This window comes from Catharus ustulatus, chromosome 9 (genome assembly GCF_009819885.2).
Source record: "Catharus ustulatus isolate bCatUst1 chromosome 9, bCatUst1.pri.v2, whole genome shotgun sequence".
Classification (NCBI taxonomy): Eukaryota; Metazoa; Chordata; class Aves; order Passeriformes; family Turdidae; genus Catharus; species Catharus ustulatus.
The window spans coordinates 29,222,211-29,431,822 of NC_046229.1; the positions used below are offsets into that span (position 1 = coordinate 29,222,211).

At 49.0% G+C, this 209,612-nt stretch overlaps 5 protein-coding genes across 15 annotated transcripts; 1 reads left to right on the top strand and 4 right to left on the bottom strand.

Annotated features, from left to right (window-relative positions):
- Window positions 1-5,582: 5,582 nt before the first annotated feature.
- On the bottom strand, window positions 5,583-9,263 carry CRIP1 (cysteine rich protein 1). The gene is made up of 5 exons (XM_033067735.2): window positions 9,148-9,263; window positions 6,568-6,662; window positions 6,418-6,475; window positions 6,253-6,300; window positions 5,583-5,927 (listed from the first exon to the last, which is right to left on the bottom strand). The coding sequence occupies exons 1-4, from the start codon at window positions 9,185-9,187 to the stop codon at window positions 6,260-6,262; spliced, it is 234 nt and encodes a 77-aa protein (XP_032923626.1). The 5' UTR covers window positions 9,188-9,263; the 3' UTR covers window positions 5,583-5,927; window positions 6,253-6,259.
- An 8,093-nt stretch (window positions 9,264-17,356) lies between these two features.
- On the bottom strand, window positions 17,357-30,525 carry CRIP2 (cysteine rich protein 2). The gene is made up of 8 exons (XM_033067841.2): window positions 30,378-30,525; window positions 21,788-21,882; window positions 20,135-20,192; window positions 19,697-19,837; window positions 19,459-19,527; window positions 18,839-18,933; window positions 18,486-18,543; window positions 17,357-18,363 (listed from the first exon to the last, which is right to left on the bottom strand). Exons 1-8 carry the CDS (start codon window positions 30,418-30,420, stop codon window positions 18,296-18,298), a joined length of 627 nt encoding a protein of 208 aa, XP_032923732.1. The 5' UTR covers window positions 30,421-30,525; the 3' UTR covers window positions 17,357-18,295.
- A 7,760-nt stretch (window positions 30,526-38,285) lies between these two features.
- MTA1 (metastasis associated 1) lies at window positions 38,286-114,224 on the bottom strand. Of its 2 annotated transcripts, XM_033067296.2 has the most exons (21): window positions 114,144-114,224; window positions 99,860-99,927; window positions 97,507-97,600; window positions 90,911-91,037; window positions 90,678-90,741; window positions 85,412-85,529; window positions 83,730-83,832; window positions 81,658-81,757; window positions 80,036-80,224; window positions 78,870-78,944; window positions 70,884-70,942; window positions 64,531-64,646; window positions 63,581-63,732; window positions 61,779-61,968; window positions 61,170-61,259; window positions 59,133-59,285; window positions 58,266-58,301; window positions 52,588-52,599; window positions 47,787-47,818; window positions 44,878-45,029; window positions 38,286-39,936 (listed from the first exon to the last, which is right to left on the bottom strand). In XM_033067296.2, exons 1-21 carry the CDS (start codon window positions 114,169-114,171, stop codon window positions 39,798-39,800), a joined length of 2,097 nt encoding a protein of 698 aa, XP_032923187.1. In that variant the 5' UTR covers window positions 114,172-114,224; the 3' UTR covers window positions 38,286-39,797. The 2 variants fall into 2 exon arrangements, with proteins under 2 accessions (XP_032923187.1, XP_032923189.1); XM_033067298.2 differs by lacking the exon at window positions 52,588-52,599.
- Window positions 114,225-117,880: 3,656 nt separating this feature from the next.
- PACS2 (phosphofurin acidic cluster sorting protein 2) lies at window positions 117,881-195,773 on the bottom strand. 10 transcript variants are annotated; one of them, XM_033066924.1, is made up of 25 exons: window positions 195,637-195,773; window positions 168,684-168,771; window positions 165,157-165,246; window positions 160,675-160,800; window positions 158,528-158,690; window positions 157,462-157,535; window positions 156,638-156,694; window positions 154,548-154,607; window positions 153,202-153,359; window positions 151,431-151,521; window positions 150,663-150,737; window positions 149,885-150,006; window positions 149,292-149,427; window positions 147,937-148,041; window positions 146,434-146,540; window positions 145,610-145,764; window positions 142,622-142,732; window positions 140,599-140,707; window positions 138,723-138,755; window positions 133,351-133,393; window positions 129,958-130,000; window positions 128,796-128,931; window positions 125,482-125,708; window positions 123,346-123,459; window positions 117,881-122,435 (listed from the first exon to the last, which is right to left on the bottom strand). In XM_033066924.1, exons 1-25 carry the CDS (start codon window positions 195,762-195,764, stop codon window positions 122,317-122,319), a joined length of 2,670 nt encoding a protein of 889 aa, XP_032922815.1. In that variant the 5' UTR covers window positions 195,765-195,773; the 3' UTR covers window positions 117,881-122,316. The 10 variants fall into 10 exon arrangements, with proteins under 10 accessions (XP_032922815.1, XP_032922814.1, XP_032922813.1 ...); XM_033066923.1 differs by having other exon boundaries at window positions 150,663-150,740; XM_033066922.1 differs by having other exon boundaries at window positions 149,292-149,424; window positions 156,614-156,694.
- Window positions 195,774-196,055: 282 nt separating this feature from the next.
- On the top strand, window positions 196,056-203,772 carry SEC22B (SEC22 homolog B, vesicle trafficking protein). The gene is made up of 5 exons (XM_033067946.2): window positions 196,056-196,203; window positions 196,428-196,537; window positions 199,792-199,952; window positions 200,281-200,427; window positions 201,753-203,772. The coding sequence occupies exons 1-5, from the start codon at window positions 196,129-196,131 to the stop codon at window positions 201,905-201,907; spliced, it is 648 nt and encodes a 215-aa protein (XP_032923837.1). The 5' UTR covers window positions 196,056-196,128; the 3' UTR covers window positions 201,908-203,772.
- Window positions 203,773-209,612: the final 5,840 nt, after the last annotated feature.

A 209,612-nucleotide genomic window follows, 5' to 3' on the forward strand; every position in this document is an offset into this window, starting at 1 on the left:
ACATTCCTCTGTCTGGGCCTTTCCTCCCCAGGGCAGCTGCTGAGACAAGGGCTCTCCTGCATGGCCCAGTGCACGCACAGCGAGTGGTTCTGTCCATCCCCCCTCCTCTGGGCTCCTGTCCTGCAGCCAACACCCCCAGGCCAGCAAACAGCACCACTCAGCAGCTGGGACTCACAGCATCCCTGCACACTGAGTGCTACCTCTCCATCCCCTGGTCCAAACCAGCCCCATGGCACCTCAGCACAGGGCTGGCTGCACTGCTGATCAGCATCCCTGGTCCCTTGCCCCATGGGCTCAGCCAACACAGGATGCCTGGCACTGTGCAGGGCTGGCACTTGCCCACAGGCGAGCTGGAGGCCAGGCAGATCATGCCAGGCGCTCTGGCATGGCTCAACACAGCACAGCACAGCACAGCACAGCACAGCACAGCACTCAGTGCCAGCTGCCAGGCCCCACTTATCTGCTCTGCTGGCTGTTCCCAGGCTGGGAGAAGCCCAGGGGAAGGCGATGGTTTCCTGCTGCTGGAGCGTGTGCTCTGCACAGATGGAGGAGGTGACGCTGTGACAGCTCCCAGCGTGCTGTGCCAGCAGGGATAGCCATGGCACCACACTGGCTGCAGAGCCCTGCTGCCTCCAGGCCACCCTCACCTCCCCAGCACAGCCCTGCTGCCTCCAGGCCACCCTCACCTCCCCTAGCACAGCCCTGCTGCCTCCAGGCCACCCTCACCTCCCCTCTCCCAGGCAATAGCATACTGGCAGATGGAAACCAGCCATGGTGGCTGACACCAGCACACAGCCCTGATGTCATCATGGAGATTGGAAGCCTCTCTGTAGAAAGGAAGCAGGACAGAGCTGGTTTATCAGCTGTCCCCTGGCTCCCAGGCACTGAGGCACATTTGGGGCAAGCATGGCAGTGAGGACCACAACGGGAAGGGAAAGTTCTGAGGGGCCAGGGATGCTTTAGCTGGGAGAGGCCGCTGGACTTTGCCCTCTGGGTGTTCCTGGGTCCATGTGGTGCCAATGGCCACACTGACTCTTTTGTGCCAGCTGTGGTAATTTCCATGCTGGGTGACTCAGGGGGGGCTGTTTGCCCCCGTGCCATGGCAGCTGGCCACCCACACCCCTGCTGTGTGCCTGGGATGATGACAGCAGCCCTGTCCCATTGCCTCATGCTGATTGTATGCGATAGCAGCCGCTCCAGCACAGCTCCTGATGTCACCTCTCTGCCAAGGGGAAGGTGTGAGCTCTCCTCCTGCACAAACAGCTCCTTCAGTCTTTTGGGCTTTTTTCCTTGATGCTTTTATCCCCGTGGAGGCGTGGGTGGGAGCCAGCCTGTCTCCTGGCCAGGCCTCCAGGCCAGGCATCAGCGCTTCCCACGCTCCACCACCGCCAGCTGGGGTGGCCAGAGCTCCTCACTTCTCTCCTTGCCCTCTCCTTTCCCCCTCCTTCCCACAGAGCAGAGCACAGCTTCCCTCTCTGCCTGCTCCAGGGAGGCCTGGGGTGGCCCTGAGCAGCTCAGGCAGGCTGCACCATTTTCCAAACATTTCCAGCTCCTTCCCAGCCCTTTCATACTCTCCCCTCACTGGGACATCAAATTAAGCAGAGTGGGAAAAGCAGAGTGGGAAAAGCATCACCTGGCATGGGCGTGATGCTGGCAGAAGGGAGCCAAGCAGCACAGGGCTGTGAGCAGGGATTGCCTGCACACGTGGGCTCCATAAATGCTCTAGTGCAGGTTTCCCTGGACACACACAGTTAGCCAGCAGCAGGTCTGTGTGTGGGCTGCAGCGCCAAAATTCAAGGTCAGCTCCCAGCAGTTGGATGCTAAAGGAAGGTGTTGGTGTTTCAGGCCTCTGCTGCAGGGCTTTCAGTATGATAAGTGAATTGTGAAATTGTGAAATTAGTCTGAAGTCGCAGAAACTCTCTTCTCGGGAGTTTCACCCTTTTTAGTTTAATAGCCAAGTTCCTCTGCACAGAGGGAAACTCCCTCTGACCTCCTCCCCCAGGGCCTTTAACACAAAACTCACCAGAAGAAGACAGAGGCTTCAGTGGGAAGTCCTTGCACCCTTCCCTCTTGGAAACTCTCGCTCTTTCGTTGAAAATAACACAAGAGGTGTGAAAGTAAAATTCAGCTCTGGGTGCCTGATGTCAACTTTTCTGCTTCCTTGCTTGGGCAATCCACCCAGGACCTGGCAAACACCCCCAGGGCTATCTGCTGCTGCTCTCGAGCATTGGGTGAGAGTAGAGCAGCATGTGCCCTGCTCTCCTGGCTCCCTCCTGTTTCCAGTTCATGGTCCCATTCATTTCTCATTGCACCCTGGCTGTCATACCCAGAGTGCCTCTGCCTTCAGTACCTTCAGTGTTTGCTGGGGGTGTTGTTCCCCATCAGGAACAAGGTTTGGCCCCCCCTTTTCACCTCTGCAGAGCTGTTTCCGCTGCTGAGATGGGGGTTCCCCAAACCACAGCTCTGCAGAGCTGCACGGGAAGTCCCATCTCGCCATGCGACCTGGCACAGCGCCTGCTGCCTGACATCAGCTGCACCTCCCTCACCTCCCACCACACTGTCTGCACAAGAAGGCAGATTTCTGAGCAGTTAGGAGATGGGCTGACACTTTTTTGACCTAAAAGATACCAGAGATCTTTGAGCTTAACACAAATCAGCCTTTAAAATCCCCAATACCACCCAGCCTGGCTTCATCCCCATGAGCTCTGCACAGCAAAGAGCAGGAAGCCCCTGCAGCCACAGCCCCTGTGCCAGAGGCTGCACAAATGAGACAGAAAACCACCTCGAGGGAAGTGGTAGAAGTGCCACATCAGTGTCCCCATCAGTGCTGGCAGGAGAGGGTGAGTTGGGACACCACTGAGCCAGCACCCAGCACGTGTTAGTCCAGATGTGACATGAGGGCTGCAGCCACACTGCCAGAGCACAGCCCTGTCCAGGGCTGAGCCTGCTGCCCTCCCTAAGGATGACCCTGAGGAGAGCCCTGCTGGAGGGCTTCCAGCCTGAGCTGTCCCCTCTCCAGCTGCAGGCACAGGGAAACATCTCCCCTGCCTCAGATGAAAGTCTGTCAATGAGTGCTGAGAGGAGGACGTGGGCTCAGATGACCCTCGCTGGCCACTCCTGCCTGCCCTGTGCCCCCACAGCTGAAGGGACCCCCCCCTTCCTGCTCCCCTGTCCTTTTCTGTTCTCTACAGAAAGCCACAAAGCCAGGATGGGGAGCAGCAGCAGTTAAGTTTCTAAACCCATCCTGTTTTCTGTCTTTGCCAAAATCTCTTCTGCTTCCCTACCCAGGGCTCGCCCACACCCAGCTGCCAGAGGAACTATGATGTTGTTTGTTTTTTTGTCACAGTGATGAAGTGTTTATAGCAACTATCACTCCACAACCCACAGACTGATCTCAACCCAAGCTTAGGAAATAATGGTAGAGGAAGCACAGCCCCTTTCTTCAGGGTCACCAACGGTGGAGTTTCAGGTCACCAGAGCAGGGAAGTTTTGTGCTGGGCATCGCCATGCTGTAAATCACCCAACAATTTTGCTGTCCCAGATGGGCAGAAAGCTGGGATTTGCCCTGAGCACCTTGCTGTCCCTGCTGCAGGAGCAGCACAGCCAGGGCATCACCACACTGGGAGGGAAGGCACCATCCTTGCCTGTCCAAAGCTCCCACCAAGGCTCGGAACCAAAAGCACCACAGATGAGAGCACTGCAAACCACACTGCCTGTGCAGTCACACTCCAGGACAGGAGATTTACTGTTCCAATGGAGAAAAGGTTGTGTCTGCTGCCAGCCCACCTCCCTGGCGCTGCCGAGCCTCACAGAGCATCCAGGGGAGGCCTGGCTCGGGCGTGGATTTCCTATCCAAATGAGATACAGCTGTTCCTGCTTCCTCCCCAAAGACCAGAGCAAGTTTTCAAAAAATCAATTTATCCTATATTTTCTTTGACCAAGGCTCCTTGCGGATGTGACCCATGTCTGAACTGCCCAACCTCCCAGCATCAAGGCTGGATCAGGCAGGGAGTGTGGCTTGTACAATCACTGATCTTGGAAAGGAATGGAATATCCCAGCAGAAAGTCCTGGGGCTAAAAGCCATCTCAGTGGGAGCTCTTACTGCAGGGCAAGCAGAAAAACAGGGCTCTAAGAAGGAGATTTTGGCAGTCAGTGCCAAGGGGCTTGTCCCCAGTCCATGCTTGAGGGACCCCTGTGTTTTAACACACACATCTATTCCCCTCTGCAGCACAGAGTGAGGTACCTGCAGGACCAGGCTTAGCTGCAGCTGCTCAGCTCCTAGGCTGCAAACCCATGGCCAGGGACTGAAGCAAACTGAGCAGCACACAGCAGGGCACCGCCTCGTGCCCCAGCTGCAGCCACTGCCACTGAAAAAGGCTGGCACTTGAAGGGCTGGATCACCCCAGCCTCCCCCTCTGCAGCCCCTGCTTTTCCATACCTCTCACTGAGTCCTTCCTCATCCCTGCTAGCTGTACTTGGAATAAGCTGCTTCTGAAATTTTAGTGCAGGGCCCTGCTGGGAGAGACCCTGAGCCCAATCCACAGCTCCTTTTCCCAGCCGGACACGCTTATGCAAATCACAAGGATGACAAGGCTTGTGTTTGCCATTACTTTAAATGCCTGAGGGAGAACACTATCTCAGTGGCAGGCTGCTGAGATTATATCACTAGTTTGCTTTGAAGCTCAGCTGGCAGGGGAAAGCCATGTCCCAGTGCCCCAGAGGCAGGCTGGCAGAGAGGGATGGTGTGGATGGCCAGGAGCCACGGGGCCATGGATGCTGGCACCCCTGGGAGGCTGCTCGCACCCCTGGGAGGCTGCTGGCACAGGCAGCAGTGGGAGAAGGAGGTCCCTACAAGCCCTGGAAGGCTGATGACAGCCCAGCAGCAATAGCCAGGGTTTGCCTTTGACACAGAGTCCTGTGTTTGTTGTGCTATCGGGGTGGGAGGTGAGGCAGCGCCTTGCAGTATCAAGCAAGTTTAATTGGAAGTTTTAAGATGCTTATCAGATCAGGCTGCTTCTGACACCAAGGATTTTGACACTGGACATGTGTCTCTGAGCCCTGAGGGTTTTGGCCAAGTCCCAGGAAGGCTGATGTGACTGCAAAATGCAGAGCAGCCTCTGAGGAAATGCGTGCATAAACTGTAGACAAAAATATCCTAGTGGGTGATGAGATATCTCTGAATATGTAAATGGAGTTGTTCAGGTTAGGGAAAGACATGGTTAAGAAACCATTTTAGAAGCATTCCTCAAGCTGACATCTTTGACATCTATCAGTGCCATTTTTCCAGTAGGGCAAAAAGGTTGAAACAGGAAAAGAGCAAAGCCCTTGTGAGCCAGCTCTGGCTTTCTAACAGCATACCTCTGCTGTCCCCACCCTTGGCCTTTTTCTGGGGCTGCAGACATCAAAAGCAGCAAGCACCAGGTTGTCCCGATGTGACAGTCCATCCCCTCCCAGCAAGGCACCTCCCTGCCCCAGCTGAGGACATGTGGGGCCATCACAGAGTGTGGGGCTCAACCCAAAGGCCACAGGGGCACTTCACAGGTGGGACTCCCATCACAGAGAGCACTGCTGCTACAGGAGGGAAGCATCTTTTCATTTATTAAAGACTGAGAATACAACTGTGGGCCCGGCCACGAGAGCTGGATGCCTGAAGCAGAGCTAGGTTTTGGCTGGAAGGGCGCGGTCTCCTCTCCAGGCAGCCTTCAGCAGCATCAGCCAAATTTCCTACCTGGCAGGGCAACACAACGTCCCCACCCTGGCAGCACTCCATCTGGAGCACAGCCTCTCTCCACACCAGCCCAGCCTTGGTTACTTATTGCTTGGAACGTGCTAGTCTAGTAGAGGGTGAATTAAAAACAAAAATGCATGTCTGTCGCGGTGTGTCTGTGCTGTCTTCAGGCTGTGCTGGGAACCCTGGGCATCAGACCTGGAGAGGGATGGAAGAGAGGAGTGGATGAAGTCAGGGCTGGGAGCAGAGATATCCCACGGACAGCAGTGCTCCAGGACAGATCCTTTCTTTGCCAACGCTGTGCCAGCAACAGCCTTTGGCATCCGCTGCCGGAGCAAAGCTGGGGCTGGTGGAGAGGAGCAGCTGGCACCCAGCTCCTGAGCCCTGGTGTAAGGGCTGGGAGTCCCAGCCAGCCCAGAGAGATGCTGTGGCAGGCCTGCCTTCCTCACTGGCCTGGGGGAGGACAGTCCCAGCCAGCCCATGGAGCTGGAGACAGGAGGGGAGCTCCAAAGGAAGCACCAACCTGAGGTTTATTTGAACGTGTGGCTCTCAGCTCCTCCCCGGCCGAACCCTGGAAGAGATGGAGCAGGGTCAGCACTGCCATGGCATGGTGAGCACACAGAGGGCTGGAGCTTGCCAAGAGAAGGAGCCCCCTCAGCCCCTCCCTGACCCCACCACAGACACCCACCTTTGGGCCCGAACAAGGCAGCGTAGCAGGGGTGGTTGCAGTAGGGTTTGCCATCGTGCTGCAGGGAGAAACAAAGAGCATCAGCCCCACCTCTGCTTGTCCCAGCCCTCAGCTGCAGGCGACAGGCAACCCCTGGGCAGCAAACCTCACCTCTGCATGGCCTCCAGACGTCAGGGTCTTGTTACACTTCTCACATCTCAAGCAGGGCCGGTGCCAGTCCTTCCCCAGAGAAGTCACCTTCTCGGCTGCCAGGGAAAGGAGGTGGGTTAGCTGGGGCACTGAGCGGGCACAAGGTAGTTTTGACAGATTGGTTGCCTTGCCACCAACCCTAGGGAGGACGTTTTTGGGCATTTTCTCAAGTCAGGGCTCTGTGTTCACACCCAAGTGTGCACACACAATGCCACGCACATCCAGGAACACGGATCCACAGCAGCGGCGCCACGCCCAGGGTGAGCATGGCTGCATCCACGAGGATGGACTGACTTCTACCCCATCTTCCAAAGACCTGAGGACCTCCCTCCTCCCAACATCAGCCTGCAAGGGGATTGATTTCTCCCCAGTAAGCTGGAGCCCAACAAATCACTAGAGTTGGCAGGGGTGAAAGGGAATGCTGGCAAGGACTGGGGAGGCAAAGCCATTGCCACACCCTGCCAACACAAACCAGTCCCCTGCAGCCACAGCTTGGATTCTACTGGCACCATAGCAAACCAGAGCAGAGCTGGAGCCAGCTGTGGGAGGGACAGCATCCTGGAGCCAGGACCTGTTTATGGAGAGAGGGGGGAGCACAGGGCCCCTTTTAATTGGAGCACAGCAGGGGAGAAGGGTATTTTCTGTGCGCTCTTCATACTGGCAGCCAAGCTCCTGGGAATTTATTAAGTGATTAAACAGAACTGTCCACAGGAATCGTGTCAAAGCCAGCTCTGAACACTGTCCCCATGCCTACAAATGGGACCAAGCAAGTGTGGGTAGTGCATGCCCTGGGGCTGCCTGAAGCACCTCTTTGCAGTCCAAATATGCCCACAACAGCCTGTGCAAGGAGCGAGCTGCAGAGGTGGGAGCGGGGGCAGTGCCCAAATGTCACAGCCCTGTTGCCATTCCCCAGTGGCACAAAGGGCCTCCTGTGCCCGCAGCCTGGCAGGAGCAGCAGGGTCCTCCCCCTGGGTGCCCCTCGGAGCCTGAGCCTGGCCCGGGGCAGGACCCGTCTCTCACAGGGAGCAGAGCCTCCCCGGGCAGCAGCTCTGCTAAGGCTCGCTACAGCACTGAAGCATGAAGGCAGAATTCCTGCAAACCCCATCCCTAGTCCTCTCAGCATCACCTCCTCCCCACCCCTGCTCTCCACAGACACGATTTAGCCCAGAGCAGCCCGAGGCACGCCCAAGCAGGATCGCCACGCTCCAAAATTCTCAGGGTGCCCCAGAGCCAGGCTTGCTCTGTCCCCTCTGCCAGTGCTCTGGATAATCTGCAGGCACAGAAATCAGGCATCCAGCTTGGTCCTCTGACAGCTTTTGAACCCTTCTCTGCATCAACATTTCGTAATAAGTGCAGGCGTGATAAGTGCAAAGTCAAACCGCTCCTTGGCCAAACTCTGCCAGCCCAGCTCCTCCATGGCCGCACCTGCGGGCACAGCACACCCAGCTCACCCCAACCAGGCTGGCACAGACCCGCAGGGAGAGGCACACGCTGCCACCAGCACCTTGGTGGCTCCTGGTGTCAAGCCACACAGGTGAATGAGCACCCTGAAGTCACAGGAACTGCATTGTGCCAAAACCCCCATCCCAAAGCCTGGCTGCAAGCACTGAGTCCAAGGCAGAGCAACATTGCCCATAGCAGGAACCACAGCTCCAGCAGCCCTCTGGGCAGTGCCCACGCCAGCCCCAGCTCAGCTCCCCGGGTGGGCATCGCTAACAGGCACAGAGAGCAGCTCCTGGGTTTGAGCCTCCAACTCCTTGGCTGGGCACAAGTAGTTGGAGCACAGGCACCAGCAGGGCAGAAATAAAGCAGAGAAAGAAGTCAGTGATGGCACGTGGGTTCCAGACCCCTCATCTAGAGCAAACTAGAAAGCAGGGAGTGTCTCTAAGCTGCTCCCAGCAAACCCCCTCGAGTTCAGCTCTGCCAGGCAGGGGAGAGGTCTGGCAGAGGAACCTGCCCGTTCTGAAAGCTGAGAGCAGAGTGAGAGGCTCAAACCCCACAAACACCCTCAGACAGGACAGCAGGTCCATGGCCCCAGAGGGGCAGGAGTTTGGAGGGAAGACATCTGCAGAAAGCCCAGCAGCAGACAGCAGCAGAGGCTCAGAGCTACCCTGCAACCGCAGCTTAAAAATAACCCCAGAGGTGTCATCCTGCTGTGCTGAAGCACCAGAACAACGCGTGGGCGACCCACTGACCCAGGCACTTGCCCGAGGGCAGGAATTACCATTGGCAAGGTGCTTGTTTCACCTGCCCAGGCTTTCAGAGCAGCCAGCTTTACCAGCTGGGCCTTTGGGCTCCAGACCGGCTCAGGGCTGCGGGCTGTGATGGAAGGAAGTGGGGCTGGGCTCTCATCTGTTCTGCAATCCCCCAGCACAGCCCGCATCTCCTCGGGGTGGATCTATAGGATCACCCACCCGGGGCACCCCGGGGACCCGCAGCGCAGGGCTCAGCAGCTTTGGGACACCGCAGGAATTTGCAGGGATGTGCAGTATAGGAGCCACAGCCCGGCACCGGTGCCGGGGAGGGGCAGGAAGCCCTTACCGAAGTAGACCTCCTTCTGGCAGCGGGGACACTTGGGCATGCTGGCGGCTCGGCTGGGCTCGGGACTCGGCTCGCACCGGCTCTGGGATGCTCCACGCCGGCCCCGCCGAAGTCACTGCTCGCCCGCCCCGCCCCGGCCCGCCCAGCGCCGCCCAGATGTGCCCCCCGCCCCGCCCAGATGTGCGCCCCGTCCCGCCCAGATGTGCGCCCCGCCCGCAGCCGGAGGAGAGCGCTCGGGGCACGGCCCTGCGAGGGTTCCCGAGACGGGGTCCTGCACCCCTTCCTACACCTCCCGGACCCCTTGCCCCTGCACTCCCTCCGCCTTGCAGCTCCAGTGCCCCCACCCCACAGCCCTGTCCCCTCTGCAGGCCGGCCCTGCCCAGGCCGGGGCTGTGGCGGTGGCCCCGAGCCCCGCTCAGAGAGGAGCTGTGATTGGCATCTGGCGATTAATTAGCCACACTCCCTGACAGAGGTTCATGGGGCGCTGCCCGCCCGAGCTCGCCCCTCTGAGCACTGATACGCTTTTCTCCCAAGGCAGTGTAACAGTCGGCGCTCAGGCAGGGTCTCCTGCCCATGGGGAATTTTGGGGTGCGGGGTGAAGCAGGCGGGAGCTTCAGGACTGTAACCCCCCCCACCCTTCTCTCACAACATTGGGAATGGCGTGGGCGCGGCACATGGCTCCGCTGGTTGTGGAGAGCCGGCCCATCTGTGTCACTGACTTTGTCATTTTATTAGGAGGGAGGACTTGTTGTTCCTTTGTGCTTGGCTGTGAAGGAAATGAAAAGCCTATCCAAAGGTCTGTTTTGTATGAAACAATTCTCCCCAGGGCACGTTGCTGTGCTGGAAAGGTCATGAGGGCTTGTGAAAGCCAGGACGCCCTAGCGACTGCCTCCCGAAATGCGAGGCATCCCTCGCCGGCACAAACAGGGCCCTGCTGACATCGGATCCCACCCGTGGGTGCAGGAGGAGAGGCGGCAGGCTGTGCCCAGAGGCGAAGTTCATGTTCAGCTGGGACTGCTTTAGGACCCAGCCCGGCTCCAGCAGCCTCCCCTCCCTGCACAATCTCCCTGCTGCTGCTCCCTGCTGCTGCCAGTGGTGCGGGTCTTTCATCCTTCCATCCCCACTGCAGGCTGGGGAGCTGGGGAGCAGCGCCCTGCTCCGAGGGCAGCGCTGGGCTCAGCACGGCGGGCAGCACCCACTGGCAGGGTGTCACCGGGAGCAGCTCCTGACTGGGGCGTGAGTCATGCTGAGATGCTGAGACAGTGTCTTGCAGAATGGGAGGGGAAGGCAGACGCGTCCTGCAAGAGCCTCCACCCTGCCTCCCTCCCATTCTTGCTGCCCTGAGGCACCCACATTCCACCCATCACATCCCCCTGTACCCAGACACAGCATCCAGCTGGGCACCCAGCTGGGCACCCAGGCCAGGACCCCTTCCCCACACCCCGAGGGGTGCAGCTGGCACCCTGATGAAGCAGAGGGGACAAGGCACGTCCTCTCCCCTCTCTGGTAGCCCTACTTCCCCTCCTACATGGTACCAGGCTGCTTTGGGGCCATGACTGCCTCGGGCAGACGCCTTCAGCTGCACTCCCTTTTAAGGCAGGTTTTGTGGCGGCCAGCAGCTGAAAACTGCCCTCCTGCAAGTCTCCTCCAGCTGGCCAGCCCTGCGGCCAGTCCCCATGGACCACTTGGCCCAGCTCCTTCTGTGGCAGGAATGCTCCCACCCCGGCTGGGGCAGCAGGGGCCTCTGCATGGCCCCGCACACCGAGCTGAAGTGGAGCCTGGCCGTCATCTCCTCTCCGTGTCCCCATGGACTTTCTGGAGATTGTTCTGTTCACTCAAAAGAGCAGGCACAGGACCAGGGCCACTCTCACCACCGAGCAACACGGTGCTGTTTGCCAACCCAGGCTGTGTGCCTGGTTTGCTGGCCCCTCGACTGCTCTGGCTGGCCCTGCTGGGTACCAGGACCCTCAGACCTTGGGCTAAGGCCATCCTGCTTCACAAGGAGTGAGCCAAAGCATGGTGGTGGTGTGCCCTGCAAACCTACATGAATCCCAGCGAGCCAGTCTGAGGGGGAAGGCTGCTGTGGGACACAGCCCTGGATCCTGCACACTGTGGGAACCGTGCTGGTCGTGGTCACCCTGATCAGCAGGCACGCACAGGGCTGGGGCAGTGCAGCAAAGCCATCTGGCAGAGGGCCCCAGCAGGGAGGGAGGAAGGGCTACAGGTTCTCCTAGAGCACAGCAGCATTTCAGGAGCCCATGGGATGCAGCCCCATGCCCATTTTACAAGGAGTGAGTCCATAAACACTTGGAATGCCGGCGTGCGAAACCCATCAGCGCTCTGTGATGGAGCTGTACACTGAGGCCCCACTGTGCTGAAGGGAGCTGGCTGGAAACACTGCAGCAGGCTGACATTTGGGGTCACTGCTCCTTCTGCCATCCAGGGTCCCCTCAGGACACAAAACTAAGCTGCAACAGTGTGGGAGCCTTCTTGGAGTGGCAGTGAGCAGCAGCCAGCTCATCCCTTTTCATTGGGGTGCTGCCCATGGTGCCGTGCCCAAGCATACAGACAAGGTCATCCAGGGGGCAGCTCCAATGCTGGGCACAGACAGCACCAGGGAGCAGCAGGAGATGTCCAGGGGTGGTATTTTTATCAAACCCAGGTCCCACCCAAAGCATCATTTCAAATCAAGGTTCATAGCCTGACAGGAAAACAACCCAGCCAGCACCAAGGGAGAGCAGCCTCTTCAGCAGAGCACAGCTTTATCTTATCTGCAGACCTTGTTCCAGCTAATTTAACCATTAGATTGAGCATGCCTCAGCTGTCCATGCCCTCTGATAGGAATCTGTGGGTGAGGCTCTATCCTGAAGCATCCGGCGCCAGTGCTTCCCCGATGGCATGGCAACAGCCCTGGGAAAACCTGGGCTGTTTCATTTGTTTGTTTGGCTGGCGTTGTTATGGCCAGGGCTATCCCTCCCTTGGCAAGGGCCAGCACCAGCTCCCCAGCTCCATCTGTGGTGTATTTTGTGCAAGGTGCCTCCAGCCCCCAAGAGTTTCTTGGGCTGCTGGGGCAGAGTTGTGAGTCAAGAGCTCCTGGGTGTGCCAGAGCTGCCTGCCCAAGTATTTCCCTCAAGCATCTTGACTCCTGCAGCAACAACTGGAAAAGCCACTGGCATTTTTGCAGGCAGGGCGGTGACATAAGCCAATTTGGGTTTGTTTTGCTAGCACAGCAAGGAAAAAGCAGCTATTTCCATGTAGCAGGCTAGCCCATCTGCCTGGGCAGCAGCTCCAGGCTGCCCCACCTTGCTGGAGTGGGGTAGGGGCTTCCACAGTTCTCACAGCCCCCAGCACCCTCACAAAGAGGGAGAGCATTGTCCCAGCACTGTCACAACTGCAAGATCTCCCTCCCTGGCCACACTTCAGCCCATGCTTGTGCAAGTCAAAGGCCCCCTCAGCCAAGACTCTGCCGTAAAATATGCGCTTCAAAGCCCAGCGTGGAACTCTAATTTGACAAGAAAATTATAGGATGGCTTGGAACAAGGCTGGCAGAAGCTGGGGGAGCTGCCAGGCGTGTGATCCCATCAAAAGGCCCGTGGAGCTGCTCGGTGAGCCCTGCAACAGGGGCTGGAGGGCTCTCCCCCCACTCCCCTCCCATCACCTCCGGATTTGCACGTGGCTAATCCCATTACCAGACAGACAGGAAAACAACGGCACGAAGGCGGCTGTCAGGACAAATTACACCCTGAGGAGAACCTCTGGGATACATCTTCATAAAGCTGACAGGCTGGGAGCAATTGGGAGCAAGACAGCAGCGGGAAAGGCCTTCCAGGAGTGGGGGGCTTGGAAAGGGATGCTGTGGGGTTTGTGGCACACCCACCAGCACGCTGCCACTGCTGCTGTAAAGCCCCAAATGGTCTGAGCCTGTGAGAGACGCTCGCTGCCACACCAAAATCTGTGCTCAGTGCCCTTGGGGACACAGTGCAGAGCTGTCCTGCCGCGGGCACGGGCAATCACATGTCTGCTTCCAGCTGAAACTGTACAAACGCTCCCAGGCCAGCTCAGGCAGCTGGCTGCCCCCACAGCACCTCGTCGGGTCAGCTCTCACCCTCAGAGGCAGGGTGTGAATTATCATGGCTGGGTTAATGGTACACTGCACGAGCAATAGCAAAGGTGGATGGAGAGCGCAGGGCTGCGCACGTGGGGGCACAGCAGGGACACAGCTGCGACTTCCCGAAGTGGGACAGAAGGGTGTGGCAGCCTTTCCAAGCCCGCCAAGATGTGGAAAATCTCCTCCAATTTCACCCAGGCTCCCCCAGTCTCTCTGAGTACAGTCTGGCCAGAGACTCTGCTGCCATCTGCTCTTTCCTGCAAGCTTTCCATTAGTGGCAGCCTGAGGAAACCTCCTGGCTAAATCCTGCTGGGGGAGGATTTGGTACATTTTCCTGGCATGGCCTGGCTGTTTCTATTGTGGCTATCGAATGGAGCCAGGATTCTTAAGGAAGCAGTCTCTGCTGCTTTGGAAAGCTGCCTGGTGTCCAGGAGGCGTTGCCTCTGCCTGCCAGGGAGATGCACATGGGTGCTGGGGGCTGGCAGGGACCCTGGACACTGCCCAGGGGCTACTCCCAGGGATCTGTGCCAGGGATCACCTCCCCAGCCTCCCTGGCAGCACTACGTGCCCTGGGCTGACTCCAGGCTGTTGACGCCACACCTTTAATTCCTGGTTAAAAATTCACTGGAGGTGAGGCAAACGGGTGCAGAAGTGTTTGCTCTCTCTGTGAGCACGCTGCTCGGCGTGGTCATGCCGTGGCAGCAGAGCAGGAAGGTGAAAAGGATGTGACTACGGTGCTCTGACACTCCCAGGCATGAGAGAGGGCCAGGGCAGAGCAGGAGAGGGGAGGGGAGGAGGAGTCCCAGGTTTGCACAGCCATCAGCAGCCTGCACACCTCCATCCCGTGTAGCTGACAGATAAATCTGGCCATTGCATAAATCCAGTTCATCTAGCCTCATTCATTCTAGAAAAGAAATAAGCCAGTGCCTAAGTGAGCAGTGATAAGATAGATTTGAACTCAAACAGGAGACCTCAGCCAACCCTGATCAATCCTAAATGCAAACTTATCACTATCTAGGGAGCTAGGTGGTGCTGGGACCCTGACCAATCAGTTATCCCTGCACAGGAGTTTTGAACCCCCTATAAAAGAGAGTTCAAAACAATAAACCACACTGTTTGTCCCATGATCTCAGTGCCTTGAGTCATGTGTCTGTCTCCAACCCACAACCATGACCGGCAGTCTGCCCCAGGGCACTCCAGGAGCCCCCTGAGCTCCCCGGGATGGTTCCCAGCTGCTCACCCTACCTGAAAAGCTGAAGACTGATCTCTGCCTGCATCCTGGGGTGGCCCCTCCCTCCCCAGTGTCACAGCCAGAGCCTGCACCCACAGCTCTCCCTGCCCCATGCTCCAGGGCACTGCCCTGGCACAAGGATTTACAGCCCAAATCCTTCTCCTGTGCTTGGTTTTGTGCCATTCCTTCTTCATCCCTGCAGGCCCTCCTGCACCCTCTGCAGTATTTACAGCCAGTATTTAACCTGCCCCTGGGACCAAGCCAAAGCTCAGGCAGGCCAGGAAGAGCCCCTCTGCCCACTCCAGGGAGTAGCTGAGCCAGCTCTTGGCCCGTGTGGAAACAAGCTGTGCTTACTGGGTCACTTTTAATATCCCATCTTAAATCACATCTTCCAGCACTTCATCCTGCTGGCTCCTGTTCTTCGACTTCCCAGCAAATGCTTTAAATCTGTCTGGCCTCCCTGCCCAGCTGTGCTGCTCTGGCTCCCAGCATCCCAGAGCCATCCTGTCCTGCCATCTCCCTGCATTCCAGGACCCCTCCACACCGTGATGGTTCCATCTCCCTTCCCTGCATGGACTGGCTCAGATGTACCCAGGGCTGCCCTCATCATTCCTCCCCCTTTTGAGTCCATCCCTGCTGTTTTCCCTGTGTGCTGTGCCTCTCTAGGAGCAGCCTTTGTGCACTCTCCATCCCTTTGGTGGGTCATGAGGGATGGCACAAGCCATGCAGCCCCATTCCCGGTGGCATGGACACCCTCAGCCTTGTGTTGAGAAGCACCACTAGGTGACAATCCTGCTCCTCCTGCGGCCTGGGGACACCCAAGCTGGCACCCATCACCCAGACTGCCCTCAGAACAGTCTGACCAGCTGGTGAGTTCTCTGCTGAGCTCTGCTGGGCTCCCAGGAAACCTGGGAGTCAGCAACTGAAATGACCCAGGACAAATTCATAGGCCTTGGGGGATTTCCAAGCAAAGCTGCATCCACTTTGTTCTCTATTTTCATCTGTACCCTGGAGAGCATGTCTGTAATCACCAGAGCCCTCCGACTTTTTTAGCCCACTGGCAAGTCCAAGTTGAAAAAAAAAATAAAATATTTTACATCCCTGAGGGGAAGGATGTTTTCCAAGCCTCAAGTAAAGGAGCACTTTCAGCTCACATAGGCCTCCCAAAAATAAATACAAAAATGCACCAAGGATTCGAGGCCAGAGCAGCCTCTGAGGTGCTTGAGCAAAGTGCCACTCTGCTGTGTGTGTGCCCCACACTGACCCACCAGCACAGGGACAGCCCTCAGCATCATCCCAACATCCCATACAGCCCTCCCATAGCCTTCAGGTTCCTGTTCTTAATGCCTGCTGTACCTGGGGGACACTTTGTGTCACAAAAGGTGCCCAGTCCCAAGGGTGAGGGGACCCAGAGCCCACCCAGAGCCCAAGCAGCCAGCTTGTGCTCTTTGGTTTAGCAGGATGCTGTGATATTTGCAGGCTTCCCAGCACTCCCTTGGGCAGCAGAGCTGAATTTTGTCTATTTTTAATTTCATTGCATTCCTTCGGCAAAACTCTCATGGGGAAAAAGAAAAATGTAACAAATACAGAAAAAAAAAAAAAAAAAAAAAAAGGAGGAATTGAAGGGAAATCAGCCCATGGTGGGATCCTGTTGGCATTGCTGAGCCTGGCTGGTGCACATTTTGGGGCCAGGGAGGTGCTGGGGAGGAAAATCAGCCTGTGCAGGACATCAGGGAAGCTCCCTGCTGCAGGGGATGGCCACAGGCTAGCACAGGGAGGCTGGCACATGAAGCTCGTTAATTAAAGATGGGAAATGAGAGTTGCAAGGGGACATGGATTTGTGCCAGAGGCGGTGCTGGCAGCTCCAGTGGGATGAGCGATGGGCACCACTGCTGCTGCACGGGGCAAACTTGGCAAATTTTGGCAGTGAGGGCCCAGCTGCGGGTCAGGGGAGGAGCCAGCAGAGTGACACTGCTCTGATTTACACCGCAGCCTTGTCCCTAAAGCATCCCCGGGGTCAGGTCTCTATAGAAACCCCAGCAAAACACCAACACAGTGAGCATGCTGCCAACCCAGAGCTGCGCTGCCGAGCCCTCTGCGCCTGGGAAAGGGCTCCAGGGATCGCTGCCAGCAGGGAAAATCCACTGCTCTGAGCTGGAATGTCACTGCTGTGCCTGTCCTGCAGCTGTGCCCAGGCAGGGAGCAAGGCAGAGGCTGTGGCTGGCAACCAAGCCCTTCTCCTGGGCAGCGGAGCAGTGCTGGGCTGGCTGCATTCAGCACAGTGTCTGTTGTCGCTGTTTGTCCCCGCACACGGGGCCAGGGGGATGCCTGGGTCCCCAGGGGCTCTTGCCAGGACGTGACAGAAGGGACGAGCCCGGGCAGCAGTTCCCAGAAGCTGTGTTTGGTTTGGCAGCCCAAAGCTCCGTGCCTCACTCTCCAGCCGCCCAGCTCCAAGGGGGAAGAGCAAGATGATGGCTGCAGGCAGGCCTGGCAGCAGGGCTGGGATCTGCCTGCACAGGGGCTGGCCAGTGCCCCCACACTGCATTCCTGCCCTGCTGCTGCCAGGCCGAGCTTCCCCCATGCCAGCCCTGCTCAGCAAGCCCAAGGCTGGGGGAACAATGGCTGTTCTTGATCTTCACTCGTTTCCCACTCCCCAAAGCTGGAAGGGCACATCCCACCCCACCCCATCCCATCTGCAGGGCCAGCACAGCTTCCTACAAGCCTGTTGTGCTTGCAGGGCACAAGTGGAGCTGCTCAGCCGGCCCCAGGAGGAGCCAGCCCCAGCAACAGGGTCATGGGAGCCCAGGGATGCTGCGTGGTGTGCACAGGTTCCCTCACCTCCGCCCGGAGCAGCTGAGCTGCACAGCACATCTCTCAAAACCTTTATTGTCAGCGAATAACAAAAGTCAGCCCTGCAGCAGCACAGGGAGCCTGAAGGGAGCGGGGTGCTGGCACCCCCTGCCCCAGCCCCCTCCCCGTTCTCCTGGGCAGCAGCAGGGCTGGGCGTGCACGGGGGGACGGGGGAGGTGGGGGGCACGTGTCATTCTCCAAAGCGAGGAGCACATTTACAACTGCTTATAAATAAACGACAACAAGGAGAAACCTCCGACTCTGGGAAGCAGGGGAGGGTCCTGCTGGCCAGGCCACCAGCCCAATGTGCTCTGTCCTCCAAAGGTGGGAGGGGAGAGGAGGGGAGAGCCCCTTCCACCAGGGCTGCAGCTGCCAGGGGGATCAGGCTGGGGGACACCAACCTAAACCAGCCTGCAGAGCAGGGTGGGACACCTGCCTGGAGGCACCTACAGGGGATGTAGGGAGGTGCCAGACCTAACAGTGGACAGGGACAGCGGTGGGACTCAGGGAGCCTGGGAAGGACCAGCAGAAGGACAGTGCTGCCAGGTGTCCCACATCTCCAGCAGCTGGTGGAGGAAGAGGGCTGGGCACCCTCACCCCAACCCCAAGCACTGAGGGACAGCCTGGAGCACCCTCCCATGCCACTCACCATCCCCTGCACACAGGGACATGTGGGGACCTGCCCTGCTGCCTCCCACCCTCGGGGGGCTGGTGGGAGGGCTGGGGAGGGCAGAGCACATTGGGAACCACCGGAGATCCCTTCTACCTTTGCCTTAAAACACTGAAGCTTATATTAGAGACTATGATAATAATAACCCAGGGGCAGGGCTGTCCTGCCCAGAGGAGTAGAGACAGCAGAGAGGGCACAGCTCCGTGGCCAGCCTGGTGAGGGTCTGCTCAGGTGGGAGCAGGAGGTTAGTACAGGGGGGCACAGAGCGTGTGGCAGCTGGGGACGCTGCTTAGGGCTGGTTCTTCGCCTCAGGGTCTTTGTCGTAGATGTAGCTCCCCACAGCTCCGGTGTTGACACCTGCACGGGGCAAGAAACAGGAGGTGAGGACAGGGTCATGCTCCAGGGAGGTGTCCCCTCTGGGTGGTGGCATGAGCACTGAGAGGGGCTGGGTGCCCACCCCGTGTGCCCGCAGTGCTCACCCTTGGGCCCGAAGAGGATCCCGTAGCAGGGCTTGTGGCAGTACGGCTGTCCATCGTGCTGTGGGGACAGAGAGAGAATCCTGTCACCTGGGCTGGGGCCAGGGCAAATCCTGTGCCCAGGACGTGGCTGGACACCCCTCGTGCTCTTGCCCAGCAGACACCCCAAGAACCCCAGCACTTGGCCAGGCTGAGGGGCTGCTCCTCCCAGCCCTGCCCTCCTGCAAAGGCCCTGGGTGCCATCAAGATGGCCTGGGACATCTCAGCCAGGACCAGGATGGCCAGGGACATCCCAGCCACACCCCCCTGGCATTCCCAGGTGTGCAGCCAGGGTTCTGAGGCTGGCACACCCTTACCTCGGCGTGCCCCCCCGGGGTCAGCGTCTTGCTGCAGCGCTCACAGCGTAGGCAGGGACGGTGCCAGTCCTTCCCCAGCGAGGTCACCTTCTCAGCTGGAGTGGGACAAGGACAAGGAGGGAGGGTCACACCAGCCCCCTGCAACATGCTGAGGGCAACATTCCCCATGGGGATATCACAAAATCCCAGGAAATCCCTCGGGATCTGCAGCCTCCCACACCCCTGTGGTGCCACACAGGTGACACAGGATGGCTGAGGACAGCGATTACCACGTGGGAGGTGACAGCAGGGGACACAATGTGGATAAAGCCCTGCAGCCAGGAGTATATCCAAGAGGACCCATCCCTGAAGGGTCATCCCTCTGTGCCTACAACCCCCTCTCTGATCCAAACCCCACTCCCAGCCTCTCTGCATGCCCAGGGTTCCTACACAGAGCCCAGCTCCATGGGGCCATGTCACCCTGTGTGGCCATGCCACCCTGTGGGGCCATGTCACCCTGTGGGGCCATGTCACCCTGTGTGGCTGTGTCACCCTGTGGGGCTGTGCCACCCTGTGGGGCCGTGTCACCCTGTGGGGCTGTCACTCCCAAGCAAGCACACCTTGCCCACTGGCCACCTTACCAAAGTAGACCCTCTTGCCACAGCGTGGGCACATGTTGGGCTCTCCGGTGAAGGTGGTGACACTGGAGGCTGGAAGAGAAGAGGACACATGCCTGGGAAGTGGGGGGACATCTCAGCCAGGTGGGGAGAACCCCACGCACCACACCCTGCAGCCACAGCATCACCAAACACGGTGGCTGTGCACTGACTGCCCAGCATGGCAAAGGGCCAGTCCTGCTGGTGCTGCCCTGCCCCTCACCTTTGCTGGGTCCCTTGGGAGGTGCAGCATTCACCTTCCTCTCCTCCACCTTCACTGGGTGCTCGATGGGTCCCGGAGCTGTCTGCCCCTCGATCTGCGGCTTGTCGTAGATGTAGGAGCCGGCCCCACCGATGTTCACCCCTGCAGAGGGGCACAGAGGGGCTGCCTGGGAGCCCTGGGGTGTCCATTGTCCCCCCAGCCCCTGTCCCACCTCCCCCAGCCCTGCCCAGCCAGGGGCCACTGCTGCACTTCAGCCCTGGCTTGCTTTCTCCTGACCCAGCCACATCTGGGATGGGAGAGTAACTCCACCTTCTGTCTGAATGGGAATTTGTTTTTTTAAATATTAAAAAAAAAAAAGGGCAGCTGTCAGAATAGATTCCTTCCTTCCCTCCAGAAGTTCTCTCCTCTGCACAAGCAGCCTGGGGCACACAGACGTACCTTTGGGGCCGAAGAGTGTGGCGTAGCAGGGCTTGTGGCAGAAGGGCTTCCCATCGTGCTGGGGAGAGAGGGCACTGTTAGGGTGCTGAGTGGCCACCACGGCTCCCCCAGGGGCACCTGGTGTTTAGAGACCAGCACAGGCACGCCTACACCCTAAAATGCACCCAGCTCTGGGTCTGCAGCACCAGCCTAACCCACCTGAGCACTCCTGCATCAGCCACTCTGGCTGTTGTGCACGGGTCATGCCCTGGGGCTGCTCAGCCATGGGCACCTCCATGGGCACCGGGCATCGCCTCACCCCTCAGCCCCTGTGCACAGCCAGCCCGCTCTGGGAGCTCTGAGCACCGTGGGAGCTCTGAGCCTCGCCCTTCCCTGCCTTGGGCCAGGATCAGAGCCCAGCCCAGCTGCTACGGACCGCTATCGTCTGGGGCCGTTATCACAGGAAGCCATGAGACAGGCGATAAGCCCCGGAACTCCCCACAGCCGCTTCTCATGGGCCAGCTGGAACCCAGTCCAAGAGAAAAGAAAGAGTGTTTGTGGCTGGGGCAGGGGGCCAGCCAGCAGGGCCTGGCTGGAAAACCAGGATCCCACCCCATCTCCTGCTCAGCATCCCAGCCCTGCTCCTGCCCTCCATCCCTCTGCTGCAAGGCAAGGGCTCCTTGCCCACCAAGGGCAGGGTGGCAGCTGAGCAGAGGTGCTGGGACAGCCAGAGGTGAGGCTGGGGGAGCCAGAAGGCTGTGGGCTGGCCAAAGGCAGCTGCAAAATATTGCAAGGCATAAATGTGAGTGTGCTCACAGCGTTACCGTGCCAGAGGGGAGGGTAAACATTTGACTGGTCTCCCCGCGACACCTTTCCAACCTAGCCTCCTCAAAAGGAGGGAGGAAAAGCAGGGAAGGGCCAAATCTGCTCTCGGCACAGTGTGTGGGGCTTGGCTGCCATCCCCTATGGGAACAGAACCCAACCTTATATGGAGAAGCAGCAAATCTGGGATTTTCCTGGCCTGGAGCACAGATCCACCTCGCTGGCAGGGCAGGCCCTGCTTCCCCACGGGCTGGGGGCCACCAGCACGGCTGTCCCTGCCACAGCCAAGCTAAGGAGCTGGTGACACTGTGGAATGACAGGTGCCGTGCAAACCCGGGGCACCGGGTGTCACACGGGGACACCGCTCAGCAAAAACACAGTTGTCCCTAAGCCTGAGCAGCTGCCACCACCAGCGTGGCGCCTTCACACGCCCAGGGGCTGGGGAGTGGCTGTGGCATCACACTCCAGGCACAGAGAGCACCAGCACCGAGCTCTCGCTGTCATGGCAATCCAGGCATTCCCCATTCCTGGTGTTTTTAACCACAGGGCAGTGCAGGCTCTTGGCACACACACCTCTCCAAAGCCTGTGCAATGTCCAAACGAGCCTGCCCAGTGCCTGGAGCTTCCAGAGCTTCCTGGGGCATGCCAAGTCTCACCACAGGGACACACACGTGGTGCCAGCACCACTCTGTGGCTTGCCCAGGGCTGTGCACGCAGCAGCCACAGCGTGTTCTCCTGGGCTTGCATGCCCCACACGGCACCAGATATCTGTTCCTGGATTCCCCAGCCCTGTTCTTGGATTCCCATGCCAGCACAGCGTGCCAGCACAGCTCCCACCCTGGCAGCTCTTACCTCAGCGTGCCCACCCGGCGTCAGGGTCTTGTTGCAGCGCTCGCACTTCAGGCAGAACTTGTGCCAGTCCTTGCCCAGGGAGGACACCTTCTCAGCTGCAGGGGACATGAGAGAGGGGTGAGCCGTGCCCAGCACGCCCTGTGGGACTGAAGGCTGTGGGAACCGTGGGGGGCTGCACTCGCTCACAAAGGTTGCTCACACTGTGCACATCAGGAAACAGGAGCCACTCTGCCGCAGCCCTCTGGGCACAAACTCCCAACCTCCAACCCTCGGAGCACTGCACCAGCTGTTCAGAAGAAGCTGAGCCCCATCCCAGCTGAAAGCAGGACCCCACACAGCTGCCATCCCACAGCCGTGCTTTCCCACGCGCCAGTCCAGCAACGGTAGCGTTTTCTTTCCTGCTCCCCGTGTCTATTTTTACCCGCCACGTTACCCGGAATGACTTCACTCCCATTCAAATATTTGGCGTTTCCATGCCCACCCCGCCCGTGCAGCCACACTCCCCCCACGCACAGCCTGGGGAGCTCAGCTGCAGCTCCAGAGATGCTCCCGGAGGAGGGGAGGACAGCCAGCCTCCACTGTCACCCAGGATGGACATCTGGCACTGGGAAACACTTGTCCCCCTCGCCCCCAGCCTGGGGACAGGCACAACGTGCGGGTGGGCTCACAGCCACCGTCCTTGCATGGCCACAACTCGCTGCCAGCACTGAGAACAGCATCAAGTGGGCAAATTCAGGCCAGGCAAATGCTTTGAGGCTGGCTGTATGAATACAAACACAATCCTTCCGTCTGGCCCGGAGCTGCAGGTCTCCAGGAGCACCCCGGGAGGCAGCACAGGCTGCCAGCACTCCTCTTGCATCCCCAGCCTAGCACCATCCCTTCTCCCTCCCAGCTCCTGGGCTGCCTTGTGTCCCCACAGATTCCTGCTGGTCCTCCCTCTGCCTGGCACATGTGCAGAGACAGCTGGAAAACAGCGTGAGCCCGTTAAAGCCACCGTAAAACTAAATCAGGAGAGCCAAATAAAATATTTAACGAGCGAGTGAAAGCGCAACCGGAGCCGGCCCCGCTCCACGAGAAACCTCCTCCACGATGTGGGGTTTGTCCCCAGGACCTCAGCAAATGTCACCTGTGTGCACCCGGTCGAGATGGGGGTCAAGGGCTCCCCAAAGGGCAGGTCCTGGCTGCCACCCTCCTCCCAAGGCAAACAGCTGCACCCGGGCATGCCACCAGGCCAAGATAAGCCGAAACAATGGCATCACCACCCAAAAATTCCATCCCAGTGCAAGGCAGGATGGTGGGAGGGGCAGCGGGGCAGAGCCAGAGCCATTGCACCAGGGTGCACAGGAGACTCCTGAGAGCATCCCAAGCAAGCACATGGAAGATGGCCTTCGGGGACTCACATCAGTTGGAAAAACTCCAAATCTATCTCCTGCTGATGAGCCAAACCCCGGCAGGAGCAGACAGCAGGGCAAAGGAATGCCCCAGCAGAGCCTGGGGTCTGGCCTGCCTGCCCAAAGTTGCCAGGGCTAATCCCTGCTGGCTCCAAGCCCAGGGGCTCGGGAGGGCCCATGTCTCCCCAGCCCCTCCCAGAAGGCAGCACACGAAGAAGGAACCAGGGCCAGAGCTGTCCTCCTTTTCCTCTGCAGCCTTCATCTGCCTCTGGGAGCAGAGAAGCAGGAGCAGGATGAGCAGCCCCCAGGCTCTCCAGGGATCCCCCAAAGCAAGGTGAATACAGACATTCCAGCACCCCACTGCAGCAGCCCTGCATCCTCCCGGCAGGAACGGGCTCCTCCCCGGGGTGACCAGGGAGGGAAACGGAGCGTGATGGGCTGAAAGCCGAGCCAGGGGCTCGGGGCCAAAGAACCACTCGGCTTTGTCACAGTGGATGCACACACAGCCGGGCCAGGCTGCGCTCACCCCGAGCTCCCCCCCTGCCCCGACCCAGCCGTCACGGCCACGGCTACAAAGCAGGGAGGAAGCTCCCGGCGGATGTTTTCCAGAGGCCATGGCAATTATAGCCGGCCACAGCCCCCACCAGCTCCTTCCTGCTCCCCCCGAGACGTCCCCCCAAATAATATTTCAGCAGATGGAAATCCTTGCTCCTCCCTGCTGGATGCAGGAGGGATGCGTGGCAGCGGATGGGGCAGCAGGGAGGAGGCGGACAGGAGCACCGGGACAGCCCGGGAACCACGGGAGTGCCCCCGCCTCCCGAAGGCTGGTCCGGCATCCTCCGGCTGCAAACAAGGATTCCCGGGGGATGCACCCGGGAGCGGCACAGCCGGGATGCCTTTCCAGAAGGCATTGTTCGCACGGAGCGGAGGAAGCAGCTTGGAGCCACCCCAGCCCATTTCCAGGGCAGCAGCCTGCGGCCACGCCGTGCCATAAATCACAGCGCAGGGAAGGGACCAGCGCCCAGATTTCCTGTCACTCGGCCACAGCTGCTCCGCTATTGCATCAGCTGCAGAGGAAAAGGCTCTGGCCGCATCCTGCTGCTGCTGGGGCAGCCCCCGCTCACCCCGGCACCCCCGGCACTGCAGGAGCACCCCGGGGCTGTGTCAGCTCCGAGCGGGGAGCAGGGGGTGGCACAGGGCAGACGTGGCACTGCCCCAGCCTGTGCCACCAAGGGCCACTCCCTGTGCTCTCAGCATCACGCCGAGCAAACAGAGCAGCGAGCTAATGCTTATATCCAAAATCCGACCTGCTGTTTCTCTTCTCTCATTCTAGTCACAAAGATAACTGGGCAAGTGGAAGGGGCACAATTGCAGCAGACATTTTTTTTCCGCTGTTTTCAGATATTGCACGCACATCCTGCTCTGGCCCCTGAACGCCCCCCTTACAAAGAGCCGGATTTAAACCAGCACCCCCTGGCAGGGCAGGGTGCTTCACTGCAGGAATTTGGCCTCTGCCACGGTGTGTGTGACTCAGGGGTTTGCCAGCCCCGTGTGGGGTGCCCATGGATAATAAATCTGGGGGGAACACCCCCGAGGAGAGGTCTGGCTGGTAGCTGGGGGATGGGGTTGCCCTGTGCGGGGGATGCAGCCCACACTGCCGAGGGGACTGACAAGGCAGACTGATCCCATGGCTCCAGAGCAGCCCCGCCCTAGACACAACGCGGCTCAGCCCTAAATTACCCTCCGTGCCCAGACAAAGCAGCTGGCACGGGCCAGGGGTGGGCGCATCCTCTCAGCATGGGAAGAGAGCGTCCCTCCTCCCAGTTTCTGTGCCGCCGGCCGCACCGAGCCAGCCCCAGGCTCTCGCACAGGTATTTCCACAGCCTGACGTCAGTGCTGCTCCCAGGAGGAGGCTTATTCCGAAAAGGAACCCTAGCTGCAGCTGCGTCTCTGCAAAGGGCTGGGCTGTGCCCCATCCATCCTACCACAGCCCTGGGAGAACACGGGGAAGGGCTGGCAAAGGCAAGTCTGGCAGTGAGGATGCCAAATGCCCACAGGGATCCAGCGACAGGCATCCCTGGCAGAGAGGGATGCTGTCAGGCTGGCTGTAGATGCACTTCAAAGCAGCTGCAGACACAAAGGAATGAAGAAAGAGAAGTGCAAGGAGAGGAGCCTGGTAAATGGCTGGAAACAAAGCCAAGAACCATGAGCCAGCAGCTTCATCCCTTCCCCAGCTCCTCACCAAGTGGCCAGGAGATGGAAAAGGTGGAAGGACAGGCTGAGGGTTTCCTACCCTTGCCATGCCACGCTGTACCCCAGCCACTCTGCCCTGCTCAGCATCTGCAGTGCCTGCCCGAGCCCCTCAGCCCCTGCCCTGCCCTGGGCAGCTCCTCTCCCCCATCCCGCAGCCTGACGCTCACACCGCACCCTGATTTGTGGCCAAGTGTGTATATTTAGCTTCCCTGCAGCAAGGCAAGGCAAGGCAGCCCTCCAGCTCGCTGGGCTCCCTCCAAGTGTGCAACAAAGCCAGCTCAGCACAGCCTTGCCACAGAACACAGCCAGGGGGAGCAGGGAATATTCTGGGGGGGCTCCCACTGCCAGAGACAAGGTCTGCCCTGGGATCTGAGCCACTCGGGTGCAAGAGAAGGGGGTTTGACTTCCAGTCACAGCCCTGATGCACAACAATGCTCCTGTCCACCCTGCTGCTCCCTGCCTCTCCTCTGGCACATCCTGGCACGTCCCTGGCCAGGAGCCTCCAATCTCCCACTCTGGTTTGCAGGGCCAGGGCAGCCTCCAGCAAGTCCCTCACCAAACAGGGATTCACCAAGCAGCATCAGGTTGGGCAGCTGGGCTGTGTCTGTGCTGGGAGAGGATCAGCAGTGCTTCCAGCTGATCCTGAGCACAAGGAATCAGTGCTTTCCACAGCAGCCCTGCATATGAGGCATGACAGGCAGGACCCCAGGGGGTGCTGGGGATGCAGCCCACACTGCTGGGGGACAGCACCAGAAAAACCAGAGGCCCACGTGCAGCCCTCCCTGCTCACAGCCAGGGCAGAATGGCCAGGGAGAGCTGGGCAGGCACACACACACAAACCACTCCCTGGGTAGCTGCTGGTTCAGTGCACACTGTTCCTTCCTTCTGCACACCGAGATGTCATCTCTGGCAGGCAGTGCTGGGAGAATAAGACAGTTCCCTGGCCCTTTTCAGCAAGAGCAGGATTCTGGGATGTGCTGGAGCAGCCAAGCTTGTCAAAGTGCCCCTCCTGTTCCATGGCTCCTCACCTCCCTGTTTGGCCCAGGGCTCAGAGGATGCTCAGAGTCTCCCTCGGGGCCGCAGCACTGGTGCTCCCCACAGCAAGTGCACAGCAGGATGGTGGCACAGCTCTCCCCATCCTCATACCAGGACCTGTCTCCCTCCATCACCTCCCTGGTAGCTTCAGGGCCCTTGGCAGGAGCAAGGGGCACCACCATCCCACCAGCAGCAGAAGTGGCACCATGGCTCATGCTCCAGGCTCTGCGTTGGATTGCAACACTGCAGTGACAGATTTTTCCATTACTTCTTGCTTGGGCGTTCCCGCTCCGCCTTTCCTTCCCCGTCCCATCACCTCACCTCTCCCCATCCCTCTGCTCCTGCCAGGGACCTGGAGGGAGGATGGGAACACGAGGATCTCTGTCTGCCTAGAAGCTGGGACATGGGTGCAGGACTCCCTAATCCAGACACCAAACTGAGTCAGCCAGGAGCAGCCCTGGGTTGGCAGAGCTGCCTGCCAGCTCCAAGCCTCCAGCACCCACAGCTCCGGGAGCAGCCCTGCTCCCACTGCTGGCAGTGCCAGCACCACAGTGCCAGGAGCCCCAGCAAAGCCCAGGACACAAGAGCAGGGGGACCCACGCCTCCCACCACCCTGTTCCACACTCCCACAGACCATTTTCAGCAACCCGTGCTTTTTTTTCCTGAGGGAAAAACTAATGCTAATCAGCCTGTTCTTCAACTTCCCACAGAGGCATCCCTCCCATCAGCAGGGCTCTGGGCAGGGAGCAGGGAAGTGGAGCATCCTTAGTTACTGCTCTGCAAGGTCCTCTCACACTCCCAGCCCTGGCAGGAGGCAGCTCCCGAGGAGCCCAGCCCTGGGCTGTGCCGACACTGCACTTGAGCCGCTTCCTTTGTTAGGGACTGTCATGGAAATCAAGCCCTCCCGCCTCTCCTGCCCCATCATCTCCCCGCCTGGAGCCAACGACAGCAGTTACTTATTAATTGCACAGTGGCTTCTGCAGCTTGAATTTCGCCGGGCTGACCCGGCAGGGATGTGCTCTGCAGGGAGAGCACCCCTCACCTGGCTGTGCCCCATGTCCTGCTGCACCCCACACCTGGGGCAGGTGTCTCCTGCACCCTACACCTGGCTGTGCCCCACACCTGGGGTCAGGTATCTGCTGCAGGCTCCTGACAACGTGCTGGGCTTCTGCCCTCCTCGCTTTCCCAGCCGGATGTCCTCAGTGCCCCTCTGGAATTCCACCGGCAAACCAACGCTGGAGAGCAGCTTTAAGCCAGGAGGGGCTCCTGAGTGACTCCCACCTGCTTTCCTACGCCCCTTCCCAAACAATCAGAGCCTCCCACGGTTCCTCACGCTCCCCAGCACGTGCAGCGAGCTCCCCAAAAACCCTCCGCAGCCGGACCGGACCCCGCCGCACGTGTGCTCGCTGCATCCCTGGGGCTTGTGCCTGCCTCGTGCTCGGGATGGGAAAACAGGAAACCCCCTGCTGCCTCAATCCCCCGCTGTTCTGGGAAGAAAGGACGGCAGGCGGAAAGGCTTGGCCGGGGCTCCCGGTGACCCTGCAAAACTCATTTAAGGCTGAGCAAGGCGAGAGGGAGCTGGGGGAATGTGTGGCTGTTTGGCTGCAGGAGAACTCCGGTCCCTTCCTGCCAGAAGCGATATCCCAAAGGCAGCGCCGAGCCCAGCCCGCTGCCACCTGCCAGCGCGGGGTGGGAGCTGGCCCGGCACCCTCCGGTTAAACATTCACTTCGTCCAAAGTTAGCCCCAACCGTTCCTGGAAACAGTGTCACAGACCTCAGCCTCCTTTAAAAAAAATAGAAAAAAAGCGCCAAAAATCTATTTTTATATTTCCCTGTGCTTTTTAAAGGAAAAAAGCTCATTCTGTAGCTCAGGAAACGCCCACATCCTCCTGACTGCGCAGGGAGGAGCCCGCTGGATTTTTCCAGGGAGCATGAAGCAACAGGCACGCTGGAAATGAGTTTTCCATGGGTACCCAGGAGCGGCGGCGCTGGGCTCTGCATTGGGAGCATTTCTCACCCATGACCCGCTGCAATCCCAGGCATCCGGGCAGCCCGAGCTGCCAGCGCTCATTCAGCACTGCGAGGCTCCCGAACAAGCGGGGCTTTATGAATCAATCACCTCCCCGCTGAGCTCCGGGCCGGCCCAGGAATCCGGGAGCGACACCAAAGCCCGGGCGCGGAGCTCCCATCGCCGGCACACCGGGAGGAAAACCCGGGATCCGCGTCCCGGAAAGACGGCTGGGAATTTGCATGGAGCTTCCATGCACTGAATAAACGGGCTCAGGTTTATTCTTCCAGAGCCTGGGCGGTTCCTCAAGGAAAAGCTCAAGGCATCAACAGGGACATGCTCCAGCCTATCTCAGCTCTAAGCACATAGAAGTTTTTTGGCTCGCTCCTGTTTTAGCTCACCACCATCCCCTCTCCCCGGGTCTCTGTGGGTCCGCACACGGGTCAGGGTGTCCACTGCACCGACAGAAACCCTGCCGAGCAGAGAGCAGCTGGGCAGGGGTTCCCCCTGTTCCCCCCCAGACCACATCCTCAGGAGACCCACAAGTCCTCCAGGACATGGGGAGAGAAAAAGAGCACAGACACTGCTGGGGATTCCTCCTGGCACAGCCTGGCCTCCTCCTCCAAGGCAGGGGCCCCCGAGCCCAGCCCGAACCCCCACGCAGGGCAGGCTCATTCCCGGAGCGAGAGCAGCAACTCTGCCCCCGGGTCAGTGCCCAGCTGGCCGGGCAGGCACTATTTTCTGCTTAAAAAGGAAAAGATTCGCACAAAGAAAGACATCCAAGGGGCCAAACCCGTCCCACCCACACACAAATAGGTTTATTTAAAGGAGGAAGACAGCAAATTCCTATTTCCCTGTGTTTACTTGGAGATGGCCGGAAAAGAATGAAAGCACCAATGCCTCCAGTGCTCAAACATCATCAGGACCCTTTGGTATTTCTCCACCAAACAAACACACCGAGGCAACAGGGGCCGGACCCCGGAGCAGGGGGGGAGATGGGCAGGGAGGGCTGAGGGAGGCAGCGCCAGGCCAGCTGGACCCCGCGGGCAGCAGCTCCAGCTGGAGCTCTGGATCCATCCCCAGGGCCATCCTGAGCTCACGGTGCAGTCCCACGGGTGCTCACCCAGGGGCTCGAGTCCCTGCCGAGGATCAGCCCTGCTCCCACCTCCCTGCGAGCCTCAGCCTGGCAGAGCCACGCCAGCCCCGCTTCCCAGAGAGCCTGACCAGCCAGGACCGCGAGCAGGGCCCTCGGGGACCTGCAGGGACTCCCTGCTGCCCTAACCCGGCCCAGGCGTGCTGGGAGAACCCCGAGCCCAGGAACCGCCTTTCCAAAAGTCCCGTGGAATCCCAAAACCTTAATTAGCTGGGAACAGCCCGCTGGGGGCCGGCTGCGAGGCGAGACAGGGAGGGGTGACCGCACACCTGGGGCCAGGTCTGCAGGGAATCAAAGAAACCGGCTGGGAGAAGGTTTTGTTTGCACCTGCCACTGCCAACTTCCCCGCCCCGAGAGATCCTCCGAATGACGGGAGCCCCATCCCACAGCGGCCGTGCCGGGTGGGCTGGGCTCCCCTGACCAGCAGGTACCTAGGGACAGGAGCCACCCCCTGCCAGCACCCAGCCAGGGCTCCGCAAGCGGGGATCACTCACATCCCCTGCCCAGGGCCAGCAGCCCCCAGCACGGCCCGGGGACGCGGGGCAGAGCAGAGCAGAGCTCCGGGGGTGCCGCGGGGGAGAAGGAGCGGGTGAGCCCCGGGTGAGCCCGGGGGAGCTGCGGGTTCATCCCGCTGGGGGAAAGGGCAGGCGGGCACGCACCGGGGCTCAGGGAAGGGCGAGGCGGGGATGAGCGCCAGCTCCAGGACCGCTCTGGGATGCGGGAAGGGAATGCGGGGCGGGATGCGCTCACCGAAGTACACGGTCTTGTCGCACTTGGGGCACTTGGATGCCATGGCGGGAGAGCCGAGCCGAGCCGTGCCGAGCCGTGCTGTGATGTGCCGCGCCGTGAGCCCCGCTCCGCCCGGCCCCCGCCCACCGCCGCCCGGGGGGAGCCGGGGCGGGGCCGAGCGGGGCCGGGCTCGGCACGGCTCGGTACGGCCCGGTACGGCTCCAGCCCAGCGCAGCAGGTGCCCAGTCCCGACGGCGGAGAGAACACCCCCTGCCCTGTCTCCCATCCCCAAAGACCAAAGTCGGGACGCGAGTGCTCCCGGCTTCCTTTGCCTGGGAAAAATCCTCCATAATAAACAGGTTGTAGTTGAGCGGCGCGGCTTGTGGGGTTTTTACCGGCCCCAAAGGCACCGGCCCGGAGCCTCCCCGGCTGAGCCCGGCCAGCAGCCGCCCCCGGGACACGAGTGGGGTCGGGCATCTCGCATCCCCGCGGGAGCGCGCAGCGCGTCCCCGCCCCGCCCGCTGCCCGGCCCCAGCATCCCCCGGCTCCATTCCGCTCGGTTGCCATGGAAACTCCCATCTCGGAAACCCCTCCGGCTGCTCGGGGATGCTCAGGGAGCCGTGAAGGCACGGCCGGGATACTCGAGGAGCCGTGGCGAGGCGGTGCGGGGTGGTGCGGGGCTGTGCTGGGTGTCCGGGCTGTGCCAGGGCCCGTGGCTGGCGAGCTGCGCCCCTGCCCCGCCGTGTTGGTAAACAGGACATCTGGCGCTCCGCAGGCGCAGCCGTGCATTATTCATCAGCCTGGCTCTGCTCCGCCGCCATTGTCACACAATTCCTTTCCCTGCCGGCAGCTGGGGCAGCTGCCAAGAGCCCGCCCGGCGCACGGGCAGCCTTGGGACGGGAGCCCGGCGCTCCGGGACGGGACAGAGTGACCCTGCCGTGGGGCCGGAGGGGCCGGGGATGCCCTGAGCGGGTTCTGCACGGCCCGGGCTCCCCGCTGGGTCGGGAGGCGCAGGCATCCCTGTCACTCCCCGGCCAGCTGCTGTCACAACAATGTGCGGCTTTGTGGGGTCCCCGCGCGGGGGCAGGTGGCCACACGGCCCCCGGGAGGGGCTCAGTCCCACTGTGGAGCCAGCGTGCCCCAGCCCAGCCCTGCAGCCACCACAGCAGGGCAGGAGCTGAGGATTTATGGAGCTTTTGATTTTGAAGGCAAACTCCCTCCTCCAGCACAGTCCCACAGCACTGTGGGTCCCTCTGCGGTACCCTGTGTGTCTGCAGCCCTAAATCACCCCACAGCACTCCTGTGGGTCCCCCTGTGGCACCCCATGTGTCTGCAGCCCTAAACCACCCCACAGCACTCCTGTGGGTCCCTCTGTGGTACCCGGGGTGTCTGCAGCCCTAAATCACCCCACAGCACTGTGGGTCCCTCTGTGGTACCCCGTGTGTCTGCAGCCCTAAATCACCCCACAGCACTCCTGTGGGTCCCTCTGTGGTACCCCGTGTGTCTGCAGCCCTAAAGCACCACGGCAGCAGGCAGGTGCCATCACATCATCCCGGTGCCTGCAGCAGCTCCCGTCTCATGCACTGAGGGGAGGACATCCTGACAAGCGTCTCCTGTCCAAATCCTCCACATTCCACACTCCGAGGCAGCCTCAGCTGGTGTTCCAGCCTTGGGGCCGAGGGGTGCAAGAGAAGGAGGAGGGAGCTGTCTTCCCACAGGAGAAAGCCTGGGCTCTCTACGCTGCAGGACCAGCACCCGGGAGGTGCCGGCCAAGGGCTTTTCACACTCACAGGCTGGGGGGAATTAAGACAAATCACCTAAAGGTGTGAATCCCTGCCTGCAAATGCGCTAAATCCCAAGCGGATATACTGCTTCAGCAGCAAAGTGGCTTTAGCTGGTCGTGTCTTAATCTTCCCCGATTTAGGCTCGGCTTGCTCCTGCACGGAGGGTGGGGATGTCCTGCTGCCGCGGGGACAGGTGACTCGGGTAGCACAGGCTGAGTTTTTGTGGGGACAGCGCAGCCAGGGCCAGGCAGGGGACAAAGGGTGGGGGCAAGCAAGGGACACCCCTGAGCCTGCTATGCCTCTGGGGAGACATTAATAGTTTTCACCAAAGGATGCATTTTCCATCAGGGAAAAACTCGAGGGCCCCATCCCTGCCCAGGGTCTGATCCAAAGGTGCGAGGCTGGGACCTCTGCCTAGGGCGGGTCAAGCAGAGAGCTCTGCACAGAGATTAAGGGAAAGTGAGGAATGAATAAGGAATAACTCCCTCCAGGCTGCCTCTCCTTTGGCTCACCTCTCTCCCCTCCCCACACCGACTCCCCTCAGCTCTTTTTTCTTCATTCAGATACAAATACCACAAAAACTCATGGACCCAGACAGAGCTGCTCCTAAGGGGAGCTGGGGCTGGAAAGCCTTCCTCTGCTCTCATGTTTTCTGGCACCTAGGATCCCTTGGATTTGTGACAGGGCAAGAAGAGGCTGGGGGTGGGGGAAATAAAAAATGGTTATGGGAAAAACCCTGCTGCTGGTGTGCCCAGAGACCAGTGATCCCTGCGTGGTGCAGACCCTTGGCTGGTGCAGCGTGTGCAGCCACATGCCCAGGGCCCTCTGTCCCTCGTGACAAGGTCACCCCAGGGTGACACACTCCAGCTTTCTCCTTTTTTCAGCCCTGAAACTCCTGTGTCCCAGGCACAGCCAGGGGTTGGTGGTTAAGAATGGCTGCTGCCCATGGCAGGTAACAGCCACTGCCCACAGGCCACCCCAGTTTTGCCTCAGATCCTTGCATTAGGCAGGAGTTTCACGGAAAAAGTGGTTGGGCTTCCCTTCACGGGCTGGGGGCAGCTCCCTGTGATGGGATGCAACAGAAAGAGCCTTTCACAAAACCTGGCAGAAGACTTTATTCCTTATTTCACTTACTCTGCACAGCCCTCCTGGACGTGCAGTGCCTGCCAGCGTGGATCTGGCGAGCAGGGCAGCACCGTGCCTGGACCAGGGGAAATCTGTCCCAAACACGAGGAGCCTGGGGCTGGCTGGGCTGGGGGACAGCCCCACACACAGGGGCAGCCACAGCGCCGGGTCCCAGCCCTGCTGTGCAGGATCAGTGCGCAGCTCGGGGATTAGGAAGGATTAGCAGGAGATGGAAGATGGAGGAGCAGAGGACGGGCTGGCAGGGGCTGGGGCTCGTCAGGCAGCACATGCCAGCGAGCAGCTGCGCGGCCCCGCAGCTCCAGCCAGGCACTTGTCGCTCCTCTCTCTCCTTTAAAAGGCATCCCAGCCCCTGCCGGTATCGGGCAGCGCCGATAGCGCTGTCACGCCGGCGATAAACGGGTTTACAGATATCCCCTTTGTCCTTGCCATCTGGAGTGGATGTCCCCGTTGTCCCCGAGGGGCTGCTGAGGATCCCGGCAGGCTGCAGGCTGATACTGCAGAGCTCGGTGTGAACCCCCGTGGGGCAGGTGTGATGCCTGAAAAGTCATCTTTTGGTGCTCCAACTAAAAAAGGGCAGGAAAGCAGCTGGAGAGACCTGAGCACAGCACTCAAACCCACATCTGGACTGCAGAGTGGCCAGGGGTGGGGGGAGCTGGAACCAGTGGCTCTCCCCCAGGTTTTCCAGGGAAAGAAAGGGTGTCCCAAGGAACAGGCTGTGCTCAGACCCAGGCTTCAGTGGCAAAGTTCAGCTCAGGGCAGTTGGTCATTAAGCCCTCCCAGTCCCATGGCCCCCCCGGACCTGCTGTGGCCAGAGGTCGTGCTGGCCAGGGTGCAATGTGGCTCTGAGGGCTGGCACAGCAGCAGGAAAAGTGTGCACAGTGGCTGCCCAGCTTTCCTGGGGCTGTGCCCCACATGCACAGCACCTCCAGGATACTCTCAGTGAGCCCCTGGGGTAGGGAAGGGACTGGGCACACATAATCCAGCACCTCATCAATGTCCCCACAGCCCCATGCTCTCCTTCAGCATCACCCACCCACCAGGATGCATCTGGCCTTGGTTCCCACCAGGCATTTTGGGCATCTTCCTGGGATGCAGGGAAACCCAGCTTGGCTGCTCATCTACACACTCCCCATGTTCAGTTCACCTCCCTCCTGTCCTGGGGCAGCCAAAGCACAGGCAGGGGGAAAAACCTCGCTCCTGCTCAGATGGAAAATCTCTGAATGAGCACAGCTTGGCTGAAACCCTCGGGCCAGAACCTGTAAATCTGCTCCCCGTGACGCTGCCAGCATCCCACGGAGCACTGGATCCAGGTGGAGAGCCCCCTTGCAGGAGGGAAGGGAGGAAGCTGTCTGCAGAAAGATGCTGAATTTATGTTATTCATTCTCATTCCAGGAATGTGGTGAATGAAGTTGCAAAGCCCAGGGCAGGAATCAAGTGTGCTTCAACCCTGACCTGCCCTGACTTTCTTGCAGGCTGAAGAAGAGGTGGAGACAAGCCTCAGCCCCACATCCCCTCTGAATTTACTGTGTGTCTTTTCTTGAGGCAGCTTTCCTCCTCCTGCACGGCTGAGACGTGACTGTCAGAGTCTGAGTCTTCCAGCAGGTTTTGAAGCTGTTCAGGCAGGGCAAAACCCTCCTGTCAGTCCCCAGGGAGGGAAGTGAGGGCAGGAGGGACAGGGGGATGTGAGCCTCCTCCCTTGGGAAGGGCCATAAACACCACCCACACTTAAGACACCTTCACATTCTGAAGATCCCATCACTGTTGGCTCTTGCAGGCTCATCTTGAAAGGCTCTGACTACATTTACAGGAAAAACCCCAAACAAACCCTCTCTCACCAGCTCCAGGGCTGTCATGCCTCGACTTGCCTTTCTGCAGTGATCTTTTCTTTCTTCCTCTAATGCTGCTGCCAAAGCTTATTTGGGTTAATGGTGTTTTAAAGTCTGTACCCTCTTGGTGGATTAAGAAAAATAGAAAAGATTCAGGGTCCAGTTTCTGCAAATGAGTCAAATTTCTTCCTTTTCCTCACAGTCAAAATCTGCCAGGTTTTATCTGTGCTCCTCCCAGAAATCCCCCAGGCTGGCACACCTGTGCCACTACTCATCCCCTGCCCCCTGTGAGCAGGTGAGTGCCCCCTCCTCCTCCTGGCAGTGGGAAGCAGCTCCACCATGATGCAACCCTGCCATCCCAAAGAGCCTCTCCAGCTTCCCAAGGTCTGGCTTGTGTAACACTTGCACTGAGAGCCAGAGCCCGCAGCAGAGCTGGCACCGGCTCCAAATTTCCATTTCAAAAGAAAATTTCAGCGTGTATTTTGCTTTACAACTCTCCAATAGTGTCCTGGTTACAGCCCTCCTCCCACAGCAGGAATGCCAGGTTGGGAATTGTTAGTTTTGGTCATACTTTGCTTTTTTTCACATTGTTTCATCAGTGCTGTTACAGTCAGGGCACTGCCTTCATGCTCAGCAGCAAACGAAGAGATCGCAGGGAGCTGCTACAGCCAAGGTGGTAAAATACAAAATGCAATGTGGAAAAAAAAGCCCCCAAAATACCAAAGTTAACTTAAAAAAAAAAATCTGCAACAAAAGCATTTTGGCATAAAGTATTGTAGGAGGGTTTGGATTTATGTTTTGTTTTTCAAATACTTTCCTGAGCAACTTCCTGCTTCTTTTTGAGCCTGTAAAATTGCAAGCATGGCAATGAGTGTGGAGGTCAGCCTGCTCCATCCACGTGAGCAGGGAGCACAGCTCTCTCCCAGGGATCACAGCTGAGCCTGGGACACATCTGCTCCCACCTCTGAAGGATTGGGATGCCAGGGACACACAGCTAAGGGAAAATACCCAAATGCACGTGGCAAAACTTATTACATCCCCATGGACCTGGCCTGCTTTGGGTGGGCAAGCACTTCCCAGCTCCAGCCTCTCCTCCCCACTGCAATCTCAGGGGCTCTTCAGGAGGGTCCTGGAAAATGGGACATTGCCCCAGCCCTGTGAGCCTTGTTCTATTTTGACAAGGCTCCAGAGCAGAAGGGTGAATAACCAAAGGTAACTCCTGCAGCAACAGCTCAGGAATGTGAATAGAGAGAGGCTTAGCAAGAGTGACCCTCGGGCTTGGATAGGTCAGAGCCCTGACCTACCCCTCCTGCACTTTCCAGAGCCAGCATTTTCCTTTGCTTGCTGAAGGCATCTTCCAGCCCCTCCTCCCAAGCTGGTACGAACACAGGCCAGTGGAGTCTGCTACTGCACATCAAAACCCAGCATCTCTACTGAAGGACATGCAAGGGTCCTTCAAAGTTAGGGCAGCACAGGACGTGCTCTCTCTGCTCGCCTGGACTCATTCCCAGAGCGATCTCTGGAGCGGCTCCAAGAAAGCTTTTAAGTTGTTGGAAACCGCAGGGCTGGCACCCCCAAGTGGTTCCTGTGCTCCCGGTGCAGCCGGAGCTGCCTCTGCCCGGGCTCACCGAGAGCTCATCCCCATCATCCTCAGCTCATCCTCATCCCCATCGCCCTGGGATCCTTAGCACAGCAGCATCCCCATCCCCTGGGATCCTTAGCACAGCAGCATCCCCAGTCCCAGGATCTTCAGCTCATCCCCATCCCCAGGATTCTCAGCTCATCCCCATCCCCTGGGATCCTCAGCACAGCAGCATCCCCAGTCCCAGGATCCTCAGCTCATCCCCATCCCCAGGATTCCCAGCTCATCCCTGTCCCTGGGATCCCCAGCACAGCAGCAGCTGTGGGGCAGGGTCAGGCTGTGGGCAGCATCCCTAGTTTCTGGGGTAGGTATCAGGGTTGTTATCCAAGGAAATCTCCCCTTATCTCTGAATGCTAAATAGAAGAGGCCTATCAGCAACACCAGTTAATGATATCATTAGCATTTAGAGATTTGAACCCTTCAAAAACTGGTGGGGTAGACCCAAAAATCTGGGTGAAGGGTTGGGAGGAAATTTCCCCTGGTGTAATTCCCTTACAGTAGGTACCATTATTGAAGTAATCCCAAAAACACAGTTAGTGGGTGATAGCCCTGAATCCATGTGCCCACCTTCCAGGGGAAGTTAAAAATCCACGAATTCCTCACCTATTAACCCGCACAATGAAGTGATTAACAGCTATATCAGCATTAGTTGCAGGACCCACGTTTAGATAAGGGGCTGCAAATGAGACAGAGCTGTGAAAATGATATAGCTGTGACCATGTGCCACCCAAACCAGGGTAAGCTGGCCCACATGGTGCCACCCAACGAGGTGAGGGCCACCTAAAGAGATCAGTGCCACCCTGAGCTGCCCCAGCCCCAGGCAGGGCAGGCACCAGCTCACACCTGGAGATTCCCCAAGTGATGTGTCCACATTTCCTTTTGCTACAGGAAGGAATCCACGAGCGCTTGCCCTCACAGTTACAGAACCCTCCTGCAGCTGGTGTTTCTCATGTACACAGGGTTAATCCTGAGGGCTGATGGTGACAAAGTAAAACTGCCAATGGTCACTGGCGCTGCTCACAGCCTGAGGGCTTTTGTGCCCTTCCTGAGCAGCACATCCTTCAGGAACAGCTGTCCTGTCCCACTTCTAAGTGACCCATAGCACAAGTACACTTAGACCTGGCAGGGCACACAGCTCCTCACAGCCAGAGTCAATCTTACCCTTCCTGAGCAGCAAATGAGAGCCAACACGGAGCCCATCTCAGAGAACAGAGCAATGCAGAGCTCGGATTGGGCTGCTGACCTCCAGGGATGTCCCTCTGCCACATGCCAGAGGCAGGACCTGTGGACAAAGGGCTCATTTAGAGCCCAGCCCCACAACTGCTGCTGGTTTGAGGAGGAGGAGGGAGGGAGACGCCTCTGAAGTGCTGGAAATGTTAAAACTGCAGAGGAATCAAACTGTGAGTGACTCAGACTCTTGCACTGTCAGAGGGCACTGCTGGCACAGGGACCCTGGAGAGCAGAGCAAGCCCTGGGATGGGATGGAAGGCGCATGGAACACGGCTGGTTCAGAAGAGACAAAAAGCAGATGTTTCACAAAAGCTCACTTTCCAGGTTTATTAAGTAAAGTTAACTGAATTGTTTTCATTTTGTGGGGATTCCTTTCCGTCTAACCCAGTGGGTTAGCAGAGTTGCACAGAATCACGGTTGGACTGTGATAACCCAAATACAACTTTGGCTCATCTCACTGCTGACACATATGGAATGACTTGGGGGTTATTACATGCTGTGTCTGCTTGAGGCAGGTACATGTACAGATCAGCACAAGTTGCAAGTGATAGTTTACATCCTTTCCAAACCGAGCAGGGCATCCAGCAAATGCACTGCCATGAGAAGACATATGAAAAAGAAATGATACAGACTTGCAAATACGTAAGAAGTTCAAGAGATGCAAGAAAACCTCAAACACAAGAAATATCAAGGGGGGAAAAACCACTTAAATTCAGACACAATGTGTTCAAATGAAAACCCAGCTGTAATTTAAAGTCCCTTCAAAATGGGAAACATACAGTAACGCAATTAAAGAGAAACCAGGTCTCATCCTGGGAAACGTGTCCAAAAGCACTGATGCACAAACAGGTTCAGAGTTCTAAGCAAAATGTCCCTGGGCATTGGTGTACTTGACTCTTGGAGCCAGAGCAAAGCAATTCATTACACTTGCTGGGCCTACTGCTGGCTCTTGCTGGCCTAACAGCACGTAGGATCCCAGATGTCACAGAGAAGGCAGCACGAAAAAACTGCTGGTTACTGGGAGAAACACCACGGGTCACATCTCCCAGGGAGCAACTAGAGTAAGGACACCTAACTCTGGCAGCCTGGCTCCACTGCACACAACGTCAGTGTAATGTTCTGCAAGGTTCTTCAGTTCTTAGCTCACTCCTTTCTCAGCCTGAGTTGGTCTGTCTTGTGCATGAGCACAACTGGCTGTGCAAAATGATCAAAAAACAGAAGGGACAGGACCAAAGAAAACTGGCTGAACCTGGGGCTGGCTTTCAGCTCCTATTTTCAAATATCAGTTAAAGATTGGAAATTCATCTACAAAAGAAATAATATAAATGAAATAAAAAAATGGCACCGTCCACAAAATTAAAAAAAAAAAAAAAAGAGGAAAGAAAAATCTTACAACACAGCCTCATAAAAATGGCTTTGCAACGCGAGCTCAGTCACAAAATGAAGGGTTCTAGCTCTTCGTACATCAGAAGAGGAAACAAAGCTAAAAAGTACTAGTCCACATTCTCTTAATAAGTTAAACTTACTTTCCCTCCCCCTTCTACAAAAGGGGTAGAAGCAAAAGGGAAAAGAGGCTACTAAAAATTAAAAAAAAAAAAAAAAGGAAAGGAAAAAATAAGAAAAAAAGATAGGAGAGAGTGCGAGAGAGAGAGAGAGAGCAGTCTGTGGTCAGAGGCTCAGAGCAGGGCTGAGTTCCTTTTAAGGGTTTAAAAGATGCAAAACAGTTCCTCCAAAGTTCCCTCTCTTCAACAGTTAGCTCAATGCTGTAGCCATGGAAACTCAAGTAGGTACTGGAGGAGAGATTCTCTGGGCGTTAATCCTCGATGATGATGGGCTCATCGTTCATGGGCTGGCGGAGCTGCACTGCCTGCATGGGCCGCAGGATAATCGGCTTGTAAGGGCGTCTGGCGGCTCGCTTGGCTTCTGAGGATGAGAGCAGCTTGCGGATTTTCCTGCAGACAGCAAGGAAGAGAGGCAGGGATTACACAGGCAGCTCACACAGGCACCGTGGGCTTCTCTGAGGGAAACCGCGCAAGCCTGGCGGGGTGGGCTGACAGCGCTTCCTTCTGCCCTGGCAAACGCAGATGTTCTCATTTATAAACCCCCCAATGAAGAGGAAACTGCTCCAGAACCCCTCCCCAGCAGAGCAGAAGGCATTCTGGTCCAGCCTTGTAGGACTCGCTGTGAATGGAACACGTGAAATAGTCAGGACATTTTCCACAGCATTGATTTATTCTTGATTTATTTTCATCAGTTGGGTTTAGTTTACAAAGCCAAGTCAACACTGACAGGGTGTTTGCCCTTCTCCCACACTGCATGTGCTCAACCCAGAGATGGGCAATATTCACATCTTCTATTTGGTTAAAGATTTCCCTGTATGTACAAGTCCTGTCGGATGCAGGAGCTGTTTTCCATATGGAGAGAAAGCAAAAGAGAGAGAACGACACACCAAAGTTTAAAATCACCAAAATAAGTTAGAGACAAATACTGAATGATTGCTTGTTTCTTTTTGTTAAAACCAGGCTCAGAGATAAAGGAAGTATCATAAAAAACCCAAAATGCAGCAACAATGACAAACGTACTGCGTAATTAAAATGAGTTCTTTTACAGAGGATGTTGTGGTGGTCAAAGGCATACAGAGATTAGAAAGGGAAGTAATAAATATTCACAAGAGTACTCCACCAGTACCCACCATGAGTCTCCAGCTCAGGAACTGGGGCAACAAGGCTGTGACAAGGCAGCACTGCCTTCCCTCACAGGCTCCTGACAGGAGGAGGTTTGTTTGGCTGACCATGACAGACAAGAGAGGAAGGGCTCTGCAGCCCACATTTCAGCCACCTATCCCCCAGTTCTGTTTAGGGAACACTGCTGGGGCCAAGCCCCCTTTTGTTGTTCTGCTGGTATTTGGGGGATTTTTGGTTGGTTGGTTTATTTGCCAATGGAAGAGAGACGTTCTCACTGAGCTGATGCCTACCACTGTGCTATGATTTCTGCCTTTAAGATGTGGTGATTGCTGAAGACAGTAGTCAAAATACCTCCCCTCTCCTCAAAAACTTCCCCTTAGCACCATCAGAACTGACAAACCATCAACTTCAGCTGAAGATTTTGAATCACTTCTTGTCAGATTTGCTCTGGTCATCTCTTCACTATTTTTTTTTTTGCCCCCTGAGCAGGACAAGCTGCTGCACTTAGACAGACACTTTTTGTTTGCCTGTGTCCCCGTTTCTCCAGCACTTTCTAAAACTAAAAGGCCACAGGGTGATGAGAGACAAAAACAAGCTGGCAAAGCGGTGGTGGGGGAGAGAAAGAATAAAATCTTGATATAATGACTTTTCCAAGATGTTTGACTGCAGCTGATCCAGTTTCAGGCAGCAGAGCTCCTTGCAGCACCCACGTGTGCTCCATTAGCCACGCTGCCATCAGAAACACGTCCTGCAGCATTCTGGATTCTGATCAGGTCACCCGCTGCCTCCGCTTGCATGAGTTAGAAATGCCAAGTTCCTCACTGGGAGCCTTCAATTCAAAAACTTATTCCTTTCATTCGACCAACTTTTCAAACTGCTCCTTCAGAGCTGTACAGTTTTCCAGCACAGTTCTCAACAGAGCTACACAAAAAGGGGAGAGGGGGAGCGTGTAAAACTTCAGGGAAACCTACTTACTGTGACTGAAAACACAGCCTGACCCTCAGCTGGAGGATGAGATGCAGATATTGCAGCTAGATTGATTGCTACAGAGCCAACACAAAGCTCAAATTGTTTCAGAGCTCACAAACAAGTCTTACATTCCTGACACTGGAATGCAGCAGATGGTTCAGGGAAAAGTTAGAGGTGAAATGCCCGACAGAAAACCCGTGCCGCTGACAATCCTCCACGGCTCAAGCTTCCCTGCTCTTCACAGCCTGCCAAAAATCTCCTTTCACCACTCATCAGTCAGCTAAGCAGCATGGCTGTCAGACAAAGAAGCCTGGGTGGGTTTTTTTTTTTCCTTTTCTTTCTCTCTATTTTTAAATGGAAGTGATAAGATCTCACTGAGCTGATGTCTATCACCGAACCCTGATTTTCATTAGAGCTGTGCTGGCTGCTGTGGGACTGATCCTCCCTGCCTCAGTCAGAGGTTCTGTATGAGCAGAACATTCTGTCTACAGTAAATGGTTGTCACAACCAACACCACACTGGGTGAATATTGGTACAGTTCTGTCCAGGTTAAAAGGCAGGACCTTGTGCTTACACACTGCCACCATGCACTTGCCATATTTCTTGTGCCTTGGATGGTGAAGACGGCAGGAAGAGCTCCCTAAATGCAGGATTATAAAACAAGCCTTCAGCATCTAAGGAGTGCATTAGAGACTGTACACCCTGAGCTCACAATGGCATGGGAATCTGAGAGCTGCAACAGGATCCCAGTACCTCTTCATCAGTGACAGCAGTAATAAAACTGTTTCCCCTGAACATTAAATCCCACCCTCACTTTATTTCCAGTTATATGTGGAATTCTACTGCTTTCTTTCACAGGACCTTGCAGGCACAGAAAGAAGAAGGGAAAGACATAGCAAAGACATGAGCTGGTGTGAAATGCACAGTTGCATTAAAGGTGTCCATAGGAACAAGTCTGGCCAGGAAATTCATTTCATGTTTCTTCCGAGTTCCAACAGGTGTTTCCTGCACTGAAAACTGCTTAGCCAACGGATTAGTAACTTGAATGTTACTAGTATCACCTATTCTACAAAGCCCATCTTTGATACTAGGCACACAGAATAGTTCCTTGACACTTGAAATGCTTTGCAGGTTAAGGAGAAGTTTGGAGATGCCGGGACTCTTGACTATGACCTTTGAGCTGCACAAATGAAGACTCAGAGTAGTGCCAAATTTAGTAGTACCACAAGAGACAAAGCACTAAAACTGTCAACCTCCTCAGTCCCTGGAAGGGTTCAGACATCCAGAATTCCCAGGTCCACCTCTTCAAGTGGAGGGAAAGGTAAGTGCTTCTCTGCTGCTGGGGCACTGATAGTGCAAGTATTGATAACTCAGACCAAGACAGAAGCCAGACAGCAGCTCTGCTGTCACAGAGGGCTGCAAAGCAGGGCTGCAGCTTTGCTCTGACCTTCCTCAAGGTCACTCAGGAGGGAGGCATCAAGTTCTTGGGAGGAAACCACACAAGCCAATTTCTCTGCCTTCTCACCACACCCAGGAGCAGCACTCCCGTCCTAGGAATACCAGTACTGGAACTTTGCCTTAGGGATCAGGTCACAGCTTCTACCACTCTGTCAGCAGTTTGCAAACAGTTTGAAGTGAAACTCCCACAAGGAAAGTTTCTTCTACTGTTTTTATTCTGTGGGCAGACCAACAAGAAGGACTAGGACTAGCAGAAGCAGTACCACCAGAGGAAGAACATGGACACTGTGGGTCTAAATCTCACTGCTGCTGGTAGCAAACAAACCACTGAAAAATGAGTCAACACAGCCCATGGAAACCTGGTGGAACCCTGGTGGAATCCTGGATACTAAAAGTTTTGAGCTTTCTGTGCTGTCAAGTACTGGCCCTCAAAAGAGCATTGCTTTTAACCTGAAAGTCTTAAAAAAGACTTTCAAAATTAAGTAATAAAACTAAAATCACTAGAAATATTTCCCTGAACCAGTAGGGGGAAGAACTGCTTAAATCTGTTTCCTAGAGGGACCCCATTCAGAATTTTTCTCCTACATTTGCCCTAAACCAGAACAGTAATTTAAATAAGGGTGTATAATATCACATAGTGAAAAACTTAACATTTGGAGTTGTAAAATATTGTAATAAGTAAAAAGCAAAATAAAAGTTTTAAAACACAAGTTTTCTTTCTTCTTCACCTTCTTCTTCCTAAGTAGAATCTTGTTTAATTAAATAAAAAATGCCGTACTGCATGTCAAGATATTTAGTTATTAAATCAAAAGTAAAAATAATTTTAGTATTAGTTCTTAATTGGACAGTTTAAGTTTAAAAAACCATGTAACAACAACAAAAAAACACCATTTCACCATTTTGTTAACTAGAAGTGCTGTAGCACTCATTGTAACATAAATAAAAATTAATAAACATCTAAATTCGAACACAAAATACCATCTCTCATGCTTTTAATCCCAACCCTAACAAAAAGAAAAAATTTAAGAATAACACAAACCCTGTCACTCACAGGTTTCAGGAGCCAGACACATGTGGAGATGTCTTCAGGGGTTGTGGTGGTTTGTAAAGATTTCCTGAAATTCTTACCTGTGGAGACCTGGGCAGGTTTTTTTGTATCTGACAAGGACTAATCAACATCTGTGTATTTTCAGTATGAAAGAAAAGTGTGTGGAGGAAGGAAAAGTAATGTAAAGTTTTAATTTAATTTTTTTTTTCTTATACTTTCTAGTAATAAAGTTTCTCTTTGTACCATTTAAAGTTAAACCTGTTTTTACCTTCCTCCTAATCCTATCTCACACCAAGAAAATTTCCAATTAGTGAGCCAAAACCACGACAGGGGTAATGCCAGAGTTCATCATGCAAGAGGATGTGCAGAGCTCTGTGTACAGGAGGCTCTGCTCCTCAGTGTCACCCCTGAGCAAGGAGGGCCCAATCCTGTCCCACTGTGATGGGACCTCCAAGGGCAGGGATGGGTCTGAAGCAGCTGAATTCCCACCTCAGTCTTCCCCCTCTTTGCACCCACCTCCTACAGCAACTGCTCAGGAAGAAGAGCAAGGATCTGCTTTCTCTGGAATCTAAGTGCATGATTATTTCCCACCCTTTACCCACCTCAGCACTGGCTGTGATCCCTGCAGTCAGTCTGTAGCATCAGAGCTGCTGATGAGATCCCTCTCTAACCACAGCTGCAGCCCCCACAAACCAACAGGCAACCCCTTAAATCCTCTGAAAGACGTTTCCTACCTGGTTTCTTCAGTGGCCATGTAAAAAACATCATCTGGTGCATCAATCCAGTTCATCCTCCTCCTTTTCACTGGAGGCATGGATCCACCACGAATTAATCGGACTTTTGTTGGGTATGATTTCCCATTGAGCAGCAAGTTTCGGCTTGGTCCCTAACGTGATACATAAAACAGCACAGTTATGGGCTGCAACAAAATGTGCTAAGCACTCAAAGGAAAAGAGAATTCAAGTTTTGTATGGCTTGCTGAGAGTTTAAGGTAAATACCTCCCCCTCTGGCCCAGGACCGAACACAGAAGTCACACATAAGCAATTGTTCACAAGCAGTACAAGTCAGGTGCCCTCGATATGCAATAGGACAGCAATACTTCAGCGACAGGACAAATAATAAAGGGAAGGCATTACCAATAATTTGTGGCTTGTGTTTGAAAGATGACATCAAGTTCATAAGACTGAGCATTAGACTTAGATTTCAGCTACTACCATTAATCTACAGCAAGTCTATTGATTTCAGGGAAGGAAATCTAGCTACAGAGCAAATCAAACACAAAAATCAGTTATTCTGCAGTACCAAACTTACCCGTATCTTTTTTGTTCTAGGGAGGTTAATATTTAATGAGGATAGTACAGAATTATATATGTTGTTGAAAATCAAATCTAGCACTACAAAGCTTAGCAGCTTTCATGATAGAACCCTTTTAGTATTGAACACCACAGTTTTCCCATAACAACACAGGCATCATCTTCCAGACTCACAGTAACCCCCTTACACTCAGCTGGAAAAACATGAGCTGTTATTAAGAGAGTTGCAGATGAAAGGGAGCAAAGCGTTAAGCTTCTCAAATGTAGCTGTCCTTGATCACTGAAGTCCAGTTCTGCTGCCCCTCTTCCTGCTGATCAGCACATTGAGAAATCCCACTGAAATCAGTAACACTGAACAGCTGGGAAAGAGGCAAAATGAAGGCCCACAAAATTTGATATGCATAAATTAAAGCTGGTCAGAAAACACCCAGGTATAAATTCAATTCTGGTATTTCACAGGCTGTTGTCCAAGGTCAGAGCATCTCCCCAGATGCAGCAAGGTGGTTTCCCCTTCTGCCCAGGGAATGGGAAACTGAGAATGGTGGGGACATGGGGTCTTCAGATCCTTAAGTGTCAGGTCATTGCAATAGCTCAGCTGAATTTTAACACCTGGACTTAGAAAGGGAAGAATTCAGTCTAAAATCCAAGGGGAAAAATCCAACAAAACCCTGCATCTATCTCGTTTTGTATCTGAACAGAAAACAGAAAATGATGACTTATTTTTTGACCAGCCTTAATCAATTGCTCTAGCAAGATCTGCTTCCTGTAGAACATCAGGGCTTTAGAGCTAAACAAACAAATCCCCACCTTTTAAAACCCTAAGCTCTTTAGAACTGTTGCATACAAGTGCAATAACAATTTAATTTCTTAGTTGCCCAGCTCCATGTTGTACAAGACAGCTTCAGTACCACAGCAGACCACTGAAATACTTCAACAATTGCTTTTAGATTTGACATTTGTTAAGCAAAAGGTTTCAAATGGAAGCCTTTCTGATGGCTTTTTTTCTTCACCCCCTCCAGGTTTCTCCAAGAAAATCCTTTCATTAAAGTTACAAAACATATTTTCTCCACATATGCAAGATACACAGGAAAGAACTCCAGAAAAAGTTCTTGGAAATACCTAGAAAGGGCACCCCTGTGCTTCCAGGTTGCCTTTTCTCTACCTACATGGTGAAATCTATTTCAAATGATACATCCTGAAACGAGGACCTTTAATTTTTCATTCACACTTCATCGGGCAACCAGAAATCAAGGCAGTTCTGGGAGTTTGACCCTAAAACACCTAAAAAGTATGAAGTCATCAGAGATCTTCCCCACTGCTCTGAGCTGGTTTATTCAGCAGACACAAACAAGTAGCCAGTCTTTTCAGTGACAAGGAATGAAGCTGAATTTGAGGAGAAATACAATTTCCCACTTTGGACAGAGGAACAAACCAAAGGAAGGCTCTGTTTTTCCAAGCAGCCTGGCACGCCCAAGCTCTGGCATCCTCCAGGCCACTGCACACTTCCCAAACACTGCCAGGCTCCAGAATGCCTGTGATCACTGTGCAGTGACCATCAGCCACACCTGCTGCTGCTCCCTGTGTCACAGGGACCCTGCTGACACTAATGCTCTGTGGTACTTCAGCTAATGATGCAAGCTCCGCTTGAGCAACATCAGAAGATCATTTTTGGGGAGGGGAAAATAACGTATGCTCGAAGTTGTTTCCCATAAACCATGTGCAAGGGGGAAAAGGGATGCACAGCCTTTGTACTGGCACCCTTCACAATTCTCTCTGCCAGAGATACATCAATCAGACTGGCTATTTGCTTCTGTCCTTTGATTAAACTCAGCACAATAGATGAAAGGTTACAAATGATTTCTACTTCAAAAAAAAAAAAAAAGAATGTAAAATACAAACATTCTCAGCAGGTAACTTGCACACCAACTTGCTAAAAAAAAAAAAAAGAAACTGTTTTCCAAACAAATCCTTCCATCATTTAAATCTTTCTCCTTCAGGGAAACACATTCCACCTAGAAACACATCCCAGAACTTTGCTGTAAGCAGCCACTCAGTTTGTGCACGAGCAGAAACAAAATGCTCCGTTCAAAACAGGATCTTATTTATAAATATCAAGATAGGTAGATCTCAGGTTTGAATTGTATTTAACCACTAAGATGATTCAGATGCCCCAAAATAATTTATTTTTCCTTTTCAGTGAATTGGGAAGCATGACCAGCAGCAAACAGCAAAGGTGGAAGTGAAGCACTACGGTTTAATGGGGTGTTCTATCTAGTGTGGGTTAATAATTCTTCTTTTCCCTGTTTTGGTTAAATGAACATTCTCTTACCATTTGTCTGGTTTGTCCGTGGTTAGGCAGACCTAACAAACAGGAAAGAGAATAGAGCTGGTAAGACCATTGCTTTTCCAAGACAGAAAAAAGTACAAAAATCAAAACACACGCAGCTATGATTACAACTGTGTTGTTTTGCTAAGCCTAGAGTTGCCTACTGAGCTGACTTCTGCCCTCCTGGGAAGGTGACTGAGAAAAGCTTCCTTGACAACATGGTTGGAAGAGCAGAGGCCCCAAGTGACAAACATGTTCCATTCACCCAGTCTCCTCTCCATTTACTCAAACCTTGCTTCACACTACCACTATTAGCACACCTCCTCTTTCACATCCCAGGTTTGCCACGCATCTGGAGGCAAATCTGACATTCTTTTAGTCTCAGGAATTTACTGACGTCAAGAAGGAGAAAGTGGAAGGCATTATTCACTGTCAAGACAGCAAACAGAAACTTTCTTATCCTCCTTGGGTCCCCTGGGAGCTCCACAGCTCAGACGTCAGCTACAAGCTGTTAGCAAACAGAGTGTATCTGCTGAGCCTGCCATGAGTAAACACCTCCTCAGGCACAGAGCACAGCCACTGCAGCTACCACAGAGCCCTCTGCCAGCTACACACAGCACCAGGCACCAGGCACTTGGCTGTGCTATCAGGTACCCCCTCACACTGCCCTCAGCTGCACTGTGCACACACAGGAGCCTGCAGGACTCACTGAGCTCCTGGCATTGGAGATAAAGGCATTTTGCTGTAAGGCCTAGGAGACACAATACAGCTGCTTGTTCTGGTTTCCCACAAAACACTTCATTAGCATCCATGCACCAAGCCACCTTCCTGAGCCCCTCCTGGCTGAGAACCAAACTGTCAGTGCATCAAATCCAACAGGTACTACAGGACAGGCATCAGTAAATGCACCTGCTGTCTGTAAAAGGACTCAGTATGAATTCTGCTTTCACATTCATAGGATCTTGGAGCCTTCCCTGGGCTAGTGAGTTAGCTGGGATGAAAGAGAAAAATTCTTTAAAGAATCCAGCTCATGGTCTGTATTCCAGCAGGTTCCTGGAGGTTCTCACTGGTAAAACCAAACACCCTGTTCTTGTATTGAGTGTGACAGGAAACACAGGGCACAGTGAAGTGTCAGGAGTGAGGAAGGCGGAACAGGGGATGTTTTCTGATCACTGAGTATCACAATTTACCACATTAGAATCATCAGTTTGCATCAAGTGCATTTTCCATCCTGTGTAGATGTTATGCTGTTAGCTACTTCAAATGGGAAGACACATGGTTCCAGTTCTTGCTGCATTTTTGGGCCTAAGTATCCACAGAGATGAAGAAACTGAAGCTGCCAAAAAGATTTCCATCAAGTTTGCAGGACAGATGGACCAGGCACTCAGTAAGAAGGCCAGAAACAACCTTTGGATGTTCACAAAGGCAGTGCAGGCGCCAGATATTCATTTGTTTTTACATGGGAGCATCCAAAACACAGCTGTGAGCAGCTGCTTGGGATGGATGGACAAAGGGCTCCACGGGAAACAGCACAGCCAGCAGGATGCAACCAGAAGCTGTCAGCTTCAGAGCTAAGCTCCAGCACTTGTTACTTCCTTCCCCCTTCCATAACTGAAGGATTATGTTTTCTCCATTCACAGAAACTCTGAGATGTAAATCAACTGATGCTAGACCCTGGATTGAAGCCACATATTTTTTTTTAACCACACTCCAGATCAGTTCTTTTCTTGTAGTAAGAACATCCCCTGATGCCAGAAAAGACTGTCCTGATATGTGGCTGCTGCTGCCATGACAATTGCTGGATGTACAACAGACAGTAAACAGTGCTATTTCCAAGCACCAGAATGAAACCAGAATTTTCCATGAAGTTGAGGGATGCAAACTGAGCAAAGGCTGAGCAGAGCTGCTGCTTGCTCTGAGCCCCAAATCTTCAGAGCTCTCAAGCAGCACAGAAGCAGTGCTAACAACAGGGACACACCTCCCTCCCAAACTGCCAATTCTATGTTAAAGCTGCCCATGACAACTTTTTGCTCTGGTAAAATAGGATACAAAACAAAGCTACAGCTTCAATGTGATTTACACCCTTGCTTTCACAGCAATGAAGTATCAATTAGCATATTAATATTGGTGAATTAATCCATGAATTTTCACTTTAGTCACACTTCAAGAACTGGAGTCTGAAAGAATGACAACAGGCACTAAAATGACCTTATTCAGTCTGCAATTGAAAAAAAAAAATCACACCAAGAGCATATGCAGCCACAGCATTGCTATTAAATGAGCAACTTCTATGGACAATTGTCACCAAAGAGAGGCAGAGACAGCACATCTGTAACGCATCATGGAACAGCTGGCAACTCAACAGGATGCATCTGCACTGCAAACAGTGGGTTCTCACCCAAAAGTTTTTGGTGGCTTCTGTGTGAGAGCAAGCCTGTGAGACAGGCACCTCTAAAAACTAAACCAATCCTGTGTCTGGGGTGAGTGGTGGCACAGGCAGGCAGAGAACTCACTGTGCCAGACTCACACCTGCCTCACCTACCTGCCTGCTCCACTCTCACAGATGAAGATTTGAGAGATGCCTCCCCATGCATCCACAAGCAGGTAAAAAAATAAGATAGCATAAGAATTTAAATTAGGAGCAAAATACAACAGTTCTGGCAGCTCCTCTCCAGGAAAAAAAAAAAAGTCTGACTATATTTTATGGAGGAATGTCTAGAGAAGACACGGGGTAGAAAATGTGATTATTCCTTTATTTACACAGCTCCACATCAGCATCAACACTGACCTCCTCCAAATGACACAAAAATACACAAACAACAAAAGGAATTGTTTTCAGGATTGACCAAACCTTTAAGACCACTAAGTGTAAAGATATACAGTGACAAATGTAAGCAGGTCTTCCACTCCTTTGCAGCCAAAGGAATTAAAATATACTCTGAAAACTCCAGATTAAATGTTAAGGGTTTTTTCCATAGCATTGAAAAGAGCCCAAAGCTCTAGAAAATCTCTTGCCATCCAATTCCTCCCACCAGTCTCCTCTATACACTGAAATAAACAGGAAGCCCCAAAGGATAAAATGAAGACGAAATCAATTGAAGGGATAGCTGCAGAGAATCATAAATATCCTTTGCTACAGCTGATTCTACACCTTACTGAAATAGCAATGAAACAGCTGATCACTGCACTGAGATTAACTGGTACCCTCAGGGCATGTCTGCTCCCACAGCTCAGTGCCAAGGACCTCAGAACTGCTCCTCAAGCTAAGCACAGTCAGAGATCTTGGCTGAAAACCAGTCCAAGCAGGTTACTATGCCCCAATGATCCCTTCATTCCTGAAGTACCAAAGCTGCAGGTGAATATGCTTTGTCCCAAAGAAATACAGGTGAGGAAGGACTACCACAAACAGCCACACACATCTGTTACTGCTGTTACTTTGCAGCTTTGTGTTAGCTTTTGAGGACAACAAACAACCTGTTCCTTTTCCAACAATCTTATGCCATTACAATCTCATGCTTTTGGATTTGTTAAAAAAAAATTAAATTGAATGAGAGACTGCCTAAACTTCCAGCAGCAACCACAGCACTGCCCCAAGAGCATGGTGTGGGAGTACCCAGAAACTCAGAGAGAAAGGGAGAATCTAATTTCCCACTGAAAGCAAACCAGCACATCTGGTCCCACTGGGTGTCTGATTCTAGACAAGCTCTTTGCTGCTCCAGTCCCATCCCCTGCAACTCAGCATCTCGATGGCAGAATTCCAAAGCTACTCCCACTGCTCACATTCTGCCTGTTTTGCCAGCACCACACAACACACAACTGCCATGTGGAGCAGCAGGAGAGCCTAAACCCTCAGCATTGAGCCCAGCACAGGCTGGAGCACAGGGATATTCCCATGAAGTTACTACAGAAAGCTTCAGGAAGCTGCTGAAGCATGGAGAACTTTCTGCATGGTCAGAAACCACCCAGTGCTTTTCCACACCTGAACATACACACTGCTGCTGTATTTACAGCCCATTTCACAGCCTGACACAAATCTGTACAGAACTGACCCTTGTACCAAGGAGGAGGAGTAGCCCAGCTTCCAGCCTGGACACAACTCAGAGTGGGAAAATTTGTGTTTACTCAAAGTTACTAACTCCATTCTTCTGCATATCCACCACACACAAAAAAATGGGTGCTTCATCAAGCTGTGAGCCACAGATGGCATTTGGTTTTTACTTTGTTTACCCACAAGAACTATAATGAAGAACATGTAATATGCAATAAAACTCAGTAGTACATCTTCAATCATAATAAATGCTGAGAATTTCATGCACTCTTTCACAACCAGACACTTCACTATTGCTTTCTAAAATCCATATACTCTCTTCATCTGCATTTTCCTGTTCCAAAAGTAATCCTCCTCCTGGGACTGCATCCTTCCCAGCAGTAACAAAAACATCAACAGTACCACCTTTGTGAGAAAGCTAGAAAAAACCATAAAAATTCATGCATGAATGAGGCTTGATGAACAAGGATTTCACTTCCAAGTTACTTCACTCGAGGCAGTCTCAGTGTGTTGACATATACACACAATTTTTGCCAGCTTGCAACAACACTTAACCACCCCTGCCTCTCTTATAACTACCACGAGTGTTTTACCACTGTGAGTGTCCACCTTCTAACAATCAGAGGCTACAAACTTTCAGAAATTTAAGTGAAACAAGCAGAACAGAGCATAAATGGTGCTAGACACCACCTAGACTAACATTTTCTTAAAATTCTGTTGTAGATAAGAACAATGTAAAAATTGCAATTTACTTACCTAAGTAAGTTCCTACCAAGATTGGCAAAGGAAAAGGAAAGAAAAGATTTAAGGTTAAAAAAGGGAAAGGTTCAAGTAGTTCAGAATACAGTAGCTCAGCCCCATGCAACAAATAGAGATACATAGACTGGTTTGGCTGTAATGAAACACAGAAGTGATCACAGTTGTCTGCTGGACAGATAAAACCAAGACAACATTAAACACACAGTAACCCCAAATGAGAGATTTCTGCAAAGAGCAGCTTTAATTTCAGATAAGCAAGTACTGGTCTGTGCCCAGCTCCTTCCACCAAGCCCTGCACATCAACCTCACTGGATTTGGACAACACTTCCTAAAATGCTTGGTCCAGCAGGTCACACTCACTTGCTGTAACCACAGCTCCTCCCTGATGATGTGTCTGCTCATGCAAGGCTGTGCCTCCTGCTACGAGCACTTCAAGAACCCTGCTAATACGTTCTGAGCAGTGACATCCAACTGCAGAGAGCCAGCAGCTCTCCTTGGACAAGCACATTGAGAAGGGAGAGCTGCTTTTTGTCTCAGGGTTAAGTCAATCAATGCTGTCCCCTCATATTCCAAAGACAGCATCATGGTGGATTCTGCCTGGCTGTAAAAGTGGTTTAAAAAGAGGAGATAAAGCTATGCACCTCACTGCTTTAGGATTTGCTGGTCCAAGTTATCTAAAACTAGAAAGCACTGAATTATTCTTAATGATCCTAGCATCAGGAGTATTATACAACATATACACATATATAAATATGTGTATGAATGATATGTGTCACACATTCCATTCAATTACAAATTTAGGCTTTGTACTGTCCAGGGCTCTTGTAATTTTGCCCTTGCTCTGTTATACATTAATTTCCTCTCACATTAATTACACCTGCTCTCTACCATTGCTTTTGGATATGTACTCTCCTCTCAATCAACATTTGCATCTTACTCCATGCCATCACTCCTAAATGAAAGTTTTCACTAGCTGATGCACAGAGCATGATGCCCATCTGCTGATTTTATTTTCAGACCTTTCTTCACAACACCAAAAGCACCTAATCACAGTATCAAGCCTAAACTGGAGACAAATGAAAATTGTTTCACTTTGCATCTGAATACAAAAACCCATGTGAAATTCTCAAAAATTATCAGGCAAATGATCTTAAAGCGAGGAAGTTGCACAGGCACATGGTTCTTGGGGTCTCCAAAAAGCAGTTCAAGCAACTTGACATTCTTCCCAGCTGTGCTGGCAGCTGGCACTCAACATTTGCTTTCTTGTCACTAGTCAGCATTACTGGGGTCTGGATTCCAAAAGCTAAAGCCAGCCTTTTCTCCAGTACCTCACCATTATGAAAGGACCAACACTCCCTGCCCTTCACAGTAATTCCTGGATGGGCAGATTTCCATTGGCTCAGTTTACAAAGACAAGTGGGGTCACTGGTGATAAAGGCAGAATTGCAACGCAACTTCTGCATATACAGCTAAATCCATGTTTTCTGCAAGTCTAAGTCAGTCAGAAAAAAAAAATTATATATGTGTGTGTGTGTGCATGTATATATAAAATACTGAGACAATTTTGGTCCCATTCACAGCTGGCTTTCCACCTTGACAGCTGGCTATGTTCAAGAGCAGTACTTCCATTGCCATGCTCATCTCCTGATAACTGAACTAAGGCCACGCCAGGCTGATGAATGCTTCCACTTCTGCTTCATTCACATTTCCCAAAAAGGATGTGAGAAACAATGAACCAGAACACATTAAATTAGACTGACATTCCATTTGGGTTTAGAAATCCCCAGCAGCAGAGGCAAGGTATTCCAGCAGTTAATTAACCTCGCTCAAAAATCTGCAGCTTGTCTCCAGCCAACGTTCCCTACTGCACCTTCTGGCTACTGCAGCTCGTTATTCCACTCTCAGCTAGACTAAAAGCTCTCTATTATTACACTTCTGCTGTTCCTGTCAGCAGAGACAAACATCTACAACTTCCACTTTGATAAAAGCATTTTCTATTATACAGAGTGTTTTCCAGTCCCTTCACTGTTCTCATGGCTTTTCTATAAACCCTCTCCAATTTTCAGCATTCGGCCCGCTACCATGTTATCAATGCAAGTTGGTTGCTGGGAAAAGCCTTCCCTTTATTGCAGCTACTCATTCATGTTCTCCCTCTTTCTGCCAATTCTAGGAGTGCATGTGATGACCCTGAAAAACAAACTTGATTAGATGAAAAGCCAGCATGGTGTAAAAGAGAGGGGAGAAAAATAAAAATCTAACAATGCTCCCTCCCTTCCCCCAGCAGGAATTTGCACAGCCAAGTATCACACAGATCCCACACTGCATGGCTGTAAGGAAGTAAACAGATTCCTGCACACAAAACATCCTCCCTCTCTTTCTCTCTCTAGAAGTTTCATGGCAAAGACTGTCAGTCGAGCTCCATTAATGAAAAAGCAATAAACTACTAATTTTTTTACATCTCACTCTATTTGACAGCTTATGAGACTCCATGTACTTTTCATGTTCCAAAAATAGGATTCTGCAGCAATTTGTCCACGCTAAGTTAATGCTGAAGGAGAGCTGGGAAGTGTACTGTATGCCTAATGATGCCTCCAACATGACTCAAAGAGAAGGAAAACAAAATAGATAAGAGGACTACAATCTTCTTGTAAAATAAAGTGGAGGCAGAGAGAACATGAGATTAAGACTATTTTCCTTTCTCGGAATTCAGGTACTGGTCAAAATTCAAAATGCCTGGCCAGATAAATCACATTCAGAGCTTGAAAAAGTTCAGTCTCAAGGGTTAAGCAGAGAAGAGTCAGAAAAAGAAAAGCTAAAATTACTTAGCTGGAGCCGCAGTAGCTAGAGAATAAAAAAGAAACAAAGAGAATTCCAAAGGAAAAATGTGAATTACTGCTTGAAATTCAGCAATTGCCCTGTATGAACATGTACCTTAATATTTTACATTATACAAAGACACAAGGCTGCTTCCTGCAAATAAACCTCTTGATTATATTCTGCTTTGCAACCTGGCCTTGAGGAAAACCTTACAAAACCATCCCATGCTACCAGCTCAGCCATAATTTATAATGTTCAGACTTCTCCCCTGTGTTTGGAGGTGATGGCCCAGCACCACAAGGCTTTTATCAAGCAAAGAGAGCTCAGCTAAAGCCCACCATGACAGAGTCCACTGTCCCCTGTCACTGACATGTCACCTGTCCAAACCTGGATGCCACCAAGGCAGCACATCAGCAGGAAGCAGAAAATCTCCTGGTAACAGATACAGTTTTGCACTAGGTTAACATCTCTCTGGAAACTAGTTAAACACAAGTGGACAAAGTGTCTCTTGCACCTACATTTGTGCAGAAAGAATTAACATTTTCAGCCCCTCTGTGCAGACATCTTAACACCATTTTTTTTTTTTGCAGTACACTCCTTACAGTGACCTAAACCAGTCAGTATGCCAAGAGGAGATAAGAAACATGAAAATAACAAAGGATCACCCCCAATTTCCCACAGTATCTATGTAAATGCACAATCTGACCAGTTAGAACAATTCAGGCCTTCTCTCATTAATCTTTTTCTACTATATTAGGTCAGCTATAATCCAAAAATCAGTTATCCTGGATAGATGGATTTATTTCAATCCTTTTATACTCGCTCACTGGCTCCTAAATTCTGGCCACAAGGATTCATCACTCTCACTGCCATTCACCTCCTCTTCACAACAGTTCCAACTTGTGCCCTTCCTGCCAGCAGCCCCCCAGATTACTAAACCTGGATGATTCCATCCAAAACCAAGGAGAAGCCTCAGTGCCAGCATCCCAATCCTTTCACTGCATAGGAAACCAGTTGCACCCATGCCCACAGCCAGCAAGATTTACCAATTCACATGCAAGGCAACTGGGAGCCTGTGCTAAGAGGCACCAACACACAAACTGGCACCAGGACAGAGATCCATCAAACCTCCACCATCTGCTTCCCTGTGCCCAGCAGATCTAGACCCAAGTTCTTTAAATGCTGTTTCCTTGCAGGTGGTTCCTTTCCCTCCCTGTCCTGGCAAAGCTTCCAGCAACCCAGGCTCAGGAAATATTACAGATGCAAAACTGCAGCGTGGCAAACATTTTCCATTCACAAATAAATCTCAACCAACAGGTTTAAGCTGAACTGCTCACAAGAATATTCAGTTAACATTCACTACCCCAGCAGGTAATCAGATTCTGGGAGTGAACAGGACTCTGCTACCCAGCAGTTACAGGAACAGGTACTCCAGCAAGTATTTCAGTGGCTGGCTGAGAACAGACCCAACAGGTAGAGCAGCAGGTGCTTGGGAAGATCTGAACCCTGCACAGCTACACACACCTGCTTCAGACAAACACAAACTCTGAGGAACAGGTACTTCTCCAAAATCATCTTGCAGACAGCTCCAGCAACAACTGTAACTGTATGGAACACTAAAGCAGGGATCCTCCATTTCCAGAAAATCGTGTTGGGTTATCAAGTCCAGTGCTCTACGCAGAGAGAGCCCTCCAGAGGAAAGGATCTGTTCTTCTGCTTTTCCTTGGGGACACAATATCTCTGAGCTTCCCAAGTGTGTCAGGACATTCAGCAGGGAGCAGCAGCTGTGCCCATAAGCAGGTAGTCACCAGGAGCTGTGGAAATCCAGTGAGCTACTCTGCATCTACATCACTCATTACTGGATGAAGCTTGTGAGGAAGCCAAACTGACCTGTGCAGTGGGGTTTCATTATTCTTCCCAGAAGACAAATTACAAAGCACATAAAAACTCAGCAACAGGGAATCAAGGAATAAACTCCCAAAGACAGTAAGACAGTAGAACAGCCACTGTCCTCACTGCTGTATTCTCCACATGCACTCATATTTGCATGCATGTAAATATGGGTAACAGCCATCCACTGCCTCAGCCATGAAACACAGAGATTCATCAGGGCATGCTGTGCTGGCCAGCTCATGGCAACATGTAAGCTTATGTTTTGTGTTTGCCTGTTCACAGTGACATTTTGTGGTTGTCTGTCTCTGAAATATTCAAAACTGGTCTGTTCTACTGAATTTGGTGAAGTGACATTATGTATGTGTTTCCTGCATTATCACAAATGAAAGATTCTGACATCACTTCAGTACTCAGAACAGATTCATTTTTAACCAGTGCAATCTTGAAAATAATTTTCTACTGCCAGCAGAGAATGTGCAGACAGACTGTCACCAGTGAGACTGTCCACTGTCAGTGGAAAATACAGAGGGTTGAACTTAGGACTTGATTGTAAATACTGTCTTCTATTTCTTTTGGTCCAAGTGAATTCAAAGCAGTTCAAGACATGTGAAACTTTGCTTTAGTAAAAATCAAACAGTGAAACAACACCTATTTTCAAACCAACCATCACAGCTTCCTGCAGTTTTAACAGAACTGCTGGAAGACTGTTCTGTCAACTTGAGGAATTAGGAATCAATTCTGAACACGGGACTTCACATCTTCGGTTGTACAACTCGTTGCCTGTTTGTGAAAAGCCTGAAAGGTGAGCAGCAAAACCATGGGTAGAAGTGGTTACCCAAGGAACACTTAAGACATCAACACAGAAGGTGCACACAGACTCATTAGCCACAAAGCACAGACAAGCCAGCAGATGAAACTAAAAATCACTCTCCTAGCATAAGCTGAGCGCAGCTTCAAGGTCTTACCCCTGCTAGGCATCAACAGGCGCTTCTTCATGTTGCCTGATAGAGCACAAGTGAACAGAAAAGAGAAAAACATCACATCAGCAACCTGAACAGCAGCAGTTTTTAAAGTTCTTAATGTTAAAACACAGTCAGATATCAAATGTTTGTAATTATATTTCAGATAAGCTACATATAAAGTTAAAATTAAAGGTAAAAAATGAGAAAGACTGTCTGGATCTCCCTCCCTGCTGGAGTCATCATTACACCAATTGTTCCTTTCCCCTGTTAAGGAGAGCTACCCTCTGCTCTCACTCCTGTTAGGACCATTCCAACAGATCCTTTTCTTCTCATCTGAGATAGAGACTGCACTTTCTCTCCCCTGACACTCTAGAGCAAGAGCAATTCTTCAGAGCAGACACCTGGAGCCCATGCCAGGAACATCCTGCTTCTATCTCCCATTTCAAACACTTTTCCCTTGCCTCTTCTTTTGGGGAGATGGAGCCCAAGCACAGAGGTGGTCAGTAACAGGGCTTACAAGGGAAACATCACTCAAAAAGTTTATTAGGGTATCCTTCACACTACTAATTTAAAAACTGAAGGGAAGTTTCTCCTTTGCTGTCCCATTTGTGAGGTTGGCCAAGCCAGGCAGAGCTCCACCAGCACAGTGACTTTATGTGCATGCACCTCCCAGGCAGTACACATCATGTGCCTCACCCAAAAGGAGAAATGGGACAGGTGGCTTTTACAAAAGTTAAAAACAACCTCCCTCAAGAATAAGAAACTCTGAATTTATATAAAGGACTATGAGTTTACATAACCTCCTTGTATACCGAAAGGACAGAAGAAAAAGCCTACAGACAAACATAAATTTTGTGGGAAAATATTTACCATCCATTCCATTGTGTTGTTCATAACTTCTTTTTCCCAGGATAGTTGGAGACCCATTGTTAATGACAGGTGTGAACTTAGCAGGAGTCAGACTGTTGAGAGAACTGGACAAGCTCTTTGCAGGATCTGGTTTTGGAGGACACGGATGAGACTCTGGTGGAAAACAGCAAAGTAGGTTTTTTTCATTAGCAAAGATATTGGAATTATAAAACTGAAAACAACCTGCCAACTTCCAAGGTGACCAAGAATACCTCCTCTTATATACAAACTATCTCAGTCAATAGTTTTGACTGGAGATTGCTACTGAAATATAAAGCATTTCAATTTGTTTAGGAATTCACCACTACTAAAGATGTTAAAATCATTATTATGGTATTATCCTAAAATAAGATTTGATAGCAAAAGCACTTTGTATCTATTTCTGTAACACTGTTCTCCAATAGTTTGGGGTGATTTTTGGGGTGCTGTATATTTTATATGCATATAAAATAATAAATAACAATTAATAATATCTCTATAATACCCAACTTTGGCCATGTTGGTCACGCAACATCCCTAAACTCTGGGGAAATTACAACTTCACCAGTTTGCCAGAAATGTTTATAAAAAATACAATTTCTCCAACAGCAAAAAAGTGAAGATTCAAAGACCCACAATAAAGAACACAACATCTGAATTCAAGCTCCAGGCCAAGGCAGGGATCAAGCTCACACTCTTCAACTGAAAAGACTTTGAGAAAGTTACTAGAAACAGCAAATGGGAACTTCAACTGAGTTTTTCCTCACAGGCACAACAGCAGAGTAACAAATTCAATCTCACTAACACCACCAAAAAAACCTTCTTGCCAGTCCATCAGCTTCCCCCCATCTCCATCACTCTTCTCTCAGCTCAGTAATCCAGTGGAGAACCCGACACACTGCACAGAAAACTCAAAATCTACTCCTACTTTCTGTACAATTATTAAAATAAGGATTTTATCCAACAGCAAACATCTCCCTTCATTTGCTCTCTTTTGTTGCACTATGTTTCCAAAGGTTTCTCAATCCTATTAGAACACAGCAGAAGTACAACACCCAACAGAGAAGCAGTAAATATTTAATACACCCTCAGCCTTACAATATTTCATCAACAAAAACGTTCAGTGAAACCTAAAATCAACTCCAGTGCTGCTTATCTAAATAAAAAAAGCAATCAACTTCCTTGCTAAGCTGGAAGCCTTCAAAATGCCCCTGTCCAAGACTTCCCTGAGGAGAGCCTCATGTTTGGCTGCCAGAACAACCTGAGGGATGTCTGCAGGGCAACTGGGAGCACTGGGGAAAAGGATTTGGCACTTGTCAGGAGTAAGCACTGGCATCTAACACAGCATCACTCTGGATGCTTCCAGCACCTCAAACTTACACCAAAGTTCTGGATGGAGCTACTCAGTCCTGCCCCACAGATCAGCTCATTTGGGAGAAGTCTTCAAGAAAATTGTAACTTAAAAAAATAATAAAACCACCAAAACCCAAGAGGAAAGTGAAAAATATAAGTATGATCCTCTTGTGTAGATTCAGCACAGAACAGCCATCAACTGATTCACAAGCTGTGGAATACAGTGCTGTCCTAAACCCAAGAGGCTTCTTGGAAGACCCAAGTGTACAAATTACCTCAAGACAGCCCAAAACCAGAAGTGAATAATCAAATATTCCCAAAACATGATGTTAGTCTCCACTAGCAGATGGCCACTTGTACCTATATACATCAGAAGCCACAGCAAACACAGCCCTCCCTTCACCTGAAAAAGTTTCTGATACAGCTTTATGACCCCAGAGTGGATTGCAGAGACACTGGGTCTGTCAATGAAGTAGGAAAAGTAAAAAGGACAAGTTAACAATGTTTTCTTTTGTTTGTGGGGTGGGCGTTTTTGTGCCTTGTTTTTTGCTTGTTTTTATTCCAGAATGAGCATATAAATCTAGAGCCAAATGGTCAGCAGAGTAGCTAGGAGGGTGTCTCCTGTGTTTGGGAGTTTTACATGTGGTGGTTTGGTATGTTTAATACCTAAATACCGGAGTACTGCTTCTAAAGGCTTTCGAACCACTTGCTTTAATAGCAATGGGTTTTCTGATGCCTCAGGTAAACGTGCTGTGCCTGTAAAACACAGAAAAATAATTAGAGGGTGAAGACATTCAGCTATTATAGCAAAACCAAGTGACTAACTCCAGTGTCCTGAAAGAGCTTGGCCATTTAAAAGGAATTTTACAGGTGGCAAGCAGATCCTGGCAACAGGACACACACTCAGAGAATGCTCCGTTTAACAGCAAATGCAAATGTTTTAAAACAAACAACTACCAAAACAAAATACTCTCAAAAAGAAAACAAATAACTTTCACAGTTATTTTGCCCAGCCTACCATAAGTTAGAAGGCTCTGCAAGAACAGCTAGATTTTGTGAATGCACTAGCTATGTGCAAGAGAACATCTCAGCAAGCTGCAACTCCAAACTTTACAGGACAGGAGTCTGAGAGGACTCCTTGGCAAGGAGGTGCAGCTGCAGCGCACTCACATTCTGCTTTGATTGCTGCACTGGTGCAAGCTGCAATTCAAAACTTTACAGGACAGGAGTCTGAGAGGACTCCTTGGCAAGGAGGTGCAGCTGCAGCACACTCACATTCTGCTTTGATTGCTGCACTGTTGATAGGCAGGTAGGGGTGTCTTGCAGCGTGCCAAGGGCGCAGGATATCTCGACACAAACGTCTGGCAATCCTGGTCAGTTTTGTTGTGTGCAGATAGAAAGCTTGTCTTGTCTTCATAGCAAACTTGGGACTCCCACTGTTTCGTACTGGCACACCATGAGGACTCTGAAGGGAAAGGAAAATGAAAATGGTTTCTGAAGATTATTAGAAAGTATGGTTCTAAAGAAGAGAAAGTGTTATGTAAAATCACTTTCAACTACTGATTCTCAGACATAAAAACATAAATGGTATTAGAGATGAAAATATCTTTAGCCCAGCTATTCCCCATTTCCCAAGTCTTACCCCAAGTATCTTAAAGGATAAAATGAAGGTAAACCTTTTCACTTGGCAGGGAAGCATTTATTTCTATGCTGTGACAAGTTTTACGGTAGGGATCCAAAAGCCAGACCTGGTGCTATCACCTGATTTATACAGACTCAACAGAAAGACTCTCCAGTTTAGGGTGCCTAGGGCTGCTCTGGAGGTACAATGCAAACTCCTTATACTAAGGCATTTGTCAAAAGGAGAGGAAAATCAGGAAGTGCTGCATGACAAAAATATGCACCACAAACTCACTTTCCAAAGCAAATGTGTGGCATGCAGGAATGGCTTTGGCTCAAAGCTGCAAGAATTTGTTTTAATTCTTACTCTAACTCAGCAAATGTACTCACAGATGTCAAATACTCATTGCATATCCTAAAGAATACTACTGGAAGATATTTATCAGCTACTGAGAACCAAAGCAGTCATCTTCTTTATGAAAAGCAACTAAGTCAACCAATGGAATAATGCAAGTAGTATCTTGTTACCTCAGACCCACCCACAGCTGGAAAACAGGAAGAAATTTCAGGCTGGGGAGAACAAAGCTTTCCCTTCTCTGACTATGTACTTCTAATTCACACACAAGAGGTATAAGGCAGTTATCTCAGCAATTAGGAGGCTTCAGAGGGCAAAGAGAAGCCTGGAAAGGATAAAGGTTAAACAAAAGAAATGGAAAGGGAATGACAGCAAAGAATAGAAGGGAGGAAAGAAATTACCCTGAGATAAAAGTTCAGTGTGTGCTGTCCTTCTAGCCATGTGATACAGTTACTTTTTCCAGTCAGCTTAATGTCTAATGCTTCCAGATTAAATTTACATCAAATTCAGAAAAAAATCCAAGAATTTTGGTTTTTGAATAAGAGCGCAAAAATGAAACAGAAACTGCTCATACAATGCTTACTCAGACCTATCAAAAAAAAAGGAGGATTATTAAAAAAATAGGATTAAGGTAGAAAAAAAAAAGATAAAGGATCTTCTCTAAAAAGCCACTAGCTATTTGAGGTATATCTAATTCTGAATATGCCTGGGGAGAGTAAATAGGTTTCAGGAAATAATTAATTCTTTTGGAGAGAAAAAAACAGTGCTCTTCCCCCTACAGCAAAAAACATGGAAACCAAATACCAGAAACACTGGCTGGCATTTCAGTTTCTCTCATCTCCACTAAGCCATTTCATGCATTTGAAGGCTGGTTTGCTAAACAAACGATGGGGTTTTTTTTTCTCAGGGCAGTACTTGGCAACAAATTACTTCCAGCCAAAGTTAATGCGCCAACTTCTGCTTGACATGAAATACCAAACCCAAGGACAACAATGAAGGCTGGAGGCATTCTTTTGGTGGTTAAATATTTAAGAACAGTGAGCAGGCAGTTAGGTAGCATGACACTCAGCTTGCCAGGCAGTCTGCCTTGCTGGATACCCACCAAATTATTGCGGTTTGGTCCGGGCCTCTCCCCATCTAACCGTGTTGGCATTTTCAAGCCACCGTATTTCTTCCAGTAGGTCCAACAGGATGCACAGAGGCGACACTGCATGTTAGGGGGACCCCAAGAATACCACTGGTAAGACTGGGTGGCTAGAGATAACAAAGGTGGAAATTATATATATCCTTACACAGGATCACTTTTCAGATCTTATTCTCTTTAGAAGCAGCACAAAAGAAAACACACCCCCCCCACAAACACAGACCTTAACAACTGATGATGGCTTCACTGTCATCACCACTGCTAAACATACTTGTGATTTCAGCAGAACTGATTATATTAATTAATCTACATCCCTTTTAAAATGTGAACAGAAAGAAACAATGATTAGGATGGGAAGATTTTCTGCCAGTGGAACTGAAGGTTCTTTTTTTGCAAGAGAAATTCTGCAGAACATGGCAAACAGCAAAGATTGTCTTCGGGAACTTCCCATATATTAATTTTACAACTGAAAAATGTACAGAGTCTGTGACTTGACTTCTCATACAGTCCTATGTTCCAGCATCTCTAAAGGCTCCCCATTAAGGAGCACAATCATTAGAAGTCAGTATATTAATACCAGGCAGCAGATCAAATACAGTGGTGTCACACATTTTAAAATCTACTAAAAAATGATGAAAAAAATTGTCTAATTCACACGTTGGTGATTTAAATATTCACTCAATAGTTGCCTGCAATTATGTAGAACATTTACTAACTCCCCCGTCAGTACTTCATAATTCTATTCACAAATGCAACACCAGTAGTTCAGAAACAAGACAAAAACACTAAACAAAAACAACCTCAAAAAAAACTTTGCTTGAATGCTGCTATTTCCAGTTCTGCCCCACCCCCAGCACAAGACAGTTTTTATTGAACATTTCCATCTCAGCTGCCCTTCTGGCACTTACTGTAACAGCTCTCACAGGCCCGTCCTGCTCCCGCGTTCTGTGCCTGGACTCCAGTACCATTGACCACTCCTGGTTTGACATTATTTACATTGATCTGGTTGGGGTTTGGCTTGTTACTGAAGACACAAAGCACAAAGAAGGACAAGGGTTAATTGAGGCATGCCATTTTTTATTTGGCTTTTGAAAGTATGGCCCAGAACATTTGAAGACTCAGATTTCATTCAGCATGTGTCTTCCAGAACCAGCAATCTGACTTCTATGAACACACTGTCTCAAATTATACTTTAAAAATATTGATAATGAAAATAACTATAATAATAGTTGGATGCCATTTACCAGGCTTCAAAACCTTTTAAAAAAACACAAATCAAGCCAGGTAGGTATCTTATTCACGATCCCAGGCATGCGAGTCTAAGCAAAAACAGATCTCACAAGTCCTCAGCATGGGAGATATTTTACTTAAATCTCCAAAAAGAAGGCTGGGGGCTGGAGCAAGAGCAGTAGGCAGAGAGAGAGAGAGAGCAACAACTGCTTTATTCAGGGAAATATAACCCTGGACTGCAGTCACAAATATCTCCATGTTGTCTCACTGCAAGGGTTTCCATCAGGTGGCCCCAATTCCCACAAGTACACCCAACATGCAACAAACAGCTGGGTCACCTCAGCTCATCCCTGCATCCTCTTCAAAAAGATGGCTCAGGAAAAGCCAAGAGCTAAAACAAAAGCTGCTGGTGGGAGCTGAGAATGGAAGACCAACAAAACCTTGGCATGGAAAGCAGAATGGAATAGCACAGAATCTCTGCAGAGGAAGAAGTGTCTGAGGGGGAAAATGAGGCCTTCAAAAAGTCTCTGGCATGGGAGGGAAGGAGGAGAGGACAATATTGCTACTGCAGGGCCAGGACTTCTGGGGAATGGAGGGAGGTGGAAGAAGTCACACACCAAGTTTCACACTAGAGCACACAAGGAGTTTATCAAACATGCAAAGACTCTGGGGTTCTGTTAGAAGTTCACATTGTAGAGCCAACAGAGCAGGCAGGCTTTGGAGCCAACTGCTGAACGTAAGCCTGAACTGCAATGCTGGTTACACTCCTTTGTATTCTCTAACCTGAAGACTGAAGGGCATATTCCTTTTAAACTAAACTCAGGATTTGGAAGCAGAAATATCTTAAAATGGCTTCCTGTAACCCCCCTTTCTCACACATCTGTTGGACACTAACACAGGAGTCATAGCTATTTCAGAATACTTGCTGTGTTTCACCCAGGCTAATGCTACAAAAACAGCATTGTGGGAATAGGGCCAAATTAATTTCTTTCTAATGGGGCAACAGCATCAGGTTTCATGTTCTCAGCAATGATCCCTGAAAACAAAGGAGTTCCAAGTGACATAACTCTGAAGACAACTGGAAAGCTGATGCTGCCCTGGAAGCCAGAAAACATCCTTCTTATCTGCAAATGTCCAATCAGATCCTGAGATACAGAGCTCAGTAAAGCTCCATTTTGACAGAAATAAAAGAGGTTCTGCTGTGAATGATCTACAGGAACCACACACAGGTTGCATAAGGAGGCAAGAGTACGTTTGCTCCAGTCCAGGAAAAACTCCTGATAGCATTCTCATTGTAAAATTCAGAGCCTTTCTGCAGCAGAGAAAACTCAGGAGGCCAAGTGGCCCAGGAACACTCTTAAGTAGTTTGTTCTTGTAGTGCACTGAGCATCACATACATGGCTCAAAAGCAGCAGAGGAGATAGGAAAAAAAACCCATTTAGATTAATTCACAAGCCTGAATAAGTTTTCATCTCATTCTGCTTACAAATTTGCCCAGCTCCTACAAAGATTGAAGTGTTTCAGGGTGCTTATCAGAAAGGCACCAAATTCTGACCCCACAGATGGCAGGAGATCCACAGGCCCTCTGACAAAGGGGCAGCTGAAAGAGGGAACATTCACGCTCCTCTGCTCCAGGACATCACTATAGTAACCTGCTGCAAAAGAACTCCTGCCAATGATTCACCAGCAAACTCCAAGTGCAAACATTGCCCCAGTGCTGCAAAACAAACAGCCCTCACAGATGCACACTGCTACAAGCAGCGTTGCTGCACACACAAAGAGACTGAAGCAAAGGAAATTAAGGCTTATGCTTCAACAAGCCTGTTGCTTCCCTTCTTCACCTTAGATTTATGCTCAAAAAATATAGCAAAATAGTCTGAAATCCATCACTAAAGCCCAACAAAGCACATCCAAAGAACTTGGATGAGAAAGGAGGATGATGGCCTGACTCCATTATACACTCTAAAACCCTTATCAAGCTTATATTTAAACACATACTGGTGAAAGCTGATCACCAAACCATGCTGATCAGAAGGACTAACACTGTAGTTGTGCTAAACTCCAGGATTCTGCAGCACTACAATTAATAAAGCTGCAGCAAGCACCAGAGTGTGTCCTGCTCCAAAGCTATGTCAAGTTTCTCAGTAGCAGTAACAATAAAATTCAGGCAGATGATGTTTTCATCATATGTGAAGCAAAAAGCTCTTAATTGTTGATGATATGTTAATTAAACTTGTTTGATATCACCAAAGCCTGCCATAGCTATTAACAAGAGAATTGGATGAGTAACTGGATGAATCATTAAGCAATTAATGAAGCTAAAGCTAAAGATGTAAATAAGGTAGTGGAATACTGATGGTGTGGCAAAGTGTTATTTCCAGTTCTGCTGTCAGGAATAGAAGTCTCTTGAAAGGGTTTCAGTTGTGAAGGAGCAGTCAGCTAAGCCAGAACAGGGCCATGAAGTGCAGATTTCTGGGCTGTATTCTTCAGAAACGTCTCAAGGGAAGAGATGGAGGCAATAAAGCACATGCAAGAGAAGCCTGTCAACATGGACTGAAGCCCCTGCACAAAAAAGCCCAACCTGAAGATAATCCTGACTCCCACAGAAGACTGATATCCCTTCAGCAGATGAGTAGACAGCATTTGACCCACAGCATAGTGATGAAATTTTTGTTGTTAGAAATAATTACAAACTTAATACCACGTGTGTTTTCTGTTATTGAAGAACCCATGTGTGCTGGATGCAACAGAACAATTAAGAAATAAAGCTCAGAAATAAAAACAATTGAAAATCCTTTGTAAGGCACATTGGTGCCATTTACTTCTAGGTATCTAATGGAAGTGTCTGGATCCAGGCAACAGAGGTAAGCTTTCCTCACAGCTCTCCAAGCTCCTGTAAATACCCACTTCTAAGAACAGGCCTAATGACACCATTAAACAATGCTTTCTGAATAGGAGCAGCTTCCTCCAACAAAATGTGGGAGATTGCCATTTTAACTAGCACAGCTATAGAGGGAAAATCAGCATTACACCTTTCAAGTTTTCCATGTTGCCATGGACCTCTGCACAATGAAACAGGGAAGAAAAATGGTTTTTCTTGCTCCTCAAGCAGAGGACAATCAAGAAACAGACAAAGGAATTATCTCCAGCTTGTTAAGCAGCTGCCCCTTGTAGTGATCCAAAGCTTTGACCTATTCCTCCAGTTTCCCTGTTGGATTCACAAAAGGGGCACAGTATTTCCCTGCTTCACAGCCTTTGAGAGGCTGCATTTGCAGCTTTTTGTCAAAGTGCTTTGAGATTCTCAGATAAAATACTGTAAATAGAATGTATTCATTAACACATACAGATGTAGAGTTAAAAGTTACATTTTTAACCAGTACATTTTGAAGACTGGAAACTGTGTGGAGCAGTTCATTCTTCCCTTTCTGTTCTTAGCCCTTCTGGTACCACTTAGATCAAAGTAAATGAGAGAAAAGCCACACAAAACTGGATGTCTCAGCCTTCACAACTGCAGATGTCCTAATCCCAAAAAGCACAAGCTACACAACCAGATCTTCATCAAAAAGAAGATGGTACATATGATGCCTGAAGATCAGAAAAACCAGAGTACAACTTCCACAACAACCTGAAGGGTGTGTTTGGGTACACACTAGAAGGAGAAAGAGTCTGAGACCACACCTGCATTAAGGTTTCCAAGCACTGCACTCACTTTGGAGGATGGCAGGATGAGGAATGTAAGAATGTGGAATCTCTTTGTGCATTCAGACTTCTGCTGCTGCTTCAACACCACTCCCACAGACAGAGAGAGTGCTACAGAAAACAACTGAAACATTTGTTTTTCAGTATTTCCTGAGTTTAACTGATTTTACACTTTTTCCTTTCACCAGGAAAGCACATTAGTGCTTTTTAACCAAAGGCAAAGCCATATTTATAAACATCAGGTTCTGTCAAATCAACTATAAATGTCTGCCCCAAAACCAGGGTTATTCTTGGAAGAGGTACAGAAATGTTCATTCAGTGTGGGTCAGAAGTGGTTTTCTAAGACATTGGTAGGACTTGATAACCTCACATCATTTACCTGTATGATCCCCCATGCTTCAGTTACCTGCACTAATAAATTTGGGGCACAGCCTGAATTTAAAAAATATCAACTCTAAAGCTTTTACACAGAGCTGTTATTTTTCACTGTGTAACATGTATGCAACATTTGAAGACAGCTTCTATTCTTTTTCTTATTATCTTCCTCCTCTCTGCTAGCTTTTCTTATTTACCAGCAGAGAAACAAACAAGAGCCCTATCAATGGAAGACAGCCAGAGTGAAAAAAAGATAAAATTGTTTGAGCCTGGTATCCTCCAGGGTCTCTCACTGCCAACAATTTTACACCAGTTACTGATAAAATGGGTTTCAGTCAATCAGCTGATAGGCTTCTGCATAGGTCTTGTGACAGCCTACATCAAGTAATTTATTTCTGAGGTGACAAGTGGATCATTATGGCTCAAGCCTAGAAACAGGAATGGGCTCAGTAACATGATAAGGACAAATCAATAACATTGATATTTAGATCCCTACACCTAAGCCAAGAATATAATCTTCTAGGTCACAAGATAATGTAGATGCCATACAGTCCCTATATGCCAGGCCTTGTACTCAAGCTTGTGTAGAAGTAATCCAAAAAGCTCAGAAATATTTAATTGCTGCCACCTTTAGAGGTATTAATAGCAAGGAAACAGCAGAAGCATTCATGTGGGATTAAGTAAGTCATGTAATTGCTACTTTTCCTGATACACATGAAAGGATATCGAAGGAGGAGGAAAATGTAGCCCCCATTTTATCAATTAAATAACATGTAAGTTAAGGTACAACACTCATAAAATGAGCCATGACTGGAAATCAAAGCCAGAGACAAGAAGAGCAGGCACGTGGGCAGAGGCAGGTCTTTTCCTGAAGCAGAGAGGGAAGTTGCTGGTTTGATTATGTGTTCTCTAGGCAGGAACAAGAATTACCTTGCTGAGGGATAAGATGCCACTCCAGGCAGCCATTATCAAATGAGCACCACAACCTTCCAAACACAAAACCCTCCCTCCACACATTAGAATCCAAGAGAACAGCAGGACTGCCAGGCTCTCTCATCTGCAATATCCTTTTGCATCTGCAGTCTAAATTATACTGCCTTTTGCTTTATGAGCTTATCACATTGCGAATTCATGTTTAATTTGATGTCCAGTGTCCCCCTGCAGAGTACCAGAGTCCACAAAAAGCAATATTGGTGAAAAATTGCGTGACAAGAAATCCATTTGGCTTCACTCTGAATATTACACCTCATTTTTAGTAAATTCACCTGAGAGGTATTGACATATAATCATGGAACCTCTATTTTCAGAAGAAATGAGGGGCTGTCTTGCAAGCCAAATACATAGAAATTAGTTTTATCTAAAGTAACAGAGCAGATGGTAGAAGTTCATAAATATTTAAAAGGAGACAGCATAAAAGAGCAAAGGAGTTATTGGGGATAATACACAGGGGTACATATCTGGGAGTGAAAGTTGAAAAGTGAAAGTAAAGGGTAGACTAGAAGTTCTGCATCAAAAGAACTATTGACTAGGCTATGCAGAGGAAATGCAACAGAAACCACATTTTACCAATAATTTTGTTTCAAAATATATGTAAGCCTATAAATAATTATACATTATTTTTAATACATAATAATATATAGGATGCAAACATGTATTGGTGATCCACTGCTGAGAAAAATTAGGAAAAACAGAGATTATTGAGCAGTTAGTTAGCTACCCTTTTGTTCACAACCATGCTACCAGTCAGCCAGTCCCCAACTCCCAGCCCATACAAAAATACAAAAAATTAGAAGATAAGTAACAGTCACTTAAGGATGGGAACATTACAGAGGATGCAGGAAATGAGCAACATGACAGCACAACATCCTAACCAGGAAATAATAATATTGTTAGGACATGGAAAAGGCTACACCAGTCCCTCTACAATGAGATAGAAAACAAAACAAGAGGTACTTACTAGTTGGGTATGTACACTTGTTTTAGCTTGCTTTCTGCTTCTGCTGCTTTCAATCGTTTCTTTGAAAAGAAAAAAAAAAAAAAAGATAACAGTTAAAACAAAAAGAAAATAAGAGCTGTCTTACCTGAGTCAAGTAGTAAACCTATAAGGACTCCAGCAGATATTTACTGAGCAGCTACCACTAAATCTTCTTCCAACAAGACAATGTTCACTGAAGAAAACTCTGGGCATCACATGAATAAGTAGCTTTTCAAAAATGTCAGAGATGCCAAGCTACTATAAATGAGGACAAACTTTTCATTCTCATTCACTTCAACTCATATTCCTTTTTTACAAGTTTTTATTTCCCCTGCAGAAGAAAGCCTGACATGTCACTGCCAATTCTCCATGATAACATTCACCAATTGGACAATAAAAGATACAGCAATGCAACCTCCCCATCACAGATCCTCAACAGCTGCACCAATTCCAAGTTTCAAGTAAGACTTTTGTGTTGATAGCCCTAAACCTCTGAAGGCTCAGTGACATGGGATATTTTTCTTTAGACATTAAGGTGGCAAATAACTCCTTTTAGAACTCAAAACCTTCACCACTTAAACAGCAACACTCTGAGATTCAAGTTTTCTCTTTATTACATTTAGGGTGAACCTCTGGAGGTCTCTAGTTCAACCTCTGCTCAAAGCTGCTTCCAGCTGTCTGCATAAAGCTGTGACAATGTTTTCCAGACAAATCAGCAGCATGGGGATACTCCAGACAAACAGGTTAGCTTAACATTTTCTATGCAGTAGCCTCAAGGCACAGTCTAGGAAAATAATTGTAAAGCTGAAGTCAGTATCTTCATAGAAGCAGGAAGCACCAGAAAACATAATAAAATTGAAGAGTGTGTCACTGAGGAGCTGGACAAACATAAAAATTGTTTTTACAGAGACACCATAGACACACACAGAAACAACAAAGAAAACGTTTCCTGTAAGCATAAAGCTTTTATCAGAACAGTTTTAAACAATAATTTTCTACATGACACTGACAGTTCCTCACCAAAGCTCTCTGGACTCCTAAAGAATTCCCCTCTTCCCTTTTCCTGCAAATAACAGTCAACCTATCTTCAGAATCAAAGAATGAAATTGTCAGACAAGAGAGCAAGGAATGAGAAAACAGAACCTCTGAAAGATATCCTGATGGCTACACCTACAGAGAGCTGCACTCCTGGCTGAATGCTTTCTGCTAGCAAGGGTCACTTTGCCAGATTGCTTCTGTTAAACTTCACCTAGGACAAGAACTGCTGCCTGAAAACTGGCCTCAGGAGAACCCAAACCAAAACCTGGTGGAGACAATCCTTGTCAGCCCTACAGATGTGCAGCAATCAATAACACATCTTGCTGCCCATCAGTGATGGAACTGAAGAGGTTCTCCTGAATATGATCTACATGTTCAGACTGGACATTTCCAAACCACCCTAACTGAGCATCTTGATGTAAGAAACAAAAGCACCCAAAGAAGTGCTGTTACAATGGTTGTCCAAACAGCATCTCAAATCCTCTTCCACCTTCCAGAGAGACACTACACAGAAAAATTATCCTTTAACAAAATGCATGCTCAGGTGCCCTTCAGCTCAGAACTGGAGCCTGTTCCACACACAGCCTCAGCTGGAAAAGAGGACTTCATGCTCCAGGCACAGACTGCCACAGGAACTTACATCAGCAGATGAACAGCTCCAGAGCTCACAGTCCCCCAGGAAATACATGGAAATCCAACACTGACAAACAGCTTAAAACATTGCTTGATGACCAGTACCAGAATCCAATTTCCTTGAGACAGGAAATTCAGGCAACTTACACTGGTTGAGAACTATAGTGCTTTTTAAATTTCTAGATTATGAGAGGAAAAAGCTGCAGTTTTCTTGACACCATCTCCCAAGGGGACTATCTGGCATCATTATGTTATGACAGTTTTGGAAATGTATGAATGCAAGAGCTTCATCCAAACACAAAGCATTATCAGCAACTGCAATATTCTCCAGTGCACAACATAAAGCCATTTAGGCTAATTTAGGGCATTAAGCAGTATTTTAGTAAACAGTTGATGAATGTTAACCTCACCCCACAGATTTCCTCTGTGACTGGTGACCATGGAGCATGACCATGTGCTAACAAGTGCCATAAGTCACCTGGACCTCACAACTCCTTCCTCTCCTACAGCTGCCTGGGGAGCAGCACAGCACACACAAAGGGCATATACCCCTAAGTACAAACAGCACACCAGGAAAATCCAGGGTTTCCAGAAGGTACCACAATGTCCTGGGGAAGAAGAGGCTTTGCACTAAGTACCTGTAGGCAATAGATAGACCAGATAATGATGAGTTTCCCATTTCCTGACAGTGACTGATCCCAGAAGGTACCAAAAAAGGTGCCTGAAATGTTGTTGTGCACAATTTCAGAATAATCCCTTCTCTGAGAGAGTGCTTTGCTAGGTCCTTTGCCAGTTATTAATTGATCTGTGCCTGAAGCATATTTATGCTATAAATTCTTAATGCTGTCTGATGTAGTTACGAATGTCCTCACCTCCAAGAAAGACTAAGAACATTTATAACTTTTTCTAGCAGTTTGGCCTAGGAAAAAAAATCTTTTTCTGAGTTATTTATATACACAGATCTTAAGTATATCCTCTTATTTACCTCATCATATTTTCCTCATCTATAAAAGGAAAATATTACCAACTTGTCTATCCCACAAGGGACCAAGGGATTAAAGTACTAAGCACTGTAGATTCAAGTTGGTGCAAACATCTGTCCTTTATATATCCTCTCCCAGATTTGACATCCTATCCACTGAGCCTGAAAGAGTTTTATAATAGGTGACATGTCAGGGCAAATGTTTGTGGTCATTTCCTAAAGAGTGAACATTTATAAAGAAGAAATAACAGAAGTAATCCAGGAACACTGCGGATATTTCAGTATACACAAGAGTTGGGTTGGTGAACAGCAGAGGGATGCCTCAGACATTCTCAAATATTAAGCCTTTATTAGTTTATGATAGGAAAGACAAATTACACCTTCTGGCTTCAGAGGAGAATTTTCATACTGTTTATTTTTTTTTTTCAAACCTCTGAGCCTATGAGTGTTGAACATACAACAGAGGTCAGGGAGGTGGGACAGAAGAGGGAATTAGTCTGTGATGCATTTGGGAGAAATGCTCCCAGCTGCTTGTGCTCCAGCAACACATCTCAGAATGGATGGATTGTACCTATGGCCTCTGGCAGTTTTGGCAAGAAAGTGACTGAGTTCCATATTACCATAGGTTTAACAGGAGGTGTTTGGGGATAAAACATCCCATAAACGTGGAAAAACCTTTCATTGGTGTTATTTCTACACTTCAGCACATAGGACTTTATGAAGGCTGGTACATTAAGACATCACTCACAGCTCTGGGCTAGGTACAAAGCAGGCTTGCACCCCTTCAGAAAGATATTTTCTACGTGCATTCGAGACTGACCCAGAGATCTCAACCTCATGGAGTCAAATCTAAGGGCATTTCCATGTTCTCACCATGCAGACCTCAAAACCAACTTCCTCTGTCTATTCCTCCTATACTTCTCTAATGCCACTTCCACAAAAAAAACAAAACCAGAACAGTAGAAATTTATAGCATTTGATCTTCCCCTTGAAGTTACCTGCTCCTCAGAAACAAATAAAAATTGAAAAAGTAAATTAAAGCCTCTAATTCTCAGAAAGAATGTGACTAGTTCAAACAGTATTCTGCCACTGCCATGTCCCAAGCTTGTCTCAACCTATGGAAAGTTTAATGTTTTGAAGTTTTCAGGACTTCTCCTAATGATAAGTACAACAGTAGAAACATTCAGTCTTAAAAAAAATCACCCTGGAATGCACAACTGTGTAAGAACTCAACCTCTAACCAAATGAAAATGTAGGCACAGCCAAACACCACATCAACCCTCAGAGCTCCCAAATCACTGGGAGAAGCCAACAAACAGCTATCAAAGCCATTTCAAACCTTCCTTAATCAGAAACAGACACTCCTGTGTAGTGACACAGAAAATCTGTCCCAGGAAAAGAACCCGTTCAAAGGAGACCCAGGATACTGATTTGCATCACCCTGACTTTGTTCATGACAGCTCTGAAAGGCTGTCACTGACAGGACAGCTTTTGTGATCACTGTGGACAGCATTCAGGACCTGACTAAACCACAATTCTGTGTTGACACTGTGGTTGAATTAGTCCTTCTAGTAGCTCTGCTCTGGGAGGGTCAGTCCTTCTTGGGATGACTGAACTCCTACTGATGCTGGTCATCTTCAAAAGCATGGTATAGCTAAAGCCAAATAAAAATTATGCAGTAATTGATCCAAGTGCATGCTCCAAGAGAAGCCAATTTGCACCCATCTCCATCTCAGTGTCCTGCTCACAAGACAAGGAAGTGCTGCACGGAGCCTGAGTACAAGTTACTGTTCACCTCTCAGAACTTCTGTCAAAGGCAACTCAAAATGCCCCTTCCTCAATGGTAAGAAACAGAGATTGTGATTCAGTATTAAGGTAGTGTTTTCTCACGCCAAGAAAGCATCAAGGGAAATACAGAAATCCAGAAGGAAGTGAACAGCTCCCAGCTAACTCTTGCTTCTTTATCCAAGTAGGCAACTGGCTGGTGACACAAATCTTCATTCTTGTGTTTTGTAACTCACAGAAACAGACAATTTAAATGCACTTTAGATCTTTATTCAGCCAAAGATTTTACAAGCATAAGCAAGTTATTAATACCTTTATTAAACCCTGTAACATACAGACTTGGAATATAATTTAATCATGTTCTTGGAAAGAGGGAAGTGGAAGTGCAAAAATTTGAGGTACACACTTTGCATATCCTTACTCGGGATACTTATGATATCTTTTACAAAAATGCTGCCAACCTCAGAATCGTTTTGTGGTATTAGACCAAGGGAAGAGTCTGCATAGAACAAACACTATGAAGAAACAGATGGAAAAAATGGCAACAGATGTACTTTGTCAAAGACACTGCACTCATCAAGTAAAATATAAATATAATACACCATTATTTGAACTACAACTTCCTATGCTTTCTCTTTGTGGTTACATACAGATAGCTCTCTCAAGCCTTTTATTAATGTTTCATGGCATTATTTGCTTGTACAAGCTGGGAATTTGAGATGAGGTTTTCAGCTCAGTTCAGACCTAATTGATGTGGCATCTCTGCACTGCAACTTCTACCTGTTCAGCTTCTGTTGTCTCCTAAGTGCAGAGGCTCTCATTGGAAGTTTTGCCAAAATCCCACTGCCTGGAAACTCCTGGGCAGCACATGTAAGGTACAGCATGAGACAAAACCCAGGGCACAGGAACAGAACAAACCAGTATCAGAAACTGTAGATTTGTTGTGGTTTTTAACTGCTGCAAGAACAAACACAGTAATTTCACAACTATAAGGCGCACCGGACTATAAGGCGCACCCCCCCGGATTCGGCAAAATTTGCAACTTTGTAGATCAGATAAGGCGCACCGGTCTATAAGGCGCACTTTTTTTTTTGCAGTGAGGCCCCGCCCCCAGCTCACCCCGTGGGGTTGCTGGCCGAGGCCCCGCCTCCACCCGGCAGCCATTGGCCCCTGGGCCCGCCTCCACCCGGTAGGGGCGGTGCCGCGAGCCACCGAGCCACCCTGGACCCGGCAGCCATGGGCCCCCAGGACTGCTTCCACCTGAGAAGGGGGGTGCCACGGCCCCCCTAGCCCGCATTCACGCGGCAGCCATGGCTCCCCAGGACTGCCTGGACCCAGGAACGGGGCTGCTGCCGGCCCCCTAGCCTGCCTTCATCCGGCAGCCATGGGCTCCCGCGGCTGCCTGGAGCCAGGAGCGGGGTTGCCGTGGCCCTCCTAGCCCACATTCACGCGGCAGCCATGGCTCCCCAGGACTGCCTGGACCCAGGAGCAGGGGTGCCGCAGGGCCCCTAGCCCACCTTCATCTGGCAGCCGTGGGCTCCCGGGACTACTTCCACCTGGGAAGGGGGGTGCCGCGGCCCCCCTTGCCCACATTCACCCGGCAGCCGTGGGCTCCCGGGACTACTTCCACCTGGGAAGGGGGGTGCCGCGGCCCCCCTTGCCCACATTCACCCGGCAGCCATGGGCTCCTGGGACTGCCTGGACCCGGGAAGGCGGGTGCCGCGGCCCCCCTTGCCCACATTCACCTGGCAGCCATGGGCTCCCGGGACTGCCTGGACCCGGGAAGGCGGGTGCTGCGGCCCCCCTTGCCCACATTCACCTGGCAGCCGTGGGCTCCCGGGACTGCCTGGACCCGGGAAGGTGGGTGCCGCGGCCCCCCTTGCCCACATTCACCCGGCAGCCGTGGGCTCCCGGGACTACTTCCACCCGGGAAGGGGGGTGCCGCGGCCCCCCTTGCCCTCATTCACCCGGCAGCCATGGGCTCCTGGGACTGCTTCCACCCGGGAATGGGGTGCCGCGGCCCCCCTTGCCCACATTCACCTGGCAGCCATGGGCTCCCGAGACTGCCTGGACCCGGGAAGGCGGGTGCCGCGGCCCCCCTAGCCCACATTCACCCGGCAGCCATGAGGCCCCAGGACTGCCTGGACCGGAGAGGGGCGGTGCCTCGGGCCCCCTGGCCCGCCTCCACCCGGCAGGGGCAGTGTCGCGGGCCTCCGGGCCCGCCCCCAGCCGGCTGCAGTGGCACTTCCGGCTCCCCCCACGGCTCTCAGCTCACACTTCCGGTTTGGCAAATTTCGCCGCTTTGTACATCAGATAAGGCGCACCGGACTATAAGGCGCACTTCCGGGTTCGAGGGAAAATTTTAGTCAAAAGGGTGCGCCTTATAGTCGTGAAATTACTGTAATTAAAGTCTTCATATAATTATCTCCTCTGCAACTTGGCCTATGTAAAAACAAACTTTAGGAAAGTGGAGAAAGCAGTGAGGAAGGAAAAAGCATGAGCATTATTCTTCCCCACCATGTCAGCTTCCATCACCATCACATGCTCCTACCACCCATTTCCTAACTGGAAGGAGGAGATTCAGTCAGAGAATGAACTTGGGGAAATAGTGGAATGAGGATGCCACTGATATTTTTATTAGAAGTAAAATATAACTGATGCAAAAAAGTTCTCATTTGTCATGAGGGTGCCTCTAATTTCGACCAGAAAGAAAATGGCAAAAATCACATTACAGTTCATGGCAAACATTGGTCAGTGCCTCAGGCATCCAAGGAAACAAGTTCAGGCAAGACTTTGTCACCATTTCACTTTTTCTAATACTTCAAAAGATGCCTCAGCTTAGGACTGATAATTATAACAAAAATCCATTCTAAATTTCTCCCTTCTTTTACTTAGTTTTCCTGTTGAATACTGTAAGTCGTTTTCAGCAACTGATACTCTGCAAGACTGTGCATGCTGCTTGCATTATTTCAGGGACCAGCCAGCCTTTGTATTTAAACAAGCAGAGATAAAAAGGATTGTAAACATTACACAGAGCTGATTCTCAAGTGTAAGGAGTCTGGCACTTTGAGGCAGTGACACTTCCCAGGTAAACACTTCACCCACAGAGCTGACATGGGGCAGTCTCATGCAGCTGCCATCGAGTCACAGGCAGGCAGTGGTGGGGAGTCAGTGTGGGGGTCTCTTGTACAGAAACTGCCCCCCCAAAAAGTCACTGAAGGCAACTCTGACCTCCAACTCCACACTCAGAAAACAACTGCCCTGCCTTCCTTCCTCTGCTGAATTCCAAACCAGACATTAGAAAGCTCTGAGCATACTGGGTAGCAGCAAACACGAAAAGAATGCACTCCTGCCAATGCTCTTTGTATCTACAAAAGGGCTGGTGAGTTTAGGCACAGGAGATTGCTCTGATCAGAACTCACCCATTGGAAAGGCTGAACCCCAAGAGGGAGAACAGAGAAACAAAGTTTGGTTTCACAAACAAGAAAAACAACTTCTGTTAGAATGAAAGAGGTGATTCTGACTCTTACCTGCTGAACATATCTGTCTGTAGTTTTCCACATATAGTAATATTCTATAATGCTTGTTAAGGACTTCCATGGGAGCTGGGGACACAAAGGAAAAGCAGCATTTATTGAAGGGAGCTGACACACAGTCTCACTGAAATTCACAGGATTCTTCTGACTGATGGTTACAGCAGAGCCTTGCAAACTACTAACCCTCCTCAAAAAAAAAGTCTGAATCTACAAAGGGGATTAGATGCACATGGGACCCATATTAAATTAAATGCCCTTTCAAAATACTCTGAGCTTTCAGTGTAAAGTGGAACAGGCTGCAGGTAAATCTTCATGATGCAATGGCTCTCAGCAAACCATTCCAGAGAGGCAAAATGTGGAAGGGAGCCCACAGGCTCAGACTCTGCTTCAGCAGCAGACTGAAGCAAAAGTCACAACTACAGTATCAGAGCTCTGATATGCTTGGTTTCAACGGAGCTGGCCCATTAAAAAAAAAAAAACAACAACAAAAAAACCCCACCCAAAACAAACTACTAAAAGAACTGTGCCCTGCCAGCTCTGTTCTCTGCCTGAGAAGCATGAGCATTTCAGCAGGACCAGAGAGTGTTGCTGTTTCCAAGTCCCTCTAAGAGATTATAGCACAGGACAAACAACAGTGAAACTACTTGCTTTGTTCCAGAGAACTTGAACAATGACACAGTGAAACTTGGCTCCCCTTACCTTGCTCTATTCAATCTGCAGGGTGAGCACCTAGGGTGGTGCTTTGGGCAATCTACAGGACACTTCCCTCAGATGCCCAGGATTCCTTTTGAAAACTTTCAGAAGGCCCTTTCTGCAATTACACTGTAAAGGTGACTACATTTCCATGTTTCAGAAGGCCCAATACTTAATCTCCCTCAAACACAAATTAATCTAGAGCAGCTCAGCTGTCACAACACTTTCCCTCAGCTGCAGTGGAACAGATGATCCTGAATTAACATTTCTAAAGGAAAAGCTATCATCTGTGATTTGAAATTCTGACTGTACACCAGGCTGTCACCAGACTGAGGTCTGCTTTTCCCCACTTTACAGCAAGACACATGCTCCAGTTCAAAGTCCCTTTGCTCAACACAATGAAAAACACAGTTCAGACAAGCTGCAAGCCAGCTCTGTCACCACGGGGCCTCCTTTTATATACTTACAAAATCTTGCTGAATGTCAGTGAAATCTTTTCCATATTTTTCTAGTGCTTCCTCGAAGAGGTTTGCCTCTGAAGCAGACCACTCCTCCATCTCATCTCTGCACAGGACTGGCCCACCTTGTGGCACAAGTGCAGAGATTGCCTTGGAAATGTCATAGACATTTTTGTGCAAAGTGTCCATAGCATGGAACTAAGGGGTTGGAAAGGAGAAAGAAATGTAAGGACAAGTATCAGGGGTGGAAAATGTTCAACAGTGAAACAGCAATGACAAATTCTGCACTGGGATTTGAAGGTGAGATACTCTGTACCCAACAAAAAGTCAGTAAAAGCTGGTTCCAGCCTCACACTGACTGTAGTTGTCACTGCACAAACCTAACACTCACTGAATAGTGAGGTTTGTGGAACACAAGCCCTTGTGTATCAATTATTCCTATCAGTTCCTCACCAGCACCACCACTGCAGCACTGCTGGTAGGAAAAGGGCACAGGATAGATCCACTCCCCCAGGACTGAGCTACCATCCACAGATGGGGCACTGAGATAGAGGCCCAAGGGCGTTTCCTCACAGACACAGCCATGCGCTTTGTCAAATAATCCACAAAAATTTCATCTATGAAAAACAAGAGCAGCAACACATGTATATTATCCCCCCACCCCCAAAGGGCAGAAACCTCAACAAAGATTCAAGTTAAGTCACACATCACAGCTGAGTAGGAAAAAAGAATGACTCTCAGGGGCAATTACTCCTCAGAAAGCCGAGCCACGGCTGTCTGCAACTTGTGATTTACAAGGGCTGAGAACATGCTGCGAGGGAGGAATTGCTATTAGTAAATGAAAGCTTGGCTTTATTTCCCTGTTTCTGCAGTTTTAATCAGGATGTTATTTGCCTTTCATCATACCAGTTTTGTGCACGTGCATAATTAACCTACACTGTTCTAGACTAGAATTTGTTCTACATATAAAGTTTACATTACTCAGTTACGAGGTGAGGCTTTGATAACAGCTCTCTGGAGACTTCATACATTTTATTCAAATTTTCATTAAACTTTCTGTAGCATAGAAGTTCAAGTTTTCTCCCTTTCCTCGATCTACTCAGCACCATTTCTGATAAGGAAACGTTAATATCACTGCTCCTCAGGTACTCCAAACTGGAGCCCATCAAAGAGAACAACATCAACTGACATTTCTTATGTGACCATAAGCTTTTCTCCCAGATATCCTTGGTCAATCTTGCCCAAGGAAGCCAGTGACAGTCTGGTGTATGAAGAATGGCATTCTGGCATTGTAACATTACAGACAGGCAGACATTAATTTGCATTCTTCTCAAGAGAGCTACTGAACCCATGCAAAGGATGAGCTGTCAAGCATGTCATCAGAATATTTTAATAAAACTAAAAAAAAATTGTCTCATAGTACTATCCATGATGGATCATAAGAGGCACAAGGCCAGAAAAAGTTACTTCATCTGTAACTAAAGGAATCCTTTACAAAGGCAGGGTCTGCTTCACAGCAAGCCACAATTACAGTCCATCTGCCCCTCTCTCTTTGCCAACTGTTAATGCTGAGGTGATTATTTTGCATCTCTCACAAACTTAAGGTCCTCACAAAAAAAAAAAAAACTTACCAGTGTGATGTCCCTGGAGGCTGCTGCAGCACTCATGTGCAAACTTGGCTGTCTGACAGAACTACTGCAATCCAGGGCTCGGGCAAAAGTACCAACAGACCTGCAAGAAATTAAACACAGCATTAACTTCGTGTGCAAACCCAGCAGAAATATAAACACCCAGCCAAGGCTTTCTGAGATGAGCAGACTCCATTGCCCAGTTACAAGATTACAGGGCTTGGAGCTCATTCTGAGCCATGGACCATTCTCTCCAAGTGTGGTTTGTTATTGTGAACACTTCATTTGGTCCATATAACTGAAGAGGCTTAGGCAAGAGGAAGGAAACAGAGATTCAAGGGTCACCAACAGGGAGTTCTGAGCTGCTCTCTTATCCCTTATCTCCCAACAGCCTTGAGCTGCAACAGGAACAGAGCACGAGCAAGCTTTATGAATGACAATAGTCTCTTCCACAATGGCAAGAGCTGCACTGTCCAAAGAAACAAAGACAAATGCCAAGATCAGATAAAAAAATGCAGCAATGCAAGTGCTTTTCAAAAAGTTCCAGAAAATTAGAAACAACATGATTTTACAACGTAACATTGTATAATATATATCATAAAGCCTGCATAACACAGCAACTCTCAAATACTTCACAACTCATCATTTCTGCATCTGAAACCACAAGCCCTGTGCTCCTCATCTTATTCCTAAAAAAACTAGCTGGAGAAACCTATAACAAAAACTGGTTTTCTCAAAATTCCTACTCCCTGCCTGCTTGCAACACCACATGGGTGAAACACCTGTGCTCCAGCACACTGAACTGGAGCTGAACTGCTCTGAGCAACTACAGCAACAAAAACAGGCGGCTTGGGCTTTTCCCCCTCCACTCAGGTCACTTCCCCAAACTCACTGAGCACACAGAAACACACTAGTGCCAGGCAGTGCTGGAGTAGAAAAGGTAAATGTTTGAGCACTAGTTGTCATCAAACATCTAATTTTGGCCAAAATCCAAAGCAGCCTCCCCCAGCCAAGTGTCTGAGGCGATTCACACTTCGCCCTCTTCCCAGCCTCCCAGTCACTATCCCCATCCCTGCCTCACAACTCCCCCATGCCCAGCTTTAGCTGAACTGATCCTTTTGTGTGTGTGTGAACTAATTATAAACTGGAAAGCTTTGCTGATTCTGCACAGAAGCCATTCCTGTGCTCATCTTTGCAGTGATTCTCATCACAGCCTGCACCTTGCTGTAAGGGTGAACCTAGTGGGCAGCACTGAAGGAACCACTAAAACCAGCTCTGGCACCAAAAGCCTACACAAGGTGGAAACTCCCATCACAAAGCAGCTCTACAGCCACTACAAACCAACCCACATGAAACCTCAAGAGAGGGAAGGGAAAAAAATGCAGACAGAACAGGGTTCATTTATAAAGATACCACCTAAAACACAGAATTTGGAGAGTGTTACCTGTGTATTTTTTCCCCTAAATTATTCAGTCAAAAATTGCTATGAGAGCCTAAAATTTAATACAGGCTTCTGTATATAGAAATGCATACCAACAAATTAGTCCAAACACCTTTTATAAAGGAAGAGTTATCAAAAAAGATTGTTTTGGGCTTAAATGAGAACATCATTACAGATTTGCAGGGTTTTATTTTATTCTGCCTGGAATCTAGGCATTAGAAAGCATCCTCAGCCCACCATAAACTATTACCAGAATTCTTAGCAAACCATTAACGGATGTTAAAGTGTCACTGGTTTTGAAAAAGGCAGTAAATGGACAGAGCAAAGAACTGCCAAGAATTTAATTCACTAAGTCTTCTGCATGCTGACCAAAGCATTCAAAAAAACCCACCAATTACAGGATCACTTTCACATGCAACTTGCTTTGCTTGCATGAAACCAAGTTGTAAATCTGAGGAGCTGTTGCTAAAGTCTTGCTATTCCCACAAAGGCATGTTAAATATCTTAAAACGGAGCAAGTGAATCAAGAAACCAGAACCAGCACCCATGCTAGTAAAACAAAAAAGAACATGAGAAAGTGCTTGGAAGAGTTCCAAGCATTTACTTCTTCAAAGGAGAGGTGAAATGCTCTTACCGTGCTACCACCAGGAACTGGTCTATCTGCTTGTCTACTAGTGGGTTAAAGGCTTCCCAAACTTTTGTTTCAAGTTTTGACTGATCTCTTCCATCATCCTCACCTGGTTGAAAAACAAATTAGAAGTATTTAGTATGGTTCTTTTAAAATAGAGGTATTTTCTAGATTGTTTTTTAATCTCACAATTATGTCACTGTGAACCCATCTCAGCTTCTCTGCCTGACAGGCCACTATGAAAATTTCACTCACTCATTTGTTTGTGACAATTTTAGCTTGACAGACACAGCAAGACAACTCATCTGAATTGGGCAATCAGATTTTCACAAACTGCTGTCAGAGGATATGTCATGGGAAACAGAGTGCATCTTTCTCCAAACTAGACAGTTTCTTTTCAGTTTCTTTCCCCAGCTCCTGTCTTCCTCCTTTATCTTGCAGCAGTTCCAGGAAAACAGAAACACTCACAGCTACTCTGAGCAGGCAAAGAACAGCTGGTTCAACCCATCTCAGCTGCTTTCTAGAGAGAAACCATGGCACGAGACACTCTTCCTTTTCCTGAGTCTAGACAAACCAGAATACCCTGGTAAAATACAGGAGCTGCTGAGCCTTTCTTCTTTCTGCTTCCTTCAAAACATCTGGCAATTATTCTTCTCTGAAGCCCCATGCTGGCCCACTGAGGGAACAGGATGCCTTTCAGATTAGTTCATCCTCATTTAGGAGACTTGCCCAGCTGTTGAATAAATACCACTTTCATAGACAAATTAAACAAGAGTCCTGACCCATTTTTTTGCCTGTTTTAACATGATTCTAACAGTGTCAGCAGAGCTTCCAAGCAAGACTCAAGCATCTCATTGCTTCCACATCTTGGCCCATCCAGATTGGATGTGGTCTTCCCAACCCTCTCTTTAGCAGAAGCTTAGGGATAGACCTTTCCCTCTGCATTACACAGGGCTCAGGAAAGAACAATCAGATGCCAACACTCCTCATGCCTCTCAGTTTTTCCACCCACTTTTGGACCTGTAGGGTAATCCAAAGACAAATCTAAAGTTAGTTACTATCTGATAAATATTCCTGGCTCCTGCTACTTCTCCCTCATCCTCAGGCCTGTGTCCTCAAGGTCCCACTGCTCCATGACATGGTGGGGGCTGGCTGAAGTCTCAAGCCATGCTCCAGCAGCAAATCCTTCCTCCTGCCTGTTCTGCAGGTGAGAAGTCTAGGCTGGCAGCCAACACTGGGATGGGGAGAAGGCTCCAGGGAAAAGGCACCCAGCAGTAATGGGCAAATTGATGAGGGCAGACAGCATTTAATTGGCAGTAATTTGGGAGGGGGCTCTTATAGGGAAGTGAGGCTTGATTAAAAACACAAAAGGCTTTAGAGATGTGATGGAAATTTGTGTTTCCCATGGAAATTCTGAAATCTCTTAATAAAAAGAGTGCAAGCTCCGAGAGAGCCCATTAATTCAATTTATTTTAACAACTTTTATGATTTGGACAAATGCCCACTTAAAGACCTGTTTGCAAGAGAACTAATTGCCTTCAGTGGGCAACAGCCTCAACAAATCCAACCACTGCTGCACACATGGCCTGGCAGTGGAAACCATCTCCCACACCTAGGCAGGCCTCACACAGAGAAGGGGCCACATTCAATGTGAACTCTTGACAATGTAAATAAAATACAGAAATTACCCTCTTTTAGTAAGTCTGTTATATCTGCCTGGTATCTGTTTCCAACTCGAATCTCTCCTTTATCAGCAAGCAGGGTCTTTTGTTGAGGATCATACACTAGTGAATAAAAGAAGAAATCCTAAAAATAAAACAAGAGCAAAAAGGTAAACAGTGTTATTAGCTTTTACTTTCAGCTTTGCAACCATACTACCAAGTTTTTACAGTTCAAGTGTGGTTTCATTACCTATATATAGATTTTAAAGTTGGGTAAACAAGAAGTGAATGAACCACCAGTTTTAAAACCCCATTTAAGCACTGCCAATTTCTTCTAGATTGCAAGTGTTAGCTCTGAACAACAGACTCTCAAATTGAAGGGAACAAAGCTCCTCTTGCACAGGCAAGGCTCAGAAGGGCCAGGAGACAATTTTTAGTCATGTCAACTGTTTCAGAACACAAAATTGCCACATCCCATGGAATTCCCATATTCCAAAGCAGGAGGATTAGATGCCAGTGACCTATCCACACAGAAATACCAGCACAAATTGAAGCATAACTTCAGAGTGTTACAGTCAGACCAATGCAACCCCATAGAGGTGAAGTCCCAGACAAGCCCTGTGGCCTCTGCTGGGCTTGCTCCAATCTGTCAGTGCCTCTCATGCTGCAAGGCCCAGAGCTGGACAAAAACCTTCTCAAGTGGTCTCACAAGGGATGAAGTGAGGGGATGAAGCCCTTCCCTCCATCTGCTGGCTCGACTCCTGCTAATACAGACAGGATGTGCTCAGCTTTCCTTGGCACATGTGCTGCTGACCAATTTCTTGCCTGTTCCCATCTAAGCTTAAACCACCATGTTCCTTTCTGCCTGTTATTAGGAGAGGGGCAGCAGATTTGGCAGCAGCAGTAATTAGCTGCAGGTGGCAATCCATTAATTTGTTGCTTTTGTTCAAGCAGATGAGGAAAAGGCTAAAATAGCTGCTTGGCTTCCGCTACCTGGGTGTGTAAAATTAAAGCAAGAAGGCATTCCAGAATGAGAATGTTCTGCCAGGGCAGAGAAAGGAAACAGCCAAAATTTTTAACTACTTAAAACTGTACAGTTTAAGTAATTAAACTTTTCTGCATGGATAAGTACTTAGCTATAGCTATTGACTAGGTATGTTCCATCAAAGTATAGTGTGCAGTTCTGGGCAGGATTAAAGCTGTGGTAGGACAAGGAACAACAGACCTTTTGTAACCTCTGTCCCCAGGAAGGAGAATTGTCTGAACAGAAACAGGATGTGCAGTGTGCCATTTTCTACATCTCAGGTTTCTGGCTTATTTTTTTACTCCCCTTATTCCTGTGGCACTAGCAGGCACCCTGTTTAAATACACCTCGTTTCATGCTCACCTCATTTTTCCTTTTCCCTATATTTGTATGTGTCAACAGCATGCAACAAAAATCAGGACAAAATCAGCATGAGTTTCAAGCCCTGCTCAGCTTTATGAAGAGGTGGCAAAGGAAAAGAGTCTCCCAATCTGTCATGCAAAGCCCCAGAAAAAGAAGAATTGCTGTGAGTTTCCACAGTAACATGGCAAAAATTCTGGAAGAGAACTGAACTTCAACTAGAAGGGTTGTCTGTAGTTGGGTTTGGGGTCAGAGGATTTCATTGCATCCTAAGCAAATGATACTTCTGAAAGAACTCTTCTCCCACAGGCATCAGGGTCAAGTTACATCAACCTACGGGCAGAAGGCAGCTTCAGAGCACATGAACACTCATTTATATTACATCTATGTAAAGAAATCTGGGTCTCCTGCTCCCTGACAGCTCCAAGCTCAAGATACTGCAATATCTTGTGAATGTACCACTGTGGAAATAAAACCACAGTGCAGGAAAAGCTTTTGTCTCACAGGCTTCCAGGTTATAAATACAGTGTTAAATTTGTTCCAGCTCCAAATTATGGAGCTGCATATGAAGTATATGCAGTGCAACATTGATGCTTTGCAGGCACCTTGCCCAGCAGACATGCAGCACACTGCACTGTAACAGCACAGTGGGCCCTAAAGAAGACCAACACCATGGGCAATTTCTTTAGTCTTTCTCAGACAAAGTCATACATTGTGGAGGGGTTTCTCCCATAATATCTCTGTTAGATGCCCTATTGCTTTTCTTGTACTGGTTATCACTATGAATTTTCTCTACAATATCTCTGTTAGTCTCGGGTCATCCATTTATGCCTTGTCCTGTTTTGTCTCAAATCAATCAGGTTGAACAAAAGAATGAAAATCCTCTGGTCTCTTCTCCCCATCCAGAGCCTCCTCAACAGAGGAGAGATGGAAGTGTGGGAGCCCAAGTGTGAATCCAACAGAGACTGCAACCCCTAGAGGTAATTCAATGCCACTGCCATCTTCCCTCACAGACATGGGATTCATTCCTGCAACTGAGTGGGACTGCTGAAAACATTAATCCATGGCAGCTCAGTGCCAATGCAAACTAAGAAACAAACCAGATCCTTGTGTACTCTAAAGCATGTGTAAACTCCTGACCACGACGTGATGAGAACAGTTTTTCACAAGGGTTTCACAACAGTGATGTTCACAACAAAACATTGCTCTTCAATATCCTCCACACTCATTTGTGCTGCCAAAACTGTGTATGCTGGGTTTGCAGCAGTCAAGGAAGAGAGGGGTTCTCTCTTTTCATTTCAGATCTCAGAAAACACCTGACACATTCAGAAAAAAAATTAACATGACCTGCCAAGAGTTAAAATTGAAACACAGCTTTCTGCTTCTCTCAACTGTTAGACAGACAAATCTGCTCAGAGCTCCTCTACCCAAAACCCTGAGCTACCCATAGCTGTAGCCAAGAACCAAAATCACCAAGAAAGAAAACAGATTCAGAGTGAAAGTACACCACAGAAGTAATGGTTACTTCATTGCAGCTTGCAAACTTACTTTCATGTATGTGATATATTTTAACTAGAGACCATATTATTTTTAGGGGGCTACCAAAAGGAACAGATATGCCAGACATCTGCTCAGCAGGCAAATTCACACAAGCCTCTGGATATAGCCAGGCAGAGCATGAAATAGATGGTACATTCAAAACAGTTTTCTGCAGAATAGGGAAATCTAGTGCTATTGCCATAATTGGCTATGCCCTTCTCTTGATCTCCATGGGAATTAAGTGTCTATAGAAAATTCAGGTTTTCCAGTTGCTTTTTTTTCCTCTCTTTCCTGCTACAAACTCAATTTTACCAGGCACAGTAAAAGAGTCAGTGCTGGTCCCCTTCAGCCTGCTTTCCAAATGTAACAAGGCAATCTTCCTGAGGAAGATGACAGAGAGAGGGTGGAGGAGGAGAACAGAGATAACAAAAATGTCATTTTGCTATGCTTACTATCTCCCTAAAAATTTCTGTGTGGATGTTTAACCTGCTGCAAGGCAGACAGCCTTGGGCTGAAAGGCTTCTCTTACTGGTCAAAACATTTAAGGAATCAAATACCAGATCCCCTAGAACTGCTTAGACTTTATTGACAGAAGCCATGTTAGAAGAAAAGGAACTACCCTGAAATATTTTGAAAGCTAAGGATGGATTAAGAACAGGAGGCAGAAGGGGAAAGAAGAAACAGTTCAAAACAATGCCATGCAGTGTTAGGAACCCATTGGGCAACAACTATCTCCTCTTCTTCAGCTCTTTACCCTCCACCCAAGCACATTTGTGTTCCTGAACTTATAATTTCTTCACCATCTGTCCAAGTTAGTTTGCACCACAGCAAAATGCCAGGCTAAGTGACAGGACACATTCAGGGAACTCTCTCATTCTGTGAAATCTCTAAGTGCCTGCTCAGTTCTAAAAATAACCCACATCACTCATCTTGCATTTTGGAAGTTCAAAAGGATGAAAAAAAATTCTCTTTCTGTGCCTACATCTGCAACTGAGAACTGCACAATTAGAGGAAAGCATCACCCTTCAGCCTCTGCACACCTACCTGTAACACCAGCGATAATAAAAACATGTTGGGAGCAACTGACAACAAACACTGCTTAAGAGCTGGGTACTAGAAAACCTGAAATAATTTCATTTTTGATTAACTTTTGCTTTCAGACTGGCATATCCTGGGCTGCTAGCTGCTTACAAGCACTGCTGAACACCACATCCCTTGTTTGATGCTTTGCCATTTGGCAGCCTTCAGCAGAGCCGACATTTTTTGGTTTCACATTCCAAAGAGAAACGCAACTATTTAATCCCTGTGCTTTGTTTAAAATTCTCTTAAACTAAAGTATCAGATTAAAACCAATCTTATGCTTAAATAAATACTGAAGAAAGCTACAAAAGCATTTAAAAATAAAGCCCAGAGGGACTGCAGTATGCTCCTTGCAAAAAATGGCCCGTTTTCTCTTTTTTTAAGGGCCAGTAATGGCCATCACCCTACTGTTCTTAATTACAAGATTTCCTCTCTTGTATAACATTTCAGTGTTTTCAAATGCAAATTATTTGCTTGCAGATGTGTTCAAATAATAATATCCTGAACTTCTTTGCTAATCTCCACAGTAAATCCCTCACAGATTGTCAGATTCCAAGACAGTCTATCCCAGCCAGCAGCAAGAGGTCTAGCCACAATTAAAGGTATAGAAATACAACTTTCAAAAAATACAATAGTAATTTTTAAAAAATCACTAAATACCTGAGAAAGTAAAGCCCAATATTTATATTCTGAATGGTATTTAACTGTGCAAGACAACTCAGTTTCAAGTGTTTGGTCTGAGATACTTTTAAATAGACAGTCTGGGTAAATTTGTCAGATGTCACCTGACAAGCAGTTTTTCAAGGATTTACATTTCAGTGGTGGTATATGAAGGACTCCAGATAAGTATTTTGACCAGTGGACTCAAAGAACAGGGAACTAAGCTCCTCAAAAACATGAGGCAAGTTCAAATGGAAAGCATATTACCATAAATCTGTATGATTTCAGGATAAAGCAAATCTAGAGAAGCACAGCTTGCTGGCTTGCTCCCTCCTCTGCAGTTACTGCATTTCCCAGGGCATCAGCCTCCAGGATGGAGCTCTGAGCCCTGCCACAGGGATGAACAAGTTGGGTTCTCTTCACAAATGTCACACAGGGATGTAAACACAAGGTCTGGCCCTCACATCCATAAAGTTTTATGCACAATGAAAATTCGCACAGAACCTAAAGCTTCCCATTGTCAATGCCCAGTACATGCAGAAATGAAAACTCTTTTTAGAAAACTTGCAAACAGGCACCAAACCTGAATTGTGCCAGAATAAACTTTACAATGCACAAAATGGTTCCTACCTCCCGTTCCAGATATGATTTGAGGGATTCTGTCTCATTTAACAGAGTAACGCTGCATTTGCCTCTAAAAAAAAGAGAAAAGCATCTCATGAAAAAAACATCTTAAATGTTCATGTGATTCACAAGATGGTATCAGTGAAGCTGTACACAGAACTTGATCTTACATTGAAGAGTGCTTGAAAAAGAACAATGCTGTAGGATTTTTTAATAAAATGGAAGAAAACAGTCATTACCTAATGTGTGTGGCTGGCAGAGATTCCAGCTGTCGTGAGAGGAACAACTCACGATGTCGTAGCTGATGCTTCTGTTTCTCTGGTAAATCAACCATCTCTGGATTTTCCATCTCTTCTTCCATTTCTCCTAGTCATAAAGAGACAAAATTGATCAAGAACAAAACAAGTATTGACTTAGAGCAAGTCAGAATGACCTGCTCCAAAACCTTTCATAAATAACAAACTAATCAGATTAAATGCAACATTTGGGCCAATTGAACAATTACATAATTGTTCAGATCCTTGAAATTATGCCTGTGAAGAGCTGTATTTATTCACCACTACCATCAAATCACCCCAGGTCACACCAAAATGAAAGTCACACAAATCTGCTACCAACAGAGAAGTTCTGGAGAGAGAGAGCTGCTTTTGGAGACCATCAGTGCATCAGATGCATCAGGTAGAAGCTGACACACAATGAATGAGGCAAAGTGAAATCTTTCCCCTTTGCCAGGCATCAGTTACCCTAAACCCTACTCTTTATTTAATTTATTTAATCAGTGTTATTTTGTACTCCCCTTACCCCAACACAGCCACAAGATTAACTGGAATGTAACCAAGTGCCTGAGGCCACTTCTGCCACCCTCCTTCCCCTACCCCACACCACACACATCCAACTGCAACACCCCTGCGTGGCAGCAGCCAGCATCCACCACCTCTGCCCTGGAGCTAGCCAATCTCCATCCAACCAGCTCTCAAACATACACCAAAGTAAATACATGAAATCACACCCACACTGACAAGCAACGGATCCCAAACATCTTCAAGTATCTTTCTTTCAAGAAAAGCATCCTGCCAGTTTAAGCTGTAAAGGGCAAAATACTCAGAGAAAAAAACTCCAAAGATCCTCAATGAAGAATGGCTGAGAAAGAAGAGATCAGACTTTTCCCTTCTCTATTAATGCAGTTACTTGTATTTTGCAAAACCACAGGCAAAGTTTCCCAGACTGTAGTAGAATGAGCTGTAAAGCCTCATGCATGAATTGTAAAACTCTAATTTTACAGCAGCATTACTCTCAAAGAGCAGACTTATGCCTGCAGCTTAATTCAACAGTTGTTGCCAAAAAACCATTCCTAGTGAGAAACACATACAGGCACAGTTATGATTTATATACTCTTAAGATTAATTAACTAAAATTCCCACAGTTATCTCAAAAAGAAAGCAAACCAAGATCTCCATTTTATAAAACATTAAAATTGCATTTAGCTTCAAACAGGCCATCATTACGCCAAAGGTGGTGACAAAAAATTATGGACCCTTCAGGTTGCCCACAATTTATCACTGTTTTACTGCCCTGAAAAAAAAGACCTGCAGTTTATTTGCCCATCAGGTAGGCTGCTCCAGCAAGGAAGGAAAAAACACCAGCATAATTAAAGCAGACTTGAACATACAATAGCTCCTATACCTCATGAGCTGTTAACCATACAGCAGCATGCACTTAATGTTTTAATATTTTCCTGGGAACTAGAACACCAAATTTACATTTGTTGCACACTTTCATGGGTCTGCAACTTATTTACTGAAGTGGATTCTGTTTTAGTTGAAAATTAATATTGTGACTACTATCCTACACTGTAAATATGCCAACAGCAATCCAAGAACAATCCAGCAAGTTCCAAGCTCGTGTGCCTGAAAACTGAAGGATGCACAAAGGAAAAGGGAATTCACAGCAGCTTTTGGAAATAACAGTGGTGCACTGTAATGCAGGGAAAATACTACAAGGAGCAACCTGAAATACTTAGTGTCTTCAGTATATTTGATAGCCTACAGCTTTTGGAAATTACATCTTTCTAAAAAGTATGTCAACCCCTTTGTGCCAATGGAATCTACAGGCAAAATGAAAGCACCCAGCACAACCAAACTAATCCAAGGGACTGCATCCCTTCAGGTAGGCTCACCTTCCAAGCAGGATTTTATTTATGTGTCTTGTTTTTGTAATAAAATACAGAAGGTGAGAAGCACACGTGTTTTTATGGCAGGTCTGCAATGAAGAGCCTCTCAAAAAGCAAAAAGCACAATATATTTCTTCTTAGAAACAGACAGGTAACAAAAAACTCCCTCACACAGAGCAGTAAAACTGTCATACCACCCTCAGACAGAGGTAGGAACATTCCAAGAAATAACAAACAAACAAATCTATATGAGCATTGCCCCTCCCTTTTCACAGGCATGATTTAGCACTGAAAAAATAGAAAAAATAGAAAAATAGACCTGACCAATGCATTGGGAACTAAGTATGGGGGAGAGAAGGACAGGAACCTCTCCATCAAGAATGGTGGCCTTTAAAAAAAAGGACTCTAGTTTAAAAAAATAGAAATATGTATTTATAGAACATCCAAGAAATCTTTTCAGAAAGACTTGCCTGCATTTTTACAGTACTGTGGAATGAGTGGTATGGGAATACAGGAGGTGCAGACTTCAGTTCTCTCATAAAGCCTTACTTCAAAATTAATCTTTCTGCTCAATAGATGTGCCTGTGCAGATCTGAAACTAAACATTTAATCTTAATACAAACAGTAATACATCAGCTATGCAGCAGTGGCCAGTGGAATGCTGCAAGAAGTGTATTAGATTAAGTATTATTTGATATTTAATGGCAGAATCATTAATAGCACATTAACAAAGCTTGAAGATGACTTATATTGGAGCAAGAGATAGGCAGATTAGGCACAAATAGCAAGACTTGTGTGAAAGCTAACATATATGGGGAAAATAATTAGAAAGAATAAACTTTGAGTTGGCAGGAGAAACCCAAGAGGCAGTAATTGTAATTTAAAATGACTGGGTGTGTGAGATGTGAAATTAAACATCAATATTTGCTAGACACGAGAAAGAATAGCAATTTGCTATAGATCAGATTGGGCTCTCCAGAGCATCAAAAGCAGAAAGCAGCAGTCCTTTCCCTGCATTCTGGGTGTCATACAAGCAGCTACATGACAGAATTCAGAAATTCTGAAGGCACAAAGGTAAACAAGACACAGAAATCAGCTTTAGAGAGCACCCAATGTTTATCAGCTTAGGAAACAATCTGCAGTAACAGAGGAATTAGTTAGCACAGTTCTAACTAAAAAGAATGTAAAGAATAAAGAAAAAGAGTGGGGCCAAATCCTTGGGAAACACAGTAAAACCAGTGCTACTGACCTGCACAACAGCTCCTTCAGCAGCAAAGGAAGCTGCAGCTCTGGCTGCTTTAACAGCTTCACTAAAGATCTTGGAGGAACATTCTAGAAATGTTGCATTTGAATAAATTAAAATACAGCACTAGCTTCCTTCTTCCAGGTTCCGTTTCAAATGGTTTGTATGAAGCTGTAGCCTTATTCCTTTTTTCTCTACCAAAAAACAGATACTGACTGGCAATTGTAGAAAACATGGAGAAAGTTTTACCAGGCAGGAATCCTTATACCTTGACACTTCAGAAGGTATTTGCCACACTATGAATGTGGATCCCCTGCCATGAAGTCCTGGTGGTGATCTCTTGCAGCCACTGCTTCACACAGCAAACAGACACTATCTTGGACACCTGTACCTTCCCTCACTGCACCACTCCCAAAGAGAAAACCACAGTTTTTGCACTCCCAAAGAGAAAAACCACAGCTCCCTCCTCTCAGCAACAACTGAGCCACAGTGTCATTAGTGGATATATCAATGGGATTCCTCTTAAATCTGTGTGTGTGGTGCTGGGGGAAAACAGAGAAGGGAAATAAAATGGAAGAAATAAAAAGAGTTAATTCATGAAGCTATTGTCAAACTTCATTTAGACTGGTGTTACTTAAAATGTAAAAAAAATTCTCAATAAATTCTCTACCTGTTTAGGCACACAGGTATCATGCAACCATTTATTTTCAGAAGCTCTGGCACTTCCATGTGTGCCTGGCACCCAGAGAGCACCTGCTGAAAACCAACCATGAACCTGCCAATGCAGCCAGCACTAAGTCAGTTCTCCAACCGCTACCAACTGGTCAGTCATTGCTGTAAATATTTAAACAATTATTAAAAAACTGTGCAAGACATTTTATAAAGGAAATATATAGTGACAGCATCCAACAGTAGGTTGAGGAGTGAAGCACCTTTCCCATTTCCCTTCCATCAAGTCCCATCTGTAATCTTGTTTTCAAAGTCTCTCAGCAAGAACTTAAAATAGTGTCTTACTGGTGAAGCAAGTTCATTTCAGAAGCAGTTGGAGAAATGCCCCAGAATAATTTGTGAGGTGATTAAAGAGACTTAGGAATAAAAAGCACTAACAATGTATGGAAGACATCATAAGGCTGAAAGATTTATAGGACAGCCCAGACAAGCTTTACATCATATGATAAAAATAGTAAGATGACAGATCAAATCCAAGATTCAGGTTACACACATCAGGTACTAATTTACAGTCACCAACAACAGAATAAGGTGCTTCCAACACATTTCTCTGCATACACACTTATGAGAAAAGACATTTCAGACTTGCCTGTTTCAGATATCTGATGGACCATCCAAGCTAAAGTGGCTTTTTATTTTTTGTTTTCTATAACTTCAAAACATTAATTTCACAATTTTCCTTCCTTTATTGAAAGAGTAAAAAAAAATAAAATATCCAGACAATTTTCCCATTCATGCCCTGGCTGTATCTCCCCATAGCTTAGCTTTCTCACTGCACTGATCTCAACAGTAGGTCTAAAATAAAGGCATCTTAAACAGAAGACTGTGTGAGTCCAGAAATGTCTGCAGTCAGAAAGCTCCATTAATCAGCTGAACAAAGGCAGTTAAAAGATCAGCGATGCAGACACGTACATCTACTGCAAATGCATCAAAATGAGGCAACAGGAGACTTTATGGAAATGAACTCAAAGTCAGTGACAGTGTGGAATAGCCGTACTGGAATCTTAACATCTACAAAATTTAATTTCGTTAGATCATGCAGGATGTTGATTTTTTTTTCAGGCTAAAGAACTAATGGCTGTCCAAAAAGCTTAATTTTGCTCTCTTCTCCCTTCTCATGAAGAACGGAAACCATAGAGCAGCACATCTATCTAAATAAATGGAAGCCATTCAGTAGCAATTTTATTCTGCACCAGCAAGAAAGATACTGGAGAAAATGCTAGTTACTAATGAAATTTACTCTAAGAGGCAGACTCAGTTGTCTCTGGTTGTTCTATTAATAGGATTTTGCTATAAAAGAATTTTCCCATCTTTCAAACAACACATATGAACAATGAATTACTTGTTTGCATTTAAAAAAATCCCAACTTAGATTTTTTTATCACAAAGAGAAATCAGGGTTTGCAGGTTCAAAGGGCATTTATGTGGGTTCAAATATTTTCCATTTTCAGTCTCAGATGTGTTTCTATGAACCCTTCCCACCTGCTTTCCTTTACTGAACCTAGTGAAGTGAGACACACATGAAGGAATCAACAGCCACGTTGTTTATGCTCCTATTGAGCTTCAGGATCCTCAGATGAAATGAATATTTCTGCACTGAAGAGATCTCAAAAAAGCTTTGCCTGCCATCACAATTCTGTGACACAGTAAACACTATGACCTCTTTTCAAGGTATGGCAGCCATGGAGGGATTATTTGGACAGACTACAACAGAAAATACTCAAATTTATCAGTAAGGGACTTTTCCCCAATGGCATTACAGCAGTGAGCACACAGCAAGCCATTATATTCGTGGCTAAAACTGAGTATCTGATTTAATCAATCCCTGGATCACTCTATTGATACACACACCAAGAAGCACATTAAAAGACAGTGATGCTTGCCAGCTAAATCACAGTTCTGACATGCCCATATCTGATTGCTTCTCTCTCGTTTCTAGATGTGCCCTGAATTACAAGGATTCAGGATCCGTGCTTTTTGCTAAATTTTAAGCAATCTAAACAGCTACATCTCACACATTGCATTTACAAGTGAAAAAGTTTAGTTACTCCATTTGCTTCCTAACAAAAGGGCTTTAAGTATTCAAAATAGTGACAGGAGATTCTCAGATTCTGTTTTCAAAGTGTATTTATTGAGCATGTTCAGACAAAAGCTGTGTCACTACAAGAAATATTATTAATATTGAAATTTAAAGAGAAATCCTGCTAGTCAGGTTTCAAGCTGGCCATGTTTCAAGTTGCTTTGCCATAATCAGTCTACTTGATTCACTCAAATAACATTTGAGGGGGTTTTTTAAACATACAAATCAAACCAAATAATTAATGAGAAGTTATACTAACAGGGAGAATACCTTCTCTCACCCCAGAAATTTAAAAATTCATTTCTGTGGAGCAAATAAGATGTCTTTACTCAGCACTAACTGAAAACTTCTGTCTTGTCCCCACCAAAATCAAACCATAAACAAATGAGGTACTAAAAGATTTGAGGAAAGGGGAAAACAAAGCAAACAAAAAATAACTTAGAAAAAAAAAAAGAGGGTCAGATGGAAAGAAAGACAGAAAAGTCAGCCAAACAAGTAATGCAAATTGCTAAAGATGACTACAGAAAAAAACACATTTAAGATACTGACAATTGAAATATTTGTTTGACCATTTTGTGCAGAAGCAATGTCATTTGAACACCAAGCAGCTTACTTGCATGTTTGTCTGCCAGCACAATGAGTGTGCTGGAGATGTCTCTCCTCCTGTAGAAACACACCACCTTTGCCTCCACGTTTCCATTGGCAGTCTGGAACAGGGAACAGAAGAAAAAACTCACCACTAAGCAAGAGCAGAGCAACACACTCTGAACCAGGAACTTCATAAATTACCAGGAATCCAGCTGCACACCTTATCTAACACACATGATCCAGCATGATCCATTCCAGGGTAGGGAAATTCCAGGCAGCTTGGCCCTGCCCTCCTAATGGCTGCTGAGGAATCTCCACTTTTAAACTACAGATGTTTCAAGGGGAGAAAAATACACTTACCTGCCTTTGCAACCTACTGCCAAGCCACCTAGCCACTTTTGAGGCGATGCCTATATTAAATAGCATTCAAATGAATCTTTAAAAACCTAATTAAAAAAAAAAACTGTGAAAAAAAGCAGAATTCAGATCCAGGCTGTTCTCCAAACTCTGCAGGGCAGTAGGAAGGCAAGGAAGAACCCAGCCATTATTACTTTTGCAAAAGAAACAACATGAGATTCTCTGACAGCACTGGTGAGCTAAATATTGATCAACACACAAAAAAAAATCATTACAGATGGAGAACCAAAGAAGTTGCACCAGACAAACTATTCCAGTGACAACATACAGAAAGAGTAAGAATTTGAAAGATTATTTACTTCAAAATCTTAAAATGAGACAGGTGATAAAAGGTAAGATGGCACCTGTCAAACAGTGCAAGTGGCTTTTTACTGATTCTAGGAGGAATAAACCTACCGGTTTGTAACAGCCCCAGACAATTTACTATCTCTAAAATAAATCAAATAATGCAAAAGTAACTCAAGAGTTGTATGCTACTACTGAAGACTCGTTGAAAACCACAATGAAGGCACAGTTCCACAAAGTAGAATATACAAATTCCCTGCTAGGAAGTCTCCAAAAAGGGTAGTGAACTAGCAATGTGTCTACAAGGAAACAAAATAAAAACTGATATACGTGCTCATTTCTAAGATGTGAATGAAGGAAAAGTTTCAACTTTTATAATACCAGTTTTCCTAACACAAATCTGAAAAAAAATTAAATAAATAAACAACAACAGACACCACATACATGCACAAATATTTCCCATACAGACCAAAAGTTTTTGGTGGAGTCTCAGAATTGCTATCCTTTTCTGGTAAAAAATTCAGAACTTTTAAATTTTGAGAAACTAAAATACAAAGGCAGCAAACAGACAATCTCCATGTAAATTGATCTGATTTATTCAATTGCCAAAATTTTAAAATGTAAAAAATAAATTAAAATTGCCTCAGTTAAAAAGGAAATAGAAGAGCTAGGATTAATTTCAACCTGAAAGAGCCATTTTTAAAGTGTAAGTCAGAGAAACACAGCTCAAGCAAGAGTTGCACCAACATGGGGGATCCAGGCTGAAAGTTCTTCTTTTTCTAAAGGTGAGGGGAAGAATGAAAAGGAAGAATAGAAGGGGAAAACAACACTTTGCAGGAAAGTGATCAACAAATCTGCATCCTGGAATGGAATACAGACAGTGATACCTCATGGATAGGGATCCACTGGGAACATTTTAAGTCATGATTCCTTAAGGCAAAAGAGATTTAAAGGTAAAAACTTCCATGAGGTTACCAAGTATGCCCTAGCATTCAGATTCTTTATTGGTCAGCAGATTGATACATTTTCTCTTCCAAGTAACTGTTTGAAAACTACATGCTTCCCCATGACTGGTGGCTGAAGAAAAACACCTGGTATCAGTCAGTTCATGTACAGCCAAATCCAAACCAGTCCTGTTAATTCCTTCCCTATGGGCTGCCATAATGTCAGTATTCAACCTGAACTCGTGGTATGTTTAGGATAAGGTCAGTGGCTTCCCTCCTCAATAACCAGGTCAAATATCAGTGCTGCCTTCCCACACAGAGCCATCATGCTACCCTGTTCCATCCACTGAAAGGGAATTTGGCAGATGAAAGAGTTCACTGGCCCAAAAGGACAACCAGCAAAGAGTTTGAGCAAGCAGATCACAGCTGCAAAGCCTTCTGAGCAAGAGTGTCCCACAAGGAAAAACAAATTAAAGTGAAGAACTTCAGAAACTTCCTGCCCTAAAGGTGGGCATAATCACCTTGAGAATGGCATGCCATTGACACTCGGGTCCTTTCATACCAAAGGACAACAAAAGGTTTCTTAAAGCATTCCAGAAAATTATCAGAGAACAAATGTAATTTTAAGCTTCTAATTACCAGAAAACTGCTAAAGAATTGTTTTGATTTTAATCAAATCAAGCAGATCATAAATTCAATTAACTTCAAAGACTTGATACAAAAAATGTTTACCTTATTGAGCTCTTCTATTCTTCGTATCAAATAGGGGTTACTTGAAGAATTTTCGAAGTAGACATAATCTGACAAAAAGAAAAAAGACTCTTTAAAATATGAACTGCTAAAAATCAAATTAAAACCTTTATCAACCTGGAGAGCAAAGCACGTGATCTTCCTTCTCTCTCTGATCAGATTATTTCCACTTGGAGCACACACTGTTGTCTTTACTTGCTTCCTCTTATCAAAACCCAGCCACTTCTCACCAACAATGTGATCTCTCTTCCCCTCCACTTTACAAGAATGGCTCATTTACTTGGAATACCAATAGTTTCTCATCTTTTTCTCTGCTTCCTGATCTTTTACACTTATGGGAATGCCCTCAACAAAATTCCATATTGTTGTCCAGACTGGTGAGTAGTACTTGTATTTTCAAACGAGATAAACATTTAAAGTTAAAAAATGAGTTCTTTACCAAAGGTAGTACCTTCAAATAAAACATCACAGAAACATGCATGACTGTCACATAAGTTATTTGGTATTAGGGAACTTCAAGCTTCAGCACTCCTTAAGAAAACACATGCTCAGGAGTTCTGAACGGACTGGCCTTTCCTTCCCAGCACTCCAGAAAGCAAACCCTAAGCCTGAACAAGGAAGGAGCTGAATCCACCTCCCCGCTGACAAGGTGCTGACCTTGCACACAGATCTGAGAACAACTCCTTCCAGGACTATCTAAGAGCATTTCCCTGCAGATTTCCCAGCTCATTTGTGTTTGCAGCAGAACACCCGTAGCCCCCGGGCATGCCTCAGGTGATCTCTGGCAGTGTTGCATTAGCATGATGCTCCGGTGTGCAGCAGTGCTTGCCCTCTGCAGACAGGGACAGCTGCTGAGGGCTGCCCTCAATGCCCCTAATCCTTGGTAAAAGGCCTGGGGATGGCACAGATCCTGCTCCAGAGGAAGGAAGACATCCCCCCAAAAGGTCTCTGCTCCTGGAGAGTTAAGGGGACCCTTTTATCTCTGGGCTGACAGTGAGACAGCGGGGCACCTACCCCGCACCTGCCCCTGTAACACCACTCGAGCTGCAGACACTGCTTTTTTCAGACTGCTGCTCACACAGGGTTCCCCTGGATTTACAGACCCACCTCCTTGCTGCGTGGGACACGGGCACAGCACTGACAAATGACCCCAAGGAAGCTGCTCTTGCACTGCCTGCAAATCACCCAAGTGCCTTCTTGCCTCTTCAATGGGGCTGGCTGCCCTAGGAGATACTCACTAACCAGGAATCCCAGGGGTTACACTCCCAACAAATTCCTAACAAACATATTTTCCAAGGTCTTGTCTTGTCAAAAAGTGTTTTGTTGTCAAGACACCCTGATAATGAAGTCCCAGCCTGGTCATGGCTGGAGTGACAAATGAGGAGTTTCAGTGTTTACCCAACCACAGAGTGTAAGCAGGGCTAAGCAGCACTGAAATAGCACACCCAATTTTTGGTATTTTTGTGCATTCCGTGCTCCAGGCCTCTCAGACTGATCATCAGCTAACAAGCATCTGAGTGACTCCAGAACTTTCTTCCCAACTGCAAGCCAGTTCCTCTTAAACATCACATCCCTGCTGGAAGATCTCAAGTGAGGAATAGAGTTTGGACATCTAGTTTGTCGAAAACTTTGTGGGTTGGTACCAGAAATGGTTAAAACACCCAAGTAACTACATCCTAAATTTCCATTCCCAAACACTGGCTCTGTGCAGCACGTCAAACAGGAAACAACAGGCTCAACATTACCAACTCTACCAGAAGTCACAAAACCAAACAGATATTTGGCAGCTTCAGCAATAACAACAGCTGACTGAATTAACAATGGTGGGCATTAAGCAATTTACTAATCAGCAGAGTAAAAGAAATTATTTCTCCCACGGCAGAACCCCCCCATGACCAAGGGCACTGCAGCAGAGGGTGCTGGAGCTTTGAGGTGCCACTGCAAGCACACTGGCCATTCCTCATTGGAAGGCTCCAACAAGTGAAGAAAGGATGAGCTCTTTCCCTCCAACCCTCCAATAATTCCTAAGACAACCAGCTACTCCTCAGGTACCAGCTACTCTGACTGAGGGAGATGCAAAAAATATTATTTTTGTATACACCGTGCCTGAAAATTAGAAATTGAAACCAAAGGAAATGTCAATCTACATCTTGAAAATATGGCCTTGTCTTTAACCCTATGGGTTTCAGGAGGTTGTTACAAATGCTCATAGTTCACATTATTTTTAATCAGCTTGTTGGTGTGCATGTACACGCATATATTCTCAGAGACACATTTTATACCTCGAGTGAACATTAACTCGATTTTTCACGGAACTACACTTTATTGATTGTAAAATCTGGCATGGATTTAAAGAAAGCTTACCACAGATGAATGCTTTAACAAAGAACAGCTCATATTGAATAACAAACCCCCTCCCACATTGTCCAATACTGTCTGGGTCAGCAGCAGGAGCATCCCCAGACCCTCCCTGTGTCACCAACAACTGCAAACCAAGCTCACAGGATGCACCACGTCCTGCAGGCTGCTGGCAGAAAGGGAGAACTAAACCAATTCCTCAGGATGCTCCAAGAGCTGACACATGACAGAGGGGCATTCTTGATGACTTCACCACTTCAAATCCACAGCCCAGTACATCTCACCCAGGTTTTAGACTAATTCCACAACTATGCTAAGGATTTCACCAGCACTTATGCAGCTAATGGAGACCTACTTCCCATTGCTCAAATTACAAGGAAAAGGGCTTCTTCCTCCCTGCAAGTAATGCAGAGCACACTGCAAACCACAAAACACAAAATAACGCATATCAGAGGAAAGTGTCTGCATTTTTCAGAGAGATTTTAAATACTAGAACTACAATGAAAATGCTGTGCTGCAGAGAGAATTGTATGAATTCCTGTTCCACATGTACAACATGGAAATTTTTAAGTTCAACAAACCACTCTCCAAATTGATGTTGGGCTGGTGAGAACACTGCTCTGAAACTCCACAAGCAACCAAGCCCAAGAAGACTGGTTTCCTGCAGAGGAGGTTTAAAGGAGGCACACCACTGGGCCCTACACTCCAAAACACTGCCTTGCTCCTTGAGGGGCTCATCCACCTCACCTCCAGCTTCTTCCCATGCCATGGAAGTGCACCCTGTCTCATAGTAATATCATTCCCAGTTTGCTTACAGGGCAGTGCCTACAACTGCAGGTGCATTTGCACACATGCAAATAAGAGAAACCTTCCACAGATTCCCAACAATCCAGCTGTCAATGGGCAACATCCTGTATGTGCACACCTGAAAGAGGGGATGGGGAAGGAGACAAAATTAGCAAATCTCTAAACAGGGACATACTCATCTCAACTCCTAAAAACAGGAAGAGTTCACTAAAATAAAATAAAAAATTAGGTCTAGGGACCTTAAAGGACCTTACCTAAAGTAGAGCCTGAGAGCAAACAAAACAAGTCAGACCCTTCAAACACAACTATCTATCCTTGCTGATATATTTGCTTTCCTACTTACAAAATTGAAGAAAAGGACTAGTCTAAAACTGCTCTGCATCCCACAAACATTACATACCCCCTAAACACCATAAAAAGCTCAGGAAGGTAATCCCTCACCAGCCAGCTGCCTGAAGAGAGTTTCAACCCCATACCTTCACAACAGCTGTTAGCTTCAGCTCGCCATCCCTGAATTAATCAGCCGTGCATCCGTACCACGATCATAATTAATGGCACCACTCATGCATGTTACAGTTATCTGTGATCAGGCTCCCCAAGTAAGGACCATCACACACATCATCACCTTCTGACAAACTCCAAATGGAGCTCTTCCCCTTGCCTGTGCTGTTGTAGAGAAGTGCCCACATGCATAAATCTAACCCAAAAAAAGCCTTTAAATCCCATAATTCTTTTTCTGAACATGCACAACACAACTTGCCAGAAAGCAATGCTGTATTACACAGGTAATGACTGAACTGCTAGAACACACAGACACAAGTACAGCAGCTAAAACTAGAATGACAGCCTACAGACCACAGAAGATGAAAATTTGCCATAAAGGCAGTAAAATAACAGTTCTCAATTCACAAGTCACAGAATTTCTTTTTGCTCTGGTATGCTTTTAAGACATTCTTGGAAAAGATCTTCCCCCTCTGCCTTCATGTCAGCTGCTGCTTATGTCTACATGAGCCCATGGAAAAGAAAATCAGGAGGGGGTACAGCAAAATAAATAACACACACTGTCTAGAGGTCATATATTTATACGATTAGACATGTCTGAGCTACCTAATAACCTTATGGGCTTTTTGGTGATCAAGTTGCAAAAATGCCCAAAAGTATTTTTATCCTTCCCAAGAACATTTGCCTTTCAAGCTACAAGTGCTTTCTGAGGACTGACCTGGATGAGTATTCCCTACCTTACCCCCCAAAAAGTCTTACTGCACCAGCCTACAGATGTACCCAGGATATGAGGGAGGCTGGAACCTCCCTCTGCCCACACTCACCACCACTGCTGGGTACAACGTGCAATTCCAGACACGAGATAATGAGGTAACTTCACAGTTGTAAATATTTCCCCTCCCCAACACACAAAGCTGTTGCCCTGAATTGAAGATGAGCATCAAGAGAGTGCATAAACTTATGATGACCTGTTTATTTTATGACTTCTTTTACAAGAAATATGTGCCTCCACACACTCTGGGCTCTCCAATTCAACTTGGGGCCAGTTTCCTTCAGTAAGTTCCAGTCTTCAAATTATTCACCAGTTCTGTCCCTAAACTGTCAATCATTTTACATTCTGGAAAATACAATCCCTCTTGGTGGGACAAACCCTACAAGTCCTGCAATCTCACCTGGCAGAGCCCAAGTCCTACTGCCTTCTGGCTCTTCAAAAAGCAGCAACACTCCTAGCAGCACTCACCCCATGGAATGTTTAGCTACAGAGCTGAGTTTCAATAAAGAAAACCTCACCAGCACAGTATTTTCATTACTAGGAAGGCAAAACTGAAACAGTTCTTTCTATTGCTAAAGGAATTATTACAAATTAATGTCTCTCATGGATCAAAGGTATTAAAGATACCCTGTCAGCACAGCTCAATTTGTACTTACAGGACAGCAGGATTTGTGGCTACTGCTTGCACTGGATGCACCAAGCTGAGCATGAGGCAGCACACGCTATGGGAAACACCACCAGCACCACCCAACTCCTTAAAAGAGATGTGGGAATGCCAAGCACACAGGCCTCTGAAATACCTACAGCCTACTAGTGAGGGACATGGCAAAAGCAAACATCTCCTGCAGAAACCTCCACACAGTTAACAGCAAACCATCACTACATTTAGCAGGGGTAAGTTGAAGTACCTCAGTCAAATCAAGCAGCTTTGCTCTGTTTCTTGAGGAAGGATTGTCTACACACTCACATGGCAAACAAAATGTTCACATTGTATTTTCCTCCCAATGTGCAGAAGGAGAAAGGGACAGCCAATGTTACTTGGCTGTTTTGAGGTGTAACCTATGGATCCCTTTTTCTGACAGGCCTCCAAAAATCCAGATTCAGTAATATCCAAACCATAACTCAAAGGAGAAGCAATTCATGGCAAGATCCATGTAACAGGACTACAGATTATGGACATACCTTAAAAAGTTGGTACAGTTGTTTATCCATGACAGTTCTACAGTAAGAGTTATTGCAACAACAACAACAAATCACCCCAAACAACAACAAAAAACACCCCCACCAAAACACCAAACTCTGAAGGAGCTGTAATAGTCATAGACAAAAACTAAAGTTCTTTCCATACAGAAATCTACTCAAGGTAAGACATAATCTATCTTTTTGAAGTAAAAAGAAAAATAAATCAAAGTTAATGACATGCAAGTTGCTTGGACAATCTGTCAATTGCTTGATCCAGTTTAAACTCTGATATTTGATATTTGAATTATTTAATTATGATATGTGGAACTTCCCAGAGATCTTCTGTTCTTCGCTTTCTATCATGCAAGAAAAATTCCTGTCCAGCCATTTAATATCATTTTTTGCCTGATTCTTAGTGAAACAAGGTTTATTCAACTCCATTATCCATGCATTAGTTCTTCCCTATTAACTCCTGAGCCCTTTGTTCAGACATTTCACAGATGGACAGAAATCTCAAAGATAATTAAGTTCTGATCATTGTTCCCTATATAAAAGACATAGACACAAAAACTACAAGAGAAAGTGAGAAAGGTAAGACAGAGATATGAAATGGTTCCTGCTTCAGAAACAATTAACAGATGAAGTTTCAAAGCAAACCACTGGAGATTGCAGTGGTTTGGAGGAATTACCAGAAGTCCCTGCTTTCTGATGCACCTCTCAACTCCCCTACTGTCAGCAGGTCCTGGGCTCAATTACCTTCTAATCTGATTCACAATGGCCAGGTGTGCTTCCAAGTATTTCAGGGAAAGATCTCAGCTCTGCACGAGGCACAAAGCTCATACAGATGGTACCTTTCCCAGGAAAAGTGTAACATTCCAAAGCAGGGGGAACAGAAGAAAAGGAAGAACCACCTAATGGAAGAAAACCCCCAACTCTTAGATTGTCAATATCCTTATTTCTGTTCCTCACAGCACTGCTGGCTGTTTTCACTTGAAGACATATATGGAAAAAAACCAAAGGACAGGAGTGTGCTGGTGCTTTTGACAAAGAGGTTATGGGTGTCAGCTGTACTTCATGGGTCACTCCTAGAGAAGAACTGTGCCATTCTGGAGTAACTGCTACCAGGGATGCCACTCCAAAGCAGACAAAAAAGTCTGTACAAACCAGACTTGAAAAGAAAATGTGCAGGAATCCTGGAAATAAAATTAAGCTTCCAAAGCATTACCCTGAGGACAAAGAAGCAATTTTGCTGTTTGAAATCAATTATATGGCAGTTCAAGAAAACCAATTTCAATTAATCCACTCCCAATATTCCAGCTATAACTAAGGCACATTTGCATGTGGCACTGACACTTCAGGTTCACTGAGTCAGCTCCCTCCAGCTTCCTGCAGGACGAGTGCCTGCCTCTCCTACATTAAATGTTCCTGGAGAACCTCTCTTTTTTTATTCTGTGCTTTACAGGAGATACCTAAGCATGATTTCAAGGCCTCTGGACACAAAGCCTGCTCTGCATTAACTTCTGCCACTTCAGTTCCCAAGAATGTAGCCACACAAACATTTTCTGCAGTAGCAAAGTTGTGAGCCTATGTAATTTCAGCTGCATCCAGTGCCATTCTTTGTGCGTCAATACCATGGAAATAGTTCAGGTTTAAAAAAAGAAAAACCTTTCCCCAAAGGCGTGTTGTAAGGCAAGACCAGGATGGTCTAATTTACAGAAGAGTCACTTGAGCAGACAGAGAGACTAGTGAGAGAGCTCCTCAAATCATGGGGGAGTATTTGGAGGGGGTAGGGGGAATGGAAGAGGAGTATCCTCAAGCTACACCCTAACAACAATCATCGTCTGTAGCAGCCAAGAAAACAGCCTGTTCTCTTGTAACTCTCATTGCTAAGGACAGATAAGAAAAGTATTCTTTTCCAAAAGATATTTAGGCAGCAAAGAAGATGACGAGAAACTAGCCTCATGTTCCCTGCAAGAATCTCAAGAGTTGCAAAACAAGAACCTGTGGAGTACTCGAGACACCAAGCTTGGCATCACCCTCGAGAAACGAACGAAGTGTAAAAAGTTCTGTTTCTTGTTTGGGTTTGCTTGTTTGTTTAAGAGTGAAGTTGAACTTCAGTTTGTCAACGTGAATCAACTGCTTAGGCCATAGCATGATAATATATTAAGTCCAAAGGTAGGGGTTTCAGTGCCAAATCAGAAACATCATGGCTTCACAATGCAAAACACGGACAAAGTGTAAACTCCTGCCAGCGTTTCTGCAGATGTTTCTTCAAACAAGAGTGCCAGTGAAGCTGATTCATCCCCCGCCCTCTCATACCACCTCCTCCATTTGTGACAGCCTCTCCTTAGATGACAGGAGGCCTGCACATGGTAAACCCAGTCAGGCACTCTCAAGGGTCAAGAAACTGTCCCCAACCAAACCAAACCCTGCCCTGCAGCACAGCCAGGCCAAGCTGTGTAAGCCCAGCAGAGGAAGGAGAGGGCAGCTACAATTGCTTCAATGGACACCCTACCAAAAGAAACATCTTAAATCAACACTATCGAAAGAAACATTCACAGAAACTGTCTCACTTGGCTGCTTCAAATTTGCTCAGATGTTGACAACTTAACTGTGTAAGGACAAGCCCTGTGCTAAATCAGGAATCATCTGTTCACGCCACACTAACTTTATGCTTGGTCAAGTGTCATCAGTCCTCCTGTATCTTGCATGAAAGCCTGAAGTCCCCAAATTAACCAGAGCACGTTGTGTGCAATTGAACAGAAACATTACCACAGGCCACATGTGACACGGATCTCGAGCTGGCAATGCACAGAACCAGAGCCACGGAAGCCCAGCACCACGAAGACCCAACAGCTTGCAAGTGACACACGAGTGAAGGACTGGAGAAGCCCAAGTTTTTCCTCCACCTGCAAACCCACTTTAAAGACACCAACTAACTTCTTTGCTTCACTGATCCATCCCAAGTCAAAATTATCTCACAAACACTTTTGCATCCTGAAGGTGCTCCAGCCAAAGAGCTGGAAGAGAAGAACGTGGGCATGGTTTCTTTGGGGCTGGGCTACAGCCCAAAAGTTTGACCAGTACTTTGCAGGTCCTTCCAGACTTGACTTTACAAGTAAAGAGGGGACAAGGAATCATTCCAGACTTTCAAAGACACACTCAAGCAGGGCCTCTTTGTACACTGGATTTACGGTGGTGAGCTCCAAAGACCTAGAATCATAATTATCTTACAAGAGCACCTTTCCCAACAGTTCCAGTTATCCAAAACTCATGGGGAACTGAGGCAAAGTAGCTGCAGGACTTGGATCACTTGGAACTGAGAAAACAATGTGCTTGGAAAGTAACAAGACAGAGTGTAAAAAACACCTTACTTGGTGCAGAAGTAACACTGATTTCACAGGTTACTTTTTGCCAGAAGCCAGCCTCCAACAGTTCATACTCCTGCTTTTAAGCAACCTCAAACTGCTCAGGAGTAGCTTGTAAATCAAAGTAAAAACACTAGCAGCAACCACCTCATTCTCTTCTCATCCTACTGAGGAGAGGCCATGCACTCGATTTTTTAAAGGAGTCAGGATGCTTAAACATCAAAAGTTGCTTGATAAACAACTAGATACAAATGAAAGGAACATTTTTGACATTCACCAAAATCTTACTAGTTAAACAAACCAAGTTTAAGGAGTCTTTTTTCCACAATTTCTTATCATCGAATGTCTTTTATTCACCATCACAGACAGGCAAAACACCAAGGAGCAAAAGGGGCACTGCCAAGGAGCACCTCAGAACAGTGCCCTGGCACAGCCTCCAGAGCAGAAAGGAGTTCAGTCCTTTCACTCCATTGTGCCAGCTTACAAATCCAGAGCTGCCACAGCTCTAGCCCCCCAAACACACCTAAACTGGCTGACAACACTCTCCCCCATGCAGCATTTCCCACTAAAGGGCTAACAAATGCTGAAACAGTCTGATATGGGGGAAAGGGGAAAGGAAGGAAAGGAAGACTGCAGAACATGCGAGATAAACTTGTGTAACTAGAAACAAAGAAAGGAAAAGATGAAGAAACCCACTGCCTAGCTGTTGCTAAAAGGTGATAAGCTAGAAGCTGTCCTAAATTTATTAGGGCCAATGACCACAGAAGCCTATTAGTAAGTTCAGAGAATAAACCCTCATTTTTATCTTTATAGGTCATTTAATACCTCTCTCCACTAAAGCCACTTTCAGCTCAGGTTACCTGCTAAGTCAGAAACCAAAATGCCAGCAAACACAACCAAAACAAGGGATATTGCACAGTAAGCCCTCCTGTCACCCAAAACACAAACACTGACAACAAAGCAAGGGGACAGAAGAAGGTTTACAAGCGATCCTGCAGGTAAATGATCCGAATTTGCTCCAGATTCAGACTCAGCAGCACGTTCTCTGCAAACCTCCTTAACAGCTCATTTCTTTACCAGGAAAGCTCAGACAATTCCTATTGACATTATTGAGATGTCAGGAGGACTGATGCACCATCCCTGTGCTCACAGCTCTCTGGCTGCTCTACAGAAGTCAAGAGCTATAAGCTGCCACAAGAGCCTGGATGCCAGCTGGGAGTATGGAATGGGATGGGGGCAGCTCAAACACAGTCCCCAGCCATGCATTAATAGCACCCTGTGGTGGCAGAGAGACAATGTCACACTGCCACTCCTAAAAACCGTGGGGACTACACTGAAATGAGATGTGACTGCAGCACAGGCAGACAGACACATCACCACCAGCTACAAAGGAATGAACAACACCCAGCAAGTTCTGGAGCTTCACCACACTGGAATAAAGCTGCTGTGAACCTTGGGTGCCCACATCAGGCACTGAGGGTCATCACTTCCCTCACTTTAAAGGTGTTCAATGCAGCAAGCACTTCTGTGCTAAACTGACTTTAAACCTTTTAAGCCCTTTAAACATACCTTAAATGTACCACAGACTCAAAAACAGTGATCATTTTGTGGCTAAGCATGCTCCCAAACAAGGGGGTAACCCATAAAAGTCAAAAACACATCAAAGACTCCACCTGAAAGCATAAACTGATATTTGTCTCAGCTAAACTGTTGTTTTCAGTAGTTTTTCCTCCATCCTTCCTATCCTTTCTTTCCTCATCCCCTTGTTCCCTGCCCTCCCACTGAGCCCATTCAGCTGTTCACACAGTCCCACAGTGAACCAGATTGGGTAGCTGATGCAAGATTAAAAATAATCCAGGAAAAAACAAAAAGTGAGGAGGAGGGAGGTGGAAAAAATTAAGTTCCTCAAATCAGTGCAAGATGAAAATGCAAAAAAAAAAAAAAAAATCATTGTTTCACTGCATCAAGGGAATGCCATAAATGCCATAGGGGCATAAACCTGCAGTGGGGATCACTGAAGGAATACTTGTGGCACCAGAGTGAAGCTCTCCTGCAGAAGGCAGACACACAATACCTGCTGGAAAGTCTCCTGGTACCAAGATGACCTGTTCTCTTCCAGGCAGCTGACACAGCACTCTCCTGAAAGCAGAGCCTGGCACTAGCTAGAACAATGAACATCTCTCTCCCACGTGCATTTTTTCATCAGAGGCCCCAAATTCCAGCTCAGAGGTCCCAAGCTCCTCCGATCTGGTGTTTATCCAACATTCCCATACGGTCTGTGATTGTGCAGGCTGCCAGTCTGCTCCATGAAGAGGCAAACCAGCCCACCATGACTCCTTCCAAATGAAAGCAATCCACTTTCTTCATGCTGCCATTTGCTTCATGGCTGTACAGCAGCTGTTAAGAAAATCTTCACTTCTACACTGGAGGCAGGCGATTCCAGGATTTCCTACTGGCCAACAAGATCCCCCATTTCATTTCGGAATTTGATACCTTGGCATTCTTCCCCACACATTTCCAAAGTTTTACATCCCCCCTGAACCGTGCTAGCTTGTGACAGCCCCATTTGTGTCGGAAACCAACTCCCTTCCCACCAGAAACCTACCAGGAGAAACTTGGCAGGATGCAGCAGAACCAACTGCTCTCTCCAAACCACTGGATGCCACCAGTCAGCTTACCCACAGAGCCTGGCAATTCAAGGGGCAGCTCCTACACCCCCAGCACAGTCACTCTGATTCTCAACACAAAGGGGAAGATTTCAGCCCCCACAGCACAGCCTCCTCAGCTCCTCTACCCAGGAACTCATGAAGAGAACAACATGTTTCACGTCCACTTGTTGTCAATCCAGCCCTGGCTTCTGACAACAAAAACTCATAGTGTTTCGTGCCCAGGCCTAAGGTGGTGACCATCCTTTCTGAGTGAACATGCACTTCCAGGAGCAGTATTGATCTGTAGTGAGCTGGCTGCTTTTTTGGCAGCTGTTGGGTCTGGAGTTCACGCAGCGCATCCGGTAGTCACAAGTGTAATAAGAGATTATCTGCTGAGTGTTTGTCTTCCAGTGGGAAGTGTATGAAATGACTGTGCACAAATCCCAGGCCGGATTTAATCCTGTCCTGGAGTTCACACACAACTCCAGTACACAAAACCATTAGTGGGAGACAGCAGCAGCAGAGGTCAGAAACAATTCGATAACACACACTCCTGGGCTCAGGCTGAACAGAGCTCCCACTCAGAAACAGCTGCACCCATCCATATGTTGATCTTGGTAATACATCAAATCAAGACTTCATCCATATGGACCAGAACAGAGCACTGTAACCTCGGCTAGCAGCCAGCTGCCTTGCCCTCTGCCCAGAAAGGCTGTGGAGCAAATCCTGGGCACCGTTTCCAAGTGCAGAAAGGACAGAAAGGTAACTGAGACCAGCCAGAACAGATATTCCAAAGGCAAATCACACCTGACCAACATGACTCCCCCATCTGGGACCAAGAGACTGGCCCTGTGGCTGAGGGGAGAGCAGGGGGTGTTGGACACCTTGACTTCACGTCAAAGGCTCTGCTAAGCCTCCCACAGCATCCTTCAAACACAAATGTTTGATAAAGGCAGGGAGGAACTGTAACAATCAGCAGTTACAACTGGGCTGCTGGTTCCCAATGGCATCCCTCAAGGATCAGCCAGCCCTGCTTGGAAGCAGGGACAGGATGAGGGATAACAGGAAGGGGAACTCCAGCTGGAACAAGAGCAGATCCATCCAGGCACATGGAAACACGTATTTTCTGGAAGCATGGTCAAAAATGGAGCATCCTCTAACATAGTCAAACACTGGACAGGACCCAAAGTAAGGGTGGCATCACCATTCTCAGAGCCTAGGATGGATCCAAGCCTCAGCACTCGGATCTACCAGGGCATTTTCTAGCAGGAGGTGCATCTAGAGACCTCCAGAGGTGCTTTCCCATCTTCTGCGGGATGCACAGCACAGATTTAGCCATACAAAATGCTAGGAGATGACACTCCCCACAAGACTTGGCCATTCAATGCTGAACAAAAACTCCAGGAAACTACTGCCTCCACAACTCATCTAGTCTATATCCTATTCTCAGCACCTCCAAACCAATGTAATGCTACAGGCACACTATCAGCTTGGGACAACCCAAGCTACACAGCTGGGACAGCCAAGAGTGAGCTCTTATACCTCTGAGAAACCAGGTGCAACCAGAAAAAAGTATGAACGTGACAAAAGAAGCAGCATTTTTCAGGGAAAAAAGTAAGGGTAGGCCAGAAGAGCAGAAAGAACAGAAAGTAGTTGTTGATGGAGAGCAGCCAGACAGGATGGCTTGGCCACCTTTGCTATATTTTTTCTCTTGTTTACTTTACTTCGGTTTTGCAGAATTCCACAAGAAGCAGGGCATTTTAAAAAAGAGGAAACTCCACAAAAACATCTTCCCTTACAGCCCATAGTCCTGGGGAGAAGGAAGCTCCACAGAACAGCTTTTAGGAAGGAAAATGGCCGAGCACAAATTCGTGCCAGACCACCCTCAGTCTATGTTCCATAAAACACAGTCCCAAACCCCGTTGCCTCTCCTTTCTCTTCACGTGAGCCAAAACAAAGGACAATCAGACAGGAGCACAACCCTGAACAGAAGACTAATGGGAAAGCACACAACAAAACAGCAAGAGTGGAAGGGGAGGCCAAGATCTGCAGGACGTGCCTCGCACCGGCCCCCCGCTCTGCCAGCAGCCTCTGCCCATCTTTGTGCTCCTTATCTCAGCAACTCCTCCTGGCTCCCCACCCCGACAACCTCGCATGACCCCCATCGGAGCAGCCCGTGCACGCCGGGCCCCATCCCGGGGCCTGGCCCCGCGGCTCCGCTCCAGCCCCGCTCACCCATCCCACCCTGCCCGAGCGCCGGGCCCGCCCCAGCCGCCGAGCCCCCACCGCCTGGCACCTCGCACGCCTCGTCTCCCCGCACCCTCGTGCTCCGTGCGGCCCCACGCGGCTGCTCCCCCTCACCTCGGCCATCCCGCTGCGCCCACCGCCCCGGCTCGCCCAGCGCCGCGCACAGCGCCCCAGCTCCGGGCCCCGCAGCCCTTCACCCCGTGTAACCCCATGGCAGGCGGGCCGCCCTCCCTCCCCGGGCAGCCCCCGGGCCCGCGGCCCCTCCCGGGCTGCCCCGGCCCCCGCCCGCCCCGCCCCGGGCCTGCCCCGCCGGGCCCCGAGCGAGCGCCGGCCGCACGCGGGAAGCGGCGCGGGGCGGGCGGCGGGGCCGCGGCCGCTCTTACCTCCGACCCGGTACATGTTGGCGGCCATGCCCGCGACCGGGCCGGGTGCGGGGCGCGGGCCGCTCCCGCCGCCGCCGCCGCCTCCAGGTGCCGGATCCGCTGGAAAATGGAGGCTGGAGCGGGCGGCGGGGGAGGGGAGCGGGGGAATTAAAGGGGCCGCGCCGGCGGACGGGGAGGGAGCGAGGCGGAGGGCGGGGCGGCGGCCCGGGCCCGGCGGAGGGGGCCCGGCGGCGGCGGCAGCGGCGGCAGCGGCGGGAGGGAAGGAAGGAGGGGAACGAGGCAGAGCCGCCCGCCCGCCCGCCCGCGGCGTGTGAGGGCGGCGCTCCCGCCTGCGAGGGGAGGGACGGGACGGGAGCGAGCGGGGCTGGGGGCGGCACGGCCTCCTCACACACACCGGGAGAGTGACTGTACGTACACACACAGTGTACACACACACTGTACACAAACACAGAGAGCGCCTCTGCCCTCACAGCCCTCACGGGCTCTGCTCTCCTCAGGCACCGGCCCTGACCTGGCATGGGCAGCCCTGCACACGTACAGACTCACAAACACACAGTCCTCATGGCCTGTATTCACACCCAGCCTCCATCATGTACAGGCACCACCGGTGGTTTCGGCCGGCCCTCACACACAGACACACACAGAGTGTTTCTCGCACACACCCAACGCCACAGGCCATCCACACCCTGGGCAGGAACAGCCGGTCCCTGCACAGACACAGCTCTCCCTGTGCACACCCGCAGCCTGCTCACACCTGCACCTACAGCCGTGCACATCCCTCCACCCTACCTGCACCCCCCATTGCTGCACTGCCTCACTTGGGTCCCCTCTGTGCCTGTGTCCCCCACTTTGGCCTCTCCTCAGGTGTCAGCCTGAGCGGTGAAATGATGGCTTTAGCTTTGCCTTGCCCCCTGACCTGCGGGTGTCACCGGTGCTGGGCACACCAGGGCTGCACCACTCAGGTACATCACATCCCTTCTATGCCCTGCACAGCTCCTGTCCAGGAGTCTTCTCAGCAGCCCTGCAGTGGTTACACAGTTGTTGAACAGCTCCAGATCACCCTGCAAAACTTGCACATTGCCGCTGCCGCTTCCTGTCCTATGCGAACTGGCTGAGGCCAAAAAACGCCCAAAGAAACCACCATTCTGTGGTACATGACACTTTTACAGCAGGTCCCCCAGCACGGGATGACAAAGTGCAGCAGTGAAGGTGGCAGGCCATCCCCCCAAGGATTCTCCATGGATGTGGCCAAGGCTGGATGGTGAAGCTCAGTGAAAAGTGATGGTCAGCAGAAGCAGACCTGGAGCACTGCTGGCCTCTCAGGCAAGGCAGGGTGACTACACCTGGCTCCAGCACTGAGCTGGAGAGTCACCTGCTGTTGCCCAAGCCAGGTGGCACCCCAGGACCTCTCCACACAGTCACACAGGTCAGGATGGCCAAAAAATACCTGTCATGAAACTTTGCTGGGGTAAGTGGTTAACAGTGCAGTCACTGTACCCTTTACTGGGTATGGGCTGGGCAGAGCTGCTGTGTGCACTCTAAACACTGCTGCTCAAAAAGTACTGAGACACCTACATAGGACAGCCCAAAACATCAACATCAGCCAAAATACATCTGTTTTTCAGAAAGAACAGGGCTCTTGTTAAAATTTGCCTTGTATGTTAGGAAAACAGCCCTCTAACACCAAATCTCTGACAGTCCTCAGGTCGCAGGAGGGCACAGGGCTCTGCTTTTATGTTCCCAATGCGCACGAGGAGCACGGCTGAGTGAGGAAAACACTTGTGGGGGTGGAAATCGGTCAGCCAAAAAGGGTCAGTGCGCCGGGCAGCACCGCTGTGATGTTTCCCCCTTCCCGAGCCATGTGGGGAAGTGTGTGCTGGCACACTGCAGGACACGGGCGCTGGCCCTCCCCAGGCTGCTGCTGAAAATAATCCAGTAGGACACAGAAAAATTATCCAGAACAAATATTTACAAACCACATCCCAGCGCACTCGGTAGCTGCGCACAGAGAAGGGGACGGTCACACGGCGTTGGCTGCTTTTTCCAGATGCTGAATCGTGTTTTAAACGATAGCAACAAAAACGTGTCGGATCTTCCCTGCTGTTCCTCTTCCAGGTTAGGCAACAGCTGTGGTCAGGGCCAGGGTGTTGTGCAGTGAGGGGGAGGCTGGAGCTGCCAGACTCAGCTTGGGAAGGAGCGAGCTCTTGCAAGGCCCCATCTCCCACCACCAAACCCAACTCCTATGGGTGCCACCAACTCCCACCGCGCAAACCCAGACCTCCCAGGGGGCTTTTGGTGCATCCTGGCAGGGTGGATAACACCTCTCCAATGGGAGTGAGGGTGCACATGGTCTAAGAAAGGCCCAGACCTGCTTTGAGAGCCCAGTCCTAGGCTGCCTGGCAGAAATTATTCTGTCCTAGTGCCTGTGGATGAGGGAGGCTCTCCAGGCCCATTGCATGCAACTTGGTACATCTCAACCCAAAGTCATTCTTGCTCCACTCAACCCTCATTTCCTTCTCCTCTCTTCCAGGCAACACTTGGCTTGGTCCTCTCCCTGCTGATGTGGGGCTGGTCCTCTGCTTCCCCCAGCAGTACACAAGCCCTCCCACCACCCCAGTCCCCTCCACCCACACCCTCATTCCCATGCTGAGACAAATTCCTCCATGGGCTCTAAAAGTTGCTGCTCAGGACATGCTTTTTTCATACAGCCAGGCCATCAGTGCCAGTTCACAGCTTAACCTGTGCAGAAAATACACAGCCAGAACACAGCCTTCACGTGTTTGTCTCCCTCAGCTCCCCCACCCCATTTCACCAGCAGCCAGCCCCTGTCCATGGCTTTAGGTGCTGTTTCTGCACTCCAGAGTACTGAGCTTGCCCTCTCCTGAGCTACCCCCATCCCTCCTGCCTGGAATCATCCAATGCCTGCACTGTGCCACATGTGTGGGTTTTGTGTCCCCTCTTCCAGCAGAAGGCTTGGGCCATAAATGCATTGGCATGTGGCAGGCCATGCAGAGAATCTGAGATATCCATCGAGCCCTGTGTCCTCTGACACAGCCTGGTGTGCTCTGGAGGCTCCCTTCACCCCAGCTCTTACCCCTCCATCCCTCACCCTTGGGTCAGGACAGCACAAGCATACAGGCTGTTCCAGCACAGCATTCCCATTTCTGCCTCCAACATTCTGGGCCTTATTTCTCAAAATTTCTTCAACTTCCTTCCTCAAAACAAGAGCTTAGGTCTCCTCTTTCCTTCATCTCTCCACTTTCTGACTCCCCAGCACCAAGCCCAGGTGCTTGGAACCCCACACATCCCTGTCCCCAGTCCTCCCAGGAGCACACACAGCTTCAGGCTCCCACAGCCTCAGTCTTCTCCCCGAGATCCCCCCTTGGTACCCCAACACCACAGTGTGTCCACTGCAGCCCCAGACCAGAAACAGGCACCAGCCTGGTCCTTTCCTGCTTTGCAGAGGTGAGGACTGAGTGCTGGACAGGGCTGTCACATCCAGGAGAGCTGCAGGAGATGAGCAGATCCTTCTGGGAAAGGAGACCAGCAGGGCTGCAGGAGGGCTCAGTGCTGGGAAGGATGTGCCAATCCACCAGCTCTGCCCTGGAAGTGGCAGCTGGATAAATGACACAAGAGAACCTCCAGGGCAGAAAGCCATGCTGCTGTTTCCTCCTGCAAACAACTGCCCCAGGCATGCCAGAGCAGCCCCTGCTGAGAGACGACTCAGGGCACGGGTGTGTGCTTTCATGTCCAGTTTTATTAGTGTTGCATTAGTACCATAAAATAGTTGACGAGGTCGAGCACGTTGCGGTTTGTTCCAAAAAAAAGGCTATTTACATTTAATCTGTCTTCATAAAAAACAACCCTAGAACCCAAACAATACAACAATGAAACAGATGGACAGCTCGGGAATCTACAAAGTGGTACCATCCCCTCGCACGCCGCGGCCCGGACAAGCCTGGCGGCACGCAGCCCCACAATTCCAGTGATCCCCACGCCCGGGGCACGTCCACAGCCACTGTCCAGCCAAGGCTCCCAGCAGCAGCTGCCTGCATGTGGCCCCAGAGCAATGCTCTTCCTGAAGGAAACCAGCAACCTGCTGCTTTACAAGTTGGCACGTCCCCTTCTGCCCCAGTCTGTCCCAAAGCACCAGAGTGATCCTTCCTGCAGGAGCCGGCCCTGCCAGGAACATCTCCTGTGAGAACACCATGGAAGAGGCTGCAGGAAACCTCCATGGCATGCTGCTGCTCACTTCTGGCCTTCTCCTGCCAGGTTAAGCCCAGAGGGAGTGTTACACTAAAACACCACTACTCAAATATCTGCTGAGATCAAGACCCCCCCAGATGAAGGGGACAGACACTGCATCCAACCTAACTTCAAGAAAGCTCCACAGCTGCATGGCAGGACTGTCCTAATCCCAGCTTCCCAATCCCTTAGCACACGAAGCAGCAGGAAAAGACCACTGGTTCTGCTGCCTCTTGACATGATTTTCCTCTTAACCTTGGAGACTCCAGGTGCAACATCCTCTGCCCTGGCTCTCCAGTGCTCCACCAACACACGCTGTTGGGGAGAAACATGCCAGGGCCTTTGCTGCAATCACAGGTTAAGCACAGGGCTGTGTGGTTCCTGGCTGAGGGGGGAGATGGAAAGCAAACAGGCACATCTCCTCAGGCCCAGAAACCTCCCAGGCACCTACCCCTGCCCTCTCTGCAGGATAAAGCCACGAGCTTTATCTTGTGTTCCAATTAAAGCAGCAAAAACAGCCAAAGAGACCATGATTCTCCCCCAAACTCATGTGTAATTCAGGAGGATTCTGCAGTGACAATGTGAAGTGACAATTGAACTGGATGGGAACTGCAGCACTGAGCTACAACAGCCACATGAGATGTGCCCGACGTCACCAGCGCCACCAGAGCCAGCCCTGACTGAGCGCTGGCAGGGCTGAAGCCCAGCCTTCGTCTCCAGGAAACTCAAGCCAGAGGGCCAGGAAGCATTCAAGGTGCAACACGATGCCACAAAACCCTTCCATCTCTCATCTGCTCTCTGGAGCTGCAGAAGTAGGTCAGCATGGTGCAGCCAGCATGCTCCCCAGAGCAGCTGGGAAAGAAACCCTGCTCCAAGAAGCCACAGCCAGAGGAGTGGGAGATACTGGCCCTGTGGGGAGCTGGGGTGAGCTATGGGACACAGAGAAAGGGACACAGCAGGGGACACCACCTTCAAAGCACCTCCTTGCCAGAGATCCACTCAGGTGCTGCCCACCCCAGGCCCTGCCTTTGCTGTCAGACCACACAGCTCCAAAGTAAACCCAGCTTGGGAGGCATCCCCCAGAGTTTCTTCATTTGAGATGTGCCTTCCCTGCCCAAACCCTCCAGAGCGGTGCTGTCTCTGCTCTAAGCCATCCTTCTGCACTCACTGACATGACCACCCAACCCCACAGGCTGGCACAGCTGTGCAGGCATGGGCTCTCTGCTGCCCCAGGAACTTTTCCTGGTCCCACAGTGAGGATACCTCAAGTCAGTGGAGCTCACTCCCAGCAAGGTCCCCCCAAAAACTGTTGGGGAAGTTGGGAGACCTGAGGTAAGTCATTCATCCATGGGACCAGGTCAAAAGTTCCATTCCCAAACCAGTCTGAGCCACATGCTTTGACACTCATTTTCCTCAAAAACAGAAAGCTGTTCCTACTTCAGACAGAGAAAGAAACAGCTGCACAAAGTGGCTCCACAAAGTGGGAGAAACAACAGAGGCACAACGACCTGATCAGAGCTGTGCCACCAAATTTGCATGCCAGTCCTTGCCTCCAGGGCCAGGAAATACCAGAGCCACCCCTGGGCACAGGATGGCCCAGCCTGCCACTGTTGGACTCCCTCTGGGATAACAAGGCTGAGAAGTCGGGATGTTTTCTTGCATGGAAGACACATTTCAGAGCAACAACATTTTTCCACAGGGGAGAAATCAAGCCCTCGGGTGTACAGAGTGTCTCCCAATGTATTTGCTTGTATAAAGTTAGAACAAAACACAAACCAACATGAAATGCAACGAGCAGAAGTGTTTCTCTCACACGTACACACACACACACACGCACAGAGTACAGCAGGGCAACACACAGTTGATAGGCAGGACTCTGGAAACCCTGTCCTAGCTACCAGGTTTTTTCTTTACAGTAGGTTGAAATACAAAGAGGAGCACAGTGATGGTTCTCCCCTTGCCCCCAGTAAACAAAGTTATTGCAGCAGCACCACCAGAGCTGCCCAGGCTGCACACAGCTGGAACCCAGCCCCATCACCCTTGTCACACCAGCGTGAGACTCCAGGGAGAAATCACACACTGACTAATCTCCTTTACAAAGCTTTTTTTTTTTTATGCAACAGCATCGATCAAGATGTGATGTGCTTACACACCCTCTCCCACGCTGCTGCTGCTGCTAGGCAACGCTATACAGCCCCAGAGCATCAGCTCAGGTCACCCAAAAACATCAGCTGAGGGACACAACTACATCCCACTACAGCCCAGCTTCTGCCACAGCCAGGAGCCAGCACAGGGCAGGCAGGAAGAACAAAGATTGCAGCCAGACAGTGTGTCCTGCCCAGCAGTGTGCCACCAGGCTGGGACTGTGTCCTGCTGCCCTGCCTGGTTTGAAGGGAACACCCAGGCCCTGGCCACACAGGTTGCCCTTGTGCTGGGAAAGAGTTTCACGACATCAGCTGGTGAAGCAGCCCAAGCTGATGGCACAACAGGCACAAGATCCAGCTCTGACCTCAGAACCTCCCTGCCAGCAGAGCACACCACCAGTACCCGCCCAAGAGAACCCAGGTGGTGCCCACACAAAACAGGTTCCCCAAGCCTTTAAAAACCCAAGGGTAAGGGATCAGGTACCAAAAAAAAAGAAAAAAAAGAAAAGAGAAAAGGTTCAAAAGCATCACTGCCCTCAGAAAGTGCCTCACAGAGCCTGGCCTGCCCACAAGGGGAGGGCCCAAAAGGGCCCATCAGAAATTTCAACCCTGAAATGCCAGAGTTGTCTGTTCTTCCACATGGCAACAAGATCCTGCTCCCCCACAGCCCACCCAGCACCTGGCAGAGCAGCCTGTGCCACCTCAGGTGAGCAGTGTGACACAGGGGCAGCTGGACACACAGAGTGCCTGGCTGGCTCCCAGTCCAGCCCCTGCAGTGATGCATCACTCCACAGAACACTCCATCTTCCTGGGTTTGTGGGGTTTTTTTTGGCAAATTAATATTTTTCCTGTTATTTCTTGTTTTTATTTTATTTTTATTTGTTTTTTTAGAAAGCATTAAAAAAAATCTGCAGCTGTTAAAAAAAATCCTTTCCCTTTGGAGGCTGGACGAGGTTTTATTGACAGGTAAATAATGGGTGTGAGTATGTAAATAGCAGCGACCCCACTGACGTGGTGCCCCTCAGCAGCACAGCCAGCTGGGGACCACAGAGACTGGCTCGGTTTGGTCATTGTCAAAGACCTGGGACATGGGAGTTTCCTTTTTAGCGTTTCCCTAATTCCTGTTCCTGCCCAACCCTCCTCAGGCAGCGCTTCAGCACCAACGCCTGCCTGTCCCCGTGGCAGGCTCCGTGCTCCGAAGGGGAATCTCCTCTCCACACCTCCCTAACTCTGCAAGTGCCTTGTTTTCCACAGCAGAAGCTGAACTCCCTCCAGACTCGCTGATCTCTCATCCTTTGGCAGCAGGAAGAAAGACCGGCCATCCTTTTCTCCTAGAAACACAGAGCGAGGGCCCAGCGCGTGGTAACGCACGAGATCTTCTGCAAAATCTGTTTGAGCTGATCCACGGCTCCCCCAGCCCACTCACACCAATGAGGTCTCAGGTTAATAAGCAGTGCAGTTACTCAGCTATCTGCTCCTAAGTGAGTGGTAGGTGTTCTTGGGCAGGTTGCCTGCTCCTGCCAACTCCCCCACGACTTCACGTTGTCAGCACATCTATATTTAAGACTGGTTTGTTGGTTTTTTGCCTTTGTTTAAAGGGGTTTCCTTCCTTTGTAGTAAACTTAAAGAGTTAATAGAAAAAAGTAATTCAAAAGTAATCCAAGCACATCTGTAATTAATTCTGCAGGAGAGGGCAGAGCGAGGCGAGTCAGAGTTGGCACGCAGTTCCTGGCTCCTGGTGTGCAGTCCTCGGGATGGGCAGAAGGTCCCTGCGCCCAGCACAGCTAGAAGTTAGATTTGGAGTGTCCAAAGATGCAGATGGGAAAGTGCTTGACATGAGAGGACCATTGTGCTGCCAGCTGAAAGAACTTGACGTCGTTCCACTCCACCCCATCGATCAGGACTGCAGGGGAGGGTAAAAAGAGAGGAGAGTTAGAAAATACTGAGGGGAAGTGGCCAGCCTGAGGCAGCTTTGCCAGGAGTCCCCCTGCAGTGGGCAGAGCTTGGCTGCTGTGCCCCACCCAGCTGCACACATGGGGAGGAAGGCTGAGGAGCACACCAGGTGTGGGGAAAACAGCTCAGGTTGTTGTTCCAGCACTGCTCACTGACATCAGGGCTGATTTCAGCATCACCTGATCTGGCTTCTCAGCTTTCCTAAGCACACTGCATTTTCTTTTTTGGGCAAATGCACTCTTACAGAGATGGACATCAGTCTCTCCTGACTGGCACTCTCACCAGGACATCCATGTCCCCCAGAGAGGTGACACATGTCCTGTGAGCACCCCTCATGCCAGCCAGTCTCACAGGGACCAGGCCAGGATTAAGGAGGTGGCCCAGGCAGGTCCCTCTGTTGGATTTGCTGACTGAACAGGCCACAAGGGTATTTTTGTTACTGGATGCCCAGCTCCACTGACAGACACTCCAGGTCTGCCTACAAGATGCATGGTATGGTTCCTGCTGTGGCATGAGCACGTGCCAGTGTCCTGCCCAGAGGAGCAGCCACAATGTCACCAATCAACACTTGCACCAGATGTGCAAGAGAAACAGGGGATGACAGAGAGGGGAATGGAACCCTGTCCAACCCTTGTTCTCATTCAGAGCATTGACTCAGAGCTTGCTGAAGGAGGATTTTCCCACATCCCAGGCCTACTAGAGCATTCCCCCATGCTGGACACACTGAAGCCCACTCCCCAGGAATACCCCCTCCAGGGCACAGGGCAGGACACACCAGCTCAGCCCTTTGCCTGGAGGACAATCACAGCATGTGAGCCTTGCCCCAGCAGCCAAAGGCATGATGCAAGCACTGCACTCACCACGCAGCATGTTCTGCTGATGTTTTGCTGTGCAAATCAACCTGCTGATTCCTTCAATACACTGGCTCTTTGACTCAACTTCCTTGTCCTTTGTTTTCTTGGGCAAAAACATCACTGGAAGAAAAGCAAACAAGCACAAGGTGAATCCATGCCACTCACAGGAGCTGCACTGATTCCTGTTTGAGTTTTTGCATTTAAACATTCATGTCTGAAAATTTTTCCTCCTAAAATAATCCCTTTTTGGCAGGAGTCTGTTGGTGCTGAGCACCATCACTGATGCACATGAGCATCTTATCCCCTTATGTCTCTATGTGAAGCCTTCCCAGCTCATTATCCTGACCACAAAGGGCACCTTCAGGTAACTCCTGCTCTGTTGGGACACCATGCAGGGAAAACATCTGCACTGCCAGGCTGCACTGACTGTGGCCCAACACAGCCTGGGCTGCACAGATACCTGGAGAGCAGGAGGGATTACAAAATAGGGGCAGCTGGTGGGTAGGGAAGGCATAAGGAGAGTTAGAAAAGCATCCAGTTCCCCAAGAACTGCCCAAATGCATGAGCAAAGATGTACAGAGTGGTTTCACAAAAGCTGCACCTCTGCTGCAGGCTGGGCTGTCCCCAGGAAAGAACGTTTGGACTGTCTCAGGATTAACTCTCCCAAGAGCAGGACACTTTCACAGGGTGTCACCAGGGGTGGCAGCTCCACTACCAGCAGGGCCACAGGTGTGCTGGCCTGGCAGTGACCTGGCTGCAGGGTTATGCACCCGTGTCCTGCAGTCCAGGAGGCTCTGGCAGCCTTCCCTCAGAGCCCACCAGGAGTGACTCCCAGGCCCACAGGCAGAGGATGCTGTGAAGGACAACTACTGGCAGCCAAAATGTAAATGCAGAATTGCCTTGCTGCTTCCTTGAAAATAATTTGTTGCAGAGTTGTTCCCAATTTCTAAAACGTTTCACATTACCAAGGCCAGGAGCAAATAGAAAATCACTGACAAGATTCAAAATGCCATTTTGTTAGTTTGCTTTGAGAAAATAAAGTCACGACTTTAAGAGCAGTAGAGTATTTGTCTTCTACTTCCCTTTGATCCACAAAGCATTCTGTACAAAAGCATAAGAATTATAAAATCCTGGAATTGCCCAGGTTGGAAAAGCTCTCCAGGGTCATTGAATTGACCTGTTAATCTAACACTGCCAACTGCAGCACTAAACCATGTCCCCAAGTGCCACACCTATACATCTTCTAAATACCTCCAAGCATGCAGGGATGGTTACTTTGCCACTGCCCTGGGCAGCCCCTTTCTAGGGCTTCACAACCCTTTTGGTGAAGAAATTTTTCCTAATACCTAATCTAAGTCTCCCCTGGCAAACCTTGAGGCTACTTCTCCATGTCCTGTCCCTTATTACCTGGGAGAAGAAACTGACTCCACCTTGCTCCAATCTCCTTTAGGTAGTGGTAGAGAATGATAAGGGCACCCTGAGCCTCCTTTTCTGTGGGCTGAACATCCCCAGCTCCCTCAGCTGCTCCTCCCAGGACTTTGCTCCAGGTTCTGAATCACCCCAGGTGCAGCAGAGTGGGAGGCCCCAGACCCCAGTTCAGGGGTATTCCTGCTTTGTCACCTCACAGGGATCTATCTGTGATGCTTGTTGAGCTTTTGTTGTTCCTTGCATGCCTTTTGTATTCTCTGTGGCTCTTTCCAGCTAAAGGCTCACAGGATGGGGACACCATTCCAGAAAGCAGAGCTATCCCAAGTTTCCAGCACACTGCCAGAAAGGAGGGGCTCATTTACCATCACTGCTGTGTGGGGCACAAGCTGTCTCTTATCTAATCCAATATCCCAAAACAGCACCAGCAGGCTCCCAAGGAACACAGGGACATGTCCAGACATGGCCTTCTGCATGTCCTTGCTGTGTCCCCACCTTTGTTCTTTTGGGTCATACCATCTCAGCTGTTCAGGGTGAACACCTTCCCTTTTCACCTCACACAGAGGATCCACCCTTTCAAACCCCACCTCTTCACAAAGTCACTCCTCATCAACTGCTTAGGATTTGGGGGATAAAAACAGACTGAGGTGCTGTAATCCAGCACTGACAAGTCAGGCAGCTCTGGAGCAGCAGGACAGGGACAGAAGGACACCTCACCTTTTTTGTTCTTTTCTTTTGTCACGACAGTCATGGACATGGTTGGCGTGGTGGCGATCTCGCCGCTGGCCGGTAACCTGCTGACCTGCAGGGACCGGAAAGTGCATTTCAGTGTGTTTTTGGTACTGGAGGGGTCCTTCTTCTCTGGATCTCTCTTCCTGTCCACGGGTGGAGCTGCAATCCAGTAATCCACCTGCAGGCCCATCAACTCAGCACCGAGGCCCTGGCTGGGAAACAAGAGCAGGAGGTCATTTCTGTGCGCCTCTCAGCAGGGTTTGGTCAGAGTGGCTGCCATTCCTGGCCACAGGAGAAACAGCTGGCTCTTTGGGGAATCAGGCAGTGACCCCTCAGCAATTACAGGAGCACAAGAAGTCATCCCTGACGGATGCAGCCTGGGTCCCACTGCACAGAACCTGAGTGAGCTGAGATGAGCTGACCTGCTGCAGCAGTCACGAGGGTGAGCAGCAGGAAAGGGAGCACACAAACACTTGTCTTAGATGATGCTGAGTTCTGTGACACAGCACCAAAGGCAGCTCCTGAGGTGGCCCAGATTAGTTCATCTTTCAGTGGGGAAAAGAGGCTGTAAGCACCTTGCTGCCTCCTGAGCACTGATGAGTGACTCTGTCCAGGCACAGCACTGCCAAAACTCTCAGGGTTGAATAAAGACTGGGTGGGTCCCTGAACATCAGGCACTCAGTTCCCAGCTTCCCTGACTTGCTTTTTGCAATTGTCTAGCCCCAAGCCTTGCCACTTGCTGGGGAATTCCACTGTTGGGGGAAAAAAAAAAGTGAGGTTTGCCAGACAAGAGCAGATTTCAGGATATGCTCTGTTGCTGAGAACTGCTGTGCATCGTGTGGCAGCAGCCGTGCACCACCAAAACATGCTGCCAGCCCTTCCAATGCAAGATGAGCAGCATGGGAAGCTCCAGCCCTTCCCTGCCCCTGCCTCTCACTGCTAACCCTGAGGGGAGCAGGGCTTCATCATTCAGCAGACCTACAAGTGACAGCCTGTACTTCTTCCTACACAGTGACAATCAGTGTTGAATAATACACAACTACTAGACAAAAGCCTAAATTTATCTACCAGTCTGTGTCCCCAGTTTGAGAAATGGCAGTTGCTAAGGAAGATAAATCTGTGATCTTGAATGAAATATGCATCCCTCTGCACCACCTGTCTAATAAGAAACTCAAGGTAAAACAAGGACGTCCCATCATTACAGTCCTCTCAGCAAATCATTTCCTTTTCTTTGCCATTTAGTCAGCTAGAAGTCAGACTGCAAAGCAGAGTTCATCTTTGATGACTACAACCAGGTTTTTGGTTCTAAGGGCAATATTCAGAAGTGAAATTACTTGAGGATGATGCTGCTTTGACTTTTAAGGCTCCTCTGCATCACATTTCTCAACTCAGTCATCAAGACAAAGCATCCTAATATTCACTAGGCCCAGGCAAGATTTTATGTTCCATTCCCAGTTCAACACATGGCTTAATCACTCAGTTTGGGTCACCCTCCAGGCCTGTGCTGTCACTCACAGCTCAGAGGAGATGGAACAATGCTGAACCTACACTTCCTCCTTTCCTGATGATTTTACCCCACAGTATGAAACTAAAAAGTACCAGATTCCCAGAGTTGGGGTGTCAGCTTCAGATTTATCACATCCATGGCTCACAGCTTTCACACCCTGTGCTCTTGGGGGCCAGTTCCCAAACCACTTCCACCTTTGGAAAGCCCACAGACAAAGCTCCAGCTCTGTTCCCTGGAGCCTGCCCAGCCCCCAGTTCTCTGCACTGCCAGCCAGTTGCTGCTGGGGCACAGGGGGCTCTCCTGCCACCAAACCACAGGGACACACCAGGAGGGCCTGGGCAACTGGTCCCTGGCACAGGTGGGTGGGCACTAACACCTCCCAGTGCTGGGCACCTCAGCTGGCACCTCCACATCCCCATTTCCTCCTGGTAAAAGGGAACTCTTTAAGAAGTCAGAGGTGAAAGGCCTGCAGAGCACTCTGGGGTGGGATGAAAGGTCCCCATTCTGTCTCCAGCAGGGACAGCAGGGGATGCTGCTTAGGGAGAGCACGTAAGCCCAGCCTCAGAGCATGCCCTGACACTTCCCTAGCCTGACAATCACAGGATTAGGGAGGCTAGAGGGGACATTCCTGGAACATCCTTTGGTAGCCATTCATGGATCTGCTGTCTGACCCCTCTTCGATTTTCTGCTGCTGCCCCAGAAGCAGCAGAGGCAGACATGGCCCCTTCCTTTCCCCCTTTTATCTGAGCTCTTGCAGTGGCACTGTGTGCCCCCAGCTCTTGTGCCACAGGCTTCAGAGAACCCCAGAACTGCTGGAAGAGACCTCTAGAGGTGACACAGTCCAACCCTCCTGCCAAGGCAGGGTCACCTGGAGCAGGAGATGCAGGGATGTATCCATGTGGGTTTGGGATGTCTCCAGAGAGGGAGACTCCACAACACTGCTGGGCACCTCTCCCAGTGCTCTGCCACTCTCTACAAACCCAAAACTCCCTGACTTTGCACAACTTGAGTGGCTTATCTCTTTCCTCTCCTCACCTACAGAGTCCAAATGCTTCTGGTTTCCCTTCTCACAAGGTTGATGCTGTGTTCCCTTGGAGGTTCAGGGGAGTTAACAGAATCAAGGGGAACTTCACCAAGTGCCTCAGAGTACTAGAAGTGCACACAAAGTGTTACACAGCTGCACCAAGGTCTTGTGCAGCAACAAAATGAGGAGTCCTGGCCAGGGCAAATCTTAATGGCAGCTTTCTAAGGGTTTCCCCCCTTCACCCCTACAAATTTCAGCTAAACCAGGGCTTAGTACTACCTACAGGTGCAGTCCCCTTGCTGTTCAGGTGGTGCTTTGAGGCACACACATGAATGGGAGCTGCAGTTCCACCTTACAGCTGCCAGCATTACCCTCACAGAGAAAGTCATCAGCTCCTTCAAAAGTCACTCTGACCTTGCACTCACTTGGCCATGACAAACATAAGGACCATGAGAGATTAGCCTGGCCCCCACCTGACCTAAGAGCCAGTGATTTTTCTGAATATGTATCCTCCCAAGAGAATCCTGCCCTTGAGATAGCAGCCTTCCTACTAAGTGCAAAATCCTCTCTGCCCTCCCAGCTCCTTGGTAGCCTCAGCAAGCACACAGTCACTCCAGAGGCAAAACAGGTGTAGGGGAAAGGTGACAACCCCAAATGTTTGCTAGAGATGAAGGAAGAACTATGGGTCTTCCTCTGGAGGAGTTCTCTGCCACGTGAGTGCCAGATAAGCCAGCCAGTGGAGCTGTAAGGAGACAAAACATGGTTTACCTTGGGGAGGAGAAGCTGCCTGTAACAGATGGTGAGGAAGGGGGCGTGGGGGAGGCTTCTTTCACAGCAGGAGACACGGAAGGCGGGGTGGAAGAAAGGACAACGGAGCTGGAGGGAGCTGCGTCATCAGAGTCACCTGAAAAAGAGGAAGTGAAACTGTTTGTCTGGGTTTGTCTCACAGCACAGACCACTGGGGTAAAGCTCAGTCTTCTTGTCCACGCTCCTGCTGCACAGGCTTTTGTTCAGACTCAGGCCAGAGCTGGCCCATCAGCTCCACACTTCAGAGGGGTTTTGTATGTCTGGGTACCAGGCAGGCACAGACACTGACACTCCTTGGGGTTCCTCACGTGGCATCTCCTCTCCTAGGCTTGTCCCAGCTGATTCTGAGCCTCCTGCACAGCCACAGCCCACTGATCTCCTACAGGGAATCTCCCTCTGCAAGCACTCTTGGAACCCTCAGGGCTGTCCCCACTCCATCTGCCTCCAGACCAAGGTTTCATCCCCTCCATGCTGGCCTTTCAGGATGCTGGGAGCACTGTGGCAGCACAGAAGGGCTGCCTCCATGCACAAACCTGTGTGTAACCCAGGCCACAAGAATCTGGGTTTGATACTGAAGCAACACAAGAAACAAGCCCAACACAAGAAAACAATATTCCTGTGCATATGGAAGGAGGAAAAGGATAAGTTCACATTTACAAAATAGCACCACCCCGTGCCTGTGTATGTAAGCAGGCAATATCCTCCTATACATCAGCTTTGTACTCCCCCAGTAAAAAATAAATGGGTCTACAATTCTGCCCACCATGAACTTCTGATGAACTGCCTGCTCAGGCTGAAGCAGGAACCTCAAACAACTGTAACTGAATCCACCCCACTGACAACATTAGAAAAATGGTGTTTGCACAAACGTGAGAGCAGAGCTTCCCTGGATGTAGGCGAGGGAATTTCACCTGGCCTGAAGCTCCACGTAAAGTACCACAAAAAAAGGGCCTCTCCCAAGAGAGAGGGTTCTCTTGCTGCAGACAAACCACTGGGAGCCAATAAAATCCAATTCCAGCTGACAGAGCTCCAAGGCCTCAGCAAGGGACAAAGCTGCTCAGCCTGTGCAGTCAGGCTCCCACCTGCTGTAGGACACAGAAAGCACACACAGGATGTTCCTTACCTGATGTTGCAGAAGACTGTTCCACTATTCCAACCTTCACCACCTAAAGGGGACAAAACAGAAGAGCTCTGTCAAACAAGAGCCCCCTGAACTTCAGGAACCCAAACCCCAGCATGAAGCTCATCTCTGCACTCTCCAAGGCACTGGCCCTGCAGTCAGAGTAGTTCATGAGTCCTCCAAGAGTCAGGCAGGTCCTGGCACTGTTCAGCCAAGCAGTGCCAGCTCACAGCCCTCACCTGACCCACACAAGGGACAGCACAGCCCCTGCAGAGCTGTCACAGACCTGCCCAGCCCAGCAGCTCCGAGCTGTGGCAGCTACAGGGAGGAGAAAGGGTCAGAAACATCCCTTCAGCACTGCTCTGATGCACCTGCTATCACAGACACGCTGCTCAGCAGCAGCCACTTCCACGGCACAGCATAGCTGGGGTTTGTTAGGAAACCACACAAGCAACAAGGTACAGTTTCTGCTCAGAGTTATCCATTCTCTAAACAAGGGAAGTGTCCAGCAAAGAAGATAAAGGCCCTACCAAAGTCTCTGGAGGCAGACAGGGACAAACCACCACGTGGACAGGTCAGAATGAAGCAGGTCATGCTGTAATAAGGGCACAAATGTGTGTGGCCAATCAGCAGCTGGCACATTCAGATTAATGATAAATGTCACTGGCAATAACTTGAGGAACAGAACATGCTGCAAACAAACTCCCAAGAACACACTATGCCTAGAAAGATAAACTGGCCCTTGGTGATATGGAAGCAGAGGCCTTCTGCAGTGATAATCTGCTATGGTACACAGGGATCATCACTCTCAACACTGCAGGGAAGAGAGCCTTTTTCAGGCCCTTAAGAAACTTGTATCCAGGGCTAATGCCTACCCTGCACAAATGCTGGGAAATGGGAAAGGGCTGCAAAGGGAGCTCAGGTCAATAAAACCTGCTTTAGAATGAAAAATGATATCACACAGACTGTGTGGGTTGAAAATAGAAGGTCATTAAGCTCAGACACGACCATGTCTGGACCACATCTCTAGGGAGCACATTTCTGTAATGTGGGATTAAAAAAAAAAAAAAAAAAAGTTAATCATTAGAAGCAAAATGCTTTGCAGAGTTTGGAGGGCAGGAAGAGGTATGCTCAACAGTAGATCTTGGAGGGTTGTCAGGCTCTCTGGGGATTCTCATTTAGATCCAGTCTTGAAAAAGCCATCATGAATCCAGCAGTGTCTACACAGGCTCCCTAGGGCTCACTGCCCTGGGAGATGGAGGCTGCAGCTCAGTTTGGCCAGTCTCCACCCAAAGGGCAACAAATCAGGTTCTGCATGTGTTAAATGCCAAGAGGATGTTTCACAGACTGTCACTGGCTGTGAACAAGAGGAGCAGAGTTAGGGGAGGGACAAGCAACACAGAAAGTTGCCTGCAGCCACCTTGATCTGCAAGCCAGGCAGGAAATCTCTTCTGGCCTTTTCCTCCTTGTTGGCTGACTGAAGATGCTCAAGTTCAGACACATGGGAGGAACACAAGGTTAAACACTTTCCCTTCCCTCCACTCAGGGAGGTGCACTGCAGCTCCAACAGGCCTCCATCCAGGGAAGTTGCAGCAGCCAGCCCCCTTTTCCCTCCAGGAAGAGGCACATCCTGTCAACTCTCCTGGCAACTGGCTGTCAGCCCAAGGCAGCCTGAGCCTGGCTTTTGTGCCCATCTGGCCCCTCATAGGGCCCCACTCCCACCACTCTGAGCCCAGCTGAGCAGCACGGCACCACCCTGCCCATTTCTGGGTCAGAGACTGCAGGACCAGGCCAGCTGCAGGACCCCAAAAGGCCAAGAGTGCAGCCAACATCTGGAGTTGCAAAGCCAGAAGTCACTGGCTCCCTCTCTTCCTTGTCCAATAGGTCTGAGCAGGCTGCAGCTGAGGGAAAGAGCCTCAGTGTTCATGTCCAGCCTCAGACTTGTGAGACACCTGCAATTGGCCTTTCAGGCTCTTCATTACTGTGCCAGAAATGCTTCAGAATCAGGAGCCAGCAGCACTGATTTGACCCCCATCACCAGACACACAGGAAGGCAGTCAGTGCTTCCAAGGCAAGTTTTTGGGGGGGTTGGCAATGTTACATACACAACAAAGCAATTCCACCACTTCCAGATGATCAAATCTAGACTGGAAAAGCAGTGCTAATGTCAGGACAACAATCACTTTAGAGCAACTGGATAAACACTCTGACTCCCATTTGCATGCACAAAATGCAGGACTAAATCAGTCCTGAAAAAAGCTTGCAGAGCCCAAAAACAGCCTGGGAAGTTCCAAGTCCTCTAGGCTTTCCATGTTACTGGGAAAGGTGAAAGAGCTGTTTTGTAAGAACAGTCCATCACTAGAAATTGCAGCTCATGGGAGACAGAAGTTCCCAGCAAAGCTCATCAGCAGGGAACAAATTGGGTAGATGTGTCTCTCTGCTTTTGCAGAAGGCAAAATCTCTTCTTCGACAAACAAAAGTAGATTGTGATCTCAGGAATACTGCAGAGAGAGACTCTCACTATGAGGAGACAGCAGAGTGAAAGCAGGGTCAGCCTGAGGGCGAGAGAGACTAAGCTCTTTAAATGCCTTGGGATTTCAGAGAGCTCTGACGCACCGCCGGGACACGGAGGGGACAGGACACCACGGAGGGGACAGGCACGTGTCAGCTCACACAGAGCAGGCACAGAAAGGCCAGCCTGCAGCACAGCAGCAGAGACTGGGAATGGAGGATGGCCAAGGGCTGAAGAGCAGCCAAGGGATTTCTTCTGGCTGCAGGTCAACGACTTTACACCTGAAACTTAATGAGTTGAAGAGCACGATCAAATAAAGGGAGGGAAGCTAGAAAAGACAAAGAGCACAGGGCACAAAACACACTGACAGAAGAACAAGCATGGCCCGGTCCAGACACTCTGCACTTGGCACCTCAGATGGGAACACTTAAGGACAGGAGGAAAAATGAGGGACTATCCCAAATACCAGTGCCAATATCCAGTGGTATAAATCATCTCCCTGCCAGGATGTACTCTCTACTTCCCAGGAACAGATGGGATGCTAAGAGGATGGGAGACCATCAGTGACAAGCATGCAGAGCACTGACACTGGAACAGCAAATTTGGCCAGAACAATCAACCAGGGCAATGCTAGGCACAGTAAACAAACAGGTTTCCAGGGACACATCACATTCCTGTCTGAGAAGCAAAAGACACCCTGCAGTTTGCTGAAGTGTCTTGGAGGTTTGCTTACACACCAGGCAGCTGCACCCAACCATCAGATTGTCGTGCTGGTTATCTGCCTCAGAGCACTTCTGCTCTACTCCAGGAACCTGGCAGGTTTAGGTTAACACTGAGAACACATTCTAGCTTGCTTGAGCCAGCATAACCCCGACAGCACTCACCCCGACAAAGGGAATGAACTTCTGCGAAGATTCTTCGTCAGGGCTAAAGGCAAAGAGAGAGATTTGTTAGCAGTTGCCTCCAGCCCTGGGCACCATACTCACTGCAGAGGTGGCATTCCAGCATGCAGCAGGGACGGACAGGATGCAAGCGCCAGTCCAAGGCTCCTCTGCCAGCACCAGGAGCCTGCACGGGCAGGGATGTCCAGGGGGGAAAGGCTCTTCCTCCCTCCCTCAGGCTCCACAGAGAAACATGCTTGGATGGCATGGCAGTCACCACGACACACGGCTCCTGCTGCCAGGACATGGATCTGTGCCACCACAACACGGAGCTGGCTGTTACTTACTGGAGCCCGGGGCGCTGTGCACGCGCGGCCTCCCGGCGTCCCCCCTCAGCCACTGCCACGGCCTGCACGTCCCCAGAGCAGTGGCCCTGCCCGGGGGACAACCGGGACACGCGGTTACTGCTGGGGCTGCGGCAGGAACGCGCCCTGGCACCGCAGTCACCCACTGACACAGCATCAAACACCGTCACACACAGCATCACACACCATCACACACTAACACAAAATCCAACAGCATCACACACCCAGCATCACACACCCAGCATCACACACCAACACATCAAACACCGTCGTACAGCATCATCACACTGACACACCATCACACACTGACACAGCATTAAACACCATCAAACACTGTCATACACCATCACATATAGCATTACATACCATCACGCACCCACACACACTGACACATCAAACATCATCACACACTGACACATCAAACATCACCAAACACCATCACATACGTCATACACCATCACACGCAGCATCAAACACCATCACACACACCATCAAACATCCCCTCACACCCACAATCACACACTCAAAACAAACACCATCACACAGCATTATACACCATCCCATACCACAACACACTCACACAGCATCAAACACCCCCTCACACCTGCAGTCACACACTCACACAACATCAAACACCATCACACCCACACAGTCACAAAACATCAAACATCCCTCACACCCACAATCACACACTTACAAAACATCAAACACCATCACACAGCATCATACACCATCACATACCATAACACACTCACACAGCATCACACACCCCCTCACATCTGCAGTCACACACTCACACAACATCAAACACCATCACACCCATACTCACAGAGTCACAAAACATCAGACACCCTCACAACATCAAACATCCTCACACCCACAATTACACACTTACAAAACATCAAACACCATCACACACCCCCTCACACACACTCAGACACACCCCAGCACACTCTCACACACTCAGATACACTCACACACACTCTCACACACTCTCCCTTTTCCTGGCAGCCGCCACAGGCACACCCCATGACATCTCAGGCACACACACCTGAACAGGGCTGACAACACTCTGCATCCCAGGAACTGCTGGGGACAGCACCACCCATGTCTGGAAACCCCTCTGCTGTGAGCAAGGGCTGAGAAAGGCCAGCAGCGAGGCCACAGTCACACCCGGCAGGAATTCAGGGGAGACTCGGCAAAGACAGGAGGAAGAGGAGATGAGTGAGGAGGAAGGCAGGCCAGGAGGGCTGCAGAGCCATTGCTCCCTTCAGTGGCCACAGAGAGCAGAGATGGACCCACAGGGCGAGGAGGAGACCACAGGAGCACATCCACATGTCTGGAGGAACTACAGCTCAGCAGAGGGAAGGCAGGACACACATTTCTCAGTGACTGAGCACAGGAAACAGGTAGGAACAGACAAACACGGAGACTTCTCATGTTTCTCTTCCTGTGCATCCCCCAGTGCTCAGAGAAAAAAAACATCCAGCACTGCTTTAATCTAGAATTTAGCTGGGAGCAGCAAAAGCACTGCAGGTATTTCTGTGCTGTTTCCAGCACGGATCAGAAACGCACCAAGTGCACAAAGGCTGTAAACCTGTGTGATGAGCACAGGTTCCTCTGGGCCCCAAGGAAAGAATGACACAAAACTGCAGTGAGCATGACTCAGCCAGAGCTCCCTCGTGGTCCAAAGCAGAACATGATTTTGCAAACAGCCTCTCGCTTTGGTTCAGCTCTGCTTATCCATCCTTAAGGCATCCATTTGCTCCTTTCCTACATCCCACCCTGCTGCACCCTCGTTGTTCTCCTGAAGCACAGGACAAAGTGACCAGTCCCTGATCCCATGCTGGAAGGCAGAAAGGCTCCATCTTTACAAACACATCTCCTACAAACACAACATTTCCAGCCCCAGGTGTGCAAAGGGGAATGAGGAACACACAGAGCTGTTGGGAGAGGCACAGAACAGAGGCTCAGCTCTCTTCTCCTTCCTTCAGCTCCACGGGCTTGGAGGCAAGCAGAAGGTGAGTCCCACTCACAACAGCCACCCAGTCACCTCTCAGCTGCTGGATGGCTTTGCTCTGAGCTCTGAAAAAACAAATCATGCCCAGTTCCAGCAGAAAACTCATTCTCCTTCCCCCTGGGAGCTCTGATTCCCACTGCAGAGAGCTCAGGGGCAATTCTGAAATACACTGTTTGCTTCAGCCACCATTTATCAGGGCTCACAATGATGCACAGGTTGCTCCTGAAGGAATCCAGCTGGATTTCAGCTCAGCTAGCTTAGTCCTTGGGAACTCTGGTCTTGCACAAGTGTCTCTGGAAATGCAGCTTATCAAAACAGCTGCTCTTCATGTGGATGAAAGAAAAGGTGAGATGACCATGCTAGTTCCTCATTTCCTCCTTCATGCTTGTCCCAATTTTTGTCCTTCAGGATCTTGAGGACCCAAAACATTATTTCAGAATCCTTTCACCTTAGTAAGAGCTGCTTTGATCCCTCCTCCTATCACAGCCCTGCAACTCAAGTATCTCCCATCTCTGGAAAGGCAGCTTCCCCTCATTACCTCAGCTGCACAGATTTCCAGCCTGCACAGGGTTAACCCCACATGTCCAAGGCTTTTTTTTTTCTACCCACAGGGCTTCTGAAAGCCCTGCTACCTCAGCTGTAATTTAAAGCCAGACCTGGCCCAAGTTTGTGATTTTTAGCAGTTATTGATGCGCCATCTCTCTAACCAGGAGGGGCTCAGGCATCACCTTTATTCCAGTCCTGAAGGGCAGAAAAGAGAGGACTTTTATCACTGAAGGACTAGCAGGACTCTGGGCCATTTCAGGCCAGGAACCACCACCACCAACTCTTCTCTCATCTGTGATATGAAACCTGCCCTGCCCACTGGGCAGCTCCAGCTGCCTGCTGGCTAACACTGACCTGCTTCCACCAGGGTCAAACCAAACAAGGGCAAAAGCAACACCAGGTCCTCATGATACATCAGATGAGTCTCCTCTCAGCCTTCCCAAACACCTCCTTTCCAGCACTCTTCACTTTCCTGAGGTAGGCTGGACACAGTCAACAGGACATCCATCACTTCTTGAACCTCGATTCTCCTCTGCTGCACTCCTGTTGCTTTTCCAGCAGCTGCCCAAGGGTTTCCTGCAGTGACCAGGCAGATCACACGAGCTCTGCTGAGCCAGAGGAAGGTCCAGATCCCTCTTTGCCAGCTGTATTCATGTCCAGCAGCTGCCCAAGGAGTTTCCTGCAGTGACCAGGCAGATCACACGAGCTCTGCTGAGCCAGAGGAAGGTCCAGATCCCTCTTTGCCAGCTGCATTCATGTCCAGCAGCTGCTGCAGGGTGTGCTTGAGGAGAACTCTGAGCAATGACCTGAACTCTGCTCAGCCACTGCTCTGAGACACACAGAGGCAGGATCCTTGTAATCCGTGTTTCCTGCTGCCCAGGAGCCCTCCAACCCAAGGGAACCAGGAGCAAGAACTGGGAAGTGCTCTCAAAACACATAACCAGGCAGTGATCCAGCCCTTGCCCTGACAAGTGAACAGTGCTCCCATGTCCAACAGCCAGGCTGCTCCCCAGATCCATGCAAGGGCTGTCCAGAAGCCACATGGCATGAGCTGTGCTGGGCACTGAATTACAGTGGGTGACACCAGCCCAGAGCTGAGCAGCAATCCGGCTGCACTGGGAATGAGTGAGTGCTGAATCTCACACCTCCAGCACCACAGGGTTTCTTTCAAGAAAGCAATGCAGAGAGACATCAGTGATATGCCCCTCCTAGAGAGAGAGGCCACCCCTCCCCAGGCTCAGCTGCCCAGGTGTTGCCTGGATTGCACTGTTCCTCCACCAGGACTTCTCCCAGAGCTCACAGAGTCAGTCACCCAGTGTAACTCAGAGGAGCTGCAATGGCACTTCACTTCCCTCGTGAGCCCCTTGCCTCATAGCCAGCCCCCCTGCTCCCAGGTAAGGTCAGCAGATGCTCCAGAAGAGCAGGACAAAGCTTTGGCACCATTGCAGTCCATCACAGGCAGTACATGCGCCGACCTTTGCCATGACAAACAGAACGAGGGCAGGGGGGACAGCGGGGTCAGTCAGAGGAGGGACAGCTGGCAAGAGAGTTATAAAGCAGCTCATCACATACAGCTACATCCTAGAGACTGGCTTGGCTTTCCTTGGACCACTAGGGCTTGTTTAACAGAGCAGATGCCAGGATTCTGGGAGATTTCTCTTGCAATGAATTTGTAGGTAGTGCTGCTTGTTTCTACCTGGACCACTGCCTTGAAAGCTGGCCTTGGAGAAGCCATTTTCACCTCTGGCCTCAAGGGGGAGGGAGCTGCAGTAACTTTCTGTGCTGAGTACAAAATAAAAAATGCCCAATAATCATATGATTGAAAGCAGGGGACCCTGCAGAGCTTGGGGGTTTTGGAGGCAGCTCAGAGAGCACAGCTCTGCTGCCAGTACACATCTGTCTGCTCTTTCTTAAGCTCAGAGAAGCCCCATATGTTTGGGATGCTCTGCCAATGAGAGACTAGTCCTCAAATCTTTGAATACAGGGAGGGGATTTGCTGGTCTGCACTTGGACACTGCACAGCTGATCCCCACCCTGGGCCACTGAGTGCCACCTAGAGCACTCCAGCTCCAACAGATGGGAACTGAAAAGCCTTTTCTCAATCCTGAGCCTTCTGGAACTGCACTCTATCTTCTGATGGCTAAGGCAAGGAAAAACCCCACCTCTCCATGTTGTACTGCTCTAAACTACTCTCTCAACAACTCCTTCATTCCCACTCAATCTGCATCCTGGGAACCCAGAAGTGTGGTCCAAAGGCACAGCAGTCACTTTCAAATATGCATCCTGCCAGCAGATGCCATAGTTTCAAAGCAGTGAGCAGAATTGAACCTAAAGCACAAAGTGTGCATCCCAGACCCGCAGGAGCTGTTAAACAAGGCACAAATCACCAGTTCATCAGGAAAAGAGATGGGAGCTGGGAGAGGGAACCTCAAAGGAACTGATACCTTATGGTAAAATCAAAATGAAAGCTCTTTTTCCTTTTCAGGAAGCAACCAAAGAAAAAGATAAATGTGTTATTATACTTACAACAAAGCCATACATTTGTTCAGATAGTGCTAATGGAGACACAATTTCTGTGCTGTTTTTAACAATACCCTCCCTAAGCTGCTCCCAATGACAGAGACCCCCATTCCTAAAGGAAGGCACCCAGGAGACACCTGCCCATGCTCCATGGAGAGCCTGCTCCTCTGACTCACTCTCCTTTGCTCATGGGGTACTGACCTGAAAGCAGAAGTCAAGGCAGACACACAGAAATACTGAGAGATTGCAGGCTGTGCCAGAGTCTGACCATGAGTTTCAGCAATCTCTCTTCCCAATAACCTCCTAAATTAAAACTATGAACAGCTCCAGGCATGGCACCAGAGTCCAAAGGGTGTCAAACCCACGTGGATCAGACCAGCTTGGTAAAGTGCTCCTGCACACTGCTGGAGGGGTAAGGGCAAGGGTTGCTCAAACACATTTCAGCTGAACTGATCTTCTGAAAGTGCTGAACTGATCTTCTGGACACATGAGAAACCCAAAGCCCTTAAATGTGTGTTAGTGACAAAAATGAAGCTGTACCAGAATGAAGGAGGCAGTGGAAGGCAGTGCAGAAGCCAGCACCTGAAGGGTGCAGAGAAGGAACCAGGCAGCCTCAGAAGGGGCTCACACTGCACCGGGCACTCTGAGCTCCCTGCTGGTAACAAGGTAAAGCCTTCACGCCAAAAACAAAATGCAAAACTGAAGGCAAGAGCTTCAAGTGCTCTGCAGCTCTTTAAATTTCATCCCTATTATGATGTTAACTTTACAGAAGTCCATGAATACATGAAGAGAGTAGACTAGTCTTTTTTACTTGACTAGTCAGTCTGGAAATACAGAAAAAACACATAGAATGGGTGAAATGTCACTGAATCATTTCTGCACAGTAACGTGAGAGCAGACACAGGAATGGAAAAGCAATATACAATGAGAATTTCCAAAAAGAAGGGGAAAAAGTGACGCTACCCACATTTCTAATTTCTTCCAATTCTTAGGCAAAGGAGACACCAATAAAGGATGTTAATAGACCAAAAATAAAAAATCAAATAGAAGTAATTAAAAATTAACAACATCCATGTCTCCTAGGGAGCTGCTAGTCCCTAACTGAGAAAACTCCCATCAGCTGAGCTCAAATCTATTATTCTCCTCTGTCCCTTGATATCAGTGCTTCTCCACCCCTCAGTGACAGTTACTCTTCTTCCTGGACCATGGCCACAGGAGGCCCTACATGTTCCTAAATCTTGTTTTCAGGCCCCAATCCTCCCTCCTACAGCCTGCTTATCCCTTAAGAAAAGTTGAAATGAAATCTGGTGAATGTCAGCCCTCCTCAGCAGGAGTCCTGGTAGCTTGCAACTGCCAATCAACAAGGATTTCGTCTCTTCTGCAAGAAGCTCTGCTATTTACACTCTAAAAAGAAAGGGGTTTAGTTCCATAAATGTAAAAAAGGTCAGGTCTCATGGAAGATGCTTTGTGGGAGGATGCCAAGGTCCAGTCTTACACACCTAAGGTTGCTCTGGCGAGAGCTCTCTGGAACCTAAGCACATAAAATCCATCCATCCCCCACCCTGCTTAGCCTGCACTTCCCCAAACCTCTTATACCTTAAAAAAAAAAGATTCACTGCACTTAGAGCAACCCTGCTGTGTAGATTCACTGAGTGGGACACACTGCTGGGTGCAGGCTAACGTGGGGCTCCCAGGAGCTTCGCCCTTTGGTTTTCAAAACACTACTGGCACGACATTGAGAAAAGCACTTTGCTCTCAAGCAGCTGGTCCTGGGAGGCAGCAGGATGAGGGAGGTCATACCTCTTCTGTTTGTAGGTCAGCATGGCTTCAGCAATGGGCAGCTGGTGAGCACAGTTTGCCCCTGCTATGTACTGAGTTATCCGGGACACGACGTCGGGCGCTTCCGAAACTGCAAGAGAAAAGGGAGAAGCATTCAAGTGACTCCTCACACCACTGCCAGGAGAACAGAGGGAGAAGCATTCAAGTGACTCCTCAGATCACTGCCAGCACTGTCCCCCAGCTGCTGATGGTGCCCAGCCAGCTGCATTTGGGCTGCACCTTGCACAAGGAGCTCTGCCTGCCCCAGAGCACAGTACAGCTAAATCTGCACTCAGCATTTCTGACTGAATCTGGGGTCTTTCAGATTTGTTAAAAGCTTTTCTTTGTACCTGCCCAGAGTCAGTTTTAGCTTTTAGTCAGCTTTTTCACACCTTGGCTGCAGGTATCTGCTGAAGAAAGTGCCTGGCCATCTCTCCCAGGTGAGTTGCTCTGCTCACACCAGCACTGAGTGACCTGAGTTTCCAATGAACTCATGGCCTTGCTGAGTTGACCCAAAAGACTGAGGGACACACAGGGAAGAGCACAAAGACCACGTGTATTTGTGAGACTGTGCTTCATTCAAGTCCACACAAAGGCACTTCCTAAGTGCCTTCCATATTTCCTTGGTTTCAACCAAAGAGCCTCAACTGTGACACCACAGGAACACAAAGTGACTTTCAACAGGCATTTCCATACTTTATAATGGCCATTTCAACCTAGATTCTTTGCATTTGAACAGTGAACTGGTGAGAGTCATGATTCTCTGCCAGATCTTCCTGGGCCATCACGGAGTTTCTGTGCAGTTGCCACCACGCAGACAAAAATGCAGAATGTACCAAGTCTGCACTATACAAAAAATGAGGTGGAATTTTCCTCACAGCATACAGCCAACTAAGGAACAGATATGGCTCTGTATTTCTACAGGTAATGAAGAATTCCTAATTCAGACACAAAAATCAAGTCTGTATTGACATTCTTCTGCATTTTCAAGTGCAGCAGGCAATTAAAGGAAACCAGTTCCATACACCAGTTCTTCCTTGAATTCAGGATTAAGGGAAAGCCTAGGTTGGATAGTACACTAGGACATTTCTAGTCCAGCTTCCTGCTCCAAACAGAGCTGACTTCACCTTCAGAACAGGCCTTGCCCAGCCATGTCCCCACCTGCTGGAAACAGCTCTGAACAATTCCAAGAGGTCTCTCTCCTCCTCTCATGGCTACAGGACTTCCAGGAGCATACTGGGAGTCTCAGGAACTCTGCAATTCCAACAGGGAGAACCACACTGCAACCTCCCCACGCTCATGGTGCTGCACAAACTCCAAAGCCTTTTCCTTCTAATGAAATTTCTGTATGGGCAATGCTGCCTTCACGTGGCCCTGAATGCTGCAAATCCTCCTTTCTCCTTCTTTCCCTTCTTGAAGAAATGGAGGAAGAAACTGTAAGCATCAATGTTTTAAACAAATTAATACTTTAACATGAAGTAAGGCATTAATCTGGCCTAGAACAAAGTCAGATCAGAACAGGAACTTGTTGGTCTGACCTAGGGCAGCTCCCACTTGTTACCACACTGGTGAAGAACAAAATTCTTCTTTAATGAGAACATTTTCAAGTCTGCTGGCAGGATCTTTCTCACACACAGCTAACAGAAGTTAACCTTCCCAGAGCTTCCAGTTTTCAAAACACTTTTAGGCTGCACAGTTCCTGAAGGAAAGCAATGTACTGAACTCAGTAGCAAGACCTCCACATCAAAGAACAAAGCTGAGAGCTAGGTAAGAGCAGCATGACTCAGAGGCAGCTAGTTAGTGCCTCTGGGAGCCAAGAACTGTTTGCAAACCACCATGTGCAAGACTTAGAAAGGTCAGCATCTGAAATGGGAATGTGGTGGAGCGAGGAGAAAAGAGGAACAAAAACACTTGTCTGCTTCCTCTTGTATTTACTTGACCTTTGCTAAAATTACTCATTCAAGCTTTTCATCCCACACAGGCCAGACAGACACAAGAGCCTTACCAGTGGTCTGTGCTTCAAGTTTGTTGAACAGATCTCTCCAGGCTAGATCTTGGAAGAAGTTGTTGTATCTATAATCTACAGAGCCCAGATACTTGGCCACTGGATGAGAGCCTAAGAAAGAAAGGAAAACATGAGAGCTGTGGTCTCCAGTTTGATCTGCAAGGAATTAAACCTCCAAAATCAAAACCACACCAGACACCTCAGAAATAAACTTCTTCAGTTACAACCAAGCCATTAAGTCCAGCTTATCTCTACAAGAGCATGCAAATAGACTTCCCAGCACAGACTGCTTCAACACACTGATATCTTTCACTTGACACTTTCCCCCTAACAAATCAAATTTTAAAAGGCCAAAGAAAACAGGACTGGGAAACTGCTGAGGAAATAAATTATTTGGAAGACACAAGAGCTCTCCAGCATGTCAGTCTCTCAGCTTTGCAAGCAGCTTTCCCAAAGAGCCCTTCCTGCCCACAGGCTCAGCCAAGAGGTGTTCAAGTGACAAACTCTGCCCTGGGAGGTGGCAAGAATTTGCCACCTTCATTTTAGGCCATCTGTGTTCCCAAAACAGACAACACCCCCTAGCAACTACAGTCTTTGAAGACAGCAGAAAAGGTGTGCCAGGATCACCCTTCCCAGTCACCACCTGGCAGTCAGGCTCAGCACCAGTCCTGCATGAAGCAGCCTCAGAGTTCCTCTTAATCACATTATTTTCATCCTTCCTGCACACCAAATTTGCACATCAAGCCACACTTCCAGAGGCTGCAACAGCTGAGACACCAGCTGGTAACTGGAAACCTGACAAATTCCTTCAAGAGGACCCCTAGAGTTGCTTAACTCTACTCACCATGGTCCAAGAAAGCTCTGGTGGGGGAAAAAAAATTCCAACAATAAACCCACTGTCTGAGTCCTCCAAACCTCCAAGCTGATTTCCAGACTTCAAAGAGAGGTGAAGGCAGGAGGTCCCTCAGTGTCATGAGGACTGGGAGCCATCATTTCTCCTGCAGTGCAGTTTGAAGCAGTGCACACACAGCACAGCTCTGCACCATGTACTGGAGAAGCTTTCCCACATGCTGGGAAAACACACTGCACATGGAAGCAAGCAATAAACAGGAAGTCTCCCAAAAAGTTCTGCCCGTGGGACCTATATAAAATGTTAAAATAGCCAAAATAACCCCCAACATTTTATTTTATTTTCCCCTTTTTCAGTTGTTTATGTGGTGTTTTAGACAGCAAAAGTCTCTTACAGCCAGAGAACCAGCAGCATGGAGCAGGACTGAATCTCCCAGGTTGTATGGTTACAGACACTGTAATTTAATTATCATTTCTAATTGCTAATAAACCACTGGAAGTCAACCCTTCTGTCACTAGAGTGTGTGGTTGTGGACACAAAAGGTAAAACCATCCATGGAAAAGTGCACCAAGCCTAGTACAAAGGTGCTGCAAGCAGCAGAGAGGCTTTTCCTTTAAGGCATTTATGGCATGGTCACCCTTCTGTCCTGGGTGCTTTTTCAATTGTCAGGAGTGAGAGGTGGCTCCTCAATCACTTTAATGAACTGCCAGAGAGCTGGCCAGAAATAAGCACTTGATCTGATCAGGAAATGCTGCAGACTTCCATGGAAAAGGTCCTGTTAGAGAAGTTTCTATATTTAAAGTAGAATTTAAAAAGAATTCACAGTTCTAAAGCATTTCATTAACAAAGTGCCTGGTTAATTTTTGCTTTTTTGATTACAAAAGAAAGTTTTAAGGTTAAAAAACCAACCCGAACCCACACAAGCTAAATTTTGTGTTTTACTTTCAAAGAAAGAGTATTTTGAGATCATTAAAAACTGCAGGACAAAAAACTCTTCTTCTGAGGCCAGGAGACAGTCAGCAAGTGAGTAAGCAAAGCCTCAGACACAGATTCTCATTCAAATCACATTTAACCTTGCAGAAATTAATTTTTTGTTGTTGTTTTAACTCCCTAAAGGGCTCTCTCTTCTCTTCCTGCCAACCACTTTGGAAACTAAATGTGCTTTTTGACAGAAGGATCCAGCTCTTTTCCTCTGCCTTTTTAATTTAACTTTTGCAAATGCCACCACTGAATGGACAGCCTAACCCCAGCGTTCATGGTGCTGGGCAGCAGCTCCTGATTCCTACAGGAACTGCCATCAGCTGCTCCCAAAGCCAGAAAACTGGGAAATACTGGCAAAAAGTGCTTTTCAAGTGCTCTGTTGCTTACATCACTCAGGTGCTCTGCCCACACAGGTCAAGCCCTGGACCACAGCAGCACTGCCCAGATGTCCCTGCCCACAGCCACAGTGACTGCCCTGCTTCCCAGCCTGGTCACCACAACATTCCTCGTGTCTCTGACTGCAACCACAACATTCCTCCTGTTTCTGACTTCAACAAGACCCCTGGTGCTGTTATCAGTCCACTCTACTTCCCTCCCCACAAGCAATCCAAGCTGGGGAACTTTCCAGCCAGGCAGGTTTGCTGAGCTGCTGAAGGGGCACAGATAAAGTGTTGGAAAAGTGAGGGAAAAACCTGAGCAGACCAGCACTTAAAATAAGGGTCAAAAGATGCATGTAATTTAAATAATTCAAATTCTCAGCAGTTTCAGAGCCTTTAAAAATTTTTCAACCCCTGCTCTATTAACATTTTCTGAGTCAAGCCCAGGGAGGCCAGAACAGTTATTGCTTTGGGAAGCATGGTGCCCAGTGAATTTAACATTTCAGGCAGAGAAAAGGGCTTCTAAAACAATATTCTGTGCATAAGAGTCTCCTCTGTACGGGGAGGAAGTGCTTAACCCCTTGCTTCAAACCAAAGCAGACTTTGGCATCAGGAACTTACAGACAAAATTCTCCCACACAAGAGCAGCAACACCAGCACTACACAGTCATAGAACAAAGTCATTTAACCTACAGCCAAAACCCAGGAAAGCTTCTCCTGAGGGAACACAGCACATTTCACCATTCCCCTTCCTGTGAAGAAACACCAGTCCTTATTTACCTAGAGGGATGATCAGAAATTTCATGTAGCCGAGCCAGTCGGGGGTTTTGTGAGACAGCTGCTCCACAAAGAGCCTCAACACAGCACTGAGGTAATTCTGGGCTCCTGCCACTGCAATTTTAATTGGGTTTGGAGGCTGTGAATTGCAGTTACAGCTGGACAGAAAAAGAGGAAACATATCTGTAATTGTGCCTTGAACCACGTATTTCAGAACAAGCAGCAAAAAAAAAACCCACAATAAAACAAAAACAACTGGTTAATAACAATTATAGCAGAAGAGAGTTTGTTCATTATACAAGGCAATATTGCAACGATTCTCAGCAGCTTAAAACATTATTAATAAAATACAACATTCTTCAGTGATTTCTTAATTGGTCTCCCTGCTCCTTCTTTTGCACATTTTGATATTCTAAAGGGCTCGACTATCTAGGTTAGGATGTACCTGCTAACTGCTGGGTCAGAGAACACACTCAGGTACCCACAGCCCTCTGCAGGTAAGCAGGGAGTGCCTTCAGGAACTGAGGAATTCATCTGGGAATTGCTTGGAAGGGAGAGCAAGAGCTATTTAGAACCCCCTGATTTGTTTTGCACAAGCCATGAGGCAGCTCCCAAAGCACAATCTCTGATCATCACTGCTGCTGGTGACTCACATGCCCCACATCAGGCAGAACAGTAGCACCCTGCAGGGCTGTGAGAGCTGAAGAGCCACACAATTCTGACTGCAGGAGAGCACACTGGACAGGTTTCATGCAGCAGTCGAGAAATGAACTCCCTGAGTCCTGAGGCACAGGGGCTGACACAACACAAGCAAGGTGAGAACTTACTATCTCTGTATCCTGGAGACAATTGTGCTGAAAGCTGCCTGAATATCAGCAGAGGAACATGTGCAGACCACTGGCAAGGTGTGCTTTTGCAAGACATCTGAAAGGTACTGAGGAGAGAACAAAACATTTTATAGTTTTTTGCCTTTTTTTTGGTACAGTTTGTCACAAGAGGAAAACGTGCCTCTCCCCAATCTCCTGGCTCTTCCCACCCCCACTCCTGGGCACTCTCCCTGTGTCTGATTTGAAGGGGATATGGCTGTTTCACAAATGCCTCCTCCCTGCACAGCAGCCAAAGGAAAGTTCTCCTCCTAGAGAAACGGCAACATCTTCTTGACAGGCACACCACCATATTCCAAACGCGGCAATGACAACCCTAGAGCAGCACTGTTTTTACAGCCACAGAGGGCAGGGCAGCAGCAGCAGACAGCTCTGGCAAAGAGCACACACTGTCTACCTGCCTGCTTCTGGAAGTGCACTAGCATCTCTCTGATTTCCATTTTAAAAAAATTCAGAGCTCTGTCCACCCTTAAACACTGAAGAAAGGGAAGGGTGCTACCACCCAGGTTCCTCATGAGGAACTGCTTCCCTTCTGTGCAGCTGATGGGGACACCACACACCTCATGGACATAATTTGGGCATTCAGTAATTATCTCACATGTCCAATTTCTGCACGACTAATCTATACACCCCAGTCCATATCCTTCATGCCCTCTGCTACTGCAGGCACAAGCTGCCAGAACCCCTGGAAGATGAGCTACAACACCTTCTGTCCATCTCTAGAAAGCATTTCTCTGTCTTGCCAGTATAAATGGTGTTTTTGCTCTCTCACACATTGAGACCCTAGTTCTTCCAGAAGCAGAAAACCAAACCAGACAATGTAACTCCACAAGTCTGGCACAAGTTCCCCAGGCAACAGCCACCCAGCACATGTTCACTGGTCCTCTTCCATACATATTTTATTGCCTTCCCAGAATAAGGTTCCAAAAGGAGCAAAATTTGTTCCAGACCTGTAACAAACTGCTCCATGCTGTCAGCAAAAGAAAGTATTGCTCAGGGTTCTTAAAACAACTATCACTCAGCAAGGATGGGGGATTGCTGCAGCCAGCAATCACAAGCACATGGCTACAGAGCTGACCTGTTCACCAGCCATGCTCAGAAATCTCAGCCTAAACCACCACAAGGTCAGAACTCCCTGCTTATTTTCTCCCAGCCTACCACAGTTCAGGAGGGTTTTGAGTGCCCCAGGGTTTAGCTTTATTGCCAATGTGCTGCTAACCAGAAGGAATGGCATTGCTTGGAAGAGAAAACACCTCTGTGGAAAGGCTCAGGTGGCAAAACTTTGTAAGATCCCAGCATGTCCTGGTCAGTGCCTGTGGGCACTGAACACTCTGCAGGCAGAATGCAGCAGAACCTACTTGGCTATTGCAGAGCTCAAGGTCTGGCCATTCCTGAGGAGGAACAGCACAGAAGAACTGTGCTGCAGGCAATGTCTCCTGCCCTTACCTGGCCTTGCCAGTCAGATGTATTGACAAGAATAATGTTTTCTGGCAGCTGGTCATCAGAAACCAGGATGTGATTTAGCTGATCATACACTGTTTTCCTGGGGATCTGGAAATAAAGACACAGAGGACAGAACAGTAAGAGGTGTCACCTCTAACCATCAAGCTCCAGCTCTTGCAGGTGATGAGGTGGCTGTGCATGCTGGCCAGTCACCCCATCAGCAAAGGCACACCAGGCTGCTGGAGCTGACACTCTGCAGCTTCTTCAATATTAGCCACCATGGATTTGTTGGCCATTGCTCTTTCTGCCACACATTTTTACTTACATCACTTTATACCAACTAACAGCAGCCCAAGAACTTAAGATTCATAAAAGCCAGGAACAATCTCCTTCAAGGAGGGAAATAAGTCAGTCCCAGAGCTAACAAAAGCCTGGCACATATGCTGTGCACAAGACAGTCCCTAGCAATCTGCTTCTTTCACAGGAGTAAATCCTCAATGCATCCCTATTCATTTCTCATTCTAACAATCTGTTCCAGTGTTTTGAGTTCATGGCTGGCTGACAATGCTACAAGCTAGCAAACCCCAGCAGACTGGATGGAAGATACAATTTTAGGAAATACATAAATTCCCTCCTTCCTGAAGCTGCAGGGCCCAGTTCTTTGCCAGCAGGGACAGAGCCTGGACCAGAAGGAAGAGAAGACAGGTGTTGGATCCCAGAAACCTGGGTTTTTTTGAGTTTTCTGTGCTGTCTGGCACTGACCCCCTGGAGAACACTGCTTCTGACCTGAGGCCTTGGAAAAGGCTTCCAAATTTGAGTGATGGAGTTAAAATCACAGGTGTGTAGCTAAACAGAACTGTGTGCTTTCACATGGTGATGGGTTTTGAGGTTTTTATACTATAGTAATAGGTATGGGATAGGATGGAGGATTTTGGGTGGTGTCTTTTTCGGTGTTCATCTTTGTTCTCCTTCCTTCTTCTTCACGAGTTTCAGGTAGTAGTTTCTGGATAGCCAATCAGTGTCACACAGAGTCATGGGAATTTGGTTATTGGGTTAAAAGTATAAATAATACAGGTGTTAACTCTCTGCTGGACTATTTAGCTTTGAGAGACCTTGCAGCAGCTGGATCTTTCTCCATTTTTCCTCACTTCTAGCAAGTAACCAGAAGTGCTGTCAAACTCTCTGTACTTTCTGATAAGATTTAATAAACAACCAAACCCCAACACGAGAAAATTCATTTCCAACATGTATTCGTTAATCCTGCTCTGAGTAAAGGCAGAAGAGGCTGAGCCAAAGCCCTGATGAAGTGGTGCAGAGCTCCCAGCAGGGAGGGCAGGGAGCAGCAGTGCAGTGCACACCTGCAGGTGGTGCCTGGTGTCCGGGGAGCGCTCGTTGTCCAGGCTGTTGGCTCGCTCGTTCTGCGGCCGCACCGCCTGCCGCTCCTTCAGCGATGTGCTTCTCCCCCGGCGCCCCGCCTGCTTCCCTTCAGACCTGCTGGAGACACAGTGCACTCCCAGGGCTGGCACTTTTCCCAGTGAGACACAGCCCCCAAATCCCCATCACCCAGCCTGGCAACCCCAGTAATGTCAGCAGAGTTCTGCACGTAGATCTGAGCTAGCGTGAGACCTGAGGATTCTGCTTCTGACAGTGCACAGCACATTCCCAGGAGTCCTGGGATGACTTCCACAGCCCATGCCAACACCCACACCACCCCTCTGCTACTGCTACACCAGCAGAACAAGATCCAGGCAGGCAAACTGCAGTCCAAATCAGCACAGAATATCTCTGACCATTCACTCATCAAGTACTGCAGACCCATCACTGAAGTGCCCAAACACAAGCAGGGTGTCCTTGCAGTTTAGTGCCTTAAAGCCACCCTGACCAAATCCTAGCAGGTTGGCCATGACTTCCTGAGCAGCCCTGCAGCAAGCACAGCACTGTGCCTCTGTACCTGGTGGATGGGATGATGAGGGACTCTGTCTTCGTGATCTTCCCACTGGGTGGGAGCTTCTCCACAAACACATCTGGAGTGGGGAGTTCAGCCTCCTGGACCTCAGTTTGCTGGTTAGACTCCTGCAAAAACACAGCGAACAGAGTTACCAGGAACAAACTCTCCCCTCTGTCTCACCTTGGGAGCTTAGCTCTGGTTGGGTCACACTGAGCCTGCCTCTTCCAGACATCCTCCTCACTGCCAAAAGGGAGAAACCAGGAGTGGCTCTCTGGGGCTACCCAGCTCTGCCTCACAAGGGAGTTGGAGGTAGGAAAGGTGTTCAGATATGCTGTTTGGAACAGGCACTCTCACAGTTCAAATGCAACGCAGATTAATTCCTCTTACCCAAATGAGCTAGCTAAAGGGAGAGAAATGTTCCACACCCCATGTTCCCAGCAGAGCAACTTGAGCTTTGGGATTTTTACCCCAGGATCAGCTTGATTTTTGCCAATTCAGCTTAAAGTAACGCTTCTGTCTGATAAAATGGAACAGCCTTGAGCATCCTTTATATGCTCAACAGCAAACTTTGGGCCAGCCTTCCTTGGACTGTTTGAACAAAAGATCAAATAGAGCATTTCACCCACAAAAGGCTGAAAGACCCCAAACTAAGGTCAGGAGGAGAACTCAGTGCTATCTTCACTGCAGCTGATGGAAGTTGTGCTGCATGTGCAGCTATATGGACAGACAGATGCACCCCAAACTGACAGCAGGAAGGACAACACGTGAATTTTCAACTTACATAAGGGACAGTGTCAGAAACACTGTCGCCTGCATGTTTGGTTCCAAGACTCTTAGTCTTTTCAGGCACTTCTACCTGCTTGAGAGAAGAAAAATCCTCAGGAGGTGTAGCACCAGCACAGTTTCCAGCCATGCTCTCTGGGTCAGGCTGTTCAGAAGAGATGCTTCCCCATTTAAACATCCCACAGCTCTGCAGCATGGCCAGCAGTGCTCCCTGCTCACACCAGGACTGCACACATCGGTGTGGGATGGGGCAAAGCTGATGCACAACACACAGGAGAGGCAATGAAGTGCCCTGGGATGGCACTGACACTTCATGCCCATCCAGGAGGGAATGGAAAAGCAGCTGAGCTGCCCCTGACCATTCACTGTCAGCCACCAGGAAAAGCACCCCAACAAGAGCAAAGAAAAGGTTCCTCCACAGAGTGCTAGGAAGTCCCTAAAACTCCCAGGCAACATCTCCCATCCTGGCAGTCATTTCAGGCACATGGGAATCTGAAGCTATTCACACCACCAGCAAGTATTCAATACAGAACCCGAAGATGCACCCTTTGAGTTAATACAACATTTGCATTAAAAAAGAAAACAAAACAAAAATCCCACACTGGCCAAAAAAAATCCCCAATCCCCCAAAAATCCAAATGGGTTTTTTGAGCAGAAAATTTGTTATCTCTGCATCCAAATCTTTGGAGGGGGGCAGAGAGGCTGCTTTAATTTACACATGCAATTAGAGACAGTGCAGAGAAGTAACATTTGAAATGTGACTTACAGGACTTGGTGGCTCTCTCTGGCTCCTGATGCTGTGGATGCTCCCAATTTCTGTCTGAGAGCTGGAGTGTGACAGTCCTTCAAAGTAAGGTCTGAATAAGAAAAGAAATACCCATTTCTTATTACCAAAAACATTCAGAGAAAAGCAACATGACAGTTCCCAGAAGATCTTCCTGCTCCCCAATTGTTCCAAGTAAAATAGGCTACTTTTGAAAGGAGAGGAAGGTGTCCAGGACAGTAAGAGAAGCCAGAAAGTCCAGGCATCCCTGAATCCAGGTTTTGACTGACATACAGCAAGTAGAATTTCTGGTTCCCCCCATCTCCCAGCACTCTGCTCCTGGGTAAGTGATTCTTGGGCTAATATGCATTTTCTTTCCAGCTTGCATCTGGATTTGGCTGCCAGCCCTGGGCTCCAATTACACATTTGCTCAGTAAGATAAGGTACCACACACAATCAGATTGTGCTTCCACTCAAAAGGCAGCTCATCACATCAGCCTACAAGACTCAATTACAACGTAAGGAACCGATTTTCTGTTGTCGTGGGAAAAACCTGCCTCAAAGCCATCAACATTTATCAAATCCTCTTCAAGATATGAACACAAGAACTGGACCCAGGGAACTACAGAGTGCCTCCCCAGGACCACACACATGAAGTTCTTATTCCAGCATTACTCCAGCAATCACATATCCCAGAACAGTTTGCTCCTCAGCTCCAGGGAACAGGATATGAACTCTCAGTGTGTAAAGTAAAACATTTTGGCTTGTTTCAAAGCAGCTGCTTACCACAACACAATCTATTCTTAAATCTCTTCAAGGCAGGGCCTACCAACTGCTTGGTACCTTGGGTTAAGCAGTTTTCCATGCTCCCAGTCCCACCATTTCCACTGCTGCCCCAGTCCATCCTTGACATCTTCTGGCTCACTGACAGTTACAGAGACTCAGAATCTGCTCTTAGCCCAGGGAGCTTATTCAACATTAATGAGGCTATAATGACACCTGGTCATTAGCAGATTTAGCAGCTGCTGTGCTGACCAGCTGCATGGTCAGTGCCACAGCTCTTTGTTTCAGAGCCATCACACCCTGAGGGCCTGAGCAGGCAAGCACACACCAGCCAGAAGCACGAGTGCAGCTCAGTCTCACATTTTCAGCCTTCATTGAGCAGAGATGTGCCACAGCTCTGTCAGCTCAGGGCTCTGCATCTGCTGCAGACCCCGAGCCAGAAGCCCCAGCTCAGCTCTGCAGTGCTGGGACTGACCCACACGAGCTCTCTAAGAACAGGCTTGAGCACATCCACATGTGCTGCTCTCAGTGCCTTTGGGCTCTAAGGAATTCATTTGTTTCCTGCAGCTCTGCTTCCTTAATCCCTGCAAAGACTCTCTTTCCACACAGGGTGTTATTACAAGAAAGGTCTTTCCAGAAAGACAGTGTGCCCTGTTCATCCCTGCCTCTATTTCTGCCCTAGTGCACATTTCCTTCCTGTTTCTACTGCCTCTTCAAAACCCTGTGTACAGTTCAATTCTCTGCCTGCCACCAACTCTTCCCTGTGCTCAGGTGGCAGGGCAGCAGAACACTTGCAAAGGGAACAAAGAAGAACTGGGACTGAAGGGAAGTCAGACCCCACACACACTGCCTCTAGATCACAAAGCTGTCATTCCCATTCCAACACCACCACACCAAGAGGGGAAAATGAGCATGGAAGGGCAGAATAAAACCAACATCTGACACTGTGCATGGTCTCTCTCTGGCCCAGCATAAGCTGTCTCACACTTACTTTAACTTTGGCTTTGGAGTGCTCAAGACACTGTCATCATCCTCCATTTCTGGCCCGCTGTCACTGGGATTCTCTATATCCAGCGTGTCATACAGAAGGTCCAAATCCTCCTCCACCTCTGGAACGTGCTCTGCTGGGTCCTGCTCTGAATCCAGAACCTGCACAGGACAAAAACAGCTATCACCAGCACTGCTGGGAGCCAGACTGATCCCACATCACCCGTGCTGCCCCCACCACTGCCTGGGAGGAAGATTCTGTTCCTAGTGCTAGGATATGATAATGATCCAAGGAACATTCAATATTGAGAAATGTTTGTCTTGGATCAAGCTTGCCAATGCCTGGTTAAGCAGGACTTACATACTGGACTAGGCATCTACCATTTAACCACTGGTTATGCCCATTATTCAACCCTATTCTATAAATAGAGAACTTTAAAAGGGTTCCAGAGGAATCTCAGTTTTCCTAGAACCAGTACAAAATTCCACATTCCAAACAGCCTAGCCTGTCTTGGGTTTTACTGAAAAAGCTGCCCTGACACTCCTGATTTGATACCCAAAAACGTCCACAGGAGGCGCCTGAAACCTGGAGGAGGCAAGGAGAACACACAACTCACACTGAACTTGATTTTACATCCACCCCAGAGCAAGCAGGGGCTGTGCCCAGGCCAGAGCTGGCTTTTTGAGTGGCAGCTGCAGAGAAGCAGCAGCTCAGCTGAGCTCTCAGCTGTGGGTGCTGACTCTCCCCAGCTACCTTGGGAAGAGCAGCAGAGCCAGCAGGACTGCTTGGAAAGGTTAAGGAAGCACGAGGAGTTACTCACTCCTTCCCACAAGGCACAGAATCAGCACACAGCCAAAGGAGATGTGAACTGGTTTTGTGGCAGATACTTCATGTCACACAGGTTTCTTGGGGTTTGGATCTGCTTCATCCTTTTCAGCTCCGACCAAGCAGCTGACTCTTGTAGATTGAGCTCCCTATCCAAGTTTTTCATGGCTGTTCTAGTAAGATGATCAAACAGGCTGGGCTTTAACTTCACAAGCAATATACAGCTTGGACTGTCTGCCTATGAACGGGTCAAAGATAATTTCAAAGCAATCTGCAAAACTAATGGGGACACACACGGCTGCCAAAATCTGCTTTTCATAAAACTTCATCCAGAAAATGTTTGCTGACATTTAGGAGTTGGCCCTCAAGCTTTCCCTGTAAGGAAAGGTCACATCCACTGTGGACTTGAAAACAAAAAGAAGGGAACAGGAGGAAACAGGGGAGCGCTCCTGAAAACTAAAGCAAGATGCACCAAGCAGAGGGCAGCACACAAGGCAGGAAGGTTTACAGAAGGAATTACTCACCTCATCAGACACTTTAAACCTCTTCAGCAATGCCACAACCTTCTGTTTGAAGTTTTGTTGCTGCAAGTTAAAGACACTTTCACATAAGTAAAGCATTAAGTGAGCTGTTTTCTCCCAGCCTGCAAGAAGCCAGACATATCTGACACTGGTGCTACACTGCTGTTTAAAACCAAACAACACCTGGCACCACAGAGCACCTCTCTGCTGTTCTTACACTGAAATCAGCTTTTCCATGCCTGTGGCAATTTCATTCCCACCAACTGGAAGGTCCCACTCCAATAAGCACTACAAATGGAAGATGGCACTTCACTTTTGGTTGGACACACAGTGGATAAGAATTTTTATCTGCCAGATCACCTCCCTGCACCTTTTTGATATATTCCTGGAAAACAGTCAGCTTTTGATTCTTACCAAGGGTGAGCCAACATAGACAACTACCCACTGACCCCAAGAACAAATATGATTTTTACACCAAAGCATGGGGGGGGTTTTGCAGGAGCTTGCATGGCAGGTTCATTTCTTTCACTAGCAGCACTGGTGAAAAGCTGTGGCACTTATCCTCAGCACATTTATCCCAGATCCTGGACCCAGCAGGAACCAAGGCCAGAACAACAGAAGGCAAACTGCTGCACCTCCTTGGCGCTTGCTCACCCCCAGGTGCTCCCCCTTTGGCAGGATCAAACAGCTGAGGTTTGCCAGGAGCTGCCCAGCCCTCCTCTGCCTGTCACTGACAAATCTCACGGGCACATTCTCAAGAAGGACCCAGGTCTAAGTGCTGGTACAGAGCATTTGAGGTGGCATCCTTGTGTCAGGAGGAAAGGGAGAAGGAAATCCTGGCACCAGGCCACTCTGAGGTGAAAGAAGTTGCTCATTTGCTGACTCTCCTGAGCTCTTCCAAGTGCAAGTGCCTACTCCCAATCTGGCCTCAGACACTTCACACAGAACTGCACCCTTTGTCTCTGAACTCCTATCCTGCACCTACCTTCAAGACAGCTGAAGCTTAGGTGAAATAAATGCACCCCAAGCTCCATCCCTGAGACTGAAATGCTCTCACAAGAGTGAAAGTTCTCCTCTGGCTCAGGGTGTCAAGCCAAACCATCCATGACAACACCTGGGACCAGCTCAGCATCCCATGGAGCGGGGACACTCAGCATGAAGCAGCTAAGGTGACACAGCAAGAGCTGTTTGCTGGCCTGAATGGTTTCAGAGAGAGGAGATCTGTTTGGAGCTGGGCTGGTGTTGACTGGCATCACCAAGCCCAGTTTTGCACAGCTGGAGATGCATCAGTTCAGAGGCCAGGGCTAGCAAGGCATTGCTATTATGAGTTCCTTGCTCAATAACCAAGCGGTGGATTTTGTCCTGACTGGTCACCGATGCTTCAAAATGATACAGACACTGAGGGTGTGAGCCAGCACACTCCTGGTCTCACAGAAAGGATCTTTATAGTGACAGATTCAGGCCAAAACAGGGTTTATTTAAGACCTCATCAAAACATGGATTTCAGGAACAGCCTTAGACCGTGGTGTGGTGAAGCACAAGTCTCTGCTGCACACAAGTGCAGCTTTGCAGGCACACTCATGCTTGTTTGGGAGGGTGGACAGCCACAAGCATCTTTCTAAACCTATATACATAAAAGCCAGCTACTGCTTTTGCCTCAGCAGCACATCCACCACCTGAAGTTTGCCCATCAAGCTCCAACCACTGACTAAACCCCTTCATTTTGAGAACTTCCCACTGGCCTCTCTTAGCAGAACACAAATAGGAGAACTTTCCTGCACTTAGAGCTACTTTCAGGACTTTGACAAGCATGGATCCTGGCTTCTTCATGGGGGTGGAATTTCATACACTTGCATGATTTTTGGAGCTCCTTAACCTTGCAGTCAAGACATGCACACACCTTGGACGGTCCCACTGCCTGAACTGGATGCTTTTTCTAACTCTTCACATACTGTGACCATGCTCCCCAAGCTCCATGCTGGGCCAGCGTGTCCTGCCTCCCACAAGCCACATGCACTGCCCATCCTGGCCAAACCCCATCAGTGTTAGTAAAACTAATTTCCACCGACCCTGGTTATGGACGTCGTTCTTACTATCGATCTCCGCTGCTTCTTGGGCTTCCCCATCTCGTACTCATCATCATCCAAATCCTGAACAGAAAGAGGATTCCCATGTTACCTTGGTGATCCTGCCACACACGAGCATTTAAGTGCTAAAAATGTTCCTCCTACGGAGATGAACCTGCTGCTCTGTCTTCCAGGCATCCAGCATTTGCCTGAATTCCAGTTAGGATGGTAGAGGGAAAAGGAAGTGAGACAGGTCTGCAGGGACAGGAGTAACAGCTTGGAGAAGCAAAACAGCCCTAGCTCTACATTCAAGGAACACGGACAGTCACAGCCCCACATTTTGGTGGGTCCCTCTCTCAGTGTCACCCTCTGATAGGTGAAAGGCAGGTGATGCCAAAGTGTGAAGGTAAAACCCAAACTCAAAAGCATCTCACATCTAGTCAGGGGATTCTCCATAAGGACCTACTGTGCAAAGCAAAAGGTATTAAAGACTAAAGGCTGCTTCAGACCCCACTGGCCCTTTAATTACAGCTGGGGATCCAGTTGGGCTCTCTGACTCCAATGAGCTCTGCAGAAGCAAAGAAATGACACCCTGACCATTAAGCAGAGAAGCACAAGGATGCCAATGTTTTTTCAGGGAGCTCAAGACCAAGCACGTGAACAGATAAATCACAGCATGGCAGAAGAAATGGGTTACTGTGCAGGCCTTCTCCACTGCAGCTGAACACTTGGGAACAGCCTCACACTGGCATGGTTTAGATATAGAAATAGGCTTTTAGTCTCAAGCAGGAGCTGGGAGTGCACATGCTCCACTGAGCCCTCTCAGGGAGAAGCCATGCCCTGAACAGTACCTGGCCCTGTACGGCATCATCACTGGCCTCCTGCTCAGAAGAGAAGCTCTCGTACTCCTCCTCGGAATAGTTGTCTGAAAGGGAAGGAAAGAGGAGAGAGATCCTGTGAAACTCCTTCAAGGTCTCATCTCAGGAGCAGAAAAGGCCAGCTAAGTCACGAATCAAGAAAGGAGAAGATAACCTGGCAGGCATCTATCCATGCTAGAACCAGTGAGATGGGAATTGTCTGGAGGAAAGGAATGAGGAGAAACACACCCAGCAGGAAGGAAGGACCAGGACACAGATAAGGCTCCTCCTCCTTTTACCCTGGAAACCACCTGGTAGACAGCAGCAAGTAAAGAGGTTTCTCCACAAGGAAAATTACTTTTCCTCCTAACTGTGAGCATAACTGACTTAAAGGGGCGACTAAAACATGACAGAGTCTAAAACCTTTATGGAAATGAGCTCCAGGTCAGCTGCCTGGCCCCAGGCACTGCACTGCCTTCAGCAGGTCACTCCTGCAGCAGTGAGCAGAGGGCTGGTACCACGTTAAAACATCATCACAAAATCTTTCCAGTGACTTCCCCATCCAATGCACAACATCATGGCTTTACACTCCTTAAGCCAGGCCATCATTCCAACAGCAAAACATGCTGCAGGTTTGCAGGTCTCATCTAAAGTTAATGACATTCATTGTAGAATACTCAAAGGAAAAAAAAGATGGAAGAGTAGCTTAAATGTGAATCTCCTGAATACAACACTGATAGCCAGGTGAGGAGCTACAGGCTCTCCAAACATCCACCACTAATGCTGGGAGAGCACTGGGGAGGATACAGCCAACCCTTGCTGGATGGCTCAGGTGTGGTGTGGCATGCAGGAGAAGCTCTGACAATTCAATGCCCCACTCCTGCCACACTCACACAGCAGCACTTTTGCAAAGTGGGTTTTCTTTTCACTGATCACTTATAGACACAGCAACTTGTGCAAACCAGTCCTCACTGGTGCCAGGAAGCATCCAAGCCCAGGTGGGGGTTAACTCCTGGTTCAGGAAGACACTGCTCCTCAGAGAATGTGGTTGGACTCTTACCTGTAGACTTGATTTTCTGGCTGGCCTGCATAGTGCTGTCTTCGTGGTCGATTGGCTGACTTGACAAGGAGAAGATCCAGATTTCTGCCACCTTCACTGGAGCCTCTTTGATGTTACTGAAAAGGCTCAGAACCTGGCCACCTTCTGTGGGGTGCTGCATGACCTGGGACAGAAATTAAGCAGTACAAATCTGCATTTAAATGTACTCAAACTCGCATCATTTGCATACTACAAGAGTTATTTATGTTAATGGAGCTACTCTACATTTCCAGGACCTTGTGTAACCACAGGAGCCACTTGCAGGCAATACACAAGGCTAGCTGAGATTTTATCTGACTACCAATGAAAGTGATGCAAGGAATCAAAAAACATTCTGAGTTTAACAGCTGATTAGCTCATCCTTGAAGCAGAGTACTTGACTACCTCATTACTATGTATTTGCTTCCCCAGCACAGCACTGATTTGAATTATCAAGTTACCCACTTCCTGAACACCTAATTGAGGAACTTCATTTTGTCTTAATATCCAGCAAAAGAGCCAGTAAAAGCAAAAATTCTTGGTGAGATTCAAATGTAAACTGCCTCCTAAAGCAAAATATCCTTGCTCTAGTGAGCTGACACATGAATCTCAGAGGAACTGGCCATGACCCTGGGACAATGAAGCAGCAGGTCATGAAAAACAAGTCAGTGGTAGAGGAATATTTTGGTGCAGGTTTCTCCTTCCTTTGCCACTTACAGCTCAAAGGTTTCTCTCCAGAACCTTGTGTTCTCCTCTTGCTCACCAGAGTGAACAAGCACATCACCTGCACATCAGCTTTCCAGCACACCAGGCTGCTCTGCCAGCTCCTCACAGGGACCCAAACAGACCTGAGCTGATGAGGAACATCTGCCCCCTGCTCTGAAACTGCTCATTCCCAATTCCATTCACTGCTTTGCTTCAACAGCTAAGAGAACTCTTTTTTTTTTTTTTTTTTAAAGAAATGAGTCAGTGGAGTTTAGGGGTCATCATCCTATAAACTCCAAAGGGGAGCGGGGGGCTTGTACAATCTGTTTTTCTGAAGACTTCAATTTCATAAATATTCCAGATGAGCTGGAGAGCAACTATTTCCTAACATGGTGAACCTTTGAACATTTTTGACCTTGCAACCCCAGTCAGCTGACATACAAACAGACATAAGAAAAACCACATGCAGCAGCAGCCAATGCCCAACACTTAGATGACTCTAATTAATGGGTCCACATGTTTTCTGCCTTACAGCACTATTTACTTTCCAGTTGTCCAACAAATCAAACAGCACAGGAAAAATGTTAGCTGCAACACCAAGCATTTGGCCAATTCAAATAAGGAGCTCACCATTCACTGCAAGGCTGAGGGAAGCTGCACTCAAACAAGAGAAGCAGTCTCTAGAGTGAATTATTTTATATAGTAATAGCTCACCACAGCATAACACTAGCTTACTTTGGATAAAAGTCATTTGTTGACAGAATGCAGTCTGAAGAAAAATATTGGTGTTAAACTGAACTTGCTACTGCTAAGCCCATTTCTAAACACTCGGACACTGAAACAGCAGAGATTAAACAGGCCATGAAATAACAAAGCATGGAGCTATGCCATTCAGAAAGCCTTTGTGAATAATTTATCCATATTTGACTCCAGCATTAATTTCATCATTTACTTCTCATGAATAGAGCTCCACCTAAATTACCAAGAGCCACAAAATAACAATGGCCAAGGGTTTTTCAAGCAAAATGAGAGAAATTACTTAATCCTGAACTCTCATACTGTGGCACTGAGAAGCACAGCAAGTCTTGCTTTAACTTTACCACTTCTCAGGGTTGGAAGGCTTGCCCAAGTGACTCTGTCTTGTTCTGCACTTCTGATCTGGACCCTCTAACAAAGCCACGAAACAACAATAAAACCCTCAAAAGGTCACAAGCTATCCTTATGAAAGCTTTAACTATTAAGACAAAAACCATTCAATATTATTACTCACTAATAATATCTGGTTAAAATATTGCCCTGTGAATATTGATTACAGTTCTTTGAAATCCAGCCAGGCACTTCTCAATGAGCAAAGAGACAACAGTGGGTTTGGAGAGAAGGGACAATGTCCACGTGGGTAAAAGACCATGTGAAGAGCAGCTCACCTCAGCCATGTTGATGCATCCCACAGCCAGGGTCTTGTAGCCCAAAATGGTTCGGTTCTTGTACCGCTTGCGCCGCTGCAGCATGATCTGGAGCTTGTTGCCTTCTCTCTTCAAGAAGTGAGGGTACTGAGGTGGGAAACAGTGCAAAAGTTCATTTTGTGTCTTGGCAATATCTCCCAAGCTTCATGGACAAGCTCCATCTCCAAGGAAGAGCCCCAGGGCTTTCCCGAGTGCCTACAGCCCGCTCACACGCAGCGAGCGATTTTCAGCTCTGCCCAAACAGCTCAGACACAATCCAGCCCCAAAAACACAACCCAGGCACACACAGCAGCTGCTCCACGTGGGAAGGACTGGTCCCAGGGGGATGAGCAGCCTCCAGGAGACACTCTCCCCAAGAGCTGAACAGAGGATGCCCAGAACTGGAGCCCATGGGCTGCCCTACACAAACCGTGGGCAGTGGCAGGGACAGCCACAGACCCCCACACTCCGGGCAGGAGCTTTTTCCTTCCCTCCAGCACAAGGACACTTCTCAATTGGTTGTATTTTAAGGAATTAAGTCAAGGAAAAAAACCAAAAAACCTGTCCTACTGCCAGGCTACATTGCAAAGACATAAATCCTCCCAAGACATGCTCCATACAAGAAAATACATTTGTTTATACACCTCCTCCAGAAGTCCCCAGGAAGGGAAAGCTGTGAAGTATTCACTTAGGGAGTGAGTAGGGCTAGCCATAACCAAGAGGGAGAACCTGTGCAAAGGAAGAAAAGCCTTCAAGGAAAGATAGAGCAGCAACCTGACCAGTTCTTATCCCAAGAAAAGAGGAGACTGGGACACCTGCTTCAAATATGCAACATAAATAGTGCTAAATAACCAGCAGACAGGAGAACCTGATTGCTGGGATCTCAAAGAGGACATTCCCAAGTGAAGGATGCTTCTCTTGCAGGGAAGAACTGCTTTCTTTTTTTTTCCTTGAGACATTATGAAAATTACAGCAAACACCACCAGAAACCCCTGAGATATTAATTTGCAGTCCAGAGCAAGCCTGACTGCTCTGCAGGGAGCTGGGAGCAGTGGCCACCCAAACAAGAATACTAATTAGCTGATTGCCCTGCAAGGGCAAGATCTACTGCTCATGGCCTGAGGCAGAGGCATTGCAGAAGAGAGGAACAACAGTCCTAAAAAAGTCCTTTTAGTCCTAACTAATAGACAGCCTCAAAGCACACAGAGCCTGTGACTCTTCAGATGTGCAACATCCCTAAAGAAGGATGGAAGAAAGTTATTGGAGAGAAGGGGCAAGAGGGGCTCAAAAAGCCAGAGGTAGCTTTCACATCCAAATTTACCATTTCTTGCTTCTGGGACCCTTCTGTGTGTTGGAAGGGCAGCAGGGAAAGGGACTCCAAGCATTTGAGCCACACCAAGGTTGCTTAAGTACAAACCTAGAACTGAAATCCCAAGTCACCCTTGGTCCCAGACCAGCTCAGTTTGAGTGTGTCCAGTTTTCTGGGATTAAACTGAACAGCTCAAGTCTACACACGTACAAGTTTCTGTTTTTCTAAGGTGTACTGCATGGCCACCTCTGAAGAGCATTCAGAGTTAAAACAAAGGAACAGAGAGACTCAGGCCACTCAGCTCCTCCATTAAAAGCAAAGCTCCAGAAGAAAAGATGAGCTATTTGTGTAGCACAGTCTAGCTTTTTTAACACCAGCCATGACTTACCAACTCTACAGAACTGCTTCAACACAAACTTTTCAGAGACTGTTAGTCCATGACAGAGATTGGAGAGGAAAACAGTTTGGCTCAAAACAGTTTTTAAAAGCTTTTAGAGGGAGCACCAAACACCTCAAGGCACCTCTGAGGGGTGAGAAAACACCCACACCAGAACAGTGAGAGTCAGGGAAAATCTTTTTCTGAAGCCCCAATGATGTAATCTCTCCCATCTGGAATGGTTTATTAGATTAAGGACAGGAATTAAGTGCAGAGCTCTTAATTAATGCCAGAGAGCTGTGATGTTGTGCTTGGAATAGCTGGGGAATTTCCCTGGGCTCTGTGAACCCCACACAAGCATGGGTCAGGAGAAGCAGACATTCCAGCAGGAAGGGTCATGGCAGCTCACCTGCCACAGAGGCTGCTGCTGGTCCAGCTCTAGCTCTAGTTAGGAGGGGAAGCAGGACTGGGTGAGACTCCAGCCTCACTCAGCTGGGCCACAGAGCAGGAAACTCCTCCCTGCAGTCTGAGCAGAGACCTGCCACACACCAGGGGCTGCTCTCTGTTGTACCAGCCAGCAGGACACCCCCAGCTCAGCTCTGACCAGGGAACACTCCCTGCAAAGGACAAAAATGTCCTCAGGAGGAGGAACTGAGCAGGCAGTGACTGAAGGGACAAGGGGCTGCAGATCCAGGCAGGCAGCACAGTGCTGAGAGCTGACAGTGAAACGTGGAGATACTGACTGCTGCAAGACAACAAAGCCTTGCTCTGTGACACCCACATGCTTCTACTCTGTGGCCCACCACCAGCCTCAAATATATCCCAGGCACTAAATTCAGATTGTGGCTGAATTAAGCTACAGTTGTTAGCTGGAAGTAGCTTTCAGCCATTGTCCAATTAAGCAGCAGTAAAAGTTGCCATAAAAACCCAGCTGTGCCGTTTCAAGCATGCTTCCCAGGCCTTACTGCATCCAAGACCACCAACCCTTCCTGCAGTCAGAGACCAGCAGCACATCTCTGCTTTCAGCTCTGCTGCAGGCTCAGTGTCACAGCCACTCCTCTCCCCTGTCCTAGCTCAACTCCCAGCCCCATCAGGGGAAACTGAGGTAGAGTGCTCTGCATCCTGCTGCAGCATTGCTCTGAGCCCCAGAGAAAAACCCAAACCACCATAATCCAAATTAATTCCAAAAACATCTGCAGACTTGCTCCTTGCTGACACAGGACTGGCAGAGGGAGACCTGGCTTGTCTTACAGCTTTGTTCCCAACCATGGGAAAGCTGCAGCCACAGGATCCAGGTGTAGATATTGCTGGCATGCAGCTTGGTTACTCCTGCTCACAAAAGAGGGGATGCAATGCTGCAGTGAACCCAGCCATCTGCTTGGACAGCTGCAGAGTTATCATCTGTCTGCAATGAAGCCTTACCTGCTTCAGCTCTGCACAGGTCTGAGCAACAACCAGCCCCACATCACCACCTGAGCCTTTCTCCTCACCAGATCCAAGTCCTGAAGTCAAGATCTAACCAACAGTCACAAAACACAGATAATCCAGGTATGAATGCTCCTGTCTTGCTCTGCTCTATGTGTGCAGCATCCTCTCTCTGACTTTCAGCAAGCCAGCCCTTATTTACCTTGTTTTCCTGCTCAGGAGGTAGCTCCAGGGCAGCTCCTCTTTTTTTGAGAAAAAGAAGAACCAAAACATGCACTTGTTCCAATTCCCAGCTATTCCTGTGACTCCAGAGCCTGGAGTAACTATAAGCACACTGCTCCTGCCTCCCCAAATGGTGCCTCCCTCAGCAATTCCAAATCAGAGGCTCACCTGACTCCTTCCTGCTACTGCCTTCTGTCAGCCTGACACTCCACACCACCCCCATGGCTGCCATCCTCCACTGCTGCTCATAAAAAGAAGGCAACAAAAGGCAAAAAAGAGCCAGCTCACTCTGCTCCAGCTCTTGCCACAGCCAGGACTTGAAGAGGACAGACTGCAAAGGATGCACTGTGGAAGGAACACTGTGAACCAGCACCCTGCCCCAGACCCTGAGTGCTGAGAGGCAACTCAAGCTGTGCTGCTGCTCACCAGGATCTCTGTAATGGGTTAGCTGCACCACCTCATTAATGGCTTGTCCTAATTTTCTTCTGTCTTCACTCAGAGTCAGGATTAAAACACGAAGGAGACAAATGTTCTCCTTTGGGCTTGGTTGTTTATTAAATCTTATCTAAAGTGCAGAGAGTTCTGCAACACTTCTAGCTGCCAGCTAAAAGCAAGCTAAATGGAGGCAAATCCAGCTAGCTACAAAGGTATTTTAAAGCTAAACAGTCCAATAAAGTGCTAACACCTGTATTATTTATACTTTTACCCAATAACCAAATCCCCATGACCTGCAGTGCAGCACTAACTGTCCAACCAAAAATTACCACCTGAAACCATGAAGAAGACAGAAAGAGACAACATCTAAGAATGTCCATCTTGTCCCATACCTATTACTGTATTCTAAAAACCTCAAATTCCAAACCCTTCACCATGTGAAATCACACACTTCTATTTAACTACACACCAGTGATTCTAACTCTGTGACTTAAATTTGGAGCCTTCTCCAAGGCCCCAGGTGAAAAGCAGTGTTCTCCTGGGGGTCAGTGCCAGAAAGCACAGAAAGCTCAGAAATCCCAGGCTTCTGGCTTCCAACAGATCTTCACCCCAGAGCCACCACACAAACACCCACGAGGGAGCTGTACAAGGAAGTCCATCCATCCATCCATCCATCCATCCATCCATCCATCCCTACCTGCAGTGAGAAGGTCAGTGCAAGCTCCGTCTCCACATGTCCACTCGGGGGCAACACGATCTCGTGGGAGCGCAGGATGCGCTTGGAGCCCTGCAGGAAACAAAGTCCAGCAGCCGGTGAATTCCCCACCTCTCACATCCCATCCCAGCCAGGCTCACTGCACACCAGGAAACGTTGTCAGGGACTACCAGGGAGAAGTGAACGGATGGCTCTGACCTTGTACTTCTGTGAAATATTAATGAGATGAAAGGGAGATATTTGACTAATAAAGATTTGGGCATATTTACCGTCCCTAACGGCAACAATGCAGCTTTTGTTCTGCCAAACTCCAGTCATGAAAGGCTGTGAGTCAACCCCCAAGTCCTGGAGTTGAAGTCCCCTATTTTCACTTCAGCCAATAGGTACAAGGCTCTTCATCTCCTGGGTCTGGAGGCTGCAGCATCATGTTTAAATCTCCAGCCTTTAGCCATGACAGACTGGGCTTTTCTTTTTGTGCACACACCCCTCCCTGGGGAAAATGAGGACTTTAACCTGTCTAAATAATTGCCAGTAGCTGGGGATATTAAAGAAAAAGCATCTCAGTGGAGTCTGGAGATTTAATGTATCACAGGGCAACTCCAAATCAACCCTGTGTGTGGGCTGCCTTATGCTAACAGAGTTACCAGGCTATTTACTGTGTGAGCATTTCATTCCAGGGAATGTTTGAAGGAAAACGAGCAGGGAAACACGACAGACTGCTGCCTAGCAAACCCTTCTGCGTTGTTCAAACACCGTGGCAAGTTTCAGAGGGCTCTGGCTCCATGTTCTGCTGAGGCTGCAGATCTGGCTTTGTCCAGACGGGCTGATCTCCCAGAAGCACAGAACTGGAGCTCTCAAAAAAGCAGCATCTGGGAAATCAGAGACAGACTGGGGGGGGTGAACACCTCCAAAGGGAAATGCAGTCTGCCCCTATCAGCCTCAAAGAGCATCATCATGAGATGAGAGGCAGCAGAGCCTGGTTTACATCCCCTCCTCCTCAAACACAGCTTCAGCTCCTCTCTGGAAATGCTGAGGGGCCTGAGCTCCAGCAGATCTGACACCAGACAACAGAGCAGAGCCAGGCACCCAAGGGCTGCCCCCAGGACAAGCAGCACACGTGCAAGTGAAGCACAGCCAGCCTGGTCCCTGGCAGCAGCAGCAGCAGCAGCTGCTCCATTTGTGCAAAGCTCCTAATAGCAGCAATCTTGCTTTGCTGGTTACGCAACCAAAACCTAATGAAAGACCAAATATAGTTGCTTTTAAAAGGCCGCAGCAGATAAACAGAGCAACGGCTCGGGAAAATGCAGCTGACAGCTCTTTGAACATCTCTGCTCTGCAGGCTGCAGGGAGATGTGGGAAATGCAGGTAAAGATGCTCTCATTAGGTCTGAATTCAGTCATCCCCTCTGGAAGGGCTCTGGTGTCTGACAGCTCTCGTGCAATTCCCCACACAAAGCAGTCATCTGACAGACATCATGTATTTGATGATCCAGTACCACCAGCCTCCAACAACAGCCACGTCAGAAACCTGACTGCTGGCCAATAAAGCATCCCTGAAAAAGCCTGTCAACATCAGCATCCTAACCTGCAAGCTCTAAAGGGATTTTAATAGTGTGGAGAGGACTGCTCAGGTGCCAGAGTCTGAACACTGCAGCAGTGCACATCTCAACACACACAAAACTGGACATGAAACCCCCATGTGTTAGAATTCCCTGCGGATCTGTGGGCCTGGGGCAAGCTTTCACCTATAGAAAGTTAGCAGCAATAATCTGGACAGGAATAGAAGGTTTTGCCCTAATAAAAGCTTCTGAATACTTCAACCCATGTCTGGCACTCTCTAGGCATAGATCATTTGCTGACAAGCCTCAGGTGCTTACAGTGATGCATTCATCATCCAGGAGGGCAAACATATGGAAAGCTTTCAGCCTTGATAAGCAGTATCTGACAGCCTGGAAACCCACAGCAGTGCTTCTGAGGCTCTCACAAACCCAGGTGTGTGAAGCAGCTCCTTGTCTTTCTGCTCTCTGCTGTGGGTGCATGAACCCCTTCCAACTTAAAGGGATACATTTTCACCCCAGCTGGACTGCTCAGCTATGAGTTCTTTCTTCCTGATTTCACCTTCCAAACTAGACTTGGTGTGCTATGACACAACCAGCTCTCTGCAGGGGTCTGCCTGGCTCTTCATTTGAAAAGCAGAAGCTTTTCAGCACAGTGTCTAGGGTTGCAATGCAAGATCTGCTAAAAACCAGGTGGGGCAGTGCTCTTTATCTTTTCCACAACCATTCCTCCCTCCAGGAGATCTCTCCTGTTAATGGCCATTGAGTCCCACTGCATGACTGATAAAATTCCATCATCCCACTGGGAGATGCTCCACCCAGGGGGAGGAGCCAAGCATTTCCTACCCAGATAAAATCTGAGATTTGGAACATCAGCGCAGCCTTTCCCACTGGGTTCCAGAGGAAAACCAGACCCTTCCACATCATCACTGGACCTTTGGAGGAAAACTGCACCTTGTACAGGAGCACTGCTCCAACTGAACCACATCTGTCACTGCAGGAGGATGCAGCCACCATTTAATGGGACTGCTGCCAACACCCTGACTGACTGATGGGGTGTCAGGCTGGATTCTGACTCTGTCAGTATGTTGGGTTTGTTCTTTGTAATAGTGTATTTCTATTTTAATTTTTCCTAGTAAAGAACTGTTATTCCTATTCCCATATCTTTGCCTGAGAGCTCCTTAATTTCAAAATTATAATAATTTGGAGGGAGGGGGTTTACATTCTCCATTTCAAAGAGAGACTCCTGCCTTTCTTAGCAGACACCAGTCTTTCAAACCAGGACACACAGTTAAATGTTCTGCTTATAGGTCTGCCAGGCTTTTCCTAGTTAAGCACTTCAGTGTTTGCAGTGACAGCAGCACGTGAGCAAGCACGGTGGAACTGAGCCTCCTTCCTTCCCAGCCCTCCTCCAGGCAGAGTGACCTACATGGAGGCACCTCATTAAATGGCACAAACATCTGCTGTGAAGTGGGTTATTTACCTAGGATGACAACTGTATTTTAGGAAAAGCAATTAGTCTGTTCAGGCACCCTACAAATCTTGGCCACAGACTCGATAGCAGAGCTGCCCACCAGCAGAGGAAGGCCCAGATTCTCCAAACCAAGACCCAGTTAGCAAGATGTTCAGCCCCAGACTGTTAAACAGAGAACCAGGCTTGGATTTTGTGCCTGCTCAGGAAGTAAAGGTGACGTGTGATCTGTGAAGAGCATTTTTACAAGCAGAGAGACTCATGCTGAGCCATCAGAGAGCAATATTCTTTGTTTACAACAGTGAAATGAGGTAGGAATGTGGGAGAAGGGTCAGAAAAGAGTCTCCACAGATCCAGAACACTCTGATGGGCTTGAGAAGTCTGTGGATGCAATGGACCCTGATGTGGAGGTAAAGCTCAGTTTGGGCACCTGCCAGTATTTTGAGTCAAACAACACAATTCTTAGAACTGAGCAGCAATTACCTGCATTTTGACAGCAATGACCCCAGAAATAAGCTCCTTATCCAATTCCTTTAAGACTACCAGTTTCTTTAATGTCAAGCTGCACAACCTGCAAACAGGAACAGAAGAGAAACAGTTACAATCATGCCTGGAAAAGGAAAAACCTCTGATCAGCTTTTACACGCAGCAGTATCCCAATTTGAGGGGGAACAGGCTCCAGACACAAGCCACACGCTGACACAGACAAAGACAACAGAAGTATAGGACACTTCCCTGGCTTCTCAAGACTGAATTTCTCAAGAGTGATTTTCTCCAACCTTTTATAAACACAAGGAGGTACATCTGTCTCTGACACACGCCACAGACAGCACTGGCCTCCACTGACCACAGCCTGGGAACCCTTGCTTTGAGTCACACCAAAAGCTGCAGGGTCAGAGGAATTAAATTCCAGCAATATGAAAGCACAGGGTCAATCTAATTTTAAACTTGTCTGCAGGCTTTCCTAGATTGTTGGCTTTTTCAGTCTCAGCCTCCTGCCTCCCAAAGAGCTCGCTCCCACCTTCTCTTGCCAACCCACACATTCTTCTCCTCACCCCCAAACAAAAGTGCTAGCAAGTGGCTCAGGCTCTCTGATGGAAAGGGCTGGTGGGGAACAAAGGGAAAGAGAAAGGAGAGGACTCAAGTGGTGCCCTCTGGCCCTGGCGTTCACATGCCACACATATGCAAGTAAATCACATTCTTCACCCAGGCAATGCTACATTGTTCTGGTTAAAGCTGTTGGGGACGTGAAATTCAGCCTCTGCAGCCGAGTTCAGGCTCTGGGTAAGGGGACCATGGCATTGGCACTGTCACAGTTTCACAGATAACTGGGGGGATTCAGAAGGCATACCCATAAAACAAACTTCAGGCAAAGATAAAGCTGAAACCAAGACAGCTCAGTTTGAGGATAGCAGAGGCCAGAGAAAGCTGCTGGGCGGGCTGTAGTGACTAGACATCATCTGTCACACTGGCCAGGAGCCAGCAGTGCCTTTGTGTCAGGTCCTTACTCCATGGCATGGGCATCTCTGGCCTCTGGCATGGAATGCCAGCAGACACCAGCACTGCTCTTCTCAAACACACTGCCGAGCTCTTTCCACAGATCAAGTGTAACACCAGGGCTGCTCATAGAGGGGTGGACTCCAGCAGGAGGTGGGGATGAAAGAGGAGCTGATGCTGGATTTTGGCACAAGTGCCACGGACTGAAGCCTGCAGTTGAACTACAGCACTTGACACTGGTGCCAGGTGTCTGACAATGCAGCACTGCAAGGGTGACTTGCACCTCCACCACCTTTTCCACTGCTTTGCTGCAGCGCCTGAGGGTACACAGGATCAGCCTGGGTGCAAAACAGCAGGAGAGATGCAGCTCAAGGAATGGGGGGAGATGTTGAAGCAAGTACTGCCGGTCTCATCCTGAAACACCCATGGCTCTGGTTTCTCACCCAGGGAAGAGCCAGTCCTATGCTCTGCTCCCCAAACATGTCCTTGCCAGCCCCTTCCCCACCCCAGCCCATGGCATCTGCTCTCCCTCCTCATTTGCAAGGCTATTGTTCCTGCTAAAACCCCCAAAACAAGAGAAAGAGACAGCCATGAGCTCTCTCCTCTGCATCACGACACAGCACAACCTGAGATGCTGCAGAAATTACAGAGAAGCTGGAACAACCAGGGAACTACCAGGGCTGCCTGGGTCTCTGTCCCCTCCTGTCCCCTGCCAGCAGCTGTGTGCCCTGGCTGTCAGGTGAAGCTGCATCTCTCAGCCTGGAGCACAGGACAGGGTGCTGGCTTTTGCTCTGCACCCCAAATAAAACAGCAGGCACAGACAGACAGACGTGGCTGGGGCTGTGAAGCAGCAGGGCCAGGGGCTGGAGGAAGGAGGCTCTGAAGCCCTTTGCTTTCTTTGTCACGCTGTAGCTGCAGGACCATTGTGCTCAGCCTGCCAAAAGCCACAGAGCCCAGGCCAGTCAGGTGCTGGGAGCAGAGGTAGGACAACACACTGGCATTGTCTCAGCTGGCAGGCAAGGAACAAAGGCCTTTTCTGTCCAGCCCCAAGCTCGAGGATGGAAAAGGTACGGGAAGAAACAATGGTGTTCTCAGCACACAGAGAGGAGCACAAGGAGGGCGTTCTGTTCTCCGCCGGGCATTCCTTCAATTCATCATTTATGAGCTTTGATCAAACCCTGTGGAGCACTTGCTGCTTGGGGGGGAAAAAATAATAAAATTAAAAGCCTCCTTTAGAGTGATCAGAAAAACAAAAGCAGTTTAAAAAGACACGGGACACATCTGCTTTCTTTATCCCCCATTGCTGGGCTGCTGGTACTAAAAGGCACTTCACACAAAAAAACAATGGAATGTTTATCCTCTCCATCGGCGGGGGGCAGGGTGTGTGGGGGATGGATAAAAATCACTTTACATCCCATCAGATCACTCTTACCCTCAACAGCTATCGCAGTCTAAGCTGGCAGCTTACAAATCAAAGCAATCTTCAGAACATGTGGCAGAAAGGGGCCATACCTCACCCAAATCCTGATGAAAAGGCACATCCCAAGTGTGTCCCTGCCACCAGCACGAGGATCCTGAACTACTCAGGCACAGGTACAGCAAGGATTTGCTTCAGGATTGCAAGGATTTTATGGCACAGTGTGCCATAACTGCCTCTGATAACAGTGCACTTATCTTTTGCCAGGGTTTTAATGTACTTCTATCAAGCCTCAGGGGTCAGAACAGGGATCAGGCTCATGAGCCACTTCTATCAACAAACCTGTTAGCTTAAACACTGGTAAATAAAACAGAGTAGACATGAGTGGAGCTGAAAAGACGTGGAAAAAGAACAAGTCTGCATTTGGAAGTGTCTGATACATATAGATACAATCTCTCTGAGCACAGAGAAAATAACCCAGCACACACAAGGGGAACCCAGGAAGCCCCAGGTCTGGAGCTGAAAGAACCTGAAGTATTTTGAAAGCCTGGGACTGCAATTCAGGAGGTGCAGAGAAATCCTGTCTGTGCATGTTTCAGCAGTGACCTACACAAGGGATTCAGTCAGCAAAAGCACTAAGTTAGCTGAAGCTGACTTAAGTAAGGACAGTGGAAATCTGAGAGCCACTATTTCCAGCCTTTATTGAAGGCTCAGAGTTGATGTCCCTGCCAGAAGCTCAGCTGGGTCCCGAACAGGAGCCTCTGTCCCCTCTGGTCACTCTGTCCCCACAGCCAGCAGGTAAAAGGTACTTGCCTGGTTTCAGGTTAACAAATTATGAGACAGCTTAATGCTACAATAAAACTCCATCTTTTTACATCACTGCTGCAAGAACAGAGTTTTAAAGAGAAACCTCAGCCTGACCCAATGGTTCCAACTTGCCTTGCTAATGCAAGTTGTGCTGAGTAGCTTCCCCACAAGCCCTTTGCTTAAGGAGGCAGCTCTCTGCAGAGAACATAACATTTTGGGAACTGAGATGCAGCCAACGTGTCCAGAATGACCAAACGAAGTGTTGCATTCTTCACTCACTGGATGTTTTGCTTTTGCATCCCTCTGAGTAGGAAGATCAGGAAAATAAAGCCCCTCCAAGAAAAAGTCTGCCTTGCTGAATTAAATGTCTGTTTCTCCACAGGGAGCACAGTAATTGCACCGAGACCTCGTTCACGCAGAGACAGCCGAATCAACAGGAAGGAAAAATTAAAAATTAAAGACCTGCATTTTAATTAAACCCCACCGAAGTAGAGAATAATAACAGGATGCATCCACAGCTATAGGAGAATCCAAATACAAGATGGGAGTGGGGCAGGAAGACTGTAGGACACAGATACCCTTTGTCCAGGTTCAGAGCTGTGAAGAGCTGTTCCTAGGGAAAGCATTTCACTTTCCTCTGAGGTCTGAAAACCTCAATCAGCTGATGGCCATAAGGAAGGAATTGGTTTCCATTTGGCCACTGGACGGTTTCACCTCATCCAAGTTATTTCAGCATTTCAGGACAGCAAGCAGCCTCCTGAGCTGACACTTTACACCCACATCAGTCCCAAAATAAACCACGAGCCACTCAAAGGAGACCTGGAGGGAGACGCCCACCTACACACGCCTTGCCCAGACAGAGTCATTCTGCACATGTGTCTGTGCAGGAGGGGCCAGAGCCAGGAGCCTGCACAGCATTTTGGGGAGACAGCTGCTCCAGGAAGGTATGAATGTCTGCAGCACACCAAGCTGGCTGCACCAGGAAGAAAAGAACAGCACATGGACAAACTTGTTGCTGCACTTACATGCCAAAGGCAGGGCTCTGTACTGGCCCAGGAGCTGGCTAGGGGAGAAAGCAGGGCAGAAGTACCATCCTCTGATGTCACTGACACATCAGATTTAGGCTCTGGTTAAGGGTAGCAGTAGCAGGAAGATGCTTCCTCACTTTCCTAAGCTTAATGAGACAACTCCCTAAACGTGATTTAATTTAGGTCACACTATCAGGGAAGTTTCCAGGCAAGGTGAAATCAAAAGAGGAGGCAGAGGTCAGGCACCCCAGTTTCTGCCATGACAGAAACATAACCTGAATAACCTGCAAAGAAACCTAATAGTCCTTCATTCACATTTCCCACTAAGCTGACCTTTAATCAGCTGTTCTGGCTATAAATCCATTTGAGTAAGGTTTAAGCAGCCAGGAAACAATTGCAGAGCCAGTATTTTCATTGTTCTTGTTCTCAAGGATCTTGAAATCCTTTTCCCAGCATTCATACAGAGAATTAAGCTCTTAAGATTCTGGAGACTAAGAGCTATAGAAATACAAAAGAAATGCTGGAGCAAGCAGGTCTTGTTCAGCCAGGTAGGAGGATGGTAGCTTATTTTACACAACAGGTTCTAGCCAGGACCTCACAAGGACACACATGGTCAGACAGACACTATCCTTTTACAGCTGAAATACTGCCCTGCTCATTTCAAATAAATTACAGATATGCCTACTCCAAACTGAGCAGGCAAAAGAGGGTGGGCATGTTAGAATTTTGTAGATCTGCATAATTTTTACAAGACCCTAGAACTCCACATGGGCACATTTGCTACTTGAAGTTAATATGACCAAGCAGTAAAGCACAGCTGAGCTTAAGATACTCTAATCCAACATATCAACTGGAAAATGCTGAGAGATGTCTTCCTTCAGTAGGTCAAGACATTGCTGGCTGGCTCGCCAAGGGCACAAAGGGATCAGGGTCCCTGCAAGCCAAATAACCCACAAAGCAGAGTTTACCTATTCCATTGGCACATCTCATTTCTTAGTGCTTCAGCGTGGGAAATAGAAAAAGGTATAAAACTTGGAAGGAAAGGGCACTGCTGGGACACAGCAATGCTGGTGTTAAAACCAAATCCCCACAGGTGTTAAAGCCAAATCCCCTCAGCTCCACACACTCTTCAGGTAGCCAAGCAGAGTTTCTTGTGGCAGTTGTGTCACACTCTGCTCTACCTGGCCAAGAAGTGACATGTTCCAAGTCACCCCTGCAGGAAATCAGCCTGACACCAACTGCTCACCTCCAGCTACATGCTCTGAACTCTGCTACTGAGAAACAGCAGCTTTCTCTCCCTTCAGGAAATCCTCTCAGCAAGAGCAGGGATAGCTCTTCACACATCTGTTGGCCCCAGTTGGATCTCAATTCCCGCACACATTGTTGCACATTGGTTTCTTACTATTCAATTTGATGATTTCAAATCCCTTTATAGGGTGGCTTAAAGCAGGAAAAAAACCCAACCCTGACAAAGCAGGGATTAAGTCTGTTTCTCAGGCTATGGAGTATAAAGGAGTCAGGCAAACTCTCCTAGGTGTTCACACCATGCTGGCTGCAAAGCCAGGCACGGGCACAAACGCAGTTAAATACATCTCTCCTGGTTTGCTTCTTCCAAACCCAGCATCCTCCAGAACAACAGGACTGCACAGCATCCTGACACCAAACTGAGCACCAGTGAAATTGCCTGGGGTACTGATGAATGAGGTTTGATCAATGTTTTCCAAGTTTTGAGGCAGCAGGAAGATGCTTTATTAGCTTCAAAGAATAAAGTCAGCAAATAACAAAAAGTTGATTCATGGTTAAGGCTGCCATGACAGACACCAGGACTGTATTTCCTACATTACAGATGACACACACACATCTGATACCTGTTGTATTAATTCAGCAGTAGCTGGAGCAGCCAGGAAGGAAGGAGATGGAGGCAGACCAGGCACAGCCTGTGGCAGCTGTGGGTCTCACAAGCTTGCAGGAGATTGCAGCAGAGCCCAGCAATGCCAGTCTCCCATCTGAGCACCTAATGAGCTCAGCCAAAACACCACTGCCAGCATGGGGGAGCCTTTAGGATGTGAGCTGGACAAGCCATTTCTGCAGCTAGGGCTTCATCTCTCAGCTAGTCGGCAACAAAGCAAAGGCACAACCCACAAAGTTTACGTGAGCCAGCCAGGGTGGAGAGCAGCTCACACATTGGCAAAGAAAGATACACAAATGAGCAAACGAATCACACCCTGGACCCAAAGGAGACTCTGGGAGGAAGAATGCAAAACAACAAACCAGGGGGTGGGGGATGAAGAGCAGAGACCTTCACAGCTGGAACAAGCCCAGCAGCCCCTCCAGTCCCTGGCTCACCCCTGAGTGCCTTCCTTATGCAACCCTGCCCCAGCCAGCATTGACCACTGGACTGCTGTTGCAGGCATGCTACATGTTACAAATACACATTATGCTATTAGCTTTTTGCAAATATTAGAGTAAATACCGTATGTGTGGTGGTGAAATGGGTTTTAGGATATCATTTTCTTTAAGAGTAACACAAATTAATAAAGTATCTTTGTAGTAATTGAACTGCTACTTAGTTAAATAACACCCAGTAAAAACACTTACTACTAATATACCAATTACCAACACCAATCGTCTACAAAAATTGAAAACCACAACCCAAATAAAAAAATAATTTAAAAAAATTTAAAACCACAGCCAAAAACCACACATACTCTAAAAAAAAACAAACTCAAAAAGTAAAATTCTTAGAATATAGAAAATAGTTTGTAAAAAAGTTTGAAAATATATGATAAGTCTATAAATATGCAACGGGCTAATAAATTTTATAAATCTACCAAAAAAATAAACCTGATTTTTCACACTACAGATCATTGCCTGCCTGCAGCCCTTCCCATCTGCCCCTGAGCCCTCCAGGACTAGCAGGAGCCACATGAAGTTGCCAGCAGCTCAGAAAGACCATCAGAGTGTGAAAAACAAGGTTTACTTTCTTGGTAGATTTTAAAAAGTTTAATAAAAGACAATAAGAGACAAAAATAAAGCAAAAGGTTATAATGTCAGGGTGCTTGACATTCAGCCAAGAGCACCCTGCTGTTTTGGAGACATCCCTTAAATTCATCAGCTCCCTGCATATTCACAGACCTAGCATACATTTTCAAAATTTTTTATAAACTCTTTTCCATATTCTAGGAACTGTTTTACATGGCCACTCCTTGAGTCCACCTTTTTAGAGCATGCCTGTTTCTTGGCTGGGGTTTTGATTTATTTTTTTAATCAGTCTTAATTTGGGCTGTGGTCTTCAATTTCTCCAGAGGGTCAGTGCTAGTAGCTGGTGTATCAGCAGCAGTATCTTCACTGGGTGTTATCCAACCAAGCAGGCAGCTCACTTATTACAAAGACACTTTATCAGCCTATGGTACTCCTAAAGAAAAACTATACCTTAAAAACCATTTCAGCACCACACATATAGTATCCACTCTAATATTTGCAAAAAGCCAAAACCATAACATGTATTTGTAACACAGAGCTAAAGGCTTCCAGCTATGTGCAATTCACCTCAAGGTGTGGAGCAGCACATCTGTCCCGGTTTGCACAGCACATCTCTCCTGGTTAGCAGCAGCATCCCCTCCCAAGCTGCACCCAGCCTCCTTCCAGCACACACCCAAGGGAATACTCCCTGTGGCAGCCAGCTCTGCTACAGGGAGATGAAAGGGTTAAATAAAGCACCTCAAGGCACAGTTTTTCTCCACAGGTAACCTCATTCTCCTCCCTATGCTCTCCCCCAGCATATCCATGAGCACAGCATCCCCAAACCCAGCAGCAGCGCAGGCTGGGAGCTGTAACATCTGCACAGCAACATGGGCTGTCACAACTGCCCCTCTCCAACCTCTCTGCATCCCTGCTACAGGTGAGACCAGCCCCTCTGACAGCCTGCTGCCAAATCCTCCCTCCCTGCTGTGTCCAGAATGCTGTTTTCCAAACAACCAGTGCCCCAGCAGCTCCCCCTCCCAGCCAGCCAGGGCTGGAGTGCAGGCACATCCAGAGGGAAGCCCACTCTGGTTTAGTGTTTAGGATTTTCCTCTCGAGAGCAGGAAGCACAGGTCTCCAAGTACTCCTGCACTTAACTACTTTCAAGCTGCCTGGTGTCATTCTGCTTTTTGTCTCCACTGCTGAACAGCCCACAGCAGGAGCCCACTGTGCTCTACACACTCCTGCTCCCCACCTGGTGCCCTGGGCAGACAGCACAGTCACAGCACACTGTCCCCAAGGCCTACAAGTCTTTAGAGAAAAGGGACTCTGCATCAAATATTCTGATCTGCCCCTTTGTCTGTACATCAGCCATCCAGAGGAAGAAAGGATGCCAGGAGGAGCCTGGAGTTGAGGCTCATGTCAAAGAAGGCTCAGTTCTGCTCGGGTTATCCGTCACTGTGATCTCTTCAGCAGAAGAAAGTAGGACTAGGAAGCCTCCAGCTAGGAAAGCAGTCAAGGAAAAACAGATGGCTCCTTGGCATGCCCAAAGATGAACTTGCTCCCAGGGCATGAACAGTGTGCCATCCCTCTGCCTGATTTCTCTCCACTTTGAAGAGCTCCCACAACATCACCTGACACAGAGGAGAGCTGAACAGCCTGTCACCCCAGAGACCAGACTGGCTCTCACCACGGGTCACATCAAATTACTTCTCACTCAGCCATCCAAGAACAATTCCTAGTTCACTAGCAAGTCAGGCACACAGCACACCCACTCAAAGCCAAGATCCTCATGCCATGTAATTCTTGGTGCTTCTTTGGAATACAACCACGTTACGCTGTTTCAAATACACAGACTGCCTGAAAACTGTTGTAGGAGTTTTTTTAAATGAATTTTGGGGGTGGGTTTTATGGTTTTGAACTTGCTTTTTGCCTTGCTGGCCCATCTGGGTGAACCATTCCTAACCACTTTCTGCAACCTCAATTTAAACCATCTGTCTCAAGCACCAGTGAAGATACTTTTGTTTGTGGAATTTGCCATGTGGCCCAACATACACAAGCTGGGAGAACCACACAGGCATAATTTAGACCCCAAAAAGCTGTTTGCTTCTTTACTGAGAACTCAGTGTCCTGCAAGAGCAAAGCCAGAGCAGCTAGCAGCAGTGAAAAAACATTGTGAACTTTGATGGTACGTTTGGTATTAGCCAGCACAGCAATCAAATATGCAAAGCATGTTGCTGGAGGGCTTGCTTTCAGGCTAGGAGAACACAGCTCCCAATACCATTCCCATTGCAGCAAGCCTGCCATTCTGGCCTTCTTCCAGACAGGCAAGAGCAGCCAGCCACCCCAACACCTCTCAGAGCCAATGGTCAGCACTATTCCTTCAATTGCTCCATTTTTAGTGCTGGCTCCCTTCTCCACTGGCTCCAGAGATGAGTGGTCTGACATCCAAAGAAGTATCAAAATCAGTTACCCAAGTTTGAAACAGCTGTTGATCACAATTCCCACTGTGTCTAAAACACAGGAGAACTATTTAGCACCCCAAAATATGATTTCTCTCCAGCGTGCAAAAATACAGAACTGACAACTTGAACAGGGAAGGAGAACTGAAACTCTAAACCCCAATGTATTCAACAGCAGGTCAAGAAGGAAGGTTAGGAGAAACACCAGCTCCACAAAGAGCAATTTCCACAGCTGTACCCAAACCCTGTGTGATGCTCAGCTGTGCGCTCTGAGCCCCACAGCTCTCACCTGTGCACAGGTGCTTTCAACCCTGGCACTGCAGCACTGGTAATCCATTTGTTCTCTGGCCACAGCTCAAAGGATGTTCCCAAATCAAACACATTAAAACAGTTATAAAAGAAAGGTGGCTCTTTCCCAGAAGCATTTATTTGAACAGTGCTGGTTTTTACAAGGCAACAACAGCCAGCTGACAAAAGCAGCCTCCATCAGCACTAAATATGATTCACAAAGAACTCTAAATCCTGCCACTAAAGCTGGGGCATTCAGCATTAAACTTGCTGGAAACACTGATGAACAGCCCTCAAACTGGAACAAAACACTGAGGGTACAGCAGCTGAAAGGTACAGTCCCTTGCAGATTTATCTCCCCAGAAAGGAAGGGGCAAACTGAGAGGAGCTTTCCAATATTAACAGTGGTCAAAAAAAAGTCTGAAAACGCCAAAGCATCCAGCACTCCTTGCAAGGAAATGCCTCTGATGGAAGCTACACTGTGCTCCAGCAGATATCCCTTGCATTTTTTCCATCAAATATTCTGGGCAGCACTTGCTCATTTGCACACTGTCTGCTCAGAAGAGCACAGATAAGCCGGGAAGGAAATCACCAGAGAGCAGAAAGAAGGGATCCAGCGAGATTCCAAAAGCCAAACAGCTGAGCACATAACCCCAGCTGATGCAAGAATGAAACGGCTGAAGTGAAAACTCCCAGTGCTGTTGCCAGGGATGGAACTCCAGCAGGAACCAGAAGCAGCATTTTCACTTCCAAAACCAGCTGAAGTGGACTGAAAAGGCTCACAGAGAGTGCAGTGCCCAGCCTGCTGCCAAGCACAACACGAGCTCTCCAACTGCAGCCCTGGAAAGTGCAGAACCCACCAGAAGAGCAGGAATGAACAGAAACTCTTGGGATCTCTTGCAGGCTTTAAAGCTGACCTTACACTGAAGCAGCAGCAGATTTTGGTAAAGACTGGAAGAAAAACCCTTCCCTTGCCATGAAGAGATACCTGAGTGGGGAGGCACCTGCACCCTTCTGGCCTGAGGGACAGCCAGGACATGCACTTCAGCTGGTTTACAAATAACTTGGATTTTCAGACCACTTCTGATACCCTCTTAGAAATAGTGGCTTCATTTAGGGAAAATCCCAGTCTCCAGGTGATCTCAAAATGTCTCTCAACAAAACCTGAAAAGTGCCTCCGCCCACAGCACGATTCCTTACATCTAAATATACCCTGTATGCTCTAGTTTAAAGAACTGCTACTGAAAAATCAAGCACTTGTTTGGAAATAACTCAGCACAAGGTTTTCTGTTTATTCTCTGTAAAACCCCCTCATGATTGAGATTTCTCTGTGTTTCTCATGAAAAAAGGAGAAAGCCTGGCAGCTCAGACTTTGTTTACACTCTTTTCTGAAAGCTAACATCACATTTAAGCTTATCAGGGAAAAAAGCAACCACAATTTTTACTAAAGAAGTACAGAAGAATCCCAGTGCCAAACACTTGCAGTGGTAGGCAGAATACAGAGGCTTGCTCAGAAGAACATTTGCATTTCCTTAATACTCTAAACCTCTTCAGCAGCCATGGGAAGTTGAGCTGGCAAGCAGAGATTCAATATTATTTAGAGATTACAGTTCTTCAGCATCATTGCTGGTGATATTTCATTCCTAAAAGCAATAAGGGAGCAGCAAAGCAAACCAAGTGCCCGAACTTTAGCTCAATTTGCCAAGAATATTTATTGAAACATCAGTGTGACCTGTGTAAGCCAGCAAAACAGTGAGCTTTGCAAGACACAGGGTGCTCCAAGATGCTCAGAACTTGTTCCAGACTCCTGTAGGACTTTTTAAATGTTGAATACAAGCAATAAAACAAAAAGTAATTTATAACCATCATAATCCATTCAGTTCCCCAAACCTTTCATCAGGCCTGTGAGTTCCCACTGAAACTGGATTTATCAAGATAAACTGTAGATGCTCTACAAAATAAGCAGAGCAAGGTAATGAGGCATGGACAAGCTGAGTTTGAATGAGAGGCTGCTCTTCTCCAGCAGGATATTAAGGTTCACTGCAGGGAAGGATTACCAAGAAGCCTGTGCAGGAAAAAGATAGTTACTCCATTTGTGAACAAGATCACACACCATCAGATCATCCATGGAGGCCAAACTCCATGGGCAGACCAGTGTCAGCCCCCTGAAAACATCCTCCTCTAATGCCTCTGCTGATGCAACCAGCTAATGCTAACATGACAGTGATGTTAAGAGCTAGGAATAGCTATCAGCATCATTTTGTGGTCAGTGCTCCTTCTTATGGATGAGGCATGGCACATCTGGAGCTAGGTACGCTTACTCAGGCTGTCACAGAGCATTTCCATCACAGGAACAGCTGAGGAGCACCTGTGGGGATGAGAAAGACCAAGCACCACACATCAGGATGGGATTTTCCCTTGATTTTATGTTGTCTTCACTCAGAGGACCACACTCAACCTCTGATTTTCACCACGTGACTACAGGTAATAGCAAGCACATCAACCTTTGCATCAGGGTCTGTGGCTAATCATACAAACGAGATGTATTTATGCACCTTTTATGTTTCCAGCACAGTCCTGGTGAGCCCAGCCTCTCTAGAGCACCAGTGTAGATCTTCTGCCACTTCCAGGGTGTTTATTTTGAGCCTTCATTTCCATCACTGTGAAGCACCTTGAAAGTGGCTGAAGGGAAACACCGGAACTGAAGCAGTGGCACAACTGTTTCACTAAGACCTTGTGTGTTGTGCAAATCATTCACTAAGTAATCATACACAAATGTTCATCTAATTGCAGATTACCAAGCCACTCTCTGTTTTCCCACCTGAATCTGCATGACTGATCCTCAGTGAGGTCCTCTCTTTGCAGATGTCCCACCTCAAACACAGACCAGCTTCCACTCAGAACAGGTCCTCTTGGAGAGCTGATGGAGGGTGAATTCACTCGCAGCAGAAAAGCCCAAAGTTACTCATGCAATAGCCTGGAAAATGTGGTGATAATTCTGGAACCAAGATAGGCCCAGGAGACTTAGCAGGAGCAGCAGCAGTCTGCTGGCAGAGGACAGAGAACACAGAAACAAAAGCTAGAAGAAGAAGAGCCTTGATTTACTGTTCAAGAGTCAGGAACTGTGGGAGGCAAGATGAAATTTTGAATTTCCAGAGATTAGAGAATTGTTTACATTAAAATACACCAAATTCTGCCACTAAACTGATTCAAACCTTCTGAGCTGTCCTAGATGTTGATGAATCATTTCACCTTGTTGATAAACAGACATTGGATCTTGGTGTGTTTGGGATTCAGGCAGCCCCACATCAAATCCTGGCAGCACTGGGCCATTGTGACTGTAACAGGACACTGCAGCTTCCACTCCCTGGCTTTGTCACACACCAGGAAAAGCAAGGAATGGCAAAAGCATCCCATGGATCCAAAGAGGGAAAGAGAGCTGCAAAAATTCCCCACTCAGCGGCAAGGCATGCAAAACTGGATATGATGCTTCAAATGTGAAGAAAACTTTTTTTCCTAACTTTTGTCCTTTATCACACTCCAGCTGTCATATGATTTCCACCTGAGGAAAACTCAGCTGTGTCCTCTTTTCTCAGGGACACATCTAACAGATTTCCCCAGCACAGATCTCCCCTACTCCAGATACTTCCTATCTGCACTCAAAAGTGACAAGTGGTCAACACATTCTCAGAGCTTGATAAAAATCAAATGTTCTCAACAAAATCCTTTCTGTTACTGCACTCTGATGGCTACTGAGGTTGCCAACCTGTTCAGAGAGATGCTTTAGGGATGAAGCATCATTTTAAAAATGCGTTTGCAGCTGTGCATATTTCACTTCAATCACTCAATTGTGAATTATACCTCAGCAAGCCCATGAAGAAAAGAGGTGGGCTGTCAGGGGGATGTGAAGGGGGAGAGAAAAGAAAGGAATTTCTACCAAACAAAAGAGCTCCAAGAAACTGATACAACTTTGCTGGAAGCTATTTCCAGCCCACTCAACATTTTTTTCTGTATACAGACATACCAGAATCCCAACAAGGGGCATTTTTCCCAGCTGAAATAGGAACCATCAGCAAATCTGACCACCACCAGAGAGAAACACGACAACCTAGTGGATGCAAAGCAAATAACCTTAAACAGTGAAAAAATCTTAGAGCTGTGTAAAGCCAAGAACCACCTTTGAGAGTGGTGGCAGCTTCACACCAGCACCTGCCCAGTGCTGCTTGGCAAAGCAGGTATCCTGTTTGCTCTCCTGACAAGAGCTGTTGATGGAAAATGAAAGCACACAAGACACAAAGCCTTTCCAGGCCTCCCCAGAAGGCTTGTGAAGAGCAGTACAACTCTGCAGATGTCCACCAGGCAGTTTTACTGTCCCTTCTGCTTTGCTTTTGGGACTGCAAGTCACAGCAGGGGCCAGTGGTAATGCTGGGAGAGGCCAGGGCAGAAGGAAATAGCACAGAAAACTGGAGGCAGCCCATGGCTGGGACATTGGTGGGGTCAGGACCAGATTTCTGTACTCCAGCACCCGAGTGCAAACTGTTCTTTTAATCCAGAGATCCCCTGGATCCTGAGTGCTGTGTAAAGGTGCAAACACCAGCAATCAGGCTGCTGGAGCCTGCAGGAGAGCAATGGTGCCAAGCAAACCAAAGCATGCAAACCCAAGCAGCAGAAAGCTGGCCTTGAATGCAGGTGCAGCAGGAACACAAACAGCCACCAGGACACTTAGGTTGTGATCTGGAACAAGGAAACAACTGAACGAACAAGAAAAGCTTATTACAAATGCTTTTATAAAGATGCCCAGCAGGACTTGCCATTTAGGTGACAGAAAAACAAGAGCATGCTGACTGAAGGCTGAACAGAGAAAATCCATCTCTGGATCCCCTTCTCCCTGGAAAAAGCTCTGTGTGTTTGACTGAACTAAGCACTATCCAGGCTTCTGATCCTCAGGCACATCCCCCTGGGCCAAGGGTAAGGAGCCACCAAAGTTTTGTCCCAGTGAGCAGCTTTACACTTGAGCTGCTGAACAGTGCATGTTGGGAAGAAAAAAATCCTCTGATCTGCTTTGGTATCTGCCAGTGGTTGTCTCAGATCCTCACTGGGACTGAACACAAACAGGCAAAGCTTATCCAAGTACCTGGAGACACTCAAAGTCTATTTGTGTAGCAAGGACAAAGCCCCCACTAATGGTCTTCAGCTCTATTAAGCAAAATAAAGCAGAACTGTGGCCAAAAGAAGACACTGATCCCTCCAGCCTGAAGGAAATCGGAGCACCTTAAATTCTGGCATGCTCTCAGGCACAGCATAGGGGAGAAGTAGAAGAGCAAATAAAAGGGAGTTCAGCCCCTAACAAGCCACTAGCAACATGAAATATATATGATCCAGTTCTTGCAGTTCTCAGCTTTCCTTGCAAATCCTTCATTTTGAGGCAGTGGGTGCAACTTGATCGGGAAAGCAGCATATCATCTTTCTACCACCTAGAAAGCAGCAGATATATTTTCATTCAGGGGGTCGTTTTGGAAGGATCCTTTTGATGCTGAAAACTGCCCATCTGAGAAGAAGAGATCACAGAGGAAAGGTTGCAGGACAGCCCCAAGAAAAATTCAGAGCAGACCCTGCAAACTGTAAACCAGCAGGCGGACGGAAATGGGAGGAGGGCAGGATCACAAGTGCTATAGATTTATGATAAGTGATGCTCTAACAATGGCTTTCTTTCAAGAAGGAAGCTCTTCCTGCTGCAGTTAATCTAGTTAGCCTGCCCATACATTTATGCATACATACATATAGGACAGGCAAGTCAAACCACCCACTTTCAAGCTAAAAAAATACCTACCCCGTAACATGGACCATGGCAGAGGGGAAAGAAAGAGTTGCTCCCCTCAGCATCTGTCAGGGGACCTGTTCCAGCCTTTACATGGGCTGCATGCCCCAGGAAGGTCTTTTCCAGCCATGCTTTCCATTTTCATAATTCCTCCCCACCCTGAAAGGTCATGCACATGAAAACATCAATTTAACTAATGCCAGATGGAAGACAAGTTAAGCCATATGAATCTTTGCTGATTATATAATTACCTTCATTTCTTGCAGAAACATGGAAATGCTTACAGTCACTGGCAGATTATTTTGCACATAAACAAACATTTCTAGGGTGTTTGTACTTTAAAGAAATTAAGTCCACATGGTTTTCACCAAGGGCTCGATTACCACGTGGCACATGCATGAAAAAAACAAGCCTGAATTTGAGACGGCATCAGGAGGTTGCAGACACCCATCCTCCCCAAGAGCCCAAAAATAATACTTTTTTAATGGGCTCATCAACTCATGGTTACAAACTTACTGGATAGAAACTTAAGATGATTTGCACTTGGTGTTAAATACAGCGGATTATTTTCTGCAGACCTCAAGGTCATTTAATTTACCTCTAATGAGCCCCAACCCATCAGCGAGGAAAAGAGCACTGAAATGTTCAGGCTCATTGGCTCCTGAGCCAGAGCAGGATGGCAATGGGCAGTGTCAACAACAAACACACCTGAACCTCCACAGGTGACTTAGGCAAAATCTACAGGGAAATCTCATGTACAGGTAAGGACAGCACCGAGGAACCGCTACAGAGGCAGCTCTGGGACTGTAAAGCCACAGGCAATTCCAGATCCAGTGCATGGATGGGATGCCTGAATGGAGCTGGTTGTATTTGTAGATGTCCCATTAGAAGCCGGGAGCACATGTTTAAATTTGCATAAGAATCGGTGTGAAAGCTTCAGTTCCAACCCCAGCAATCTCTAGTAGCTACCATTGGTTACACTGTCAAGTACACGAGTTAGAAAGTGTCTATTTGACAATCTCACTGCAAAGAGCCCAGCTCCCAAAGCCTTCTTCACAAAAAAAAGGGAAAGACCAGCTCCACTCCAGCCATCTCCTCATCCTCACCCTGACCCTCTCTGCAGCTCTGCCAACAGCAGCCCCGAGCTGCAGAACACACACAAGCCTTTGGACCACCCAGGGTTTACAGCACGGAGCTAAAACACCAGCCTCTAAACAAGGGGCTGGACTTCCCCTCCCACAGCCATTCAAAGTCATTTCCTTGGCCCGAAGGGAACACTGAGTTAGAAACGTGGTGCAGTGCTAGGGTGAGTCACCTGCTCCATCCTCACCTGCACAGCCATCGTGCAAAGCACAGCACAGAACTGATCCACCTGAACACAAACCCACCTCCTCACCTCTGCCCCCAATATCCTCCACCCCGATGATCCACCTCACCATCTGAACTCTCACACAAGGTGCTGGCAAGCAGCAACCAAAGTGGGTAGTCTACAAAAAGCCACCAGGCACACCAGCTTCAGAGGAGCAGCTAAAAGCCACCTCTAACCTTTACAGTGTCAGGACAGCACAACAGCTCTGCACACATCTGAGAGAGCTCTCCAAGCTGCTGGAGCCTTGCTGAACCTGGCAGAAGAGGGAAATGCTTGTGTCTGGCACCCCCAGACCGGCACTGCACAGATGGACAGCAGGAAGGCAGCCCTGATGCTGCCCACAGCTGGGAGACAGGCACTGCAAGTGCGGTGCTGAGAACAGCCCTGTCTCTGTCACACACTGCGATCACACGGCTAGGCAGCACTGAAATCAGGACACACGCCACAAGCTGAAGTGAAGACTGCACACATTAGATCTGGAAGTTTGCAGGACTGTACTGAGATTGGACCCCATACTACAGACACCCATTTTCAGCACAGCCCCTCCAGAGCAATCAAACCGAGCTCTGGCACAGCCTCCAGCTGAAGTGTGCAATCCCTGAAGAAACTCAAGACTCAGTGACCTCAAACGATCCTGCTATATTTGTAAAATCCTACATGAGATGTCCTCCAACAACCCTGTGACTTTCATAGAAGTTACACCCAGACCAGCTCCCTAAAAGAGAAAGGAATCAGTGTCTCTAGCACAGAAAATGGGGTTGCTTTCTGAAGACCTTTGGGACCACAGTCCCAAAGCCAAATGCATCCAAAGAGAAAGCCGAGCCTCCAGCTGCTCCAACAGAACCTTGTGAGCTGCTCACTGACGTTTCAAGCTGGTACAAGCTCCCCAGAATCTCACTGCTGCGATTTCAGGACATACTGCAGAACTGCTAAGTGGGCAGCAAACTCTCTGCAGTAGAAAGAAGGCTATGAAATATGGTGGAGCAACAGCTGGGAAAAGTCATGTAGTACATGGAAAGGAAGGCTGTGACATCCTCATGGTGAAAGTGCACCCATACATAAATAGGAGACCACACTGCTGAGTGAAAGGGCACCTTGTCCACCTCACTGTGTGTTCCCACGTCTGATCCAAGACACCTGCTCATGGGTTTGTTTTTTGCAGGTGGGCTGTGCACTGCAAATTGCTTCTCATTCCAAAAGCAGCAGAATGTCCATGCAGATCCATCTGACAGAACACCCTGGCAAGTAGCTGCAAGAAAGGGAACTGCACTGGGATGAAAATCCTTCCATGACAGGTCAGTGCCAAGCCAGGATGTCACGGCTCTAAGGAGAGCACCCAGCAGAGCAGTGCGCTCCAATGGCGCAGGCACGAATGCTGCGCCCCAGCCCTGCAGCTGCTCCCTCTGTCTGACAAGGACAAGCCAGGGGAGCGTGCCACCAGCCTGGTGACCCAGGGGACAGCACAGCTGGGCTCTCAGCAGAGAATTCCCCGGTGCCACCCAGCGTGGAGGGAGCCAGGACACGCACGGCAGCGCTCTGGGATGCGGCAGGCGTGGTACCCGCGTTAACCACGCTCCCAGGGCAGACTGTCCTCTCAGCAGAAAGGGGATACACAGTATATGGACTATATATAGATAAGGCTTCCTAAGAATCTCCCCACGGGGGTTATTCTGTGCTCTATATCCAGATCTGGCCTAGTGCCTGTTGGGAAATGCACCAGACAAGCGCATGGGCGAGCTGCAGCTTGTTTTGGCCATCAGTGAGAGTCTTGGCCTAGAAACCCCTGAAACACAGGCCAGGACCACCTTGTGAGCTCCATGGTTTGCCCAGGTCTCCATTTACAGCCTCCCATGTGTCTCCCTGCAGAGGTAAAGCTTCCTTCAGAAATCTCTCCCCTGCACAGGATATTTACTTACCAGCAGCAAGGAGTACCTCCAAGCCCTTGCACAGCAATGGCTTTGAAGAAAAATAAAAAGAGCAGGAAGAGATTGAACAATTGAGCTCAACAGAGCAAAGGTATCTGATGAAAGCAGACAGTGTCTTTTTCAGAAGATTTTAAACAGCAAAATAAAGTGCTTTGTTGAGCAGGGAGCACGTTTCACTTCACCCTGCACACACAGGCATACCCTTCATGCCCTGCTCTTTCACAGCCTCCCATCTTCAAACCTCCACTTCTCCCCAGAAACACACACTAAAAAATAAAAAAAAAGGTCATTTTGGATCACCAGGTTTGTTCCTTTTTAGAAAAAAATCAACCACCTCCCTGAAGTCCAGAAGGACCTGCAAGCTTTGCACATTTTGGTTAAACACCAACATTTGCCCTTGGCTATTCCTTTTCACTTTCCTCCTACAGGCTCCAGAGCACCTGACTGCCAAAAAAGCCAACAAGCAGGAGAGGGGAGAGGGTTTATCATTAGACCAAACCAGAGCTTGGGGGGAGAGGTCCCACATGTTAGACCACTGGGGGGAAAGTGGCTAAATGGCCATTTCCCAGCAACAGCAAAGTGATGACATTATTTAATTGTTTGGATGAGCCACAGCAAGGAACAGGACAAGTCCATGAAAAGCTTGGAGTGTCCAGGTGCTGCTCCCTGCCCAAATGACACACACACCATCCTTGGGGCATTTCCCAGCCCATTCGAACACTGATGAGACAAACAATGAACTCTCCAAACCAGTACAAAGGCTATGCATGAGGAGCACACTTGACATGACATCAAAGCTGATATTTTATGCTAATCCATCTGCTTGCAGGAGAACAAATGCTATTTTCCTTGACAACTCTTCTGAAATCAGATTTGAGCAACCATGCACATTTCAAACCCTTTTGAAACATCACTAAACCAAACACTGTTACTTTCAGTGCAAGAACTCCCAGAACAGCAGCTCAGGCAGTGACTTCCATAAAGCACACAACCCCCAGGCAATGCACCCAAAAATCAGGTGCTGCCACTCATACCCCGAGCCAGGTGAGCACCTGAACACTGTTTGGCTGCAGACCTCAGCTTTGGTTTATACACACACCAAGCAAACTTCACAGTTTCCAAAAGCTGCTCTCAGTTTCACTTTTGCTGCGTACTTTAAAAATCAGCCTGCTTTCCCACTGGAGCAGGGGAAGCATTTGAGCTCCTGATCAAAAATAGTTATTGCCCTGCAAGCAAGTGTGCTGGAAGGCAGCCTGGCAGCTGCTAGACGAGAAGGAATACCTCAAAAGAAAGGCACAGCTTGTGACAAGTGACACAGGCACAGAAAGCTCTGCAGGAAAGGCTGAAGTGGTTCTAGAGGAGGAAACGCCTTCCAGACTCCAGCACACAACATCTGTCTTCCCAAAGAAAAGGAGCTAGTCTCTCCCTCACCTGGAGACCCTCCACTACAGCTGCACCAACCCCAGGACAGGGTCTACACGTGTGGTTTTTTAGGGATCCCTTCTCCAGGGATACCGGCTGCAGCAAGTAGAGCACGCCCATCCGAGCTCTCCAGGCAATTCATTATTTTAAACAAACGAGTGATTAGCAAGGATCCACTCTCTCCTCGTGAAGCTGGCTGCATGCCCTGCAAGCCCTCCACATCACTGTACAGTATCATAATCCAATTAAACCTCACCATGAGAGAAGCTTCACGCTATCACATTCAATTAGCCAGTTAAGCCTCTTATCATCCGCACGTTGGGATCCATCCGGACTGAAAACTCCCCCAGCACTGACTGGGCATCCTTCAGCCAGGCAAGGACACACAGATGTCACATCTGGAGCAGCAGGAGGACCACACAGCTTAGGAAATCCACACTGCTGGCTTACATGGAGGTAGAAACACAGGAAAAAGAAAGCACAGTGACCAGCTCCTGCCCACTCAGTTATGTGCTGAGGTGGCTTGCTCCCCTTTATTCTCCTGCTCCCCGACTTCCCAAGGAAATGGGACAATTCTGAAGGAGCTAAGGGGCCCAGAGGAATTTCAATGGAAAGGCAAAGGCTAATAGAGGACCTGGCAACACAGAGTCGTCTGGCAGCCAGCCACCAATTCCATAGGAAATACCCTCCCTAGAAGGTCACCATAACGGTGGCAAAATTTGGCCCAAAAGAATTGGAAAAAGCTGCCAAGATGTGACGCAAATGAAGCCAGTGAGCAGGCCAGCTTCCTGCGTGAGGCCAAAACACGGAGCGCTCTTGGAAAAAAGAAAGATTAAGGGTTGCAAGGAACATAATGGCCTCTTGTAACAGCTGAGTTGTTGCTTTTCTTTTCTTGGCAGAAAAGAGGGATGTTTGGTTGCTGGCTGATTAATCTATTATGCAAATCATTTCATAGCTAATTTGATACAGCCACAGAAATTGTCCGCCCGCTCAGAGCTGATGAAAGGTGGAGCATCAACAGCTCCATTTGACAAGAGCTTCTATTTCCTGGACAAGCAGCTGCAGGGTCACCTCCTGCCAAGCAGGGCCAGACCTGCCAGGGGACACAGGGGAAGATCCTTTGGGTACCCTTGCTTGGTGGAAGGCAAGGAAAGAGGACTTTCAAAAGAGCAGCCCACTCCTTCCACTCCCACCATGCTCCATGCACAAAGCATCCAGCTGAAAACCATGTAAAATCCCATCCAGAGACTTGGGCTTTGAGATTTCAAGACCTGTTTAAGAGCTGTTCTTGACATGTACAAGCTTCACCTTGAAAAATGACTCCAAATAGGTCTCACTGGAACTGGACTCCAACAAATCACTCAGCCTCTGGACAGAACACTTCCACTGAATAATACAAGCATCCAAATTACATTCATTCCACAAAGTGGAAGGATTTACATGGGGAACACTTATGGATCACTGGGGTTGGATCTCCTCCCCAAAGACTGAGGAGCAGAAATAAGATGTTCTAGCTCCAAGTGCTGGTTCTGGCACTGCACTTTACTCTAAGCAGTTTATCTCCATTGCTTAGTTGTGGATGTTTTTCCTCATGGATCTCACACATTCAGCATCACCTCAGAGATATTTTTAAAGCCTGTCCTGTGCCCTCATTTGTATTCAATTTCCTTCCGAGGTAAAATGTTAGGCATTTCATGCTATTCAAACAAAGTCAAAACAAAGCCTCCAAATAAGCACTTCTGAAATGTACCTAGTCATCTGAGTAATTAGACATTTTCCAAGTTCCAAGTGTACTGAAAATGTATCCTCAGCTCCCAACGAATGTGCCAGCAGTTATCCTAACCAGGAAGAGTCCCCTCCTAAATGTTAGCATGCCCACAGAACAGAAGGTTAAGATACATTTAAAGTAACATCCCTCCCTACCTGAATTAATCAGTGCTTTTAATTACATAGCATCACCTGATCCTAATTATTACTATAAAAAGCTGCTCACCTCTCTCTGATGATGTGATGCACAGCCACCATTGCTCAAGCAGGGTCAGAACACTGGCCAAGAGAAGTTCCCATTCCCAGTGCAATGCATCCTTCCCAAAGGGCAAAGTGTCCCATTCTGAGTGAATTTGTGGCAAATCCTCGTGGGGCATAGTCAGCTGTGGACTTCACACAGGTCACAACACTCAACACTCTGCTAGCACAGGGAATTACCAGGTAGGGGTGCAAACCTGCAGGTTGCTGGAGTGGCTCCATGCCCAGCAGTCTTCCCTCTGTCCCTCCTGTCACACATCTGTGGTGCTGTCACCTTTGGGTGACACACAGAGCTCTCTGCAACTCATGAGCCCACAGGAAGCAGCCAGCCAGATAGGGCAGTGGAAGAAGATGGGAGCTGGCAGAGAGAGGAGCACACAGCCTGGGGCATGAGCACACACTGTTGGGATTCAGTCAGCTGCCTGAATCCGAAATCTCACCCCCATCAATTTGCACTGCCCCTGGGGATGTCCGTCCCAGGGCTGCTGTGAATGTCTGAGTGCTGTACTACAGCACTGAGAAGTCACAGCCCTGCACCCCCAGCCTCCTGTGAGCCCAGGGGATGTGTGTGGAACCTCTCTGCATTTCCTCACCCAGCAGGAAAGCTGCAGAGGTGAGCCAGCACACGAAATGCTCAGGCAGTGCCCAGTCAACAACCCCAGACCTCCAGCACTGCCTTTCCACTGGTCTGTTCTCAGACTTCTTCCTTCATATCCCCAGTGACAGTGGGTCACACCTGCACCACATCCAGTTTGGTCTCAATCCACTTCACAGTTCAAAGCTTAGCAGCAACTTTTATAAGTTTGTGATAATTAAGGCAGTAATGAAACAAAACCTATCCTGAATGGGAAGAGTGGTATTACTGCCTTCTCTTGCTTCAACAAAACCTTCCCCCCAAGAACCACTCTTCCTCTGGACAACCTCCACCTGGTGCCATCTCCTCATGAGCCTACTCCAACACAAGACAGTACTGCATCCTGACATTCACACCCACAGACTCATCAAAAGACTGGAAAGTTTAGAAAACCAACACCAAAATTCACAGACCAACTCTTACTTCCACTCCAAAGTGTGAAGAAAATGGGAGGAAAAAGGTGTTGCTGCCTCTCCTTGCTTGCCATGCAACAAGGTAACTCTCAGTGTTTACAGGTGGTAGGGAGAACTTGATGTAATGTAGCCTTCCTCAAAGGGAAGTCTTTCAATGTACAGGAGAAAGAAACAGCAGGAGAAGGTAGGCATCTCTTCCTTCTGGATACGCCCAGATAGTGAGACATTTTGAGTCACATTTCTGGGATGACTAAAACAAAGTCATTCTTTTCTCCTGCATTTCAGAAAGCGCTATGGTCAAACCTCCCAGGAGCTACGTGTGCTGAAGAATAAATCATAAAATCACTTCTGCAGATGGCAGAGGAGTAAGAGAAGCCAGAACAAATGCAAAACACCACCTCACCTCGTGTTTCACGCTAAGCACACAACTGCAGAACAACACCACAACTCCTCACTGCTATTCTTCCTTAAGTTTAGACCCAGCCTTTTCACACAAGGAAACTCCATGGATGCACCAAGGCAGCCTTCCAGATTTTGCTGACACCCCACCCAAGCTGAATGGACTTTCTGTAAATCACCCACCAGAGAGTGTTGAAGAGCAGTGCTCTCGAGATCTCCCTCCTACAGCCCAGCTCTCAGGGAAGCACACATGCCCATCCTCCACATCAACACCCACCCTCACAGCTCACAGAGGTGCAGGCACACACCACTCCAGGCACTGCTTCCACCCAGCCCCTCCTGCTCCAGGTCATGGCTGGAGAAACACCTCAGAAACAGGCTGAGATTTATTGGACCAGAAAGAAAAGGGAAGGAAGCAACATTCCCTCCCCAAACGCGCATCTTCTGACTTTGTGCCAAGTTCAAATCTCCTCTCTGCTTGGAAAGACTGTCCTGCCAACAGAAACCCAGAAGGGAATTGGTGAAAATCTCCAAAGAGACCAAGGCAGTCCCACAGTGCCTGACCACACTCCAAGGCCCACTGTGCTCCACATCCGCCTCTCACGTCTCCACAGACATTTGCTGGGACAACAAGCTCGCTTGGGATGTGGTTTCCCACGCAGCAGATTTCATTCTAATGTCTCTTGCTTTAAGATAAAATAATCTTAAGTGTCATTGTGCCATAGTTAAAAACCACTACAGTATGAACTTAAAAGGGAGAGGCAGTGGCAGAACTTAAAGGTTTTCAAACTCCTGCTTTCCCTGACACAAAGCCTGTAATGAAATGCAAAGCATGACGATCAATGCCTAGAAACAGCAGCACTGACTGCTGCAGAACTTGCTGTTTGCCCTGCACACATCTCACCATACCACAGGACCGACATCCCTGCAGAACCTGCAGCCTCAGCTGCTCCTGACCTCACCCTGGGTTAACAAAACCCACCTGGCACCCACAGCTACACCTGCAGCCTGTGCCCAGCCCAAGACAGGCTCACAGGGCTGGCAGCAGCAGATGCAGCAGCTGCATGGCAGCTCATCCCCCTGGCTCCAGGGAAAAAGGGCACCCAGGAAGAGTAAGCAAAGGTAATGGCAACGGCAGGGCTGAGAGCAGAGGGATCTGTCGCTACACCCAAACTCCCTCAACCAAAAGCTTTGTTCCTACGGTCCCAAATGCCCCGGTTCTTCCAACAATGCCTCAGGGCAGGCAATCTGAGCACTTTCATCATCCTCTGCTTCACAGCTTGCTCCAGCAGTTCCAGGCTTTCCCCCTCAAACCCCAGTTCTGCCCCACCTGCCCAGATACCCACACGTGCTCTGCATTCCCCACATTCCTCCAGGCACCTCAACCAGCTGCCCACCACAATTCCAGCACCCAGGACCCACCCTTGTGCTCTCTTGTCACATCAAGGCAGGGTCAGTGTCCTTACACTGCATTTTCTGGTCATCTACAGATTTGCAAACAAGCTGGCTATGTTGTGAGCTCGTTTGCAGATCTGCAAGTATCAGCATAAATGATAATGCAGAACGAAAAGTCCTTGACAGTGTCGGACATTTGGGCTGTTATTTGTTTAACAGCCACTGTTACAAGGTTGGATGGGATGGAAACCCAAGTGCCTTCCTGTAGTAAAGGGTGCAGTGGAGAGGATTGTTTTCAGAGCAGTGCTACGAGATGCCCCCATGTCCTCTGCTCAGCAGGGACAATGCCAGTCACACTGGAACCACAGAGTGCTCCTGGTTGGAAGGGACCTTAAAGATTATTTTCAGTCCAACTCCCTGCCAGGAACAGGGACGCTTTCTCATCTAGAGCAAAAATGAAAAAGCACCAACTGCTCCTCCAGCTATTCCCATCCAGCTTCCACAGCAAAGGGACTCCTTGAGAAGGGGCACATTCCCCCGGGTGCCAGACCTTTACCAAGATCTCCCGTTGCAGAAGAGAACGAGACACAAGCTGGAAAAGTTGCTGCCCGGGGCGCTGCTAGCACAGCTAAGCTGCTGTAAATCACCATTACCTGCAACTGCAGGACTCAGGTTTGCTCCTACCCCTCCATCTCCCTGCCCACGATGCCAGAGCACCATGGGCAGTGTTGATGCCGGGATAGTTACTCGTCCCTGCAATACAGGGGCATGGCCACCACGTCCAACCTGCTATCTGGATGGCGCAGAAGACACAGGGATTTGGGGGGGTTTGTAAAGCTTGCAGAGCTTTACGCTCCTGCCAGGTCAGCCTGATGACTCCGTTCCCTTGCTGTTCCCTCGCTACGTCCTCGTTTAAAACAAAAAAACAAAAAAAGAGAAAGAGAAGCGCTTCAAAGATTTGTCTCCGGCACGTTTAAACCCTCATAGGCGTTCTGTTCTGAGCTAGGCTTGAAGAGCGCAAAATTTATGAAAACTAAGAGGAATGCCTGCCATGCGGGCTGAAAGCAGCGCAGGCAGGAGCACGGCCGCGTGTTTACACACGGGAAATACACGGGAAACACACGAGACGGGCACAGGGCGAGGAAACGCGGCTGGAGAAAGAAAGGGATGCGCACCCGAGCCCATCCCTGCCGGGCATTCCCCGGGGAGAGGCGCCGGGAACACGGCACCCTCGGGGATGGATGGCGGGGCTCGGCGCATTTTGCCAGAGCTTGCCAGCAGCACACAGCCCACGCCGGGGGCTTGGGGGGACGCTCGCTGTGAAGGTGACCCCAGCACAGCTGACACAGACAGCAGCAGCCCCCCACCCTTTGTAGGCTGCACCTCCAGCCACCCCAAAACCCACCGAAGGGACGCACGGGAGGAGCCGTGCCCGCCACTGCGGTAGCGGCGAGGGGTGGGAAGGGGCGCTGCGACGGCGGGGAGGAGCGCAGGTGATGGGGAAGGGGCTCGGGGAAGCAGCGGCGAACCCGGGCAGCAAAGGGGGTGGGGTCCGCGCCCTCGCCCGCGCGGTTACCTGGGGACGCAGCTGGGGCTGGAGCCGTCGATCTCCCAGGTGGCGAAGAGGTTCATAGGCACGGGGCGCCCCAGGGCCCCGGTGCCGCCAGGGAAGCTGAGGCGGCTCCGCTCGGCCGCCGCCGCCATGGCTGTGCCCGCCGCCCTGGCGCGCGCCCACCGCGCCGGGCCGCCACCGCCCCGCCCCGCCCCGCCCGCGGGGGGCGCGTCACGGGGCGGGGCCAATGGGGCGGGGGCGATGGGCGTGGCTTATCATGGGGGCGCGGCTTCCATGTGGGCGGTGTCGCTGAGGGGGCGTGGTCACACCGAGCGTGTGGGCGTGGCCGCGTGGCGGGGGTGCAGCTGCTCTAAGGGGCGTGGTCACTGTGCGGGGGGCGTGGCCTCTCTCTTTCCTGGCCCGGGCGGAAGTGCTGCCGGCGCGGCCGCCGCGTACCGGAAGCGGCGGGGGCAATTTCCGGGCGGCTCCGTGGCAGGCAGGGCGGCGGACGCGACCATGGTGCTACTCACGATGATCGCCCGCGTGGCGGACGGGCTCCTCCTCGCCGCTTCTATGCAAGAGGACGAGCAGGTGGGACAGGCAGGGCGCGGGCGGGAAGGGCCCGGTGTGTCGGTGAGGAGCTGGTGGGGGGCGACCCGCCGGGAGCCGCGCAGTCCCTTCTCACAGCAGCGCGGCTTTGGCACAAGCGTGTGTCTCCCGGTGGTGGCGGTGGGAGGGGGGAGAGCCAGCCGGTGCTGTCGGGCCCCGGTGTGTCTCCGGTACCGCCCCAGCAGCCCGTTCTCCTGCCTCCTCAGTCAGGCCGCGACCTGCAGCAGTACCAGACCCAGGCGAAGCAGCTCTTCCGCAAGCTGAACGAGCAGTCCCCGACGAGATGCACTTTGGAGGCAAAATCCATGGCTTTCCAGTGAGTACCGGGGGGGATGCGGGGCATACCGGCTGATCTGCCGCGGAAATGGGCGAGGGCTCTTCTGAGGCCTCGTTAGAAGCGGGGCTGGCTGGGAAAGGTCCCTGTCAGCCCTGCTGGAAAGGGACAGTGTGTGAGTTGTCACTGCTTGGCACAGGTGTCTGGCACTGTCATCCAGGTTCACAGTTCTGCCTTTGCTGCAGACAGTACAGGTTCTGTTTTCTTTGTTTTTTTTGTTTGTTTGCACTCTCTATTATGCCCTCAGTGCTTCTTCTGGGCCTCCTGTGTCTTGTCTTTAAAGAGATATGTTCTTGTAAAGCCAGTGTGGTGGCAGTGCTACTGTGAGCTCCTCCTGCACAGGATTGTCCTCTCTGTGCCCTGTGAGAGCTCAGCTTTCCATGCATTACAAGCACACTGAGCATCTCTGAATATTTCTATTATTGTTGTCTTAATATTTGACAGACTTCTTTCTCTCATCTAGTTAGTTTATTGTTGCTAAATTTGTTGGGCATGTTTAATTAATTTCTTAAACTATTTGGGGATGCTTTTCTTGTGATTTTCTTATATATGCTACCTGTGACAAGATTTTTTACAAAATCTTTTCTCTGGGCTTCTGGTTGCCTTTGATAGGGAGTTACAGTTGTCAAAGGATGGCCCTGATTGGCGTGGCCATCCTTATCTCCTGTTGGATTTGGATGTTGTTGCCGGAGTTAAGTGCTGAGTGCTGCTCTTCTTGGTTTTCATGCAAGTTAAATCTGCACAGAATTTAAAACCCCCCTCGTTTCTGAGTGTCTCCCTGAAACAGCATGGGTGTAGCTCTGCCTGGCAGTGAAGCCTTAGGAAAGAGCCTGTGTAGATCCCAGTAAATCCCTTCTTGAGTTACTTCCGTGATGCAAGCAGAGTGCTGGGAAGGTGGCAACACTTGCCCAGGAAATCAAAGCCTCTTAGTGGTGGCTGTAATGACACCATGACAAGGAGGGAGGGCTTGGGCAGCCCTGTTTTGCCAGCTGCCTCAAAGGAACAGCCAGGTTACCTGGCTGGCAGACAGGCAGGGACAGGAGTGTTCCTCCTTCTGGCTTCAGTTAGTCCCTGGATAGGTTTTGCTGACCACTGACAGCTGCTGCTGCAGAGCACTTGCTTCTGCCTCCTTTGGGGTGGGACATTACAGCAGGACCTGTGTGAAGAGAACACTTCCAGGTCAGAAACTTTCCTCTGCAGGAAGGGGAGGTGACAAAGGAATTTGAGATTTAGTCTAAAATAACCCTGACCGATGACCACGCTGCTCATTAACGCAGCACACCCACCTTTTCCTGCCAGATCAGAGCTCTGACTGCTGAGGGCAGCACAAAGCAGGACAGAGCATTTTGTGGGGGGAGTTAGCAGCATGGCCAAGGATACTGCTGTACTTGCTGAGGTGGTGGTGAACATCTTCAGCTTCATCAGTTAAAGCAGAGGCGAGCCTAACCGAAACTTGACATTTAAGTTGTGAGCACTCAGGGGATTTCTGTGAAATGCTGTGCCCAGGTTTCAGCTGCAAAAGCTGTGTCACCCTTCCAGCAGCAGCACTGGGGGCTGTGCAAGTGCAGGAACACTGACAGTGCCTGCTGTGCTGTCAGTGAGCAGGTGACCTTTGGCTGATGAATGGCTGAAGTGACTCTTACCTGTCATTTAAAAGCAACCCTTGGCCTTTGCCACTGTTAGCAGGATAAAGCTTTTCTCTCTCAAAATGTCCAACATGATTACAAGGAAGCTGCTGGCTGCACTCTGTGCAGAGTTAGCAGTGGCAAATAGCCAATAGTGTGAGGACATGCAGGCAGGTGCTGTGCTGAAGCTTGGAGGTGCACACAAAACTGAGAGGCCCAGCTGTGCTGGAATTCTGCTATGAGGTTGACAAAACTGTCTGAATGTGGGGCAGAGAGAGGTGAGCTCGCTCTCTGTGGTGCTGACAGACCAACTTTAAATCCGACACACTGAATATCACACCAGGGAAGAGCAAGTGGGACAGGCAGCTGAAGAGCTCCAGGCAGGACCAGCTGGCCCAGGCAGAGATAAACAGATATGTGCTGATGGGACATGTTCCTCACAGTGCTCTCACCTGCAGAGTGCTGCTCCAGCAGTGCTCTCAGAATTCCCTTCTGACACTGGCTTTCCTCATTTCAAAAGATCTACTCAAGTCTTGCTCATCGTGGCAGTGGCTAAATCAAGCTCTGGGTGATGATCTGTAGCAACCCCAATGTGGCAAGCAGGGGTAAGGGAAGAACAGAGGCTTGGTGATGGAGTGTAGGATTAATCTGGGCACTGATGCAGTCCAAGAGGGAGATAAAAAGGAATGGGCACATGGGAGCATGCTGGAATGGGTTATGGCAGCTGGAGTTTCTTGCTTCTGGTTGGGGTGAATCAGTTGTTGATTGAAGCTGCAGGGTTCACAGACAGGCCATATAGAGGCAGGAGAAATGGATGCCCCTGAGCCCAGGAGCAAGGAGAGGATGGCAAATTTAAAGGACATGGCCCTGCTGGGGTATCTGGAAAAACAGTGGGGAGTGGGGGAAGTTGTTTTGTAAGCCTGATGTGTCTGTTAACAAAATTTTAAGCTGCTTAATTTAGTACAGTGCCCTCAGGACTGGATAATTTCTTTAATACACTGCTAATCTTTATGCTAACCAGCCTAATGCTTAATGGCATTATGCAGAAAGTCAAAGAAAGGTAACCTAAAAGTAGCATTCACACTTCACCCTTTAGAATGTAGATAAGCATTCAGAAGTGTTTACAGGGCTGTTTACTGTCTCCATCCCCTTGGTTTTGGTGTAACCTTTATTTTTATATCAGCTAAGCAGGAGGAAACTGCTGCCAGTTAGAGATGTGTTGGCCACCTTCCCCTCTACTCTGCTGGCAAGCTTTCTTGTGCTCCCCTCCTCTTGGCTACAGGGTGTTCTCTCTTTTATACTCCAAAATTACAACTCTTTTGTTGCTGGTATTTTGTTAAGCTAATGTTATTCACAGGCCAGCTTTTGTTAACTGAAGTTAAAGCCTAAGATTGTTGGCATGGGTGTAGAGTCTGAGGCTACAAGAAAATTTATTTTGGCTAAAGAAAGGAAATGCCATTGCTTTGCAGGAAGGTTTACACTCGATCCAGACATAGAAAACCAGAAGTTCTTGTACCCAGTTCTCATTGCCCCATAGGAATAAAGGCATGCAGGGTGGTATTTGACAGGTTCAAAATTGATTGATGTATGCTCTGTCTGCCATTCTTTCAGCTACATCATCGAGAAAGGAGTGTGTTACCTGGTCCTGTGTGAAGCTGGATTCCCCAAGAAACTGGCCTTTGCATACCTGGAAGACTTGTACTCAGAGTTTGATGAGCAGCATGGCAAGAAGGTTCCCACAGTCTCCAGGCCCTATTCCTTCATTGAATTTGGTAAGGTCCCTTTCTCTGTGGCTAGTCAGGAAATTTCTTGCTGGGAAGGGAGCAGCAGCCACAGGTTTCTCTGCAGCTTGTCCTATGGAATTGACAGCTCAGATTCTTCTTGGCACTAGAGTAACAGGTGTTCTGAGCAGGAAAACAGAGGTGGTAGGAAATGGCACATGTCCTTGGATTCAGATTTCCTGCTTTTAGTCTCTTGTCCTCACTCCAGTGAATATTTGCATGTAGTCTTGTGGCTGTCTCAGCAGTGCTCCCACTCCTCCTGCAGCCAGGCAGTTCTGTGCTAGGTGGGACTGCGCCTGACATCCCTGTCTCCTTCCAGACACCTACATCCAGAAAACCAAGAAGCTGTACATCGATAGCCGGGCGAGGAGGAACCTGGGCTCCATCAACACAGAGCTGCAAGATGTGCAGAGGATTATGGTGGCCAACATCGAGGAGGTGTTACAGCGAGGAGAGGCCCTGTCAGGTACTGGGAGTGGCCAGTGTTTGGCACACAGTTCTGTTTCCTCTGGCAGCTGGGTGGGCAGAGTGTCCTGGAGGGAAAGGCTTGACCCTCCTGAGAAAAGCAGTGAACCCTGTTGCTTCTTATCTTCTTTTTGCCAGGGTCGGGATTAATTGCTCGAGGTGGTATTTCTTGTTGGGACTCAGATGTTTATTAGTTCTTATCTATATTACAGTCTCACAAACCGTGAGCTCTATAGCACTTCAAGCTAACAAACTAAAACATCTCTCTCTACAAGGCCTTTTAAAGATTAACTGTCCAATTAAGAAATGTCACCTAAATTATTTTTGCTTTTAACCCAATAACCAACCCATGGCCTGCAATGCAGGCATTTTACCCAATCACACAATATCACCCAAACCCATGAAGAAGGTCAAGAAGGACTAGCCTCTGCCCTAGAACCTCCATCTTGCTTTGTATATATTACTGTATTCTAAAACCTTAAACTCGAAGTTTTCCACTGTGTGATATTACATGTTTCTATTCAAACAACACACCCATAATCCCAGTTCTGTCATTCCATTTTGGAAGCCTTCTTGTTGCCTGGAAAGGCTGATTTGGAACAGAGACTAGACAGAGTAAAAGCAATAAAATAGGTATTTATTGAAAGGATACACTTTGGGCAGTGTAAGAGCCTGGCTGGGGCTTCACTTAAATTAAATCTAAGGTTGATTTTGATCACGAGTTTTTATAGTTTTGTAAGTTTTGGTTTATTTATATTCTGGGGTCAGTTATCCAAGTACAGCCCCAGGCTATGGAGTCTCAGCCCCTGGCTTGCTCCCTTTCCCTCACTGTTGTTTGTCCTTGATTCTCCAGCTAGAAAGGAATTGTTTTGTCTAACCCCTGTGAAAAGAACTTACTAACTACTTAGTACTAATATGAAGTTTCAGAGTTACACACTAAGCAGCAGAGATTCTGAAAAACATAAAAGCTAGAACTCAAGGCATCTTTTCCATGGCCTCAGGTCAAATGTAGTGTTCTCCTGTCAGCACAGAAAGTCTAAAATTCTCAGTGACCAGGGTTCCAACAAACCCAGTGGGTGTTTCAGCTGGATCAGCTGTATTCTGAAACACCTGGCTGGTGTTTCTGTGGGTAGAGGGCAGCACCTCAGCAGCTCTGCTGGCTCTCATCCCAGCAGGACAAGCCCTGGAACACTGCAGGGAGGCATGGGCCGCACCGGCACAGGAAATTGCTGTGCTTCCAGCTGCTCCAGAGAAACTTGTACACTTCATGTAACATTTGGGGAACGTTCAGTGAATCCTAACTCCTCTCCCCTTTGCCTTGAACAGCTCTTGATTCCAAGGCCAACAACTTGTCCAGCTTGTCCAAGAAATACCGCCAGGACGCCAAGTACCTGAACATGCGCTCCACGTACGCCAAGCTGGCGGCCGTGGCTGTGTTCTTCATCATGCTCATTGTCTATGTCAGGTTCTGGTGGCTGTGAGCTGGCCCAGCCCTGGAAGAGGGAAAGCCAGCAGCCTGGCAGGTGGATGTGTGCAGGACACTGCTCATGGGGGATGTGCATTAGAATCCACACAGGACCATCAGCTCCGCAGGAGTGTCCTGGAGTTGTTGGGTGACACCTGGCTGCTGCATCTCTTAGTGGAGCCTAACTGTAGGTGTAAAGGCTTGTTGACTGCAGGCTTTTCCTCTGAGGCAGTTTGCACTGGGATACTGCAGAGTTTGGCCTCTCAAGGTTCTTCCCCCTCCTGGGGCACTCTGGAAACAGTCAATCAGTGCTGTTTATCATAATCATATTGTACATCCTCCTGTTGAGTAGCTCTAGTGGGAACTGGACTCTAATGAACATTCCTTGTGTTGGTAATGTTTGCTTTTTTAGAATCTGGGTCTGCAGTTATTTTTCTCTCTTTCTTTTTCAAGACTCCCCCACTTCAAGGCAGATATTTCACTGTACATAAACCAGCTTTCACCTCTGTCAGAATACCTGTTGAGTGTCCTGTGTCTGACATCCTGGCTTGTTACACTTTCAATTGCTTTAGGAAGAATGGATGTTAAACTATGCCTTAAAATACATTCTAGGACTAGGAGAGGCAGTGGGAAGCTTCTGTGTTAACTGGTTCCTGCAAAATTAAACTCCAGGTTTCTAAGTGTCCACTTTCCCTCTCCTGACAGCTGTGTGTGACAGTATGTTTCCACATGAACAGGGTGTGTAATTCAATGCTGTTGGTGCGGGCACAGTTCCATGCAAAGTATGTCAGCACTCTCTATTTTTCCCTTCTAGCTGCAGGTTTACTACATAATTTCTTTCCTTTTTATGACTGTGCTGTCCTTCCAAAATGTGTCGAAACTGCCAGCATTTCATCTCTGGGATCCTTGTTTTCTTTCTCCCTCTTTTCCCTCATCCAAAACAACCAAAAAACCAAAACTCTGAATGTTGTTGTGAAGAAAAGGCAATGGTTCTTCAAAGAACACTTTAACTTTACATGAAGGATTAGGTTAACTTTAAAACAGTGGAATCCTTTAGAAACACCACCTCTTTTACCCGTGGTCACCTTCTCCCTACCTCACTTGGGAAGTTGAAACTGTAGGTGAAGAAAAATTCATTATGGGGCAATAGTTTAGAGCTTCTTCTTTCTTATGGGCCAATCTCTATATCACCAGTGTAATGTGATTTTTTTACATAATTTTTTTTGGTCCACCTGTGCTAAGAATAATATTTTAGCAGTCAGATTTTGGTTTTATTTAAAAAAAAATAAAGGAGAGAGTGAAAAAAAAAAACCCCACAGCTCAGGCACTCTGCTGCACTCGAGTGTCTGCCACTTGGTAGAGGAAGCAGGTGGTGTCACAGAAGGAAATGTCAGCACTTCCCAGCACCTTTTACAAGCACATAACCTTGTTCTGGATGTATAAACTGTGACCTGGAAGTGTTTCCTGCTGCTGGGTGGGAAGCACAGCTGTTGTCCTGTCTGGGAATGCTCCCCAACTTGGCACCTTGTTGGACTGGCAGAATGCAGTCAGCACTCGTCCACCGATGAGCCCAGCAAATCTGAGCTGCCATATAATCTAAAGTAATACGGTTTCTGCATGATGCCTCTAAGTGTTACTTTGTAGGTTGCTTTATTATAATTATTACTATTATTTGAAGTCATTTTAAGTGGTGTCCCTACCAGGTGAATGTCCCAGTGATGTAGGTGTGTGTAATGTGGGTGCTGGAAGGTTTCAGACCCCGCCCATCTGTGGATTGTTGTGATTGAGGGGGTGATGATTCTGCAGCACGGGGCAGCTCGGGGAGCAGCTGCCTCCTGCAGCCCCGGTGTCAGCAGTGAAATAAATGCTTCTGGAAAATCCCTTCTGTGGTGTGGAGTGTCCTGTGTCTCATTCCTGTGACTTTGGGGAATGCTTTCCTTGCTTCCAGGGACACAAGAGGGTGAAGACCCCATAGATGGAGCTTTTTGGAGGCAGAATGACGTGATCCTGACCATTTTCTGCTGGAGACGCTGTACTTTGGTTATAGCAGGGCTCTCTCCATGCTGGCACTTCTCTGCTTGTTGGCAGGCAGCCTCCTTGGCTTGGGCAGAATTTTGTGGGGGACATAAAATGGGGAAGTTTTGTGGCTGTACTGTTTATAGGGGGAAGATGAGGAGTTCTCCAGTTCTGCAGACCAGCGTGGGGCTCCAGGGAACACCTTACCAGCAATTTCCTCGCTGCTCAAAACACAGAGCCCCCTTTTGTGCCTGGAAGAGGGGAGGGATGGGCAGGGTTTGCTTTGTGGCATCTCTGCTTCTGAGCAGCCAGGTGAGCTCAGCCCCTGTCCGGTTGCTCGGGCACAGGGGAGGGAGAAGCTGCTGCCCTTTTCTCCGTGTGCTGGGAGAGTCCTGTGGCAGCAAGGGCTCCCTGCTCGGCTGTGCGGAGGTCACAGCCCTGCTGGCCCGGTGGCCGGTCCCTGCTGGCCCGGGGGTCACAGCCCTGCTGGCCCGGTGGCCGGTCCCTGCTGACCCGGGGGTCACAGCCCTGCTGGCCTGGTGGCTGGTGCCTGCTGACCCGGGGGTGACAGCCCTGCTGGCCTGGTGGCTGGTCCCTGCTGGCCCGGGTGTCGCACCCCTGCTGACCCGGGGGTCACAGCCCTGCTGGCCCAGTGGCCGGTCCCTGCTGGCCCGGGTCGCGGTGCTGGGAGCCGCCCCGGGCTCTCCTGCAGATGGCAGTGCCTGCGCGGGGCTGGGGCGCGCTGCGGGGCTGTGGGCACAAAGGGGGCTCCTGCTCAGGGCACCCCCTGCTCCTCACCGTGCCCTGGCCTCCCCAAAGAGCCGCAGGCTCCCCGTGAAGCCGGGGATGTGCCTGCCAGGGCTCCCGGAGCAGGCTGTGCATGGCCTCATCCCAGCGTGCACCGGCGGGCACGGAGGGAGACACTTCCCGCTGGGCGTTTGCCTGTCACCTCCTACCCAGCACCTTTTCCATTTCCATTCCTGCTTCCGAGGTTCTCCTCTGCTTCCAGAGGCTCTGGAACCGCCTTTGCCGGCCGGGCTTTCCCCCAGTTCCTGCAGCTGGGTTTTGCCCCACGTCGGGCACACGTGGAGCAGAGGGGAGGTGGGAGCTGAGAGCAGTGCGAGCTCCTGGCAGCTCTGTAGCACCTGAGCCCCTGCTTGTGGGGGTTTAGAGAGCAGAGCTGAGCTCTCCCTTCTCCCACGGTGTGCCCATTGCCACTGGGAAAATTTTGCCGCGGGGTATAGGCAGGGTGCAGAAGAAAAGATGATGGTGCAGGGTGTGCTGGGAGCTGCTCTACCCATCGTGTGAGCACAGAGGGGAAAAGCTGCCGGTTTTGGCTGCTGCCACCCCTCAAGTCAGGTCTGGGCACGCCTGGGTGTCACCCACAGAGCCAGGGGTGCTGCTAGGCACAGTGCCTGCTGCAGGGACATGGCTGTGTGCCCCACTGCCCACGGCGTGGTTTACACCGGGTTTGTGTGAGGGACTTTCCTCCCCGGGTGAAGCAGCAAGAGCAGGCAGGCAGAGCTGGTTCCCAGATGCTGCCAAACCTGCCATGGGTGGGGCACGGCACTGTGGAGAGGGAGAGTGCAGCAGAATGGCAAAAAGCTGGTGGGGTGCACCAACCACCGTGTCAAATACAAACCAGGTCTCACCTGGCACAGGCTGTGACCACTCTCTGCACTGGCCCCCCTCTGGGAGCAGGAGGGTTTTGACTTGGGCACCAGCTGCTTCCTCTGCTCCTCACACTTGGAAATCCCTCTTTTGAGCAGATTTTGAGGAAGATCCAGTTCCAGCATCTTCTCCTCCAGGACCCCAGGGCAGTCTGGCCACAGTTGGTTTCTGTCCCAGTGGTGTGGAGCGTTGTGCCTGCAGCACCTGCCCAGAGCACCCAACACCAGAGAAGTGGTCAGAGAATGGTCAGGGCGGCAGGGCTTGAAGTTCAGTCTTTGAACACCGTAGTCCTTGTTCTCCTTCCCCGTGTGGCCAGTGTGAGGCTGCGGCAGCTCTGGAGGGCTCTGATTTCCCCCAGGGCCAGGGAGGGATGTCCCACAGAGAGAGGCTGAGGGGCTCGGGAGGTCCCCTCTGCCCCTCACATTTGTCTGGGTTGCCTCAATGTGACCTTCCGGAAAGGAGGATGTCGATTTTCTGCCACCCGAAAATGCAGGCTCTTCTGAGGGTGGGGTGCTGGGCTGGCAGCTGGCCAGGGACAGCTGACTCTGGCACCAGCCCTCCTGCACTGGCCTGAGTCAGCGCCACATCCTGCCCCAGAGCACCCCTGAGCTGAGCTGTGCCATCTACCCTGTCCCCGGTGATGCAGCTCTGCTGGTCCTGAGCACTCGGCAAAGCTCCAGGGCATGGCTTGGGTCACCTGTCTTGCCCCTGACCCCTCACTCTGTCCCTGTTGGTCACTCCAGACCTGAGCCCTTTGAGGATCCTGCACTAGGGAGATGAGGGGTTTGACTTCACTGCAGATCCCCTCCTGTGCTTCCTGCACAGCCTCTGCCCAGATGTGTTCCTGGCTCTGCTTTCGCAGGAGCACCTACGCCACCTCCTCTCCTCTTCTCCCCTGCCTTGTGCACCGTTTGGGTGCCCTGCAGGGCTGCCCTGGGGTTTGCCCACAGCTCTGAGCCCTGCAGGGCGTCACACGGCTGGTCCCAGCTGGCTGCATTCATGTCTGAGCTCACAAACCCACGGCAGAAACTTAAAAAAAAAAAAAAAAAAGTTAAAAAATAAAGCAGAAGTTGGGGAATCCCTGCTCCCCTTGCCCACCGCTGTTGGACCCTTCCTCAGAGCCCATTCCTGGCCGCATGCAGCAGCCCAGTGCGATTTTGAATCATGGCACACACAACCCCTTGCGGCTGAACCCCAGCGCTCTGCAGAGAGATGATAAACCTGTTTCCTCTGTCACCGCTTTTTTTTCTTTTTTTTTTTTTTTTTTTTTTTTTTGTCTTTTCCTTCCCTCTTCACCCCAGCAGCCCTGCGGGTGCTTTCTGGTCCCCCCAGCACCCTCTGCTGCCCTGGCACGCCGCCCGTGCTCCCTGCAAACGGGATTCCCCAGCCCCTCTGTGGCACAGCGTCGGAACAAAAGTGCACCCTCCCTTCGGTCACAACCGGGCCCCCCCAAACTGGCAGCAGGGACAGGATTTGCATAGCAGAGCAGAGCAAAATGTGTTTGCTGGAGGTGCAGTGGCTCCAAATGCTGCGCACTGGGACCTGCGTGGCTCCCTGTGGTGCCCGAGCCTGGCGACCCTGAGGTGTGCGTGGCTCTCAGGACCTTCCATGGAGTTTCCCGAAAAAGGGAACCTGATGATTGTGGCGAGCAGCTGCCCTTCCTTGAGCCACGGCCATCCCACTGTGCCAGCCAGCATCACAGCGCTGGCCGTGACCCGCAGGGTGACCGCAAACCAGCGGGTTCTTGTTCCACTGCATGCCCAGAGCCGGGGGCATTTCGGGAGCTTAATGGCCACTCTGTAGGTCAGAACAGCTTTGGTAAAAGCTGCGCAACTCCGTCTGCAATTTAAATCCTCCAGGGGCTGCTGAGAGCAGGCAGCTGCGGCTAAGACAGAGGGTACAAATTCCCCCGGCGATTAAAGCGGCAGAGGCGGAACAGGGAGCCCAGTGCATTCCTGCAGGGCTTGATGCAGGAATGCCTTTGCACTTCTCTGGTTCTTTTTAAGACGAGGCCGGCTGGCAGGTAAGGTAATCGTGGCATAAGCCAAGTCATGTGGATGTTAAGAGTTTGCAGATGAGCCACAGGACAAGCTATTTGCAGCACAGGCACAAGGCTGCCAGCCCTGAGGATTTTGTTGGAAGCCTCTCCCCCTCCTGCTTTTCTTAAACCTCTTGGCTGCTGACATCTTGTAAAGCTGAAATACCCTCAGCTCCCATTTTAATGGAGCTCCAGCTTTTCGGATCACAAAAGAGAAAGCTGGGACATATGACTCAAGCATGTTTGTCCTAAGGACCCCCAGATCAGGGGCAGGATATCTGAGATAAAGGCAACGTTTATCTGGGATAACACGTAAAAGCAGGGATGTAAGGCAGGCATTGGGGTGTGGGCTGAGCTGAGGTCTGAATGCCTGAACCACCACCAAGTCACTGAAAATTACTGCAAGGAAACAAAATTTATTCTGAGCAAGCCAATACAAAGCTGTTGGAATCAGCAGTTCCTCCAAGGTGAGGGACAGAGAAGTGCCATGGTTCACACTGACCAGGAACAGACACACAAAAAGCACCTCAAAATGTTCAAGTGCATTTTGCCTTCTGTGAGGGAACTGTACTGCAGAGCCCCCAGCATGTCTGCTTGGCAGAATTCCCTGGTTGGAAAGAGGTGAGGCATTTGGGATGTGAGGAGATGCCGCCCCCAGGAGCTTTCTCTCTAAGAAAAGCGTGTGGATCCTCTGTGGATCCAAAATCATGGCAGGGTGAGACTCTGAGTGGAGTCGCAGGGAGGGCCTGATCTCCCAGTCTTTGTCAGACAAAGTGCCAGGGTTTCCCTAATTGCTGGGGCCGTTTAAGCAAACTCTGCCGTGGATTTGGAGCCTGCTCAGCTCTCCTAATCCCTCAGCTGGCATCGCTTCTAGTGCCAGGGCGCACCCAGCCCTGTGCCAGGCACCCTGCCCACTTCTCCTTGCCGCCCTGGGCAGCTGGGGTTTGGTTCCCACACCTGGGTGAGACATTCTGTGGGCAAAGAGGGGCAAAGGCATGGTCAGAAACCAGACAGAAACCGCAGGAAACCTTGCCAGAGCTCTCCAGATCCAGTGCTGGCTGCTGGTCTTCTCTGGGTGGGAGAGTGGGGCTGAGGTGGGGTGTGGTAGGGCTGTGTGAAGATGAAGCAATGCTGAAACTCATTTTTAACTCCTCTGTGAAGGATTTATTGCTTAACGACAGGATCATGAGGATGATGGGGAGTTAATTGAGGAACTCTGGCATGGGGATACAGTGGGGCACCTGTCCCTGTCCCCTTCCTGCTTGGCTCTGTGCATTCATTCCTTCCTGGCACAGGCAATTCAGCTTGCCAGGGCAGCTGAGAGAAGCTTAGTCCTCACCTTCCTAGCAGCAAAACCCATCTGGATTTAGTCACTCACAGCCTCTATCATGTAGAGGGCCCTCAATGGCTGCTCTCACCCCTTTTATCTCCCCAACAGAGCTGCCCCGGGATGCTCCCTTCCATGAGCAGCAGAGCCCGTGTGCACTCATGAGGGCACATGGAGAGAAGAGCAATCAGCAGGTTCCCCAGAGCTGCAGGAGGGGAGTGACACTTTCCCTCCTCCTGGCTGGATTCTCCCATGGAGCCTCAGCTGCCAGCTGGAGCTGCTTGCTCCCGAGAGCTGTGCCAGGGAGGCCATGGATCCTGTCCCTGTGCTGGGGCTCAGAGGCCTGAGCTCAGGCCAAGTGAAACAAAGTGGAGGATGAGCCACTTCAAGGTCAGGGGTGATAAGTAATGCTCAGTGCTGAAGGGAGCTGGAGATGGCTGCTCCTGGTGAAACGCTGGAATTCCTCCTGATTTTGCATTCAGCAGAGCGTCCCCAAACCCTTTTTGTCTTAGTCACATTCCCTGTCTGTCCCTCCTCAAACTTCCAGCTTGCCTTTGTCATCGTTTTAACCTAAGTGCTGGTCAGTGCCACCTGTAATTTGGCATGTAGGAGTTTTGGGGCATACTGGGGGTCTGGCCTCCACCTCAGCAGTGAGGAGCTGCAAGGAGG

What these genes read in the sequence shown, in the direction of transcription:
- CRIP1 (XM_033067735.2), bottom strand. Translation starts at nt 9,187, where the DNA reads ATGCCCAAGTGTCCCCGCTGCCAGAAGGAGGTCTACTTCG. An exon ending in CCAGAAGGAGGTCTACTTCG is followed by an intron (nt 6,663 to 9,147) that starts GTAAGGGCTTCC and finishes TTTCCCTGGCAG; the next exon opens with CCGAGAAGGTGACTTCTCTG. An exon ending in TGCCTTGTTCGGGCCCAAAG is followed by an intron (nt 6,301 to 6,417) that starts GTGGGTGTCTGT and finishes CATCTCTTCCAG; the next exon opens with GGTTCGGCCGGGGAGGAGCT.
- CRIP2 (XM_033067841.2), bottom strand. Translation starts at nt 30,420, where the DNA reads ATGGCATCCAAGTGCCCCAAGTGCGACAAGACCGTGTACTTCG. An exon ending in CGACAAGACCGTGTACTTCG is followed by an intron (nt 21,883 to 30,377) that starts GTGAGCGCATCC and finishes TGTCCCCTGCAG; the next exon opens with CTGAGAAGGTGTCCTCCCTG. An exon ending in CGCCGGGTGGGCACGCTGAG is followed by an intron (nt 20,193 to 21,787) that starts GTAAGAGCTGCC and finishes CTCTCTCCCCAG; the next exon opens with CACGATGGGAAGCCCTTCTG.
- MTA1 (XM_033067296.2), bottom strand. Translation starts at nt 114,171, where the DNA reads ATGGCCGCCAACATGTACCGGGTCGGAG. An exon ending in GCTGGCAGACAAACATGCAA is followed by an intron (nt 91,038 to 97,506) that starts GTAAGCTGCTTG and finishes CTTTATGACTAG; the next exon opens with GAGAAATGGAAGAAGAGATG. An exon ending in TGCAGCAATCAAAGCAGAAT is followed by an intron (nt 61,260 to 61,778) that starts GTGAGTGTGCTG and finishes TGTGTTTTACAG; the next exon opens with GCACAGCACGTTTACCTGAG.
- PACS2 (XM_033066919.1), bottom strand. Translation starts at nt 195,764, where the DNA reads ATGGCGGCGGCGGCCGAGCGGAGCCGCCTCAGCTTCCCTGGCGGCACC. An exon ending in TTTCTGACACTGTCCCTTAT is followed by an intron (nt 150,007 to 150,662) that starts GTAAGTTGAAAA and finishes GTGTTTTTGCAG; the next exon opens with GAGTCTAACCAGCAAACTGA. An exon ending in ACAGTCTTCTGCAACATCAG is followed by an intron (nt 128,932 to 129,957) that starts GTAAGGAACATC and finishes CCTCTTTTTCAG; the next exon opens with GTGACTCTGATGACGCAGCT.
- SEC22B (XM_033067946.2), top strand. Translation starts at nt 196,129, where the DNA reads ATGGTGCTACTCACGATGATCGCCCGCGTGGCGGACGGGCTCCTCCTC. An exon ending in CTATTCCTTCATTGAATTTG is followed by an intron (nt 199,953 to 200,280) that starts GTAAGGTCCCTT and finishes GTCTCCTTCCAG; the next exon opens with ACACCTACATCCAGAAAACC. An exon ending in GCGAGGAGAGGCCCTGTCAG is followed by an intron (nt 200,428 to 201,752) that starts GTACTGGGAGTG and finishes TGCCTTGAACAG; the next exon opens with CTCTTGATTCCAAGGCCAAC.